This window comes from Prionailurus viverrinus, chromosome A2, assembly GCF_022837055.1.
Source record: "Prionailurus viverrinus isolate Anna chromosome A2, UM_Priviv_1.0, whole genome shotgun sequence".
In the NCBI taxonomy this organism is placed as follows: Eukaryota; Metazoa; Chordata; class Mammalia; order Carnivora; family Felidae; genus Prionailurus; species Prionailurus viverrinus.
In genome coordinates this window covers 11,594,551-11,876,155 of record NC_062562.1, presented here as the reverse complement: position 1 = coordinate 11,876,155, position 281,605 = coordinate 11,594,551, and the positions used below count along the sequence as shown (strand labels likewise).

The window sequence follows — 281,605 nt, the reverse complement described above, 5'->3', positions numbered from 1 at the left end:
TCAGTCAAGCATCTGACTTCAGCTCAGGTCACGATCACAGTTTGTGAGTTTAAGCCCCGCATTGGGCTCTATGCTGAGAGGCTAGAGCTTGCCTCAGATTCTGTGTCTCCCTCTGTCTGTGTCCCTCCCCGGCTCACGCTCTGTCTCTGTCAAAAATAAAACATTAAAAAAAAAAAAAAGACAAGGTGATCTGGATTTCAAACTGAGAGTCACCTAGGAGACCTACCCCAAGGCATCTGCGTAGGAAGCCAGGCTTGGAAGCCCCTCATGCGGGACGGATCCAATGAAACCCTGGAGAGATCGTAGGACCGATATTCCCAGGACCAAAACACATCTTCATAGGGACGGGATTGAGAGCTTTACAGGCATTTTGCATTGGAGAGCAGGAATTATCCGTTTTAATTTCTTTTTTTTTTAAATGTTTTATTTATTTTTGAGAGACAGACAGAATACGAGTGGGGGAGGGGCAGAGAGAGAGGGAGACGGAATCCATGAAGCAGGCTCCAGGCTCTGAGCTGCCAGCATAGAGCCCGACGTGGGGCTCGAACCTGTGAACCACGAGATCATGACCTGAGCCCAAGTTGGACACTTAACCGACTGAGCCACCCAGGGCGTCCTTGTTAGTTTTAACTTAAGTGACCCCAACTATACAAGCATTAACTATAGTGGTATTTTTTTATGTGTATTTTTGAAAGAGAGAGAGAGAGAGAGCGCGCGCGCGTGCGCGCGCGCAAGTGGGGGAGGGGCAGAGAGAGATGGGCACAGAGGATATGAAGCAGGCTCTGTGCCGACAGCAGAGAGACTGATGCGGGGCTTGAACCCATGAACCATAAGATCATGACCTGAGCTGGAGTTGGATGCTCAGCTGACTGAGCCACCCAGGCGCCCCAGCTACAATGGTCTTTAATTAAATGCTATATGCTAAATGCAGCCTGGCATCCTAGAGCCTAGAACGGAAAAGGGAAATCCGCTGAAAAATGTGTGATCCCAGTCAAGTTGGTAGCTTAGTTAACGGCACCGTCCCCATGGTAACTCATTAGTGGTGACTAATGTGTGACTTATGTGACTCTAGTCACATAAGAGGTTGACATCGGGGAAGCCGGGTGAGGAGTGCGTACAGGAGGACCTTTGTACGATCTTTACAACTCTGTAGACCTAAAACATTCCAAGATGAAGTTTATTTACAAACAAAAACAGGGAATAAATAAATAAATGAATGAATAAATAAATAAATAAATAAATACATGACAGGGTGCGTGGGTGGGCTCAGTCAGTTGAGTGTCTGACTCTTGATTTGGGCTCAGGTCACAATCCCAGGGTCGTGGGACCGAGCCCTGTGATGGCTCCACATGGAGCCTGCTTAAGAGTCTCTCTCTGTCTCTGCCTCTCTCCTCTCCCTCTCTCTCTCAAATTAAAAAAAAAAAATTAGAAAAAGAAAAAAAGAAAGAGCTAGTAGGTGTATTTAACTGCTGGGGTGATATTTCCCACTCAACAAGATGAAAGGTTACTTACAGCCCAGCCTTATAGTGGCTTCCTAAAAATAAATGTCAGATGGGATGGGAGCTTTTTTTTTTTTAAAATGGTTATTTATTTTTTTGAAAAAGAGACAAAGCGCGTGGAGGGGAGGGTCAGAGAGAGAGGGACAGAATCTGAAGCAGGCTCCAGGCTCTGAGCTGTCAGCACAGAACCCAAAGCAGGGCTCAAACCCACGAGATCATGACCTGAGTTGAACTAAGTGAGCCAGGACAAAAGTCTTTTAAGATGAAACTATACGTACTGTCTCTCTTAGTTACAAGATCATCTTCCTATGTTTATGAATAATTTTTATATCTTACAACCAAAGGTCTGGCCTTCGTTCCCCATTTGAAAGACTGGAATAGTAACACCAACCTTATGAGATCGTTGTAGGGATTACATTATAGAAGGATATTCTAATATGCATTCTCATATAGTATATAATATGAATATATGAATATATTTATTGCAGCTCTTAATTCTATTGATACAAAAAACTAGAATAGCTCCTTACGAGGTGGGCAGTACGGACTCTAAGACACTTCATACGTTAGGGAGTCAGTTGCCAGTTTCCCTCTTCAGACCTTCACAGCTGCTGTTCCTTCTGCCAAGGATGCTGTTCCACCAGGCTCATTTGACTTTCTTAAATAGCAGCCTCTACCCCCTTTACCTTGTCCTATTTTTCCTCAAAGCTCTTCTTACACACTAGCCCTTTCCCACAAACATTTGTCGAGCCTTGAGGACATGTCAGGAGCTCTCCTAGGGATGGGGGCCACCTCCATAAGCAAAACACAAAAGCCCTCACCTCTGTGAGCTCTCACAGAACTCACACTGTCTCCCCTCTTGAGAACGTGGCTCCGAGAGGCGGGACGGCGTGGCCTCTGGCCACACCTAGAAATCAAAACTCTTGGGCACAAGAATGGCTATCAGGATTAGGGTAAGGAGGGTGAGGCCGGGGTGTGCCGTGCAGGATCTGATCTTTATTTAAAACGATATCTTGGGGCATCTGGGTGGCTCAGTCGGCTGAGCGTCCGACTTCGGCTCAGGTCATGATCTTGCAGTTTGCGAGTTCAAGCCCTGCATCGGGCTCTCTGCTGTCAGCACAGAGCCCGCTTCGGATCCTCTGTCTACCTCTTTCTCTGCCCCTCCCCTATTCACGCTATCTCTCTCTCCCTCAAAAAAAAAAAAAAATGTTTTAACAGATTTCGTTCTCTTGTGTATCTTTTGCATGTGTTTCGATTTTTGTAAACACTGCCTTAAAATAGCGTCTCTCTTGATTGCTGAGTTTCGGGGCAGCCCCTTAAGCTCTGCTCCCGAGGTGAGTGTCTCTCACGGGCCCCACCCTGCTCCCGACCCTGGGTGATGGCACACGGTATGCACTTAATACAGGACACCTGTCATCAGCTTTCTAACGCCGGGACCTAGCCTGCACGAGGTGTGTGGGCCACGCACCGTGTAGCTCGTCTCGAATCTCCACTTGCAGGCCTGCAGGTCCCAGAGGCACAGCAGGGCTTCCTCGGATCCGCTGACCGCCAGCTGCTCCTTGTGGCTGACCTGCACACAGGTGACCCGGCTCCCGTGGGCCTCCAGAGGGAACACTTTGGAATTCGCACACTCGTAAAGGAAGAGCTCACCGTTGGTCATGCCGTAGATCACACGGTAGTCAGCCAGGACAGCCACGCTGGAGATGGTCTCGGGCAGCTGGGTGTAGAAGGTATATGTTGGCCCATCGACAACCGGGCAGGGATCCCCAGGGCTGATGTCCAGCACCAGGATGATGCTGTCATAGGCGATGGCCAGGCGCTCCTCTCCTTGACTAAGGGCCATGCAGTTGATGGCTTTCCGGGCCTCGGGAGGGGGGATGCACATCACGTCCTGTCTGGAATTCAGGGGGAACACCAGGACGACCCCCGAAACGAGGCCAGTGAAAAGGAGATTGGCCTGCTGGGCCACCTCCAGACATCTGACCTCACTGGAGGCATCCAGGACGTCCTGCTCCTCACCTGCCACGGAGAGAAGGTCGCATCAGGAACGGCTCAGAGGAACGGGCTCGCTCTGCAAATTGTTAAGGATTTTGAAAACCGCTTTCATTATCCGTATTCCCTCCCACCCTGGTTAACACTTTCTGATGACTTCCTGCTCCCCATCGGGACAAACGGACACGCGGACACGCATGAGCTCTCATCCCAGATGTTTCTTTTACAAGCGTCTGTAAAGGGCTGGAGAGTGAATTTTTTTTGCCTTGCAGGCTGTATGCTCTTAACCCTTAACCTCTTAACCCTGAGGATGAAGCCCCCCAACATGCCGCACACAGGCAGTGTGTGTCCGATCTGGCCCGCGGGCCCCAGTTTGCGGGCTTGTATCTCATTTCCCACCGTGCCCCCTAGCTTCGCGTCGGGCTCCGCCCCTCAACTAGTGAGCAAGGGCCTCAAGCACGGTCACCTCGTCTGTCCTGCTCACCGCCAACCGCAGAGCCCGGCCCTGTGGCCAGCACTAACCAAACATCTGCCAAATCCATGAATGCAGGAGGCTGAGAGTGAATCTCTTTTCTCATATTATCGTTAAAGAGGGATTTCTGTACCTCCATCTGCCCCCATGGAGATCACAGCAGACACAGTTGGTGACGTGTCCAGACTCCCTTTACGGGCCAGGGCACCCAGACCCTAGGCTGCTCACTGCCCTCAGGTGAAGGGAGCCCCTCATCTCAAAATGCTTAGGGGGTTCCCCCACCACCCAGAACGGCCTGTAGCCAGTGACTGCCTGATGTGGGGATATAAAAGACTAGCCCTTGGGGCGCCTAGGTGGCTCAGTCGGTTAAGCTACCGACTTCGGCTCAGGTCACAATCTCGCGGTTCCTGGGTTCGAGCCCTGCATCGGGCTCTGTGCTGAAAGCTTGGAGCCTGGAGCCTGCTTCGGACTCTGAGTCTCTCTCTCTGCCCCTCCCCCACTTGTGCTCTGTTTCTCAAAAATAAATAAACATTAAAAAAAAAAAAACATGACTAGGGGCGCCTGGGTGGCTCAGTCGGTTGAGCGGCTGACATCGGCTCAGGTCATGATCTCGAGGTTTGTGAGTTCGAGCCCTGTGTCGGGCTCTGTGCTGACAGCTCAGAGCCTGGAGCCTGTTTCGGATTCTGTGTCTCCCTCTCTCTGACCCACCCCTGTTCATGCTCTGTCTCTCTGTCTCTCTGTCTCAAAAATAAATAAACATTAAAAAAAAAAAAACCATGACTAGGGGTGCCTGGGTGGTTCAGTCGATTGAACGTCCGACTTTGGCTCAGGTCATGATCTTGCGGTTCGTGAGTTCGAGCCCTGCGTCGGGCTCTGTGCTGAAAGCTTGGAGCCTGGAGCCTGCTTCAGATTCTGAGTCTCTCTCTTTGCCCCTCCCCCACTTGTGCTCTGTTTCTCAAAAATAAATAAACATTAAAAAAAATAAATAAATAAAAAGACAAGACCTCTTGCTTCTGAGGTGCAGTTTACAGTCTAGGTCCTCCCCCACCTGCTTGCTCAGCCCTCCCCCTGCCCCTGCCTGCTCTGATCACCCCTGCTTAGGTTTCTCCTGGGAGCTCCCCTCAACATACCCCTTGTGCAAACTTCCCCATCACGTGCCCTGCTTCCAGGAAACCCAAACGAAACCAGGGATTGACAACCAGATGGTCAATTACCCACATGCTGGAAATTTATCACATCAAGTCCTGATTTTTATTAGCCACTGTCAACCTGACTGCAGTTATGGGGGTGCTATGGACTGAATGTGTCCCTTCAACGTTTATTTATTTTTGAGACAGAGAGAGACAGAGCATGAACGGGGTGGGTCAGAGAGAGAGGGAGACACAGAATGTGAAACAGGCTCCAGGCTCTGAGCAGTCAGACCAGAGCCCTACACGGGGCTCGAACTCACGGACCGCGAGATCGTGACCTGAGCCGAAGTCGGACGTTCAACCGACTGAGCCACCCAGGCGCCCCTGAATGTGTCCCTTCAAATTTGCGTGTCGAAACCCCAGCCCATAATGTGATGGCGTTGGCCAGAAGGCTTTGTGAGGTGATTTGGCCATGAGGGCGGAGCCCCCACGATGGGATAAGTGCCCTTATACAGGGGACAAGAGGGCTTGCACTCCTGTGAGGACCTAATGAGAAAGTGGCCATCTGCAACCAGGAAGCCGGCTGTCACCAGACACGGATCCGCCAGTGCCTTGGCCTTGGCCTTGGCCTTCCCAGCCTCCAGAACCGTGAGAAGTAAACGTCTGTCGTTTAAAACGCCCAGTCTCTGGTGTCTGGTTAAAAGAACCCGAGCAGTCCCGGACAGGAGCTTTGGTTCTTACCCACACAAATGGCCGTGCTTATATCTTACAAACCTTCTGCTAAGTCCCAAATGGTGACTTTGTTCTTGTCCCCAATCTTGGGGAAGTAAACGTAGCTTCCATCGTGTGATACCGCAGCGAGGCCAGTGCGATCCAGGAACGGGGTAGAGGCCCTCGGCTGCTGCACAGACGTGAGATCCCAGACTTTGAAAGACGAGGACTGCTGGGAAGCAGATGCCACCAAGGCCCCACCCCAGACCAACAGGCTCACGGGGGCCCCGACGCCTTCCAGAACATCCAGCAGGGTCCCCTGCTCCGACAGACTCCACACCTGAGGACGGACAGCAGAGGGCCAAAGCTGACTTCTTCCTTACGCTGTCATAGCTAAGAAATATGCATGAACCCATTTGTCCACCTCTGGTGAATTCTCAGGCTGCGGTTCAAGGGCCTTCTCCACCCCCTCAAACCTCCCCACCCCTCACCGAGCCACTACCACAGCAGTTCTCAAAGTGTGGTCCAGGGAACCCCTGGAGGGTACCGCCAGGCATTTTCAGGAGGGCTTGCAAACACAAAACTGTTTTCATCATAATTCAAGATGCCATTTGCCTTTTCTACTCTCTTCCTCTCACAAAGGAGCGGTGGAGGTTTCCAGAAGCTATGGGACATGAGATGTCACACCAGATCAGAGAATGCAGAATCAAGTACGAGAAGCCAACGGTCTCCTATTGAGCCAGACACGAAAGAGATTCGTCAAAATGCGCAACCACGCCACTCTTCTCGTGAGTTTTGTCTGTTTGTTTCAGAAACTACAGGATTTTCGTAAAAGTGTGTTATTACATTGACACGTAATGTTCATGAATCAACGGAGAAGTATTTTTGGATGTCCTCGCTGCTAATTTTTAATATGGTAATTACCATCAGGGACCAAATGCAACGTGGGATCCTAGACTGGATCCCAGAATAAAGAAAAAGAGGACATTTGTGGGAAAGCTGGTGAAACTACAGAAGAATTTGCAGATCGGTTAATAACAGTCTTGTCCCAATATAAATGTTTCAGTTTTGATAAAGGGCCCGGGGGGACATGAGATGGTAACATTGAGGCAAGCAGGGTGTAGACAAGATAAATATGTGTATATATGGGGACTCCCTGTACTTTCTTGGCAACTCTTCTGTACCTCCTAAAACTATTCCCCAAATAACTCATTTGTTAAGAATATGTAAATCCAGTATATAAATCTATAAATCAAACTGATATAACCCACTTATTGAGAATCTTTGGGATCCTTGAGAACCTTTAAGAATGTAAGGAGGTCCTAAGGCCAGAACGTTGGAGAACTGCTACTTTAGTATGTGCTTTTCCCACCAGAGTGAGAACTTTGAGCTCGGTGGGAATTTTCTGCCATTTTCCTCCCAACCCTTCTCCACTCTGAAGGCCAAAATCTTCCCCGTTTTTTCAGGTTCCGTGGGAATGCTATCCCCTTCCTGGGTCTCAGGGGATCCCTCCCCCACATCTTCCCAGTGACCTGCTCTGTTTCGCCTGCACTAGTGTCCTTGAATCTCTGTATTTCGAAGCCAAAAGACCTCTCAAGAATTATACTTTTCTAGGGGCGCCTGGGTGGCGCAGTTGGTTAAGCGTCCGACTTCAGCCAGGTCACGATCTCGCGGTCCGTGAGTTCGAGCCCCGCGTCAGGCTCTGGGCTGATGGCTCAGAGCCTGGAGCCTGTTTCTGATTCTGTGTCTCCCTCTCTCTCTGCCCCTCCCCCGTTCATGCTCTGTCTCTCTCTGTTCCAAAAATAAATAAACGTTGAAAAAAAAAATTAAAAAAAAAATTATACTTTTCTATTCCAGACGCGGAGTGAGGATGACCTCTGACCTGAATGAGTGTGTCCCGGGACCCGGTGACAATCAGATTGTTCTCAGGACCAAAACTGGCTGTCTCCACGGTGTCCTCGTGTTCAAGGTCGGTGGCCATGAATCGATGAAACCCCTGTGAGTCTGCCAAGAATATCCGGACGGATCTTCCAAACCCTGAAAGGGCAGGGATGGGATTATCCCTTTCACTCCTGGAGGAGCTTGACAGGAGTTCAGTTTAGTCAACAAAGATTTTTTTGAGCACCGACTACTTGGCTGTGGGAGCAACACGGTGGCGAACAAGAGAGACATGGCCCGTGCCATCACACAGCCTAGAGTTGTCAGGTGCAGGGGTGGGAGGCGGGGGGGGGGGGGGGGCGGCAGCTGAAAACAGTGATCAATAACCTTGCAGAAAACAGCAAAGTTATTTATTATCGCAAGACTGTGAGTTTCCAGAGGGCTGGGACCGCCTGTTGGGGCTGCTCCTGGTATCCCAGAACCCAGCACAAAGCTGGACATAAGGTAGATATGTTTTGAAGGCGGAGGGAAGGAAGGAAGGGAGGGAGGAAGGGGGTAGGGAGGAGGATAGGAAGGACAGGAAAATAGTTGGAATCTGCGATAAGGGCAGTGAAGTCAAGGGGACTGGCTGCCATGAGAAAAAAATGACACAGAGACACGTGTGGCAGACAAGGCACGAAGGGGGAGACCAGAGAAATGTGGCCACAGGGCAAAAAAGGATTCTTCTCTGGAGGCTTTGGAGGGACCATGACCCTGCCCACATTTTTTTTTTTTTGAGTAATTTTTTAAAGTTTATTTACTTATTTATAGAGAGAGAGAGGGGGAGAGAGACAGAGCATGAGCAGGGGAGGGGTAGAGACAGGGAGAGAGAGAGAATCCCAAGCAGGCTTCCCACTATCAGCACAGAGCCCAATGCGGGACTCAAACCCACGAACCATGAGATCATGACCTGAGCCGAAACTAAGAGTCAGATGCTTAACCGACTGAGCCAGCCAAACGCCCCTGCCCACATCTTGATTTTGGACTTCTGGCCTCTAGAATTGTGAGGAAAGAGATTTCTATTGTTTTGAGCCACCACATTTATGTGGTAGTTTGTTACAGCAACCACAGGACCTTTGAGCGGACATCTGAGAAGATGGCAGGCCCTGGAAGGGTGGGAACAGCCTGGGATGACCAGGAGGTAGGAAAGGCCTGCGTGTGTGTCTCAAGGGCAGCACAGAGGCCAGTGTGGGTGGAGCAGAGTGAAGGAGGGAGAGGGGAGGGAGGGAGAGCCTTGTTAGATTTAACACAAAACAAAACACCCAAGAGGACAATGCCATTGAATTAGAATTTCAGATAAACAGTGAAATTGCTATTATTAGCAGTAGTAGATCCCAAATATTACGTGGGGTATATTTATACTGAAAAGTTGATTTGTTGTTTATCTGAAGTTTCACTGGGCGTTCTATATTTTACCCGGTGTTCCAAATATGGGTTGGGTGAAGTGTTTTGTTAAGAGGGCCCCTGGCAGTGCAGGAAAGAGGGCCCCAAGGCCAGATCATGCAGGCCGGGACGTGGTGGGGGCAAGGGGGATGGTGTGGGACTCTTGTGCTATGCACCTGGCCTGCACCAGCCCAGTTTAGACTCCTGGAAACGCCTGAGTCAAGTCAGCTGGGGGCTGGCCGTCCATCTGATTGCCTCTCCAGGCCCTCCATGCAATTGTTTTATTGAACTACACTTGAACCTGAGGCTCACACAGAAGGATGTTATGGGAAACGGATCGAGTGCATCAGGATATCTGCTGTCCAAGAATATTTGCATCCCATTCGTGTGCAGGAAAGGGTTAACTCAGCAGGCCTGGGTGTCCCTGTTCTGCACGTGAATGGTTTGGCCCTTGCCAGGCTCCTGAGAGGTGCCCTCTAAGCCCTTAGAATGTCCTCCTTGATAAAAGTGTCCTTGTGGGGCCCCCGGGTGGCTCAGTCAGTTAAGTGTCCAGTTTCGGCTCAGGTCATGATCTCACCGTTTGTGAGTTCGAGCCCCACGTCGGGCTCTCCGCTGTCAGCACGGAGCCCGCTTTGGATCTTCTGTCCCCCTCCGTCTGTGCCCTTCCCCCTCTCTCTCTGCCCTTCCCCCACTCGCACTCTCTCTCCCTATCTCTCAAAAATAAATAAGCATTAAAAAAAAGTATCCTGGTTTTACTTGAGGCCTTGGGCCACACGGGATGGCCAACGCTCACGTGTGTTTGGCAGTGGGAGCTTTGGGACACACGGTATCAGCTTGACCTCAGGGGGGTGTTGGGAGACCAAGGTCAGCCGGGCAGGTGATCAGCTGTGTCTCCATAATCAACCCCTGGTAAAAATCCTGGACGCCAAGGCTAGTTGAGCCCCCCCCCCCCCCCCCCCCCGGTCGGTGCTGTTGTCACACACGGTCGCTGACAGAAGTAAGCGCTGTCCACGTGACTCCACGGGGAGGGGACACCTGGAAGCTTGGGCCTGGTGTCTTCTGAACTCAGCCCCACACACCTCTACCCTTTGCTGATCTTAATCCAAGGGACCCCCTGAACCACAATTCCATTTCTGACACTGGAAAGAAATCCGTGCCTGATCTTAGCTAAGTTGGGATTGGGCTACCTCTTCTAGAGCAACAGGTGGGTTCCGGAAGCTGTGGATGGGGAAACTGTTCGGGCTTCTCCTCATTGGCCGCTGGAAAGAGCCACACGTGAAACCCGCTGTAACAGGTTGCTAGGTCACTGGGGTCTTCAGTGCCCTTGACCTCAGTCCTGATTCCAGTCTGTGCCTGTACCCTTTGTTCGTCTTTCTTCTCACGTGCCTGTTTCCCATGCTGCCTTTCGCGCATACTTGTGTCACCTAAGATTCTTTTGGAAACTGGACGGAAGATGTGCAGGAGCCATCACCACGAGCCACACGTGGCTCTTCATGTGGCTGGTCCAAGTCGAGATGAGCTGTTGGTGTAGAACACGTGCCAGGTTGCATAACCTTCGCGCGAGAATTTTGTCATTTATTTATTTTTTTTAGTTTGGTTATTTTTGAGAGAGAAAGACAGAGCACGAGCGGGGGAGGGGCAGAGAGAGAGGGAGACACAGAATCCGAAGCGGGGTCCGGGCTCCGAGCTGTCAGCACGGAGCCCGGCATGGGGCTCGAACTCACGAACCTGGAGATGGTGACCTGAGCCGAAGTTGGATGCTTAAACGACTGTGAAAAATACCGTTAAGAATTTTTATGTCAATTTCATGTTAAATTTTTAGAGTGTATTGGGTTAAATAAGATATATTACTCACATGAATGACACCTGTGTCTTTTTGCCTTTTTAAATAGGGTCATGCCAGGGCACCTGGGCGGCTCAGTTGGTTAAGCGTATGACTTCGGCTCAGGTCATGATCTCACGGTTTGTGAGTTCGAGCCCCACGTCGGGCTCTGTGCTGACGGCTCAGAGCCTGGAGCCTGCTTCGGATTCTGTGTCTCCCTCTCTCTCTGCCCCTCCCCTGCTCATGCTCTGTCTCTCTCTGTCTCTCAATAATAAATAAACGTTTACAAAATTTAAATAGGGTCATGAGAACATTCAGTTATGAATGTGGCTCACATTTGTGGCTTGCATTACTGGACAGCACTGGTCTACAGTTCCTCTGACCCCTTATAAAAATCAGGGCTGATTTTAGGGCAATGAAATTACCCTATCTGAGGTTATAATGGTAGATATACGCCATTACACATTTGTCCAAATCCATAGAAGGCACAACAGCCAGAATGACCGTAATGTAAACTACAGACTTTGGGGGATGATGATGTGTCAATGCAGGTTCATCGATTGTAGCAAATGCACCCCTCCAGTGGGGGGTGTTGATATTGGAGGAGGCTGCATGAGAGTACGGAGTGGGGGGGATATAGGGGGTTTGTGGGAAATCTCTGTACTTTCTGCTCAACCTGGCTGTGAACCCAAATCCGATCTTTATTTTTTTTTAAGTTCATTTTTTTTTTTTATTTTGAGAAGGGAAAGAGGGGCAGAGAGAGAGAGAGAGAGGGAGAGAGAGAATCATAAGCAGGCTCCGTGCTGTCAGTGCATAGCCCAATGTGGGGCTAGATCCCATGAACCATGAGATCAAGACCTGAGCCGAAATCAAGAGTTGGATGCTCGACTAACTGAGCTACCCCATGCACCCTATGATATATATATATTTTTTAATATTTATTTATTTAAGCAATCTCTACATCCAACATGGGGTTCGAACTCACCACCGCTGAGATCAAGAGTCACACACTCCTCCGACTGGGCCAGCCAGGCATCCCCCAAACTGACCTTTAAACAAAATAGTCTTTTGGGGGGCACCTGGGAAGCTCAGTCAGTTGAGCGTATGACTTTGGCTCCGGTCATGATCTCGCAGTTCATGAGTTTAAGCCCCACATCGCCGCTTCAGATCCTCTGTCCCCCCTCTCTCTGTCCCTCCCCCACTTGCGCCCTCTCGAAAATAAATAACCGTTAAAAGAAAAAGAGAGAAAGAAAAAATAGTCTTTTTTTTTTTTTCTTTAATCGGGCTGCGGATTGTCTGTTGGTCACCTCCTAGGAAGCCTTCCCTGTTTCAGACAGAAGAAGAAAACTCTATCACCCACTCCCATGACCCCTGATTCTTGTCTGGTTATAGCACCAACCACACTTTTTTGTGGCTACCTTATTGTAGGAGTTGCATCGCCTGGCTCCTCCCTGGGAGCACCCCATCCTCTCATGCAGCACTCCTTAATCCCTGTGACTGGCGGGGATAAGCACCCTCATCTCAAATGAACCAGAAGCACAGAAAGGTTAGGTTTACCCCGAACAGGGAAAGCTGCAGCCCGGCGGCCAAAACTGGCCTGGCATCTATTTCTGTGTGACCCGTGAGATCAGGATAGTTTTTACGATTTTAAATCGTTGAAAAAATAAATAAATATAAGACTACTATTTTGTGACACGTGAAAAGGATACAAAATCCAAATTTGGGCATCCATCAACAAAGTCTTAGTGGCACACAGCCAGCCCCACTTGAAATATCATCTGTGGAGGCTTTCACGTTACAGGTGCGACAGGGACCACTGGGTCTGCGGCCTTTCAGAAAAGGTTTTGCCAGCCACGGTCTCGAATGGCGCCCCTCGCTCCAAACCCCTCTCCACTTCCAACCAAATCCAGAGTTGCTCCCCCCCCCCCCCCCCCTGCTCCCTGCCACCATGGCTCCGAATAAGAGACACTACCTGCAGCGAGAAGGGACTCATCTTCAGAGACTACCAGGAACCTCACAGCTTCCGGAAGCTTCTCCAGCAGGCTGTCTCCTTCGGGGGAAATCTGTGCAAAGTCAAGGATGCCCATCAAGCATTTCCACAGGGTTAAGAGTCCAGGGTCAAGAGTTTGAATGCAAGGCTCTGTCACTCACCAGCTTCCAAGAAAATTCCTTAGCCCTTGGGTACCTCAGTTTCCTCATCTATTAAATGGGCGATGATACAGGACGACCACATAGGACCATCATGGGCTAAGAATCGTGCAGAATGGTTCCCCCCCCACACCTGCACATAGTCAGCCCTCCCAACGTGGTAGCTCTTATTATTACCGTTGATACTGTTTTTGTAACTAGCTCAGGCACCCGGAGAACATTCTGGCACTTGTTTCCTGCCCCCAGAGGAGCTCTGGAGATCTCAAATAAGATGGAAACCCCCATTCCCGAGTTGCAGGACTGATTCTGTTCAGATCGAAGAGGATGGTTCTTTCCTCAATCCTGCAGCCCCAATTCAGCTATGGATTATTTTTTTAATTTAAATTTTAGTTAGTTAATATACGGTGCAATATTGGCTTCTCAGCTACTGATTTTTGAGCATCTGACAGCCACCAGGCCGAGAGCCAAAAACTTTACATTCATTACCTTGGGGAGGGACACAGACAGGACGCCTCGGGGGGCCAAGAAAAGTGAGTTGTTGGCACTAATCCAAGCCAATGTTTAAAAAAATATATTTGTTCACCTCCATGTAGTGGGGGTGGGAGAAATGAATTTCCTCATGGCTCTCACTGTTGATTTTTTTAACTGCTGATTGAAAAAAAAAAGTTTCTTTTAAAACTTAGAGAGTTAAACAATACTGTATAAGATGGGGGGAAGGGGCACCTGGGTGGCGCAGTCGGTTAAGCGTCCGACTTCAGCCAGGCCACGATCTCGCGGTCCGGGAGTTCGAGCCCCGCGTCAGGCTCCGGGCTGATGGCTCAGAGCCTGGAGCCTGTTTCCGATTCTGTGTCTCCCTCTCTCTCTGCCCCTCCCCCGTTCATGCTCTGTCTCTCTCTGTCCCAAAAATAAATAAACGTTGAAAAAAAAAAAAAAAGATGGGGGGAAAAAAGAAGTATCCAGAGCACATCAGGAACACCTCTCCACCTTTCCTGCCATTGTCCCTTCACCCCAGAAGGGGCTGTTGTCTACTTTGTGAGCACCTGCTTGCACAGGTGAGCATTTACACGACCATCCTTTTTGGCACCATCCGTCATAGATACTGTTCTGCAAGTTTGCTTTTACGTAATGCGTCTGGGGCAGCGGTTCTCAAAGGGTGGGAGGGCGATTTTGTGCCACCCTTGCCGGCCAAGAGCTGGCAATGCCTCGAGACATTTTTGTCAGGACCGAGTGCCAACAATTACGCACATTGGCCGGCCCCCAGGAGACACCAAGAGAGGTTTCCTGAAACGCGCAGAGTTGCAAATCCCTAGAATTAAGAAGCCAAATGTCATTTATTAAAAGATCAAAGGTAGGGGCGCCCGGGTGGCTCAAGTCGGTGAAGCGTCTGACTTCGGCTCAGGTCACGGTCTCGCGGTGCGTGGGTTCGAGCCCCGTGTCGGGCTCTGTGCTTGCAGCTCGGAGCCTGGAGCCTGCTTTGGATTCTGTGTCGCCCTCCTTCTCTGCCCCTCCCCTGCTCAGGCTCTGTCTCTCTCTATCTCAAAAATAAAATAAACATAAATATAAAATAAAATAAATAAAAAATAAAAAATGACCGAAGGTGAAGACATTGGGCACTTTGGGGCCAAGCAATGTGGGCGTCACACTCAGTAAAGCAGCTTACCAAGGAGACGGAGCCCTTGCTGAACCCGGTGACCATCTTCCCCTGCTTCTGGAGCGAGACCCCACAGGTAGGCGTTTCTTCCTTGATGCTGGATAAATGTTGCCTCCCCTGCGGCTTTCCTGTGGCTGAGCTCCACAGGCCGGCCACGCCACCCTGGGACACGGTCAGCAGCGTGGCCCGGGAAGCCAGCACTCCTGCATACACCCAGCAGTCAGAGGGATCTCCCAGGATCTGGAAAACCAGTTCTGCAGTTTCTAGATGCCATGCACTGACCTAATGGAGTCGTGAAAAGGAAGAGAAATCTCAGTGAGAGACCTGGGTGGTGGGTTTTCCAGGGGCAAACGCAAAACCCGTGCTTTTTCGTAGGGCATGCATTTCCTTTTCAGCGTTGGCAGTTCCAAACAAGGCAGGCGGGAGACACATCCTGGATTAGAGCCTAGAACAGCAAAAGGACATTGGTGGAAAACTTGATGCAATCCAAGTGAAGTCTGCATTGGGCTGATAGAAATGACCAATATTAATGTCTTAGCTGTGGCGAATGTACCCTGGTTATGTAAGATGTTGACATTACAGGAGACTGAACAGAAGGGCATATGGGAACTCTTTCTAATAGCTCTATCACTTTTCCACGAACCTAAAACTTCTCCAAAGTGACAGTCTCAAGAATGAGAGCAAATTAGCCACGCCGTATACATTCACATATATGTTCACCTCAAGTAATTACTGATCAGAGCAGATTTCATATTTAACCTCACCAGAAAAAGTACCTTTTTTAATTGACAGTAACCATTTAAAGAGTAAACATTTGCCCGTTAATTCTCCTTTTGGGGTTTACTCTAAAAAACTTTTTTTTTAATGTTTATTTATTCTCGAGAGAGTGCGAGCAGGGGAGGGGCAGAGAGGGAGACACAAAATTGGAAGCACACAAAATTGGAGACGCAAAATTGGACAGCTCCAGGCTCCGAGCTGTCAGCACAGCGCCCGACGCGGGGCTGGAATTCACGAACCGTGAGATCATGACCGGAGCCGAAGTCAGATGCTTCACCGACTGAGCCACCCGGGCGCCCCTGGGGTTTACTCTAAAGAAATATGGAGAGATACAAAGATCTATTTGGACAGCTCCAGGCTCCGAGCTGTCAGCACAGCGCCCGACGCGGGGCTGGAATTCACGAACCGTGAGATCATGACCGGAGCCGAAGTCAGATGCTTCACCGACTGAGCCACCCGGGCGCCCCTGGGGTTTACTCTAAAGAAATATGGAGAGATACAAAGATCTATTTGGACAGCTCCAGGCTCCGAGCTGTCAGCACAGCGCCCGACGCGGGGCTGGAATTCACGAACCGTGAGATCATGACCGGAGCCGAAGTCAGATGCTTCACCGACTGAGCCACCCGGGCGCCCCTGGGGTTTACTCTAAAGAAATATGGAGAGATACAAAGATCTATTTGGACAGCTCCAGGCTCCGAGCTGTCAGCACAGCGCCCGACGCGGGGCTGGAATTCACGAACCGTGAGATCATGACCGGAGCCGAAGTCAGATGCTTCACCGACTGAGCCACCCGGGCGCCCCTGGGGTTTACTCTAAAGAAATATGGAGAGATACAAAGATCTATTTGGACAGCTCCAGGCTCCGAGCTGTCAGCACAGCGCCCGACGCGGGGCTGGAATTCACGAACCGTGAGATCATGACCGGAGCCGAAGTCAGATGCTTCACCGACTGAGCCACCCGGGCGCCCCTGGGGTTTACTCTAAAGAAATATGGAGAGATACAAAGATCTATTTGGACAGCTCCAGGCTCCGAGCTGTCAGCACAGCGCCCGACGCGGGGCTGGAATTCACGAACCGTGAGATCATGACCGGAGCCGAAGTCAGATGCTTCACCGACTGAGCCACCCGGGCGCCCCTGGGGTTTACTCTAAAGAAATATGGAGAGATACAAAGATCTATTTGGACAGCTCCAGGCTCCGAGCTGTCAGCACAGCGCCCGACGCGGGGCTGGAATTCACGAACCGTGAGATCATGACCGGAGCCGAAGTCAGATGCTTCACCGACTGAGCCACCCGGGCGCCCCTGGGGTTTACTCTAAAGAAATATGGAGAGATACAAAGATCTATTTGGACAGCTCCAGGCTCCGAGCTGTCAGCACAGCGCCCGACGCGGGGCTGGAATTCACGAACCGTGAGATCATGACCGGAGCCGAAGTCAGATGCTTCACCGACTGAGCCACCCGGGCGCCCCTGGGGTTTACTCTAAAGAAATATGGAGAGATACAAAGATCTATTTGGACAGCTCCAGGCTCCGAGCTGTCAGCACAGCGCCCGACGCGGGGCTGGAATTCACGAACCGTGAGATCATGACCGGAGCCGAAGTCAGATGCTTCACCGACTGAGCCACCCGGGCGCCCCTGGGGTTTACTCTAAAGAAATATGGAGAGATACAAAGATCTATTTGGACAGCTCCAGGCTCCGAGCTGTCAGCACAGCGCCCGACGCGGGGCTGGAATTCACGAACCGTGAGATCATGACCGGAGCCGAAGTCAGATGCTTCACCGACTGAGCCACCCGGGCGCCCCTGGGGTTTACTCTAAAGAAATATGGAGAGATACAAAGATCTATTTGGACAGCTCCAGGCTCCGAGCTGTCAGCACAGCGCCCGACGCGGGGCTGGAATTCACGAACCGTGAGATCATGACCGGAGCCGAAGTCAGATGCTTCACCGACTGAGCCACCCGGGCGCCCCTGGGGTTTACTCTAAAGAAATATGGAGAAGGAAAGTTGCCTCAATTATTTGAAGGTGCAAGGAACTGGAAACAACTTATCTGTCCAGCAGTAAGGGATCAGGTACATAACTACCATGGAGTCATGAAAGGCAATCTTAGGAAGTCACTAAGCATGCTGTTTTTGAAGAATGCTTAAGGTCATGGACAAATAAAATAGATTTCTGAAACTGCGTCGATAGCCTCATATACGTTTTTGTCCCCATTTTGTGTTATACATACATGCACATGTGTATGTGTATGAAACCCACATAAAATAAAACCCTGTAAAATGTTAACAGCATTTCTCTTAGGGATTGTTTATTATCATTTATTTCTTTACTGTATTTTCCTGACTTCTGCTGATAACCAAATGATTTCTTTAACCAGGTTTGCAATCGATCAACACCTCTCTAATATTGAAGCCCGCACCGTCAGTAAAAATACAAGGCAAGCTGCATGTGACTTTAAATTTTTTATCAATCACTTTAGAAAAAGTAAGAAGAAGGGTGCCTGCGTGGCTCAGTCTTGGGTCATGATCTCACAGTTCGTGAGTTCGAGCCCCACATCCGGCTCTCTGCTGACAGCGGGGAGGCTGCTTCAGATCCTCTGTCTTCCTCTCTCTGTCCCTCCCCGACTTGTGCGCCCGGGCGACTGCTTGTTCTCTCTCTCTCTCTCTCTCTCTCTCTCAAAAATAAAATAAACATTAAAAAAAAGTAAGAAAAACAAGGGAGAGCAATTTAAATAATACATTTTACTTAACCCATATGTCCAAATGTTATCATTTCAACATGTAATCAATATAAAATTATCATTGAAATATGTTACATCATTTTTATGATACTAGGGCTTTGAAATCCAGTGTGTTTTAAACTTAGGGCACATCTCAATCCAGAATAAGCACATTTCAAGTGTTCAGTAACCACGTCTGGGTGGTGATGCCTCACACTGGACAGTATAGTTTATAAGCTACCGATATTACTTACATGAACAACTTCCATTTACTAATAAAATATAATAATTAACAGCTACTAATTATTTGGTGCTTACTATGTACCAAGCACTATGCCACATGTTTTAGTCATTATCTCATCTAGTAGATGAAGCAGAGCGGTAAGGTAATGTATCAAGATCACTCAGCTTGCAAAGAAGTCACCTGGGAATTAGCTAGAGGTTTTTTCCCAAGCCTTTAGTTACTAAGCTTTCACTCACTATTCTTCTGTGTCTCTATTCATAAAACAATCAGATCATAGGGTTATAGGTGATATAAAAGAATAACACAGCAGAATACACATCGTTTTCAGTTGCAGGTGGGACATTTACCAGAAAAAAGATCATAAAATGAATCTCAAATGAAAGGATTCATCATACAAATGAAATTAAATTAGGGAGAAAAAAAAGGTAAGCTATCTGGGAATCTTTCAAATATCTGGAAATGAATAGCATACTTTTTTTTTTTTATAATTGTTTTAACGTTGGGGCGCCTGGGTGGCTCAGTCAGTTGGGTGTCCGACTTTGGCTCAGGTCATGATCTCCTGATTCATGGGTTTGAGACCCGCATCGGGCTCTGTGCTGACGGCCCAGAGTCTGGAGCCTGCTGCGGATTCTGTGTCTCCCTCTCTGCCCTCCCTGATTGTGCTTTCTTTCTCTCTCTCTCTCGAAAATAATTAAACGTTAAAAACAAATTTAAAAACAAATTTTTTTAACATTTACTCATTCTTGAGAGATAGAGAGCATGAGCTGGGGAGGAGCAGAGAGAGAGAGAGAGAGAGAGGGAGACACAGAATCCGAAGCAGGCTCCAGGTTCTGAACTGTCAGCATAGACCCTGATGCAGGGCTCAGACCCACAAACCATGAGATCATGACCTGAGCCTAAGCCAGACGCTTAACTGAAGGAGCCACCCGGGGGCCCCAAATACCACACCTCTAAATAGCCCATGGAATAAAGAACAAATCAAAAGGGAAGTCCAAATGTATTTTAAACTGAATGCAAATGGTAATATGATGTATCAAGGTTTGTGGGATTCAAGTAAAGCTGTACTCAGAGGGAAATTCATAGTACTAAAAATAACCAAGTTAAAAAAGATGAAAGGTCTCAATTCTTCAGGGTCAGATAGAACTATTGAAATCATCTAATCCAACTGTGAAGTTTGAAACCCCTGATAGCATCCTATCAAGTGGTTGTGTACCCCTGTTTACACCCACCCCCTATCAGGGGGCCCCTCCTTATAGAAACAGCATATACTGTCTTGGAAAGCTCTGGTCTCTTTCCTTTGCAAACAGGGGCAGGTGTTTGTTACCTTTGAGCCAGATGCCAAATACACAACCTTCTTTGTTTCATCCAAGTGAAGACTCCAGGTCTCAGGGTGCATGGGATCCTTTGAGCCTCCATCCCAAATGGTGAATTTCTCCTGGCCAGTCAGTAGATTCCACAAGCGCAGTGTATGGTCCTTTGAGGCAGAGAGGGCAAGTGTCCCTTTGGCAAACACCTTCACATACCTCACCTCTCCTGCAGTAGACCAGGCGGGGAGAATACATTAGCTGAAAACATTTTGACCTTCCAACTACCAAAATGCCTGTTGGTTTGGAAATTCCCTGGCTTACCAAAGAAAAGATGATGGCTTCAAACATAGCCAAATTACAAGTGACGGAATGTGGCAAAACTAAATTAAGAGTTGCAACAATTGATATTACAAGCAATCATACGCTAATAAAATGGGCAATCTGGGAGAAATGGACAAATTCCTAGAAACATATCAACTACTAAAACTGAAACAGGCAGAAATAGAAAATTTGAACAGACCCGTAACCAGTAAATAAATTGAATTAGTAATCAAAAATCTCCCAAAAACCAGAGTCCAGGGCCAGATGGCTTTCCAGGGGAATTCTACCAAACATTTAAAGAAGAGTTAACACCTAATCTTTTGAAGTTGTTCCAAAAAATAGAAATAGAAGGAAAACGTCCAAACTCTTCCTATGAAGCCAGCGCTACCTTGATTCCAAAACCAGACAGAGACCCCACTAAAAAAGAGAACTATAGACCAATTTCCCTGATGAACATGGATGTAAAAATCCTCAACAAGATACTAGCCAACCGGATCCAACAATACATTAAAAGAATTATTCACCACGACCAAGTGGGATTTATACCTGGGATGCAAGGCTGGTTCAATATCCGCAAAACAATTAACGTGAATCATCACATCAATAAAAGAAAGGACAAGAACCATATGATCCTCTCAATAGATGAAGAGAAAGCATTTGAGAAAGCAATACAGCATCCTTTCTTGATAAAACCCTCAAGAAAGTAGGGACAGAAGGATCATGTCTCAAGATCATAAAAGCCGTATATGAAAGACCCACTGCTAATATCATCCTCAATGGGGAAAAACTGAGAGCTTTCCCCCTAAGGTCAGGAACATGACGGGGATGTCCACTCTCACCACTGTTATTCAACCTAGTATTGGAAGTCTTAGCCTCAGCAATCAGACAACACAAAGAAATAAAAGGCATCCAAATCGGCCAGAAGGAGGTCAAACTTTCACTCTTCGCAGAGGACATGCTACTCTATATGGAAAACCCAAAAGATTCCACCAAAAAACTACTAGAACTGATCCAGGAATACAGCAAAGTCTCTCATCAACCTTCTGTTGAATATTTCCAATGAGTAAGAGTCTTGAACTGGAGGATGTGAGCATTTCTATGGTGGATAAAGGGTATGTGGGACTTTTCTGCACTATTTTAGCAACTTCTTATGAGTCTAGAATTATTTCAAAATAAAATGCTCAGAAAAAAAGGGAAAAAGGAAAAATGTGCATAGAATTTGACTCAGAAATCCCACTTTTAAGAATGTGTCTTACAGAGGGGCGCCTGGGTGGCTCAGTCGGCTGAGCATCTGATTTTGGCTCGGGTCATGATCCCTCGGCTCGTGAGTTTGAGACCCCGTCGGGTTCTGTGCTGACAGCTTGGAGACTGGAGCCCGCTTCAGATTCTGTGTCTCCCTCTCTCTCTGCCCCTCCCCTGCTCGTGCTCTGTCTTTCTCTCTCTCTCTCTCTCTCTCTCTCTCTCTCAAAAATAAATAAACATTAAAAAATTAAAAAAAAAAAGAATGTGTCCTATAGAAATAATAGCATAAGTGTGTGAAGATGTCAGACATTAATTGCAGCATTGTCTTATAAAAAGAAAATTGCAACCAACCTGTTTATGAAAAGGGAGTTGTTAAAGAATATGGTGTATCTGTATAAAGAATATTACAAAGCCATTAAAAATAATAAGATAGATGTATATATACACCTAACTATAATAAATTATTACAGTAGCCAATATTTACTGAGGGCTTTCTATGTGCCAAGCATAGTGGTTAGTAGTTTCCATGCATTAAACTCCTTTAATCTCATAAAAATTGTGCGAGGTACTATTATTATCCCATTGCATAGATATGGAAACTGAGGCACAGCTGAGTACAGTAACTTATCCCAAACCACATGATTAAGAAGTCGTGGAGCCAGGACTCCAGCCCAGAACTCAAGCTCTCAACCTCTATGTGATATATTCTACAATATATTGTGACAAAAGCAAGTTACAGCCCAGTGTATAAAATAGTACCATCTGCTTTTGACAAAAACTCAAAGTACATGAACTTATACAGAGCTACATCTGCATAAGCCTAGAAAAAAATTAGTTCTGGCATTTAATAAACTCTGACTACCAATCAGTTCCACGGAGACTGAAGGGTGGGAGAGACTAAAGGGAGTTTTATCTCTTTATAATTCAAAGGACAGTAGGACAGTGGGTAATTTTGATTTGTTGTGGTTTGGGTATTTTTCAAGCAAAAGTTTTATAAATAGTAACGTGTTGCAAAATATCTCCGTATGTGGAACACTATGTCACAGTAAAAATGAATTAGAGACATACACACAATGTGGAAAGAGGCAAAATATGTGATGTTAACTGAAAAAACCAAAAGGTTATGCAAGCAAAGGCTTAGATGACTATATATAAAACTGTATATATTTGTGTATATCCGAACACCTGCTGGGGGAAGGGACTAGAACAACAATATGCTGATAAATGATGAACAACAGACTCTCCAGAGGGGTTGGGGGAAGCCCTGACTTGTGGCATTTTGTCAATTTCCTTGGTGTAACTATTCCCGCCCGTGGTTGATTTCAAGCCACTAACATGACTCCTCATTGAATATAAGGTTGTGAAGAGAGTTCAGTAGCAGCCCATTTCTGCCTTGCGGGTATGGTAGCCAAGCACACGGGTAGTAAAGTGCAGTATAATACTTTGAAAGTAATAAGTTTTGGGGCGTCTGGGTGGCTCTGTAGGTTAAAGTTAAGCGTCCGATTCATGGTTTCCACTCAGGTCATGATCTTGCCGCTCTTGAATTCAAGCCCCAGGTTGGGCTCTGCACTCTCAGCTGGGGATTCTCTCTTCTTGGGATTCTCTCTCTCCACCTCTCTCTCTGCCCCTCCCCTGCTGGAGCTTGTTCACGCTCGCTCTCTCTCTCTCAAAATAAATAAACACACAAAAAAGAAAGTGATGAGTTTTGGATATGTATTACCTTGTTTTAATGGAATTGACTTAACTGCAAGCTTCTAAAATTTCATATTTGATAATGCCTGTGATCACTGCCTCACCACATTCCTGAGAACTTCACAATCAGGTCTCTTGCAAACGCCAGGGCAAACCACGTCCAGCCTGCTGGCACGTAACGGGAAATTTTCACTCTCCTTATTACATATGCCTGTAACGCTTTCCGTTTTGTCAGTAAACTGATTGCCGAGTTTTCCTAATTACAAATAATAAGACTTTGATGACTTAAGAAAATTTTTTGTGTGTGTGTTTACTTATTTTGAGAGAGAAAGAGAGTCAGAGTATGAGTGGGGGAGGGGCAGAGAGAGAGAGGGAGACACAGAATCGGAAACAGGCTCCAGGCTCTGAACTGTTGGCACAGAGCCCGACGTGGGGCTCGAACTCACGAACCGTGAGATCGTGACCTGAGCTGAAGTCGGACACTTAACCGACTGGGCTACCCAGGTGCCCCGCTGATGACTTTTTAAAAAATGAATCAAGGTCCATGGGTAAATGGGTTCAGGTCCTGGACAGATGGCCCCACGCACACAAAAATAGACCTATGTGAAACTAGCCATCCTGATGATAATAAAATGAATGGAATCTGACAGATACTCTATCAGTACCCACGTCACTCCCAGCTCTTGGGAAAAAAAAAAAAGAATATGTTGAGGACGTCTGATGCTGGCAGCTTTGGGGTCGGGGGGGGGCAGTTTATTCTGCTACATATACACTTCTCAAAACCCATAGAAATGCTCACATCCTCCAGTTCAAGACTCCTACTCACTGGAAATATGCAACAGAAGGAAAAAAATGTTGATGAGAGTAAAAAGAGATTCATCACAGTAGAATCCATAATAGCAGAACACTAGAAATAGCCTGAATAACAAAAATTTAAAAAAATAAATGAAATAAAAATAAATTTAAAAAACTTTTTAATGTTTTAATTTTTATGTTGAGAGAGAAAGAGAGGCAGTGAGCAGGGGAGGGGCAGAGAGAGAGAGAGAGAGACAGAAGCCTCAGCAGGCTCCAGGCTGAGCTGTCAGCACAGAGCCTGACGCAGGGGTCTTGAACGTACAAGCTGTGAGATCATGACCTAAGCCAAAGTCGGACGCTTAACTGACTGAGCCACCCAGGTGCCCCGAAATAAAATAAATTAAAAAAAAATCATTTAATGGGAATGCAAGCTGGTGCAGCCACTCTGGAAAACAGTATGGAGGTTTCTCAAAAAATTAAAAATAGAACTACTTTACGACCCAGCAATTGCACTACTAGGCATTTATCCACGGGATACAGGTGTGCTGTTTTGAAGGGACACATGCACCCCCATGTTTATAGCAGCACTAGCAACAATAGCCAAAGTATGGAAAGAGCCCAAATGTCCATCGATGAATGAATGGATAAAGAAGATGTGGTATATATATACAATGGAATATTACTCGACAAGGAAAAAGAATGAAATCTTGCCATTTGCAACTACATATATGGAACTGGAGGGTATTACGCTAAGTGAAATTAGTCAGAGAAAGACAAATATCATATGATTTCACTCATGTGAGGACTTTAAGAGACAAAACGGATGAACATAAGGGAAGGGAAACAAAAATAATATAAAAACAGGGAGGGGGACAAAACAGAAGAGACTCATAAATATGGAGAACAAACTGAGGGTTACAGGAGGGGTTGTGGGAGGGGGGAGGGGCTAAATGGGTAAGGGGCACTAAGGAATCTACTCCTGAAATCATTGTTGCACTATATGCTAACTAATTTGGATGTCAATTTATAAAAAAAAGGGGCGCCTGGGTGGCTCAGTCGGTTGAGCATCTGACTTCGGCTCAGGTCATGATCTCGGGGTTCGTGAGTTCAAGCCCCGCGTCAGGCTCTGTGCTGACAGCTCAGAGCCTGGAGCCTGTTTCAGATTCTGTGTCTTCCTCTCTCTTTTCCCCTCCCCCGCTCATGCCCTCTCTCTCTCTGTCAAAAATAAATGAACATTAAAAAAATAATAAAATAATAATAAAAAATAAAGCAAGTTAAAATAAAAATTTTTTTAAAAATCATTTAATACATTCTGGAACACGATCTGTTGAGAAGAATGAAATATGTTGCTGCATTTAAACATGATAAATGTTACACTGGATGGATCACAACAGCAAGAATCCCAGAAGCCTCAAGTTGGAAACAATGTAAATGCCCTCCGACTGATACAGATACTGTTCCTTCCACATCCAATGTCCAGCACCAGAAAGTTGATAGATCTAGGAAGCACATGGGTGGTTGCCACGGGGCTGGGTGTGGGAGTGGAGATGTACTCCACAGAATGCGGCCGTGCAGAGAGGACTCCTTGGGGTGATGGAAAGTTCTAGCATTAGGGTGATGGTTGTACAACTCAGTAAATCTAAAAATCGTTGCATCACACTTAAAACAGGTGAAATGGTATGTCAATTACACCTCAATAAAGTTGTTTTAAAAAAAAAGATTCAATGGAAATAAAAGATTGGTTATGGCAAAATGTTGAGAAAAAATTATAAAACTGTACATACTTAAGTTGCAGTGACATATATTTTTGAGAGAGAGAGAGAGAGAGAGAGAGAGAGAGAGTGCAAGTGAAGGAGGGGCAGAGGGAGAAAGAGAGAATCTTAAGCAGGCTCCATGCTCAATGCAGAGCCTGACTCGGGGCTCGATCCCACAACCCTGGGATCATGACCTGAGTCAAAATCGAGAGTCGGTTGCTCAACAGACTGAGCCACCCAGAAGCTCCATAATGATAAAATAATTTTAACATCTTTATTGAGATACAATTCACGAGCATGAAATTCCCCCATCCCATGTATGACGGTACAATTCGTTGGTCTTTGTGTGGTCACAGAGCTGTGACACCATCACCACAGTCTACATTCAGAGTGTTTTCAAAACCTCAAAAAGCTGGCATTCCCTCCCCCTTTCTCTCCTTGTCGTTTAAACCATTTGGAGGCGTGTAATTCATTGGCATCTAACACATTCGCAATGCTGTGCAACCGTCACCCCTATCTGATTCCGGAACATTTCCATCACCCCCAAAAGGAACCCCCGTCCTCATGAGCAATCACTTCCCATTCCTCCCTCCCCAACCAGCAACAACTAATCTGTTTTGTCTCTCTGTAGATCTGCCTGTTCTGGACATTTTGTATAAACAAATCATACTGACTGTGGGCTTTTGTGACTGGCTTCTTTGATTTGCTATAATGTCTCAAGCTCCAGCCTCAGGCCGACCTTGCTGTTCTGTAAACACACCAGCCTCCCTCCCCTGTCCCTGCCCTTTGCACACTTCTTTCTTCACGCCCTTTGTGTCTTGGCCGAAGCATCCCCAGCTGGGAGAAATGCTTTACCTAACTGTCCTAAGTCGGTCACTTGGACTGCTGCTCAGACATCTTGTTGCCCTGATTACCATGCATAACTCTATTTCGCCTTCCCAAATGCCTGAGTCTGACTCGGGCCAGTGTTAAGGTAAGGTGAGCGAGGCACTCATTTTGGGTGCCAAATTTAAGGAGGTGCCAAATTACCGAGCTTCCATTTTGCCCTTGGCTCCCATATGGCTTGGCACAGTGCTCTTGCCAATCCTGTCTTTAAGACAGCTTGATATTTATTCATGGTGGATTTTTTTTTTGCATTAATTTTGATTTTTAAAAATATTCCATTGAAATCTTATTTATCTTAAAAAATTTTTGTTTTATCCTTATTTATTTTTGAGAGAGAGACAGAGCGTGAGCAGGGGAGGGGCTGAGAGAGAGGGAGACACAGAATCCGAAGCAGGCTCCAGGCTCTGAGCCATCAGCACAGAGCCTGAGGTGGGGCTCGAACCCACAAACCGCGAGATCGTGACCTGAGCCGAAGTTGGATGTTCAAACCAACTGAGCCACACAGGCGCCCCGAAACCTTATCTATCTTGATGACGAAGTTGACAAAGCCCACTTTCCAGGCCTCACCTGTGTGTCCCATGTGCATATGGATCACCTGATGTTCTTCTGTGTCCCACACAGCCACGGTGCCATCCTGGGTGCCGACAACCAGCAGCTTCTCTTCCACGCTCCACGCCATGGCCGTGATGCCTGCAGCCACACAGAGACAACAGCAAGCAACCACGTCAGCTCCCGTGTCTGAGCCCTCAGCCATGGGGCCCTCTAATGGGCCCGCGCTTCACAGATAGGGAAACTGAGGCACAGATTCAGCCCCTTGTCCAGAGCCACACACCTAGAAAGTTCCAGCACTGTCAGACGTCAGATTCAGATCTCGACTGCAATGTTCATGTTGCTCTTAGGGACGACGCTAGGTCCTAGGTGTCTCCCAAGCTCAGCGGTTCTCACGCAGGGGCGATTCCTTTCCCCGCTCAGTGCCTCAGTTTCCCATATATAAAATAGGGGAAAGTTGAAATCAGAGCCAGTCCAAGTCTGAGAGGACTGGATTTTGTTCCCACCTCACTGGGACAGGGAGTACGGACATGGGATTTGTTTTTCTTTCCTTTTCTCTTTTCTTTCCTTTCCTTTTCTTTCTTTCTCTGGTCATTCACTGTGTGACCCTGGAAATGTGGGCTCAAACTTCTCATTTAGCAAATGAAAAAACTGAAGCCCAGAGTGGGTAGAAACTTTCCGAGCTTTGACATAACTAGGGCTCCTGCAGAGGCACAGTGGGTCTGGAACACAAAACGTCTCCTTACCCTGGGGGGGCCAAAAACAAAAACTTCTCTGTGACTGCCACTTCCTAATCAGTCACTGCACTGTCTGTGATTTGTCCCCCATAGCCATCCGGTCAGACTTCTTTTTGTAACAAAGCCCACAGCCCACAGGTGTTAGCTGAGTGCACATTCACCGGGACAAAGGTCATATTTCCCAAGCTCCCTTGCAGCAGCAGATGGCCAAGATCTTACCAAGGAGACACTTCTCACAGACCCGATAAATTCTGCTTCTAGACCACTCCCTCAAAGGGAAGGGGTCTGCCATCCACCTCCCCTTCCCACTTCCTACTGGCCGAAAGGCCATCCTATTGGTCGGGGCTGGAACGGCCACTGTTAAGCCGTCAAATGTTAGTTTGACATTGAAAATGGCAGAGCAACAAGACTGAGTCTAGGTCCCTGATGCGAGAAGTAAGGGAGATGATTCATTTTCAGAAATACCAAATAAAAGCTGTGCTGTCTAATCGACAGTAGTTTTACAACCTATTGGAAATATGTCCGAACCCCCTCCCCCACAATGGAGTCCCAAACCCTTAGACACTTCACTTCCAGGTTCCTCGTCCCCTCTGAGTTTCACGGGCTTATTTTTCGCGGGCTTTGCAATGAGCATGCGCCAAAGGACTGAAGTCTCCGTGTCATCTCCGGGAATGTACATGCGTTCCAATCAGACTTTTTGCCTTACGTGGACATAGGCGACTACCAGTAAGGCTGCAACCTCTGCAGTACTCAGCCAATGAGGAACCAGGGGAGGGACTTGCCTCTGTAGTGCTCAGCCAATGAGGGGAGGAACTTGCCTCTGTAGTGCTCAGCCAGTGAGGAACGAGGGGAGGGACTTGCCTCTGTAGTGCTCAGCCAGTGAGGAACCAGGGGAGGGACTTGCCTCTGTAGTGCTCAGCCAGTGAGGAATGAGGGGAGGGACTTGCCTCTGTAGTGCTCAGCCAGTGAGGAACCAGGGGAGGGACTTGCCTCTGTAGTGCTCAGCCAGTGAAGAACCAGGGGAGGGACTTGCCTCTGTAGTGCTCAGCCAGTGAGGAACCAGGGGAGGGACTTGCCTCTGTAGTGCTCAGCCAATGAGGAACTAGGGGAGGGACTTACAGGCTAGGCAATAAATTGCCTGCTGTAACTGCCCCAACTGTGCCTGTCCATCAGACACCTGTTCTTGGTTGCTTAAACCCTAGCTTCCCTGTGCTCTGAGTCCGTGTCCCTCCTTTTATTGGGGCAGTGGGCTTATTTCTAACACCTGACACCTTGGAGACACAGTGTTACCTCTACTTATGCCTGGACTGTTGTGTGGGAGTGGGAGGAAATGAACTGCTTTTTTATTTAAACCACTGCTATTTTGTCCCTTGTTACAGCCATTTGATCTTGTAACCTAATAAAGATAGTCTTCTCCATCAAATCAGATTCCCTTCTGAACACAGCATTCTAGCGGCTGTCCCTAAATCAGTTCCTCCATGTATGGTACTTCGTCTCTTAGAACTTCTGTTTTGGAAGCACTATGCCTTGGGAGTGTAGCTCTCCCCACAGAAATGGCCCGACTTGCAATAACTGACATTCGAGCCACAACTTAATTGTATTTGCTGGCCTTTCAATAATGCAAGAAGTTATGGGTGGGCAGATAAAGGGGTGGAGGAATGGAAGTAGACTGGGGCATGAGCGGATAGCTAGATGGCTGGCTGGATAAGTGGGTGAGTGGATGGGTGGATGTTAGATGAGTAGATAGATGAATCAACCGATAGATGGGTGGGCGGGTTGATGAATGGCTGGGTGCACAGATGGGTGGTGGGGTAAGTGAGTGAATGGAAGATGTTCAGAGTGAAATGGAAAGATGAGTGGTGTGGACAGAGGGCTGAAAGATAGCTAATGGACTGACAGGTGGAGGGAAGGAAGAAAGGAAGGAAGGAGGGGAAGGAAGGAAGGAAGGAAGGAAGGAAGGAAGGAAGGAAGTGTGGATGGATGGATGGATGGATGGACAGACAGAAAGAAGGAGGGAAGCAAGGGATAACACATGAATAGAGAGAACTAAGTCCTCTAGTTTCTCTGACATTTTGGTGTCCCAGGAGAATCCATGAGTTCCAGCAGCCTCTCAGGGACCAGTCGGACACAATCCCTAGCTTTTGGACTTACCAGCACGAGCCAGTAAATCCCAGAAACTATCTGTAAGATGGGCACTCGATTCTTAGAGGCAGCCAGCACCTCCTTGCTCTGGGCTCATTAGTGGTATTTACACTAGTAATCTACAGTCCCTGGGAGGCAGAGAGAGTGGAGTCAGCATGAGACAGCAAGGGCTTGCCCTGATGGCACCCCGGGGGCCTCCCTATACTGACAGAGGAGAGCCCCAGGGAGCAGCCAGAAACACCTGCCGTCCGCTGCCCTCAGGCATGAGGGGGCCTGGCAGGATTTTTGCAGAGTCGCAGAGACTGACCCTTGTGACAGCCGGTGAGGGTTGCCCGGAGGGGTCCTCCCGGGGGCTGGAGGAATCCCGTGAGGGGTACCAGCACAGGATGTGGGCACATCCGGAACCAGTTCTGGGCCTGTTGGCACAGCTGTCCCACCAGCGCCGGATGTGAGGTCGTGAAGAAATGGAGTCTGGCCAGGAGTTCTGTATATAGGATGCTCCTCTCTGCAACAAAGGGGACTCACGTTAAGGGGAAGGGCCATCTTCTCCTGCCTCTGTCTCTCTCCCCAAACACTCACCCCTACTTCCAGGGCCCCAGGTGGTTCTTAGCCTGGGGGGGGGGGGCCTTTGGCCTGGACTGGCCTTCCCCCTTTCTCATACTAATCACCTCCTAATTTTAGCTAAAGGGCCACTTCTTTAAAAAGCCGTTTCCAGCCCAACCCACTAATCCACCTGCCCCACCCCCCAGCTCAGCACAGCTACAATTAACCTTTCTTCGTGGCCCCGCCTCTCCTCACTACCCTAGAGCTTGAGTTTCCTGAAACAGGAATGAGGTCTGTCTCGTTCATGCTCCGTTCTTGGCACCTAGAACATCACAGACACCCGATAAGTTGTAGAGGCCGCTTTTAGGCAGCAAGCTCGAGCAGTGAAATGTAGAGCAAGGCTAAAGGGCCCACAGCCACCACGAAGCTGAATCCAGACAGGCCCATCAAGGCTGCTTCCGTTTGATAAGGACATTTGGGATTGCCTTTGGAGCCCATCTGGATAATCCAGGATAAACTCTCCATCTCAAGTTCCTTAATTTAGTCACATCAGTTTGCCGCATAAGACAAGAGTCACAGGTTCCAAGGATTAGGAAGCGAATATATCTGTGGAGAGGGCAGTGCTTTCTGCCTATCCCAACAGACATACCATCATTATTATCCCAAGTTCATAAAGGGGGAAATTGAGGCTCAGAGAGGTTAAGCAACTTGTACAAGGTCACACAGCCAGTAGGAGGTGGGAATCTGACCCAAAAAGTTTTATTCCAACCTTGAGTGAAGACCAGGGACGCTGAAGGCAAGCAGTTCATTGTCTCTGCTGTTGGCTTGTCCCAACTGTGGGGTTTGGGGCAATGGTGACAAAGCTTTGTGCCTTGGTTTGCTGACAGGTGGAATGAGGCAAGGTCAGGACCAGGGTCAAGTGCCCCACTCACCATGGGTGCAAGATGTAAGGTGGCACCAAGAAACACAACCATCAAGATAAATACTATTTCCATGCAATATTTTTAAAAAATCAAAATTAATGCCCCCCCCCAAAACCCATGATGAACAAAATGTCAGCTTTTAAAATAAAAATAGAGTCAGAAACGCCATCACACCCAATCATCCTGGAGCCTAAGGCAATAGGAGAAATTGGGAATGCTGGCGGGCTTTGGAGGAGGCTCCAAGTCCTGGAATGTGCTGGAGCTCAAGGTTGGCCGGCTGCGCCCTCTGGTGGTGACATTCATTCCTACACCCGCAGGTGCCGGGCCGGCCACAGGTTGTTAATCAAGGATTCCTGCAAAGAACATGCTGTGATTTGGGCTTTTAAATCTTCCCTCAAACTGGGCAGTTGTTCCCAAGGCTGTTTTTCCTGGCAACTCACTCCCTGTGAGGTTTACAACTGGTGAGCAAAAATGCACAAGAAAGGCATAAGCTGATGGTGGGCACCGGCCTCTTCCACTTGGGTGGCATCTTAGACATGCTTTAGTCCAATCCCACATTTTGCAGATGATGGAAACTGAGGCTCTGTGCAGAAATGGCTCATCCAAGGCCATTCACATCAACAAGGTTGGTGCTGTCATGACAGTAACGGGCCCCTTGGATGGCCCCATGGGGACAGCCGTAGGTAGGAGGGTCGACCAGCATCCCCATTTCGCAGATGGAAAGACTGAGGACAGCAAGGCGGGGTGGGGTGGGGAGCATCAGGGACTTGCAAGGTCACACTACCAGTAAGTGGCAAGGCCCAGATTTGAATTAACACAGTGGGGCTCAAAATCCGTGTTCTTGGCCAGGACTGGTCTATGTGGTAGGGCTGGCAATTTGGCACACGGGTGATGCAAAAGAAAACCAACAGAAATAATAATTACGAGCCAAGGCAGGGGCACCTGGGTGGCTCAGTGGGTTGAGCATACGGCTTGATTTCGGCTCAGATCATGACCCCAGAGTCATGTATTGAACCCCACGTCGGGCTCCGTGCTGGGCGTAGAGCCTGCTAGGGGTTCTCTCTCTCCTTCTGCCCCTCCCCACCTCGTGCATGCGTGTCTCTCTCTTTCTCTCTCTCTCCCTAATAAAAATTAAAAAAAAAAAAAAAGCGCTGAGACAGATGGAAAAAGGGTGTAGTGGTGAAGAATGCAGGGGCTGGAGGGTGTCCAGGCTCAGTGGGGGCTGGACAGGCTTCTCCCAGGAGGGGCATTTGGTTAAGCTCCAAGGGAGCCACAGAAGGGATATAGGGACTTAAGCACCTTCATAAAACTCCTTATAAAACCCTCACATCAAAACCAGGTGGGGATTGTACGATAACAACCACCCAGGCCACCTCACGCTCATCAGGATGACTATCAGTGTTTTAAAAACCAGAAAACGACGAAGGCTGGTGAGGACAGAGAGAAATCGGAGCCCCCGTGCGCTGCTTGCTGGCGGGAACGTAAAACGGTGCAGCCGCCGTATGGTGGTTTCTCGAAAAAATGAACACCGAATTACGATCTGATCCGACAATTGTACTTCTGGGTGTCTACTCCAGAGAGTTTTTTAAAGCAGGGTCTTGAAAAGATAGTTGTATACCTGTGTTCCCAGCAGCACTCGTCACAACGGGCACTAAGTAGAAACGACCCAAGTGTCCATCAGTGGAGGAATGGAGAAACGAAATGAGGTCCATCGGCCCAACGCAATGCTTTCCTGCCTTTTAAAGATGGAGATTCTGATGCCTGCTACAACGTGGACGAACGCTGAGGCAATCACGCCGAGTGAAAGAAGCCAGACACGGAAGGGCCAAGGCTGTCTGAGGCCACTTGGATGAGGTCCCTACGGTAGTCAGATTCACAGAGAGTAGATGGTGGGTGCCCGGGGCTGGGGGAAGGGAATGAGGAGTTTGTGTTTGATGGGGACACAGGTTCAGTTTTGCGAGATGAACTGGTTCTGGAGATGGGTGGGAAAGTGCCTGATGTCACTGAGCCGTGCGCTTAAAACGCCGACTTTGAACCCCGGTTAGGCAAAATGTCATCCCCTAGGACAAAAATTGCCCCCTTCTTTCTTTTTTTTTTTTTTAATTTTTAATGTCTATTTATTTTTGAGAGAGAGAGAGAGTGAGCAGGAGAGGGGCAGAGAGAGAGGGAGACCCAGAATCCGAAGCAGGCTCCAGGCTGCGAGCTGTCAGCACAGAGCCCGATGTGGGGCTCGAACCCACGAACCGTGAGATCATGACCTGAGCCGAAGTGGGACGCTTCACCGACTGAGCCACCCAGGCGCCCCACTCCTTTCTCTTGAGTAGACTTGAGTTACAAAAAGTCATGTTCAACTACTATCATTGTTTCAAATGTTATCAATAAAAAAAATTGGGGGAACGTGTTTTCTCTCTTATTATATTAATATTGACACAATTTCCTCGATTTTTGCCTGACATTTTTCCTATCTGGCCCTTTTTCTAGAAAACGCTTCACTCCAAAGCTCTTCCAGCTTCCATTCTAAATTCTAGAAACCCCACAGGTGTAGACAGGAAAGGTGTGCCGGCTAATGAAAATCCAGCTGGGGTCTTGGTGAGGAGAATGATCTTCTAGAAGTCAGTGCAGAGTGAAGCCCCCCCCCCCCCCCCCCCCCCCCCCCCGCCAGGCCGACTCACCCATGCCTCGGAGCTCCAGGGCCGGGCGGCACAGCTGGAGGGCTTCCCGGACCAGGCCGACCTCCGGACAGTCCAGGTAAGGGGCATACAGGTCAAAGTCGTCCAACAGGCTCTCGATGCCTCCAGAGATGCCGCGGCAGGAAATCCAGTTCATGCTGCCTGTGGGCAGGGAGGGGGGAGGGGGTATTGTAGGGGCACATGTTTCCTTCTAGTTCATACTTGGAGGCTGGTTCTCACCTCTCCATTTCTCTGGGGGTTCACGGCCTCGACACTGCTGAGGTTTGGGGCCGCGTCATTCTCTGCGGTGGGGCCGTGCACTGTGCGGGACCGACCAGCACCCCTGGCCTCCACCCACCGGATGCCATAGCACCTCCCAGGGGGTGATCATCAAAAACACGAACGTTGCCAAAAGTCTCCTGGGTGCAGAATCACCCCTGGTTGAGACTCACGGGGATGAACAGAAGGATAGAGAGACAAATAGAAAGGTGGATGGGTAGAGGGGTGATAGGTAGCTAAATACAAAGATTATCATATCATATCTGTCATATGATATGATAGACGGACAGACAGGGTCTCATTCTAAGGCCACATTTCTCACGTCTGCCCTATCGGCTGGGACTAGATGCCAGTAGCACTCCCTTCCCTGAGCTGTGACAACCAAAACGTCCCCGGACATTGCCACGTGTCCCCTGCTGGTGGTGGGGGGGCACAGAATGACCCCTGGTGAGAACCACTGTCTTAAGCGGAGTCGAGGATTCTGACGTACGCGGGGAGCACAGCGGGAGGTTGGGACCCACTGAGTCCCCTCCGAAACGGGTGCGACCCTCACCCAGAACCTCCTGCTTCAGCGTTTCAAGGCGGCCTGAGTGGACCAGGTGATGAGGCATCTCCTTCAGCTTCCGCACATTTGCGACCGTGTCTGAGAACCACAGGGGCTGAGGGGCCACCTGCAGAGGAGGAGGGGGCTGACAACCAGGCCGCTATGACCCAAGCTCATTCGTTCGCTCCACAGACGTGGGCCAAGCCACGCACAGGTGACACTGGAGGGGACGGGGACACAATTCCAGACAGAGTCCCACACCCACCACAGGCAGGGCCAGGGCAGAGGGAGGAACTCGGGGCTCAGGGAATCCAAGGGGCATCGGAGCTGGGCCTCAGAGGTTAAGTAGGAGTCTGTGTGGTGAACCATATCAGAAAACGATGGTGTTCCAGGGCAAGGGAATGGCATGTGCAAAGGCCCAGAGGCGGGAGATGCCAGGAGTTCAGGGCCTTTCTCATATGCTCCTGAATATTGTGATTCTTTTCCACCCCGCTCTGGAATGTTGGGGCATGGAATGGGGGACATATTCCTCATCTGCTGTTCCCCCCAGTCATGCTCAGAGGCTGAGGGGACATCCTGCCTTCTGTGGGGGAGGGAAAGGAAGAAGGTCAGGATGGCATTCTGGGTGGAAAAGAAGGAAGGAAGGAGCGGGTGGTCCTCGCCAGGCAGCCTTGACCTTGCCTGCACGGCAGGGCGGAGACTGCAGGTAGAGAGCAGGGACCCCAGGCAGACACCTCACCATGCGGTCCAGGTTCAGGGGCTTCCCCACGAGCGGCAGGGTGATGAGCTTCTTGGTGCCCTGGCTCCAGGCCCCTGAGAAGAAGTCAGCCAAGACCCCGTGCCTCTTGGCTCTCTCGACCCCGGACAGGTAGCGTTCTTGGACCACCTCGGCCAGCTGCCTGCAGAGAGGGGACACGGGCTCTTGGGCCTGGGCGATTGGTGAGCTCAGAGGGGGGCCACCCGCCTTCCAGGAGGCTGTTCCCAAGTGCGGGTCCCTCCTGAGCCCCTGCCCGATGCTCACTGCCTCCGCTGACCACCCGTCCTATTGGTTACCTAACTATCTATAAATTGGCCCATCTTTCTTCTTTCCCCTTTAATGAAGTTACTTGGAAAAGGAACATTTGGGTTTCTCAATAGGTTAAACATAAAACAAGGTACTGTCTGACCCAGAACTCCACTCCCAGGTATAGACCAAGAGAATTAAAAAATAGGTGTTCAGGGGCGCCCGCGTGGCTCAGTCGGTTAGGTGTCGGGCTCTTGATCTCAGCTCAGGTCTTGATCTCAGGGTCACGAGTTCAAGCCCCGAGCTGGGCCCCACGCTTGGTGTGGAGCCTACTTAAAAACAAAACGAAGCAAAAGCAGGTATTCAAACAAACACTTGTGCACACATGTTCACGGCAGCACTGATCACAGTCCCAAGAAACAACCCAAGTGTCCATCAATGGACACACAGATAAACAAAATGTGGTCCATCCATGCAATGGGTTATTTCTCAGCTGTGAAAAGGAATGAAGCCCCGATTCACACTACAACACGGATGAGCCTGCGAACCTTTATGCTGAGGAAAGAAGCCAGACACAAAAGGCTGGGCCTCAGAGGTTAAGTAGGAGTCTGTGTGGTGAACCGAATCAGAAAACGACAGTATTCCAGGGCAAGAGAATGGCATGTGCAAAGGCCCGGTGGCGGGAGAGGCTAGGAGTTCAGGGCCATTCTCATATGCTCCTGAATATTGTGTTCTTTTCTCCCCCCACTCTGGAATGTTGGGGGTGGGGGGCATATTCCTCATCTGCTGTCCCCCCCACCCCCAGTCATGCTCAGAGGCTGAGGGGACATCCCGCCTTCTGTATACATGTTGTCTGATCCCACGTATATGAAATGTCCAGATCAGGCAAATCCATGGAGACAGAAGGCAGATTAGCAGGTTCTAGGAGCTGGGGGAGTAGGGAGTGACTGCTGATGGGAACGAGGTGTCCTTTGGGGGGCGGATGGAATTGTTCTGGAACTGTTTAGAGAGGCTGGTTACCCAACATTGTGGATGCACTAAATGTTACTGAATTTGTACCCTTGAAAATGGTGAATTTTGTGTTATGTGACCTGATCCTCAGTTTCAAAAACAACTTAGTTGTGTCCGAGTCGGTGATGTGGAAACCCTTGAATGCTGCGCTGGTTCGCTGGGACCGGGGTTAGAAGAAGGATCTGGAACAAGGAGGCACCCGAGGCGCGAGTCCTCGCTCTCGGGCACCCAGAGAGCGCTACTGCCATGCTAGACCCACCTGTGGGCAATGGCCAGGAGCGTGAAGCCGTCCACGGGCCGCCGGGCCAAGCAGTGGCCCAGATCCCGGCGAAGCCTCACCCAGAGCAGCGGTGGAAAACGCAGCAGCTCCTTGCTGGGCGGGGTCCAGTCCCGGTAGACCACCTGCAGGACCTCGTCATCCAAGGACAGGACGTCCTTCAGCTCTGCCTCTGAGAGCCCATGCCTGCCGGGAGGAGGGACGGGCACTGGAACATGCTGTCTCCTGTGGCTGGGGGACACAGCAGCCCAGAGAGGGAGAGAGACGTGGCCAGCTGTCTGCACAACATCCTGCCCGTCCCCAAAAGGTTCGCTCTGAGGGACGGCATTTGGATGGTGCCTAGCAGGTACCGGTGCCCGGGTACAGCCGTGCCCATCGCAGAAGACCTTCCTGACCTTTCCTTCTGCACACACACCTAACAGAGCCACGGACCAGGCTCTCCCCAGCCTCAGATGAGTCAGGCAGCATAGGGAGGGAGACAACAGGTGATTTAGAAAGGCAACGCAGGCACCACATGTGCCCACGCCAGCCTTGCCTGTGTTTCCTGGCCCGAGAAAGGACAGAGCGAGAGGAAGGAAGCGGCCCTAAAGGGGGTGGGTGATGAAGTTTTTGTGCTGGACCCGAAGGACTTCCCGACGCCCGAGAGCATCAGGCCGGAAGAGTTGGAGACTGGCCTGCACGCTTCTTCTGGGAGGGCAACAGGGTTCCCCTCAGAGCAGGGGAAAGAGGCAGGCTGGCTTCTGGGTGCACCTTGTGGGGTACACACACCTCGTGTGTGAGTGCGGGTTTCGTTCTCTGATGTGGATCGGAAGTCTTCCTGGCTCTCTCTTTTTTTTTTTTTAATTTTTGTAATGTTTATTTTTATTTTTGAGAGAGACAGACAGAGCACGAGTGGGGGAGGGACAGAGAGAGAGAGGGAGACACAGAATCCCAAGCAGGCTCCAGGCTCTGAGCCGTCAGCACAGAGCCCGACGCGGGGCTCGAACTCATGAACCGTGAGACCATCACCTGAGCCGAAGTCGCATGCTCAACCGACTGAGCCCCCCAGGCGCCCCGAAGCCTTCCTTTCGATCAGAACCCCTGCCACATTCTTCATATGTATAGACACCTGCTCACGTAGCGTTCTCTAGTATACGACAAGGTGAGGCGTCCCCTGGGCTCTCTTCTGCGAGCACAATCATCTTTGAGGATCACAGCTGGAATGTCCCTGGGGCTCGACTCCACACTCCCCCTGCAGGTGAAGCCATGCCCCCCCCCCCCAACCTACTTTCTTGTCTTGACAGTTTTCTCCAAACCAGAATTCCTGGGAGCCACACCCGGGGTGGGGTGGGGGAGGGGCTGTCCGCTTGATAGCACCCCTCCTGTGGCTCCTCCTGAAAACCCCCTCCTTCAGGGTAGAAGCTTCTTTCCCATTCTTTGACACACCCTCAGTACAAATCAAGCTTGGGTCCCCTCCTTTCAGCCTCGAGTTGGATGGCTCGTCTTCTCATTCCCAGAGCCAGGTGGGAAATAACAGGAAAAGAGCACAGAGAGGTTGGGTAACACCGATTGCCAGGAAGAGAATAGCGCAACCCATGTCACATGAAATAGAGCAGTAAGTGGGGTCGGGGAGCAGGCGGGTCGCTCTGAGAAGGCACCACTGGAGCTGGGGTCAGGTGGCAGGGAAGGGGCCGGCGTGAGATCTGGGGCAGGGGGGGTGGAAGGCAGCCAGATCCAGCAGGCCTTGGCAAGGAGTTTGGATACTTTCCTCAAAGCCAGGGGAAGTCCTTGGAAGAGTTAATCGGGGCAGAAACGGAATCAGATTTATGGTTTTCAAATCTCACTCCAGACAGGTGTTCAAACCACAACTTGCACACGCTTGTTCAGATCAGCCTGGTTCACGACAGCCAGAAGGCAGAAACGGTCCAGATATCCTTGAACGGACGAGCGGATGAACAAAATGTGGTTGCTGTGGACGGGGGATGTGTCTCTAGGGCAAATCCATACGTTGAGGTCCTAATCCCCCAAGGTGACGGTATTAGGGAGCAGGGCATGTGGGAGGTGATTGGGTCATGAACGTGGAACCCCATGAATGGGGTTAATGCTCCCGAGAGCTCCCTTATCCCTTGCCATGTGAGGACACAGCCAGAAGATGAACCAGGGAGAGAGCTCTCAGCAGACACCGTATCTGTCGGCACCTTAACCTTGGACTCTCCAGCCTCCAGAACTGTAAGAAATAAATTTAGAAGCTCCTCCCAAACTCTAGGGGCGCCTGGGTGGCTCAGTCAGTTGAGCGTTCGACCCTTGATTTCTTTGTGTTTTTTTTTTTTTAATTTTTTTTTCAACGTTTATTCATTTTTGGGACAGAGAGAGACAGAGCATGAACGGGGGAGGGGCAGAGAGAGAGGGAGACACAGAATCGGAAACAGGCTCCAGGCTCTGAGCCATCAGCCCAGAGCCTGACGCGGGGCTCGAACTCCTGGACCGCGAGATCGTGACCTGGCTGAAGTCGGACGCTCAACCGACTGCGCCACCCAGGCGCCCCGATTTCTTTGGTTTTTAGAGGATCTTGAGGTTTGTGGGCTCGAGCCCCGCATCGGGCTCTGTGCAGATAGCGTGGAGCCTGCTTGGGATTCTCTCTCCGTGCCCCCCCCCTCAAAAATAAATAAATAAACATTAAAAAAGCAGCCTCCCATTCTATGGTATTTTTTGTTACAGCAACCCTGAGACAGGGTTGTATCCACACAATAGAATATTCTTCGGCCACGTGAAGAAACAGAGCCCTGAACGTGCTACAGCACAGATGAACTTTGGAAACAGAACCCTAAGGGAAAGAAATCGGTCACAAAAAACCACCTATCTTATGATTGCATTTCCTTGAAACGTCTAGAACAGGACCCAGAAAGCCACGGGTAGAGTAATGGATGCCAGGCGCTATACCGAGGAGGCGTGGAGAAGGCACCGTGTTTCTCGGCCTCACACTGCTGACATTTGGGGTCGGATCACTCTCTGTCGTGAGTACTGCTCTGTGTGCCGTGGGACATTTAGCAGCATCCCTGGTCTCCACCCATTAGAAGCCAGTAGCATGACAGAGACAGAGGAAGATGGGTAGATGGAGGAGATTGGTTTTTAAGTTTGTTTATTTTGAGAGAGAGAGAGAGAGAGAGAGAGAGAGAGAAAACAAGTGGGGGAGGGGCAGAGAGAGGGAGAGCAAGAATCCCAAGCAGGCTCCGCAGAGCTTGACGAGGGGCTCCAACCCACAAACCTCGAGATCATGACCTGAGCCCAAACCAACGAAATCAAGAGTCGGATGCTTAGCTGACTGAGCCACTCGGGTGCTCTGAGAGGAGTTTATATATATGTGTGTGTGTGTGTGTGTGTGTGTGTGTGTGTGTTTATATATGTACATACATATATATAGAAAAAGAGAACGAGAGATGATGGATAGATAGATAGATAGATAGATAGATAGGAAGATAGATAGGTGGCTGGAGGGGAGCCTGGGTGGCTCAGTCAGTTGAGGATCTGACTATTGATTTCAGCTTAGGTCGTGATCTTATGGCCGTGGGATCGAGTCCCACATTGGGCTCTGGGTTGACAGCGTGGAGCCTGCATGGGATTCTCTCTCTCATTCTCCCTCTACCCCTCTCCTGCTCTCTCTTTCTCCCTCTCAAAAAAAAACATTAAAAAAAAGAGAGACAGATGGAAACAGACAGCAGACAGGGTCTCTCTCATGCTAAGGCAGGGTTTCTCGCCCCGTCACTGCCGACACCGGGGGCTCCATCATCGTCTGCGGTGGGGACCGTCCTGTGCACCGCAAGGTGCTGAGTGGCATCCCTGGTCTCCACTCACTCGATGCCAGCAGCTCCCCCCGCCAAGTTATGACAACCAGAAATGTCCCTGCACATGGCCCAGTGTCCCCTGGGGGCAGAATCTCCCCAGAATCTCCACTGGTCTAGAAGGACTCAGCTCTGCTCCAAGGGCCAGGCTCTCAACCATCACAGCACACTGGCCTGTTTTCATGCAGTGAGAGGTCCCGAAATCACAGCCCTGGCAGGCACCCTCCCTCCATAAACCTCCTGCCCCTGGGACGGCAGGTCCTACACCCCACGGGGCTTTGCTAATTAGGACAGACGTGGGGCCAAGCAGGCCGATTATTTCTGTCTCCCCAGATTTTGGAATCAGGACTCCAGAAGGAGCCAGTATGATGCTGCCAGTTCTCTAAGATGGGAGCTAATGATGCCAATGGAAGCTTGAGGCAAGCGAAAGTTCTGGGGTGGGGGCGGGGTGGGGGGGAGAAGGACAAAGGAAGAGTCCAGAACAGAAGCCAATGGGCAGAGAAGACCCAGAGGTCCGTTCTGTCTCTCATGGCTTTCTGGTTCCCATGACAACCCACCTCCTCCGTGTAGACTGCTGTGTCAGGTTGGCCTGGTGGCCCACCACTTATTTCTGGAACATTCCCTAGTCTGTCTTTGTATTCTTATAGAAGCAGGCCCAGCCTCCACTCTGCTGGGGGGGGGGGGGGGGTGGCAAGCACCAGTCACAAAATCTGGGGTGTGACATGAAAGCTGGGATTTGCCCCACTGGAGTTGGAAATTGGGTGGCCCTGGATTCCCTGAGCTCTTCCTGTGGCCTTATAAAGCCCTATTTCTTACACACTAGCAAGAGTGGGATTCTGTGCCTGGCAAAAAAACAAACAGACCCTCACTGGTCTGATCACTGCCATCTTGACTGATTTGGGGCAAAGGGCAAACAAAGGTCTAGAAGAAAAAATCGCCCAGGAAACTGAAGAGGGGAGACCTCTCTGTCGGGCACCTCTGACAGTGGGCTTGAGTGTTTCAGACGGCCGTTTGCATCAAGGCAAAGCTTTCTGCTTGTGTGTCTGCCAGCTGGCCTCTGTTCTACTCTCCTGGGGGCTGGAGTCTGGCTGCTGGGTGTGTGTGATAGACATACTCCTCTGTCCTGCTCTTGACCATCATGACATCACAGCGTGCAGCCCTGAGACTTTCCGCCTTTAAGCATTCTGTCCTTCAAACTCTACAAACACACTGAATTGGATTTTCCTATTTGCTTCCTTGTGGATTCCCACGCCACAAGCTTGGGATTAAGGGTAGATGCGTGCTGGTAGTCAATCCCTCAGAGCATTTGGCTGTAAAAAGGTCTTTCGGAGATCTCCCCATGTATTGCTTATTAAATACAGAGAGGAGCTTGCAAATTTACGATGGGAAAGATAATCCGTGCCCAAGAAGGGCTGAGTATCTCTCAGGTTGAACCTGAATGTAATCACGAGGAAACATCAGACCAAGCCAGGTGGAGGAACACGCTACAAACTGCCCCAGCTCAGGTGTGGTCCCTGGACCAGCAGCTTCAGCGTCGCCAGGGAGAAACACAGGATTCCAGGCCCCACCCCAGACCTGCTGAATCAAATTCTTTCTGTGAAAACAAGGACTGAGGTGCCTATCCCCCGTTGAGGGTGGAGGAGCGCTGATCTACAAAACAACTGACCTGGACTCTTCATTTTTTATTTTTTTTTAATTTTTTTTTTCAACGTTTATTTATTTTTGCGACAGAGAGAGACAGAGCATGAACAGGGGAGGGGCAGAGAGAGAGGGAGACACAGAATCGGAAACAGGCTCCAGGCTCTGAGCCATCAGCCCAGAGCCTGACGCGGGGCTCGAACTCTCGGACCGCGAGATCGTGACCTGGCTGAAGTCGGACGCTTAACCGACTGCGCCACCCAGGCGCCCCTGACCTGGACTCTTCAAAAGGACAAAGACTGATGGTGGAATGTTCCAAATTAAAGGAGACCAAAGAATCTTGACGACTAAGTGCAACACAGGATCCTGGTTGGGATCCTGGATTGGGGACAAGGTGGGGGGGGGGGGGAGCTATAGAGGACATTTTTTAGACAGTTGGCAAATTTTCATTATAAACTGTGTATTAAATAATATAATTGCATCTATGATACACTTCCTGAATCTTGTACTTGTCCTGTGGTGACGTGGGGTTCTGGCTGTCCTTGTTCTTAAGAAATACGTGAAATATTTAAGGGTAAAGGGATATTATGCCTGTAATAAATTCTCAAATGGCTCAGGGAAAAAACTCTGTGTGTGTGTGGGTGTATATGTGTGTAGATAGATAGATACAGAGATAGATAGATATGGAGATAGATACTGAGTTAGATACTGAGATAGGTAGATAGATAGATAGATAGATAGATAGATAGACACATGGATGGATGGATAGATAGATAGATAGATAGATAGACGCATGGATGGATGGATAGATAGATAGATAGATAGACGCATGGACGGATAGATAGATAGATAGATAGATAGATAGATAGATAGATAGACACACAGATGGACAGATAGATAGATAGATAGATAGATAGATAGATACATGGATAGATAGGTAGGTAGGTAGGTAGATAGATAGATAGATAGATAGATAGATAGACAGACACACGGACAGATAGATAGACACATGGACGGATAGATAGACATATGGACGGATAGATGATAGATAGATAGATAGATAGACACATGGACGGATAGATAGACACATGGACGGATGGATAGACACATGGATAGATAGATAGATAGATAGATAGATAGATAGACACACGGACAGATAGATAGACACATGGACGGATAGATAGATAGATAGATAGATAGACACATGGACAGATAGACACATGGACGGATAGATGATAGATAGACACATGGACGGATAAATAGACACATGGACGGATGGATAGATAGATAGACACATGGATAGATAGATAGATAGATAGATAGACACACGGACAGATAGATAGACACATGGACGGATAGATAGACACATGGACAGATAGACACATGGACAGATAGATAGATAATAGTAAGCTAGAGGAAGAGAGGAAGGGAGACAGGGAGAGAGAAAGCTGATGTGGCAAATCTGTGATTCTGGGGGAAGGGCATACAGCAGTAGTTCTCAACTAGGGCCTATTCTGCCTGCAGGGGACTCTTGGCAATACTCTGAGACATTTTTGGTTGTCACAGCTGGGGGGCACTACTAGTATCCAAGGTCAAGGCCAGGAATGCTGCGCAGCTTCCTATGGTGTATAGGACGGCCCCCACATACCAATGATGCAGCCCCAAATATCGGCAGTGCCAAGACTGAGAAACCCTGATGTGTGGGCATTTTTTGCACTGTTTTGTACTACGGGAATTCCTCTACTAGTCTATAATTTCAACGTATTTCAAAGTAAAAACTGTACAAAAGAAATACCATAGGCAGATCCATGGAGACAGGAAGCAGGTAGGTGGCTGCCAGGGGCTGGGGCTGGGGAGTGACTGCTAATGGGGGTGGGGTTTCCCTTTGGGGTGGTGGGAATGTTCTGGAGATGGATAGTGGTTGCACCACACTGTGAATGTCCTAAATGCCACTGAACTCTTGTACGCGTTACAAGAGTGAACTTCAGGGGCCCCTCAGTGGCTCCGTCGGTTGAGTGTCCGACTCTTGGTTTCGGCTCAAGTCATGATCTCACAGTTGGTGAGTTCGAGCCCCACATTGGGGTCTATGCTGGCAGCACAGAGCCTGCTTGGGATTCTCTCTTTCCTTCTTTCTCTCTGCCCCTCCCTCCCTCCCTCACTCATGTGTATGCGTATGCTCTCTCTCTCTCTCTCTCTCTCAAAATAAATAAACTTAAAAAAAACCAAAAACCTGTGAACATTTTAATACATGAATTGTGCTGGGTTGAATAGTGTCCCCAAGTTCACGCCCACCTAGAGCCCGTGAACGGGACCTTATTTGAAAACAGTCTGTAGAGAAGGAATGAACATACAGTGCGGTCATACGAGATCAGAGTGGGCCCTGAGCCCGTGAGTGGTGTCCTTACAGGAAGAGGAAAAGTCACACAGAAAGACACCCAGGGAGGAGGCCCTGAGAAGGCGGAGGCAGAGGTTGGCATGATGCGTCTACAGGCCACGGGTTGCTGGCAACACCAGGAACTAAGAGAAGAGCCCAGAACGGATTCTCCCCTGGCGCCCTCAGAGGGAGCGTGGCCCTGCTGACGCCTGGACTTCACACTCTGGCCTCCGGAACTGTGAGGGAGCAAATCTCTGCTCTAAGCCATCAGAAGCCATGCATTCTGTGTCAATAACTAAACAAAGGCATAAACAACAGAGACTTACCGGGAAGACGCGATGTAGCCCAGCACGTGGGCCACCAGGACCTGCCCGTGTGTCTGCTCCAGGCGGGCACACAGTTGGTGCATGGCTTCCTTGGCAGTGGAGGCCAGGGGGGCAGGTATGGTGAAGGAGGCCCATTTCCGGGCCTCCTCGAAGGCCAGCCTCAGCCGCCCTGGGTGCCCGCACTCTGGGAGGCTGGCCCAGAGCAGTTCCCTCTGCCCTGGGCTCAGCGTCCTCCTCGAGGCGGCCAGCAGGAGCTGGATCATCTCTTGCCCTTGGTTTCCGGAGAGGGGTTTCACCTCCCAGTAGGCCTCCGGGTCCGTCAGCGTCTGTCGCACGGTGTCTAGAATCCCCTGGCGCCCTGAGCAGGCTGAGAGGATAAGGTGGATCCTCGGGGGGCATTTGGGAGGCAGCCAGGGGACCCTCCGGGCGCGGCAGATGGAATCCACATCGTCCATGGAATCCAACAGGATCACAAGGGACTCGAAGTTGCGGCAGGAGACGGTGTGGAGGAGGGTGTGGAAAAACTGCACCACCCTGGCGTGGGCCTCCAGGACCTGGGCAGGGGGCAGGGGCAACCCGTAGGCCAGGCACACCTGGGCGCAGATGCTCTGGAGCAGGCCTCGGGCGTCGGAGCTCATCTGTGACGCTCCCAGAAGCCGCAGGACGGTCACCGTTTTGCGGCCAAGCAGGCCTGGCATTTGTTCCGCCAGTTTGCACATCAGAGCTGTCTTTCCGATGCCTGGGGGCCCAAAGAGCACCAGGGGAGAGTGGGGGTGGCTGTCGCTCTGCTGGAGCCGCTGCCCCAGCTGGGCCAGGAGCTCCTGGCGCCCACAGAAAGTCCGATTGGCCTCGGCACTCAGCCCCAGGTGGTGGCGGATCTCCTGATAGAGCCACGCCAACTCCTGCCTGCCCGCCTCCAGCTCCCGGAGGTGCTCCAGGACCTGGTGGCTAGCCCTGGCCACAAACTGCTCCCCCAGCTCCTTCAGGTACCGAGCATGAGCCTTGTTTTTAGGGTTCACCAGGTCTCGGCTCCACGGCAGGTGGTGAGCCCTGAGAACTCCCGGTTGCACGTCGGCAATGCGTCCTTTGAGGCCACGGAGAAGGTTCTGGGCGTCTGTGTCCAGGCAGCCATCTGGGAGCCGGTCCACCATCTTGAGGGCGCAGTCTTCCAGGATGTGTTTGTTGAGGTCTTGGATCTCTCTCAAGAAGATGGTTGCCCCCCGGTCTCCATCCGTCAAGCTCAACAGGCCCCGGTCTATCTCCCACTCGATGACTGAAAAAGTGGGGGAGATGGGAAGAGAGCATGGTCATCATTGTGTGATCAGCTGGCCTGAGTGGAGACACTTGAGAGACATATTCAGGGGGTACGGATATTGATTCTCACGCTTAACGTGTGCCGGAGTCACCTGGCGTAACCATAGATAATATGGTTACAAATGCCCTCAAATGTGTTCCAATAAAACTTTATTTACAAAAACAAGCAGTGGGCCAAATTTGGCCAGAGGACTCCAGTTTGCCAAAGTCTCCCGGGGGCTCAAAAAACCCATACGGCTGGGGTCTGCCTCCAGAAGTTCTGATTCAGCAGGTTCAGGTGGGGCCCACGAGCTCACATTTCCAAAAAGCTCCCAGGTGATGCTAAGACTGCTGGTCTGGGGCTCGCACCAAGAATAGTGCTGATTTAGTCATTATTTTTGTTGTTGTTGTTTATTTATTTTTGAGAGAGAGAGAGAGGGCATGAGCAGGGGAGGGGCAGAGAGAGGGAGACACAGAATCGGAAGCAGACTCCAGGCTCCAAGCTGTCAGCACAGAGCCCGATGTGGGGCTCAAACTCACAAACTGTGAGATCGTGAGCTGAAGTCAGACACTTAACCGACTGAGCCACTCAGGTGCCCCTGATTTAGTCATTATTAATCAAAGAAACCTTGGTGTAGGCAGCACAGAGATCGTATGTGACAAGTGGCCCGACTATAAAACAATACCATCAAACTCAAAAAGTTAAATATGGGGTTTCTGTAGGAATCCCACTCTTACAAAGAGACCCAAAAGAGCTGAAAACACAGACAAACAGGCACATGTACACCCATGCTCACAGCAATATTATTCACAGTGGCCAAAAGGTGGAAACCACCCAAGGGCCCGTCAAATTGATGAATGGATAAACAGAGCGTGATCCATCCATACAATTGACTCTTACTCAGCCATGGAAAGGAATGAACCACTGATTCGGATGAACCTTGAAAACATCGTGTTGAGCGACAGAAGCCAGACGCAAAAGGCCACCTGTTGTGTAATCCCATTTATATGACACGTCCAGAACAGACAAATCCTGGAGACAGAAGGCAGACTGGTGGTTGCCGGGGGGCTGGGGGAAGGGGATAGCAAGTGATCATTAACGAACACGGAGTTTCTTTGGGGGTGATGGAAATGTTCTGGAACTAGACAGAGGTAGTGCTTGCACAATATTATGAGGGCACTGAATTGTTCACTTTAAAATGGTTAATTTCGTGCTACGTGACTTTCACGTCAATCAAAAGAATCCAATGTTGTCAGTTGGGGGTGCCTCCATCACACATTCATTCAACAAACATTTAGGGAGCTCCCACTTGTGTCAGCCTCTACTGTCCATGCCGGGGCGTCTCGCAGTGAGGAAAATGCATAAAGGTCTCCGTTGCCTTTGTGGAGTGGTATTCCAATCTTAGTGAAAAAATGGACACATAACGGATAGACTGACAAATGAGAATATCTGTCTATCCTGGGCCGAGAGGGGCAGGCAGGGCATTTGAGGCTTCACAAAGCTGCTGCAAAGCCACGGAGGCCAGGGAGAAAGTTTTTCATGAGCCGGGAGGCTGAGAGCAAAGGTCAGCATGCTTTCCTGTAAAGGGTCAGAGAGTAAATATTTTAGGCTTCACAGGTCGGATGGCCTCTGCTGCGACGATTCGACTCTGCTGTTGTAATGTGAAAACAGCCACGACGACATGCAGAAACTAAGTTGAGTGTGTTCCAATAAAACTTTATTTACAAAAACAAGTGGGCGGGCCAAATTTTGCCTTTGGGCCATGGTTTGCCGACCCCGGTCCCAGAGCTTGCAGCAGCTGCCCCAGGACCCGTATTTTCCAGAACCAAGAGCAGACACTGATTTCTCCTTGGAGGCCGCTGTTTTGAAACTGCACTCAGACCCGAGGAGTTATTTTTTAAGCCACCTTGGGCTCAGCAGAGGCTCCCAGGTCTCTGCAGCTGAGTGAGTCAGGCCCTTGGAGACAGGATGCAGTCTCAGAGCCAGAGACAAGAGCCACTCAAAAGTCCTCCTTGGAGGGACACCACTCCCCTCTCCTCTCAGCCCTGTGAATGGAGGTCAGGGGCAAAGGCAACTACCAGTCCGGAAATGGGGTCCTTCCGGGACACATTTCAGCAGGAGTCAACCCCAGCCCGTCTGCTCTGCCACCTGTGGGCTGTGCGACCTTGGTCAACTCACGGCATCTCTCCTGTAACATGGACGCACTAGCTTACCCTTGATGAGGCTGTTGTCGGGAATTTCTACGAAATAGTTGGGAAGCTGAGCACCTTACGCTGAAGCAGCAAAGCCAATCTCAACAGACTGTGGACTGTGCGATCCCATTGTCTAACACCGATGAAGTGACAAATTCTAGAGACAGAGATGGATTAGCGGTTGCCAGGGGCTGGGGGTTGAGGGGAGGGGCGAGTGTGATTCTAGAAGGGGTAGTGGCGGAGACGGGGTGGCTCAGTCGGGTGAGAGTCCGACTCTTGATTTCGGCGTGGGTCACGATCTCGCGGCTCACGAGTTCGGGCCCCGCATCATCTCTGTGCCGACAGCTCAGAGCCTGGAGCCTGCTTCGGATTCTGTGTCTCCCTCTCTCTCTGTCCCTGTCTCTGTCTCTCTCTCAAAAATAAATAAACACATAAAAACTAATAAATCAGCTTAAACAAGTAACAATAAATCAAAGGGTAGTGGGAGGGACCTCTGCAGTGAGGAAACAGTCCTGCGTATTGACCGGGGCAGGTACTCAAAGCTACACAGGTGATACAATTTCTTAGGACAAAAGACATGTGCACACGTGCACACGCATAAATGCACGTCTGTAAAAGTGATGCTTTTCCTGGTTGTCAAAATGTCCACTTCTTGGTCGTCATATCGTACCTTAGTTTTGCAAGGTGTTAACTTTGGGGGAAACTGGGTAATGGATCCAGGGCGCTACTTCCTGCCTTTTTTTTTTTTTTTGCAACTTCCTGTGGCTCTCTACTTCAAAATAAAAAAGATGGAAAGAGGAAAGCTGCGCAAGGTGCCTGGAAATATGCTGGGAAGACGCTGGCGTGAACATGCATTTGTGTTTTCTGCTACTTTCAAGGAGTTTCTATTCATTCTTTCAAGCGGAGATTCCTTAAAAAAAATTTTTTAATGTTTATTTTGAAGGGAGGGAGAGCACAAGTGGGGGGAAAGGAAGAGAGAGAGGGAGAGAGAGAATCCCAAGCAGGCTCTGAGCTGTGAGCACAGAGCCAGATGCAGGGCTCCATCTCATGAGCTACGAGATCATGACCTGAGCTGAAAACCGAGAGTTGGACGCTTAACCGACTGAGCCACCCAGGCACCCACCCCTCAAATGGAAATTCTTAATGGGCTAGGTTTGACTGAATGAGATCATGGCTGGGGGGAGACCAGGGGACAAGATCCCCACCACAGTTCTGTAATGTACTACCTCTGACTAGTTCCATTTTACAGATGAGGAAACTGAGGCTGCGCACCTGCTAGAAGTCGATACAGCTGGGAAAGGACAAGGCTGAACCGCAAGTCCGGGCCCACCCTGAAGCAGAGACCCCAGACGCTGATTACAGTCCCAATGGCAGATATCTCTATGAAAGCAATTAGCGTATTTGTCTTTGAGTCATAAAGCAAGCGATAGCCACACAGTAAATGCTCAATAAACAGTAGCCATTAACATTATTATTCACATAAATGGCGTATTCAAAATTGATACGTCATTGCTAGTCTTAACTAAAGTATCAGGTTAGCATCACCTGTGATGTCAGGTGGGCATCAGGTACCCCTGATATGATGGGATAGGGGGATAGGTTTCCTTCCAGAAACCGATAGCCCCCGTCTAACCACGAGAAAACACCAGACAAGCCCAGATTGAGGGGCATTCTGCAAAAGATGTGGCCAGCGCTCCTCACAATGGTCAAAGTCATCAAAAACAAGGAAAGGCTGAGAAACTGTCACAGTCCAGAGGAAACTGACATGTGACACGTGTCCCTGGACGGGATCCTGGGACAGAAAAACATTGATGGGAAAACCGAGGAAATCTACATAAAGTCTGGAGACTAGCTAATCATCATGTACCGATGTTAACTTCTTAATTCCTGAAAATGTACTGTGGTCACATAAGATGTTAACTTATCTGTGTGAAGAACATGCAGAGACTCTGTACTATTTCTGTAGCTTTATAACACTGTAATTTTCCTGAAAATCTAAAATTACACCCATATTAAAAGTTTATTTTCAAGGGGCGCCTGCATGGCTCGGTTGGTTAAGTGTCCAACCGTTGATCTCAGCTCAGGTCATGATCTCGGCTCGTGGGTTTGAGCCCTGAATGGGGGGCTCTGCACTGACAGCATGGAGGCTGCTTGGGGTTCTCTTTCCTCCTCTCTCTCTGCCCCTACCTGACTCTCTCTCTCTCTTTCAAAATAAATAAATAAACTTAAAAAAAAGTTTATTTTTAAAAATGGACATGTCATTACTAGAATTAATATAATATATTGTCATCAATATATTTTAGTAAAATTAAAATACCGTTAACATAAATTACTATATTCAATATATTTAAACAAATCAATATATTTAATACGTTCATAATATAATTCCACATATTTAAATTTTTTAATGTTTTATTTATTTTTGAGAGAGAGAGAGACAGAGCATGAGCAGGGGAGGGGCAGAGAGAGAGGGAGACACAGAATCGGAAGCAGGCTCCAGGCTCCCAGCCGTCAGCACAGAGCCCGACGTGGGGCTCGAACCCACGGACCGCGAGATCGTGACCTGAGCCGAAGTCAGACGCTTAACTGACTGAGCCACCCGGGCGCCCCTAAATCCATATATTTAATATGTGGATAAAATGAGTTCATGTTTTTAATATTTTTAGTACGAGAAATTGACATGCTTAATAGTCGTGGTGCTGTAAATGGACACATCTGACCTGTGAATGATAATAAAACCTGTTTCTTGCTGACAGCAAACAGCGGGGAAATGGCTTGTAAAAACGTTACATTTTTACAAAAACCTTCCTGGTAGCCAGTGCAGAGTATAGAAGAACCAGAGGGGGAGGCTAGAGGTGGGAAGTAAGGGGCCAACTGGGAGCGGGGCGATAGACTCGGGTCAAATCTCTATCCCCCACCTCAGGCAAAGGAGACCCCTTCCTGTGCCTCGGTTTCTAGCTCTGAGGCAGGCGTAGGGGGGCTGGAGGACCCAGTCTCCCCAGCAGGGGCTGGCTGTTGGGCTAAAATTAGGTGATCCACAGTTTCACATCTTCCAGGACTATCTGGGTTCAGCCCTGAAAGTCTCGGACACACCAGGATAGCAAGTCATTTCAGAAGCCTTCCCCCAGAGCCAGGAGCCTCCCTGGGAGAAGGAGCTGGAGGAGGAGAAGAAAGGAGGGTCCCAAGAGGCAGAGAATTAACCAGAACATGGCTGCACTCTTGGATCAGTCAAATAACCCCTTCCAGAACCAGGGATCCAGGAGTTAGGCTGGTTTGACATTTACAGAGGTACGGGCTGTGGTGTTGGGACAATGAGCACATTTGAACATGGGGCATCTCCTGTGGACCCTGAGGGGGGCGTCCCAGTGGCCTCACCTGACCAGTGATAACGATGCCACTGCTCCTGGGTGATGAGGCCCAGCCTCCGGGCCTCCTGGGCTCCAGAGCGTAGCACTGAGGTCAGCGTGGCCTCTTCGGGCCCACAGGCCTCCGAGGTGCCCGGGGCCTGCAGCAGATAGGTAGGGGGCACGGCGTTCTCGTCCCTCCGAAAGTGTTGAGCTACCAACTCCAGGTCGTGTGGCTTGGAGGTCAGCTGGGCCCTCAGAGCCTCCCACTCCTTCTCCTCGATCAGTGTGGGGACTGGACAGGGGCCGTACTGGTCACCGAGAAGGGCCTGGCAGAGAGAGGGGCACGCGTTCAACCCTCGGCATGGGCACTTAGCTCGGTGGCCCTGAGTGAGACACTCTGAGCCCCCCAAGATGGGCCTGGCTGGCTGTGGTGCCACGGTGATAAGTCCAGTAAGAGGTGCAGGCAGAGCCTTAGAGCACCTGCACGTGAAGGTACCTGAGACGTGGGACATCAGCAGGTAAATTTTGAATCTGATCCCGTGTCAGCCATCTTGGAATCTTTTCCTGGAAAACCTTCTGTGGGGGGTGCCCGGGTGGCTCAGTCGGTTAAGCACCCGACTCTTGATTTCGGCTCAGGTCGTGATCTTACGGTTTGTGGGACCGAGCCCCGTGTCAGGCTCTGCACTGACAGCATAGAGGCTGCTGGCGATTCTCTCTCTCGCTCCCTCACTCTCTGCCTCTCTCCCGCTCACACACTCTTTCAATCTCTCTCAAAATTAATGAATAAACATTAAAAAAGAAAGAAAACCCTCTGTGGAAGCTAAACAATGGCCCCCAAAGATATCCAACCCTAATCCCTGGACCCTGTGAATGCACCTTGTATGGAAAAGGGCTGTGATGGTTAATTTCAGGTGTCAGTTTGACTGGGCTAAGGGATACCCAGATAGCTGGTCAAATACGATTTCTGAGTGTGTCCGGGGTGGTGGTGTCCCTGGAGGAGACTGAATTGGTGAAACGGGTGAAACAGATGGCCGTCCCCAACACCTCATCCCGTCCACCAAGGGCCCAAATATGACCAATAAAAAAAAAAAAAAAGGAGGAAAGGTTTCCCTCTCTCTGCCTGAGCTGAGACATCCTTCTTCCCCTGCCTGTAGACATTGGTTCCCATGCTTTTGGACTCAGATCATGACTTGGAATCTTCAGCCCCCTGATTCTCAGGCCGCGGGCCGACAACTGAATTACGCCGCCTGCTTTTCTGGTTCGCCAGCTTGCAAATGGCAGATGGCAGGACTTCTTGGCCTCCACGACAGTGTGAGCCAGTTCTAATAAATCTCCTCTTATGTGTATCTCTCTATATCCTATCGGTTCCATTTGTCTGGAGGACGGTGGCGAACACAAAGGGCTTTGTAGATGTGAGTAAGTTAAGGATTTTGAGCTGGGGAGATTTTCCTGGATTACCGGGGCCCCAAGTGTGATTCCAGGAGTCCTTATAAGAGACAGGCAGAGAGAGAGAAAACTACAGCTTCTTATAGGTTGGCCCTGGCTTGCCCCAGAAATAGAGCCGTGACAAAAGCTAAGATCTCCGTCGGCCCTGCCCAAAATCTCATGCTATGATGTGGTCCTGGGGGCAGATGGGTCTCAAGCGTGCAGGGTGGATCCTGTCTTTATTTAGAATTCAGGATTGAGCTGCAGAGCAAAACACAAGGAAGAGTGCGCTGGGCAGAGCCCCTTGCAACCAGAGGGAACAGCATGTGCAAAGGCCCTGTGGCAGGAAGTGTGGTAAAGAGCCCAGAGAAGGAAAGCTGGGGTTGGGGAGGTACTTGAAATACCAACAAAGAGGGGCAGTGGTAAAACATAAGGCCATCCCTGTGGGCAAGATTTTGTGGGGAGTGATGTGGCCCTAGGACTTTGGTCCGAATGCTGAGAACCCCAGGAGCCCCTCTTTCTGCCCCAACAGAAGGTGCAAACTGCAATGCTAGAGAATTAGGCTAGAGGAGGCCTAGGCCCTCGAGCCTCAAGTCTTGAGTTTCCTCATCATAAAATGGAAGCAGTCACCACCCCCCCCTTCACTGAGTTGTACCAGAATATTCCAGGCATGTGCACCCAGGAAACCTGGATAAATGGAGTCTGTGATGGAGGGAGGTTGAACGGGAGCCCACTCTCCAGGGGACTTTCCCGCAGTGCCAGCCTTGGAGCAGTGAGAGAAGTTGGAGACGCCGGCCAGCCACAAACCACCGATCCTAGGAAGGAGGCAGAGGGTGGAAAATTCTCCTGCCTGAGGGACCAGAGTCAGAACAGGAAGAGCTTGAAGGAAAAAGGCCAGGACCTACCAGGAGCAGCTCTCCGGAGCTGCTGTGCTGGAGCTGCTGGTGGCCCAGGAGAACTAAGCCTCTAAAGCAAGTACCACGGGGAGTTGACTCCTGCTATTCGTGCTGCCTAATGACTTATTTGCTAGAGAGACACCTCTCCAAGGGCCCCTGGTGCAGCCCTGATCTCCACGGGAAGACCCCCATGCGAAGCCACTGAAGGAGAATGATGCCGTGACCCTTGGGTGACGGAGGGGAGATGCTCGGTTTGGGAGGAAAGCCGGAAGTGGGTAGAGGTCACCCCGGCGGCCCAAGGATCCCTTCTGGAAGGACGAGCAAGGTCCCTAGGCCGGTTGGGCCTGGGGAAAGCTCAGGGATCATCATCCCGTCCCCCATGCCACCTGGAAGCTGCGTTGTGCTTTTACTGCCTGCACCTGGGGTTGCAAAATCGAATTCCTCCTGGAGTTCTTTTTGCCCCCATCGCCCATTTTTCTTTAGGAAAAAAAAAAAAGTTTTTCTTTTCTTTTCTTTTTTTGAAATGCCACAAAATGATCAATCATCAGGCTCATTTGGAAAACGAAATTGGAAGATTGGTGGAGGGTGGGGAACGTATGAAGAGGGAAGGTAGAGGCCTCCAAACACTAGGATGCATTTTAAGCAACGATAATTAAAGCATCGGGACTCGAAGGGCACAGGCTTCCGCTTATAAGGTAAACAAGTAGCAGGGATGCAGTGAATAGCCTGAGGACCATACTTAACACTGAGGCGTGTGTGTTTGGAAATTGCTAAGAGGGGCGCCCGGGTGGCTCAGTCGGTTAAGCGTCCGACTTCGGCTCAGGTCATGATCTCGCGGTTCGTGAGTTTGAGCCCCGTGTTGGGCTCTATGCCAACAGCTCAGAGCCTGGAGCCTGCTTCAGATTCTGTCTCCCTCTCTCTCTGCCCCTTCCCCATGCTCATTCTCTCTCTCTCTCTCTCTCTCAAAAATAAACATTAAAAAAACTTTTTTTAATTTAAAAAATTGAAAAAAAAAGAAAGTTGCTAAGAGAGTAGATCCTACAAGTTCTCATCACAAGGATAAATAAACCATTTTTTTCTTTTTCTTTTTTTGTATCTATATAAGATGATGGATATTAATTAAACTTATTATGATCATCATTTTACAATTTGTGTAAGTCAAGTCATTAATGCTGTACGTCTGAAACTTACACAATGCTGGATGGCAGAAAATATCTCAATAAAACAGGAGAAGAAAAAAAAAAAAGCAGAACCAACATACAAAGAAAGGTATAGAGCAAAAGATTGAAAATGCAAGCCGGACCGTCCACATGAAACTTAACACATAATAAAGAAAGCTTCTCATATGTGTCGGCCAGGTCTTACTTAGTTTCTTTTAGGGAGATCGAATCTCTAAGGCAACACTAGAAACTCCGCCAATGTTGGAAGTATGCTCCTCTGTGTTGTCCAATATGGTGGCCAGCCACCCCATGTGGCTACTAAGCCACTGCAACGCGGCCAGTGGGACTGAGGGACTGAAATTTTAATTCGACTCAATTTTAATTTCTTTTTTTTTTTGAATATTTATTTTTGAGAGAGAGAGAGAGAGAGAGAGAGAGAGAGTGGGGGAGGGGCAGAGAGAGTAGGAGACACAGAATCCGAAGCAGGCTCCAGGCTCTGAGCTGTCAGCACAGAACCTGACGTGGGACTCGAACTCATGAACTGTGAGATCATGCTTGGGGCCGAAGTCAGACGCCTAACCCACTGAGCCACCCAGGTGCCCCAATTTTAATTTCTTCACCTTAAAGTTTGCGGCATGTGGATCATGGTTACCGCCCTAGACAGTGCCATTCTAAAGCCAAGCAGGTCTCATACATTTCTCTTTATTTCCCTAGAAAACAGTTTTTATTTCATTGTATTTAATTATTATTTTTTTAAGTAGGCTCACATGGAGCCCAGCGTAAGGTTTGAGCTCACAACCCTGAGGTCAAGACCTGAGCTGAGATCAAGCGTCAGCTGCTTAACTGACTGAGCCACCCAGGCGCCCCCAGAAAACAGCTTTAATAATGGGGACCACCCTCACCTACATTCTCCTTTATCTCCAGGAGAGGTTCCAGAGGATTTTTCTGGAATTGTTCAAAGCTTCTTTGTGACTAAGATGTCTTGGGCAAGACTTTTCCCCTCTTTACCTTTTAGGACAGAGGTCAACAAACTTTTTCTGTAAAGGGTCAGATAGTCAATCTTTTCAGCTTTGCAGACCAGGTGGCCTCTGTCACAAGTATTCAGCTCTCTGTTCGCAGCTGGAAAGTGGCCCTGGATGCTACGCAAAGGAAGGAGTGTGGCTGAGCGCCAATAAAGTTTTATTTACAAAAGCAGGCAATGGGCCGGATTTGCCCCCTAGGCTGTAGTTGGCCGACCCCTGCTCTAGGATTTGAGAGCTCAAATGTCGTCTTTAATGTATCTGGAACGTGCCGGTGTGATAAATCAGGACCGTGGAATAACATTTGCCGATTGTAGCCTAAACCACTAATCGTGAGCTGGGGTTTATTTCAGTGACAGAGAGGGTGCTGTTGGGATGGGTGGAGAGAAAATTCCCTGGAACATGGAAAAATTGACCCCACCTGGCATGGGAAGAAGTTTTCCCAGAGGCAGGCTCTAGATGGCGCCCCAGAGGCCATTCCCAACACCATGAGGCACAGAGGAGAAAAAAATTCCCGACATCCTGTGGGTTTCCATCCTCTGTATGGTTTTCCAGGGTCCCCAGATTCCACACACAAAAGTGCATGAGTTGGGAAAGCTGCGGGGAAGGTCCAGAGCAAATCCCAAGGTTCTTCTGGGCTCCAACCCTCTGCTCTCCAACTCACCTGCTGCTTCCACTTGGCTGCTAATGTCTGCATCCCAGCTAGCTCTGTGGAAGATGAGTACTGTGATCGATTAGCAATGTCTGCCGTGGGCAGGCTATGGAAATTGGGTACTAGAGCAGAAGTACCATCTCTCCTCCACTGATGGGTTTGGCTAGTGAGCAGGGGCCACATACTGCTGCTGGAATGAGAAGTAAGCACCAACCCATCCCTCCCAAGAGACTCACAACAAAAGCCGGCCCTGTGGATGTTTTCCGACACCGGTCGAGTTCCTCCAAGCAGAGTTCTGTGGTCATGTGCTCAGTGGCCTCAGTGTTCCGAATACCCCACCTCAGATCGACAACCTGGAGATCACAAGCGTGGGTTTGTCAGGGAGGTGGCAGAGTGGGTGAGTTTTTTTTTCAATTCCCTTTGACAAAGGCATAAAGTTTCTTTCAATAATTTTTGACAGTCTCACCCCAAAGGGGGATGTACGAATTGAAAGAACTTGAATGAAGCCCGTAACCCCAGTGTAACCAGGAGAAAGACATCAGACAGACCCAGATGGGGGGCATCCGGCAGGATGGCCGGCCAGTCATGAGGACATGTCCACACTTGTTCTCAGAACTTTCTTTGCAACGAAGGGTATTTAGTTTGGCCGACATCGAACTTGGCAGGATCTCCCTAGCAACCGCACGCTTGAGGTCCACTTTTGCCTGCTTGCCTGAGGGGGGCCGGGGGGGAATGGTTCAATTCGGGTAGCAAAGCCAAGCCAGCAAAGGCTGCGATAGGGAGGCAGGGGGGGCGGGGAATGGGACTCAGAATGTTCCTCCCTCCCTAACTTCTTTTTTTTTTTTTTTTTTTTTAATTTTTTTTTTTAACGTTTTTATTTATTTTCCTTTTTTTTTTTTTTTTTTAATTTTTTTTTTTTAACGTTTTTATTTATACCTCCCTAACTTCTTTTGGCCAGAGGGAAAGACGCAGAAATTCCTAACGAACTGGAACACGAGGATAAAAGGACGCTAGTGTTGAATGTGTCTGAATGCAGAGGGGGAAAAGGGACAGCCACCAGGCTTGGGCAAGAGCCTTCCGCGCTGCGGGCCGCTGTCTCCCACCCCGGCATCGACGCTGTTTACAGCGTTTGTCACATAGCACCTGCCTGGACATGAAAGGCCCTTCATCAGTTCTCAGCGTGTGTGTTTTCCTTTTTAGAGCCTCTGCCATTGAGCTGTGTCTCATGATCCATGGCAGGCAGAGTCCCAGCACCGTTTCTTTCTTAGTGACATATAAACCATGGTGTGTTTATATATAATCGAGAGGGCCTTTGATGTGACGGATCGCTGTCACAAATGGCAAGGAGTCAGTGTCAACTCCAAAGACGCTCTGTTGGTAATATGTGAGTAGCAACGTTCCCACCCCCGGATTGGTGCTAAGAGTCATAGGGGACTCTGTTTGGGGTCTGCAGTGACCGTGCCTGGCAGGCACACCATTATTGCTTCCGAAAAAGGCCCAGCCCACTCCCGTGTGCCCCCCAAACACCCCACGGTCCTCTTAGACTCCCCCTGAAGCTGTCCCAGCGCAGGGAGGGCCAGGAGGGCAGGGCAGACCGACACCAAAAGGCAGTAAAGGGACATGCCCAGGGAGCAGGGTCCCAGGGCACTGCCACACCTCCTGCTCTAACCACAGTGCCTGTGGCTACAATCCCTCCCCCTGCCTGTTTAGAGGACTTCCATTGCCACGGGGTACATCACCCCCGTGGAGCTCCCCGGAGCAAAAGGTCCTATGTGGCAGCCTGGGTGGCACAGCTCTGTTCCCTAATTTCAGTGCGGGGAAACTGAGGCAGGGAGGGGGCAATTACCTCGAACATCAGACCGTGCTTTTGGCAGAAGTTCTGCACTTTGGGGTAGGCGGTGCTCTGTAGGGCTTCTCTCTCGGCATCCATATCTGCAAGGAAGAGCACAGAGGACATCAGTTGGAGGAACCCAGGACCCTTTCTTGCCCCACGGCTGTGCTTTCAGCCTCCTTTGCCCCCACTAAGGCTGGGGCCCCACGGGGCAAATTAAAAGATACAAAAATGCGCGAGGCAGGGGCGCCTGGGTGGCTCAGTCGGTTACGCGGCCGACTCTTGGTTCTGGCTCAGGTCATGATCTCGTAGTTCGTGAGTTCAAGCCCTGCGTCGGGCTCTGGGTGCTGACAGTGCGGAGCCTGTCTCCCTCTCTGGGAGGGATTCTCTGTCTCCCAATCTCTCTCCGCCCCTCCTCGGTTCATGCTCTCTCTCCCTCTCTGTCTCTCTCTCTGAAAATAAATAAAGAAACATTAAAAAAATAATAATAATAGACATGAGGCAAACCAAAGAGGGACTTTCCTGGTCTTAGTGCTAAAAATCCCACATCCCAGGAAACCCCTCTGTCTCCGCTAACCAGAATGATTGGTCCCCCAGCCTGGGGTCGCTAGATTAAAAACAGGATGCCCAGCTGAATTTGTGCTTCAGTAAACCGTGAAAAACTTAATAGCTCAAGTATATCTTGTTCCTTGCACTGTTTGGGTACAGGTACACATGGGATAAACCCAGTCAAATCTGCATTTCAGATACACAACGAATAATCTGTTAGCCTAAGTCTGTCCCATGTCACGCACTATTTGGGAAATACCTACACTGGAGGATTATTCACGGTGTATCTGAAATGCACATTTCACTGGTGTCCTGGTTTTTCGCTTTTGCTAGACTCCGGCAGCCCTACCGAGGGTAAAACCTGGACCCTGAGACCTTTCGGTGCCCCTGACTTCACTGTGCGGTCTGAAGCCAAGGGGCAGGCCATCCTCAGTTTCCCGCTCTGTAAAATGGGGGTGATGCTTCTACCTTGCAAGGCTGCGAGCTGCCCAAAGTCAAGCGCCTCTGCTCATCTTGGTCATGGCTGGTTTCTTAGCACTCGACCCAAGTGCTTAGTAGGCGTTGGTCGAGCTATTGAATCTTACAAGTAAAAGCACCTTGTGCGAGACAGATGTTGAAGAAACATTGGTCCTCTCCACCTGGTCAGGGGGAGGTCATTGGAGTGTTCAGGGAAGGGCTCCCAAAGCCACTGGCATGAAGAGGTTGCCCAATCCCTGGGTGTCAGTCTTGGATCTGCCTCCTACCCCATGGCCTTCCCGTGCCTGTCTAATCCTTTCCACGGGTCATTTACATCTGCCCACGGAGGATTTATTAGGAAGTTGCTTTCTGCTTAGAACCTTGCTAAGCATCCGGGGCACAGTGACAAGCAAGACATACATGGATGACGCAGTCCTACTGGCTGGGGGGGGGGGGGGGCGTGGGGGGCGACTGCTAAAATCTCCAGGAATCTTTGTAAACCAGTCGTTAACGTGGCCATCATGAAAAATCCAATGATCTAAACTTACGATGGAAAGAGCAGAGACGGCAAATCCTCAAAACTCATCCCTTCCTAATTTTTAAGTTTATTTTTATTTATTTTGAGGGAGAGATAGAGAGCAAGCGGGGGAGGGGGCAGAGAGAGAGAGAATCCCAAGCAGGCTCCGCACCCGCTCAGCGCAGAGCCCGACGCGGGGCTGGAACGCACGAGCCGTGAGGTCATGACCTGAGCTGAAATCAGGGGTCAGGCGCTTAACGAACTTCCTAATTATTTTTTGGCATTTGGCTGTGAGCTCTGTTCTTGCATTTGGTCCTGGCTATTGATTTTGTATCGGGGAAATCTTAGAGAACGGCGAATGACTGCCACATCTCTGCCTGACTCTGCGTTCAGAGAAGTCACGGCGGCGACTGGAAATTGACCCGGCGGGAGGAGTCACACAATGGAAATTGGCGGACAGCACAAATCGGTGGTGCTTTTGGTTTCATGTCGTCTTGTTTAGATTTGGGGGGGCACGGGCTATTAAATATTTGCCAACACGCTACTTTACGTAGTCTTTGCCCCCACAGAGCTCACGGCTCTGCTTAGGGAAGCCACCCATTAAATAAGCACAGAAATGACTCTGGTTTATGGGGCCTGGGGCTTCCAGGGTTCCAAGACCCGTTGGAGCCCAGCGTGACTACAGCATGTGGACGTGGGGAAGGGCCATATAAGATCAAGACGGGAGGTGAGGAGAGTCGGGTCATGCAAGTCTTGGGGGCGGTGGCAAGGCTCTTACACTTTTAATTTTTTTTCTGATTTTTTTTAATGCTTGTTTATTTTCGAGAGAGAGAGAGAGAGAGAGAGAGAGAGAGAGAGACACAGAGCGCACACGGGGGAGGGGCAGAGAGCGAGGGAGACCCAGAGTCCAAAGCAGGCTCCAGGCTCTGAGCTGTCAGCGCAGAGCCCGACGCGGGGCTCGAACCCTCGAACCGCGAGATCGTGACCGGAGCCGAAGTCGGACGCTCAACCGACTGAGCCACCCAGGCGCCCCTCTTAACACTTTTGAAGCCTGGCACACAGCGCGTCGTACCTTCATCATAAATGTTAGTTGCAATAAGATTTGCCACTCGGAGCAAGCCTGTCAAGTCAGGGTCTCAGCCTGGATTATCGAGGAGGAAACAGAGGGTCTAGGAGGCTCCTTCTCATTGGTTCCCACGTGGGCCGCTGGCCAGGCTGCATTCTTATCCAGGTCTCCTAGAGGAGCCCTCCAGCCAGGCCCTGGCCACCTCGCCCCTCCCCAAGAGTACCTGCTTGCCTCTAGCCCCCCAGCCTTTCCCGGCCCTTTACCTGAGATCGCGGCGCTGATGAAGACGGCCACACTGCTGGACCGAGGCGCCGGGAGGGGGCCTGCCAGACCCTGGAGAAGCCGCCGGCGGGTGCCCGGGCTGAGGGGACCCACGCTCATGCTGCCTGTCTGCCTGGATGACCCTTCCCCAGGGAAGGGCCTGGGATTCAGAGACCTCAAGCCGGAGGCCAGGTGGCCTTCTTGGGAGGACAGCCGGGCAGGGCCATCTGGAGAGGGGTATCGGTCTCACCCCCTCAGCGCCCCGCAGCCCCCCCCCCCGTCCCCTCCGGCCCCCCTGGGGAGCTGAAGCCGCCTCTGCTCGGTCTGCAAGCACTAATGGGGAGACGGCGGCCCCTGGATGTGGTTGGCTCCTCCAGGCACTGGAATCTTTTGCCCCTCAACCAGCTGGTTCCTCACCCCAAGAGCTCAGCAGTCACCACGGCAACTATGGTTTCCTGGAGCCCAGCATGGGGACCTGGGGACCAGCCAGCCTCTGGAACACCTAGGTCCCCTGGGGCTCCGTGAAAGTTGAGCCTGGGCCCAGGTGTGCAGAGGGAAACTGTCAGGGGCTGGGAGCCCTGCCGGTCCTGGCTGGTCAGGCCAGAAGGACAAACACTGAGTGGAACCCCCACCTCATCCTGCGCTCACTGTCCCCTCCAAAGAGGTCTGGGCGCTGGGTGTACCGCTTAAACAAGCAGTTCTCAACTGGGGAATATTCTGCTTCTCAGGAGACACTTGCAATGCCTGGAGACATTTTGGTTGTCACGGCCGGGGGGAGGTGGGGGCTGCTGGTGCCCAGTGGGCAGAGACGAGGGACATCACTCAGCACCCTAGATAGAATGCACACGACAGCCCCCGCCAGAGAAAATGATCTGTTCCCCCAATGTCAGCAGTGCCGAGAACCTGAGAAATCAGCTTTAAATCCACTCTAGCCAGATCTCCTCGCCTGCGGGAGGCGTGGAGACAGCTCTCGCAGATAAGAAGGGAGACTAGCACGTCTCCAGGGGCGGCTCAGGACCGGCCCATATCAAACTGAGATGTGCTCTTTGAAATAATCAAAAAAAACCCCACCGCTTGTGACAACATGTGAGTAGACCTTGAGGGCGTTGTGCTAAGTGAAATAAGCCAGACAGAGAAAGACAAGTGCCGTTAAGATCTCACTTCTATGTGGAATCTAAAAAAAGCCAAACTCCCAGAAACAGAGAGACGGTTAGGGGGGAAAGGGGGTGGGGGGAATGGGGTGCTGTCAGTCAAAAGATTACAAACTTCCAGTTAGAAGACGAGTAAGACCGACCTAGGGAATCTAATGCACAGCACGGTGATTACAGTGAATAATACTGTATTATATACTTGAAAGTTGCCAACAGCATAGGTCTTGAAGGCGCTCACCACTAAAAAGAAACAGTAATTATGTGCATGCTGGAGGTGTTACCTAACGTTACTGCGGTAACCATCGTGCAAGATACAAGTGCATCAAAATCAACACGTCAGGCACCTTAAACTTACACGGTGTTATAACGCTGATGATCTGTCAATAAAGCTGGGGGGAAAGATTAACCAAAAACATGGCCTCTAGGACCAGGGAAAGACCTTCTCATTATTGAAAACGCCCTGGTGATCTGAGTCCTGCCCACCCACCTCTCGATATTAACAAACCACAGGCAGAAGGAACGTATACCTGGGAGTCCATGGGTCTGGTTGGAATGCTTGTCCGTCCATCGCTGTCCTGGAGAAGTTAAGCAAGTGGCCTCTTTCCTGGGACACTGGCCGCACCATCCGTGAAGTGGGAGTGACAGCTACTCGAAGGCGAGCTGGGGTGAGGAGAGAGAGGCAGTCCACTCGGGATAGCACACAAGGAAGCGTGATGCGCCTGAAAAGCAAAACGAATGCCCAACGTACCCGTGATGCACCCGACGCGAGCAAGGCATTTGGGTGCTTGAACGTCCAGTCCCCGCTCCCCTTACGGGCGTTTCAGAAATTCTGGTATCGGTTCAACCAAACAGCCGGAGCTTTTGCAGTATCTTTTCCTCTCTGCCTCAACTTCCCTTCTCTGCCTTGTCCACTTAGGAGAAGAGTCTGCCTTTCAGGGGTCCCCGAGACCACCCTCAGATGTGAGGGTTTGCTAGAAGCACTCACAGAATTCGGAAAAGCTGTTCTCATGGTTATGGGGCAGCACAATGAAAGGACACGGATCAAGGTCAGCCAAGGAAAGAGGCGTGCAGGGCAGCATCCAAGGGACACCAGGCTCGGGCCTCCAGTGTCCGCCCCCAGCAGAGCTGTGAGAGTGGCGCTTAACTCTCACGGCGACGACGTGTGACAGCAGGCTCGGAGGGTTGCCAGCCTGGGAAGTGCAGCTGAGCCTAGGTGCCCAGGTTTTTACTGGGCATCGGTCACACAGACATGGCTGACCTCCAGAGCCCCTCCAGAGCTGGCGCCACGTGACCCAAGGCCCCCCACCAGAAATCGCATCATTAGCACAGACTCTCTGGTATATTCCAAGGCCCCCAGATGAACAAACACACCCCCATCAGGCAAGACGTTCCAAGGGCCTAGAGGCCACTTCTTGGGAGCCGGTCAAGGGCCAAACCTTTCATGTCCAGAATGTGGACAACCCAGGCCTGTTGAATTAACTTTTCCTGCACAGACCTGAAAAATGTTATAACATAATTGACTGTCACCATCTCACAAATGAGGAAAACTGAGGAGCAGAGCAAGAACTTTTTCACTAGCCTGGAAGGGTCCGGTCGGGGAGTGAGTGTTGGTCTGGTCCCTTCTCCTCCAGGGACCCTCAGAGCCAGCCTGGCCATCCAGCCACCTTCCCATGACTCACCCAGGCCCCAGCTCTGGACCCCAGGGTCCATCTAGATTTGTCCCTATCACCTCCTCACCAATCCCCTGACCTTGAATTTGCCTCCCCCAAATCTCTGTTCCTTCCTCCATTCATCTCAGTCTCCAATAGGCCCCTTGGACTCTACCCCACCCCAGCATATGGCCTTGTGCCCTTACTTACCACCTCCTCACATCTACAGGAGTATTGGAAGGTTTTGACCTTTACCCTCACACTAGGCTTTCTTTCTATTCCTGGAGCCCAGACTTTTGCAACATCAGCACTACTGGCATCTGGCGCCAGATCATTCTTTGCAGTGGGGGCCATCCTGTGCATTGTAGGATGTTGAGAACATCCTGGCCTCTACTCAGTGGATACCAGCAGCAGCACCCCCCCCCCCGCCCCCGCCAAAGCTGTGACGATCAAAAATATCTCCAGACATTGCCAATGTCTACTTGGGGGCAGAATCATGCTTAGTTGAGAACCCCTGGTCTAAGACAACCAGCTTTACTGCAGCCTCAGGGCCTTTGCACATGCTGCACCTGAACTCCCCAATCTGAATCCTTTCTTGCCACCCACACCTCAGCTTACATGCCACATCCTGAGAGGCTCTCCCTGACCATCACATTGCTCAGTGACCTCCCTCCCTAAGTCACTCCCAATGCCATCACCCTATTTTTTTTAAATGTTTATTTATTTATTTTGAGAGGGAGACAAAGAGAGAGCGCATGAGCAGGGGAGAGACAGAGACAGAGGGAGAGAGAATCCCAAGCAGGCTCTGTGATGACAGCGCAGAGCCCGATGTGGGGCTCGAACTCACCAACCGTGAGATCATGACCCAAGCTGAGAGCAGGAGTCGGATGCTTAACCGACTGAGCCACCCAGGCGCCCCTGCCATTGCCCTATTTTAATTCTCTGCATGGTACTCACCACCAGCTGATAGGTTTCTTCTTGCTTGTTTACTGCTTGTCTCTCCATAAGAACATGCGTTCCATAAGTGCAAAGACTTGTCTGCCAAGGTCAGAATGCTTGGCACACGGCAGGTGCTCACTAAATAACTGTCACATCAACGGGCTCATCCACAACTGTCCATCTTCCTTGACTTCTATTAGTCACTGCAGGCAATCGAGCAAGCCTGGATTCCCCCAGGAGGGACACCTTGCGGTGCCTACCTTCTGGTTTTCCTCGGGAGCTCTGGCCTCCCTCTCACTCTTGCTGGTGGTGGCAGGGCTGATTTAAAATCCTCTGAGGAAGCAGGCTGGAGAAGAGAGTTTTCTGGGCGCAGCACTGCCCGGAAGACAAGCCCCCGGCAATCCTAGTAACTTTTGTCTTAGGTACTTCCCAGGTCTCTCCCTGCCAATTCACCCAGCAACTGGGATAATGAAAGAAGTTGTGTGGCTCTCGGGCCCTGGCTTAGCTGGGCACTCAGCCAGACTTGATGGTTAACCGTTGTGTACCGGGCTAATACACTCATCATAGCAGAGGCCATTTGTTAAGGGTCCATGAGGTGCCAGCTGGTTGGCATCTTGCGTGGGCAGTGTGCCCGAGAAGCAGATATTATCATCCTGTCCCGCTGATGGAAAAAAAAAACGAGGCCCAGATAGGTGAAGCCCTGTGCACAGGTTGCTTGGCCTCTCTGGGCTTAAGTTTTCTTAACAATCTCCAGGGTTGGTAAAACAATGAAATTCACTTACACAGAGAGCCTAGCACCATGCCTGGGGCATGCACAGGGCCCATGAAATGTTAGCCGGGATTAATTACTATTATTTCCAGTCTCACCCAACAAGTGGTGGAGTCAGAAACCAAAGTGCCCCATGTCAATGTCCCAGCAAGTGTTCATGAAATCCAAGTCTCCGGAGCAGGGTTTCTCAGTCTCAGCCCTGCTAATATTGGGGGCCAGAGCACCTGTTGTGGTGGGGGTGTGCATGTCGGAGGAGGCCATCAGGAACACGTGACTGCAGGTTTGACCCACCAGCTGGACCTGGGCAAGTGGAGGCTCCCCCTCCCCTGTCCTTGGAGTGTTCACTCCGCTGGCCTTCCCCGCACGAGATGCTCCCCAAGGACACAGCCTTGAGATAGTGATGTGGTGTTAGGACCATCTGGACTGCGCACGAGACTGAACCCAGTTAAGGCCGCTCTAATAAATGTTAAGATTCTGGCTGGCGGGTGTGACGATCAACTCATCTGTGGCCACTGAAGACAAGCCTTGCAAGCTCCCTTGCTTATCAAAGCTGCCGCCCACCCGTCTGAAGTGGCCGGCTTTTCTTTGGTCTCTCCCTCCCCTCCAAGTATCGGGGCTGATTTCAGATTTCACACGGGAAGCTCACAGGGGTGCTGAGCCGCATCCTTGGCCTCCACCAACTAGATGCAAATGGCACCAACCTCTCCCGATCATGACAATCGAAAATGTCTCCTGACATTGCCAAGTGTCCCCTGGGGACCAGAATCCCCGCCTCCACCCTCTGGTTGAGAACCACTGCTCTGTCATGTTACTATATTCATGGTACCATCATCATGTTATTATACTTTGAGGACCTCTTAGCTTCAGGTGCTAATATAACATACTGTCTCCAGTTCTCCCCGGGGAACCGGGAACTTCATTTCACTACCCTGGTTTACCAAGGATGAAAACAGGCTTCAGAGAAGCTCAAAAATTTGCCCGAGGTCCCTTAGCAAGGGAGTGACAGGTCCGAGCCTCAAACCTCAACGTTTGTCAGGTACATTGGAATCTGTAGGTTTTTTTTTTTTTTTTAATTTTTTTTTCAACGTTTATTTATTTTTGGGACAGAGAGAGACAGAGCATGAACCGGGGAGGGGCAGAGAGAGAGGGAGACACAGAATCGGAAACAGGCTCCAGGCTCTGAGCCATCAGCCCAGAGCCCGACACGGGGCTCGAACTCACGGACCGCGAGATCGTGACCTGGCTGAAGTCGGACGCTTAACCGACTGCGCCACCCAGGCGCCCCATGGAATCTGTAGGTTTTAAAGAATTCTTGGCAACATTTTTTTACGTTATTTTTTAATGTGTATTTATTTTTGAGAGAGAGAAGAAGGGGAAGGGACAGAGAGAGAGGGAGTCACAGAATCCAAAGCAGGGTGTCAGCACAGAGCCCAACGCGGGGCTCGAAATTACGATCGAGACCATGAGATCATGACCTGAGCCAAAGTCGGAAGCTTAACCGACTGAGCCACCCAGGTGCCCCAGTTTTATTTTTTTTTTCAATATTTATTTTTGACACAGAGAGGGAGAGAGAGAGAGAGAGAGAGAGAGAGCACGAATGGGGGAGGAGCAGAGAGAAAGCGGGACACAGAATCCAAAGCAGGATCCAGGCTCCGAGATGTCGGCACAGAGCCCGACACGGGGCTTGAACTCACGAACTCGGAGATCATGACCTGAGCCGGAACCAAGAGTCAGCTGCTTAACCAACTGAGCCACCCAGACACCCCTTGGCAACACTTTTAAAGTGAACTAATGGTATCATGGTATAAGGTGTTTTTAAAAAAAGAATGTCTTTATCTTTTGGAGATGCGCAATAAAATATTTTATAGAACAGTAAGATTTCTAAAATGACTGGGATTAACTTTGAAATAATAATCCCAGATGAAAAGGTGGATGGGGTGGGGCTGGCCAGGGGGTGATAGGAGTTGGATCTGGGGCTCTCGGTTCATGATACCATTCTGTCTACTTTGAGGTTTGAAATTCTGTGCAGTAAAGGTGTAACATATTCTTCCATACCTGTTCTTAGGGAAAAGTTATAATTACCATTATGTGGGGTGCCCGGGTGGCTAAGTTGGTTGAGCAGCCGACTCTTGATTTCGGCTGGAGTGGGGGTCTCACAGTTGGTGAGTCTCAGCCCTGCATCGGGCTCTGCACTGAGTGCGGACACTGCTTGGGATTCTTTCTCTCCCTCTCTCTCTGCTCCTCCCCTGCTCACACTTAGTCTCTCTCAAAATAAATGAAAATAAACAAAAACAAAAAAAATGATTACAGTTGTGTTGGATATTGTGTTGGGTAGGGGCTGAGCCATAAGCGAGGGCATTTTCATACCTTCTTTGCCTAACGATATCATTCCCACCTTAAGGAAGAGGTACGGAGCCGGGAGATGTTAATAAATCAGCTCAAACTCTCGGCCTGGAAGGAGGTGCCTTGGCTAAGGACGCGCGGGGAAGCTGCGCCCCCTGGAGGTCAGCGCGGGAGTTGCCGCGGAACGGGCAGAAGCCGCTGGAATGCAGGGCAGAACGGAATGAGGAGGAAGCAGGAGACGTGTTGGCTGGTCCGGGGTGCAGCGTTTTGGGGGGAGGGCACAAAAAAAAGCAATACAAATAAATAATATTTTGTCATTTTTTATGGTGACAAAAGTGTAAGTAAAATTTTAAAGCAATATCGAAAAAATAAAATCGAGGCAACAAAATCCACAATGAATGAAATCTCACAATTTTGTTTTACCTTTTTAGACAAATTTTTGTTTGTTTTTGAGAGAGAGCAACAAAGAGAGGGGGGTGGTGCAGAGAGAGGAGGAGACAGAAGGTGCAAAGCAGGCTGTGGACTGACAACAGAGAGCCGGATGTGGGGCTTGAACTCACCAACTGGGAGATCAGGACCTGAGCTAAAAAGTCAGTTGCTTACCTGACTGAGCCACCCAGGCACCCTGAAATATCACAATTTAAAACAGAGTGAGGCAAGTGAGGTGAGTATGTAAATGCAGGGTTGGATCCTATTTTCATTAAGATTTTGATGATTCGTGGGACGCCTGGGTGGCTCAGTCAGTTAAGCGTCAGACTCTTGATTTCGGCTCGGGTCACCATCTCACAGTTTCTGAGTTGGAGCCCCTCGTCAGGTTCTGCACCGGCAGCAAGGAGCCTGTGCTACAATAAAAAATAAAAAATAAAAAGGTTTTGATGATTTGTTCAAGCACAGATCTTTTGCATGGACTTTGTTTTTATAAAATACTACTTGAAAATATTATGTATCTGTAAATCAAAACCACAGCAAGATACGACCTCGCACCGACTAGGTCATCGATAATCAACAAAGAAAATAACAAGTATTGGCAAGGCTGCGGAAGAGTTGGAACCCTCATGCACTACTGGTGGGAACGTAAAATGATGCAGCAGCTGTGGGAAACAGCTTGGCATTTCCTTGGAAAGTTGAACGCGGAATGACCATGTGATCTGGCATTCCCATTCCTAGGTAGAGACCCAAGGGAAGTGAACGCAGGCGTTCAGACAAATCCTGTACCAGGAGGTTCAGAGCAGCGCTCATCAAAATAGCCAAATATGCAGACACCCCAAATGTCCCTCAAAAGGCAAACGGATAGACAAAATGTGATAAATCCACACAATGAAATGTTACCCTGCCGGAGAAAGGAAGGAAACACTGACACGTGCTACCGCGTGGAAGAAGCTAGAAGACATTACGCTGAGTGAAAGACGCCAGTGGCAAAGGGCCGCGTAGCGTTTGGGGTGATGGACACGTTCTGGAACTAGATAGAAATGATAGCTGCCCGACATGGTGAGCGTATGAAATGCTGCCGAATCGTGCACTTTGCAATTATTTATTTATTTTTAAGATTTTTCTTTGTAAGCAATCTCCATACCCAATGTGGAGCTCGAACTCACAACCCAGAGATCAAGAATCGCACACTCAAAATTAAAAAAAAAAACAACAACAAAAAAAGGGGCGCCTGGGTGGCTCAAGTCGGTTAAGCGTCCGACCTCAGCTCAGGACACTATCAAGCCCCACGTCGGGCTCTGTGCTGACAGCTCAGAGCCTGGAGGCTGCTTCAGATTCCGTGTCTCCTTCTCTCTCTGTCCCTCCCCCGCTTGTGAGCTGTTTCTCCCTGTCTCTTAAAAATAAATAAACGGGGGCGCCTGGGTGGCTCAGTCGGTTGAGCGTCCAACTTCAGCTCAGGTCACGATCTCACGGTCCGTGGGTTTGAGACCCGCGTCGGGCTCTGTGCTGACAGCTCAGAGCCTGGAGCCTGCTTCGGATTCTGTGTCTCCCTCTCTCTCTGACCCTCCCCCACTCATGCTCTGTCTCTCTCTCTGTCTCAAAAATAAATAAACATTAAAGAAAATAATAAATAAATAAATAAATAAATGTTAAAAAATTTTTTTAAAGAATCGCACACTCCACCAACTGAGCCAGCCAGGTGCCCCTAAAGTTATTTCTTTTCTGTTATGTGAATTTTACCTCAATTTAAAAAAATGGATTTAAATAGGAAAAAAAATTATTACAGTGGAAGCTGAGGCTGTGTGCAGTAACTGGGGGCGGTGCTTGAACCCAGGTCCCCTTATCATCTGTATTTCGAATTACAGGAGGGTTCAGAATAACTGCCCAATGGAAATCAACAATTGACCTCATTTTCGCCCACTGGTTCGGTAAGTTTCTCAAGGGTTGCAGACCACACTTTTAACCTCCTCGATGACAGTTCTGGACCCCCTCCTAGAAAATGATGTGTACACATAATTTTGCCTGCAGTCCCAGGCAGTCTGTAGAACTCCTAATTCCTCCTGCCCTCGATTGGAGCAGGGCCAGTGAGGTCCTGGCTAAGAAGCTCAAAGTCAAGGGGCACCTGGGTGGCTCAGTTGGTTGAGTTTCCAACTTTGGCTCAGGTCATGACCTCACAGTTCGTGAGTTCGAGCCCCACGTGGAGCTTTGCACTGATGGTGTAGAACCTGCTTTGGATTCTCTGTCTCTCTTTCTCTCTCTGCCCTTCCCCCACTAGCGCTCTCTCTGTCTCTCAAAAAAATAAATAAACATTAAAAAAATTTTTTTAAAGCAGCTCAAAGTTAGACAATACTCTGAGATTCAACCATCTAAGGAAAAACCAAAGGTATAATTATGTTACTAAAGAGACACTCACCTACATACAGAAGAGAATATGGCAAGCACACCTGTCACTTTCTGAGTGTTTACATGTACAGATTAAAAGAACTGTTCAGGGGCGCCTGGGTGGCGCAGTCGGTTAAGCGTATGACTTCAGCCAGGTCACGATCTCGCGGTCCGTGAGTTCGAGCCCCGCGTCGGGCTCTGGGCGGATGGCTCGGAGCCTGGAGCCTGTTTCTGATTCTGTGTCTCCCTCTCTCTCTGCCCCTCCCCCGTTCATGCTCTGTCTCTCTCTGTCCCAAAAATAAATAAAAATGTTGAAAAAAAATTAAAAAAAAAATTAAAAAAAATAAAAGGACTGTTCAGAGTGACTACCTTTGGGAGGTGGGTTGTAGGTGAGAAGAGTTAAGTCTCTTTTTCTCCCTCTCTCTTTTTTTTTCTTTATGCACGTCTCTGTAGTTTCCATTTTTAACAACCAGACTGTATTATTTTTATAATTAAAAAAATCTGAAAGATGCACGAACAAAAGTCTTTGCCTTTAATTTTTTTTTAATGTTTATTTCTGAGAGACAGAGACAGAGTGTGAGCAGGGGAGGGGCAGAGAGAGGGAGACACAGAATCGGAAGCAGGCTCCAGGCTCCGAGCTGTCAGCACCGAGCCCGACGTGGGGCTCGAACCCACAAACCGTGAGATCATGACCTGAGCCAAAGTCAGATGCTTCACCGACTGAGCCACCCAGGCACCCCTGAATTTGATCATCTCTTTAAAGGCTCTCTCTCCAAATAAGGGCACGTTCTGTAGTACTGGGGTTAGGACTTCATCCTATGAACTTTGGGGAGATGTAATTCAAGCCACAACAGTGGGTTTTACTCACACCTGGTTGTTAAAGAATGAAGTTGGCCATATGGCTCCCTGTTGGGATTTTTTCACGGCCACCATATCATTAAACAAAACCGTGACAACTGCCCCCCACACCCCACCTGGATCTAGGATTCCCAGCAAAGGAGACCCACCATCTCCATGGAAACCCAGAGATCCTTCAACAGATCACCACTATGAAGAGTCCTTTTATTATGCACACATAAACAAATGTGGGGAAAACGTTTTTTTTTCTGTTTTAACACTGTCTTTGGCTCCTTGCTTTTGTCACATAATAATACAACACAGACACCTTTTCATGGCAGTCTCCTGGAGATCTAGTTCATTCATTTTAATGGCTACCTAGAATTCTACTGAGTGGATGGGCTGTAATTTATTTATCCGATCTCCTATTCCGTGTGAGTCCTGAGACCTGAGAATCAGGGGGCTGAAGGTGTAAGTTCCAATCTGAGTCCGGAAGCCCAAGGACCAGGAGCGCCAATGTCCAAGGGCAGAAGATGTATATACATCTTGACTCCAACAAAGAGAGGGGATTTGTCCTTCCTTTTGGTTCTATTAGGGCACTTGACAGATTGGATGATGTCTGCCCACCCCTCCCCCCACCGGGCACTGGGGAGGATCATCTGCCTGACTCAGTTCATCGAGGCAAATGCTAATCTCTTCCAGAGATACCATCCCAGACACCCCCAGAAATCATATTTGACCAGCTACCTGGGAATCCCTTAGCTCAGTCAAGCTGATACCTAAAAGTAACCATCACGGTGACGATATTTGGAAATAGGGCCTTTGGGAGGTGATTTAGATTATTGGGTCAAGAGGGTGGGGCCATCTCCTTAAGATTAGAGTCCTTATAAGAAGAGGAAAACAGAGAGGAGAAGCCATGTGAGAAGGTGACTATAAGCAAGGAATTGAGCCTTGACAAGATCCCAAATCTACCGGCACCTTGACCTTGGACTTCCAGCCTCCACACTGTGAGAAATAAATGTCTTTTGTTTAAGCCGCCCAGCCTTTGGTATTTTGTTATAGCATCCCAAGCAGACTGAGACACAGAGCTGGCTGAATACCAGGTCACATCATGGCTGGTGGGTTGGCTTCCTGGGGCTGTCATAACAAAGTCCCACGAAAGAGTGGCTTAAATCAATCGAGATGGATTCTCTCACAGTTCTGGAGGCCAGAAATTGAAATGAAATTGCCAGCATGGCCGCGCTCCCTCTGAAGGCTCTAGGCGAGGATCCCAGATATCAGTTATATTGGATTAGGGCGCAGCCTGGTGGTCTCATCTTAACTTGATGTCACGTGCCAAGACCCAGTCTCTAAATAAAGTCACACTCCTAAGTACTGAAGATTGTTGGGACTTGAACATACCTTTTAGGGGGACACAATTTCTACCATAAGGGGCGAGTGTATATAAAGCCCTTCTGAGAGTTAAGTTCAATGGCCATCTCCAGGGAAGAGCAATGGAAGGAATGAATGTTGGGGTCTTTTTTCAGGGAACATCATTTTCATTTGAAATATCTGACCAACCATGATTCAGACTTGGCTGTTTGGCAGACGTTTTCTTAAAAATGAACAAAATGAGGCTGCCACTCCAAGGAAAACAACTCAGTTCTGTTGCCAATGATAGAAATCAAGCTTTCCAAGGAAAATAAGAATTTTGGAAAATCTGCATCTGTCGCCGTGATCTTAACTGCTTTCTGACGCTTAAAGAAAGGCTTTTCTGATAATATTGGCAGTGATATTAACGGATGGGACTTTCTGATATTGAATCATGAAATCCGAAAGCCTCTTCATAACCAGTGACCTAATATTTTCCCGACGACCGATGCGTGATGTTACAATCGATGTAGAAGGTCCACTCAGAGTGCCAGACAGACTGATAGCTATTAGGGTAGCCAACTGTTGGGGGCTGAATGGTGGCTGCCAAAAAGACATAGTCAGGTCCTAACCCCTAGAGACTGCTAGTGCGATCTTTTTTGGAAAAGAGTCTTTGCAAGTGTGATTAAGTTAAGGATCTCAAGATGAGATCGTTTCGGATTACCTGGACGGGCTCTAAACCCAACGACAAGCATCCAGTATAAGAGGAGGCATGGACAGAGAGGAGGAAAAGGCTATGTGACAATGAAGGCAGAGATTGGAGTGATGGAGCCACCAGAAGCTGGAAGAAGGATCCTCCCTTGAAGATGATCACACATGCAAATGCCCAGGGATGAGAGAACGCGCTGTATTCTAGGAATTGCAAATCATTCGATGAGGTTCAATATTACATATAACAAATTCAGATAATAGACTATAGGAAATAACAAAATAGATACCCACGGACCCACCATCTAGCAAACTTTTTCTTTTAAACAAAAAAAAATTTTTAACGTTTATTTATTTTTGAGAGACAGAGTACCAGCAGGGGAGGGGCAGAGAGAGAGGGAGACACAGAATCCAAAGCAGGCTCCAGGCTCTGAGCCAACAGCACAGAGCCGGATGTGGGGCTTGAACTCACGAACCAAGAGATCGTGACCTGAGCCAAAGTGGGACGCTCAACCAACTGAGCCACCTAGGTGCCCCACAGACTTTTTCTATAAAGGGCCAGATAGTAAACATCTTCAGCTTTGCAATTCAGATCGTCTCTGGCTCCACCATTCAGCTCTGTCACTGTAGCTCGAAAGCAGCCACAGACGATACCTAAACAAATGGGCACAAATGTGTGCCAGTAAGACTATTTCTGGACACTGAAATTTGAATTGCAAAGAATTTTCACATATCATGAAACAGTCTTCCTCCCCCACCCCCCAAACTGTTTAAAAAAAATGTGAATCCATTCTTAGCTCGAGGGTCATACCGCAGCAGGCGACCTTGATCTAGCTTAAGAAATAGAATATTTCCAATATTTGAAAGCTCCCTGTACCCCTCCTGGCTCTCTCTCTCCCTCTCCTGATAAAGGGCGGTATTGATCTTGTATCTTGTGTTCACAATCTCTTAGTTTATGTGACGGTTTGACCTCTTCATTAGGTACCCTTAACCAATATGTCCTTCGGTTTGTATATTTTTGGCTTTCAGATAAAGGGGAACAAGCTAAGAACACTGCCAGGAGGAATGCCTGTATGGATCTTTTAAGCTTAGTGGCGCACAAAGTCTTTTTCCACGGTGGGCAAGAGAAACTGAGGCTAAGGGTGGTTCGGGGATACCCAGAGCTACATAGTTTTCATGGGGCCTCTAAGATGGCCCCTGATGATCTCCGCCTCCCTGAGGCACACTTTTATGTGAGCCTTCTCCCACACTGCCCCAAGGTTGGTCTGTGTGACGGGTGGAATAGGGCAGAAGTTTAGGAGGTTATACGAGGCTGCGGTTTCCATCTCGGGCACTCTCTCGACGACGGAAGCCTGTATCCATCAGCCAACGAAGAGCCTGGAAGAGGTACAGGAATGTTCTTGGAGGTCCATTCGCCATCTGAAGTTAGGCTTTCCAGGGGCTGCTTCTCTGAGAGAGACTGAGCCCGAACCGCCCAGCTAAGCCACTCTGGGATTCCTGATGTTTGGAAACCATGTGAGATAGGAAGTATTTGCAGTTTGAAGCTGCTACAATTTGGGGTGTTGTATTATGCAGCGACAGCTAACTGATTAATGGGGGCAGTGCCAGAACCTTTCAGCTCCTTGTCTAGGCCCTTATAGGATGCCCTGCTTCTCCCAGTCTGAGTCTGTCTGCCTTACTCCCACAAAGACTTTTTAGTAACCATTTCCTAACATTTTCGGCAGCAGAGGCATATCCTAGAGGGCTCTCGTGTAACCCACGGAAGGGATAATCGCAGTGAGATGCTAGACCACAAACACAATGGGGGATGGGTCAGCCAGGAGGGAATCTACAACGCCTGGTGGGGCAGGGGAGCATGCGTATGTCTTCTCAACCAGTCCAGCCAGAGATTCCTGGGGTACGTGTTTTCCAAACGCTCCCACACCCCAGCCTATGTCTGTGCTGTGGTCTCCATCTGGAACACTTTTCCTGACATCTTTTAACCCTCCCTGGGTATTTTAAGGCCCCAGACAAATCTCTCTCCTCCAGGAAGCCCTCCTTCACCCTCTGTGATCCCTCTGAATCCCCCCATGGCACTTCCTTCTGATTTATAGATTCAATATTTGTGTCCCCCCGCCCCACCAAAAATACATATGTTGACATCCTAATTCCCAATGTAATGGTATCTGGAGGTGGGGCCTTTTGGAGGTGATTAGGGTTAGATTAGATCCTGAGAGTAGAGCCCTCATGATGAGATTAATGCCCTTAGACAAAGAGGAGAAGACACAGGATCTCTCTGCTCCCCACCGTGTGAGGATACAAGGAGAAAGTGGGTGTCCACAAACCAGGTAGAGAGCCCTCACCAGACGCCACGTCTGTCGGCACCTTGATCTTGAACTTCCCAGCCTCCAAAACTATGAGTGATGTCTGTTAAGACCCCTAGTCCGTGGTAATTTGTTATCGCAGCCTAACTTAAGACACCTGATTATGGTTTGCTCTTACTGAGAAAACGTGACCACAGGGGATGATGAGATGTTTATTTGTAGTGTGGTACAGACTTCGATACAGCTCTCTCGGCTTTACCTAATTGTATTGTTCATTTCTTCCATGGATTGTCACATTTTTAGAGTTAGAAAGAGTATTAAAAATCATCCAGTGGCTGGGGCACTTTTAGGTCTCAGCCACTCAGCCACTTTTAGGGCTCAGTTGGTTAAGCTCCCGACTTCGGCTCAGGTCATGATCTCGAGGTTCGTGAGTTCGAGCCCCGCGTCGGGCTCTGTGCTGACAGCTCAGAGCCTGGAGCCTGCTTCCGAGTCTGTGTCTCCCTCGCTTTCTGCCCTTCCCCCGCTCACACTCTGTCTCTCAAAAATTAAAGAAAAAAAAAAATTATCCAGGGCACCTGGGTGGCTCAGTCAGTTGAGCATCTGACTCTTAATGTCAGTTCAGGTCTTGATCTCGGGATCACGCGTTCAAGCCCCACACTGGGCTCCGTGCTGGACGTGGGGCTTACTTAAAAAAAAAAAAAAAAATCATCCAGTCCAGGGGGGTTGGCCAACTTTTCCTGTGAAAAATCAGAGAGTCAATATTTTCAGCCGTGCGGGCCAGATGGTCTCTGTCGTAAGGACTCAATTCTGCTGTTGCAGCTGGAAAGGCCATAAAGGGTATGTCAACAAAGGAGTATGGCCACATGCCAATAAAACTGTATTTACAAGCCCTAGCAGTGGGCCAGATTTGGCCCGGGGGCCATGGTTTACCTGCCTATGACCTAGTCCAACGTTTTCATGTAACAAGGAGGGGGTCACCGAGGGTCACGAAACCCGAACTCACTCTCAGGCCTGCCAACATCCTATCTTTGTGCCTTTGCTTTGACCTCTTGGCTGGCTTCTGTGGGCCCAATTAAACCTTCTTTTCCTCCACTAATTGAGCTGGGACTTTTCCCAGATGCCTCTGGGCAGGTACCCACCAGAAAGTGCAAGGTACATGCACTCGTAACCGCCCGTGTCTCAGGTTAGCTACTGGTAGTTTGCCCTTCTTTTTTTTTTTTTTTTTTTTCCAACGTTTATTTATTCCTGGGACAGAGAGAGACAGAGCATGAACGGGTGAGGGGCAGAGAGAGAGGGAGACACAGAATCGGAAACAGGCTCCAGGCTCTGAGCCATCAGCCCAGAGCCCGACGCGGGGCTCAAACCCACGGACCGCGAGATTGTGACCTGGCTGAAGTCGGACGCTTAACCGACTGCGCCACCCAAGCGCCCCTAGTTTGCCCTTCTTAACATCAGAGACTCTCCTACATTCTTCCCATGCATACATCCTATGCTTCCCTAAACAGACTCAGAGACGTGAAGTGTCAAGAGAAAAAGCCGAGGGGTTGGAATGAGATAGACCCGGGTCCTGAGTCCGCCCCACCGGGAGCTCTGCGTGACCGCGGGCAAGTCACTTTGCCACCGAGCCCGAAAGTGTTCCTATGAAACGGGAGGAACAACCCACCTCAGAAACAAACCGCTTGTAAAATTCCTGCTTGGCGTGTTGTGAGCGCTTCATGGAAATTCCCAGATACGGTCTGGGCTTGGATTTGCTCATGACAGAGTGGTCGGTTCCTAGGGTGGTCCCCGGTATTTGCACTTTTGTATAATCCCTACCCTTGGGTGTAGAGGACTTGGGATTCGCTTTTCACGAACGGAATAGGAGACAAAGGAAGTGATAGAATGTGGTTCCTCAGATGATTACATCTGTGATCACCGTATGATCCCGAAATTCTACTTCTCGATATTTATCTCAGTATATAGCTGAAAGAATACACAAGGAAACTTTTTAGATGATGGAAAAAATGTTCCCTGTCTTGATTATGGGGGTGATCACGTGGGTGTATACATTTGTCAAAACTGGTTAAATGGGCCACTTAGAAGGGAGGGTGGGGTGATGGAATGTCCTTTCCAAGATTAGGTTGTAAAAATCTATGACCCAGAAATTCCACTCCCACGTGTATGACCCAAAGAACGGAGAACAGGTGTTCAAACACATGTTTATAGCAGCACTATCTGCAATGGCCAAAAAGCAGAAACAACCCGGGGGCGCCTGGGGGGGGGGGGCTCATCGGTTAAGCGTCCGACTCTTTTTTTTTTTTTTTTTTAATTTTTTTTTTCACCGTTTATTTATTTTTGGGACAGAGAGAGACAGAGCATGAACGGGGGAGGGGCAGAGAGAGAGGGAGACACAGAGTCGGAAACAGGCTCTAGGCTCTGAGCCATCAGCCCAGAGCCCGACGCGGGGCTCGAACTCACGGACCGCGAGATCGTGACCTGGCTGAAGTCGGACGCTTAACCGACTGCGCCACCCAGGCGCCCCTAAGCGTCCGACTCTTGATCTCAGCTCAGGTCATCCATGATCTCGTGGTTTGTGGGATCGAGCCCCGAGTCGGGCTGTGCGCTGACAGCGTGGATTCTGCTTGGGATTCTCTCTCTCTCTTTCCCTCTCTCCCTCTCCCCACTCGTGCTCTCTGTCTCAAAATAAACAAATGAACTTAAAAAAAAAAAGGGCTGGGGGAGGGGGAGGGGGAGGTAGGGTTCAATGGGGACAGTTTCGGTTTGCGAAGATGAAAAGGTTCTGGGGACGGGCGGCCGTGGTTGTACAGGACGGTACAGCAGTGCAACTGTATTTCATGCCACAGGACCACGCATTTAAAAATGGTTAAGATGGAGAACTTGATGTTGTGTATTTTACCATAGTGACAGTAATAATGATAATGATAATGGTGATGGTGGTGATGGTGATGATAATCACAGGACATTTCTTTGAAGCCAAGACCCAGGAAGCCACAGAGCATGACTCCTGCAGCTAAAATTAGGCTGGGCTTGAGCGCCTGGGCTTGAGAGTTCTTACACCTACAAGGGGCGGCAGCCTCAGCCTCCCCCGCCAATCATCCCGCAGCCAGAGAGTGGCCTACCCACCCCCTTCCCAAAATAGGCCGGGAGGCTATTTTGGTACAATTTGTTCTCTCATAAAATGAGATCCTAGCACATTGGTGCTCCCTGGCGGGCAGCCTGCTTATCACCAACACCCAGCAGGTGCTAGATGAGCCCAAGGAGAGGTGCTCAGGGGAATTACAAAGCTGGCCTTGGGAATCCGGCTCCAGACCCTCCTGCTAGTCACCCTGAGACGAAACTGAGGCTCAGAGAAGGGGGGTTCCTCGCCCAAGGCCACACGCCCCGCGGATGAAAAGCCAGGGTGTGGACGGGTCTGAGAAGCTACACGGCCGATTCCGTTTTTTCTTTCAGCTTTGGCAAAGACAGGCGGTTGTGGATTCCCCACCACGGTCAAGATACGGAACCGTCCTATCCCCCCCGCCCCGTTCTCCTGGCCCCTTCAAAGACGGTCTCTTCTACGCCCCAGCCCTGGCACCCACTGATCTGTTTTTGGCCCCTATAAGTCCATTCTTCCTAACACATCCTGTAATGAGAGCACACAGGATGTAGTCCGAGGCTGACTGCATTTGCTCGCCAAATGCCTCTGAGACTCAGCCTCATCGCTGTATCAGCAGTCGGTTCCTTTTCATCGCTGAGTAGTATTCCATCGTGTGATGTTCACCCACTCGCCGGCTGCAGGACACGTGGGATGTTTCCGGTTTTTGAAAACAGCCACTTTAAACATTTCCTGGGTGAACACGAGTTTACGTTTCACTTGCGGCATTATATGGCCAACGGTGTTTCATTTCCCAAGAGACCACCCAGCTGTTTCTGGCCAGCACTCGGCTAGCGTTCCAGGTGCTCCAAATCCTTACCAGCACCTGGCATTGTTAGCTATTATCTTATCCATTCTAAGCCGTATCGTATTAACCTGCTACGGCTGCCATAACAACAGAGTGCCTTAAATAAGAGAAATGCATTTTCTTACAGTTCTGACAGCTCCGGGTCCAAGACAAAGGCATCGGCAGCAACGTGTGTTTTCTTCTGAGGCCTCTTCGTTGCTTGTAGATGGCCATCTTCTCCCTGGGCCCTCATATGGTCTTTTCTCTGCCCGTGTCTGTGTCCTAATCCCCTCTTCTTATAAGGACCCCAGTCGTATTGGAGTAGGGCCCACCCAAAGAGCTCATTTTCACTTAATCACCTCTTTAAAGACCTTATCTCCAAATACGGTTACGTTCTGAGGTACTGGGGATTGGGGTTTCAACTTATGAATTCTGGGGGGACACGATTCAGCCTCTAACAGATATGCAGTGGTATTTTGTTGTTTTAAGGTGTATTTCATGTGATTACTTGCCGTCCATATATTCTCTTTGGTGAACTGTCTGTTCAGATTTTTTGCCCAATTTTTTATGGAGTTTTTTCTTCATTCCTTCCTTCCTTTTTTTTTTTTTTTTTTTTTTTTTTTTTTAATAGAGAGAGAGGCGGGGAGGGACAGAGAGAGAGAGAGAGACAGAGAATCCCAATGTGGGGCTTGATCCCACGACCCTGGGATCAAGACCTGAACCGAAATCAAGAGTTGGACGCTCAACCAACTGACCCACCCAAGGCGCCCAGGAGTTTTTCCTTTTTTATTGGAAAAGTTTTTACACCTTTACTGAGATAGAATTGACATACAATAAACTGCGCATATTTAAAGCGTAGAGTTTGACAAGTTGTAATGCGCATGTAGACCTGCGAAGCCATCACTACAGTCAGGATTGTTAAGATTCCCATCGCCTAGTTTCTGCCTGCTTCTTCCCCCTTCCTCCCACCTTCCCCTTCTAGTCCTCGTCTCCCCAAGCATCCATTGATCAGCCTGTTACTCTAAGTTAATTTGCCTTTTCTAAAATTTTATTTAAATGGACTCATAGAGTGTGTGTTCTTTTTTTAAAAAAAAAGTTTATTTATTTTGAGAGAGAAATAGAACTCAAGAGTGTGAACAGGGGAGGGGCAGAGAAAGAGAAAGAGAGAGAGAGAGAGAGAGAGAGGGAGAGAGAGAATCCCAAGCAGGCTCCACTCTGCACTGTCAGCACAGAGCCTGATGTGGGGCTCGACCCCACAAACTGTGAGATTGTGACCTGAGCCGAAGTCAAGAGTTGGGTGCTTAACTGACTGAGCCACCCAGGCGCCCCTCGTCCACTCAGCTTTTGATGGACGTTTGTTTGTTGCTTCCAGTTTGGGGCTATTACAAAGCCGCTATGAATGTTGGTGTACATGTCTTTGTAGGGACATGTACATATTTTCATTGCTCCCGGGCAAGTACCTGAGTAGAACAGCTGGGTTATATGACAAGTGAACACACTATTTTTGAAGAAACTGCCACTGTCTTCCAAAGTGGCCATGCCATTTTACACTCCATTCCCACCTGTGGAATATGAGCATTCCTCTTGCTCCACACATCCTCGCCAGTACTTAGTATGGGCAGTCTTTTATATATATATATATAAATTTAAATGTTTATTTGTATTTGATAGAAAGGGACAGTGTGCGAGTTAGGGGGGGGCAGAGAGAGACAGAATCCGAAGCAGCCTCCAGGCTTCGAGCTGTCAGCACAGAGCCTGACGTAGGGCTCGAACTCACAAGCCACGAGATCAAGACCTGAGCCGAAGTCGGACGCTTAACCAACTGAGCCACCCAGGCGCCCCGGGCAGTGTTTTTAATTTAACCATCCTAGAGAATGCGAACTGGGTATCTTCCCACCCATTTCCTGGATGGCTAAGGATGTTGAGCATCTTTTCATGTGATTTCTGTGTGTGTGTGTGTGTGCTATCTGTATATCCTCAACGTCAAAGTGTCCATTCAAATCCTTTGCTCATTTTTAATCAGGCTATTTATTGACTTTTGAGAATTCTTTATATATTCTGGATATAATCCCGTTATCAGATGTGTGATTCCCAAGTTGTGCTCTTAACAAGGTCCTGCACATGGGGTGCCTGGGTGGCTCAGTCGGTTAAGCATCTGACTTCGGCTTAGGTCATGATCTCGTGGTTTGTGAGTTTGAGCCCTGCGTCGGGCTCTGTGCTGACAGCTTGGAGCCTGGAGCCTGCTTCAGATTCTGTGTCTCTCCATCTCTCAGCCCCTCCCCTGCTCATGCTCTGTGTCTCTCTGTCTCTCAATAATAAATAAACGTTAAAAAACAAAAAACGAGGTCCTGTACAGACTGAGCTGCAAACCCCAATCACCCAATAATCCTCCCATCTGCCTACAAAGGGCAGTGATAATCATCACCCTCTTTGCCCCCAAAAGGCAAACTGGCTTGGAGAGGGGGTGACCTGTTGGTGACACAGTAAATATTTGAACTCCGAACCCCAGACTTCACCCACAGGCTCCATCCCGATTTGGGACTGCCGTGAGCTTCATCTTCCTGGAAACGCTGAATGTCTCTAAGGATACAGAACCCCCCTGTGTCCTGAGGCCTAAAGAGCAGGAATGAATCAGACAAGGCAAGAGACAAGGGTTCTTTCACAACCGATTTATTTGCTGAACCTTCATGCCGAGCCTTGACAAACATGCAAGAGGATGAATTCGGAGCTTCAGGACCCACCCAGCTCCCTCCCAGGTGTCACAGGATCAAGGCACTTTCCCAACAGCCGGGCAACATCCGGGGCCCTGCTGACCCCGCCCTGATCTTGACGCAGCTGTAGGCTGAGTACCCACGTGCAGAGGACAGCTCTAAGCGGGCCCAGTCTGGGCCAAAACCCCACCTGAGACTGGCCACACCTCATCTACCCACCCCTGCTTGGATGTCCTGGCAACAGGTTGAGATGAAGGAGGCCGGGGGCAGGGGGTGGGGGCTCAGCTATCGTTCCCCTCACTCACCCTGACGCATGTCCCAGGCCCGCCCAGCGGCAGCAAGATGCCCAGCACAGAGCAAGCCGACTCTTCTGATTGGCTGAATGAGCAGTGGAGGACGCAGGCATGAGGGAGGCCTGACGCTTCTAGGGCCCAACAGCAGGTGCTCGGAGCCCCTTCGCAGAGCTGGATCTTGGGACCCCTGCCCGGCCAACTGCATTTCTTTGGTTTAGCACCAGCCTGAAGCCAAAGATCAGAACGAGCCTCCCCCACCCTCCAAGCTCTCCAGACTGGCCTAGGTGTGTCTACCGAAGGTCCCCTTTGTGCCAGGTAACTTGTGGGGTTCTCCGATCCACAAACACAAATCATCTAAAATGCAAAGCCGCTCCCAAGCATGGTGAACATCCGTCAAGGCCTCCCCTCCCGACTGCGTGGTGCTTAAGAGTTTATAAGGCTGGTTCACATCCAGGCGCACACCAACACTTCCATAAGGAGGAGGGCTGGGGGTCCCCACCGTACAGATGGGGAACGGAAGGCTTGGAGGAGGCAACTTGCCCGGTGCCTTCCAGGAGGGGTGGGCAAGAAGAGACGTGGAAGGTCATAGCAGCCGCCTCCCAGCAGGTACTTAGGAAATGGCCATCAAATTCGTGACTCTCAACCTGACCTGAAATTCTTTCGGAGTCAAGATGTAATTTTAGAGAGGAAATGATGGAGCAAGAATATACTGCTAGAGTTTCTGGCTGGAGCCGCTGCCAGGATTCTGTGGGCCTCCCCCCCGAATAAAGCTGGGTCGCTATGGTGGCCTGGCAGAAAGAGAGGGACCCCTCCATTCCCACAAATGCCCCTCAGCCCCATATCTCATTTAACGCCCCCCGCCCCCATCAGCCCTGGAGGGTGGGCTGATGGCCCCAGTTTGTAGACTGGGACGTCAAGGCCCGGAGAGGGGAAAGCTGAGCCCAGGAGGCGCCCACACCAACTCTGAGGGTCCTGGGTCTGGGTCTTCTCCCCGGCACCCCACAAGGCCTCTGGGCCACCCACTAATCTGCCTTCTTGGTTTTCTTCTTCCTGGAGCCCTCGCTCAGCTCCTCCTTGGACTTAGCAGGCAGGGCTGAGTGCGGGGAGCCGGGCCCGCTGCCACCGTGGGACCCGCCGTGGGACCCACCATGGTTGTCGTGGTAATGGTCATCCCCCCAGGCAGCCCCAAACAGCACAGGGCAGATGTAGCCCTCCAGAACATCAAAAGGGGAGCCATGAGAGTGAGTGGCCGTCAGGAACACCTGAGGTGGGATGGAAGGGGGGCAGGGAGACAGCGAGAGAGACAGAGGGAAACCGAGGCAGAAAGCAAAGTGGGGGGATGGGAGAGGGAAGAGGGGAGAGAAGGTCAGCCAGGTTAAGGTCAGAGGTAGCCCAGACCCCCTCTGGCTTTATGCACCCCCAGGAGGGTGACCAACTGTCCCAGGTTTCCCGGGATACGGAACTTCCGGTGTTGAAACCCAGATAGCATCGGGCACACGGAGACAGGCGATCTCCCCCCTTGCCTCCCACCTCGGCTCAGAGAGGAACAGTGCTTGGCCTGAGGTTGCTCACTGCCTTCCCCTTTTCAATGGCCTATGGGTCCCCTCCCCGCCAGCCAGCCAGCAGCCACGCTCTCCAGATGCATGGGGAAGGCAGTGTGGCCCCTGAAGATCCCCCCTGGGTGAGTCAACCCCAACTCAAGGCCTCAGGATCAGACCAGCACCCTCCTGGCCTAGCCTGGGTCCCCTGTGTCCTGAGTGTGCCTTCCCTGGGTCTCATCCCTCAGCTCTCCACTGCCAAGGCACAAGCTCCCCCCCCACCCCCCGATTCTCCAAATGGACTTCGTGCACTCCTGCCCCACTCTTAAGCTGGGCCCTCTGCCCAGAAGGCCTTATTCTTCTCACCCAGTCCCCTACCTGCTGGAACTCCTCTTGTCAGACCTTCTTCCCACGCACGGACCTCCTGGCACCCCCTTCCCCAGCCCCCTGCCTTAGGGCTGTCCTTTCTGGGACACAAGACTACAAGCCCGAGCTCCCAGCCTGGAAGGTGCGGGTTGGGGTGGGTCAGGGCAGCAAGACTTACCTTACAGGACACCATGAACACGGTGAAGATGAAGGTAAGGCTGGCTTTGGACACGGGGAGCCAGCGGGTCTGCTGCAGGGTGAAGAGTATGGCTCCATACAGGCTGGCCTTTGTGGGGCTGGAGGGGGCAGCCTCAGTTACCGCGAGGCGCCAGCCACGCAGCCCAGGCCTTTTTACCTCTGGCCCCGACCCCGCCTGCCCACTGCCGGCCCCAGCTCACATCCCAGCTTCTCCTGAGCATGAGGTGGGAAGGGGCCTGCATGGCACGGATACGGTGGTGTCTCCCTGCACAATAAAGGGTTAACAGGGCCCAGAGAGGTTCTTCTTTCTTAACTTCCTTACGGGATAGGTTTTCAATATTTTAACTTGTTGCAGAAGACAGACCCGTGACTTCCGTTCCTGATGTCTGTTGTGCACCGCCGTCCTTAATGATGATAATTCTGCCTGGTTATTTCCAAAGCACTCGCCCGCCAGGGACCGGTGCTGTGGAATCTATCCGTGTGGTTCCTGGGGGCCCCTCACCCTCAGTTGATGAGGCAGAAAAGGAATCTAAGGGGGGAAACCACCTGGCCACTTGGTTGCAGACAACACAGCTAGCTGTCTGGGTCCCCATTTCCTTGTCGGTGACCCGAGGGTGGGAATACACTTTCTTGGGGGGGTGAAATGAGCGAATTCTCTCTTCCGAGGTGTGAAATGGGAATTGTCATGGGCGTATGGGCAAGCCTTTTAATTTTGTCGTATTTAAATTTTTTTTAATGTTTATTTATTTTTGAGAGAGAGAGAGAGACAGAATGCGAGTGGGTTAGGGGCAGAGAGAGGGGGAGACGCAGAATCCGAAGCAGGCTCCGGGCTCCGAACTGTCAGCACAGAGCCCGACTCAAGGCTCGAACTCACAAGCTGTGAGATCATGACCTGACCCAAAGTCAGACGTCAACCGACTGAGCCACCCAGGCGCCCCTAATTTTGTCATATTTTAAATGGCCATGGTTTTTATTTGTTGTCGATTGGGAGAAAATTGAACTAGCCCAAACCAGTTAGGTCTTTTAAAAATGTATAGGCTACAGGGGCCCCTGGCTGGCTCAGTTGGTGGGATGTGTGACTCTTGATCTTGGGGCTGTGAGTTCGAGCTCTGCATTGGGTGTAGAGATGCCTTAAAAATAAAATCTTAAAAAAAAAAAGCAATGTATGGGCTACATGCAGCATGAGGCCCTACGTGGAGTCCTGGATGCAGCTGGCTCTGCCCACCTCGTCCCAGCCACATTCCCCATCTCCACATCCCCATGTGCCATACGCTCTCCACCAATGCTCTGTACCCCCTGCTCTGTACTCCTCACTCCCCAACCATACTCTGTACCCTGACCCCCCAGAGCTGGGCAGAATCATTGCTCTTTTCTCACTTGACAGGTGGCAGAGGTGCTGGCCTCTGTCCAGAGGTTCCTCCTTTGCCAGAAAACTCCTACTCACTCTTCATAACCCGAGTCAAGTATCTCATCTCCCTGCAGCTCTGCCTGCCCCTCCCCCCTGGGCAGAGCCCTGGTTCCCGTCGCTGGGTCCCCCAGCCTTGACCTCTGGAAGCTTCTGGAAGACAGAATCGGTGGCTGAGGCTTCCAAGTCACCAGGAGTATCCAACCCAGGGTCAGGCCCAAGAGGCACCTGTACATACAGGAAGGATGAGGGGCGGAAATGGGATACTCACAAGGACATGTGCAGGATCTCATTGGTCTCCGGCTTCCAGACCCCTCGGAGCAGCTGCTCAAATTTGGACATGAGGGCGACACCAGAGCCTACGAAGACAGGGTGCCCCTGAATGAGCCTGCCACCTCCAGTTCCCCCATTCTTCTCAGCTGAATTCCCAAGGAAGCAGCTTCTCCAGAGGGACACTGAGCCTGGGGGTCTGTTCATCAGTTGCAGCAGGGAAACTGAGGCTCAGAGAGGGTCACATGGCATATTCAGAGCAAAACTAGCATGAAGGAATTGAGGTCATATCTCATCTGCAAGGTATGTCTCAGACAAATCTGGGTTGTCTGCCCTGATGCCCTTAGGGAGTCCCAGATCCTGAGCTGTGCATAAGGCTTCCAGAAGCCTCCCCATCCCAGTCTCTCTCCTCCTCAGGGCTCTGAACTCTCAATCTTTCTTAAGCCACTTGCCCTCCAGGAGGCATGCTGTAACTCTACGGAATTTGCTCTGTAGTATAGGCTTCCTGGAGAGTAAATAAGGAGACCTATATGCAGACATAAATGATTATCATTCTAGAAGAATCTTTCCATTTACCCCAAATGTATTGGTTAAAGAGGTTGGACTCCTAGAGCTACTCCAGGAGTAGCTATGCTACTTGAGGTGCCTAGTATGTACCACTGGACCAGGGGTTCATATGTGGAGTGATTTTGCCCCTAAGGAGGCACTTGGAAATGTCTGGAAACACTTTTGGTTGTTGCAACTGGGGAGGGGGCTGCTACTGGTCAGCAAAGGCCAGGAATGCTGCTCAACATCCTATAAAGCACAAGACAGCCTCCACCTCAGAGCATGATCCGGCCCCACGTGTCAATGGTGTGGAGTACGCTGGAGCTCAGTGGAGGGTGAGTCTAGGCCCCGATATTTTTGCAGTACACACTTTGGTATTAGGGAGCAGGGATGAGGTGTCCAGTGGTGTTAGCACCTGCTTGAGCCTTCTTTCCCTGTCTTCCTTTTACCCCTTGGTCCATCTCTCCAACTATTATTGTCAAATTGTCTACTTCTCCTTTAACTTCTCTCAGTTCGTGCTATATATTTTTTGGTGTTTTTAGGTGCATACATGTTTGTAATTGTTACATCTTCCTCGTGGATCGACCCGTCATTATAAAGTACCCCTCTTTATTTTTAGTAGCATTTTTGTTTGTTTGTTTTAAAGTCTGTCTTGGTCTACCTCCTAGCATAGCTAGAGGAGAGGGGAAAGGAGGCCTTCAGAGTAGTTAAGAATGTGGACGGTGAATTCAGAGGACCTAGAGACAGACCTCGCGGCACTCCCTTAGCTGTGTGACCGTGGGCAGGTGATTTCATTTCCTTCCTCAGTGAAAGGGGATGACATTAGACTTCTAAAGCAGGGTCTTAAGGATCAAATGGGGTAAGATGCACAAAGGGCTCAACTCAAACCTGTCCTGGGTCATAAAGTCTTCACTGGGCATCCATGAACACGGACAGGAAACTGAACTACATCTTTTTCACGCCCCTCACTGAAACACAACCTTTCCTTCCATCGTGAAGGGAGGTAGTGAGCTGAGCAGGATTTGCAAGTCTGTGACTCCATCACCAACAGGATCCACAGATTTATTTCCTTTTCACGTTCCCGTGGTTGCAGATGGTTTCATAATATCGTTTGTGCTGGACAGCACTTCAAAAGGTTGAGAATTCCCTATTTGCTAACGAATGGTCTGTTATTGAGTGCCTCGGTAGAGATGTATAAAATGACTATGCCATACTAAAACTTTGTTTGATGCCTATTTTGAAATAACGGGCCTCTTTTATCATCACATATATTTCATTTTATGCACTTACAAACATAAAAGGCTTTCCCGGACTCAAAAAGGGCCATGGTCCACAAAGGTTAAGAACCCCTATAGTTACAGGGGTGTGATTTCTTCTCCAGGAAGCGTTTGGCAACATCTGGAGACACTTCTGGTTGTTACGCTGGCGGGTGCTACTGACTTCTGGTGGGGGGAGGCCAGGGATGTTGCTCTACATGTTACAACGCACGGGACAGCACCCCCCCCCCCCCAGAGGGTGATCTGGCAACAAATATCAGAAGTGTTGCAGCTGAGAAAACGTGCTTGAGAGACAGCCGTCACTGTCTCGTTGTCCTGTTAATCTTGGACAGCTAAATTCCGGAAGAATTTTCCCATTTACTCTAAAGGTGTTGGCTAAAGACACTGGACTCCCGCAACAGTCCTGACACCCCTTAGCCTGGACCAATATCTATGCCGACCTGGGTGCCCGACATGTAGCACACTGAGCAGGGGTTCTTAACCGAGGTGATTTTTCCATCGTTATCATGGTCCTGTTTACCTTTGACCCAGCCGGTGGCAATCATGACGAACCACCCATGGTGGTAGTGGTGGTGGGCGTGATGGATGCCCACGGCGATCTTTCGGACTCTGACTACCTCCTTCATGGCCACAAATATAAGTTTCACAGGTAAGAAGCAGACACACTTGTAAAAGAGGTCCAGGGGGCAGAAGAAAATCAAGTACCTTTGGGGAGAGAATGAGGAGCGTCAGGGGGAGACAGACCGTGGGGGGTCCCTGGGAGGTTGGGTCCAGACCTCCCCTCTCCCCCAACTTGTTGGGCTCCGGACAGAGCTGGGCAGCGGAGAGCAGTGCGTTCAGGCCCACGGTGGAGGTTGTGCTGATGGGTCCTATTTCCTCCAACCTCCCGCCTCCCACCTCCCAGGTGGCTGGGTCACCCCAGCCCCCGGCTCTGCTCTCCCACACCCCACCAGCTTGACAGTGCTTACCAGACGGCCGAGGCCAGCAGAACACTGGAATTGTTGCTGAAGTAGTCGATCAGGGGCTCCCCGAGGAGCAGATCCGCCAAGATGTAACTCCCGAAGCAGTGCAGCATAGCGCACAGCCAGGATGCCAAGGGATGGCGCCGGGACAGCTCGACTGCTCCTGGGGGGCGGGGGGAAGAGGCCGTCACTGGGGTGCCAAGAGCGTGCTTTGTCCCCATGCCCTCTGGTCAGCTTATCCTAATTCAGCTGCCTTTGCAGAGCGCCCGCCCCATGCCTTGCTGCTCGCCCATTTCAGAGGAAGAACCCAGGCTCAGGGAGGCGGGACACATGCCTGAGGTCACACAGAGGAGAGGCAGAGCTGGGTTGGGCCTCTCTCCTCTGTGCTCAGAGAGGTGGCAATGATTGGTAATGCCAGCTCCCAGTTAGCAGGCAGCTCCAGGTCGCAGACACCGGGTTCACATCTACATGAAGGACTCCTTCAATCGTCGTTGATACTCACCGCCAAGTGATCACTCTCATTATCCCCACAAAGACAGGGAGGCGTGGAGATAGAGCCAAGTGCAGATGGGAACACTTCAATAGGGCTGCTGCTGCCTCGGGCTGATGCCAAGATCCCTACAGGCTCACGCCCGGCCTCTCGGTCTCTCCCTCTTTTTAAATTTTTATTGTTGCGGTAAGATATACACGAAATGTACCACTTTCACCATTTTTTAAGTGCACAGCTCAGGGGCATTAGGCACATTCCCACTGTTGGTGCAACCATCATCACCATCCATCTCCAGGACTTTTTCATCGTCCCCAACTGAAACTCTGTCCCCGTTAAACACTTAACTCCCCGTTCTCTCCCTTCAGCCCCTGGCATCCACCATTCTACTTTCGGTCTCTGTGAATTTGACCCCTCTAGGGACCCCATGTAGGTGGGATCACACAGTATCTGTCCTTTCGTAGTCTGGGTTATTTTCCTTAGCGTGATGTCCTCAAGGCACGCTCGTGTTGGAGCACTGCTAGTGTTAGAATTCCTTCTTTTTTTTTTTTTAATTTTTTTTTTCAATGTTTATTTATTTTTTGGGGGACAGAGAGAGACAGAGCATGAACGGGGGAGGGGCAGAGAGAGAGGGAGACACAGAATCGGAAACAGGCTCCAGGCTCTGAGCCGTCAGCCCAGAGCCCGACGCGGGGCTCGAACTCACGGACCGCGAGATCGTGACCTGGCTGAAGTCGGACACTTAACCGACTGCGCCACCCAGGCGCCCCAGAATTCCTTCTTTTTTAAGGTTGAAAAATATCCCATTGAATGGTTAGACCACATTTTGTTTCTTCAACTCATCCATCGATGGACATCTGAGCTGTTCCCACCTTTTGGCTATTGTGAATAATGCCGTGAAGAACACGGCATGTACAAATATCTATCTGAGTTCCTGGTTTCAACTCTTGTGGTGACATATCCAGAAGTGGAATTGATGGGTCATATGGTAATTCTATATTAACATTTTTTTTTTAAGTTTTAAATATTTACTTATTTATTTATTTTGAGAGAGAGAGAGAGTAGGGGAGGGCCAGAGAGAGAGAGGGAGAGAGAAAATCCCAGGCAGGCTCCGCACTGCCAGCACTGAGCCCAGCATGGGACTCGAACTTACGAACCACGAGTCCATGACCTGAGACAGAATCAAGAGTCAGACGCCCAACGGACTGAGCCACCCAGGCGCCCTATGCTTAATTGTTTGAGGAACTGCCATATTGTTTCCCACAACCGCTGCACGATTTCACATTCCCACCAACAGGGCATGAGGGTTCCACCTTCTCTACATCCTTGCCAACACCTGTTATTTTCTGTTACGAGCTAGTGGCCCGGAAGAAATAAAGACACGCAAGCAGAAGGGGCCAAGCACAAATGCCACCTCCTCTAGGAAGGCTTCCTGGCTCTGCTGAGTTGGTCACTCCTGCCTCTGGGCTCCCACAACCCTGTGGACTTCATTTTACCATGGGTCTTAGTATTTTACTTGTTTTTTTTTTTTTAATTTTTCTTTTAATGTTTATTTATTTTTGAAGGCGAGAGAGACAGCGTGTGAGCGGGGGAGGAGCAGAGAGAGAAAGAGAGAGAGAGAGAGAGAGAGACAGAATCGGATGCAGGCTCCGGGCTCTGAGCTGTCAGCACAGAGCCCGACTCAGGGCTCGAACTCACAGACCGCGAGATCATGACCTGAGCCAAAGTCGGACGCTCAACCGACGGAGCCACCCAGACACCCCAACTTAATTGTTAACACCAACAGGAAGTAGATGAGAGGTTGCCTCGGGCTAGAGGGAATGGGGGAGAATGGAGAGTGACAGTTAAAGGATAGAGGTTTCTTTCGGAGGGGATGGTCGCACAATTCTGTGAATATACTAAAAACCAATGAACGGGATGCTTTAAATGGGTGAATTGGGTAGTATATGAATTAGAGCCCAATAAAGCTGTTATAAAATAAACAACAACGGAAAAAATGTAACTTATTTCGGTTTCTGTAACGGAGGACACACACTCATAAATGATACTAAATTGAGTCTTCCTATGAGCCCAAGGCAACAACAACAACGAAGGATGGCTCTGCTTAGCGGAGAGGAACAGGAATCCTCTCCCTCAAGAAGATGGCTCAGTGCATCGGCTTGCAACTTTACAAATCAGACAGCAGCGCCCCACCCCAGAGCATCTCGGTTGGCCAGTCTGGGGTGTGGCTGGGCTTATGGATTTTTTGATGTTCCTGGGTGATTCTTATGGGCAACAATGTTGAACATCACACGGCGACAGAGGAATGAGCTGGCTGATGTCCCGATGTCCTGCAGCCCTGATAAGCCAAGATCTTCTATCCGTGGCTAGGAGGATAGGCTCCCAAGAACAGTGGTTTCCAAACTGTGTTCCTAGGAACCCTGAGGATTTGCAGGAGAGACCAAATGGGAACGTTCTGGGTCCTTCACCCCATGTCCACCAGAGCATACCTGCATTTACTGCTTCATCTCAGTGTTCAAGACAAGTCTTTGTTTTGTTTTGTTTTGTTTTGTTTTAAAGCTATCTCTGGGGGCGCCTGGGTGGCACAGTCGGTTAAGCGTCCGACTTCAGCCAGGTCACGATCTCGCGGTCCGTGAGTTCGAGCCCCGCATCAGGCTCTGGGCTGATGGCTCGGAGCCTGGAGCCTGTTTCCCATTCTGTGTCTCCCTCTCTCTCTGCCCCTCCCCCGTTCATGCTCTGTCTCTCTCTGTCCCAAAAATAAATAAAAAACGTTGAAAAAAATTTTTTTTTAAAAAATAAAAAAAAAATAAAGCTATCTCTGTGCTGGGGGCACCTGGCTGGCTCAGTTGGAAAAGCATGAGACTCTTGATCTCGGGGTTGTGAGTTAGAGCCCCACATCGGGTATAGAGATTGCATAAAAATAAAACCTTTGGGGTGCCTGGGGGGCTCAGTTAAGTGTCTGACTCTTGATTTCAGCTCAGGACATGATCTCACAGTTCATCAGTTCCAGCCCTGCATAAGGCTCTGTGCTGACAGCGTGGAACCTGTTTGGCATTCTCTCTATCTCTCCCTCTCTACCCCTTCCCCATTTGCATGCTTTCTCTCTGTCTCAGAATAAATAAATAAACTAAAAAAAAAAAAAAAAAAAAAAAAAGAACTTTAGAAAAAAGAAAGCGTATGTCAATACTGCCGAATAAAGTCAGTAGCTGGTGTTAATGGAATTGTAGCAGTGTCAATTTCCTGGTTGGAGTAATGAGCTACCAGTATGTAAGACGATCTCGTTGGGGGAAGCTGGGGGAAGGGGACTTGGGAACTCTTCTCACGACTTTTGCTACTTCTTACGAGTTTTTAACTTTTTAAAAAATGTGTTTAATTCCCACATTGAAATAGAGGGCAAAGGTCTAGTTCTTAAAAAGTAAGTTTATAGGGGCGCCTGGGTGGCTCAGTCGGTTGGGCATCCGACTTTGGCTCAGGTCACTATCTCACGGTCCGTGAGTTCGAGCCCCGAGTCAGGCTCTGGGCTGATGGCTCGGAGCCTGGAGCCTGTTTCCCATTCTGTGTCTCCCTCTCTCTCTGCCCCTCCCCCATTCATGCTCTGTCTCTCTCTGTCCCAAAAATAAATAAAAACGTTGAAAAAAAAATTTTTAAAGTAAGTTTATAAAAACTATCTAGGGGAATAGGATTAATGCCTCTGAATCAAATCCTCACACTTTGTATTACATAAAGTCTTTAGAATCTTTATAAATACGTTCTATCATTATGTCAAATTATTTTGTTTGTTTAAGTAATCTCTATGCCCAATGTGGGGCTTGAACTCACAGCCCCGAGATCAAGAGTTGTATGCTCTACCGACTGAGCCAGCCAGGTGTCCCCTATCTTCAATGTTAACATCCTCATAATCTTCTGTAGCCACACCCCAGAGTTGCAACCTGGTGTTTCCTGCTGGGACAACTATTGATTTCTTGATTTCTTCCCTCCCCCACTAGTTTCATTTTCCAGAGAATGCTTTTAGGATTAAGCCGTAAGGCACAGACACTTAGCTCTCATGGCCAGAGCAGGTACCAAAGACTCCCCTTAAATGATTTACTTGAATCCAGTGACAACGCCATTCAATGTGGATGTGAAATGACAAGGTTACATGTGATCTGTCAATCAAAAGACTAATCAAAATAAATGATCCCAGGTTTGGCTTGTTGTTGTTGTTTTTTTTTAAGGTTACTTTGCTTCTAGAAATTGGATGCCTCTTGTCTCTAAGTTGTCAAATCTGAATGCGTGGCCTCTCCGTGACATGCACTACGTCTGAAGCTATTGACATCAATACCTATGCATACGGTCGATACACTCAAAACATTGATTTGGTCTTAGTCCTTCGTTGAATATGGGGACCTCATCAGTCTTACCTGCTGCTGCCCCCCGCCCCCGCCACCGTGCGTGGCACTGTGCCTGACACAGTAGCTGCCCAATAAATAGTTGTGAGAGAATGAACTCCTGCCCTCACAGAGCTTACATTCTTGCAAATGTGGGCAGAACAGCTCACAGGCATTGAGGTTGTGTTTGCGCACTTTGGGATGCACTGTATGAAAACCTCCCCTGCTCTATCTCTTTGTGGAGTTACTATTTTGTCCCAGGCAACTGTCAGCCTTGACTCTATCCTGGAGAGCTTTTAATCACGTATAACAGAGGGATCAATATCCCCACTTGCAGCGAGTTATATGGGGGACCAGTGTCCCCCTGCCCAGAATTCATGTCCGCCGGAACCTCAGAATGTGACCTCATTTGGAATAGGGTCAGTGTAGGGTTTTCATTCCAAGAAACATGAAGTCCAATCCCTTCTGTAGAAGGAGCTGCCTTCTTAGCTTGGTCAACTTTATAGGGGGGGGGGGGGGCGGCTAGGAGTATGTGCCCCTGCTCCAGAGGGAAAAAAAGCCCCAGTTTCCCTCCACACACACAGTTGGGAGAATCCATAGGCAACACCATCTTGGAGGCAGTTTGGCAACACTGAGGAAATCTGAGGCTGTGCATTGCCCACGTCTCAGCAATTCTGCTCCTCACGGCTGACTCAAAAGAAACTAGCAAAGGAGACCGGGGTGGGGGTCAGGGGGAGGATTCCACCGCCACACCGTTATAGGACAAAAGTACTTATCTCTTAGTGAGGGGTGGAGACTCACACAAAATGGGTTACCACAGAGCCACTATTTAAAAGTGAACTAGATCGGGGCGCCTGTGGGGGGGGCTCAGTCGGTTAAGCGTCTGACTTCGGCTCAGGTCACCATCTCAAGGGTCCCTGGGTTCAGGCCCCGCATCGGGCTCTGTGCTGACAGCTCAGAGCCTGGAGCCTGCTTCCGATTCTGTGTCTCCCTCTCTCTCTGCCTCTCCCCTGCTCGTGCTCAGTCTCTCTCTCAAAAATAAAGATTAAAAAAATTTGTTAGTAAAAAATAAATAAGTAAAAGTGAATTAGATCTATGGCCCTGGGAACAAAATCCCTTCTGGTTGAGAACCACCACTCTAGATAAATCCACGTGGATAAATCCCGTGCGGTTATTACTGAGTAAAAACGTTAGGTTGCAAGAGGATACATTTATGTATATCTTAAGAATATATTTGAAACAACATACTCCATGTAGTTTAGTGACACATACACAGCAGAGAAGGTGTAAATACAGGCGTGGGAACAATACGAGCCAATTTTAGGGTGGCGGTCACATCTAGAGAAGGAGGGACGGGGAAGGGACAGGGTTGGCTGGGTCTCTATTTATTTATTAAAAAAAATCATCTGAGGGGCACCTGGGTGGCTCTTTCGGTGGAGCATCCGACTTCTGCTCAGTTCATGATCTCATGATTCGTGGGTTCGAGCCCCGCATCAAGCTCACGGCTGTCAGCGTGGAGCCGGCTTCGGATACTCTGTCCCCCTAGCTCTCTGCCCCTCCCCCACAGTGCTCTCTATCTCAAAAATAAATGAGCATAGAAAAAAAAAGTATTTAAAAAATAATAATAAAAATAAAAAATATCTAAAGCAAATCTATGTTCACATCTGTTAAATCTGTGTAGAGGGAAGAGCGGTATCTGTGATATTTATTCTATGTGTATGAAATATTTAATCACCAAAATGAGTGAAAACAAGAGTCTCTTGGAAAGCTGATAAGCAGGAGGGCTATGGGGTACTCATCTGCCTTATCACACTGGGCTCCACACTCTGTACTGAGCCCCCTCACTACCTGTCCCCTCTCTGATGGCCATGACCAGAGGGCCAGGAACCAGGGAAGTCTTGGGTGGGCAGGGGGATCCTGTTCCTCCAGGAACGGGAGGTCTTGGGTGGGCAGTGGGGCGCCAGGCTACATCCTATCTGCAAGACCCCAACAAAAATTTCCGGAAGACTCTTAAAAAATCATGTTCACAGCAGCACTGTTCACAACTGCCAAAGGGTAGAAACAACCCAAGTGTCCACCAATAGATGAACGGATAAACAGAATGTGATCAAGCCACACAATGAAATATGATTCAGCCTTAAAGAGAAGTGAAGTCCTACAACGTGAACAAATCTTGAAGACGCGCTAAGTGAGAGAAGCCAGACACAAAAGGTCACATGGTGTATGATGTCATCTATAGGAAATGTCCAGAAAAGGCAAATCCATAGAAACAGATAGCAGGTTACTGGTTGCCAAGGGCTGGGGGTTGGGGAGAAGGGGGAAACGGGGAGTGACTCTTCATGGGTATGGGGTTTCCTTTTGGGGTGAGGAAAGTGTTCTGAACTTAAATATTCCATGTAGGTGGAATCACATCACATAGCCTTTTACCTCTGGCTTTCACTGAGTGCAATATTTCCAAGGGTAATATTCATCTTTCTCTGCTGTGAGGTATTCCATGATAGGAACAGATCACAAGGTATTTATCCATGCTCTTTTTTTATTAAAACATTGTTTTTTAATGTTTACTTATGAAAAAGAGAGAGAGTACAAGTGGGGGAGGGACAGAGAGAGAGGGAGACACAGAATCGGAAGCAGGCTCCAGGCTCTGAGCTGTCAGCACGGAGCCCGACGCGGGGCTCGAACCCACAAGCCATGTGATCATGACCTGAGCCAAAGTCAGATGCTTAACTGACTGAGCCACCCAGGCACCCCGTCTATTCTCTTGCACAAACCACATTTTATAATCAGGAAACCTGTCTCATAAAAGTTGTTTGAGAGGAAGTCCTAAACACACTCCCCTTTTTCTTTGCCCCCCCCCCCCCCCAACTAACCAGGTGACCTTGGACAGACCATTTTTGCTCTGTGTCTGGCTCCTTCTATCAGGTGTGAACCCCAATCCCCTCTTTGCCCAGCTCCTAACAAGGGCTGGGATCGAATTTTCCCTCCTCACTCTGGGGTTACAAGCCCAGAGTGCATCTTCTCCCCGCCCTCAGGGTAGTCCTAAGTCTTAGCATTTACAAAGGTCCTACAGTATGAGGCAGAATGTTCTTTCCTCTTCTTTGGGGCGTCTATTTAAAATGTGGCCAGCTGAGAGTTAATCCTTCGGAGCAACTGGTGGGTCCCACAGGAGCCGGGTCAGGTGAGGCACCCATGTTTTGCAGAAATGGATACCTCTGCATCTAAAAATAACCCTGAGGGGTTGAATTCTTTCCAGGGTCATTCTTGTGCCCTCTGGGACCATCCCAGGGACTGAGGCCAGGGAGTGGGGGAAGGGGCTTTTGTGGGAGTAAAGCAGGCTCCCGTGGGTGAGTCCTGGTAGAAAAGTCACAGGCCCACGGTGGCCTCGGGCAAATGACTGCCTCCCACTAGCCTCCGCTTCCTGTGCTTTCAAAAGAAGAGAATGAGAGCGCCCCCTCCTCAAGTTGTGATGATTCAATGCGATGTGCACGATTATCAACACGCTTCTCAGCGCTATCAACCTTAGTGATCTCAGGATGAGTCTCCCCATTGCCACAGATGAGAAGACTGAGGCTGATGGGGGATGGGCCTGCCCTGAAGATCCCCAGCAAGGTGGTGGCCGAGAACCTTCCCCCGGGGGGCTCTCTCCTTCCTGGCTTCTCTTGCTGGGTTTTGGGGCGGCATCAGGATCCAGGAGAATGTGGGTTGCAATCCCAGGTTTGCCACCAAAGCGTTCCCCTCTCGCTGGGTGAGCCCAGGCTAGTCACTCTCTCGTCGCGGGCCTCAGCTGGTGTATTTGTGTATAACGGGTGGTGCTGGCCAGAGTGACCAACCACTCCGGGGTGGCCCGGGACCGAGGACCTCCTGGGACATGGGACTTCTGAGGCTTGTCTTAATTGAACCTGGGCGAGGTGGTCACCCCGGTGCTCTTACTCATTTCAAAGGGCGCCAGTGAGGACAAAAAGAAATTATTGCTTAGTGCTTAGCAATTATGCAAGAGTTATTCCTAGAACTGGATCTGAAATGGAAAGTACCTGTGGGTGGAAATTTTAGCTGATGGATTTATAAAAATCGGCTCTGCCTGAGGAGGGAGGAGGAAGCTCCCCTCAGGTTCCTCATTCTGGCCTGGGGTGGGCAGCACAGCATTCCTTCTCCGGGGGTCAGTGTCCTGTCTGTGGATGGCAGGGAAGCACTAGAAGGTTCCACGGGCCGCTCTCAGCTCTGCTGTGGCTCTGTGCTATATAGTCTGAGGTCTAAACGTAAGAGATGTATTTACAGAGACTCTCAGTGACTTTAGGGCAAGTCTTCCCCTGAGCCTTCGAGTTCAGCCACCTGCCTTGGTTTCTTTCCCTGTGAGAGACAGTGGCCCTGGAAGAACTTACTTTGTGCCAGAGGTCCCAAAACAGGGGTCGAGGAGCCGTCTCTTTAGCCCCACAGCATTTTAGAAAATGTTCAAACTGCAACAAAGACATCTTTCAGTAGGTGAATAATGACACTATGGTGCACACACACCATGGGATCTTACTCGGCGATAAACAGGAATGAGCTCTCAGGCCCGAAAACACATGGACGAGGCTTAAATGCATGTTGCTATAGGGGAAAGAAGCCAGTCTGAAATGGCCATACACTGTACGATCCGAATTCTATGACAGTCTGCAAAAGGCAAAACCATGGAGACAGTAAAGAGATCAGTGGTTGCCAGGGGCTTGGGGGAGGGGGCAGGATGATTACGTGGGGCTTGGCGGATTTTTAGGTTAGTGAAACTATCTGTATACTATAATGGTGGATATGCGTTAGGCACGTGTCAAAATCCACAACATGTACAACACAAAGTAACCCTAATGTAAACTATAGACCGTGCTTGATAAGATGTACAGTGATGATAATAACGATGTAGATAAATGAGGCTGGTTTGTTGATTGTGACAAATGTACCCCTCTGTGCAGAATGTTGATGGTGGCGGAGGTCAGAGAGTAGATGGAAACTGTACTTTCAGCTTCATTTTGCTGTGGATCTAAAACTGTTCTAGAGGGGCGCCTGGGTGGCTCAGTCGGTTAAGCGTCCGACTTCGGCTCAGGTCATGATCTCACGGTCTGTGAGTTCGAGCCCCACGTCGGGCTCTGTGCTGACTGCTCAGAGCCTGGAGCCTGTTTCAGATTCTGTGTCTCCCTCTCTCTGACCCTCCCCCGTTCATGCTCTGTCTCTGTCTCAAAAATAAATAAACGTTAAAAAAACATTTTTTTTAATTAAAAAAATAAAACTATTCTAGAAAAAAGTCTATTGGTCTGGAAGGTTCTTTGGATAGGTCAAGGCTTAAAGTATCCAGGACTGTCATTCATTCATCATTCAATCGTTCGGTCATGCAGCCAACATCCACTGCTTCCTCTCCTCTTCCCGTAGAGAGCTGGGGGTCCTGGAGGTGAGAGACCTGGTCCCCCCTGCCCCTACTGAGAAGCTCCAGGTCTAATAAGGAGATCCTGCCTCTTTTAGCCCATCACTTTTTAAATATTATGCAGATTTTGATTCAGCAGGTCTGGGGTGAGGGGGAGTGGTGCCTGGCATTCTGCATTTCTTAATCAGCTCCAGGGGACATAGATGCTGTTCACCTGAGGACCACACTCTGAGCTTTGTCCTCATTCAGGCTTCTCATGAAAGCCTGACCTGGAAAATGCCTGCATCCCAGGAAACACATCCTCCCACAGCCTTACAAATGATGTTAACTACCTCTCACAAGTGCCTTAGACCCTACTACTGACAAAGGTCTCAATAGAGTTTCACAACAGCCAGGCAGAAGAGTCCAGGATTACGTTCCAATGAGCCTATTTCATAGATGAGTGAGCTGAAGAAGCTCTCGAAGGCACAGTAACCAGCCCGGTGTTTCCTCAGTGGTAGAGGCAGAACTGACTCCTAATTCAGAGATTTTTTTTTTTTTTTTCCTAAAAGCCAGCTTGGCTGTTGGCTTCACAGGTGTGCTACCTGTGCAACTGCCCAGGACCCTGTGCTCAGAGGGGCCTCCCATTCAGTTTAGTGTTCTGCTGTCACTGTCTTGAGATTCTTAAGTTCTAAATGAGGGGGCCCAACAATTCTACAGCTGGTTCTGCAATCAGCACACAGATACTGAGAAGAAAGCTTTATAGAGGCTTGGCAGGAACACCAAACCGGAGGGCTAACAGCTAAGTCCAAGTCACCTCCCTTTTCTAAGGGGAAGCAATCGTAGTGATTTCCGGGGTCAGGCAGACCTGGGTTTGAATCCCAAGGTTGTCATCTACCAGCCCTGGGACCACAGGCTCATTGCATTATGTAAATTACCTTAGTCACTATTTCCTATTTCCCCAGTTACAAATGGGGATATTCTGATTCGGTTTATCTGGGGGCGGAGATGAGATGGGGCTTAAGAGGCCCCAGGAGCCTCTGATAAGCGGCTAGGGTTCAGAACCACTGAGCCTTCCCAACCTTCAGGAACCTTCAGGCTCCATTGTCTCTAGTTCAGATGATTCACTCTGTGACTGGCAGAAACATCTCGACCCCTCTTGCAAGCTCCTGGCCAGCCTGAAGACCTCTTTCTTCCAGACGCTTGTGTCTTACGCTGCTAACGGCTCCTGCCCTCCACGGTTTTAGAGAGCCCAAGGTGTGCTAGGTTCTGTACTTGCCCAGGGGCCTGGCCTGAGCCACCACAAATTCGTCCTGGACAGGAAATACAGCCCTGTGTTCATGCTAAGACAATACAAAGGTTATTTTGCTTTGCAAAGTAACCGGTCTCCAGAACAGCTTTTAAAGAATAGGCTTTAGCTTGTGGGTGGACAAAAATAAAATGGAATAAAAACACTTGGCAAGCAGACTATGATCCCATTTGCATAAAATCATGTTTCTACATTTCTACAGGGTTATAAATGCATAGAAGAGAGGTCTGGAAGGGTCGACAACACATTAACTGTAATTATCTCTTTCTCCTTTGCATTTCTCAGCTTGATTTTTAAATATACAGAAGCACCTATTTTTATCATCTGAAAAAAAAAAAAAAAGCTATTTCTATTCTGCCAGAAAAATATAGGAGTGATTTCATCTAAGTGGGAGAAAGTTTCGGGATGATTGATCCCTTTTCTAAGGCTAAATTCTCAACTCCCTTTCCTTTGCTGGCGTGCTATAATAGTTATAACACCAGGAGATGAACAAGAAACATTGGGTGAGCCTTGTATAAAAATAGAACACATTCTAAGGAGGCTATTTACCATCACTTAAAAAATGTTTTCAAAAGACCCAAGAAGCAGAGTCTTTCTTCTCTCCTGCTATTCTCCACGGGGGTCTGGAGCTGGCGGGGGTAGCTAACCCCGAATCACCCTGCCCTAAGGCCGGTTCTGCTCAGTCAGTGGAAGGATAGGAGCCAAGGCTGAAAGAATTCCTGCCGGGAGAGGAGACCCAGCTTCGCCCGGCCGGAGGAGGAGGGGAGATTGCCCGAGGGCCGCAGCGGAGAGGGGGCGCCGGTGTCACTTTCTCAGAACCGGATTACTGCCCCCAGCACGGCCGGCCCTTATATAGACACTCAGCAGCCTCTCGGGCTCCCCGCGCCAAGGGCAAGAGGGGAGGTCAAGGCTGCGGCCGGCCGGCCAGGACATCTGGACGGGTCCGCAGCGCCGACCCCCGCCTGCGCCCTCACCAAGACCTACGCCGCTTGCGCAAGTTCTTAGGACCATGCCAGGATCCCTGACCTGCTCTCCCAGCCCCCTCCCAAGCACCTGTTCCCCCTCCTCTGAACAATCACGTTCCTCTGCCGCCCTTCAGCGCGTATCTGCTCCCCCTCCCCCCAGCCTCACAATCCCGGGGGCTTCTTTCCTTGCTCTCCCTCTTGTCTCCCATCCCCCCCCCCTTCTGCCCACCCCATGTGGAAGAACCGCATGATCCCGGCACCTGCTGCTCCCCGGAACCAGTCCCTCGGACTGTCCCCCCAGCATCTAGGGCATCCCCCGCCTCGGACCCGCAGGTTTACCCCCGCCCCCCGCCCCCTCCCCGCGATGCCAGCCCCCGCGGGCTCCTGGCCCTGGCTCACCTGGCTCATACTTGAGGTAGAGAATGGAGACGATGAAGTAGCTGAGGTCGAAGACCGGGAAGAGCGGCACCCGCGAGAAGCTGAGCGCCAGCTCGCCTAGGCTTAGCGCCGAGAGCAGCTCCATGGCGCCCGCCGGGTCCCACCCCAGCCCCCGGCCCAGTAAGTCCCGCAGCCCGCGGCCCGGCAACTGCGCCCCCGCCGCTGGACCCGCCCCCGCCCGCAGGCGCCGCCCCCAACCCGGCCCCCGCGGGAGAGGAGGGACGGCCCCAGGCCCCGGGGCGGGTGGTGGGGCCGTTCTGTCCCTTGAAGCCTAGTCGGGTGTCCCCTACTCCGTCCCTCGGGCCATCGCGACCCCATTCAGTCCAGCGAGGCGGGGTGCAGGGGTCCCTGTGGTGTGCGTTGGACAGGGTAGCCGTCCCTGGCGGAGGGGGGGGGGGTCCTTCCCGCGCGGAGCCCACCCAGGCGGGACGGATCAGTTAGGACCCTGTCCCGGTGGGACTCGATTAGGATCCATGTCCTCTTTGGAGCCCTTGGATCGGGACCAGCACCCTCTGTGGGGCCCGACCAGTTGTGAACCCCATCTTCCCGTATCCCAGAGGGTCAAGACCCCAATTGTCTGTGGAGCTGTCATGACCCTAATCCTCTATGGGGCTCTGTAAGTTACGATCTCCATTCCTCACGGGGATCCCTGTTCTCCGAAGGGACAGCTCTGTTGGGACCTCCTCCCTCCCCCCAACTCCCCCGTAGCGCCAGCCTAGTGGGGATCCCCGCCTTCCACTGGGGCCCAGGAGGAAGCCCCCGCCCGCCCCGCCCCGGGCATCGGTGCCTAGAGCCCACTGCATCAGGACCCATTCGCCTGTGCATCTCAGTGGTCAGAAGGCCCGGTTTCTCCAGAAGCCGCATCGGAGACCCCAGCCCAGAAAATAAAGCTACTGCACTAGTTTTCCTGCGCGCTGGGGGCCTCACTCCAGCGCGGCACGCCTCCAGTGCGTAACCTAATACTGCCGCGGGTGACTCCGCCCCGGGTGACGTCACACCATCGCCCCGCCCTCTCCTCAATACCCTCCGGGCCTCCCAGAGAAAAGGGGCGCTTGTTCTTTCCTAAAGGGGCCTGGCCTTCAGAGGGCGGGACCCTGCATGTCTTGGCCTTCGATTGGACCAGCCCTCGCCAGCGCGGCCTCGAGATTGGTCGGTTTGTGCTCCTCTCCCCTCCCTCTTCGAGGCTTCCGCTTCCGGTTCTGACGGACGCTTCGGCCGTAACGATGATCGGGGACATCCTGCTGTTCGGGTAATTAGGGGGGCTAGAGGCTGGGGTAGGAAGGATAAGAGGGACAAGGGGAGGCCCAGGTAACCTCATTCTCCCTTCGCAGGACGCTGCTGATGAACGCCGGGGCGGTGCTCAACTTTAAGCTGTGAGTAGGCCGCTTTGGATCGCGGCTCCACCCAGGGGACCCGTAGACCCGCCCCACGAGCGTGAGCCCGCCCCAAGTCGTAGGCCACGCCCCCAAGTCCCAGCCAGCCCTCTGGCCACGCCTCCTTCCTGGTCTGTCCTTCTGTGACCCTGCGCTCCATGGTGACTTGAAATCAAGACTTTTCGTTAACGGCGATCTCCCTTCTTGCATCCCGGAGAGCCTCCGGCCCGTCCCCCCAGAGTTCTTAGCCTTCCTTCGTACCCACAGACTAACCTCTCCACCTTGGTGGCTGCAGGCCTTGCTGTGATTGGCTGGTAGATGATGGTCCAAAGGGGCATTAAACCCCCGAGGTCACCAAGTCCGCTGCAGGGCTAGAGCTGAAACGGTGTCCGAGGCCCTCTGAGCTGAGGGTCAGGGCCAGAGGACTGAGTGGTCTTTATGTCCCACCGAAAGTGGATACTGTCTGTTCCTCTTTGTAGGAAAAAGAAGGACACACAAGGCTTTGGGGAGGAGTCGAGGGAACCCAGCACAGGTAAGACCTCCTTTCTGGACTCTGAAATTGGTCCATTCAGAGAGGACAATTTGTTCTTACCAAGCCTTAACTCAGTTTTCTTTTTAATAATCTGTGTGTGTGTGTGTGTGTGTGTGTGTGTGTGCGTGTGTGATTGTGTGTGAGAGAGAGAGAGTTGGGCCTGAGGATGTGCTGTTCCTTTTGTTCACCTCTGTCGACCTTCTTTCTCTTGCTAACCCTTCCCGCATAAGTCAGAACTCATATAACTTCGTACAGTTAGAATTTTCCTTTATGTATGATACCATGTGGCTAATATTTGCCCCTCACACTTGCTCCAACTTGTTTTGGCCCATTTCTGTGCCCTTGTGGTGCCAGTCTTCCAGCATGAATGAATGAATGAATGAATGAATGAATGAACGAACGAACGAGCAACTGAACAGCCTCACAAGTAGCTATTGCTTTCAGAGTACTGCAGACCTGTTTTTTCTTTTTTAATTAGATGCCAACGTTAGCTTTCAAATAAATCAGATGTCACGTAAAAATTCAGTTGTCTGAATTTTCAAGAAAATTTTTCAAGAAAAATCTGAACATCCTACAGCTCAGGGTTCAAGCAACCTCTTGGCACCTGTTGGGTGAAGTTGAGAAAAACAGGACCCCGTTGAAGCAGGGCCTGTGGCCTCTACTCGTCCCAGCCCCTCATCGTGATATCATTTCACCTGCCTGGCCTCTGGAGGCCCTAGGTTTGACACTTCTTGCTGAATTTATTCATGTGACTGTTTGAGACATGAGACGTGTACATGACTACTGTGTCATTCATTTATTCATTCACCAAGCATTATTGAGCACCTGTCACATGCCAGCCAGTGTGCTGGATGCTGGGGACACAGCAGGGAGCAGCCAAGGCGGTGGGTGCCATGATGGAGCATTGCGTAGGGACGATACGAACCCTGAGGGGCAGTGAATTTGAGGACAGTCTGACAGTTCCCTTTTATTGAGGGCCTACCTGGTGGCAGCTGCCCCCTTAGGTGCTTCCTATGGGTATTTCCCCTCCGTCTCCACCCCTAAAAGGTAAAGGGCATTTTCCCATTTTATAGGTGTGGAAACTGAGGTTCAGGCTTGTGGCTTGACTTGCTTGTGGTCACATAGTAAACCAGTGACAGCCTCTTGATTGGAAGCTGGCTTTTTCGGACCCCGCAGGTTGTACCCTCAGTCACTAGACCATCCATCCATTCATTCTTTCGTTCATACATCCATTCATTCAGCAGCTATATGTATATTGCTTACCCACTCTGTGGAAGGTACTAGACCATCTCCTGGGGCTGTGGTCTATAGATCTAAATCGGAGCTGGGGTGGGTAGGAGGTGGGAGGGCTTGGTGGTGGTGAGAGTGTCCACGATAAGGACAGTCACAACAGTGGCTTCCTTGTGATCAGGGGCTCTGTGCACGTCTCCTTCCAGCTAGTAATCTTGTGCTTGTTGCTGCTGCTGCAGAAAATGCCCCTCTCCCTGTGCCTGGCTGACCCCCTGATACAGTAGTGGCTGCATTTGTTGAGAGCTGTCTGTGTGCCAGGCACTGTGCTGAGGTCTTCCTAGTTGCCCATCACCCCCATTTACACAGGAGGAAGCTAGGGCATTTATAGGCCAGGGGCTGACCAAGGTCACCTGTGTGGAAGGGCAGTAAACTCCTGCCCAAGTTTAAGGTCGGAGCTTATACACTTCCTCGAAGCGCTTAACCCCCCGCTCCCCAGCACGGGCTAGGTTGGATGCCCCCTTTGTATGCTCCCATGGCACTTGTCATGGTGAATAATCAGATGTGTGATTAACTTGTTTAGTATTTGTCCTCCGTGTGAGCTCCTTAGGGCAGGGATCCCTGTCTCGTTCTTCCCTGTATCCCCTGCACTTGGCTGCTGCCTGGAACAAGTGGCCTTTAGTTAGCACCCGTTGATGGCAGGAGAGCCTGTTTTTTGTTTTGTTTTGTTTTGTTTTGTTTTGTTTTGTTTTGTTTTGTTTTTTGATGCTGGGCTCAAGGAAGGGCCTTGCCGAGCAGTGCCTCTCAGACATGCTGGGGATGGACCCGCGTTTGACATCTGCAGTCTGGGCTGAGCTGCACGTGGCTGTCCCAGTGGGTTGAACAATACCGGACTCATCTAAGCTGCGTTCAGCAAGTCTGTGTGCTCATCTGGTGCTTGGATGATGCAGTGATGCCAGATGGCTGTCATATCGGGTGGCCGTGTAAATTTCTGAGCTCCTGCCTGGTATTTTCTGTACTTACTGGACAGCCGTGGTCTAGAGATGACATTTTGGGTAGCATGCTTGTAGGTTACCCTGTCTGGACCCGTTCATTTCATTCTGGAGGATTAGTGAGGGAGGACGATTGACTTAAAACCCTGAAGGAGGGTTCTGGAACCCACATCTCTGGAGTCTCATCCATCGTACCATGCTGTTTCCTCTCGAAATGGGTTCTGCTCTGTGGCATCGGGGAACTAGAGCGAATCATCATCAAAGCAGAGCTCCCCTGTTACTTGCCTGAATTAGTGTCCTTTTTCAGCTGCAAACACTGAAAACCCAGCCGAAGGGTAAGGCAAGTTGAAACCTCCCAAGGGTAGGACGGTTCTCAGGCACACCTGGATTCAGGGCTCATACCAGCCGCCCTGCACGCAATCCTCTCCTTGTCCTTCTGGGTTGGTTTTACTCTCAGGCTGCTTGTTTTTACAAAGGTGACCCGAGAGCAGGGCTTGGCACATTTATCTGTAAAGGGACAGATCATAAACATTTTAGGCTTTGTGGGTCATACCTTCTTTCTCTCTCTCTCTCTCTCTCTCTCTTATTTTTTTTTTTTAAGTGCTTATTTACTTATTTTGAGAGGGAGAGAGACCACGTGTGCGCACGAGCTGGGGAGGGGCGGAGAGAGAGGGAGACAGAATCCCAAGCAGGCTCTGCATTGCCGTCAGTGCGAGCCTGACGCGGGGCTGGACCTCACAAACTGGGAGATCGTGACCTGAGCCCAAATCAAGAGTCGGACGCTGAACCGACTGAGCCACCCAGGTGCCCTGTGGGTCGTACCTTCTCTGGTGCCGCATCTCAGCTCCGTTCCTTGAAAGCAGCCGCGGCAAATCCGGGCATACCTTGTTTTATTGTGCTTTGCAGAGAATTTTGTTTTTTACAAACTGAAGGTGTGTGGCCACCCTGAGCGAGCAGGTCTGTTGGCACAATTTTCCCAACGGCATTTGCCCACTTTGTGTGTGTCGTATTTTGGTAATTCTAGCAGGTTTTCACATTTTTTCATTGTTCTATTTGGTTCGGTGATCAGTGATTATGACTTGCTGAGAGCTCAGATGATGGTTAGCATTTGTTAGCAGTATTTTTTTTTTTTTTTTTTTTTTGAGCGAGATAGTGTGCGTGCACTCGGGGAGAGGGAGAGAGAGAATTTTTTTAAAAAAAATTTTAATGTGTTTATTTTTGAGGGAGAGGAGAGACAGAGTGCAAGTAGGGGAGGGGCAGAGAGAGGGGGAAACACAGAAACCCAAGCAGGCTCCAGACTGAGCTGTCAGCACAGAGCCTGACACAGGGCTCAAACTCACAAACTATGAGATCATGACCTGAACTGAAGTCGGCCACTTTACCGACTGAGCCACCCAGGTGCCCCGGGAGACAGAGAATCTTTAGCAGGTTCCATGCCCAACTTGGAGCCCTATGGGGGGCTTGACTCTAGACCCTGAGATCATGACCTGAGCCAGAATGAAGAGTTGGATGCTTAACTGACTGAGCCACCCAGGCACCCCAGCAATATATATATTTTTAAAGTTTATTTATTTTGAGAGAGAGAGAGAGAAAGAGAGAGAGCAAGTGAAGGGGAAGGGCAAAAAGAGAGGATCCCCAGCAGATGTGGGGCTCGAACTCCCGAACTGGGAGATCATGACGCAAGCCGAAACCAAGAGCCAGATGGATGTTCAACCGCGCATCAAGCCATCTATACACCCACCAATAATTTTTAAATTAATGCATTTACATTATTTTTTAGATATAATGCTGCTGCATATTTAATAGACTATAGTATAGTGTAAATGTAACTTTTATATGCACTGGGAAGCCAAAAAAATCATTTGACTTGCTTTATTGCAGTGGTCTGGAGCCAGAACCAAATCAACAATAGCTCTGAGGTTTATCTCCTATATATAAATGAGGGGGCATGGGTGTATTTTGATAAAACTTATTTATAGACACTGAAATATGAATTTTATGTAACGTTTGTGTCTCACAAAATACTCCTTTGATTTTTTTTTTAACCATTAAAAAGTATCAAAGATATTCTTAGTTAACAGGCCATATAGAAACAGGCGGGAGGGGCTGGCTTTGGCCCATGGGCCACAGTTTGCCAATCTCTGACCCAAAGGACTGGGCTTACAACTTCCTAGCCCAGAAAGATGGACAGGAAGCAAATGCCTCCTTCCCAGTGGTTGAGACAAAAAAAATCTCAGGACTGACTCTCATTGGGTAGACTTGGGTCACATGTTCCCTCCCTGAGCCAATCAGAGACTGGGGACTGGGTGCTCTCAGGGGTTGGTCAGTGGCAGCTACTGCCAGAATGCCAAGGGTCAGGGAGCAGAGGCGACCCACAGGGAAAGCCATGCTGCCCCCGGAACGTGGGGTAGTGGGATGGGGGCGGGCGGAAACTGCAGAAGCACACTGCAGCCGTGACAGCAGACATGTGAGCCGTGCTTGTAAAAATGCTTTCTGCCTTTGCAGGTGACAACATCCGGGAGTTCCTACTGAGCCTCAGATACTTCCGCATCTTCATTGCGCTGTGGAATGTCTTCATGATGTTCTGCATGATCGTGTAAGTCAAGCCTGCCTGTCCCCTTCCGTGTCATCCTCAGTGTCGTTCTCCAGATCGACCCACCTGATGGTCATTCCCTGTCTCCTCTGTCGGCACTTTTGTGTCACGCTTTCTGCTTTCAAAATAAGAACTCTCCCAGGGTCTACACGGGTTAGACTGTGTCACTGTGGTCTAGGCCGGAGCTTTGACCAGAACACGGTGTTCTCCAAGTCCTGGCTGTTTCTGGTACCTCAGCAGAGGCTGCCAAGAGATGCCTTCCCTCGAGCCTTGGCCCTGTTACCTCTTGCCAGTGTTTAGTGTATGCTCGGTGTCTTGCCAGGGTGGAAAATGTGGCTTGAATGACCAGTGTGCTGCTGGGTCCCTGCTTCCTACCCTGCTGGAAGCCAGCAGAAGGGTTTCAGACTTTTTTCTGTTTTCGTGTCCATTTTTCATTTCCTCATTAGGCTTAACAAATCTAATCGGATTGGTTTTCCTCCCAGCAGCGGGGCCTTAATTTTGATTCTGCTATTAATGAATTGTGAGACTGCTAGTAAACAGACTCGAGAAAAACAGTAGGAGAATCTGGCATTTTGTCCATGCTGGGCTGGTCCCTTGCTTCACCCTAAAGAGGGAGAGAAGGAAAATCGACTGTCCTGAATAATTGAGATGCTGAATTTAGGGTTGCTGGGGGGACCTTGTGCCAGTCCAGTGGCTGTTAGAGATGGACTTAGGACTTAGGAGATGGGGGGGAGGGGGGGTTCACTGTGTCACTGGAAAGTGTTTTAGAGCCCAGAATGAGGACCGCGGTGTATGCCCAGAGAGGCCCTCTTTGGGAGCTCGGTTGAGGCCTGTCCAGGTACAAAAAGGGCTCGTGAAGAGCCCAGGGGATTTGCAGAAGAGCATGGGAAGCATAACTAAGATTCACAGGAGGTGGAACAGTGCTGGGGGTGCTCCTCCAGCCTCGGTCTTTCCACGTTCCCACCTATTCATTCATTCCTTCCTTCATTCATTCACAACTATCCAGCACGGGCTGTGCCTTGGGCTTATAGCTGAGACCAAGACAGCCATAGTCCTTGCCATCAGTGAATGCACACAGTATAGCAGATGGGACAGGGACAGAAAACAAATAAATAGGAAAACCTCACTCATGAGGCAAATGGGAGGCTCCCAGTTTGGGAAATGGTCGGGAAGAGCCTCTCTGAGAAGTGCTGTTTAAATCAAAACCTAAAGAACCAGAGGCAGCCTTGCCATCTGCAGAACCAAAGAGAAGCACAGTAGCACTGGACATAGCACGCGCGAAGGTCCTGGGGCAGGGGCGAGCTCGGTGTGTTTTTATCATTTTGTTCTTTTCTGTCCAGCGGCTTCATCATCCTTCTCTCCCAGCTAGCTTCCTTTACTGCTCCTCTGCCGGCCAGTGACCAGGATGGTAGTAGCCTCAGGCTCTGTGACGTTCCAGCTTAGCCCAAGGCTGGCTTAGTCTGTAGCCTAGTGTGCTGATTCTGCTTCCTGAGAGCAGAGCCTGATTGGCCTAGCTTGGTGTCACCCAGGTCCTACTAGATTGGGGTTGTCCTGGTGCCGGCAGAATCACTTAGGTTGAGTCAGGGAACCACAGCCCTTGGGCCATATCTGTTTCCTGGTTTTCCTGATGTTTTATTGTCATGCGGCCACACCCATTTCTGTGACTGCTTTTGGTTACCGGGGAGCGCTTGAAACCTTGTGATGGAAACCGGAAGCCCAAACTACTTACAGTGCCACTTGCTACACAGGGAGTGTGCCGACCCCTGACCTAGGCCGGCTCTTCCAGTAGGGGCCACAGGGAGGGAAGATCTTTTTCAGAAAGGGCCCTGTCAGGGAGGCAGTGACCGGCTTTCCCAGGATATTAAAAAGCTGGAAATCACCTCGGCTCCGGTCGTCATCCCGGGGTCGTGGGTTCGAGCCCCGCATCAGGCTCTGTGCCCAGCCTGGAGCCTGCTTCAGATTCTCTCTCTCTCCCTCTGCCCCCCCCCCCCCGCCCCCACTCATGTGCTTGCTCTGTCTGTCTCTCAAAAGTAAATAAAATAACGCCTTAGATGTGTTCAAAGTAACAAAGGCTTTTTAAATAAGAAAAGCTGTTCTACTTTTGCTACAAAAAAAAGAAAACGAAACAAAACTGGAAATCACCTAACTGTCCAAGAACAGGGGAATAGTCAGGTAATTCAAAGGACGCCCGTACGACTGTTATGCTACCGTCACTGATGGTGTGCTAAAACTTCTGTCTACACAGGGGAGTGTTTTGAAAGCAAAGGTGGCTGGATGTCACTTAAATGCACACTCTGGCCTCAGTTGTGATTTGCACGCGGTAAACATTAAATAAATGCCTGAAGTGTGTGGGGAGACTTCCAGGCAGGGAGTTGGACGGATCTACTCCAGGCTGTCTGCAGACGTGACCATGCTCAGAGGTGACCATGCTGTGACCGCTGACGCGGTTAACAGGGCCTGAGGGGATGGTTCACAGTTCCCTGCACCCACTTCTGTATTGCTTGAGCTGAGCTACTTTGGGAATTTAAAAAAGGCACGAAAAACTTGAAATACAGAGAGAAATGTGCCTGAAGGTTTAGGGACCGAGAGTATTACCGTCTGCAGCTTAACTTGGGAACACATCAAAGATAAGGGAGACAGATTGACAGGTACCCTGTACAACAGAGTGTTAATTGCAGAATGGAGGTGGTGTATATGTGGGTGTTCACTGAACCATTCTGTTAAGTCTTCTCTACGTTGCAATCTTCATACTGAAGTATTGGGGAGAGGAAGACCGGGAGAACACGAGCGTGTAAAACCACGGAAAAGGATGAATAAGTACAAAAGTGCAAGTTGGTGTTCACAACTCAGTGTTTTGTCGTATATTCACAGGGTTGTGAAACCACCACGGCCATCTAATTCTAGAACGTTTTCATCACCCCCGAAAGGGAAACCTCAGACCCATTAAGCAGTTCCTGCCTGTTCTCCCCTCCCTCCAGCTTTCTTTATGGATCTGCCTGTTCTGGGCATTTCACATAAATGGAATCGCAACAGTGTGTGGCCCCTTCTGTGTCTGGCTTCTTTCACTCAGCGTGATGTCTCGTAGGTTCCGACATGCCGTGGCATGTCAACACTGCATTCCTTTCTGTGGCCAAAGAATAGTCCATTGTATGGCTGCACCTTGGCTTGTTTTTGTATCCATCCGTTGATGGCTATCTGGGATGTTTCCATTTTTCGGCTGTCTCCAACATTGTTGATACAAACATTTGTGCACACGTTTTCGAGGCTGTCTGGTAAATACCGAGGAGTGAGATTGCTGGGTCTTAGGGTCACTCTATATTTATCCTTTTGAGCTTCTGCCAGACTATTTTTTAAAGTCGCTGCAGTAGTGTGCCTTCCCACCAGGAGTGTATGATGGTTCCAGTTTCCCCACATCCTTGCCAACGCTTGCGATTGTCAGTCTTTTTGATGAGAGCCGAGCCGTCTTAGCAGATGTAAGGGTTGATTTGCATTTCCCTGATGGTGAATGACGTCGAGCGTCTTGTCATGTGCCTATTGGTCATTTGTGTATCTTCTTTGGAAAAATGTGTAGATCCTCTGTCCATTTCTTAGTTGGGTTATTACTGAGTTGTAAGAGTTCTTTTTATAGTGTGGATCCCAGTCCCTTATCAGATATGTGATTTGCAAGTATTTTCTCCCATTCTGGGAGTTGTCTTTTCAATTTCTCGATGGTGTCCTTTGAAGCACAAAAAAAATCTTAGTTTTGGTAGACTCCAATCTATTTCTCCTTCTGTCACTTGTGCTTTTTGTGTAATAGCTAAGGAATTGTTGCCTAGCCCGAGGTCATGGAGATTTAAGCCTAAGTTTTCTTTTCTTTCTTCTTTTTTTTTTTTTTTTAAAGTGTATTTATTTATTTTGAGAGAGAGAGCATGCAAGCAGGGGAGGGGTAGAGAGAGAGAGGGAGAGAAAGAACCTCAAGCAGGCTCCACGCTGTCAGCACAAAGCCAAAAGCAGGGCTCAAACTCACAAACTGCAAGATCGTGACCTGAGCCAAAATCAAGAGTCAGATGCTCAACCGACTGAGCCACCCAGGCACCTGTAGGCCTAAGTTTTCTTTTAAGAGTTCTCTGATTTTAATTTTAATAGTTAGGTCTGTGATCCACTTTGAGTTAATTCTTGTAGACGGTGTGAGGTAGGGATCCAGCTTCATTCTTTTGCATATGTTGTAATCCAGTTGGTCCTGCACTTTCTGTTTTGTTTTTTTTTTTTTTTCAAAAAGGCTTTTTATTTTGGAAAGAGTTTGGATTTATAGAAATGTCGTAAAGGTAACAGAGTTCTGTGTGTGTGTGTGTGTGTGTGTGTGTGTGTGTATTTTAAGTTTATTTTCAGAGAGAGAGAGAGTGCATGCGTGCACACACATGAGAGCAGGGAAGGGGCAGAGAGAGAGGGAGAGGGAGAATCCCAAGCACGCTCCACACTGTCAGCACAGAGCCCGATGCAGGGTTCGAACTCAGGAACTGTGAGGTCATGACCTGAGCCGAAATCAAAAGTCAGATACTTAACCAACTGAGCCACCCAGGCAACCCCCCACCATATATATCTTTTTAATAGCCCTGTGGTTTTCCCCAGTAAACCTCTGTCATAACTTACATACCCATTCTCAACTTGATGGACATTTGTACAGTTTCCAAGCCTTCCCTGTTCAGGATTTCCTTCACTGGAATAACGTTAATATCTTTTTTTTTTTTTTTTTTTAATTTATGAAAGTCATCACTGACTGGCAGTAATAGAGAATGGGCTAAAATGTTACAGATTCTGATGAAATAGATACTTTGTTAAATAGCTTTCTTCTTTTTAAAATGTACTGTTTGGGGGCACCTGGGTGGCTCAGGCAGTTAAGCTCCAACTTCAGCTCAGGTCATGATCTCACACTCCGTGAGTTCAAGCCCCGCGTCAGGCTCTGTGCTGACAGCTCAGAGCCTGGAGCCTGCTTCGGATTCTGTGTCTCCCCCTCTCTTTTCCCCTCCCCTGCTCATGCTCTGTCTCTGTCTCAAAATAAATAAAAACATTAAAAAAAATAAAATGTACTGTTTGGTAGTGTTAAGTATGTTCACGTTGCATAACAGAAAAATCACTTACAAAATTATAAAGGATACAAAATAATCTTAATAGTCACATAAAAAAATCTTCTGAAAGTGTTTCCAGAGCGATAGCTTTGCTTCGTTCGCATCTTCATGTACATTTCTGCCCTCCGACTTTTCCAGGCTGTTTGGCTCCTGAGCCCCAGATATACGCCTTCCCGGGAACCAGGAACCAGGAACCAGGAACCACCTTCCCAGATGCCGGGTCTCCCTTCCTCCGTTCCTGATGACTTCAAGAATGGTTTTGACTGGAAAACCAGCGATCTTCCCAGAAAGCCCAAGTTCGTGGTGGGTGGAAAAAAATGTTCGCCAAGCTGCACACGGTTTCCCAGCCACGTCATTGTTTTCTTTTCAAAGATCTTTTCACTTTGGTCTCTCCTCTGAAATGCTGACTACTTAAGGAGTTTGAGGAGGGCTTATGGAAGGGGAATGTGATAACATTGCATTCCCTACGGATAAAAGAACATGTCTAGATTGTTTTTTTAGATTGGAATTCCTCTTCTTCCAAGCTTCCGCTAGAAACCCACTTCTGGATATTTCTCCGTTTATTTTTAACCACCATCCTTTTTGGTTCCAATTACCCAAGTTCTGAAAAAATCATTTTTATCCAGGGATCTGAAACAGAAAGGTTGGCTTTTGAGTTTGGTGGAACCTCTTTACTGGACTGTATTTACGAATAACAAGCAAGTTCATTGTTGCTGGGCCTGTGTCCAAATTCCTTTCCTGTCTCGATGGGCTCTGCTTGGCCGCTCAGTGCAGCTGAGGTCATCCCCAGGACTTTAAGGGTGAAGTATTACCGATTTCCATGGAAGAGAGGTACAGAGCAGGCAGATGTGGGTGTTAGGAGAAACTTCGCCTTGCCTCGAAGCCCTCTGTTAAAGTCACTTTGGGGCCATTAATTGTATCATTTTCAGAACGAGGGTGCCGTCCATGGGGGGTATCAGGACCCAGTTCTCCAAGTTTGGAATTCCGGGTCTGATTTTCAAGTGAGTGATTTCAAGGTTGAAAAGCAAGGAGCCTCACTCGAGGAAATCTAGCATTTTGCACAGAATCTTCATTGAAAGGGAGGCCTTTTATTGCCAAGACGAAATGCCGGTGGTCAGCACCCAGATCCTGCCGGTGTTTGATTTGTTCCTTGTGGTTTTTGAAATCCTGATTTGTAGGTAAACCTGACAGGAGGAAGAAGTAACCAAGTAAACCTGTAGACTTGCAGAACCGAGTCGCATTGAAAATAAAGCTCATTTCTAAAAAGGATCTTTTGTTTATACATTTTTTAACCAAGAAGTTAGTTGACTTCCAGCCCGAGTTGTTGTGAACTACACTGTGGGGAACACTGAGGATTCATTTCGGAGGCTGTCAAAAAGTCAGAAAAGAGGCAATATTTAGGTTTCCCTTTTGAGATTTTGTGTGAGTAAATGTGCGGCTGGAATTGGGCCAATGTGATTTTTGACCTGGCCACTCTTGGCGGTATAGAAAGAGCCGGTGACAGCAGCGGGGTTTTGCTAGACTAGGGTCAAATCTGCTCTCCCTGCTGCTTTGCCAACGTCATTCTCCTTCACTGCTTGTGTAATTTATTCCCTTGTCACACCCGGGCGTGTGGTTTGTAAGTCGCCGGGGAACGTAGCGGCCCAATCGAGCTTCGCCCAGGCCTGTGTCCTTGTCAGCCAGAACAGATGTGCCGAGATCTTGCCTGGTCACTCATCAAGCCGTGTCAGTGGTGCGAGGAAACCTCGCCGCCTTATTCAGACTGGTGCTGAGGTTTCGGTGAGGAGAGGCATTCATATATGTTACGGGGGTGAATCGCGCTCTGCGAAGAGAATGCTGTCATTGAGATTTTGTTTCAATAGTTGTATTTTTTTCCCCCAGAGAACTGTTATCTCCTTGTTAAGCTCCCATCAGCATCGCTTCGGAGGCTCTGCTGTACCTTTTGAAAGTTGTGTCTCATGGATGTGTATCTTGAGGAAGCTTTTCAAGAACCCTCATTAACGTGAAAGATTATTGACGTTTGAGTTTTGGGTGCGTAGGGTTGCCCAGAATTTAAGCGCTCATGCTTCTGGGTCAGTTAGGTGCGGGTTCGAGTCCCGTCTCTGCTCCTTGCTAGTGAGACCTTGGCTGCTTGCTTCCCCACTCCTTGCCTCAGTTTCCAGTCTCCAAAAGGGGTCTGAGGGTCCCGTCTGCCTGGGGCGATTGAAAAGTTCAGCAAGCTTAAATGTTCGGTGTGGGTGTCCTCACTGCCTGCATTTTCTCTCCTTTGCCTACATTTGTGCACACACACCTTTAAAGAGCAATTGTATGGGTTTTGTTTTTATTATTTTTTTTTGTTTTTCATTTTTTTATGTTTATTTCGTTTTGAAAGAGGGAGCGCACAAGCAGGGAAAGGGCTGAGAGAGAAGGGGACAGAGGATCCCATGTGGGCTCCATGCTGACAGCAGAGAGCCTGATGCGGGGCCTGAACTCCCAGACCACAAGATCATGACCTGAGCCGAAGTTGGACGCATGACTGATTGAGCCACCCAGGCGCCCCTCGATTGTATGGTTTAAAAAAATTAGAGGGGTGCCTGGGTGGCTCAGTCGGTTAAGTGTCCGACTTCGGCTCAGGTCATGATCTCGCGGTTCACGAGTTCAAGCTCCACATCGGGCTCTGTGCTGACAGCTCAGAGCCTGGAGCCTGCTTCCAATTCTGTGTCTCCCTCTCTCTCTGCCCCTCCCCTGCTAGTGTTAAGTCTCTCTCTGTCTCAAAAAATAAACATTAAAAAAAAGAATTAGAAACAGTTTTCCAGCATAGAAAACCTTTTCCTATCTTCCTATTGCCTTTCTAGCATTTTCCTTATATACAACGGTATACAGGCAAACCTTGGAGATATTGTGGGTTCAGTTCCAGACCACTACAGTAAAGCGAATATTGCAATAAAGCAAGTTAAGTCAAGTTTTTGGTTTCCTGATTCATATAACAGTTGTGTTTATAGACACTCTGGTCTAGTAACTGTACATTAAGCATCACATCAAAAAAAAAAAAACAAACCCGTGCATTCGTAATTAAAAAACACTTGATGGCTAAAAAGCGCTAACTGTCATCTAAGCTTTCAGTGAGCCATAATCTCTGATCACAGATCACCGAAACAAATACAGTAATAATGAAAAAGTTTGAAATATGTTGAGAATTAGCACAATGTGACACAGAGACGTGAAGTGATTGGACGCTGTTGGGAAAATGGGGCCAAGAAGCTAGTTGCCACAAACCGTCAGTTTGTAGAAAACACGGCGTCAGTGAAGTGCGATAAAATGAGATACATGCCTGGATATGATGTTGTTTGATGGTGGAGAAGCCAGCTTGGGTTCTGGGTTGCCAGACAGGCTGCATGGTGCTCAGTTTTGTGTGTGTGTGTGTGTGTGTGTGTGTGTGTGTGTGTGTGTGTGTGTAAACTTTTTTAAAGTTTATTTATTTATTTTGAGAGAGAGAGTATGCACATGCTAACGGGAGAGGGGCAGAGAGAGAGAAAGGCAGGGAGAGAATCCCAAGCAGGCTCTGCACTGCCAGTGTGGAGCCCAACGCGGGGCTCGAACTCACAAGACCGTGAGATCTTGACCTGAGCTGGAACGAAGAGTCCCACGCTTAATCGACAGGCGCCCAGGAGCGCCTGCACGGTGCTCAGTTTTAATTACTGCCTGGTGTCAGTAAATCTCTCTTTGACCTTGGCCCTCTCGTACGTGCTTTGAACTTATACTTTGTCCACTCTGACAAATGCCACTGCTATAACCGTTGTGACCTTCGCTGACTCCCTTCACCAGTGACTCTGGAGTATCTAGGAAGGCTGCATCATCCGGTCCACTATGGTAGCTGGAGTGGCTTTTGTTTGCTTTATTCTAAAGTTTCTTACTCCCAACGCATGTTCATTGTAGATAAATTGTAATATACGGCTTTACTCGAAAGGATGCCACTACCAATAATCACATTCCCGCAGAGGACGTCACTCAAGGTATACATCTTTCTGGCTCTTTCTCTGTGCATGTCCATTGGGTACGGGGCATACATTTTCATGACATAAATTGTATCTTTGTGTGTTCTAGCCTGCTTTTCTCATCTGATGATACGTTTCTGTATTTTTTCCTACAGTTATGGTTCTTTTATTTTATTAATGTTTATTTTTGAGAGAGAGAGCGCGCACGCGTGCATGCACATGTGCACATGTGCGGGGGAGGGGCAGAGAGAGGGAGAGAGAGAGTGAGAGAGAATCTGAAGTGGAGTTTGTGCTGACAGCAGACAGCCCTCCTGAATCGGGCCTTGAACTCACGAACCATGAGTTCGTGACCTGAGCTGAAGCCAAGACGCTTAACCAACTGAGCCACCCGGGTGCCCCTGTGTTTTTTTTCTTTTTTCAGTTACCATTCTTAATAACTGCAAAGAAGTTATTGTAATGATGTGTCGTGATTAATTTAATTCGTCCCCAGCTGATGGAAACTTGAGTTGTCTCCGGGTTTTGTCTTTCATAAATAATACTGTGATGAACAATTTGGTATATCATCCCTAATGAATTTCGGGGTCACTTTTTAAAAGAGATCCACCTTGGGGCGCCTGGGTGGCTCAGTTGGTGAAGCATCTGATTCAGCTCAGGTCGTGACCTCACAGTTTGTGAGTTCGAGCCCCACATCGGGCTCACTGCTGTCAGCACAGAGCCTGCTTTGGCTCCTCTGCTGACCTCTCTCTCTGCCCCTCCCCTGCCCACACACACACTCTCTCTCTCTCTCAAGAAAATAAATAAAACCTTTTAAAAAAAGGTAAAAGAAAAAGAGATCATCTTGACAGCTTTGAGCTGAGAACTCCAAAGAAAAACGAATCTTGGATAATTTGTGTCTTTGTTTGTTCATTTGTTCATACTGAGCGTAGCGTATGTTCCTATGTACAAGAACTGGGGTCTAGATCAGCTTTGGTCGGGAGTGATCTCTGGCTGCTTCAGTTTGCTTAACCTGTTCATAAGGACGAGGTTTTCAGGCGCCACCCAGATAACTGTTTCTTTGTGAAAGCTACTGTGGTTGACATCACACCGGTTGGCTGTCTGCCCTGATCCTGAGGGTTAAGGACCTTAACCACCACCTAAGTCATAAAGGCCCACTACTGCTTGCCCTGGAGCATGTTGCATGGAGTCACGGCCAAGGTGAGGAGCTGCACGTTGAGAATGAAAACAAGGCCACCGTTTGCAGCACCTGCCCTTTGAGATGCATGTTGGAAACCCTCTTCTGCCCCTTCTTCCATCCCCTCCATCTCGGAGAAGTGGAACGTGTCCCTCGTTTGGTGGGTTTCTCGTTGCACTTCAGGTCCCGCTGTTCTAGAGCAGAGGTCAGGAGCTGTGGTTCCCAGGCAGAGCCTGGCTAGCCAGCTGTTTTTTGTAAATAAAGTTTTATTTTCACCCAGCCACCGCCCTCCGAATAGGTATCGTCCGTCTTGCTACAGTGGCAGAGATGTGACGGAGACCATCTGCCCCGCAGACCTGAAAATACTGTCTTTCTGGCCCATTCACGTGCCACATTTGCTGACCCTGGAGCTAGGAGATGATAGAGAATCTCAAGGTGCCCTTCCCCTTCCCCACCCCCGCCCCCACGGCCCTTGGGTGGAGTCATCCGCACACCTCGTGGTCTCGGTTTTCATAAACACATTTGCAAATATGTTTTTCGAATTTGCTGAAAATCGAGCCAGCCATTTTCAAGAGCTGTGCTTAATAGACCAAAATGGAATGTTATTCCTCTTGATAGTTTGGGGAGAGATGGCTCCTGGGCTCCCTGTGAATTCTCCCGAGCGGGAGCTCTTTCCGTGCAGCCGTGCAACGTGATAATGAGATCGGCTCTCCTCTGAAGTGGTTAGATTTGAAAAGCCAGCGAAGCTGTCATTAGTGAGGCATTTTCGTTTCATTTCAACCATTTCATTATCTCCTTCTTAACCAAATTTGTGTTTATGAGATATTTGACAAACCTCCCGATGTTTTCCCATGTTGATGAAAGACGTGTGCTGTTTGCGTATAGAGCAGAAGGCATGGTATTTTAAAATTTTTTTTAACGTTTGCTTGCTTTGGGGACACAGAGCAGGAGAGAGTGCGCACGGGGGGAGGTGCAGAGAGAGAGAGAGAGAGAGAGAGAGAGAGAGAGAGACTTTGAAGCAGGCTTCAGGCTCTGAGCTGTCAGCAGAGAGCCTGGCTCAGTGCCCGAACTCAGAAACGGAACTGTGACATCATGACCTGACCGAAGTCGGGCGCTTAACCGACTGGGTCACCCACACGCCCCAGCATGTTATTTTGTTAAAGAAAGATGTAAATTCTACTCAGGGGCTTGTTTTCATTATTCCCTTGATTTGCATTATTCCACAGAGAAAAGCGCTTGACTCTCTTCGAGCCCCTTTCTAGTACTCAAGAGTTGCTAGAAATGAGAGTTTGGTAATAGTGAGCATTCCTCATGAGAAATGGGGCGAAAGGGGTCTAGAACTAGTGAGAAATTCAAAGTCCACATTTTTCGATTAGAAAATGGCAAGAACCACTTCCGTGTCTGTCTCTGTAGTTTTCTGTGTGACCTGTGGGTTGATTTGGATGAGACTGGGGGTCAACAGACTGCCGCCCACATCTGGTTCACCCCCTGACTGCATGGCCCGCCAGACGGAATGGTTTTTACATTTTTTAATGGTCAGTAAAGGATTGAGAAGAAAATGAAAGGAAATTGTGCGTTCTTTGTCCATAAATAAAGTTTTATTGAAACACTGCCACGCCCATTCATGTATGTATCATCAGTGGCTGCTTTTGGGGCAATGAGTCCTTGCGACAGAGACCATCTGGCCCGTAAAACTGAATATATTTACTGTCTGAGTCTACAGAAAGGTTTGCTGACTCCCTAGACTAGACAGTGTATGTATTTTTAATGTTCGTTTATTTGGTTTGTGAGAGAGAAAAGGAGGGACGGGCAGAGAGAGAGGGAGAGAGAGAATCCTAAGCAGGTTCCTCACTGTCAGCAGGGAGACCAATAGGCTCGAACTCATGAACCGTGAGATCATGACCTGAGCCAAAATCAAGAGTCAGATGCTTAACCGACTGAACCACACAGGTGCCCCTAGACAGTACTTTTTTTTTTTTTTTTTTAAGACATCTTATGGGTGGTTCCTGTTGGCCTGTGTTTGGTTCACATTAATCGTTGTGGCCATTCGTGGTAAATGTGGGCCACAGAGTGTGGACTATGCTGGGGGAGTTGTAGAAGTTATTTTAAGGGGAATAAAGCTTTAGTGCATTTAATTAGAGTTTACTGTGAATCAGGGAAGAGTGGAAAAGATGGTTACGTTAGAAAGCAAGATGGAGGTCTGGGCCAGAACCCAGGCTCTGTCCCTTACAGAGTGTGATGGGGGGCAGTGCATTGGCATCTTTGTACCCCCATGTCCTCATCTGTGATATGGGGACAGTGAGGGAGAGAGCCATGGCACATACCTATAACGTGCCTCACGTGCAGCAGGCACTCAGTAAGCGGTGTTATTTTCGTTGCTGTCATTACTTTTTTTTAAACCTTTTTAAAATTTTTAATTTTAGAGATCGAGCATGAGCAGGTGAGAGGGGCAGAGGGGCGGGGGGAGAGAGAGAGAATCCCAAGCAGGCTCCACGCTTATCAGTGCAGAGCCCGACGTGGGGTCGATCCCACGACCCTGGGATCGTGACCTGAGCCAAAATCGAGAGTTGGACACTCAACCAACTGAGCCACCCAGGCGCCCCTGTCATTAGTTCTGTGAAAAGATCTCAGGCCGCCTGGGTGGCTCAGTTGGTTGAGTGTCCAACTTCGGCCCAGGTCGTGATCTTGCGGTCGGTGGGTTCGAGCCTTGCGTTGAGCTTTGGGCTGACAGCTCAGAGGCTGGAGCCCTGCTTGGGATTCTGTGTCTCCCTCTCTCTCTGCCCCTCCCCCCGCTCTCCCACTCTGTTGCTCTCTGTCTCCCAAAATAAGAAATTTAAAAAACAAAAATTTTTAAAGACCTTGATGGGGTTTTGTGAAGCCTAAATGAGGTAGTATTGTAGTCACAGACCGGGCGGCTTAAACAACCGACGGTTCCGGCGGCTGGGAGTCCCAGGTCAAGGTGCCAGCATGGTTGGCTCCTGGTGAGATCTTTCCCCTTGGCTTGCAAATGGTGGCCTTCTTGCGGTATGCTCACACGGCCTGTCTTCTGTGCACACGCATGTGCATCTCTCTTCCGACACGGACACCAGCCATACTGGATCAGGGGCCCAGCCTTATGACCTCAGTTAACCTGAGTTACCCCTCTCAAGGCCTTATCCCCACAGGTAGGGTTAACCCTCACTTTGGGAGTTAAAGCTTTCACATGAATTTTGAGAGGGTAGAGCTCAGTCCACAATAGATGGTCAAAGGTCTGCCCTGTAGTAGAGGTTCAGGAGCAGCGAAGTCCATGTGTTTGGCTAATAGTGTGCTTCGAGGCATTAAAAACTTCAGAGAACTCCCCGTGGTCCGGGAAAGCCGACCCTAACAACTGGTGCAGACGGACTTTGTTTCCTGATGTTCCGTAGTGAAGTATTTGCATGTGAGTGGGATGATAGCTTTGACCTCAGCATCTCAGACTTTGATGTCCCATGAATCCCCTAGGGGTCTTGGCAAAGTGTGCATTTGGAATAGCAGATAGGGGTGGGAGGGGTGGGGGTGGGGTGCACGGGCCGAGGTTCCTCATTTCACCCAACTCCCAGGTGATGCCTGTACCACTGGTCCCCGGACCACACTTTGAGGCAGTGATGCTGTGCGGTAGCCACTAGCCACATGTGGCTATTTCAGTGTCCATCTCAAATGAACTAAAATTAAAAACCCGACTGCTGAGTCAAACGAGTAGCTACATTTCAAGTGTGTTTCATTGCAGAAACCTCGAATGGGGCAGCCGCGTCTAAAAGAGAGAGTGGTAAGCTTTCTTCATCCGGGGCCTTGTAGGAGTTGCCCTTGTGGCAACTATAAGATGTGTGGTCTTATAGCCCTGGAGGTCAGAAGCCCAAAATGGGTCTCGCTGGGCCAGAATCAAGGTGTTGGCAGAGCTGGGTTCTTCTGGCGGCTCTCGAGGAGAATCTGTTTCCTTGCCTTGCCTGTAGCTTCTAGAAGTTGTCCACCTTCTTGGTCCGTGGCCCTGTCCTCCCTCCACCTTCCAAGCCAGCAGTGGCTGCTCTGGTCTTTGTCAAGATGCCATCTTCCTCTGATTCTGCTTTTTCTTCCCCATTTAAGGACGCTTGTGATTACGTTGCCCCCCCCCCCCCCACTGGGATTATCCAGAATAATCTCCTTATCTTAAGGTCAGCCGATTAGCACCCTTACTTCCATCTGCAACCTTAATTCTCTCTTACCATGTATCACAATTTGTTTACAGGTTCCAAGTATTGTATTATGGCCAGGATCTCGTTGGGGGTGGGGTGATGTTATCAGGCCTAACACTGGGCCAGACAGTAAATACTTTTGGCTTTGCAGGACTACACAGTCTCTTTCTCAATGGTGCAACCCAGCCTTTGCAGTGTGAAAACAGCCAGAGACAGCACACATACAAACAGGCCTGGCTGTGTGACTTCTTTTTTTCGTCTTTAACTTTCTTCTGGAAAATTATAAACACACAAAAAGGGAGACTAGTGCTTGATTTCACATGTACCCATCAGGCAGTGGTTTTTATTTTATTTTTTTAACACTTTTTTTTAAGTTGACATTTGTTTTGAGAGAGAGAGAGAGAGAGAGAGAGAGAGAACACGAGTGGGGGAGGGGCCGAGAGAGGGAGACAGAGGATTGGAAGGGGGTTTTTGCTGACAGTAGATAGCCCAATGCAGGGCTCAAACCCATGCCGTGAGATCATGACCTGAGCTGAAGTCGGACGCTTAATCCACTGAGCCACCCAGGTGCCCCAGGCTGTGGTTTTTATTTATTTATTTTTTCTAATTTAGTTTTTTTAATGTTTATTTTTGAGAGAGACAGACAGACTGTGAGCGGGGGAGGGGCAGAGAGAGAGGAGGCACAGAATCTGAAGCAGGCTCCAGTCTCCAAGCTGTTAGCACAGAGCCTGACATGGGGCTCGAACTCACGAACCATGAGATCATGACCTGAGCCAAAGGTGGATGCTTAACCCACTGAGCCACCCAGGGGCCCCAGGCCGTGATTTTTAAATCTTACTTTATATTTTGCTGTACTTGACTGTCTGTACCAAAGATCTGTTACTCTTGTAATCAGGAACGAAGAAAAAACTCACAAAGATGTAAACATCAGAGCATCTAGGAAGTGTGAGGAAAGCCACCACCACGTTTCGAGGCTAAAAAGGAAAAAGGCACAAATGGGGCTGATGGAACTTTTGTCCTTTCTGTACTTCTCTTCCGTGAGCCTGAGAATTAGGCGAGCTCCGGGCGTTCTTAGGGTAAGAGGCAGGCCCAGTTACCTGGGCTGTTGGTCCGACCCTTTTCAAATAGGACATCTGCTTGCTCATGCCTCCAGAAGGCTCCTTGTGAAACTTAGTACTAAGTGAGGTAAGGGAATCGCATGCAAGCGGTTAGGTGCAATAATCCAGTTCTGAAAGATTCACTTTAAGACAAATGAACCATGTCGTTGCCAGAATGACGCAGGGAGGGAGCCCCGGCCACTGGGGAGGGGGGAGCGGCGCAGCTGGGGCACAGATGGTCCCCTGGTTTTACCCCTTTTCGTCCAAATTTTCTGTGGTGTGACGTTGTGTGAGATGTGCCTGTAGCGGACCTGGCACGCGGTGTCCGTGGTGTGGTTGGTGTGTCAGAGGCGGGGGTGGGGTTCTTTCCTAAGCTGCACCGTATCTCTTACTGCACGAACAGAAGAAGCTCAGAGCCCTTCCGCCAGGCTTTCTTAGGCATCACCGCAATGCTTTGGCACTTCGAGGGGTGTCCAAAGGATCGCCGTCATCCCGTTTTTCCCGATGAGGAAATTGAAGGCCTATCCAGGGAAGTGACTTGCCCAAGGTCTCCCGGTGTCCTCAGCAGAGCTGACGTGCAGCCTCGTCCCCTGGCCCTTCTCCTGTGCTGCCGCACTGCTCCCCCCACCCCCCGCTCGCCCCCAAACACCTTTATTTGGGCTCATTCCACCTGCTCGCTGACGTGGATCTCAGGCCACCCTTATCCGTAAGACGTGTCCGGAGGCCCGGGGCACGCGAGCCAGCTCCGGATTCAGAACTTGCACTTTCCAGCAGCGTGTCCTATACGTGACACGATACCCCGAGGTATCTGGGCTGTCCGCGCTCCCTCATCAAAAAATAACACTTCTGTAGCCAGGCTTCGTAACATTCACACAGAGCTGGACAGACAAAGGTGGAACGGCCTCAGACAGCCTTTGTCAACCACACGGGCCTGGCGCAAACTTAAAGAAATTCTTTGGGCTTTTCGAGCTATGGGGTTTGGCAACGGCGGGGAGGGGATCGTGGGCCTGCGCTCCGAGTCGTTCCCTTGTCCCTCCCGTGCCAGTGATGTTGGGGAGAGGTCATTGGTCCTGTTTGTGCCTCAGTTTCTCCGTCTGTGACAGCGATGGCTCAGGACCCGGTCTCGTCAGGACTTGACACTCGCTCTCTGTATATATAGCCTGCAGTATTTGTAGGGCGTGTTTTCTAGAGCATCACATTGCTTTCTGGGTTGAGGCACAACACTGTGCCTTTGTTTCTGAGACATTCCATTGGCCAGTTTGGGCCTTTGACTGTGGCTCCTGTCTGCTCCTGGTTGCTTTCTGACATCAGTCCCTTGGCCCTTGTCTGCTCCTTGGGGAAGTGGCTTGCAGCTGATTTGGTTCATGCGTTTCTCTGCCAGTCTGGGACCCTTGAGCTTTGGGCTGCAGTCGTAATCCTGTCTAAAATCCAGTCATGTGACTTTAGCCAGGTCACTCCTCTGAGAAGCAAGGGCCAGGCCACCTGGTTGGATAGCTAGGTGACCAGTGTGCAGGAGTGGAGAAAACCCACTTAGGGACGGTGAGGAATAAGGCTGGTCGGGAAGATGGGCCGTTTATGTGTGCCACATTGTAGCATGTGATGTGTGTGCCGTGAGGGGGCGTGGCTCACAAGGCCAAGGGTTTACGTGAGCCGAGGTCCCTGAGTTTTTAGAGCAGGGGGCAAGAAGATCCAAACTGTCTGTCGGCAAGACCATCTGGAACAGAAAAAGCTACAATAAATTGACCTTATCCTGCAATTCCTTTACTGAGGTAGAAAGGGTGATCTGATCTTATTTCTGGAGATGCTTAAAGAAAATGTTTATCAAAATCATTCACTAGATCATTAGAACAGTTACTGATCTTATTTCGTTGCCTCACCAGAGTAACTGAGAGAATATGAAACCATAATATATTCTCTATATTTTGCACGTATAATATTTACATATGTATGCATATGTAATACATAATAGCCTCTAATCTAACAAGTGATTTAGACCACCTGGCCAAATGATGAGATTATTTGAACATTTCAGAAACACAATTTTGGCAAGTTTTTGGAGGTCTTTTTTTAAAAAAGGAAAAGGCAAGGGGTGCCTGGGTGGCTCAGGCAAGGGACGACTTCAGCTCAGGTCATGATCTCGTGGTTCGTGGGTTCGAGCCCCACGTCAGGCTCTGTGCTGACAGCTCGGAACCTGTAGCCTGCCTCAGATTCTGTCTCCGTCTCTCTCTGCCCTTCCCCTGCTCGCGCGCGCTCTCTTTCTCTCTCAAATTTAAACATTAAATTTTTTTAATTAAAAAAAAAGGCGAGAATAATTTTATGACCGTAAGCCAAAAGCAGACAAAATCAGTTTTACAGTTTCACAAGCGTATTTACCTGGTCTGCCTTCCAAAGAATTAAAGGTGAATGAAAGGGATCCGTAGGAGTGTTCCCGCAGCTACTAGAAAAAAGCATGGGCAGTAGTGGAAAAGTGGAATCAAAAGAGAGGCAGATTGATCCTTTATTTTCTTCATGCCTAAGTGTATGTGTCAAGACTATGTGCACTGTGTTGTTTTTATGTGTGATTATTTGTTACCCTGTACTTAGCTGAAGGTCAGCGTAATAAAGAAGGTAATTAAAGCTTAAAAGAAAATAAGCTGCCTGGACGTGTGTGTGCAGCAGGTCAGAGGAGAGAACTGTCAGCAGGCGAGAAGAATGAGACAGGGCACGGGTTCAGGAGAGGACAGAAACACAGGAGACACACGGCCAAAGACCAACACCAGGCGGGAGGGGCCGAGGAGTTAAGTAGCAATGAGGGCCGGAGAGCATGGTTCCGCATCAGAAAGATTCCGTCTGGAATCCCAGCTGCACTGTTGGTGACGTGGCTGTGTGTGAGTCTCCTCCCTATTTAATTTTTTTCCTAACGTTTATCTATTTTTGAGAAAGAGAGAGAGACACACACACAGAGCGCAAGTGGGGGAGGGGCAGAGAGGGAGACCCAGAATCCGAAACAGGCTCCAGGCTCTGACCTGTCAGCACAGAGCCCAGTGACGGGCTTGAACCCACGAACCGTGAGATCGCGACCTGAGCTGAAGCCGGACACTCAACCGACTGAGCCACCCAGGCGCCCCTCTCCTCTCTGTTTAAGCTCCGGATCTTCCTCATGTGTCCCTTGAGGTTACATTAGCAACCCTGTCTCTCTTAGCTAGTGCTGAGTAACAAATGACCCCAGTACTAAGTGGCTTAAAAACCTCTACTATTAGGAGTCACAGTTCTTTGGGCAGGAAATTGGCTGGGGCACAGTGGAGCCAGCTCTGAGCCCCAAGAGGTTCTCAACTCACTTGCCTGGCACCTCACCTGGGTTGTCCCAGCCTGTTGGGGTTAGGCATATGGGGCTTGGTGTTCTCTGTCACCGGGAACCTTGTTCTCCTTCACAGAGGCCTTGGGTCACTAGCTCTTGCCAAAGTGCCTTTTAGCACAGCCACTAGATTGTGACATGGCAGCTCTATGCCCCCAGGACTGCACAGGTGGATGCCGCCTCTCTCTTAGTTTCCTTTTCATGGCTGAATAATATTCCAGTGTGTGGATATACATCTCATTTATCTGTTCACCAGCTGGTGGACATTTGGTGTTTGTACCTTGTACCTGTTAATAGTCCTGCTGTGGACGTTTACCTGTACAAGTCTGTGAGTGTAGGTTTTCAGTGTTCTTGGGGAGATTGATAGGAGTGGATTTGCTGGGTTGGGTGGTAACTGCCAGGCCTTCTTAAAGCTTTAACCTACACCGGGCAGAGCATGGTTCCACTGCATTCTCTAGAGCAAATTGTAGCACCCCTCCCCCCACTGCCATCAAGCGTCAAGAGGGGGAACTGACACAGGGGCCCGATTGTCCGGAGGGGTTCATCTGGGTCCTCATGTAAAGCCCTCAGTGTGGAACCTGACATGTAGCAGGGACTCAACAAATGTCATTCTCTTATTACTAAGAAGAATTCAAAAGTGGGGCAGTGGGCAAAATGCACACTGCTAGGATTTAGATGGACATCCGTCAGGAGGCCTGATGGCAAATCCACGTTCAGGATTTTGGAGATTACGGGCACGCTTCTGATTAGCTGTGTCCGAGTCAGAAGATGATGGCTGGAGGCTACTAGAGGTCAGAATAACCCCAGCACTGGATGAGAGGACGAGGACACACCACATCTTCATTCTAGAAAATGGGGAACTTCGGGCACAAATGTCATAAGAAAAATCACCTGGCATTCTGCCTGTCAGAGATAACGGCTGTAAATATTTTGGCTTCTTTCGTTCCAGTATTTTTTCTGTGCATCACGTCCAAGAAGTATACATGTTTTTATAAAACCAAAATGATGATCGCAAGATATATAGTTCATATATTGCATTTTAACATTTAATATGAAATCGGGAGCATCCCATGTTGTTCAGCACTGATTTCAGTGCCTAGATTATCTGTCATCGGTCTGTGTATCTTTTTATTTATCTATTTTGAAAGTGTCATGTACAGCGTGGTGAATTTCTACACGTTGCGTATACCATAAAACAAGACCACTACCCAGGTGGAGTTAGAGAATCTTGTGGTCCCTTTCTGTCCGTAACCTTCCCAATTGCACGAATCGACCCCTAATTTGTTTACATACTTTGCTTTTACTGAACACTTGGGTTGCTTCTAATTGTTTGCCCGTACGCATGATGCTGCCGTCTACTTCCCCATATGTACACGTTTGTCTACATCTGATTGCTTTCTTTGGATACATTTCGGAAGTTGTGAAATACTGGGTCAAAGGGTATGAACATTTGGAATTGCTGTCCAACATCTTTCGTAGTGTTCCTATCCACAGTGGCTTTGCCCTCCCTGGTGCACCTGCTGCTCTGCTCAGACCATACAATTATGGTGTTGTATTACTGGGCCCCCAACCTGTTTCCTGCGCTTGGCTTCAAAACTAGATCCTCCAGAGCAGGCTCTGTGCCTGCATCCCCCTACTTGGACCCACAGTGAAATTATTTGTGTTCTCTTGTCTGTCTTTGAAGCCCTTGCTAAGAGCAGTGACCTTTCAGGGGACTATTCAAAACCAATTGAAATCGGTTTCGCTTTTAGAATAAGCAGGACTTGCCGCAAAGCCAAGCAGAACTCTGAAGCCCACCTCCGAGATCACTGATAGGGCTGAAGGAGCTAACAGAGGACAGCGTTTTTTAAAAATTCCCGCCAGATGTTAAATTCAGAGTGAACAAAGGGGTCCGAGTAGGGTGGTGGTTTACTCACATTTTTCCTGTTATTCATCGAAGGCCTCACATAACCTTATTGGGGTAAGTCCAGTAACTTTAAATTGTGCAGCTCCCAGGGGGTGTAGGTGTCTAAAGGGGGTACAGCCTCCTTTCACTTCAGAAATGAGTCCGCTGGGCGAGCCCCTGCTGTTATTACTTGCCACCATGTGGTGTTGCTGTGGAAGATTGGTCCTAAGTAGTTGTGTGAACCGGCCTGCTCGCAGCTCCCTTCTGGGATGCCCTTGCTTATGCGGCTTGGGCCTACAGTAAAACGAGCCCACTCCCTTTACCTCCAAGCTTGGCTGAGGACGCTCTACGCTCAGGCTCCTAAAACTACCCTCCTGCCACTTCCCATGGCAAGGGCAAGTCATGGGCTCGGAGCCTCTTGCCCTTTGGGGAGCCACCTCACTAGGAGGTAAGGCAGCCTTTTCAGGGGCATTACAAGCACAAAATGTCTTGTCTTCTCAGGACAGTGGGGTGGATGTCCTCTGAACCTAACTTAAAGGACACATTGCTGAAGAAGAACCATTACAGCAAAGGGGATTTACCCTGAGCCCTGCCTTTGTGTGACTGATAGGAGCCATTTCAAGTGTCTCTTCCTTGAAGCAGAAAGTCTTGCTAGGTGAACTGCAGTATCTGTCTTGGACCTAAGGGAAGCTAACGTTTTCAAGACTACCATTGAGTGGCGATCTGATTAAATTTCACTACTACATATATGTTAAATGTGGAATAAAACTATATATATATATATAACTAAACTAAAACTATGCAGATAACTATATATATATATATATATATATATATATATATATAGTTATCTGCATGAATAGGTGCATCCTAATGTGTTTATAGTATTATACTTAATATTTCGTTAAATATTTATGGAGCCCCACTGTGTCCCCCATCTATGGAACTGAACAGTTAATACCTCTGTCTGGGTGTGTGTATACAGCTGTCATGTATTGGTGACATGTTCATTCACTTATTTCAAAAATACGTAATAGGCATTGTTCTAATGGGGACACTGAGTGGAGTCAGTGCCCTTACAGAATTCAGTCATCTTAATGTTGCCTCTTAGTTTTAAAAAGGGCAGGTAAGTTGAGTGTTTTCCAAATTTTTTCTGAAATGACCTGGCCCATGCAAAACAAATTGCTTATGTCTATGTGATCCTTGATTAAAAAAATAAATAAGAGACTGTACATCTGAGTTAGAAATTAAAAGAAAGGCAGGACCAGAATATGCTTGGAGGGAGAGCTTGTTTATTTTGCTTATCTGAAGTGAGATAAAGAGTATCTCCAAATGGGCTGGTTTCCAACCTGGACCATGTACACAAAGCACCTCATTCTAGGAGGGAGAGTGAGTAAATTAAAAAGAAGTTTTTTGCCCATGTTTATTTTCTCCTGCAAGTGTGATGTAAAACTTTTCACATGTGCAGAAGGAAGCAGACACAACCACGTGCAGAAACAGCCGTTTTTGCAAAAACGCTTCCCAGAAGCATGACAAATGCAAGACTCACAGGTGTAGCACAGATCCAAGGCGCGTGTGTGGTTCTCATCAGCTGCCTCGCTCCTGTTTTAAATCTAGGTCTTCCTGTAACAACAAAAAAATTTATTTCTCCGGAGGCTGCGGCTAATAACCCACTCAGCCTGCCTTTTCACCCCTTCTCATAACAGTATTTCTAACAGGGCTTCCAGAGAGCGAGCGCTGGAGCTAGCAGAGAGCAGTGAAAAAAAAAAAAAAAAAAAAAAAAAAAAAAAAAAGGGCAGTAAAGTGGAGATGGGAAAGAGACTCCCTAGACTTGACGTTTAATTCTGGGTTTGACCTGTAACTCTGGGTGACCTTGGGCCTCAATTTCTTCCTTTGTGAAATGTATTGTTCAGAGAATGAGGGTTTCATTTTTTGCAGCATCTCCACGCAAAGCAGGGTGGGTCTTTTAAACCAGTGGTTCTCAACAGGGGACGTTCTGCCTGCCAGGGGACCTCTGGCGATGACTGGACATTTTTGGTTGACCTGACTGGAGGAGAGAGTGCTCCTGGCGTTTAGTAGGTAGAAACCCAGGATGCTGAATGTCTTAAAATGCACAGGACGGCCCCTACAACAGTGAGCCGGCCGCAAATGTCACTGGTGCCCAGGATGAGAAACCCTGGCGTTGACACACGTTTGCAACGTTGGGGGTCGGTGGGCTCAAGGGGCTGGCTTTGGGGCTTTCTAGCTGGAGTGAGGGCTCTCCCGAGAGGCGCTTCGCTGTCTCATGTGTTGGTGATCCCAGCACGCGAAGCACTGCAGACCCCCGCCCTCGGGAGGGGTGGGGGCATCCCTCTGCTCTTCTAAAGATGACCCTTCCGGGCGCATTATCACAACGTGGACTTGGCTCCCTCGCCTCCAGGAACGGCGATCGAGGGACTGGGGACCCCAGGCTCGGAAAACTTGTCAACTTCTCCCGCCCACGACTCCCGTCACCTCCTTCGGTACGGGGAAGGCTTTTCTCCCCAACGAAGAGTCCTTCCGCCGCCAACCCTGAGGCGGCCGATCGGAGTGCCCAGGTTCAAGGACTCGGCGCGCACCGCCCGTTTCCGTCGGAAACCTCAGCTCCCCAGGGCCCAGCCGGGGGCGGGGCCTCCAAGCGGCGGCCGTTGCCCCGCCCAACCGCCTCCCAACGGCTACCTCCGGCAGGCGGTGGGCGGGGAGGGGCGGCGGACCAGTACGCCTGCGCGCGCATGCGTGGGGGTGCGGGGCGTGGCTCGCGCGCGGCCCCGCCCAGACCCGGCGTCTCTGCCCGCCCTATCTCCCAACCTCCTCAGCGTGGCGCCGACGCTGCGTGCGGCGCGGGTTACCCAGAGTGCTCCGCGCAGGGGCAGCTCACTGGAGTTTGGTTCTCGAGGCGGCGGCAGCAGCGGCGGCGGCTCCGGTGGCTCCTCCTCCTCCTCTGGTGGCGGTGGCGGTGGCGCCCCGGGCCCGAGCCCCGGCTCCCCTCTCCGCCACCCCGCGTGCCCCCTCCTTCCCCGGCACCGCGGGGAACATGAGGCTCCGCTCCCGGAGGCCGGCGAGTGAGTGACCCCCGTCCCCCGCCTCAGCCCGCCCGCCCGCTGGCCCGGCCGCTCCCCCCCGCCTCGCCCAGGCAATGACAGCGGCTCCGGCGTCTCCGCAGCAGATCAGGGACCGGCTGCTGCAGGCCATCGACCCCCAGAGCAACGTAAGAACCCGCTGCGCGGGCCGGGACGGAGGCCGCGTGGGCCCGGGACCCTCCCCCTCCCCAATGCCCCTCGCCCGCCGGGCTCCGGGGAACCCGCCCGACGCCCACCTGCCCCCGAGGGCCGCTGCCATCCCGGTCTCTCGCCCCACGGGCCCGAGCCGGGGGCAGGTCAGGCAGTCTGGCGGCGCTGGGTACGTGAGGCCGAGGCTTCCGTGCGGCCTGGGCGGAGGGAGCAGAAGGGAACTGAGGCCAGAGCTTTGCCTTTTCTTCCGCTCCAGATGTATGACCCTTACTGCTCCTTACGAAGCTCACCCGCCTTGCCCTTCCCCGGGGACCCGCGACCCCCGGGAAGTCTTCCCGGCGGGGGGGAGGGGAGGGAGAAAGGCTGTGGAGCAACTGGTGTCCGGGGTATGACTCGGGCGCCTGTGCCGCCTGTGTCTCGGCCTTCTGGGTGATCAGGAAAGTCCTCCTTTCCTCTTCTCCCGGCTGGAAGCATCTTCCTGGCTTCAGAGGGACCCCCCCTCCCCGCCCCCAGCCTACTTTGCCCTTAGCCGGGTGCCCAGGGCGCGTGGAGAGTCCCCCCTTGGTTCTGCGAGTGGACATGCCTTTGCCGAGTCCCTCCTGGGATCGCTGCCGACGGTAGATGATTGTGGGGAGGGTGGGATCTTTCCTGTTGCCTTTCTAGGCCTAAATGCCCATTGCGTCTTCTGACCAAGCCAGAGCCCCGCTTTTCGGTGTGAATTAGAGGTGGTGATTTTCTTTCCTGTTCTTCAAGAACGCTCCTTCGGCTATTACTTCCCCCCACCTGAGGGTTCCGGCTTGGTGGCTTGTCACTTAGAGGGTCAGGGTCAACCCCAGGGTGTTGCTTTCTTAGATGGTCCTCCACCGAGGCTACTGTTTGCAGAGGGATCTTCTGTGCCCCTCTTCGCGTGTGTAGGGGAAGACTCGTAGTGTCTCCCCTCATGTTTTCTCAAAGGGATTGTTGGCAGTAGGGGTCATTTTCTCCTGTGGCAGGAGCAGGTTGAGCAGTAGGAAGATGTTGTGGCAGGTATGAGATGAGCCCCTGCATTTGCTGGGAGACCAGGAAGTGGCCATTGAGATCACTTTTTAATATGCTGGAGATGCAAGGAAAAAACCTTTTTGTCCTGGGCCAGGTAACTCCGGTTTCTCTCACTGTAGGGTTTTTGTTTTTCCTTTACATTGGTTTGACTAATTACTCTTAGGGCTGTGCTTTAGCCTGGTATTTTTGGAATAATTCACATTGGCTTGTATAATTTTGGTAGAAATTGAGGAGTTACGGTGTCTGTAAGTCTCTGGTTTTTGTATCATAAGTAATCCTCTTGTTCCTAGTCTTCAGGCCCCATTAAGATCGACTTGGTGGTAATTGTCTTCAACAAATGTTGTATACATTTTTGTTATGACTTTGGGGGTGGAGTAGGCACAAGCTATATAAAACCTTCCAGAATATTTTGCAGTAACTGGAGCCGCTGCAGTTCCTAAGACTGAAATATTAGAGAATAAAACAAATGACATGAAAAATGAAAGCTTGGTGACTTTTGCATCTTTTGTCCGGAGTGTAATTTCTTGAATTCCACGTGCTTGTTTGCCTTCGGGGAATCTGAGAGGTTGCTGAGATATTAGCACTGATCCTTAATGCCACCTAGGAGAGCTTTGGGATCAGGAGGCGCTTTGACAGGCAGTCATGATATGTTGTAGATTAGGTAGGGCAGTGACCTCAGAGGTTCCAGTATTGTGTAAGGCTGTAATCTAAAGGGTTCCTAGGGGGAGAGGAGAGGAGGGCAACGAGGAAGGGGGGTTAGCCAGAAGCAGGAGAGGAAACAAATCTCATTTTTGTTGTATTTTAGTGTGTACAGTAGTGTTCATTCATAGGAGCCCATGGTTGCTGTAATGGCATGGGGTTCACATGTCAAATGGCTTGTCTGGGGGGGACTTTAGTGATGGGTGTGCATAGAGTCCTGCTAAATGTGAGCGTGGTGGATGGAATTGGGAAACTGTCTCTGGATACGAGTGATGAGGAAAGTGCCTCCTTTAAATGCTGCCATTGCCAGTGACCATCTATGAGCATTGTTAGAACCTTTTGACAGGAGCGTGGCTTGAAGCAAACCCCATATAGAAACTGGAGCCGTGGCAGAATAGGTTGCCGACAGAGGTGGTGCGACCATAATTCTGCAGTTTCTCTGGATTGACCTGGGCTCAGGTGAGTGTGAGGTAGCTCCAAGAAGGCAGTGCCGGCACCCAGCTGCTTTTCTTTACCTTGACCAATTATGAACTCCACTTTGGGATAGTTAGTTGACACATATTTAAGATGCTCATGGAAAAAAAATGGGGACAGTGTTGAAGAGCCAACACTAAAATTAAACCTCTTCTGAGAGAAGCGACAGGGAATTGTGTCATGTAATGCTTACCTCTATGGGCATGCAATTATGGTTAACAAACTTAGCTTTTGCTTGAAAAATCAATGTCAGGGCAGCTGACCTAATATCCACAAGTAGCTGAGAAGTTAGGGAAATAACAAAGTAACATTTACCGACCATCTCCTTGACAAAGGAGTTCTTAAGGGAAAAGTTGTCTGTATGTTTTCAGTTCCAGTCTCTGGAGTATTTGAATTTCTGCAACAGCACACTCTGAGTTAATAATTTCTGCCAACTCAGTAATAAAGTAAATCCTCTACACTTCTTTTCAAAAAGCGACTAACAGTTTTTCAGAACAATCTAAGCCTTACTCTCCTTGTGGTGTATGTAGCCAGGGTGTTGAAAATCTCGGAAGCGCAGTGTGCGCGTTTCTTCCCGCTTAGTCTTCGTGGGTACAGTCAAGGGCCACGCCTTCTTCCTCTGCCCAGAAATTGGGAGTCCATCCACCCAAGCACAGTCTTCTCAGCAGGTGATGAACTTCTCGTTTGTATTGGAACTCCTCGTTTCATGGAAGTTCAGGCTTTGCCTTCTTGACCAGAATGTAGGCTTTGTGAGCATGGTTTGTTTCTTGTCTTCTTTCTCCAGGGCTGAAGCATTAGGCGCTTTAGGGTGCTAAGTGCTGGTTAAACTGATTGAATCCTCGCATCCTTCTTGCTATATGTGCTGAAGTTTAGTCGTGTAATATTCTAATTCAGAACTCTCTAGAACCGTGAGGCACATGGATAGAATAGGTCTGAGACGGTGGAGTGGATACTGTAACCCCATAACAAGTTGAATAATAGCACAAAGCAGGCCTTGCACAAAGCAGGTGAGCATCTCTGTAATCAGAACAGGGAGCGGCCAGAGAAGGCACTGGGGGAGAAGGGGACTTGAACTTGCCCAAGATGTCTGTGTAAAGGCCTCCTACTGATCAGGCTCTCTGGCAGGAAACTTCAGAAATGACTTTTCTTCCTTACAGTTATGCAGACGTCAGGCGCCAAGGAGAGGTGACCAAAGGGCCTCTGCAGAGAGAGACACACAAGAATGATAATTTCCCCCCCTAGGAAATTAGAAGATTAAGACGCCACCCAGCTTCTCTGGGCTGCAGGGTCTTCATGTACAAAGTGGGACTGGGAACTGGTGTATGCACCCATAAGGCTCCTTCCGGATCCAGGGTTCAGATTCTGGAAGGGGTAGCAGAGGCTCACATGAGTTGTTCTAAAAGTTTTTTTCTTTTAATGTGAGGTGCATTATGTGAACTTTCTAAAATAACAAAATTCTCACAGATACCAGAACTCTACTCAGAGATACATGCTTTACCTGACTCTGCAGCATTTGAACAGGGTCTCCTGCTTCCCCACAACAGTTCTGTAAGGGAGGGATGGTGAGCAACTGATCTCCCTTTCCTGCAGGCATAGAAACCAACAGCATAAAGACAGTAGGTGCTGTTTAAGTGGGTGCTTCCCATGGTCAGGAGAGGACAAGACGCTTTTGTTTCTTACTGACTTAATTTGAGGTGACTGCCCTAAAGTTAGGGACTTACCTGAAGTTTAAGTGACAGTGCTTCTAACTCTAAATGCCACCACACTGCTCTCAAAGGTGGAGCGATGGCTTGAGAAGAGGCCCAAGAGGTCAGTGTTCTTGAGCTGGTAAGAAAAGATGCGGGAGCCTTTTCTGTCCTACATAAGTTTATATGAGATTACAAATCGGTTTAGGTTTACCTGTGAGAGATCTAACAAGGTGATGATGTTAGACAGCCTGTCCTGGAAACATCGTACGGTTTCTGTCAGGGACAGAATCCTGGGCCAGACCATATCGTGGTGTGGCAATTGCCAACTGATGTGGAACTTTTCATGAGTATTGTGTGCTGGCTTTGTTTTCTGCTTCAAGATTACAAGCACTCATGATGTTAACTTAAAACATCATTGATCCTGCTGAAAGGAGGACTGTTACACATTGTAAAAGGGAAGGCTGTTGGTTCTGATTCTCTCCAACACGTTAAAGGTTATAAAATCTAAACGCGTGGACTCTCTGATCACTCTGGTTGCCCAAATGGCAGTGACATTCCTGTCTTTGTTCTTCGTATGTGGCCGCGGTGTGTGAAGAAGAGAGCAGTGTGGCATTTTATGACTTTGGGAAACAGGCAGGTAATAAGTGTCACTTGAGACGCAGGTGTGGGTCCTTGTTCTGACTCACTCTCTCCCTTAGAAGAAGGTGGATTTTACATTCTGTCTTCACAGAGGTCTGGTGGTCCTCAGAAGTGGCTTTAATTGTAATCATAGTATGTTGTCCTGCCTGGAAGTCACAGAGTCCTGGAGGATTGTCCAAGATCAGCTTGTGGGAAGGGGCCTTTGTCCTGATACAGTTGTAAGAAGACTCCATGGTCACCTGGGCTCCTGGGCTCAAGATGTAGCTGCGTGTGGCAGGACATGCACTTGAGGTTAGGTGAAGGAGAGGAGCTGTTCACCTGTGCCTCGATTTTGGTGTCTCTGCAAGCCATCTTCTCAGACAGAGCTCCAGTTTAACTGGAACCAGGCCTCAGTCCAGTCCCTAGGTGACTGCAGTTCTGTGGGCATGTCTCCTGCCCAACCCCCACTGTAAATCGCCTTCTGGAAGCTGGGGGCTTTGTCTCCATCAGTAGAAGTTGTGCCCCTTTCTTCTCCCTTATGGGAGGCTGTCCTGAGTCTGTCTGGTCCCTTTGGGACCCCTCAGCTGGTTGTTGGAGTGGGTGACTGAGTTTGTGGTTTGGCGAGTGACTGCATAGGCAGTGCGTTTTCAGCCTGGTCTTTCTAGTGCCCAGACTTGGAGCCCCCATCTGAAACTCCCCCTTTTCGCTCTCAGAGCACTGAGCTAGTATTGACATGGAGATTCCTTGATTCCTTGAACTGGGGAGTATTTCTTGCATAAGGAAGACATACCAATATTCTGCATGCGGTGTTTAAAAGTGCTCTCTGAATGAATTCCAGGTCTGAGGAGGCCATACACTTAACATCTCAATTGTCAACTGATATATACTGTTGATGGAGAAATGTGGTAAAGCTGAAAAAGGTGGCTCAGCAGTTGAATAAACATTTCTAGCCATTGCTTATGGTGTTGGGTGTGGAGGGTGCAGACCTGGAGATGCCCAGCCCCTACCCTTGAAGGACCTGGAACAGGAAGAGAATGTGCATGTGGGCAGTCTGGGGTGGAGGGTGGGGATCAGCGTCAGGGGAGGCCTTACAGGGCTATAGCTCGTAGGTCCAAATGGAGGAGTTGTTCATGTTTCTTATTCAAAGGTAGTTCAGAATTCTTAAGAGCATGAAATGACTTCTAGAGCACTGTATAGTTTGTTTTCAGAGTGAAAAGTTTTACAGTCACATACAGAAAGCCAGCTCTTGGTTCATCTCTGATCTGAGGGAGACAGAATTTGACGAATAGCTGGCAAACCCTTGAACAATTTGCCCTCTCAGCAGTGGGAGGGGAGGGGGACAAGTGTCAGGCTCTCTGGAGGACCTGGGGTCTGCTTTCAAGTATTTGAAGAGCTGTTGTACCCCGGGTTAGGTTTGCTCTGTGTGGATTTTCGAGGCAAACCTAGTAGGGGAAGGCAGGAGTTCCTGGAGGGAGGCCGTGCTGCACTTGGGGAGCTCTTGATTATTGTCCGAGCTGGCTCAAGACAGTCCAGAACCACTGTGCCAAGTGGGTGTGCACATGTATCTGGGCCCTCTGTGTGGACCCCCAGACGCCTGCCCAAAAACTCCTGGAGGTCCTGTGATGGCATGAGGAGCCTGCTAAAAAGGAGAAAGGTCGTATCAGGTGACGTGTCATTGCCAGGCAGGTGGGGTCGAGAGCCTTCGAATGCTCCTGGGACTGCAAGGAAGTTCCCTGGCTCCATCCATCTGCTGGAGGCTGTAAAACGGATAGCCGCAGCCTACCCAACACCTAGTATGTGCCAGGTACAGTGTGGAGCGCTTGGCTTCCTGTTTGCTCTCTGAACTAGTCCTAGAGGTAGATGTTCCATCTTCCATTCAGGAGAGAGCAGAGATTAATGATCTCCACTGTCGTGGAGGAGGCTATGGGCCTATACCCAGTGCTGGTAGGCTCAGAAGCAGTGGGCTTAACTCTTGCCTCCTACATAAGAAGTGCCCCGGAGGGAATTTGGACTCCGCTGTGTCTTCTGTGGTTTAACCTCATAAATACAAAGTGTTTTTAAATGTTGTTTTGTGTTTCCATTTCCATCCCAGTTGGGACAGTCTTTCCCTCTTTGAAATCTTCTAGCCTAATGGCTCCTAACCTTTTTGCCTGTCAGGATCCAGTTCTGTGATCAGAAATATTCAGGGGGCTCCTGGGTGTCTCAGCCGGTTAAGTGTCTGACTCTTGATTTTGGCTCAGGTCATGATCTCATGGTTCATAAGGGCAAGCCCCATGTCCGGCTCTGTGCTCACAGCGCAGAGCCTGCTTGGGATTCCCTCTCTTTCCCTCTCTCTCTGCCCCTCCCCCAGTTGTGTGCTCACGCAAAAATAATAAATTTGTGCTGTCTCAAAAATAAGTAAACTTAAAAAAAAAAAGAAATATTCAGGAACTTGCATATATTGACAGGTGTACTTTGAGTAGCTGTTTTTTTGAGACAATTCAAGGAAAGAAGCTACTCTTAATCTAGTCATGCTTTGAAATGAAGTTGTATCTTATCAAAACGGCGTCTACTTAAATCTGTAAGCTAACCTTCTTTGTTTGTGTGCGACACCTAGGTTGGGACTCTCTGTACCTCACATTTGTGACCTTCTGTCATCGCTACTATTCTCTCCCAGAAACCTTTCCTGCTTTAATCCAAGACCGTCTCCCTCAGGCACTGTACATAACTTAAAAACCCTACATTCCTGCTGATAACCGGTCTTGTTGATTGCATTTTCCTTGGGGTCGCGAGCTCCTTGGTAGTGGAGCACGAGTTAATCCCCATGTTTCTAGGGCTTCCATAGCAAGCCTGTGCTCAGAAGCTTGTTGATCTTCCTGTGAAAAGGGCCAATATCGGGAGTTAACTGTCAGCACTTACCCAGCAGACACACAGCTAGAAAGGATCACGCTGGGATCGGGAATCCTTCCCTCCTGCCCAGTCCTCACCCACCTGCCACCACCTCCCTGGACACCTGAGAGAGCGCAGTAGTGGGTACAAGGTCAGCATTCTACTCTCCTGCCAGAGTCTGGGTCTTTATGCTGGGTTTGTCTACGGGATGTTTTTATGCCAGGCTGGGAGAGAAGTTGTACCTGAAATGCTTTGTGCTGTCTCTTGAACTGGCTGAGGAAAAGGCGTGAGGCATTTTTTTCCCTTCTATTTCTTGGCTGTTATTTTTTACCCCTGTGACAGGGAAAAAAGATGACTCTTGATCTTAGATCCCTGTCTGTCTGTGGACCCTGGAGATACTGTTCAAATGCTGCCTTGGGGCCCTTTTGGTCACGTGACAAACGAGACACTCTCTGGACGCTCCGCTTCCCTGGGTTTCATCAGGGTCAAAAAATGGGTGATGGTTCCTCCAGGCCATACCCTGCAGTGAGTCAGCCTTGTGGCTGCTGTGGCGGTCCCAGTCACCCATCCACTGTGGGCACAGAGTGATTTTGTAAGTGGTTGGCTGTGGCCAGCCTTGACTCCGTGGTGGGGGATTTTGTGATCTTCTCATGGAAGACTTAGGTGTATGTGAGCCCAGCTCACAACAAGAGCCCGGTAGGTGGCCTGGCAGTCCTCCTCCAGGCACCGGTAGCCCCCCCTGCCCTGCCCGCACTTGTACCTTTGGCCCCATCCCCTACCTGCACCTCTGGTCACACACCTGGCTCTGGGTAACCACCTGATCTACCAAGCTGGCCGCAGCTTTGCCTGCCCACAGCGGGGCTGGGTTCATTAGCTCTCTCGACCTCTCTTGCCATCAGGTCCCTGGTCCGGCTCAGGTTGGCATATGGGGTGGTGGCCACATCCTCTTTCCCCAGGTGATCCCCAAGGTAACTAACTGCCCTCTTCTTCTTAAGGCCAGCCCTTCTGGAAGCCACGTCAGGTAGACCCTTCCCAACTTTATTTGCCCCATGCATCTTGCAACTGTGCCAGGCAGGCAGTTGGCAAGCTGACTTTTAGTGCTGTCTGTGGGGGTCAAGTGCCAGTGATGTGTGTAGGATATAAAATAGGAACGGTTTACCCTTTTTGCTGATGGTTTCACATTTGCTTCAAGTATTCTGTTGGCCAGCCTCCCCCAGAGGGAGCTCAAATGTGAAAGGGCTGATTGGCTTGTGCCACTCAAAGGCTCTGAGGTGAGTCTGTTCTCAGGTGAGGCCCTGGTTTTGTTCCATCTCTTTTGTAGTGTTCCCTCTGCACAGTGGGGTGTCCTCCTTGTCCTTCCAACCCCTGCAGCTTTGGGATTCACCCTCTTTGACCATCAGCCAGGGGAAGAAAGACGAGGTGATGCTCTCCCAGAAGTCCCAGCACACATTTTCTGATGCCATCTATGGGCTTTGATGCAATTAGTAGGCTGTGTTGATTGGTTCACCCCTGGTGTTGGTTCCACCCAGACCGGCCCAGAATAGAGGGGATGCTCCCAGGAAACATCAGAGTCCTGTTTGTGGGAGGGGGTAGTGGTATGGAGAACAAGCTGGCAATGTCCCCTGGGCGCGTGTGGGTTTAATCACCACTCTGGTGTGATAATACCATCAAATAGTTGGGCATGCTGGCCTGGGAGACTTGGGTCCAGAAACAAAATGGGTGTAACTGAAATGTAAGGCCTGGAGTAAGCAATGGAGTGGTTTGGATGATAGGAGGTCACAGCATGGCATTCTGAGTACCCACCCACAGATTCTGATTTCCCCGCAGTCACACTTGGGTACTTTGCTCTTACCTTGTGTTAAAGCAGGTGCCGGCTTGTAGCTTCTACCCCATTCTGGGCTGAGGAGCACTTGGGGAATCTAAGAGAGCCTGCCACAGTGCTGCTCATTCTCCCAAGCCCATCATCTCTCCTGGTGCTGCACCTGGTGCAGGCAGGGGAAGTGGTGCAGTCCAGGAGGCCCCGGGCTCACACAGGCCTCCTGTAGCTGTGAGGCGGCACCCGGACCCAGGCAAGAGCCGAGTTCTCTGGACTTCTGTCCTCTTGGCCCAGAGGCATGGATGGACACTGGATGGTCTCTTCACATCTGATCGTTCTGCCCCTTTCCTCTTGCTTGTCCCCTCCCTTTGGTTAACCTGGGTAACCGGAAACTGGTACCTGCATTTCCGGGCCTGGCTTCTTCCCCTTAGGTTAACTGAGAAGGGTAGGGTCAGGTGATCCTTCACAGCCTTCTCCATTTTTCCCTCTGTTTGTTGGGGTGGGGGGGAGGGGTGGCTCTCAGCAAGCACCTGAAGTTGGTGATGTCTGCTCCCCCTTTGCTGGATGCTGGCAGCCTGGCAGTGACAGAAGTGGGCCACATGTTTTAGTTCAGGCATGATCATGGGGGGAAAGGTTTGTGAATGGTTATTTCACTTTCACTTCTATTTTAACGGAGCTTCTCAAGCATTTAAAATTCTCAGCTTGAAGATTGGTGGACAAGCCAGTGCTGGCACTGAATGCAGGAGCCTAACTTCTCACCAAAGGGCAAGAAACATCGCCCTCCCAAGTGTTATGTGAGCTTGCCCTGCTTTTGCTTGTAACTTCTCTCACCCCATCACTGAGTCAGAGTGCTGTTTGTGTGTGTCTCTCTTTCTGTCTGCCTTGTGGACAGATTTCTCCAATGTGGTGGGAAATGAAGCAGCCTCAGAGTTTGACTTTTTGAAGGCTAGGCCATTGAAGAAGGGATTCACACACTTGCTTCCAGTGTGAAAACTCTTGGAGAATCAGCTCTGGCTTGGCTTGGGGGTGAGGGGGCCTTGGAAGAAATGGCCATGCCCACAGGAGGTCAAAGAGGAGCATGTAGAGACAGGGTCTGCAGTTCAGACAGAAACAATAGGTGCCCCCAGACTGCTATAGTTATCCCAGGTGGCTGGTCGGAAATGGGCGGGGGCAGGGGCGGGGCCAGGGCTGTCTTAGGGTTTCTGTGATTCTGCTTGTCAGCTCCTCCTAGAGGAGACTGGGCACCTGCTTGTCGCCCTGAGGATGAAACTCCTGTGTTAGGATGACCGTGAACATGGTTTTCTATCTGGTGGGTGGTGGGCTTCCCCAAATTGGGAAATAGAAGTGGCATCATCTGCTGTGCTTGTGTTTGTCATTCCAGACTGTCTTTCTGGGTCATTGTGCTGTCTTCAGTTCTCTGCTGTGCTGAATGTTCCTCTGCAGGAGTGAACCAGGCCTGAGGCCTAACACTGATTGGTGCCCGTCGTCCCCTGTCCCCCTTGCACCTTGCTGTGTCGGCCATTCCATTCTCTCCAAACCCCTGCCCATGGTGCCTCCTTACCCCCAAGTGTTTTGGCTTTGCCCTGCACTGCCCAAGACCCTGTCTGCCTTGAAGGCGTTCCCCAGGTGTTCTTAGAGCCATGGCTTCCAACAGCACCTGAACTCTCTCTCTCCAACAGACTGCTGTCCTGGATGTGCAGAAGGCCCATTCCAAAGTGGAGGCACCTTCTTTCCTCCTGCCTTTCTGTGCCATGCTGTGGTGGTTGGTGGTGCCACCACTCCTTGGGCTACTTCAGAGTTCTCCTGGGGTCCGCCTCCCATGGCAGCCCCCTTCCCGAAAAATGGGATCTCCAGGGAGGTCTGGTGCAGCTGCTTAGCAGCTGGTCTGCCTCCTGCTCTCTCCTCCACACCAGCCAAAGAGTGAATGTCCCCAAACACAGACGTTTCATCCTCTCTGTAGGGGCTTCGTGGCTGACTGGATATAAAGTCTGAGTCCTTTAGGTAGCATATAGTGGAGAAAACGGTCTTTGGGTAGGAAAACTTGGGTTTTGTCATTAGACTGAACTAACCTGGAATCTTGATTCTGCTGTTCACCTTGCAGCCTTGGATGAGGTCAGGTTTTCAGCCTGAGTTTTGTCAGGAGGATGTACACACGCTGCTTAGGAAGGCTGTTGAGAATGGGATGTGGCCCCAGTGCAGATGTGCCCCAGGTGCTGATATACAGGGTAGCTAACAGTTCACAGGCTTGGTAGTGGGCAGCCCATCCAGCTGCCAGTTCCTGTCCTTCCCCTCTGGTCCATGCCTATTGGATGATTAGTTACTGAGAACTAGCCAATCATGGGGCTGTGTCTTCCTGGCCAGTGACTGGTTTGAGAATGGGCCCATGACCCAATCAGATCCTATGAAAGTTTTAGCACTTTGCTGGGGTAGTTGGGGTAGACGTGAATGGGGAAGATATGAGCTGGTTGTTGCTGTAATCTCCTGCTTGGGAACATCCTGCCCAGGAGTGAGACCTGTCCAGAGAGTTGAGGGAAGATTAGGTCACCATGTCCCAGCTGGCCCAAGGCGAGTCCTACCCTGAACTTTTCAGTTAAGTGAGCCACTGACTTCTTTTCTGGATGAGGCTCAATTAAGCTGCCTTTTCTGTTACTTGCAATCAAGAGAGTCTAGATGGAATCAACCGAGAACGTTGTGCCCCAGTGTCTGGCTCAGGCGTTTTCTCTCCCCCACTGCTGCTCTAGCCACGCTCAGCTGCTGACCTGCTTGTGTACCCACACCTGGATGTCCTGCCCTCTTTTTTCCCCTCCCTCCCTCTTTTCTTCCTCCTTCCCCCTTTTCTTCCTCCCTCCTTCCCTTCCTATCTGCCTCTCTGGGCTCTGGGCCCAGGGTGCCTCCCCCAGCAAGGCCAGGGCCAGATCTTCCAGGAGCACTGTCTTCTGGCTGTTCCTGGCGTCCTGGTCTGATCTTTCTCATAGCATCTTTAACGTATCTAGCATGCCTGTGTCGCATCCCCCGCCTCCCCCCCCACCGCCTTGGTTCTTTTGCTGGTGCATAGTGAGCCTGTTCATTCTGTTAGAGTCAGTGACCAGTTTATGAACCAATGTGGGTCCGTCTCTAATTTCAAGTGACAGATGAGCACAAGCAGTACCTAACTTGGGAGGATCTAGTTGGGTTTAGAGTAAGAGTTCAGGTTTGGTGGGGCCTGGGCAGGGCAGTGCTCAGCTCATGAGTATTGGGGTGGGGGTTGGGGTGGCTGGTTCCCTGGAGGATTCTCCTCTTCCTGATAGGAGTACTTGGTCCTCTCCAGACCTCAGCCTTTCGGGGTCCTCCCGTGGTATGTTTGTTCTCTTGGAACTGTAGTGGCATAGTTAGCACTCTGGCACCAAGCCTGTCCCCTGTGTGTCCCGTAGTTCTAGGGAGTCTCGGGATTCTGTAAGCTGGTGACAGGACCCAGGGAAGGGGGAGGGTGTGCTTGGAGAGCATATACCTCCTCCCTCTCTTGGGCCAGGCCCAGGCCGCGATGACTCCCCCCAGCAGGGGGCTCTGAACCCTGAACACCAGCTGTGAGGGCTGCCACTTCAGCTCCTTCTCTGGCCTCTGCCTATGTGGCCTTGGGGCAAACCATTTAATGTTTCTGAGGCTCAGTTTCTTTATTTGTGGCTTGGGGCTATGGGAGCCATCTCTTGGTGGTGTCCCGAGAGGCTCAGCACATCCGTGGCAGGGACAGTGCCCAGCTTCTGTGTAGTCACCTAGATGACCATGAAGGACTGGGTACTGTTTGTTATAGGTGAGCAAAAGTGGGAGGGAGGTTGTCCATGCGGAGGCCCTGCAGAAAGGGGAGAATAATCCTATCAGTGATAATAGACCTGCCTGTGGAGTTCAGCCAGGGAGGGGCTGGATCCCACTCAATCTGGTGAGCAGCCTTGCTAAACACATCAGCTGCTCAAGGTCTTTTGGTGTAATCTTCATAAAGGTTATTTCTTAATCTTTGGACCTTAATAGAAACTGGAGGACCAAAGCATCAGCTGTTAATGTGTCCTCGCTCTCTGCTAGGTATTATCCCATTTCATAGATGAGCAAGGTTAAATAGCTAGTCACCTGGTCACTGCATAGCTGACCTCAAGAGCGTTTGCTTTCGTCATGAGACAATATGGCGGGCGCTGCAGAGAGGAGAGGAGAGGAGAGGAGAATCCCTGTGGAGGTCTTTGCTTCCTTCCAGAGCACTGTGTCCTGATGGAGATGGTCTCCGTCTGTGCTATCCAGTAAGGTAGCTGTGAGCCACATGGGGATCATGAGTACCTAACATGTGGCTGGTAAGACCAAGGAACTGACTTTTAAATTTCTATTTAATTTTCATGCCCACCTGAGGACAGAGCACTTCTAGGGCCTCTCGGATTACTTGTGCTTTGGGTCAGGACTGGGGGCTGTTGCTGCCTTTTTCCACATGAGAGGTGGGGGAGGAGTTTGCACCTGAGCTGGCATAGGGGCGCAGAATGGGGCTCCTGTCCCTTCCTAGCCATCCTCTTCTCTCAACCCCCACCCAGGCACACAGCTTTGGTGTCTCTAATGTCTCTAGAGCCTCCGAGCTATATCTGCTCGCTCCATTCGTGAGGTCTCCTCTTAGGGAAGAAAGCCTTCTCATTTCTTAAGTCTGGGTTGATTAATGTTGTTAACAACTAAATAGATATCCTTGGAGCCTCCCTCCTAAGTAAAGAGAGATGGGCAGATGGACAGATGGAATGAAGAACAGAAAGAGAAGTATTTTAGGAGTGCCTGGGTGGCTCAGTCGGTTAAGCATCTGACTTGGGCTCAGGTCATGATCTCATGGTTCCTGAGTTTGAGCCCTGCATCGGGCTGTCTGCTGTCAGCACAAAGCCTGCTTTGGATCCACTGTATCCCTCTCTCTCTGCCCCTCCTCTGCTCACATTCTCTCTCTCTCTTTCTCAAAAATAAATAAAACATTTTTAAAAAAAGTATTTAATATGCAAGGGTTTGAAGTTAGACCCTGTGAGAAATAAGCCCACTACCCCAATCAAAGGAGGGACACGGACTCAGAGCACAGGGAAGCTAGGGTTTAATCAACATTCTTGCAGGAACAGGTGTCTGATGGACAGGGGCACAGTTGGGGCAGTTACAGCAGGCAATTTATCTCCTAGTGTGCAAATCCCTCCCCTGGTTCCTCATTGGCTGAATACTACAGAGGTTACAGCCTTACAGGTAGTTGCCTATGTCCATGTAAGAGAAAAAGTCTGGTTGAACACATGTGTGTTCCTTGAGGTAACACAAAGACTTCAGTTCTTTGGTGCATGCTCATTGCAAAGTCCACAAAAAATAAGCCCACAAAATGGGGAGGGAAAGAAGAACCAGGAAGTGAAGTGTCTAAGGGTTGGGACTCAGTTGTCAGGGGGCGGGGGGAGGGGAGTGGTTACATATTTCCGAAAGGTTGTAAACCTATTGTTAACTAAACAGCACAGCTTTTATTTGGTATTTCTGAAAATGAATCATCTCACTTCTCACAGATCCAGATTCAAATCTCTATGGCTTTCTCTGAGATGTTTTTCATTGGACAAGTCACATCAGATATTTGCTGTCAATCTCAAATTAGCTGTTGTCTAAAAAGTGAGAACAAGATAAGCCCTACCATACTGAAGAGTACATAGAAGGCACTGAACCTGTACGTATAAGCCCCTTCCCACTTTCCTGGGAGTAGGGGCAGTTATTCTCCTGGATGATTTTGTAGATACTTAACTTTGGTTTTCACTGATGCTCTTCTTCCTCAAAGATAGTCTTCCCTTTAGTGTGAGCAGTTACCAGACAACGTTGCATAATTTTACACATTTCTAAAAGCTCCCTGGGGGGGGGAAAAAGGAAGAAATAGGTTGTAGAACAAAAATCTCAGACTGGTAGAACGGAAGGCGTACTTTGGAAGAGGTGCTTGGGATTGGAACTCCCAGTCAGGATTAAAATCTGTCTGAACTTTTCTGAATCCTTTTCTTTGTACGGCATTTGCAGCTGAGGGTGATCAAACTATGAATTTGTGTGTGAACTCGCTTTTAGGAAGGAATGTCCTTTCTGTATGAAGATAGGGTATGCAGAATCAATAGTCCCAAGATCTCAGAGACATTAGCAGACAGAGATGTTGATGTGATTAATAATCAGAAATTATACCTGGTACTCAAATGTGTGGGAAGAATGGCATTGTCAGGAAATCAAGGTTTAGCGTTAAAGCTACCCTGTTGCCATTTTGTATCTCCTAGTCTGTCTCCCACCCTGCTCGCCTCATCCCACACCACCCTGCTGGCAGGATCCAGGAGCTACTTCATACTTCACCCTTTTGGGAAGTATTTACATAGGGAGAGGCATAGCCACTAGTGTCCTTTGATCTAGTCATTTTACTCTTAGGAACTTACCAACAGATAGATACATGATGAATTTTAATAACACTGTTAATAGATATATTCACATGATTGTGATTGTTGATGTCATTAATTAAACGGCATGGGAGAAGCTTAGGAAACACAGTACACTGCAGAGTCGAGTGGCATAGGGCTGTGAAGAAGAGTCCTGAAGCCTCTGTAGAAAAATGGACAAGTCATGCTATGGTGAAGAAAAGGAGCATTTTTGTTAGCCAAGCACAAGCAGAAAAGGCACAAAAACTAGAGCTTTGGATAAAATGAGAACCGCTTGTGTTGAGGCAGTAGGAGTACTTTGTTTTTGTTTTTCCTATGCTCCATTGTCTTTATTTTTTTTAATGTTTATTTATTTTGAGAGAGAAAAAGAGCGAGCAGGGAGGGGGAGAGAGAGGCAGAGAGAATCCCAACTCAAGGCTCCATCCCACGAACCTGAGATCGTGACGTGAGCCAAAGTCGGGTGTGCTTAACCAACTGAGCCAGCGTTGTCTTTTTAATTAAGCAGTAAAAAAATGAAAATAAAAGTAGACTGCTTTAGCCTGAAGAGCACTCGAACTACTGAGAGCAGTCAGATGTGGAGTGGATGCGGGGCCTGTGTGTACTGCAGCCAGTGGAGAGGAGGGACTTCCTTCTCTTACATACCCAGGAGGTTCATAGCAGGTGCGTGCAGTGCTTACTCTGGTCAGGGCCGCCAGTCCTGTTCTTGATGCTCTCAGAGGACTGGGGTCCAGCCCACCAGGACAAAGAGGACGTGCTTGGAGTCGTGGACTTTATTCATCGCAGTCACGGTGGAGTCATGCCTGTGGCTCTGTTAAACTCCTGGTGTGATTGTGCTTCCTGCTTTTTGCCACCTTACTATGTCTGGTCCATCTGTAAGTCCTAGTGGTTCTGCAGCCAAAATGTCTATTCTCTGTCTTTGGCGTATGCTTGGCCATCTGCCTGTTGGGGAACTTCCTTCTTGCGGCTTCCAAACCAATATCAGATCACACTACTCTGCCAGTTAAGATCCTGTGTTCTTAGAGTAGACATCCCACTCCTTATTTTCATGATCTACAGATGCTCTGTGACTCAGACCCTTTTTTCCTCAATGTATACTTTCCTCTCCCTCATTCATGACTGCCGAGGTCCTCTCCCCAGATCTGTGATCATCAGATTCCTTCAGGCCTCTCCTGGCTGCTCATTGTGAGAGTCCCATCCCCTCCCCACTGTGTCACACTGCCTCCAGATGCTTTCATGTCATGGCACACATAGGAGATGCTGGTGTCCAGACAGTGCCCTGGGGAACTGCAAGTGGGACTGAAGGGAAAAACGTGAGCATGACATTTCTTCAGTGTAATGATAAGAAAAATGAAGTATAAAATAAAGCATTAGGGAATGTGTTAAATAATGAACTTGTATTGACTTTCTAAGTAGTAGTATTAATCTTTATAAAAGGGAGTGCCATGTCCATGAACCTCACTTTTATTAGGTTGGATTTTTTTGCTTGCCTTTGATAATCACTGTAGAGAAATTCTGTTTGCATGTGGAGGTGATGAAACTTACAGTCATGTTTTAGTAAACCTTTAGTAATTGACAAGAGCTGCTATATCTAATGAATCCAGGTTCTTCCCTCTTTTCCGTTTGTAGTGTTGAAATACAGCAATTATGCAAATGGATTTTAGTTTCATTCAAACTTTTATTTCAAGTTCTTTGAAGTAACATACTCTAATTTACTGTGTGGTGTGCCAGTAAATGTTTGGCAACAAGCTTTTCTGGGAAAAAAATAGCATATACATACACACGTAAGTTTATACATTTTACTGATAATACAGGACAGATAGCATATAGTTTGCAAGTAATAAAACACACAGTCCTTTTTATTGTCAGTTCTGTGTTTCACAGATTGCTTTCCTTGATTTTTGCTGTACTTTTGTGTCTGTAGTCAGCTTATGAGTGTAGTTCTGACATGAATGTCGATTGATAATTTTGTTTATATTAATGCTGAATCAGATAATAGTTTTCAAATACTGGAAGGATATTTCCTCATTTATTTTGTGCTATTCCTAATGTAATGGCTACAGGTATGACAAACTTAAATTTAATCTGCATTATTAACATTTTCTCCATCACTTTCTTAAGTCTAAACCCCAGGTGTTGGCAAACTATTTCTGTGAAGGGCCAGATGGTAAATGTTGTGAGCCATGTAGTCTATCACAACTCTGCCTTTATTTATAGCACAGACGCAGCCACAGACAATATGAAAATGAATGAGTATAACTGTGTTCTAATAAAACTTTATTTACATGGCTGATTTTGTTATCTGAATTTATAGGTGATATGGAAAAAAGTACCTTATTTACAAAAACAGGCATTGGACTGGATATGCAGTCTCATAGGAGTTATGAGTTTGTAGACTCCTGGTCTAGAGGCCACCAACATGACAGTTAAGCCCTGATTTGTAGTATTTGCCAATTTCCATGGTATAAATATTTCCACTGTGGGTTGATTTCAGGCCACTAGCATGATGTCACCAAACATGGAGCTGGGAAGAAATGCCTCAGTAGCACACCATTTTCACCATGAAGATACAATAGTCATGAATAAACTCAAAAACTAAATAATAGTAATGTGGGAAAGTAAATGGGAAATGATGAGTTGCATTTCATCACCTCTGTTTTCTTTCTTTTTTTTTTTTTTAAAGAAATTTGATTTCTTTAAAAAAATTTTTAATGTTTTTTTTTGAGAGAGAGACAGGGTGAGTGGTAGAGGGGCAGAGAGAGAGGGAGACACAGAATCCAAAGCAGGCTCCAGGCTCTGAGCTGTCAGCACAGAGCCTGACATGGGGCTTGAACCCACAGACGGTGAGATCATGACCTGAGCCGAAGTCAAACAGTCAACCGACTGAGCCACCCAGGTGCCCCTCATCACCTCTGTTTTCAGTATAACTTGTGAGTCTCTATCATTGCATTTTTTAACAGTGGCTGTGTTTTAACATCTGGTTCCCAAGACTCCTGAAAGTTCGCCAAGGGCTCTCATGGGTTGGTGTGAGCTGCCTCCAGCATAGTCCTGGGTAGAGTCCCTCCTGCTAGCCAGTTAGGACCCTGGCTGCAGGGCACAGCAGCCCAAGAAGAGCAGAAGTATTGGTATGTGTGCAAATGGAGATCTGGGCTGCAAGCCACAGGCTCTTTGTCCAAGGTGGCATCACAGCCTTTGTAGCTGGCCGCCTGGACGGTTCTCTCGGTTCAGAGGCTGTGCCCAGAGCCCCTCAGGGGCATGCAGTGAGCCAGCTGCAGTGAAGGTAGGGAAGGGCCAGAACTCTGCTCCAGATCCTTTGCTGTCCTGGTTCTCTGGGGCTGTGGTGCCCACCTACCTCTCCTGGCCCAGCAGTCAGAGGAAGCCTTCCTGTAACACGCTGCGTGTTTGTTTTCCTCATAGCTTTCGGTACACTCACATTGTCGTGTTCGCCTGTCTATGGAAGCCCCACAGCTCTGTCCGCTCCCTGACTTCCTCCTCAGCACGTGCACAATGCATTTTTATTTTCCCCGTAAATAGATAGCTGCTGAATGAGAGCTCGTGTCTGTTCTCTGCTGTCAGCAGCAGTTGGCAGTGTGCGGTCCAGATGGGTTTGGGCTCCCACGTCCAAGGTTTCCTGATGTTAGAGACACGCATTCCTTTTCAGCGTGTGTGGGAAATGAGCAGCTCCATCTTCTGGCTACTTCCTCCTCCCAGAGCAAGGTGAGGTGCTAACCTCACCCCTGGGCCATACAAGTTGCTCTGGGTTTCAGCATAGCTAATGCCATGTTTGTTTCCACTCCCTCAAAACAAGGAAAGAATGAAACCCAGACCCATTGCAATTTGCGCCAATTGTGTGGGCCTTGTTTACAGGGCCAGACAGCTTCGGAGAGTCCAGAGGCTCAATGGCCTGTCCCCTCCTGGCCACAGGGCCCAGTATCCCTGCTTTATGGAGAGTCACACTGCCGGGTCAGTGAGATGGGACTGGCCCAGCGTGCAAACTAGTGTCATTCCTAATTAGATGAAGGTGTTTGTGCTTTTGGGGACCCAGCCCCAAAGCCATCACATCCCAGATCTTGTAGGGAGGAGGGAAATAGCATCCCCTGAGAAGCCAGTCCACTGCAGTCTCCAGACGTGCACGCGCCCAGGCCTGTAAAGGCTGGTGATCCGCTAAGGGTCAGGTGCTGCCACCGGTTCACTCTGTCAAGCTGCCTGGTAGACCAGTGATCTGATGCCCATCTCTTTGTGGGGAGGCAGAAGTGAAGAAGTATGTGTGTGAGTGAGGTGAGTGAGGAAGGAGGAGAGCTGGCCCCATTGAGTGACAGATTTGCTAAGAGTTGGAGGAGAGGACCAACGTGACAAGGTGCTTTGTTACTAAGAGCTCCGTGAAGCCTTCCGCTGTTTCCTTCCTAGGGCCTTGCGTTTGCAGGATGAGCCCCTTAGCTCCTTCCCTCCCAGCGCTGCGGAATCTGGGCTGGTTCTCTTCTCCCTGGGAATCTTCCACCTGACCCCTTCCCCTGTCATACCCGTGTCTCCCTGCCCACCGCTCCTCTGAGCCTCTCACTTTTCCGGTAGTGCCCACCGGCACCAGCACGGAGACCCCACTCCTGGAGTGCCTCAGCAGCTTGGAGGTGCCACCTGTGCCAGTCCCTTCTGCTGCTGCTCTCACTGGACTGCACAGGGGCGCTGGCAGAGGCCAGTGGGGTTTCCCGTGCCGCCTCCTCTGGAGGTGTTCAGGAGGCCTGGCTGTGATTCCTTCCCTGTACCCATGGCCAAGGCGACTAGACTTCTCAACCTCCAGACCAAGACACTTTGAGAATGAACGAGGCACTTATTAAAAGTTACACAAGACAACAGGTGTTAAATGTGCATTCTGGCAAACCAGGTCTCAGGTCACCTTCCACACCCCACTGTCTCTGTTTGAAAGCTGATGTCCCTGTTTGCAGTCCCTGTAGATCCAGAATGTCCCCTCTGCAGAACGGCCTCTGGCAACTTACGATGCTCCCCCTCCGCCCCCCCCCCCCCCCAAACCTTGGCGCCGTCTCCAGCCTGCACATCCAGGTGTGGCCTGTACTCCTGGGCCCTCCTTTGCCCTGTTCTCTCCCTCTCCTTTTCACTGATCTGTCTGTACGACAAACAATAAATACATTCTTCTTTTAAAATGTAAGTGTTTGAGCTACAGCGAAGGCCCCTTTGGCCTCTGTCACTGATGCAGTTTTCCTCTGTCACTCTGGAGGGAACCACTCTCGAGTCTGGAGTACGTCTTCTTTGTGTGTAAAGACACATCCTAGAACACTGTGCATGACTTTTAAATAAATTCTGGCACACAAGTCTGTCATTTTGAAGCCAGCTCATTTCCCTCAGCATGTCCTGGCTCTGTCTTTGTTACATAGGAGTATAATTTATTCCTTTAACTGCAGCATAATATTCTGTGATAGTATCTCTTTCATTGTCATGGAGCTGACTCCCAGAGTTTTTATTAATAAAACAGTGCTTTTTGAATATTTGTGTGCATGTCTCCACTAGGTCTGTCAGCCAGTAAAAGTGTGGAGTGCTGGTTGGGGCACCTGGGTGGCTCAGTCTGTTAAGTGTCCACCTTTGGCTCAGGTCATGATCTCGCGGTCCGTGAGTTTGAGCCCCGCGTCGGGCTCTGTGCTGACAGCTCAGAGCCTGGAGCCTGCTTCGGATTCTGTGTCTCCCTTTCTCTCTGCCCCTCCCCACTCACACTCTGTCTCTCTCAAAAATAAATAAACATTAAAAAAAAAAAGTGTGGAGTGCTGGTTTTCACAGTGGCAGATATGGAGAGGCAACTTCTATGGGTACCCCCTATGGGCAGGGCAGGGCAGGGCAGGGCAGGGCAGGGCAGGCAGCCTCCTGCATAGCCCTGCTCAGATCTGTGCTGGAAGGATGGGGAACAGGGAGAGACAGCTTCCTGTGCAACCACAGGTCCCTGTGAGCACCGTTTGGAGCCTCACTGGGCCAGAGACCTTCCCATTCCTCCCCCGACTTTCTCTCAAGCAGAGGTTAGGTGTGAGAGGGCAAGTGCGGATGGAGCTGGCATTGGCTCCAGGAGGCCTGCGGGGCTGAGTCAGGGGGGCATGTCTGTCCCTGACACACAGAAGCAGCCAGTGTTAGAGTCCTGCTGTTTATCCACGGGAAGACCACTGGGCTCTGTTTCCTGGCTGTCTTGCGGCTCCCGTCCAATGTCACTTCGGCGATCAGAAAAGCTCTTGAGCACTTGAGCACATCTGCTTTAGCGGTAGCCCGTGGAGGCGATGATTGCAGCGTTTCCCATCGCACAGATCGGGACCCCTGGCTGGCTAGCACTTGACCGTGTGCGGGGCAGATTCTCACCCAATCCCACGGGAGAGGCATTGCCATCCTTAGAGACACAGCAAGGGTCCAGACAGGTGACTTGCTAATGACCTTAGAGTGGAAGGTTCTGGTTCCATGCCCCACCCCTTCACTCCTTTGGCTGCCCCATCCAGTTGCATATGCAGTGCTTGTCAGCCACAGTGCTGTGTGAGCATCACCTGGGTGACAGGGTGCAGTGGCTCTGTGCAGAAGAGCAGAGGCATGCCGGTGGAGGGAAGGGCTGAGGCTTCTCCCACTGGGGTCCCAAGTGGTTTCTGAATGGAGTGTGGAAAGGTTGCCTGTGGAGCTGGGGGTGGGGGAGCTAGAGCTGGGAGATGTGGCGTTCAGGTGTGCCAGCTGCTGCCACAGCCCCGGTGGGGGCAGGGAAGCTGGGGATGCCAGGCTTGGGATCTGTTCAGACATGCTTGAGGGGAGGGCACGGCTGGGGACAGCATCTGGTCCCCGATGGCGTGCTGGGTGTGAGGGAGACCGTGTGCTTCTGCCCGCCTCTGAACACTCAGGGTACGAGGACTGAGGAGTGAGGTGTCCCTGTCAGTCACATTTTAATGTCTCTGGGCCAGGCCTCGTCTTCCATTAGGCACCATTTGTCTCTTAGTGGTTGGTGACACGTTGGTGCATCTCAGGATGGGTGAATCATGGTGGTCCGTGGGAAGTTCATGCTCAGGACCTTGGGAAGCGAGCGAGCTAAGAGTCACACGTGGTGGCTCCCTGGCATCCAGCTGCAGGCCATCCCCTCCTGCCCACGTCTCTCTCCTCAGCCAGGGCCTGAGCCCCTGGGTCCTCCCTGCCTCCGTGTCCCCCTTTGTCTCATATCCACGCTGTCCTGCTTGTCACCATCTCACTCTGTGGGGCTGGCCAGGCCCGCAGATTTTCTCTCTGCCTCAGCTGTGAGTTCTCCACCAGGCAGCTGTGTCCAAAAATCTGTAGTCTGATCTGACCATGTAACTCCTTGCTCTGAGCATGGCCTGGGGTCCACTGTGTGACCTGCCCCTTGCCCAGTGTTCTCTGTACCTGTGCTCCTGTGTGCTGCTGACCCTTTGCTCTCAGCCTGCCGAGTTCTCACCTTTCTGGGCTGGTCTACGGACTCCTGTGTACCCTGAAGGTCTCCTCAGAAACACCCTCCATCCTGCCCCTTGAAGGCCTCAGAAGACCCTGCACGTCCCACAGCCCCGTCTGCCTGCCTGCCTGCCTGCCCAGCCACATCGGGAGCGCCTTCAAGGCCACGGCTGTGCTTTATCTGTGTATTTCTGTGAGAGGCAGTGGAGCATGTGGTGAAGAGCCAGTTTTTGGTTGCCAGGCTGCCTGGGCCCCAAACCCAGCTGTGTGACCTCAGGCAGAGTAGGTGACCTCATTGTGCCTTAACTTCCTCCCTGTAAAAAGGGGCAGAGAGAGGCTGACCCCCTTGGACTATAATTTATAGAGCTGTGTGTAAGAATTTATTCTCTTTCTTTTTTCTGGTGTGTGTGTGTAGAAAGAAAGAATTTTTTAATAGAGTAGTGCCTAATTGGCCTTACTGAGAATGTAAAGAACCCAGTTCTTCATAGTGCATCTTCCAGGCAAAGCTCCCACAACAAGCAGCGCCTGCAGGCTTATCACTGGGAGTGACAGACGGGGGGGGGGGGGGGGGGGGGGGCAGACCCGGGGGGCGGACCCAGAGACCTCCTCCTGCTTGACGCGGGGGCAGTATCAGAGTTGCAGTGAGAAGACAGCCTTGGAAGAAAGGAGCCTGAGGTGCTGATCGGGGCTTAGAAAGCAGGACTGCGACGTTATGACAGGGCCTCTGGGTCAGGGTGGGGGGAGGGAGGCGCATGTGTGGTTTTGTGTGTTTGTGTGTTTTAGAGTCTTGGTCAGACCGTCAGACACGGGCTCCCTTTGGGTGTTGTTGGCAGACATACAGTTAGAGGAACTCAGGTCAGGGGAGGGGGAGATTGCCGCATATTACTGAAGAGGATGGGCTGGGCTCCCCCTGCACCCCAGTGCTCAGCGGTTTACCTACCCAGATTTAAAAAGATTCTGAGTCCAGATCCAACTTCAGGAGCAAAGGGCCTTGGTCGGTGATCAGTGAAGGGGAAGCGGGGTTTATCTCCCTGTTCTTTTACTCACCCTGGTGGGAACCCAGTGTTAACACCAAGAGGGAGGCAGAGGCAGAGCCTGTGCCCCTGTGGCAAGTGGCGGTTAGTGCCTTTTGGTGGAAAGACTTCTGCGTGGGGTCCCAGGGCACAGACGAGACCCAGAGCAGCTGGCCCTGCCCCACAGCAGGGTGCTACAGCAGAACCCCAGTTCTAGCCCAAGGCTGGTGCGGGTGGGGGAGGCAGTACCAGCAGCATGTAGAGGGGTTTTGGGAACCCCAGCCCAACTCAGCCCCCTCCACCGCACATCCCCAGAGCACCCCAAATTCGACGAGACAGGCTGAGCTTGGAGCTCCTCCCAAACCAAGGTCTGGCACAGCAGGCCTCTGCCTGCCTCTTCCTTTTTGCCTCACAGTCCCCCTGTACCTCCCCCTTCCATGTCTGTGCATGCCTATGGCTCTGTACCCCCATTCTCCCCTCCCTGCAGTGCCTTCACTGGAGCCCTGCTGGTACACTCGCCTGTCTCCATCACCAGGATGGGACTCTCACCGCGGGCTTGAGGACAGTCCCCACCCCACCCCCACACAGAATTTGGCATATAGCAGGCACTGAGCGGGGATCAGATGAATGCCTGCCACCCCGAGAGGAGGCCCCAACCCAAGTCTTAGAGAAGCAGGGGGAAGTGAGAAGATCCCTTGGCCAGGAGTTTGTAGCAGTGTGTGAGTGGTTTTTTTCTGGCTCCTCTCACCTTACTGTGGGGTTCAGGGGCAGAAAAAGTAGTGTTTAGTACTTTAGTGTTTAGTTGAAACGTGGTCCTGCTCTCCCCTCCCGTCGCTGCTGCAGTCCCACTCTGCTGCTTCGGGCAGGGCCCGCACACACTTTGCATCATATCTGTGGTCTTTTTGTGAGATGTGTGGCATCTGTTTTGGAGGGGCAGAGACTCCAGCCCGTCTGTGAGTTGAAGAGGCTGCCAGTAAATAAAGCAAAGGCTCTGGGCGGGGGGATCAGTGTTGCCCACCGTGGAAAAAGGCTTTGTGGGTTTGGAGGTGAACATGTTTTATTTTCACAGCTGTGCATCTATTGTAATGGCACTAGAAAAAATATAACTCGTTGCCCAAAGGCCAGTTACTATTGCTTAGGACAGGAGTGAAGTGGGGACAATGTGAAGGACACGCCTTCAGGTGCCCTAGGAGCCCTGGCCTGACTAGCAGTCTCTCTACAAGGCTTCTTCCTGCTTCAGGGTCCAGGGGAGTGCTGACCCCCTCCAGGAGCTTTCTGGGGATGTGTGTGGGGCTCTGGAGGTTTGAGTGGGACCTGGGATTTGGTATCAGTTGTTTTCCCGGTCCGTGTACTGTATTTTTTATTACTTCTGTTTTGTTTATTGTAGTCATTACTTCTTTTCATTAACAGTGTCTGAGTTTCCAGCTACTGCTGAACTTACTATATCTAATATGTCTGTCATCTTAGCACATTTTCTCCCTTAGAGTTAGTCCTAATGCTTATTACAGGTGATCAGTGTAGCGTGGCAGGCCTGATACGTTGGTGTCGGAAGTGAGGTTGTCTTCATCATTGGTGCTGCAGGTGACCTGGGAGCTGTGGACCGTGGGGTCACAGGGTAGCAGGGTGGCAAGGTAGGGGCCCAGGTCTGGAATATCCCAGGAGACTGGGACCGTTATCTAGTGCCGTGCAGCTTGCACAGTTTGGCAGTCATCACAGGGTATGCAGAGGATGTTAATTGTTGATGTGACTTCTCAATGGTAACAAGTTTTGTGAATTCTACTTGCTGTGTTGGGGGAGAGAAAAACAGGGTTATGGTGCAAGGTGTGCTATCAGCAGGTGCTGCTGAGGTAATGAAGACTATGAGGCAGGCTGGGTCCCCTCACCTTTGTGTCCCCAGAACCCACATGGGACCTGGATCAAAGGGATAGTTTGTGTTTGGACTGGCCTGGGGCTGGGACGGGCCTGGGCTCTGGGAGCCCCAAGGAGGCAGCTTAAAAAGCCTCAGAAAGTGGCCATGCAATGATGCTGCAAGACTATGGGACGGATAGTGGCTGCAAGGCACCGAGTCGCCCACATAGTTGGGTACCTCTGTGTGCAAGCGGGAACTGGAGAGGACAGACTCGGGGAAGGCAGGTTCAGTGTCCTCTCTCCAGCGTTTTCCAGTGGCAGTTTTTGAAAATGAGCTTGTTCTAATGCTTGCCTATGCGTGCTTGTCCTAGCTGGTTGCTTCCAGTTTCTCATCATAAATGCATGGGCGTTAAACAACAAGGGGAAGTCAGCTTCTTTCTTGCCTGCAAAGAAATAGATTGCCACAATGGACTTTTAAAAGTGGAAATGTTGGAGAATTTGTTACACCGGGATATAGTATATAGGGTAGCAGCACCAGAGCCCTTAGATTTGGAGTCGGACAGGTGTGGGTTCAGATCTTGGCTCACCTGGTCTGGCCTTGGGTGAGGGTCTCTGTCTCTTCATCTGTGAAAAGAGAATTAAACTTGCCTTTGAGGTTGCTTTGAATAGAGATTGTGTTTGTAAGCCAGTAGTGCTGGGCACAGAGTTGGGAACAGCGGCTGGGGTTGTCATCCCAGGCTGTGGCTCACCCACTGTACGTAGGTCCTAAAAATACCCAGAGCTCCTGGAGAAAGAGCCAGACACTTCATTGTCCGGGCGATGCCTGATGGAGTGCTCAGGGGCTCATGCTTGCCATCCTCATGGGCCTGGGGGTATTTGTTACCTCTGACGTCCCCATTACGTGAGCACCAACGGGCCATCCTCTTGTTGCGTGGTTTACAGGATGCAGACTGCGTGGTGGGGTTGCTGTCCTCTTGTGGAGTTTGAATCTGCATTGCCTTAGGTTGGCCCAGTTTATGGCTAGTGTTCAGGTTTGGGGTTGTAGTGTGCTGTGCCACACAGCGGTCACCGGCTGAGAGGTGGGCAGACGGGAAGGGACAGCAAGCTGTCATCCCCCATTCAGGGCCTCACTTTGCCCAAGACACCCAGATGAGTCTCTAGAGATCCCACCCCAGATCCTGCTACCCCCGTTCCTTTTTGGAGGGGTGCAAGAGAGTGATGGCAGGCAGCTAGATCTGCTCCAGTTACTTCCATTTCAAGCCTCCTGGCCAGCCCACATTCCAGGAATATCCCCAGCCCTTTGCCGTTGTGTCCATGCAGGTGTGTCATAGCCCCACTAGGTAGGGTGACGGTCTCACTGATAATGTGCCTGTCTCCCCAGCAGCCGAGCAGTGGGTGGGCGGAGCCCAGTTCTTCTCTCTGTATGGAGAGAAGGAGGTGGGTTCAGTGCCAAACCTGGAGGATTGTCTGTCCTGGGTCCCCTTTCCTTCCCCTGCTGGCACCCCTATCTGGAGACACACTGCCATACTTGTGCAGAGTCGATGGATAGATGACAAGAGTAGGATAGCAGCCCTGACAGCCTGTGTGCAGCTTTGCCCGGCAGGTGGGCCCACCTCTTTGGGACACTTTGCTTTCTCCTCCCCTAGCAAAGGGGTCACCGCATTGTGTAAGCCGAGAATCAAAAACAGTTGCGGCGGTACCCGTTGCCATTAAAGTATTTGGACCCTTGGAGCAAATTTTAACACCTGGGGGTTTATTCCTAAGGAAAAAAAAAATGAGAGAAGGAAGTTGTATGTTTGAAGATGTTCATTGCAACATTGGTTGCAATCAGAGAACCTGGAAGGAGATGGAATGTCCAGCAGTTGGAGAAGGTCAGGGAAATTATGAGGCATTGATGAAATACTTAGCTGTTAAACATGATCATTATGAAGATTATGTAGCAATAAGAGGAAGTGAGAGTTAAATGAAAAGAGAAAATAGCATCTGTAATGCAATTTCAACTACGTAATTGTCACTGTTTCTGGACAAGTGCCAGAAAGTCACCCACAGAAACGTTGCCGTGGCTCAGGTCAGCGGGAATGCAAGGGGCTCAGGGGAGACAGTGCTGCAGAGTTTGGCCTTTGGGGTCAGACCTGAGCCATGATGTTGGTATCTATCTCTCGGGCTTTTGGGAGTTCGAGAGGGCACACATGTGACAAACAAAGATGGTGGCTCAGAAGATGCTCTCAGAGGAGAGGAAAACCAAAGGGACCGAGGAGACTCAGGGCATAAAAAGTTATGGAGCCAGGGGGCGCCTGCGTGTCTCAGTTGGTAAAGCGTCCAACTTCGGCTCAGGTCGTGATCTCACGGTTTGGGAGTTCAAGCCCCACGTCGGGCTCTGTGCTGACAGCTCAGAGCCTGGAACCTGCTTCAGATTCTGTATCTCACCCCCTCTCTCTGCCCCTCCCATGCTCATGCTCTGTCTGTCTCTGTCTCTCAGTAATAAATAAATGTTAAAAAAATTTTGGGGCGCCTGGGTGGCGCAGTCGGTTAAGCGTCCGACTTCAGCCAGGTCACGATCTTGCGGTCCGTGAGTTCGAGCCCCGCGTCAGGCTCTGGGCTGATGGCTCGGAGCCTGGAGCCTGTTTCCGATTCTGTGTCTCCCTCTCTCTCTGCCCCTCCCCCGTTCATGCTCTGTCTCTCTCTGTCCCAAAAATAAATAAACGTTGAAAAAAAAAATTAAAAAAAAAAATTTTTTTAAAGTTACGGAGCCATATGCAGGCACACTCAGACAAAGCACCTGGCACAGTTGGCTAAAGAGGTGGGCTCAGGCCCACCATATCTGGGGGTTGAAATGAGAGTGTAAAGACCACACGCTTAAGGGATTAGTGCGGGTGGGTTTATTTGGAGGCGCAGTGCCTGCCAGAGGGGAGGGTAAGGGGGGCTAGCGGGCGTTGGGCTTGCCTCTTTCCAGGGGTGCTCCTGCTCCCAGCACACAAGCCTTGCAGGAGCAGGGTCCAACGAGTGGGGGCAGGGGGGTGCCCAGTGGCCCGTGGATGCCCCGAGTGCCTCTGAGATGCGGAAGAAGAGCCTCCAGGTGGGCGGGGGGAGTGTGGATGGAACACCGGGGCTTGCAATGCAGATACGAAGCGCGTGAGGTGGGACCGTGCAGGAAGTCCAGGAAGCTCCGAGACGAGATGTGGACACAGAAGGAAAGGATGTGGGACTGGGGCTTGAGGAGCTCTGGGTGGAGGGAGATGAGGCCGCAGGGCGGGTGCCGGACGAGCTGTGAAGAGAGAGCAGGGGAGGCAGAGCGGGCAGCCCCTCTTCAGCTGTGCTGACAGGTTGCCCAGGCAAAGCTGTTTGGGTGCTCGTTTGGGAGCTCGGTGTGGTGGCAGGTAAGCTCCTCTGTGGTGTTACCATAGGTTGCAGTCAAATCCCTCCTTCTCTCTCTTCCCCTAATTGCGCTCCTGCATTTTTTTGCTGTGGCCGACGTGTTTGGTTACCCAACTGTATGGTGAGGATGAAAAGGGGAAAAAACAGGCTCAAGAAAATACGTCAGAAAATAGGTTTAAAATATTGAGGAAGTGACGTTAGCAAATGGTACGTAAAAGGAAATACGGTGCATAGTGAAATCCTCTTTGTTCCCAGTGCCCCTCAGTGTTCTTGCCTGCGTGCACTTAAGACCAGGAAAAGCCGCTTCAGGGCTTGTCCCGGAGTCCAGCCGGGACCCTGCTGTCCTTGGACCTTGGTAAAGGGGACCACGGGACTCGCTGCGGGCTCTGTCCTCCACCGGTCAGCCATGGGGTGGGCTCCTGGCCTCAGGGTCAGCTTGGCCGCTGCTTCCCCTGCTGTGAGATGCAGGTAGTTTGGAGCAAGACAGGAAGTGCTGCGGGAGTCCGCGCCGGCCCAGTGAGGCCTCCAGCAGCGAAGGCTGGCAGGAAGCAGTTGATTCGGCTCTTGGTGGCATGTGGCCTCGGGAGCTGTCGTGACCCTCCACTGTGCCCTCATCCTTTACCAGCAACCTCCCACTCATCCGCCATGGCAAGCAGTGCCGCCACCCAGCAGATAATGCTGTCACCGCTGTCACCAAGCCACCGTGGTGGATTGTGATGTTTGGTCTCTCTGTTCCTTTTATGTCTGGCTTTGCAGAAACCTCACACGGCTTCTTCTCCTTCCTTATGTAACCCTTTGGAATAATTCCAGGGTTGCCAAGAAGGTAAGTTGGAGAAAATATTTGTGGTTGTGGTAACTTCCAGGCCACTGTATTGAAAACGAAAGATTCTCCCCAAAGCCCTTGAGTCCTGCTGAGCAAATACGCTGGCCTGGAGGAGCAACAAAGTCTGTGCCGCCACAGCCTCAGGGGTCGGGGAATAGCCAGACTCCTCCTGCTCTGGCCTTGGCTTTCCCTCTGCCCCCCCCCCCCCCCCCAGGCAGTGGTGCCTTTTGGCTTGTGGCAGGGGACTTGTGCTTTTCTCCTTGCGGGAGCCTGGCGGTAGGTGGAGTGTGGACGGGTGGGCATCTGTGGCAGAGGCAGCACCAGCTTGGTGCAGGCTGACCGGTCAAGTCTTGGGCGAGGTTCAGCTGAGTGTGAGGTGTGTGAGTTTTTATTTTAGTTGACTGAATGTTTTCAGAACTGAGGGTTTGGTGATGTTCTCACAGCTGCTACCTTTTGAACCAGGTATGTTCCTCCAGGGCAGTGGTATGTGAAGCAGTTGACTGGAACCTGGGAAGTATCCTCTCCCCTCGCGAAATGTCACTGGTGTTGCAATCGGTCATTGGCCCAGCCCACAGAAGCTACTTGGTCCTTGTTGGAGCTGAAGCAGAATTCTTTCAGAAACCCTGGGTGACGGTGCTTCCTACTGTTTGCCTGCTGCCCCTTCTTTTCACCCTTCTTGTTGCTGCTGAGCCCCAGGTCACACTTGACGGTGCTAACTAAGGGTCTAGCTCAGCTGTCTGCAGGGAGAGTCAGGATTCCAGACAGATTTGGTCACAGGAGCTTAGTTCCCATTGGAGAAAACCATGCAGAGGTGGGAGGGAAAAGAAACCTCAGACATATAGAGGCTATTTTCTTGTCAGGAGGATGGATACCAGTCGTTGCTCACGCCACTGTTTAGGGAAGAACAGACGGACTGTCGTTCGCCTAAGATTTTCTGTAGATGTTGGGGCGGCTGGGTGGCTCATTCGGTTGAGCGTCCGACTTCGGCTCGGGTCATGATCTCATGGTCCATGGGTTTGGGCCCCGCGTCGGGCTCTGTGCCTACAGCTCGGAGCCTTGGAGCCTGCTTCCGAGTCTGTGTCTCTGTCTCTCTCTGCCCCGCCCCCACACGCACTGTATCTCTCAAAAATAAAGAAAACAAAAAAAATTAAAAAAAAAAAAAAAGATTTTCTGTAGATGTTCGTGGCCATGGCCTTTCTTCCACGTGAGCATGGGAAGGCGGCCCCCTCCCTTGGGTCTCCGGTTGAAGAATGGCAAAACCGTGAGGACAGGCTGAGGAGGGCACATGTCCTTAAGTTCAGCCTTTGGTGGCTGCTAAGCCTTTGATTTCACAACCTATGAGAAGCTGTCACCGAGCTTCAGCCCTAGTGTGTCGCCCTGAGGGCTGGGGCCCTGTTCTAAGCCACAGATCACCTATTTTAAGCCACAGTTCAGATTCACAGTGTGTTGGATGCACAGGTGTTTGTAGGGGCATGTAGAATGTCCCAGAAAGAAAAGCTGATGTTTATTGGTGCCTCCTGGAGCCTTGTTACATGCAACATCGAATTTGTTGTCTTTATGATACCGGTGGGATGACCAGGCGTGAGCCTCTTCATTTTAGTGAGGGGAGAAGGAACTTGCAGCTCCGCCTTCCACCCCCAGGGAGGTCTGGGGGGGGCTGATGCCTCCCCTGCAACAAAAAAGTGTTCTTGCTCTTTGCCTACTGCCCCTTCTTTTCACCCATCTTGTTGCATGCATCATCTCCCTCCACAGTTGTTTTACAGCTTTATTGAAGTAGAATTGACCTATAGTAAACTGCACGTTGAAAGTGTGTAATTTGATATATTTTGACCGATATACTTCTGAGAAACTATCACCACAATCAGGGTAATAAACATATCCATCATTTCCAGAAGTTTCTTTTTGCACCTTTGTAATCTTCCCTCTAGTCTATCTCAGTCCCAGGCAACTGCTGATCTGCTTTCTGTCACCGTAGAATTTGCTTGCCTTTCCTAGAATTTTGTGAAATCATGCACTATGTGCTGTTTTTTGTTTTATTTTGGTCTGGGTTCTTCTTTCATTCAGCATATTTTCAGATTCATGCATCTGAAAACTCTATGTCAAGAGTTCATTCTTTTTTGTTGCTTTTTGAATACTGAGCAAGATCCGTTACTTCATCCTATGGATATAGAACAGTTCACTTACCTACCCCCTGTGTTGATGGACTTCCGGGTTAAGAATCTGCCCACATGTCTTCCGAGGTGATTATACCACATGATAACTTCCAGCAGTGTATGAGAATTCCTGTCACTTCTCATCTTGGCCAGCACTTGGTGTGGTCAGCCTTTTTCACGTTAGCTCTTCTAATAGTTTTGTAGTGATGGTTTTAAGCATTTTCCTGATGACTAATAATGCTGAGCATCTCTTCATGTGTTTATTTCCCATGCATGTCTTTTCTATGAAAGATTTGAATATTCAAACCACTTTTCCTTTTTTTTTTTTGGAATTGGGTTCTTTGCCTACTCATTGAGTTGAAAGAGGTTTTTTAAAATGTATTCTAGATGCAAGTCCATTCTTAGATATGTGATTCATATATATTTTCAACCTGTCTGTGGCTTGCCCCCCCCTTTTTTTCATAATAGTGTCACGTTTTCAAGAGCAAAGATTTTCAGTTTTGATGAAATCCACTTTATGTTTTCTCTAAATTTTATGCTTTTTCTGTTATATTTTTAGTCCTTCCCAAGCCCAAGGTCACTAATATTTTCTTCCCATGTTTTCTTCTAGATGTTCTATAGTTTTAACTCTTACATTTAGGTTTATGATCTATCTTGTGTTAATGTTTGTGTATCTTGTGAGGTAGAGGTCAAGGATTTTTTACTTGTTGTTTGCATACGGCTATCCAATTATTCTAGCACTGTTAATTGAAAGATTATTCATTCCCCCATTGAATTGTCTTAATACCTTTGTTAAGAATCAGTTGACCATGAATGTGTGGGTCTGTTAATGGATTCTGTTCTGTTCCCATTGGTCTGTTTGTCTGTCTTTACTGTTAGTACCACATTGTCTTAATCATAATCTTCTGATTTTCTTTTTTTCCCAATTTCTTGGCTATTCTAGGACCTGTGTGATTCCATATACGTTTTAGAATCAGCTTACCAGTTTCTCTAAAAGACCCTGCTGGAATTTGGTTGGGATTGCATTGACTGTGTAGATCAGTTTGGGGGAGAAATGGCATCTTAACACTATTGACTCTTCCAGTCCATTAACTGTGTGTATCTCTCCGATTATTGATGCTTCTTTTAATTTTTCTCAGCCATATTTTGCAGTTTTCACTGTTGAAGGCTTTCATGTCTTTTGTCAGGTGTATCCTTAGGTACTTTATATTTTTAATTGCTATTATAAATGGAATTGGGCTTTTTAATGTTTATTTATTTTGAGAGAGAGCACATATGCAGGTGCATGCACGGGGGAGGGGCAGAGAGAGGGGGGGAGAGAGAGACTGCCAAGCAGGCTCGATGCTCAGCACGGAGCCTCATGCGGGGCTTGATCTCACAAATATGAGGTCAGGACATGAGCTGAAATCAAGGGTTGGGTGTTGAACCAACTGAGCCACCCAGGTACCCCTGGAATTGGTTTTTTTAAATTTCATTTTCTGAATGAAAATGCATATAGAAGTACAGTCGAATTTTATATTGAACTTGTATCCTGCAGCCTTGCTAAATTCACTTGTTCTGGTAACTTTTTTGGAGATGCTGTAAGATTTTCAATATAGACTTCTGTTATTTGTGAATAAAGACCATTTTACTTCCTTCTTTCCAATCTAGATGTCCTTTTTGTTGCTGTTGTTGTTGTTGTTGTTGTTGTTGTTGTTGTTGCTTTCCCCTTTTTCTTGCCTTATTACATTGACTGGAACCTCCTGACAAGACTGAATAGAACATATCCTTGTCTTGTACCTGTTAGGAGGAAACATGGAGCCATTCACCATCAAATATGATGTTAGCCGTGGATATTGTCAAAACACTTTGTCAGACCAAGGAGGTTATCTTCTGTTCCTAGTTTGCTCAAAGTTTTTATCAGGAAGACATGCCCAATTTGGTCAAATATTTTTTCCATATCTTTTGGAACAATCACAAGGCTTTTTCATTTTTAGCCTCTTAATATGGCAAGTTACTTTGATTTTAAAATGTTATCTGCCACTCTCCCCCCTCCTCTAATTTCTAGTTTTCTTTGGTATCTTCTTTCCTGGGTTAGGCATGAAGACTTTCCTTACCTTAATTGTTCCATTGCCCTCCTTCAAGCCGGCTGTCGTTTTCTGCCCAGGTCACCTGTATACTTGCTAATGGCCTGTTGCATGGAATCAGGCATGGGCTGACTGCCCAGAATTAACAGCTTAGGTCAGAAATGAACCTGTGGCCAGGTGTTTAATGGGTGCCCTGGCTTCCATGCTGGGGAAACAGCATAATACCTACTTGGGGGTGTGTGGCCTCAAAAGAGGCCATGGTATGTGGTAAGAGACATATGCCCAGCCCAGTGCTGGCCACCAGTGCCCAGGCAGTAGGTGCTGCCTGCCTGTCTCTCCAGTAACGTTCAAGCTTCCTTCTTCTTGGGGACACTGAGCTGCGGAGTTACTCCTTCCCTGGAAGCTGCAGAGCACACTTGTCCTCCCCAGACCTGACCTCTGCCAGGGGCAGGAGTGTGTGGACACGTTTCTCTGTGAGCTTTGAAGCAGATGTATGCTGTGTGTCCCAGGTAGCCGGGGCTTGTGCGGCAATTCTCTGCGGGACCTCGGAGTGGTCTGTGCCACTGTGGGGGAGCCAGGGACTGACTCTGCAGTGCCTTCTCCTCCTCTTCAACCCCGCAGCTCTGGCATCAGTTTCTGGGACAGGATGGCCTTTAAGATCATCCAGAAGGGCGCCGGTTGTGAGCTTTACATTTTACGGAATGCATGTGCAATGATTGCATCTTAGTTACCCCTCACCCAGGTCCAGGGATAGAGCATTTGTTTCCCCAGAAGCCACCCTTGCTCCCTGTCTAAGCAGCTCCCCATCCCCAGCTTCCCTGACTTTGGTCACCACTGAGAAGTTTTGCCTGCTTGGGAGCTTTCAATCCAATGTAGAATGCATTCTTTTCTACTGGACTTTTTCACTGGACACTGTTTTGAGATTTATCTTTAATGTTGTGCGTAGCAGCAGTTTGTTCATTCCACACTAAATCGATAGACCGTGATTTGGGCATCCATGATGCTGTTGACGGCCATTCAGGTGGTTTTTAGTTGGGGCTGTTCTGAATATATTCTCCATGCGTGGGTGTTCACATTTCTGTTGGTATGTGCCTCAGAGTGGAATCGCTGGGTCACGGGCTATGCGTGTCCATCCTTATATGACATTTGACACAATGTACAGATTCACCTTTCTGTTCCATGGGTTACTGTGTCCTTGGTTCTCTCCACGGTGGCCCTGTTACAGGACTGCCTGCTGAGAAAGTCCCTGTGCCCACTGTGGTTCCTCCAGCTCCACACAGATACACAGAGCCCTTGAGCTGTAGGGCAATAGGTGAGGGGTCTTGGGCCTGATCACCTCCCAAGTGTAGGAGGTGACTCCTTTCTGAGCACTACTGTGTGCCAGGCAGCATCCTGGACGTCCGTGTGTGTCTCTTGTTCCCCTTCTAGGAGCCTGTAGGAAGCCTCTGTCATCCTCCCACTTAGAGGCTAAGGAAACAGCCGAGGTGGCTGGGTGGGTGGGCAGGATCAGAGGCCATCCAGTGACCTTCGGTGCAGTCTTCTCTGGTGCTTTCTGCCCTGGAGCACTTGATATGGAGTTCATGGCCTAATGGGCTGAGGTGGTGTCCTGGCTGATGGCTACCATCCAGTTTAGGACAGGCACACCTTCATTAGTTACGTTTAAACCCTGGTGGGTTTGCTGATCTCAGATTCCTATTTAAAAGGAGACGAGGGGGCACCTGGTGGCTCATAGGGTGGAGTGTCTGACTTCGGCTCTGGTCATGATCTCATGGTTCGTGGGTTCCAGCCCCATGTCGGGCTCTGCGCTGACAGCTGGGAGCCTTCTTGGGCTTCATTCTCTCTCCCTCTCCCTCTCCCTCTTCCTCTCCCTCCCCCACCCCCACCCTCTCCCCCTCCCTCCTCTCTCCTCTCTCTGCCCCAACCCCACTTGCATTTTCTCTCTCTCTCTCTCTCTCTCTCAAGATAAATAAATAAGCTTTAAAAAAAAAATAAAAGGAGACAAGAGCTCCTTGATACCTAACCCGGAGACTTGCCAAATGACTTAACCAGTGTGGCCCCCACTCAGGTTCTGGCAGTTCCTGTTGCTCTTTTCCTGTCCACCCAGCACAAGGAACGTGGTGACCTTGTGGGAGTGCTCAGGAAAGTGAGGGCCACCAGACCCTGAATGTTACGCACATGTTACACACTCTTACTGCTAACCAGGGGCATCTTGGACTTCCTGTGTGGCGTGGTCACTTTTGCCCAGCCTACTCCTCCTTTTTAAAAGCACTCTCTGGATGTAGCCGCAGTTCCGGTCCCCCTGCACCTGGGCTCCTGGCCGCTCAGGTGAGCCTTGGTTGTGGTGCTTCCCTTTTGCTTCTGTTGTTGCCTCTGGCCGTCTCCATCCACACCTCAGGCCTGGGCCACACTTGCCTTCCTGCATACTCCAGGCCTGCCGTAGTTGCTTAGAAAGCAACTGCTGACTTGTTGGGGGAATTCTGGAGTATTCTTGGCTCCCAAGATCCTATAGCGGCCCAGGTTGGTAGACTGGTAGCCTGGCACCATGCTGGGCACTGCACTGCCTGAAGGGATCTCAGAGACCACAGAGCAGGCTGGTGGTGGGTAGGCAGGGTGCACCTGACCTGGCCCCCCCCCCCCCCCCACCGTGGGCACAGTCTCTCAGGATGGTGGTCAGCACACCCGTTCTGGGTCTGCAGAGATGATGTGTGGTTTTCCCAGCATTTCCCTCGGGCTTCCCTGCTCATGGGGAGGAGCTGGGCTGACTGGTGGCTGCTCTTGCTTCAGTCCAAATTGGGCCAACAGTAGAGGCCAGGTTCAGCCCCGTGGCATCTTTGCACAGCTCCCCCGCCTGGCCCTTTCCCGCCCAGCCCTACCACCAGGTATTTCATGTGGCGGTGCTGGAGCGCACTCCTGTCACCTCGATGGTTTGCTTAACGGTCTCTTGGACGTTGGCCCCTATGAGTTCCTGTAAAGCTGGCTGGGTCTCGCTTTGGATTGTCTGTGTTCTCCATGCATGTGGGTCGAACGCTGTGGGTGCCCCTCCCGTGGGCATCGGGCCATTATGTCTGGCACAGCTGGTATTCTTCCTGGCTGTTCCTCTGGGAGTGCCAGGGTGGGAAGGAGAAACCCTGACCGGAGTGCTGTCTGTCGTCGGATGCTCTGCTACCTGGATCCCCCTGCAAACAAGTGCTCTGCTTGGCTTTCTGACTTTGCAGTTGTATCAGTGCAGGAACGAACCAGTTCACGGATGACACATTGAGAGCTCTTGTACTCTCAGAAGGGACCGGATCGTAATGAGAATTGTGTGTGTCCTGTTGACCTGATTCAGAGGTCAGGAAAGTTTAAGTACATAGTTTCGCTGGAGAGAGCTGCTGAAATAAAAAGTAGGAGGGAGAGAGGAACATTTTGGGGACTGCTGCTGCGGGGAGAGTGCTGCCTCTCCTGCCCTCCCCACCCCCTCACCTGCTAGCCTCTCCCTCAGTGATGGAGGATGGCAGCCGCTCATGCTGGCCGCTCATGCTGACGGAGAGCTGACGGGGAGCTCTGGCCACTGCCCTGCGCTTCCTTTTCCTGTGCTGTGCTGCTCGTGGGATGCAGGCTGCTTGGCTCGCTCTCTGGGCCCAGGCTGGGGTTTCCATCCCCTCGGCTGAGTTGCAGCTGCAGTTACATGTTCTGGTCGTGGGTGCTCTGTGGGCTGTGAGTGTGACAATCAGGGCCATGCATGCAGTGGCCATGCTCCAGCTGTGGACGCTCCTGGGGAGCAGATGGGCCCCTCTGATGAGGAAGTACTTTTGTGCTTTTGCAAGTGTTGAGCTTGGCTGCTGCAGCTGGGACACAGCCCCCCCCCCCCCCCAATGTCCTTCTTCCTATAAGAAGCCATGAATGAGAGAGATTTCACCCCTGTGGGTGCAAGGCTGCCACTGGGGGCCTGGCAGAAGAAGGCATCTTGGCCAGGCAGAGTGCAGATGACCTAAGGGAGGTTCTTCTTACTCCTGCTTGGCTGTGGAACCAGGCAGGGCACAGCAGGGCCAGGAGGATGCACCTTCCAGAGCCAAGAGGGAGGATCAAGCCACACTGACTTCTTTTCCTTCCTCAGGGAGAGAGGGTGGCACATGGGCTGGGCTCAGCCAGGATCTTTGGGGGGGTGCAGGTGCCGCCATCTCTCGCACCAGCTCGCGGCAGAGGCAGTTTGAGTCACAGAAAGAATGACACCCACCTGGGAACATGGTGTGCAGCATCAGAAGCAGGAAGGCTTGTGTGCGCCATTGCCGGGGCCTAGCGGGAGGCAGGCTTGAGTGCTGTTGTCGTTTACCAAGTGGCCTGCTGCTTAGGGTGAACACTGGGGGTGAGCTGAAGCCCCTGTTATGCTGGATAGGTGTGTGGGTCTCCCTGGCTCTAGGCTACCCTGGAGGGAAGGCAGAGGCAGCCCAGAGATGTGCTGGGCATGAGGGCACTGGCCCTGGGTGGCTCAAGAAACTATAACCTGTGCGTTTCTTGCTGGGGCAGGTTGGGGAGAGTATGCGGACGGGATGCCAACATCACCAGCCTGGTGGCATCTGGGTGCCCTCCCTCACCTCACCTAGTAAAGCACCTGTGTGTGATAGGCAGAGTCTCTGCCAGGCTCGTATAAGACCACACTCCGCCACCTTCTAGCTGAGTGATGAACCTTGAATCTTTATTACCTTCTCAGACTCTCAGTTTCTTTATCTGTAAAGTGGGCTTTCAAGGATGAAAAGCTAGAGAGCTCAGCTTCCTGGGGGAACCCAACAGCCCGATGAGAATCTGGCTTGGGTGGGCCTGCCCTGGCTCATTTCCGTTGGGCCCCACCAGTGCTCAGAGCTCAGGGAGCACAGGGTTTCCCCTTTGCCACCGTGGCTGCACACATCCAGCTTAATTCCTGAGAGACTGGGGATTTGAGACAGAGTGGGAACCCTTGATGCGTGGAGAACAGAATGGTCAGCCATGGGCTCAGAGACTCTGAAGCTTAGTGTTTCAGTTCCTGTTTCACATGGGGTTGGAAATCCCCCACAGGGTGCTAATTAATTACTCAGGGCCTGGGGTTTACCTGCATATCCCCTGAAATAGGGGAGGAGAAGCTGGTCAGGGGTGGGTGTACCCCACTGCACTGGCCCCAGCTCTGCACACAGATCCAGGGTCAGACCAGTGATCCTATTCACAGGGCAACTTTCAGACATGTGATGAGGGCCAGTTAAAGTCTTTCCATTGGGTTTGGTTTTAAAGATGATTCCCTGTACCCTGCTGTCAGCAGGTTTTCTGAAGCCAGTTTGGTGTCCTGGACTCTGGAGAAGCCAGTGGCATCCCCGGGTTTCAGAGGGCAGCCACAGGGCAGTGTTGGCCAGCTGTCCCTTCCCTGGGTTACTGTTGCCCTGGCCTGGCCCTGCTGTGAGGTGCTCCCTGACTCTGGCCTCCCCTGGCTTCTGACCCCAGGCCTGTGTGGACACGGACACTCTAGCATCCACAGATGGATGAGGGCTTTGGTACGGCTTGGGGCTTGCCGTCACGTCAGAAGCCTGGGCCCCCTCTCGCTGACTTCTCCTTCCCTGGCCTCAGCACCCTGGGAACCCAACCACAGAACCTGCCCTCTCCGTGGGCACGGCAATCCCCAGCCCTCTGGAGAGCCCCCCAGGAAGCTGTTTGGCCCATGTCTGGGCGGGTGTCTCCTGGACCCTGTGGCATCTTCCCTATCTGAGGGCAGAGAGCAGGTCTGGATGCAGGAGCAGTTCTGGCTCTCTGGGCTCTCTGCAGGGAGGCATGGACCCACCTTGGGAGAGCAGACCCCAGACCCCTTTCCACTCTAGTAGGAGTGTTTGCACCGAGTCTGTTGAGCAGCAGCTCAGCAGCCTGCGGGGGCTTGGTGAGGAGCTCCAAAGATCGCACCAGATAGAACATACCCAGTAGTTTGAAGAGCTTGAGGGGGCCAGAGACAGGCTCACTTGGAGGGAGACAGCATCCCAGCAGCCCTCGGCCCCTCTCCCCATGCAGGTGCCGGGTGGTGCAGTGAGAAGCCACCGTGTGGAATTGAAAAACAAGTATTTGTTCACTTCATCTCCGCACCGCTGCCAACTGCCGTCTCATTCCAGACCCAGTGAAATCTTCCACGTGTTAGGAAATGGGTGTAATTTGTAACCTTTTAGATTTGTGGCAGGTTTCAAACATAAAAGTAGAGAGAATAACGTAACCGTGCCCCTGCTCCAGCAGGTACCGATTTAGAGCCAATCCGCATTGCTTCATCTCGTCCCCTTCTGCGCCCCACATCCAAGGGGATTTTGTAGCAGATTCCAGGGTGCCTCGTTTCTTCACTAAATACTCTAAAACGTGTCATAAAAAGATGAGGATGAGCAGTGTGCTTTAATGGTTCACACAGCGCAGTGTGCTGTGGAGTGCGGTGCACATTCCTCGTTGCTCCCACTCGGCCGTGGGTGTGGGAGGACGGGGGTGTCACCAGCCTCAGGCCTGAGCAGTATGGGAGCGTCCTGCGCTCCGTGGTCCAGACTCGCACCCAGGCCGCTGCTGCGGGGTGCCGTCCTCTCCTTTGGACTGTCACCTGTACGTGTCCAGACCCCCTTCTTCCTGTTCACTGTGAGTCGAGCAGCTAATATTGCCGGTTAGCCTGGCTGCCGGTGACTTGGCGTGCCCTGAGGGCACCCCCAGGAACCAAGGCCTTTCTGCTTCCTTTGTGCCTGTTCTTGGTTATCATGCGGTGGGAAGTCCCCATAAGAGCCCTGGGAACTGGGTTGGTGGTGAGGAGCATGTGTCCCTGGGGTGGCCCGTAGGTGTGAGGGAGGATGTGTTTTCTTTCTCCCTATGCCGGAGTTGGAGGCGCCTTGTTTAGGGGGTGCCTGTGTATTTGATGCTGGAGACGCTGGCTGGCACAGCTGTCTGTGTGACGTTGACTTTCCTGTCTTATTGAGGATACCTGATTGTGCCCATCAGCCTCCAGTCTAGGATCCGAAGGCACTCCGTGAGATACTTACGGAGTCACTTCCGCCAGTAATCACCTGCCGACTTCCTGCCCTGCCTTGGAACAGACCTCTGGGGTCCTCTCTGTGCCACCACTGCCCAGCCTTCCCCACCTGCCCTGCCTGCTCCTTGCACTTCCAGAGTAGTCCTCCCCCACTCCTGACACCTTCCTTGCCCAACTGCCATGTGCACAGGGTGGGGCAACCACCACCACCACCCCGTGGGCTCCTTGGCCGGGTGATTAATTGTTTCCAATAAAGAGGGTGGTCTTAGAGAGTAAGTGGGCTTGGAATGGTGAGCAGCTCACATGGGCAGTCATCATTGGTAGAAAGGGGAGGTGACACTCGGCTTCATTAATTGTTAAGGAAATACAAATTAATCTGCATCTGTTGAAGGAACCTTAATGAGAAAATGAGAGACTTCGGGCGCTCAGACATCCTTCATTTACGAATTCCGCCCCTTTTGGGACAGCCCTTTGGCAGGTGGTTTTGAGAGGTGTTCTTGTTTTTGTTGAGAACGAATCCCAGGGGAGATAGCCAGAGCAGGAAAGGGCCACCGGTGCAGGTGCGCCAGGCTGTTCCTGACAGCAAGAGGTTTGCACGTGGCCCTGGGACTCTGGCCTGCAGAGCTGCCCAGAGTCTGCCTTGAGGTTCAGGAGTGTATGGGACCCAGGGCTCTAAATATACCAGGGTGAAGTCACTGGGGTGGAGACAGGCCATGTGGCAAGCCCAGGAGCCCATCAGGGCTGGAATCCCAGAGCTGGACACAGGGAGACGGCGGCCTCGCTGTCCCTGTGGTACCGGCCTCCCCACTGCCCCATCTCCTCTTGCTCAGGGTCCCTGTCTGGGGCGCGTCAAAGGCATGTAAGTGATGGAGTGTCTCCTCTCAGACCCCTTCCCTCAGTGCAGCTTGGAGTAGGTTTTGGGGGCCATCCAGATGTGTTCCCGGACACGGCCCTGAATGAAAACACTGCGAGGGTTAGGGTTAGGGTTACGTGCAGATTGGACCCCGTGGCATAGGGGCAGCTTTGTGGGAGCTCTGACGGGCAGAGTGAGGGCCACTGTTGTTGCTGTGTGGTCACTGCAGTTTACACTCAGAAGAGACACCAGGAGGGGCACCTGAGTGGCTCAGTTGGTTGAGCATCCGACTTTGGCTCGGGTCATGATCTCACGGTTCGTGCATTCGAGCCCCGCGTCGGGCTCTGTGCTGACAGCTCAGAGCCTGGAGCCTTGTTCAGTTTCCACGTCTCCCTCTCTCTCTGCCCCTCATTCTGTCTCCCTCAAAGGTAAATAAACATTAAAAAATTAAAAAAAAAAAAAAGACACCAAGAACTTGAGGTGGCGGGTGGAGGTGACAGCTGCCTTCAGCTGCAAAGAAGGCAGATCAGAAAAGCTGAGGAATGCATGTGGACAGTAGAGTAAAAGCCTCAAAGGATGTCTGCATCCTAGTCCCCAGAACCTGGGCACGGGGTACCTTGTGTGGCAGAAGGGACTATGTGGGTGTGAAGGGTACATACCTGGAGTATCGAGGTGGGCCCAGCCTAATCAGATCCTCAGAAGTAGAGACCCTTGCCTGGCCGGGTCAGAGAGGTGCAGTGTGAGGACTTGGTGCTGTTGCAGACGTGGGAAGTGAACTGAGATGCCATGAGCTGGGGAATGCAGTGCCCTCTAGAAGCTGAAATGGCCTTCAGTGCCAGCCAGCCAGCCAGCAGGAAAAGGGAGCCCTCAGTTCTACAGCAAGGAGGCGTAATTCTGTCAACACGGAAAGGAATAGGAAACGGCCTTGAGAACTTCCCTGAAAGGAGGGCGGCTTGCCTACCCTCCTGTGCTGGGTCTCAGCACAGGGCGACCTGAACCACATTACTGTCCGTTCCCCCCCCCCCCCAAACTGACATGATATATATACGCATGTTGTTTAAGCCTCCCCTTCTGTGATCATGTGCATCATTTTGGCAACAACGGGAAACTGGTACACCACAGTACTGGCAAGGACTGGGAAACAGGCTTTTCCGCCTTCCTCTCCTATAGTGGGCCTGGAATTGGAGCCGCCTCCCTGAGGGCTAATTACAATCCTTCCTGGTCCTTGTGCCAATAGCCCCTCTAGCAGTTTGTGTGTTAGCCCAGGATCTCCTCTAGTAAAGGTAGGGATTGCAACCTTGTTTGTAACAGTAAGTGGAAAAGGGGGGACACAGCTCTGCTCAAGTACCCCCCCCCACTCCACCCCCACCCCACTGGAAGCAAGAGGGAAGGGGGGATGTCTGCGATGCTGGTTGTTTCTGATGTTAGTGAGAAAAGCAAGGCATAGAATCATGTTTTGCTTTGTTGTTGTTGTTTTTAATGCGCGGTAAGTGTATATACAATGCAAGGAAGATTTTTGGAAACCTACAGGGAACCGTGGTGGTGGCGGCTGGGTGGGACATGTACCTTTCCTCGTGCCCTTCCCATTCGCCTGCATGCTCCGTCCAGTGTGTGTGGGCATGTGATGGGCTGTGTGATCTTGGAAGGGAGGGGGGGCTTCCTCCTGGCATATGGGCTCTCCCAGCCGGCCAGCCCACCAAAACCTGCAGCTGCTGGGGGTTGTTGAGCTGAGGGAGTTCTTCACCTCTTCCAGAGCTGCGTCCTTCACTGGGCACGCTTTGTCAGTGCTCCCGGGCTGTTTGCCTCTTGAGGTAAGTGGAAGTTCTCAATCTCGATGAAGCCCAGTTTGTCAGGCTTTTTTCTTGGGCAGTTACTGCTTTGGGGGGTCTTAAGAAATCTTTGTCTACCCCAAGGTTGCAAAGATAGTCTCCTGTTTCTTTGAGAAGACTTAAGAGTTTTTGCTTGAGTGTGTGTGTGTGTGTGTGTGTGTGTGTGTGTGTGTGTGTGTCTGTGTGTGTGTATTTTTTAAGTAAGCTCTATGCACAACATAGGGCTCAGACTCATGACCCCAAGACTAAAAGTCACGTGCTCTACCAACAGAGCCAGCCAGGGGCCAAGTCTGACAAATTTTAAATTTAATTTGTGACTTTGCTCTGATGTTTGGTGTAAATGGAATCATGCAGTCTGTATGTTCTGTGACTTCACTCCCCATGGTCTGAGCTTTGTCTTGTTGATGCACTGAAACTACAGTTGATCATTTCTGTTGCTCTTGGAATTTTCATTCTGTTCCGTTGACTCCTGGAAGACATTGATGTCATAACGTTTGACCACCTGACCTGCACCTTTGTGTGCCTTCTCCTGTCTGTAAAATGTGGTGGTAATAGTACCTTCCCCACGGGGTAGTTACGTTACACAAAGCAGGGCTGTGTGAAAACACATCGTATGAGGGGGGGGCATGGAGTGGCTGGGTCAGATCTGCAAACAGGAGACCACCAGACAAAGCCCATCCCTCCCCAGGCTTGGCTGGGCCCCTGAACTACCTAGTACCATCAGATGCCACTTCTGCCGGTTCGTGGGCACATCTGCAGGGCAGCTGCTCGTGGCTTCTGGAGAGAGCTGGGCACAGGTGCTGCAGTTTCCCGTTCCGCCCGGTGCCTGTTCATGTCTCCCGGGCCAGGTTCTCTCTGTGTTCCAGATGCAGATCCTCACGGCACTGTGGCATCTGTCATCTCCCCACTTTGTGACTTTTTGGTGTCTCTGGATGAACTTTAAAGGTCTTGCTAATGTAACCAAACCGATCGGATGATTGTATGCAGGGATACTGTGGGGTGGGTTCCAGGCTGCCGAAATAAAGCAACTATCGCAGTAAAGGGAGGTCAATGAATGCTTTGGTTTCCTGGTGCATATATAGTAAAACCTTGGATTGCAAGTAACTTATTCTGTGAGTGTTCTGCAAGACGAGCAAACATTTCTAATAAATTGTAATTTGATAAATGATGTCTTGCAATACAAGTAGTATATGACGCTGGATGTCACATGAGCACAACTGAACCAATGGTTCTTGAAATTCACTTGGATATATGAGTGTTTTGGATTACAAGCATGTTACTGGAATGGAATTATGCTTGCAAATCAAGGTTTTACTGTAGATGTTATATTCACACTGTACCGTAGTCTGTTAAATGTTCAGTAGTATTACGTCCAAAGAAAAAAACAAAACAAAACAAAACAATGTACATACCTTAATTAAAAATACTTTATTGCTGAGCCACCTGGGTGGCTCAGTCAGTTGAGTGTTCAACTGTTGTTTTTTTTTTTTTTAACGTTTATTTATTTTTGAGAAGAAAGAGAGCATGAGAGGGGGAGGAGAGAGGAAGAGGGAGACACAGAATCTGAAACAGGCTTCAGGCTCTGAGCTGTCAGCACAGAGCCTGATGTGGGGCTCGAACTCGCAGACCGCAAGATCATGACCTGAGGTGAAGTAGGAGGCTTAACCGACTGAGCCACCCAGGCGCCCGTGTGTCCAGCTCTTGATTTCGGCTCAGGTCATGCTCTCATGGTTCATGGGATCAAGCCCATGGAGCCTTGGGATTCTCTCTCTCTCTGCCCCTCCCCGCTTGTGCACCTGTGAGTGCATGCGCCCACTGTCCCTCAAATAAAATTTGGGGGGCACCTGGGTGGCTCAGTCGGTTAAGCGTCCGACTTCAGCTCAGGTCATGATCTCGTGGTTCGTGAGTTCAAGCCCTACATCAGGCTCTCTGTTGTCATTGCAGATCCTCTGTCCCCCCTCTCTATCTGCCCCTCCCCTGCTCACGCTCTCAAAAATAAACATTTTTTAAAAATAAAATTAAATAAAAATTTTAAAAACTTAAAAAATACTTTATTGCTAAAAAAAAATGCTAACCGTCATCTGAGCCTTCTGCAAGTCGTAATCTTTTTGCTGGTGGAGGGTCCTGCCTCCACGTGACGGCTGCTGACTGATCGGGGTGGTGGTCGCTCACGGCTGGGGTGGCTGTGGCAATGTCTTAAATAAGACAGTAGTAAAGTTCGCTGCGACGAAGGAGCCCTCCTTTCACGAGCGACTTCTCTGCAGCACGCGATGCTGTTTGGTGGCATTTCACCCACGGTGGGACTTCTCTTGGAATCGGAGTCCGTCCCCTCAAATCCCGCTGCCGCCGCCCCCTCCACTCTGCCTCTGTGACGTTCTGAACCCTGTGTCGTCGTTCCAACCGTCTTCACGGCATCTTCACCAGGAGCAGATTGCAGCTCAAGAAGCCTGCTTTCCTCGTCTGTTAGAAGCAACTCCTCTTCCGTTCAAGCTTTGTCACGAGATCGGAGCACTGCAGGCCTATTGTCTTCAGGCTCCACTTCGGATTCTAGTTCTCTTGCTCTTCCCACCACACCTGCAGTCACTGCCTCCACTGAAGTCTTGAACCCTCAAAGTCATCCGTGAGGGCTGGGATCCACTTCTTCCGAACTCCTGGTCACGTTGATATTTTGATCTCTTCCCATGAATCACAGATACCCTTAATGGCATGTAGAATGGTGAACCCTTTTGGAAGGCTTTCAGTTTACTTTGCCCAGATCCAGCAGCCTTACAAAATGTATTTCTTAATAAGACTTGAAAGTTGAAATTACTCCTTAATCCATGGGCCACAGAATGAATGTTATGTCAGCAGGCATGGAAACCACGTGAATCTCTTGCACATCCCTGTCAGAGCTTGTGTGTGACTGGGTGTGTTGTCAGTGAGCAGTCATATTTATTTTTATTTTTTTAATTTTTTTTGATCAGTCATATTTTTAAAGGAATCCTTTTTTTTGAGCAGTAAGCGTCAACAGTGGGCTTAAAAGAGTCTGTAAACCATGTTGTAAACAGATGTGCTGTCCTCCAGGCTTTGTTGTTCCATTTCTAGAGCACAGGCAGCGCCGATTACTCTGAAGGGCCCTAAGATTTTCCAAGTGGTAAATCGGCCCAGGCTTCAGCTTAGTCACCAGCTGAGTTAGCCCCCAGTAGGAGTCAGCCTGTCCTTTGAAGGTAGGCATTGACTTCTCGTCTCTAGCTCTGAAAGTCCTGGATGGCATCCTCTTCCAATAGAAGGCTGTTTGGCCTCCGCTGAAAATCTGTTGCTTAGGGGCGCCTACATGGGTTATTTAGCTCAGTTAGTTATGGTGGACTCTTGATTTCGGCTCAGGTCGTGAGCTTGCGGTTCATGAGACTGAGCCCACAACAGGCTCCATGCTGACCGTGTGCGGAGCCTGCTTCTGATTCTCTCTCTCCCTGACCTTCCCCCACTCGTGCTCAAAATAAATACACTTCCAAAAATTTTTCGAGAAAAAAAAGTCTTGTTTAGACTGCAACCACCTTCGTGAATGATCTCGGCTAGATCCTTCTGGATCACTTGCTGCAGCTTCTGCGTCTGCACCTGCTGCTTCGCCTTGCGCTGCCGCGTCAGGGGCGATGGCGTCTTTCCTGGAACCTCGTGACCCGACGTGTGTCTGCTAGCCTCCAACGTGAGAGCTTCCTCACCTCTCTCGGCCTTTGTAGAATTACAGGGTTAGGTAGGGCCTTGTTCCGGACGAGGCTTCGGCTTAAGGGAATGTTGTGGTGGTTTGACCTTCTGTCCAGACCTCAAATTTTCTCCACATCAGCAGTAACACAGTTTTGCTTTCTTGTCACTCATGTTTGTTCACCGAAGAAGCAGCTTAATTTCCTTCAAGAACTTTTCTTTGCCTTCACAACCAGGCTAACTGACGCAAGAGGCCTACCAGCTTCCAGCCTGCCTCAGTTTCCGGCACGCCTTCCCCTCTAGTGTAATCATTTCTAGCCTTTGATTTCAAGTGAGAGACATGCTACTCTTTATCTCACTTGAACACTTAGAGGCCAGTGTAGGATTGCCAGTTGGCTTAATTTCAACACTGTTGTGTCTCGGGAAACAGGGAGGCCCAAGGAGAGGAGAGAGATGGGGAAGGGCTGGGCAGTGGGGCAGGCGGAACACACAGAGTATCACGGAGTTCGCCCTCTTGTGTGGTGTGGTTTGTGGCACCCCGAAACAACTACAGCAGTAACATCAAGAATCGCTAATCACAGGGGCGCCTGAGGGGCTCAGTCGGTTAAGTGTCTGTCTGCCTCTTGGTTTCAGCTCAGGTCATGATCTCTCGTGGTCTCGTGAGTTCAAGCCCCACGTCGGGCTCTACTCTGGCAGCTTGGAGCCTGCTTGAGATTCTGTCTCTCCCTCTCTCTCTGCCCTTCCCCCACTCACACTGTCTCTGTCTCTCTCAAAATAAATAAATACTAAAAATCACTGGCCACCGATCACCATAACAAATAATAATAATAATGAAAAAGTCTGAAATGTGAGAATTACCAAAATGTGACACAGAGACACGAAGTGAGCAGATACTTTTGAGAAAATGGCCCCAATAGACTTGCTCGATGCAAGGTTGCTGCACACCTTCGGTTTGTGAAAGACACAGTATCTGTGAAGTGCACTAAAGCTGAGAACACTGCAAGGAGGAATGCCGGTGTGGATCTTTTAAGCTTAGTGCTTTATTTGCTAAATCCTTCAGCATCCTGCCCCCCCCGCCCCCGCCCCCATGAGGTGGCAGGGTTGAGCACATCTCCCATAGCAAGAGCAGATCCTAGCTCATACATGTCACAAGTCTCAGCTTTGTGACAAGCACCTGGGCAGGTGGGCATGACCATGGATGGGCTTCTGGCAAACTGTACCCCATGCACTAGAGGAGGTGGATGGGGGTGACCACTGGGCGCCTTGTTGGCCTTAGGAGCAGGTCGGAGGCTGCGTGGGGCGAGGAGAAGCTCTGGTGTTACTGACTCCACTGGCTCTTGGGGACGCAGAGGCCAGAGTGGGCTAGGACAGAGAGGAGGGCAGACGTCTGACAAGTGGCTCTTGTTTTGTAGATCCGGAACATGGTGGCGGTGCTGGAAGTCATCTCCAGCCTGGAGAAATACCCCATTACCAAAGAGGCGCTGGAGGTGAGTGTCCCCGGCATCCAACGCGGGGAGGAGCCGGGTGGGCCGGCCCAGGCTTCCCCAACCTGAGGACTTGCGAGTGCCGTGTGGCGGGGGTGCAGCCACGTCTTCCTCTGGGTAGCGTGGGAATTGGGTAGCCTTAGTTCCCTGGCTGGGGCCCGTTCCTGCACAGGGTGTCTGTCACGCCGCGGGGCCGGCTGGGAGGCATGCCTGGGGGCGTCTCCGGTGAGCCAGGCTGGCTCCATCCCTCCTTTCACTGTTGCCCTGGCCATAGAGCGCTCTCACCCAGAGAGCTTCCCTGGCAAAGTGCTCTTGCGCTGGCCTTGACGGTCCCCAGTCTCCAGGTGCCGGGAGCCTGTGGGATGGTGCTTCTGAGATGCCACCTGGGGCCCTAAGGCTTGAGGACTAAATTTGAGAAGGTAGATGTCACAGAGGACCCCCAAATCCCTATGGGTTTTGTATCCAGGAATTCTGTGATGGAAGGGTCGGTGGGGTTAGTCCAAAGACCGGGGGGGCCCTTCCCACGGTTTCCGGCTCTGCTCCCTTTTCACGGGGACTTCCTGTCCCAGAAGCGTGTCATCGTCCCTCTCTGGTTGCAGGAAACTCGACTTGGGAAGCTCATCAACGACGTCCGCAAGAAGACGAAGAACGAGGAGCTCGCCAAGCGGGCCAAGAAGCTGCTGCGGAGCTGGCAGAAGCTCATCGAGCCCGTGCACCAGAATGAGGCGGCGCTGCGGGGACTGGCGGGGGGCGCCGGCTCCGCCAACGGGGGTGCTCACAACTGCCGGCCGGAGGCGGGGGCGGCCGGCACGCCCAAGAGCATCCACGACCTGAAGAACCGCATTGACCTCCAGAGGCTGCGGGGGCATCGGCTGGACAGGCTGGGCAGCCGCAAGCGCCGGGGAGACCAGCGTGACCTCGGCCACCCCGGGCCACCTCCCAAGGTCTCCAAGGCGAGCCACGACTCCCTGGTACCCAACTCCTCCCCCCTCCCCACCAACGGGATCGGCGGGAGCCCCGAGAGCTTCCCCGGCCCCCTGGACGGCAGCGGGCACACGGGCCCCGAGGGTGGCCGCCTGGAGCACGGCGAGAACGACAAGCACGGCGGCAAGATTCCCGTCAACGCGGTGCGGCCGCACACCAGCTCCCCGGGCCTCGGCAAGCCGCCCGGGCCCTGCTTGCAGACCAAGGTTGCGGTGCTGCAGCAGCTGGACCGGGTGGACGAGACTCCGGGCCCCCCGCACCCCAAGGGGCCGCCTCGCTGCTCTTTCAGTCCCCGGAACTCACGGCACGAGGGCTCCTTTGCCCGGCAGCGGAGCCCGTACGCGCCCAAGGGCTCCACGCCCAGCCCCTCTCCGCGGCCCCAGCCGCTCGACGCCACGCAGGTGCCGTCGCCGCTTCCGCTGGCCCGGCCGTCCACGCCCCCCGTGAGGCGGCTCGAGCTGCTGCCCAGTGCGGAGAGCCCGGTGCGCTGGCTGGAGCAGCCCGAGGGCCACCAGCGGCCGGCAGGGCAGGGCTGCAAAGTGGGGCTGCCGCCGGCCGAGCCCCTGCTGCCCCGGGCCGGCTTCTCCCCAGACTCCTCCAAGGCGGACAGCGACGCTGCCTCCTCTGGCGGCTCGGACAGCAAAAAGAAGAAGAGGTACCGGCCTCGTGACTACACGGTGAACTTGGACGGGCAGGTGGCCGAGGCGGGCGTCAAGCCCGTCCGGTTAAAAGAGCGGAAGCTCACCTTTGACCCCATGACCAGACAGATCAAACCTCTGACCCAGAAAGAGCCAGTGCGGGCTGACAGCCCCGTGCACACAGAGCAGCCCAGGACAGAGCTGGACAAGCCCGAGGCCAAGGCCAGCCTCCAGAGCCCTTTCGAACAGACGAACTGGAAGGAGCTGTCGCGCAACGAGATCATCCAGTCCTACCTGAGCCGGCAGAGCAGCCTGCTCTCCTCGTCGGGCGCGCAGACCCCGGGCGCCCACCACTTCATGTCCGAGTACCTGAGGCAGGAGGAGAGCACCCGGCGTGGGGCCAGGCAGCCGCACGTGCTGGTGCCTCACAGCGCGCCCACGGACCGCCCGGGGCTGAGCCGCGAGGTCACACAGGACGATCTGGACAGAATCCAGGGCCACCGGTGGCCTGGGGTGAACGGGTGTCAGGACACACAGGGTAACTGGTATGACTGGACGCAGTGCATATCGCTCGACCCGCACGGCGACGACGGGCGGTTGAACATTCTGCCTTATGTCTGCTTGGACTGAGCGGCCCGGCGGCCTCTCGGTGCGTTCCCACCTTGCAGTCAGCACGGCGGGCGGGCTGCCCCCAGTGCTTGGGAAGCCGGGGAGTCTGGCCCGGGGCGGAGGGAGGGGGCGGGAGTCTCGAGGTCTCTCTGAGCCCTTCCCTCAAAATTCTCCTTCTTTTGTGAAATGCTGCTACCAGTTTACTAACAAAATTGCAAAGGAAGGACCGTGTGGAAGGAAGGCCGGCAAAGTGAGTTCAGAACTCTATAGCGAACCAGCTATAAAAAGCGTCAGTTCCCCACCCCGGAGGCGGTGTGGACACTTCCCAGCACCTGTAAGCTGGGACCTCAGTTGCAGGCAGGCACAGAAAACCTGTGGGAGAGGTTACCTTTAAACACAGCAACAGAAGCACGCATCTCCTCCATTTGCGTTTTCTTTTTCTAAATTTGGCCCTGAGTGTGTGAGGCAGTGGGTGTACGTGCACCGTGGCCTCTGTTTGCACCCCCACCGGCCAGTGCTTCATTCAGTTACGGTGCCAGCTCGGCAGCTGCAGCGGGCCAGCTGGCCGGCTGCTATGACCTGCGCTCCATGGGCATCCACACGTTTTTATCTGGTTTTGGTGAAGACCCGGTTTTGAAAAAAATGCTGCAAAAATTTAAGTGTTCTAGGAGTTTATTTTATCCGCCTTTTCCATCTGACCATCAGCCAAATAAGTTTCCTTTCTTCCTCCATTTTCGTTTTCCCCTTCCTGCACATATCTTGAAAAGTTCACCTTTCCAGATTCCCCCCTCCCCCCCCCCACCCCAAAGACAAAAGTAATCGCGGGTGCTACTGGTGTGTAAGCTGTACTGTTGGGCAAGAGGAGACCTGTCTGTGCGCTGGAAACACTCATAACCATTCCTTTAGATTCGTTTGCCTTATGGTTATTTGTCATAAACGCGATTTGCAAAAACAAGGAGCCTTAGTGAATGTACAGTACCTAGACTTCTGTGTTCTCAGGACACAGAAGGGAGCAACTTTGCTATTTGGTCCAGTAAGTGGACAACTTGTGATATAAATGTGGAAATAAAAAAAAAAAAAACCATTTGCACAAACCAGTCTCAGAACCGTTATTGATGTGGTCCCTTACAGGCAAATCAGCCTTTCTGCATTTGCGAAGATGTGGACCCCGTGTCCAAGGTTTGGGCTGCACGGCCAGACTGCAGGGAGGCCGGCAGGGCCGGGAGTGGCGAAGTCAGCCTATTAACCTTCTACATGAAGACTGACCTCCACCCGCCTTTCACTCATTCGGGCCCGTTTGTTGCCTGTCCCGCCTCCGGGGTCACCTACTAGCATTGGGTGACAGATGCTGGTCACTGTCCACATGCAGGAATGTTACCCCGTCTCTGTCCGGTCCTTTCCTGCCCCAGGGAAGCCCTCCACAGAGGTTCCATGTCCCAGGTCTCCGTAACCTCGTTTTGCCCCACAAAAAGCTGTAGTTCTTACAGGGCATGGCCCAGAGCCATGTCTGGCAAAGCCACCCTTGGCTCTGGTCCCAGGCTTCTGGCTCCCCATGAAGGCCTGGGGCTGTCTTAGTGTGTGGCTGGTGCTATTTTTAAAAGTAACTTTTCTGCCTTGACTACAAAGTGATAATATTTCCTTCTTCTCCCTCACCCCTGAAGCCATAAGCTAAGATTTTGGTTTTCAGGTCTTTTTTTTTTACTCCAGAACAGGTCACGTTGGACGTACCTACTTCCTTTCACAGATGAGGGAGCTGCCTCCGCTGAAGGGGAACAGTCCCACGGGGCAAAACAAGGGGTCCGGGAGCATTGGGAGTCAACCCAGAACCACAATTTCAGAACCAGCAGGGATCTATCTATGACACGGCCTTGGTGCGGGGCACACCCACCCTAAGATAAGGCGAAATGGATGGGCGCCCAGTGGATCCGCGAAGTGGCTTTGAGGACAGTCAGGTTGAATTCTGGACCTGCAACCTATCAGCTGCGTGGCTCTATGTTACTCACTTCACTTCTTTTTAAAATTTTTTTTAATGTTTATTTATTTTTGAGACATAGAGCGTGAGCAGGGGAGGGGCAGAGAGAGAGGGAGACACAGAATCCGAAACAGGCTCCACGCTCTGAGCTGTCGGCACAGAGCCTGATGCGGGACTCGAACTCACGAATCGCGAGATCGTGAGCTGAAGTCGGACGCTTAACCGATTGAGCCACCCAGGCGCCCCCTAATCACTTCACTTCTATGCATGTGTCCGCATGTGGGAGATGAAAGTGCTTACCCCAGAGCTGTGAGGACTAAGTTAAATGATCAGAGTTTAAGCAACAAAAAAAAAAAAAAAAAAAAAAAGCCATGTCAGAGAACTGTTTGCTATGAAGAAACTAGTTCCTTTCTAAGTCCACTGTGGCCTGTAACGTGGGCCAGCCTTGCTGCTGTGTGGACTTCCCCAGGAAGTGATTTGCTCTGTGACAAAGGGTCACAGATGTGTAGGCACAGCTGGAAGATACTAGGGTACAGGTTGGCATCTTATGAGCATCTCCCTTTCTCAGATCTGGGCTTTAGGATGGGTCCCTGCTCCCTGCCCCCACCTGCAGGGACCACTTCTGAGTGTCCAGTAAGCCCAGGACAAACATAGTGCCTGCTTTGGGGAACACGGTTAAGCTGAGATTTCCCTCTCGCATATTGGAAACCATTGGGTTGCCACTTTATAATTTGCCAAGTAAGGACGTTGTAAAAGGGCAGCTTAACCCCCCATTTCCCGCCCCCCCCCCCCCGTTAAGTTCGTCAGTATGTGATGTTTGGAACACACATCAGTCTTTCGGTATAGGAACATCTTGCTGAAAACACCATCCTGTTTCCTCTGCTAGGGTCTGGGGCTGCTCTAGCCTGGCCTTGGGCATCAGCGCTCAGGGCCTCGCACCTCTCCCTCCGGCAAGAGCTCTGGAGACAGGTGCCCAAGTAGACCACCACGGCCACAGCTCCCGAATGGGCCAGGGGACCTGAGCCAAGTCGCCTCCCCTCTCTGGGCTTCGGTCTGTCCGTCTGTGAAATGGGGATGGGGTAATACCTACCGCGCAGCGCACGTCGCAGTGATTCTCACAACGAGCTCCCAGAGACCGGGCTTGCCCCTCTATCGGAGTCCGGCCACGGGAGTCCGTTCCCGTGTTTTTGCAGAAAAAGGATGTAGCTTATGGGAAGCTTTCACAATCTGGTTTCTTTTCAGTAAAGACCTGCTCTTTTACCCTTGCTGTCCGCCGCCACTGCCTCCTGCCCATGAGGAATCTGGCTGAAAGGAGCCGATGTAGCGTGGACATCGAGGTTTGACCCCCGGCTGGATGGCCCGATCACAGACGCTGACGCGATAGGGTTTTTGCGCTCCTGCCCGTTCACTTCGAGACCTGGCTCCGGGTCCCCTAGGCCAACCCACCGGCGGGGAAACCCGGCGGCGACCGGGTTAGGGTCCGCGTCCCCCCCTTCCGCTTCCGGGATAGGCCTAGCGCCGCCGGAAGCCCACCCGAGGGGCGGGGCCTGCGCCCGCTACGTGGTGGCGGGCGCGTCGGCCGGCGCGAGGCGGTGACGCAAGGCAGCGGCGACCAGTGGAGAGCGGCGTTGGCCGGCGCGCCCGCCTCCACCCGGCCCCGCCCCCGCCCGGCGTCGGGCCGTCGGACGGGCGGGAAGAGGTGGCCGCTCGGGCAGGATGGCGGCGGCGGCGGCGGTGGGCGCGGGCGCGGGGGGCCCGGGAGCGGCGGGCGGCGGCGGCGGCGGCGGCGGGGCGCGCGAGGGCGCGCGGGTGGCGGCGCTGTGCCTCCTGTGGTACGCGCTGAGCGCGGGCGGTAACGTGGTCAACAAGGTGATCCTGAGCGCCTTCCCGTTCCCTGTGACCGTGTCGCTGTGCCACATCCTGGCGCTGTGCGCGGGGCTCCCGCCGCTGCTGCGCGCCTGGCGCGTGCCCCCCGCGCCGCCCGTCTCGGGCCCCGGGCCCGGCCCACATCCGTCTCCCGGCCCGCTGCTGCCGCCGCGCTTCTACCCGCGCTACGTGCTGCCACTCGCCTTCGGCAAGTACTTCGCGTCCGTGTCGGCGCACGTCAGCATCTGGAAGGTGCCGGTGTCCTACGCGCACACTGGTGGGTGCAGCGGCCGGCCTGGGGGGCGGCGGCCGGGACGCGCCGCCCGGGGTTTCGGCGCGTGGGTAGGAGTGCGCTGGCGGGGCTGCGGCCCGACGGCCTGGAATACCAGACCGAGAAGTCAACTTCTGTTGGCAAGGGGCTGGGGGCCAACGAGACTTTTAGCAGGGGAGCGACTCGCACAGGGGTCTAGGGGAGGGAAGTGGCTGGGAAGAGAGCTGGGAGCTGAGCAGGGCGGGTCGCAGCTATTGGGCTGCGGGGAAGCTCCCCGGAAAGAGAAGGGCCGAGGAGGCTTGAAGGGCTGCCAGGCGCTCCCATCGCACTAGTGGAGTTGGGACAGGGTCCCAGGGTGGGTTCTGGGACGGAGACGGCTCCCTGAGAGCCCCCTGGCCTCTCTTTGCAGTCAAGGCTACCATGCCCATCTGGGTGGTTCTCCTGTCCCGGATCATCATGAAGGAGAAGCAAAGCACCAAGGTAACCTGGGAGGGTTCTGGGCCGGTGGGGGCCCCAAGGGCTTCCTGGCTGGTGCCCAGCTGGTGACGTGGTCGCGGCTCCTGGCTTCCTGTCAAATCAGGAAGTCTGCTTAGAGGCTTCTGGTGGCCCTTTCACTAATGTTCTGTAATCACTTTGGAGGCAGTGGTGTGCAGTGTGTGTGTCCCCAAGTTGCCTCTGCTGTGTGGTCTTGGGGACACTCCTGTCCCTCTCAGGTCCAGCTTCCCTTCGTGTTTTGATTCCCTACGTGTGGTTGCTAGTGGGCAGTGACTCGGTCCCATCTTGGCCAGGCCCCACGTGCCCCTCCAGGGGGACCCGGAATGGAACATCTGACGTCTTGCTGGAACTCTGACAAAGTTTCACTTCTTCGCGAGTGACCGCAGTCAGGTTGGGGACTTCTGGGGTCCGAAGTGAGGTGCTAGTCAAAAGAGTGATTTTGGCAAAATCCAACAAAGTCTTCGAAATAAAAACAACCAGGAACTGTGAGTGTCGGGACTGGAAACGAAAGCAACACGCAGAGCCTAGGACTGCATAAGGAAGATGCTTTGGGCACAATCCAGTGTCTGTTCAAGATGCCAAGCCTGGGTATTTCCTGGCTTGGGGCGAGAGGAGCTGTGGCTTCAGCCAGAGACGGCCTTGCTCCTTGTCCTTAAGTGGAAGTGCGACTCCTGTCGTCCCAGCTGGAATCCATTTCATGCTGGACAGAGCGCCTCTTCTCTAGGTGGTTGGTTTCTGGCATCCTGTATTTTATGTAACTCAAGAGTGGCGGTGCCCTGGATCGGCTTATAGAAATTGGGCCACTTCTGGCTGATTTTTTTGTTTCAGCCTCTTTTTTGTCTGTAAGACCTGGGTGTGCTCTGGAACCCGCCCCCAGGGTGATGTCAGGTGTGACTTGTCTCCCTGGGCCCGAGTTGCCTGGGAGGTGTGTAGCTTCATCACTCGATATCACGTCATGTTTATCAGGTTTCCCTGTCGTTCGGGACATTGTACCCAGCTTGGGCAAGGAACCGGCACCTTCCACTGTGGGGAAGGACTGAGGAATGGCCTAGGCAAAGACTAACGATAAAGACAGGATATGTAGGGACCCACCCTATGAGACAGATAAGGCAGGTGATTGTCATTCTTGATCGCAGGGGAAGAAGTGGGACTTAAAGGGAAAGGGGAGAGTCAAATAGCCTAATAGCCTGAGGCCCACAGCCAGCAGGGGGGTGGGGGGGGGCTGGAATTCAGGTCCCCCAGTCCGGAACCCTTGCTCTGACCCTCAGGGGTGTTTGAGAGGGCCTTACACCACCTCCTAAAATTCCTGCAGTGCTTTTAAAGTGTCCTTTGTAGGAAAAGGGTGAGCTAGAGGTCAAAAATGGATCCCATTTCTCCGGAAGTTTGGAGCCATTTAGCCACCAGATCTCAGGAACCATCGCATACGCTCTGGGCCTTGTAAAGTTGGACCTTCCCTTTGGTGAGGGACGGGAGACCGAGGCTCTCCTCCAGGCCCAGGGGCGTGTGGGGGGCAGCCTGGCTCAGTCTCGGCCATCCGTCCCTCCTGCCCCCCTTCCCGCAGGTGTACCTGTCGCTCATCCCCATCATCAGCGGCGTCCTGCTGGCCACCGTCACCGAGTTGTCATTCGACATGTGGGGGCTCATCAGCGCCCTTGCTGCCACACTGTGCTTCTCGCTTCAGAATATTTTCTCCAAAAAGGTATTTGGGTACCGTCTGGGATCTGCCTGGCGGTTTGCGGGTGCACAGGCGGGCGGCCTGTGAAAATGCGGTCAAGGAGGGATTCCCTTGGTGTTGAAACAAAAAAAAATCCTGTGGCCCTTCTGCTGGTTTTGTATTTGTTTCATTTTAAGTAATTTGTTTCCTTTTATAAAATTAGCATATATTCAATGTGGAAAACCAGAGAAAAGCCCCCCCACCCCCCAAAATCAGAAAACTTGTGTCAGGTACCATAGTGGGTGCTGGAGATGACTAATCAATAGAGACCTGCCCTGCGCCCAGGGATTCCCACGCTATTGAGCAAAATCACAGTACTTTCCCCTAAAGAACTACTGGGTTTTTTTTTTTTTTTTTTAATGTTTATTATTTTTGAGAGAGAGAGAGAGTGCAAGCGGGAGAAGGGGGCGGGGGGGAGAGAGGAGACACAGAATCCAAAGCAGGCTCCAGGCTCTGAGATGTCAGCACAGAACCTGACGTGGGGCTCAAAACTCACGGACTGTGAGATCTTGACTGGAGCCGAAGTCCAACGCTTAACCCACCGAGTCACCCAGGTGCCCCAAAGAGAACTACTGTTAATGCTAGTAGGGGTCTTTTTCTGTACAGTTTTTAGAGTTGTGATATTATAGGTATGTTTCAGAATTGTGCTTTTGAAAAATAAAATTAGTACATTTTCATTTACGATTACAACATTCTCCCATTTCATTAAAAATTACTGCTCTAGGGACACCTGGGTGGCTCAGTCAGTTGAGCATCTGACTTTGGCTCAGGTCACGATCTCCTGGTTCATGAGTTCGAGCCCCACATCAGGCTCGCTGCTGTCAACCTAGTAGTGCAGAGCCAGCTTCTGATCCTCTGTCCCCTGCTCTCTGCCCCTCCCCCACTCGCGCTCTCTCAAAAGTAAGTATTTAAGAAAAAAACTATTGCTCTCCAACCATTCATTATAAGGAACGCAGCAACAAACATCTTTGTGTGTGCAGGTTTTCTGTCTCGAGTTATTTCCTTACGTTGTTGGGTCGGAGTATATGAGATATTTATGGCTGCTGATAGACTTTGCCTGGTTGCATTCTGGAATGTGCACGAGCGATTTAGACATAAACCAGTAGAATTTCAGAGTGCCTGTTTCACTACAGCTTTACCAGTTTTGAGTGTTGGTGTTTTTCACTCTCAGTCCTTCATATTTGTCTTGGGCACGGGCTGTGTGTCTCATCATAGGGCACTGGTAGGTTTGGCGGTCAAGGTCAGATGTCAGGGCTTACGTATAGTCCCTGTGTTAGGGGCCTGGGTAACTGGAGCCCTTCTTGCCATTTTTAGTTTCGATCGGCCTTTAAAGAGGTTTTCTCTTCTCAGGTGTTAAGAGATTCACGGATCCACCATCTCCGGCTGCTGAACATCTTGGGCTGCCACGCTGTCTTCTTTATGATCCCCACGTGGGTCCTGGTGGACCTTTCAGCTTTCCTGGTCAGCAGCGACCTGGTGAGTTGGCCAGTGCCACGGACACACCCTTTTCTTAACGAGTTCCAAAGCAGTTGCTTTGCCGGGCAGTTACACCTGTGTTGACTTTGGGACATTCGGGGCCCCTGGCAGCCAGCCAGCCCTCTTCAGGCTCGGCTTTGTCATGACGCAGTTTTCGTGCAGTCGAGGAAGTCGCCTTCCTTTGCACTTCCTCCTCCAGCGCGCTGGATCTCAGGTGTTGATGGCTGCTTCATTTGTGCCAGTGGCATCAGGAAGGAAAATGCCGGCACAGGCGACTTTCCTGTCCTGACAGTCTGGCTCAGATCTCACTTTGACTTGTCAAAACCGTGCTTGCATAGCTTGATTCCTCTCTTGGTGTCATCTCTGTCCGTACTTCCTTTACTCTGGGTGTGTGCGGAGCTCTCTGAGCGCCGGCAAGAAAAGCTTCCCACCACGTGCAGGGCCAGCCTCCAGACGGTTCAGTGGAAGCTAAGCAGGTGAAAAAATAAATAAATAAAAAAGAAAGAAACTAAGCAGATGACAGTGTTAAGGAGGAGGTAGGCGTGGTTTCTTCGGAGCCGGAGTTACAGAGAGGGTAAGAGAGGGTAGTAAATTTTATTAGGGCTTAATGAGGCCCGATAGAGTTCTTGGCATTGGTCTTCAATCCTCAGCACTGCCTGGGGACATAGTGCACGTTATTTCCATTTTCCAGATGAGGAAACGGGCTCTGCTCTCACTTCCTTTCCATATTGATTAGCTGTAATTTTTCTGTAAAGAGCTTTCCATCATCACTCAGGACTAGTGTGTTACTTCCAACTACACGAAAGCAGTTCAGTGCTTTTCTTTCATTTTTTTCTTAATTACCAATGTTTAGAGAACACTTCTTAGCTTACTGTAAATGTTAACCAGTGAACGGGGGGGGGGTGTTTTTTGTGGGGGTAAAGGAAGGTCCTTTTATATATTCTTTTTTTTCAACATCTTTGTGGACGCCTGTGTCAGTTGCACATGTTAACACTTTTTCTATTCGGATTACCCTGTCTCGGCCAATGGAGTCCTTCCCACTGGCTCCCTGTCCTTCTGACAGCACAGGTCAGCCTTTGGTAGCTTTTGGTCCAGCAGGATGTTGTTTCCCGTATTGTGCCTCTCCTGTCCCAGACTTGCAGTCAGCAGCTCCTTCGAGAGTCCGGGTTGCTTGTGGTAGAGAGCGCTGCTGAGAGAGACAGGCCGTGGTGCTCACCGCTGTTGTGTTGTCATTGCTTTTAAGTCTTTGTGGTAAAAAACTAGGAAAGCCCTGTTGGGGCAGAGGGGAGAGTTCATTCCAGTTCGTTGCAATGTAACATGACAGGATTTGTCACGGCTGTGATTTTTAAGTGTACATCTTTTCGGGTACGCTTGATTCCTTCCCGTAATTACTCACGTACAAGATTCCACTGTATGCACACATAATCGCTTCAGAGTGAAAATGCCCACAGGCCAGCTGCGGACAGGATTCTGAGTTTAAGGTTTCTTTGCCGGTCTTCTTTGTCCTTAGGACATGTCCCGTTAAAGATGCACAGTTGGAATGCCGTGTTCTAAGGGCACTGGAAATAATTGTTTTCACAGTGTGCCTGTGTCACCAGCTTGTCCGGTTGGGTTCTTTTCCTTCCATCTGTTTTCCATTTGTGGCATTGCTTTCCTCCCCCCGCCCCCCAACACTGAATTTGTCAGATACCTTTGTATTTCCAAAGCCAAATGAGATGAGAAGGTTTATTCAAAGAAGTCTGGCTTCAGGGGCGCCTGGGGGGCTCTGTGGGTTATACGTCCAGTCTTGATTTCAGCTCAGGTCATGATCTCAGGGCGTGGAGCTCTGTGCCTGGTGTGGAGCCTCCTTAAGATTCTCTCCATCTCCCTCTCGCCTTCTCCTCCTCGCAGGCATGCACTCCCCACCCCCGCCAAAGTAAATAAAAAAAATAAAAACAAAAAATAAAAATATTAAGAAACAAAAAAACCCCAAGAAGTCTGGCTTCAGTCCCTATCACCTCCTGCTTTCTTGTCCCTCCCTGGAATTCTTCATTGCTATGCTCTTGGTTTATTCTTTCAGTGTTTCTTTTTGCAAATATAAGCACATCTGTATATATTCCTACCTTTCTCCTCCTTACACAGAAAGTGACTTTTTAGGTAGAAAGGAGCACTTTGCTATTTTCCCTCAATGATATTTCCTGGGGATCGATTATTCCCTATTGACATATTTAGGTCTTTCTCATTCTTTTTATTGGCTGCAGATACTGCTGGTGGGTTTCGTCTCAGTTCTCTTACTACGTCCTGTGACAACTCCTTAGTGTCTCTGTATACATGCACACAAACACGTGCTTCCAGGCTCGGCTCTAGTAACTTTGCTTGTATTTGCGTTCAGGACACGTTTTAGTTTTATTCCAGTGATTACCTTGTTTGTAATACCTTTAGTGACCTGTTCTCTTTGTCGAGCCCATACATATTTTTTACCTTGATGGGGTCCTCGTACGTTCCGGAAGACAGTTTTCCGGGGAGCACTCTGTATTTGACAGTGCTGGGCTGTGAAGGCAGGGCCCCTACCTATCTGGGCTCCCCCTCCCTGCCCTGTGTCTCTGGCACGGACGCCGGGTGACGTAGCCCCATCCCAGTGCCGTGCTTCGTGGCGGTACAGGGAGAAGGATCAGGTAGGAGAGCATCACCTGGAGTCTGCCGCTCGCCGTGTTACCAGGATTCAAAGGCTGTGTGTGGTGGGTAGTTCTGCACACGGGCAGCCCCACTGCTGACAGCTTGACCGAAGCCAGGCAGGGATCACTAGACTCCGAAGCAGGCGGCCTGGTTTTAAAGCTCTTACAAGATGAGTGAAGCAGCTATTTGAGAACAGAAAAGTAAATGGCAGTGGACAGGCTGGGGTTGAAGAGCAGATTTCAAATTACCACTGAGTCAGCAGTTTGCTTTTCTTTTCTTCCTTTTTTTTTTTTTTTTTTTTTTAATTTTTTAAATGTTTTTATTTTTGAGACAGAGAGAGACAGACTATGAGCATGGGAGGGGCAGAGAGAGAGGGAGACACAGAATCCGAAGCAGGCTCCAGGCTCTGAGCCCTCAGCACAGAGCCCAACGCGGGGCTCGAACCCACGGACCGTGAGATCATGAGCTGAGCTGAAGTCGGACACTTAACCGACTGAGCCACCCAGGCACCCCTCTTTTCTTTTCTTTTCTTTTTTTTTTTAAGTTTATTTATTTTGAGAGAGAGCAAGAGTGAGTAGGGCAGGAGCAGAGAGAGGGAGAGACAGAATCCCAAGTAGACTCCCTGCCATCAGTGAAGAGCCTGACATGGGGCTTGAACTCGTGAACCGTGAGATCATGACCCAAGCCGAGATCAAGAGTCAGATGCTTAACTGACTGAGCCCCCCAGGTGCCCCTCAGTTTGTCTTTCTTTTGCCTCCTGTATCTTCAGCCTTAACTCGCAGCCCCGGGTGCTGCACATGGTGAGAACAGAGCGAGACACCCTCTACTTCTGGATCAGGGAATAGGAAAGGGGGTTCCTGGTGCTCAGGGTAGGGGAAATGCCCTTCTGGCTTTTCCTGTTATTTTTGTTTCTTTGTTCTCCTGTGTCCCAGGCCCCTGGCAATACCGTGGCAATGGTAGCAGCAGGGTCCCACAGCACCTGAGATGCTGAGTGAGGGCAGCCTCCCTCTGCGGTCAGAGTGGGATTAGCCCCCACTGTGTATTTTTCTCTTTTAATCAGCCCACTGCTTGGTCCCAAGTAGAGGTACAGTTGTGGGAAGGCCATAGTGTAGAGCGGGATAATTGTGCCCCAGCCCTTTGACTAGAGGACTGGTTCCTAGGGGAACCCTAGGCAACGGTCAGTACCAGGGAGATGGTGGAGAAGGAGGAACTTGGGAAAGTAACCTCAGAAACACCATGAAATCCTAGGCTCACCCCTGAGCTGTACATGTGAGGATCTGACCCTAATAGCGCACCAAAGACTGACACTGAATTATGAGGTAGACTGCTGCCCACATCCCAGACTGATTGCTGGGTAGCGCACACTCAGGATGGAGCCGCGTACTGCTGGAGAGGCTTTGGAAACACAACTGACATTGGAACCAACACCCCCAGAAGGCTTGTCAAGCTTGTAGCCTGAACCCAACTGAGTCTGCTAAAACAAAATTCTGTATCAACATTCTGTAGAGGATTTAAGTAAGACCTACAGTCTTACAGTATCCTAAACGTCCAGAATATAATCCAAAATTACTCGGCATATGAAGAACCAGGGAAATTTCAAGTCCCTTCTCGTAGAAGACAATTAACAGATGCCAACACTGAGATGACACAGATCTTGGAATTATTGAACAGCGACTATTTTTTTTAAGTTTATTTATTTTGAGAGAGAGAGCACGAGCGGGCAAGTGGGGGAGGGGCAGAGAGAGGGAGAGAATCTCAGGCAGGCTCTGCACTGTCATTGTAAAGCCCGATGCAGGTCTCAAACCCACAAACCCACAAACCTCAGATCATGACCTGAGCCAAAGTCAGATGCTTAACCAACTGAACCACCTAGGTGCCCCTGAATGACTTAAAAAAAAAAAAAAAGTATTTACTTTTGAGATAGAGAAAGCGCCAGCTGGGAAGGGGCAGAGAGAGAGGGAGACAGGAACTGAAGTGGGCTGCACACTGACAACGGAAAGCGCGATGCAGAGCTCAAATTCATGAGGTGTGAGATCATGACCTCAGCCAAAGTCAGACACTTAGCCAACTGAGTCACCCAGGCACCCCCTGAACAATGACTTTAAAGCAATGATTACAATCATGCCCCAAAAGGTAACGTGAATTCTCTTGAGACAAATGTAAAGAATGAAAGGCAGAAGAACCAAATGGAAATTTTGGAAATTCAGAAAGAGTAGCTTAAAAACTCGCTGGATGGGTTCAGTAGTAGAATGGAAATGACAAAGGAAGGGGTCAGTAACTCAAAGATAGAGCAATAGAAATCACCCAGTTTGACCCACAGACACACACAAAAAAGACTAAAACACAAACAGGCAAAAAATCTGGAAGCAGCCAGAGAAAAATGATGCATTACTTACAGAACAGCGGTTTGAATGACTGTGGATTTCTCATTAGAAACCGTGAACACCAGAAAGAGGTGAAATAACATTTTTAAAGTACTGAAACTAAGAACTAGCAACACATAGTTTTATATCCAGTGAATACAGAACCTCCAGAACCAATAGAACTATAAAAAAAAAAACCGACCAAGCAAAAAGATAATATCAGCAACCAACTGGGTATCTCACTGACATTTGTAGAACATTTTACCCAACAACAGTGTAATAGACATTCTTTTCAGGTATTCATGGAACATTCACCAAGACAGACCATATTCTGTTTCATAAAACAAACTCTAACAAAAAATCTGAAAACATATAGGGGTGCCTGGGTGGCTCAGTTGGTTAAGTGTTGACTTTTGATCTCAGCTCAGGTCACAATCTCATGATTTGTGGGTTTGAGCCCCGTGTTGGGCTTTGTGCTGACAGCACAGAGCCTGCTTGGGATTCTCTGTCTCCCTCTCTCTCTCTCTGCCCCTACCCCACCTGTTCTCTCTCTCTCTTCTCTCTCTCTCTATAAATAAATAAATTAAAAAAAAAGATATTAAAACATACAAAGTATCTTCTCTGACAGCAGTAACAGGAAAATCTCCACAAACATTTAGAAATTAAGTAACACATTTCTAAATGATGCAGGGCCCAAGAGGAACCCTCAAGGGAAATAAAAAATATTTTCAACATTAAAATGATAGAGATATTGCTGACTATTCTATATACAGCATAGATGAAATAGACCAATTCTTCATAAACCACAAACTATCAAAACTCACCTACCCAAGATGAACTAGATAACCTAAATAGTCCTATAGCTTTTTTTCTTCTTTTTTAATTTTTTGATGTTTTATTTTTATTTTTGAGAGAGAGAGGGAGACACAGAATCCAAGACAGGCTCCAGGCTCTGAACTGTCAGCACAGAGCCCTATGTGGGGCTCAAACTCACGAACCGCGAGATCATGACCTGAGCCAAAGTCAGACACTTAATCAACTGAGCCACCCAGGCACCCCAGTAGTCCTATAGCTTTTAAGGAAATTGAATTCATAGGTTCAAACTTTCTAAAAAGAAATCATCAGGCCCAGCTGGTTTCACTGGCAAATTCTACCAGACATTTAAGAAAAAATAAATATCGATTCTACAGTCTCCTCCAGAAAACAGAAGACAGGGGAATGCTTTGGGCCATATAACAAAACCAGTATTCCTCATGGACGTTGAGGCAAAAGTTGTTAACAGAATATTAGTAGGGGCACCTGGGTGCCTCAGTTGGCTGAACATCCAACTCTTGATTTCAGCTCAGATCGTGATTCCAGGGACATGGGATCAAGTCCCACATAGGGCTCTGTGCCAAGCATGGAGCCCACTTAAGATTCATTCTCTCTGTCTCTCTCGCTCGCTTGCTCTCCCCATTCCCCCCACTCACATTCTTCGTCTAAAACTTAAAAAAAAAAAAAAAAAATTTTTAAAAGCGCCCCAAATACTAGTAAATCGAATGTAGCAATGTATAAAAAGCATAATACACTATGACAAAATGGGATTTAAATCATGAATGCAAAGCTAATTCAATATTTGAAAATCAGTGTAATCTCTAACAGTTTAACAAAGAAAATCACTTATTCATTTCAACTGATACAGAAAAGGCATCTGACAAAACCCAACATCGTTCATGAAGATAAACACAACTAGGGGCGCCTGGATGGCTCAGTTGGTTGAGTATCCGACTCTTGGTTTTAGTGCAGATCATGATCTCACTATGTAAGATCGAGCCCGGAGTCGCAGATCCCACTTAAGATTTTCTTCTTCCTCCTCTGCCCCTCCCCGACTCATGCATGCACATGTATGCTCTCTCTCAAAATAAAATAAATAAAATACAAAGTCAACAAACTAGAAATAGAAGGAAACTTCCTCAACCTGATTTTTTTTTACATGAAAGCTGATTATTGTCAACAGCCATTCTTTAAACATGAACATGCATGTAGAATATTCTGCACACACGTCAGTTTTTAACATTAACGGTTAAACACACAACCTACATCCTTATGAAAATAGTCAAAATGCAAACATAAAACAAAAGTCTTACTAATTTTTAAAAATTTTGTGTTAGGTACCATTTGTACAACATAGTTAATTTAGACGTTTTCATTTTGGCTGTACATGAAAAAAGCAGCCAGTTGAAAATAAAGGCATTGAGGGTTTTTAAGTAGCAGAATAGGCAGTTTTGCCATGCAGGAGAAACAATGTTAAAGATTAGTTTTCCCAAAAAATCCACATTTAAAAATATTTAGTTCAAGTCACAGAATTTTTCTCAGTAGAGACCTCAATGTGATGCATAATTAGCTGCCTTAGATGGCCCATTTGAAAGGACGGTGTCCCTTCCCCAGTATAACGTTACCGATTTTGGCACAGAAAAGAAGTCTTAAGTATGAGAACATGATAAAAAAAGATGGAAGAGAACAGAGGAAAGAAAGAAACAGCAAGAAAGAGTACATGAGCTAGTAGTTGCAATCACTGAAAACTGCATTCTCAGCCACTGCAGAATACTAATACCATGATGAAAGATTGGAGGTTTTTCCTGCTAAATTCAAGAATAATTTCAGGATGTTCATGCTCAACATGTTTATTCCACATCATACTTGACATCCTGGCTGGTGCAGTAAGACAAGAAAAAGAAATAAATAGATTTGAAAGGAAGAAATAAAATTCTCTCTAACCAGCAAAACCTTGTTCTTTAGTATTAATTATAAATAATTGCTTGAATTTTAACTTCAATTTTTCTCCTTGGAAAAGGTGGTAATGAAGAAAAGTTGAGATCCATTAATTTACACAGGCATACCTTGTTTTATCCCACTTAGCTTTATCACACTTCGCAGATACTCCATTTTTTTACAAATCGAAGGTTTGTGGCAACCTCACATCAAGGAAGTCTATTGGTGCCGTTTTCCCAACAGCATTTGCTCACTGTCTTTGTGTCATGTTTTAGTAATCTTTGCAATCTTAAAAACTTCTTGTTACTGCATTTGTTATGGTGATCTATGATGAGTGATTATGACTGACTGAAAGCTCAGGTGATGGTTGGCATTTGGGAGTAATAAAGTTCTATACATTTAATTAAGGCGTACCCCTTTTTTAAGACATAATGCTATTGCACATTTAACAGTCTACAGTATAAATATAACTCCTATACGCACTGAGAAACAAGAAAAAAATCACTTGACTTGCTTTATCGCAATATTTCCTTTATTGCAGTGGTCTGTAACTGAACCTGCAATATTGCGAAGATATATGCCTGTAGATCTGTGTGTATGTGTGTGTGTGTGTGTGTGTGTGTGAGAGAGAGTGTGCGCGCGCGTGTGGATAGATAGATAGGTATTGAGTTTTTTTTAACCTTAAAGCTGATTGGAATATTTACATAGATAGGCAGACAAACTGGAATAGTCAAAATAAGTCTGAGAAAGAATAAACTTGGAGGAATCACATTATTTAAAGACTTAGTATTAAGGTACAGATACTGGTTAAGGGGGAGACACATAAATCAGTGGAGCAGAATCGTGTGCAACTAAATGCATACAAATTTGGGTAATTGATTTTTGACAAAGATTCAAAAGCAATCACAGGGCAAAGGGTAGTTTAACAAATGGTGTTGGAACAACTGGACATCGATAAGCAAAAATCTGAGCCTTGGCTTAGACCTCACATGTTACAGAAAACTTAACTCATAATGTATTCCAGACTTAAATGTAATGATAACCTTTAGGGGAAAAAAAACCACACACACACACACACAGGAGAAAAATCTTCATCATGACTTGGGATTAGTTCTTAAGACATTCCACCAAAAGCAAAGTCCATAAAGAAAAAATTGGTAAATGGAGTCTCATTAAAATTTAAAACTTTTGCTCTGTGAAGACACTACTAAGTGAAAGAAAAGACAGACTCCCAACTGGGAGGAAATATTTGCAAATGACGTACTAACAGAGAACTTGTGTTTTGAATATATAAAGAACTCTCAGAACTCAATAGCAAGATCATAACTTGCTTAAAAATGGGCAAAGGACTTGAACAGACTTTTTCCCATTGGGACTGTCTAGATGGCATGTAAATAGGCAAGTAAAATATGTTCAACATCATTAGGCACTAGAGAGAAACAGAACCAGAATAAGATCCACCTCATACCTATTAGAATGGCTATAATAATAAAAAAATACAATACCATGTTTGTCAAGGATAAGGCACAGCTAGAATTTTTATATGTTGTTGGAATAAGTACAGAATGGTACAACCATTCTAGAAAACATTTGGGAGTTTCTTCTGAAGTTAAACATACGCTAATTGTATGACCCAGCAATCTCACATGTGGGTGTTAACTTTAGAGAAATGAAACTCAAGTTCACACAAATGTTTATAGCAACTCCACTCATGACCTCATGACCACCAAAAACTGGACACAACCCAGATGTCCTTCAACAAGCGAATGAATAAAAAACGAAACAAGCCCACTTTGGTACATTCATACAACGGAGAGTTGCTTGGCAATGAAAAAGGTCATCAGCTGTTGTTCCTTATGACAGCTTGGGTGGATGTCACAGGCATTATTGCTGAGTGAAAGCAGCCTGTCTGAGAAAGTTCCATCCTGTATCATTCCAGTTCTAGGATCGTCTCTAAAAGGACAAACCTAGAGGGAAGGAGAACACACCGTTAGTTTACCTGGATTGGGGAAGGGGATTCATACCAAGAGGCCTGAGAGAGTGTTTCAGGGTGAGGGAGTGGTTCTGAATCCTGATTGTGTGGGGAAGAAACACTTGACTGGTATCAGTTTTTTTTAAAAGCTGGATTGACTGGGTTCCTTTTCTGAGAAATAGGGATCTAGGCAAGCTGGCTGGCTCATAAAAACAGCTTGTAAGACCATGTCGGTCATCTCAGGAAAGGACTCGGGAGTGAACAGGTCAGCTTGCCACAGAAGCATGCTGGTGGGCTCACGTGCCTTACAGGGGCTGTTCCAACGAGGGGCAAAAGTCAGAGTGACCGTGAGGTCACCTAAGTGTATCTTGCTGCCCTTTGAGAGGACCTTGTGATCCCTCTCTCTCTCTCTCTCAGGGTGGTGGGGATGGAATCAGGTGGCCATTCTAAGACCGTTCCAGCTCCCATGCTGGCAGGCCACTAAATGCCACCTTCCTGGAGGGACCCAGCTGTGTCCAGTACCAATGTGGCTTGAGGACTGGGATGCAGAGAGGAGGTGCCACCGCGCAGCTGTGGCTTTGCTACCTTCACTGAGCCACACTAGGTCTTGAGGGTGCTCTGCCCTTGGAGCACAGGGACGTGGGGATTGTCCCAGCACTCCAGACGAGGTCAGACACTGTAGAGGTGGACAGCCTGGAGCTGTGCGTGGCTGGTGTACTGTCTCCTGGGGCCCTTCCACTGGCCTGGCCACCCTGCCCTGTAGCAGCCTCTTGGTGCCCCTTGGTTCCTCAGGACTGGTACCGAGGTAGGACTGTGGGAGGTGGGGAGGCATAGGAGTGGTGCCACATGCCTTCCGGTATCCAGCTCTGAATAGATGTCCGTAAATGTTCAGCACCGGGCATTCCCAGCCGCCTGGTGGGGGCAGCCCCCCACCTAATTCTCAGCTGCTGCCTGTTCTGGGATCAACCCAGGCTCAGGGGGATGGGTGGGGGAAGGGGGTTCTGTGGTCCAGATGTCTGCTAGTTGTGAGTTCTTAACTTCTGGGCCCCTTTGATCAGAGTGCCTCATTCCAGAGAGGGTCAGATGATAACTAAAGTTTTTGAGAACATCTCGTGTTTGGCTTGGGACTGTTTTAAAGCACTTTCACAGCCATGAACCCTTTTGATTGTTCCCACAGCAGCACTGTGTGGGCTCAGCAGGGTCAGTGTCTTCTGTCGCACAGAGGAAGAAAGTGTGACTTGAAAGGTCAGGTGGCTGGAGGTGAAGGGCGGGGAGGAGGGGGGGGGTGGTTCTCAGTAACAGGGCAGACCCAGGGCTTCTTGCTTCTAGCCTGGGACTCTTGTATTACTAGGTTCTGTGCATACTCAGGGGCTGCCTTCCCAGGGCCTCCCTGTCCTACAGAACGTGTCATGTCTGCTACAGTCTGAATGTGTCCCCCCCACTCAAATTTCTATGTTGAAACCCAGACTCTCATATGATGGTATGAGGAGGTGAGGCCCTCGTCAGACAGGGTTGGTTGGCCTTATAAAATGAGACCCAGTGAGTTCTCACCCCTTCCACAACATGAGGGCACCGTGAGAAGACCCCACCTATGAACTGGGAAGCTCATACAAGACACTGAGTCTCTTTGATCTTGAACTTCCCGGCTTCCAGAACGGTGAGAAATAAATGTCTATTGTTTATACCCCCCACCCGCCCATGGCATTTTGTTATAGCAGCTCAATTGGACTGAGACAGTGTCCAGTAAGCAGACCTTGCTCCGCTAACCCCACAGCTCCCAGTCCTCACTGTCCGGGACAAGGGAAGCTCCAGTTCACCTCGTGCTCTCCACCCTTGGGGCTCTTGGAGCCTCCCCATCCTCAGCAGCAACGGAGTGGATTATTGCTGTGCCTGCGTGCAGTGTCGTGAGGGTCAGAGGTTGCGCAGATCAGGCACCTGTTATTACACGGCAACACACAGCTGGAACTGCTCCCCGCCTAGACGGCTGACCCCAGTAAGCCACTTTGTGCCTCTCCCCCACTTCTGCCAGGGCCAGCATGTGACCCCAGTGCTGTTCTTGTTTTCTCGTCTCTGTAGACCTATGTGTCCCAGTGGCCCTGGACGCTCCTGCTCCTGGCTGTCAGCGGCTTCTGTAACTTTGCCCAGAATGTCATTGCCTTCAGCATCCTCAACCTCATCAGCCCTCTGAGCTACTCCGTTGCCAATGCCACCAAGAGAATCATGGTCATCACGGTGTCCTTGATCATGCTGCAAAACCCAGTCACCAGCACCAACGTCCTAGGCATGATGACAGCCATCCTGGGGGTCTTTCTGTATAACAAAGTGAGTCTGAGGTGGGGTGGGGTGTCCCCTCGATACCCAAGGAGGCACCAAGAGTCGGTGGAGGGGAGAAGAAAGGGCCTCACCCTGAGCCGAGAGGCTGGGGTTCCAGCTCCCAGCTTTGTGGCTGACTGGTTTATGGTGTTGGTGTGCCCCTTCCTAGCCCGGCTTTCCTTTTCCTGTGTAGATTATTCTGGGTCCGTGCCATACTCCAGCTGTGGCTTTTGGGTCTGTGGAGACTCTGTCAGGGATCTCACGGTCTCCTCAAGAAGACCGTGTTCGGTCCAGTGTAAAGACACAGATGGCTCATAGGGAGGGCTGGCCATGCCTGAGCCCCGCTAGGGCCAGTGCTTCGGTGGCGCCTTGAAGGGCTGCTCGGATGCCCGTTGCTCCTCTGTCCTGTGTGCATGTCCTGGGGAAGGAGCCAGTTGTCTCACTGACTCTCTTGATCTTGCAGACCAAGTACGATGCCAATCAGCAAGCCCGGAAGCACCTCCTCCCTGTCACTACGGGGGACCTGAGCAGTAAGGAACATCACCGGAGCCCCCTGGAAAAACCCCACAATGGCATCCTCTTCCCCCAGCACGGGGACTATCAGTATGGCCGCAACAACATCTTAACAGATCACTTCCAGTACAGTCGGCAGAGCTACCCAAACTCATACAGTTTGAACCGTTATGACGTGTAGAGTGTAGAGGGCAGGGTGGTACCTGTGTGACTCCTTCCCCCACTCCCTAGCAGTACCAGAAACTTCTGACAACCAGTGAATGTACGACCCAGCCGAGGGGACGGTGCACAACCATCAGAAGACCCTGGGCTTCCCAGCCCCTTGGGGGCAGCAGGACGCTACCCTGCAGTAAGGGCCACCGCCCTCAAGCTCCCGTGTTCCAGGCCCTTTCTTCCTGGAGTCTGTCATCCGAGGGCTGTGTTGCTGTGGAGATCTTGGCCAGGTTTTTACCTTTCTGTGTGGACTTCTTCCCCAAGTTATGTATTTTGAGAGTTCTCGTTCTGCTTTCCAGATAGTATTTCCAGGTAACTCTCCGGAGAGGCGGGATCACTGTGGATGCAGACCTCCCCGAGCAGGCAAGAGGGGGTTCCTGGGGGCCAAGGAAAGGACAGTAGGATGGTGCTGGAGAATGACAAACTAGCTGCTTCAGTTCCGCTGCTCAGGCCAAGGGCCGAGGCAGGCATGGAGCAGAGGGGTACTAATTAAAAGCATGTCCAGCAACAAAGATGGACCCAGTTTCCGGCCAACCCCTTGGCTGTTTGCAGTTACTGGCAGATCTTCCAAAGAGAAAAGCTACTGCAATTAGCCTTGAATTCTTGGAGCCTAATTCTTTGACCTGCAAGTCAGAGTCAGTATATGTCCAGATCCAGAGGGAAGGGCAGCTGCTGTCTCCTGTGCCCTCTCTTTCCTAGCCAGAGCAGGGCATCTCTCCTTGCTGGGGACAGCAAAGGGGGAGTGGCTGAGGGGCTGTCAGAGCATTAGGAAATCACGTTCAGTGTTTCAAGCTCTGTTTTTGTAATATTCGTTTTGTCTTTTCTGATGAGTCTTCGCTTCTGTGATGACTTAGTAGGATGTTTGGTGGGGAGATGTTAACTTGATGAGGATCTTGCATTTTTCTAGGGAATATTTTGCAGTTGTGTGTGTTTATGCCGTTGTCTCCTATGGGGGGTGGGGCGCATGAGGACTGGCTTATAGATTGAAAACCCTTTTGTTCTTAAGTGTTTAAAAACAAGAAAAACTCCTTCTGGTGATGCGTGTCATGATACATTTCAGCATTAGTAGGAAGCGCTGAAGTTTCTGAAGCTCCTAATGGCCCCAGCCGCCGAAAGCAGAATGAATCAAGAATGTCATCTCAACAGTTTGTGTAATAGATGAGACCACAGCACTTTGATTCCATGACCTGATCTGGTGGGGTGTCTGCATTAGGATCGGAACCATGTCCTGGTGAAGGGGAGAAGCGGCGAGCACCAAGCTAGGATTTGGGTTTGGATAAATCACGTATCAGGAAAATGATGTGGCCCCAGCAGGTAGCCCATGTGCCGAGGTTCAGGTCAGGGTCTCCATCTTTCCTAGCGTCACAAGAGGATGCTGTCCTCGCAGAGGGGACCGCTGGCTCAGCTGCTGGGGTCCCTGGTGATGTCTGCCTTCCTTCGGGGCTGTGCCCAACCTCTTGAATAGGCACTCGGAGGAAGCCGCAGGTGGGACAGTGGGTCACCCTTTATGTCTTGGTGAGACATTTCCCCGTCTGAGGGAGTACCATAGCTTATGATGGACTCCTGGTTTGGTTATTTTTGTCAGCTTATGAGTGGGCTGTTCCTGGAGGTCACCCGGTCCCCTTGTGGCCGGAGTTTATGCACCACCAGCCTCAGGTCCCTGTGTGTTCACGTGTCGTTCACTTTCTTTGTAATTATTTTGGTTGGCCCCAAGTTTTGAGACGGTTGCTGTGTAAAACGGGAAGGGGAAATCTGAAGGGCATTTGTGAAAAGAGTTTGCCGAGTGTCTTCAGAGGCATTACAGTCTGTAGCTGAACTTTTCTCACTGGTGACTAGCAACAAATGGGGGTAATTCTGCACCACAAAGATACTGTGGTGGTTGTTTTTATGATTATAGTGACTGAGTCCTTGAACAGATAATTGAACTCCAAAATGAACTGTGTGTCTTTTCAGGTTTAATGAAATTTATGATGTTGCTAAAATTTGTATATTGTTTCCCTTTTCCAATGCAAGATCTGCTGGCGAGGGGAACGGACTGGTTTTATTACAGTTTATAAATTAATAAATGGGGTATTTAATTCTGTACATAAATCTGCAGCAAGTACATACACTGGAATGAATGAGACAATCATATTAGACCAAATCATCCGATCAAAAGACAAAGACATATTTTTGAGACTTGAAGGTTCAGAGCTGACACTGACCTCCTGAAGGCCAGTTTTCCAGCCACTTTGGCCCTGGCCTACCACCCCCGCCCACTCCCACATTCCCATTTGCAGCTCTGTTCCCCTCTCCCTCTTCCTTGCTGGGGTTTGTGGCAGGAAATTAATCTACCCATCCATTGTGTGGTCTTGCCTACGACACTAACTCGAACCCAACTCCTTCATTTTACAGAAGGGGAAACTGAGGCTCAGAGGGCATTTTCGAATAGTGTTTGTTCACTATTTTGAGACTTGGTGTGGACTTTTTAAGCACCTTATTTTAAGTCATTCGTTATAGGGAAAATAAAACCCCTATTAAAAAGGAGAGAAATCAAACATGTTGAAGTGAAGAAGCACTTAGGATTTCTCAATTTTGCTGTGTATTTGGTATACATCATGCAACAGGCCCTTTATTGTTGCTGGGATACAACCAGACCCGGGTAACTTAAGGTCTAACAGCCTTAAGGGGATAGAACATTAAATTATTAAAGGAACTGAAAATTGTGAATTCTTTTTTTTTCAGTGGTCACCTGTTTTCAAGAATTAAATGCTATAGACTTCTGTGGGATTGATACTGTGTGTATATTCATTGATGGCATTTACCAAAAATAAACGATGGTCTCCAGGGAATCATGACTGGTCCTAATTTGTCAGTGAGGGTCTGAGTGACCCTGTCTTCAGCGTGCCCGGCAACAAAACATGTAAGAGATAGAAAGAACGAACCAACTTGATTCTCACATCTGAGTAAACTGCAACTTTTTTTCCTGAGCCAAAGATGAGGACATGTGATGTGTGAATTTATGACATGGTAGAGTAAAACCAGAGACACAGCTCAGCAGTTAATGACATGCCTTTATTGAACAAAATAACACGGAAAACCCAAGAACGTGTAGCAGCTGTGCTCATGGAGCGTATTTTTGAGGAACAATGGCTAATAGTGAGACCTGCTCCACGCCTAACACAGTGGTGGATTTTCCCCACACAATCCTTACAAGGTTTATTAACCTTATTTTACAGATGAAAATGAGGCTCGAGGGGGTTATCACACAGGAAGTCTGCTTCCAAAGCCCATTCCCCCCCGCATATTAACTCAGAAACCCATTACCTACAGAATTTCCTTCAGCCACAGTTGAAGAGTAGGAGTTTCTGCTACAACAACTGCCCACATCCTTTTAATTCATAATCCTTTTGTTCACTGATTTACTGAACACTTCATTTGAGTCAAGTACAGGAAACAGATGCCTAGGCCTCAGCACGCTTGGCTTAATTTGTAGATGTGTAACTAAGTTAAGTAGCATATAGGGGCTATATTGGAGATATGGAAAACGGTAAGGAAGTACAGGATAATTATTTGAGGGAAATGGAATGGAAACGTTTGCCTTATTACACTTACAATTCTCAGGTTATTTTACTTGCATATTTTATATTATACACATCTCATTTAACCATCAGAACCCAAGAGGGAGATACTGGCACCATTTTCCAGGGAAGTGGAAACAAAGCCCATGGACCAAGCCGGGAATCCAGGAGTGTCTGACTCCAAGCCAGGGCCCTTTGCCCGGCAGAGCGGCCAAGATACAGTGAGCTGTTTTGTTTTTCCTCACCTTTGTCATGTACTCGCCATGAGAGGAGGTGATGTCCTCAGGGGTGTGTCCTTTCGTTGCAGTTGTGTGGGCCATGCTGCCCCAGTAAGACCTTGACGGAGCCCTCCCGTCCGGGCGACCTGGTGGCTTGGCAGTCCACCACTGCAGCTGCAACGGGGCCTCCAGAGGCTCTGCCCCAGGATGGAGTTGCTGCCTCACAACTCAAGACCTGGTCCTACGGAGAATAACAGCTCATGCTGCACGCGGCCCCGTTGTTCAGACACAAGTCTCAACTCCTACCTGGGGCTGAACACTCCAGGGACTGGAATACTCCCATTTATCTATCTCCCCAGGGCAACTCCTTTGTGACCAGAGGCTGGCTCGGTGACAAGATCGGGCCCTGAGGAATGCTGCTCCCTCAAAGACTGGATAGGACCTTCTCTGTTCCCACATCATTCCTCCTGCTGTGGCTTCAGCTAGTTGACCACACGGGGTTCAGTTACTGTAGGAAACGAGGTTGACAGTAACACCAAGCTTTGGCTTTATTGAGACTACAGGTCTGGATGGGCATTAGACTTCCTTAGTCACCCGCTACTTTTTTAATAACAACTTTTATTGTCTATGTATTTTTTCAGTTTGAAAAAAATTGTTAAAGCTAAAAAATATCTGTACTATACAGACATCAAAAAGAATGAGTTAAGGGTGTCTGGGTGGCTCAGTCAGTCAAGCGTCCAATTCTTGGTTTTGGCTCAGGTCACGATCTTAAGGTTGTGAGATAGAGCACCGAGTTGGGCTCTGCCCTGCCCCCACTTGTGTTCTCACTCTCAAAATAAATAAACTTTAAAAAAAAAAAAAAAAAGAATGAGCTAGATCTATGTGTGAAGGGAACAATTTCCAAAATATATGGATATATAAATGTGCTTGTGAATACACAGTATGTTTCTGGAAAGACACACAAAAGACAACACAGCAGTTGCCTGTGGGAAGGGTATATATGCGTCTTTTTTTTTTTTTTTTTTAATGTTTATTTTTGAGAGAGACAGAGCAAACAGGGGAGGGGCAGAGAGAGAGGGAGACACAGAATCAGAGGCAGGCTCCAGGCTCTGAGCTGTCAGCATAGAGCGCAACACAGGGCTCGAACCCACAGACCACGAGATCATGACCTGAGCCAAAGGCGGATGCTTAACTGACTGTGCCACTCAGGCACCCTGTTATATACATGTTTCTTTCAAAACATGTCATATGCATATTATTTTATAACCCGCTTTAAAAAAACATGCCATGGGTGCCTGGGTGCCTCAGTCAGTTGAGCATCCAACTTCAGCTCAGCTCATGATCTCACAGTTTGTGAGTTCAAGCCCCGCATTGGGCGCTCTGCACTTGGTGCAAGAACCTGCTTTGGATCTTCTGTCTCCCTCTCTCTGCCTCTCCCCTGCTCACACACTCTCTCAAAATAAATAAACATTAAAAAAAAAAAAAAGTATGCCAGAAACATTTCCTCATGTTATTAAATATCCTCTTGATTTTGTGCGTCTGTTCTATTGAGGGAATTCTATTGAGGGAATGTGCTATAATTAACCGATCCCTACTGCTGCACATTTAAACACCATTTTATGGGATAACTTTGCAGTGCACAGCATAGCACATACTTCTGATTTGGGATAAATCCTTCACAGCATGTTTGCAGGTCAAAGCAGGTATGCATATGGCTTTAGACATTTTTCCATTCTGCTTCTTGGGGTGGGCGGGAGGGGTCTCTTCAAGTTCATCTCGCCCAGGAGTATGCATTTTACTGGTTTCCTTAAGAGTTGTTTCCAGGTTCTTGAGACCATCGGTGGAGCAGCCTCTGCTTTTGGCAACTCTACTGCTTTCTTTTGACCAGTGGATTCTCATTTGGCCCACTGAAAGGCGTCTGTGTGAGGCCGCCTGATGCTTAAATGTTCAGTTTCAGATAAATGGCATCTTAAACACTGAGAAATTAATGTAGTGGGGCGCTTGGGTGGCTCAGCCAGTTGAGCGTCTGACTTTGGCTCAGGTTATGATCTCATGGTTTGTGAGTTCGAGCCCCACATCGGGCTTGCTGCTGTCAGCCCGTCAGCACCACAAGTGTCAGAGCCACTTCAGATCCTCTGTCCTCCCCCCCCCGCCCCTCCCCCCAAAAAACAAAACATTAAAACTAAAAAAAATTAATGTAGGGGTGCCTGGGTGGCTCAGTTGGTTAAGCGTCTGACTTGATTTCAGCTCAGGTCATGATCTCACGGTTTATGGGTTTGAGTACCACTGACAGTGTGGAGCCTGTTTGGGATTCTCTCTTTCCCTCTCTCTCTGTCCCTCCCCTCCTCTCTCTCTCTCTCTCTCAAAATAAATAAACTTAAAAAAAATAACCGTATAAAAGTGGTCACAGGTTTACATAATCATTTGAGGGGACAGTTGAGCATTATCAGTATTAAATGTGCACATCCTACGCTAAATCATTTTAACAGTGGCCTAAAAGTGGAATCAATCAGAGACTCCATAGAATCTGGCTTGAATAAATTATTGTACATCCGCATCACACTGTCCTGAGCAGTCACGAGAAATGACCGTACAGATTCGTTAACCTGTCTTGGCTCACAGATCCTGTTAAGACTCTAAAAAAACACTGTGTATCTTTAACTCACGAAAACACATACAGGTACAACAGCGTGCTATCTCTGAATTCCACCCGTGGCGGATCACAAATTAAAACCCCGATGTAGACCTTTACTGGCACCTGTAGCCCCCGGATTACTGGGCTTTATACTGAACAGACCAACATCCGTGCTCCCTTTGCCTGGTGTGGTCACACAGCTTGCTGCAGAGTAGGATCTCAGTGCAAACCTCACTTCCCAGGGGCAGGCCAGACCCCCCTCCCTCATCAAGGTCTCGGTACCCAGCTGTTTTCCTTAATAACACTGTTGGAATGACGTATTTGTCTACTGATTTATAGGTCTCTGCCCCTCCTGGGCTGCCTGCTCAGGAGAGCAGAGTTCAGGCACCACTGGGACATCACAAGCCACGTTCAGCCTGCTTTTCCGTGAACCAAGAATAGTCTCCACTAGGGAACATCTGCAATCAACTCATGCCAGGGAAGACCGACTTAGAACCGCCAAAAAAAGCATTCTGTTTTTCTCAGCAGACCTGTATTTTAAAAACTGCTTAATCATTACATTCTGAATGCCACCAATAAAAAAATGTTAGGGACATTTTCTCTTTGGTTACGCAAGTACCTACATAATATGCTCCGTTTTGCCTCTTGGCCCACAGAGCCTAAAATATTTGCTATCTGGCCCTTTATAGAGAAAGTTTGCCAATTCCTGGCCTAGAGCAGTATCTGACATACAGGAGATAATCCATGAGCGTCAGGTGGCGAAATTTGTAACCAAAGAGAAAAGTATCTAAAATGTATGGACGCTTATTTGCACAGAAAAAATAGGGACGTAGAGCCAACCAAGCGTTAATGGCAAATCTCAAGAAGGTCGGCTGGCCGGGACGTCCAGTCTACGTTCTCTAACGTTTACGGCTGCTGCTTTTATCTTTCCCCACCATCAGCACGCGTTCGCTTCGTCATCATCTGAGAAGGAATGTGCATCTTTCAGGAAGGCGCCGAGCCCACTGGGCGCGCAGTCTAGAAGGCCGGGCACCCGCAGGTCGTGGGCGCTCATTCCACGCCGCTTGAATGACTGCACGGAAACCACGCGAGCCCCAAGGGGACGCAGTCTGAGGCCGGCGAGGGTGGCGTAGGCCCCCCGCCCCAAAGTCTTCCTTACCAAAGCGTTGGGTCGAGCGAAAGAAACTGAGCGGAAGGATCTTGTGAAGTTCAACAAGCCCAGTTCCATCCCCGCCAAGCCCGTCGCCTCCCGGTTCTAACGCCCGGGAAGATGTGACCGGCGTCACGGCCCGGGAGCCTCCCGGACGCACCTCACCTCGTAGTGTTCTCACCTCAGCCTCGCGAGGAGGAAACACAGGCTTTGACCGGCGCAGGGACTCCCCAGGCAGCTGTCCAGCGGAGCACGCAACCTGCCAGGCCCTCCAGCTGCGACGCCGGCTCGGGAGAACGCCGCGGCGGCGGCTAACGGTAGTCCGCCACTTTCCCCACGTTCCGGGGCGGAGCGCGACAGCGGCCCACTCCGCGCAAGCGCGGGAAGGCCCCTGCGCGTGCGCATCACTAGCGACCAGTATCGCGCGGCTTCTTCCCGCCCGCCTTCTGCCCTCCCTTCCGCGGTTTCCCGGCGACGGCCGTAAGTGGAGGGCGGAAGCCGCCCGCGAGACCAGCCGTAAACGGCTCCCTCGCGCCACTTCCGGCCGGCTTCCGCAGACGGGGCTGGTGGGCGATCGTGAGGCGCCGGAGGACGTTCCTTTCGGCCGGAGCCATGGAGATGCCCCTGCCGCCCGACGGTGAGGCCCAGCCTCGGCTCGGGGACCGTTTCTCTCTCCCCGGAATCCCTTCTTGGCCCGCCCCGCCTTCCGGGGTTTCCGGGCCTAGGAGGGGGCGGGGCTCGGCCTCCCGGGTTCGCCTGCGGCCTCTCCCGCGGGTCCCCGCATCCCCGGCGCGCGTGTGGCCTCTATCGGGACCCGTACAAGGGCGGCCTCTCCGGGGCCCAGCCCCAGGGACCCCGGCCCGGCGGACGGGGGCTGGGACGCCAGGGCTCCCGGATTTGGGCGGTCCTCCCTGACGCCCCGCGTGGCCTTTTCTCCGTTCTCCAGACCAGGAGCTTCGAAATGTCATCGACAAGCTGGCCCAGTTCGTGGCTCGCAACGGGCCCGAGTTTGAGAAGATGACGATGGAAAAGCAGAAGGACAACCCGAAATTCTCGTTTCTGTTCGGAGGCGAGTTCTACAGTTACTACAAGTGCAAGTTGGCGCTGGAGCAGCAGCAGCGTGAGTTCTCTCCAGCTCTCAGGCCACCCCTTCCAAGCGATTCCTTTCTCCGACTCCAGTTCGTGTTCTGCCACAAACCGCCTTCTTTCGGCCGCATGCTCAGTCTCCAAAAATGGGGCAGCTCGGCCTTCACGATCCCAGGGCCCTGCCCCGAGCGGCTGCTGGGTCCGAGTGTAATAGAGAACGAGGTTATTGATCCTCTTCCTGGGCTCCGGATCAGGGATTTCTGTATTGTTTTGCAGATGTGATGACTTAGGTCAGCAGAAGTAGAGTGGCCGCTTCAGTGTTTTCCAGAGCGGAAGTGATAGAGGCTGGACTGGGACCCTAGTGGCAGGTGTCCAGAACCCTTTGCAGGACTCTTGGGTCTAGCAAGATTTTTGTGCATTTCAGGTGTTTGCAGTCCAGATTTAAAAGACTTGTTCTTTGGGTTTTAGTTCTTGGCAGATATTTGCCATTTATTTATGTTCACTGAGTTGTGTATCAGGCTTCCAGCCCTGCCCTCAAAGAGTTTAAGATGGGTTTAGAATGGCCTTTGAATAATAGTCACCACGTGGTAAGAGCCCACATCTGTCTTGTTTAGTATCACATTTCAAGCTTGTAGATGACATTAAATGAATAAGTAGGGGGTTGCCAAGTGGTAGGCATCGAAAAGTGTATATTTCCTAAGACTATAGGTTTCCTGAAGCCAACCAGACCTTGTTTGGGTCGTTGTGTTACATAATACGTGGTAGGTAGTAGGTGTTCAATAAGAAGTTGGTAAGAAACAGCAAATGTGCGTTGGCTTGAATAAACACGGTGTGTTTAGGGAGCCATAAGAGTACTGTGAGAAGCCCACCATGGCTAGAGCCTAGAACGTGTGTAGAGGAGGGAAGGGTTTGAGCTGGAGTGATAAATACCAGGGGAAAGTTTGGATTTTCTCCCTCATTCCAGTAGTTCATTTGGTGCCAGTTAGGAGTTAGGTTTGAGGTGTAGGTGGGGGTTTGCCTGCAATTGTAGGCAAACTGTTGTATGCACATAAGTGTTTTGGAGCAACCATTCATCAGCCCCAGCACGTCACCTTGAAAACAGCTGCTACAGGCAGTGGAAAGCCAGGAGAGTGTTTGGAAGAAGGGAGAGGTGGGTCAGGTTTGTGGGGCCAGTGTGGAGGACAGGGTGGAGGGAGCATGAATGGAGGCTGGGACCAGTGAGGTCTGCACGTGACGGAACAGGGCATTTGATGGTAAGGTCTGAATTAGGTCAGCAGGTTGGGTCAGAGGGAGTGGGCATGGGGGCAAGTAGGGTTAAGGGGTAGAATCCATGAACTAGGGCCCCAGTTGGATATTTATGAGGGTGTCATAACCAGGCAGAGGAGGACAGTGCTTTGGCCCAAGTGACCATGAGGTGAGGTGCTGTTTTCCCTGCAAGGGAGCCCACTCCCTCCCTGGACTGTCAGAAATTGGGGGCTGCTTGGGACCTGGCATTATAACGGGGGGGAAGGATCGGGTGCTTCTAACAGGGGAGGTTGGCTCAAGAAATGTCTTCTGCTGGTAACGACATCTCTGCTGAGATTAAAGAGGATGTCAGAGTTAGTCAGATGGAAACAGAGGAGAGCAGTGTTTAGGCAAAGGAAAGAGCCTTAGGGAGGGTTGGGAGTGGAGGGAGCAACAGCTCAGGGTGGCTAAAACGCAGAGAAGGAAGGATTGTTGGAGTGGACAGAGGCCAGGGTACAGATGACGGAGGGCTGGCTTGCCAGGGACTTAGGAATTCTGGAAGCTTTTGGGGAGATCTTGGAGGATTTCAGTACTGTGTTCTGGAGCAGGCTTAGCCACTGTGTAGCTGGCCTTTCACCCTGGTAGTTTGAGAAGAGTGAGCCCCAAGACTGTTCTAGAATGGCGCTTCACAAACTCTGGTGAAGAATGAGATTTTATTTTTCATTTTTTTAAAACCCAACCTGCTGTGGAAAGTGTACTTTTGCAAAATACAACAAAGTGAACTGCGAACCATCAAGCCGCTATGAAGATGCCAGAATGATCGTTGGCCATTTGTATATTCGGTCCGGGTTTCGCCAAGGGCTGACCCTCGGACCACACTTTCACCAGCAGCACTCTGGCTGTGGTATTGCGAAGAGGTGTAGAGGGCAGGACTGGACTCGGGAGACCAGTTCCAAGGGCAATGCAGGTGACAGCAGAGTCACAGCAGTGACGGCAGGGACACAGATCGGAGTGTGATGTAGGAGGTTCCTATTTGACTACCCGGGGTGACCTGTCAGTGTAGGGTGCAAGGGAGTGGGGAGTGCCCAGACCTCCTGGGCTTCGGGCGTGGGCCTAACTGTGCCAGCCGCGGAGCTTGGGAAGGGCCCTGGAGAGGTGGAGCACGTGGCGAGAGGACACGTGTGCCTGTTTGAGGTGCCTGTGGAAAGCCCGTGGGCTGTTGGGTCTGTAATCGGATCCACAGTGCAAGGAATACAGGATGGTGACAACAGAGGTAGGAGCCGTGGCTTGCAAACGTAACTGCAGCCTCAAGTTACCATGTCACGCTCCCCTGTGGGCTCGAGCAGAGAAGAGGGTGGAACTAGGCATCCCAGCATCCCAGGGTCGGGCAGAGAAAGACGACGGGGCCTGGGGGCAGCCACACAGGCCAAGTGAGACTGGGACCTGAGACCGGGCCGCCAGCCTGAAGAAGGATGTCCACAGGGGTTGGCGGGAGGGGGGTGCAGAGCCAGACCGCCATGGAACGAGATAAACGGGAGGCGCAGAATTAAAGATGAGCCTCAGCTGTAAAGTTGTTGAGAGGAGGCGTGAGACAAAGTTTTCAAAGACAGAAACTGCTGAGGAGGCTGGGGAACGAGAGACCCCCTTGGGGTGGGGCTGTTTCTGATCTGGGTTCAACTTGGGCTGGGGCCTGGGTGAGGGGTGGAGAGGGTGGGGGGTGATGGGCTCAGTCTCAGCTGGAAGGCCAGTGGGCAAGGCCGGATGGCAGGCTAGGGAAGGGCAAGGTGACGTCACACAGAAGAGGGCCCTTAGGGTCAAGGGCAGGACTAGGGCCCTTCAAGTTGAGGGCAGAGTGGGAGGAGCCGGGCTCAGAGTGAGGGGCTGCCGTGCAGCATGGGGGTCCTCTTGTGGACGGCTCGAATAGGGAGGGGAAGTCTCTGCGCCTTGGAGCTGCCCAACGGGCAGCCGCGGGGACGCTTGGACCCTGGCCACCTCCTCATGGGGGCTACCTTTCCTCCTCTGTCACCAGTCATCTGCAAGCAGCAGGCCCCAGAGCTGGAGCCGGCCGCAGCCCTGCCGCCCCTGCCGCAGCCCCCGCTGGCCCCGGCTGCGCCCATCCCGCCGGCCCAGGGAGCCCCATCCATGGACGAGCTCATCCAGCAGAGCCAGTGGAACCTGCAGCAGCAGGAGCAGCACCTGTTAGCTCTCAGACAGGTACGGGGCATGCTCCTCCTCTGCCCTCTCCCTCCCTCCCCTGCTGGCCCTGGGTGGGTGGGGGGGGGGGGTCCCGAGGAGGCCTGGGGCCCTCCCTGCTTCCCCTCTTGGTCCTGAGGCAGGTAGCCGGAGCTCAGCCTGGGCCTCAGCGTTTGCATCTGTGTGTTGGGACTAAGAACGGTTATCAGAAGAATCCGCCACCATGTGCCAGCACTGAAGACAGGGCTGCCACCCCTTGGGATGTGTTTAGCGGGGCCCCTGACGCAGGACACAGTTCTTCGTGAAGTCATTCCACAAGCTCTTTGACGCGCGGACACCCTTCGTGATGGAGTGGACATCCACAAGTGGGGCCACGCGCTCGAAGGCCGGGTGGCCTCTGGTGCCATTGGCCCCAGCTCCTGCCAGCTAGGCCACCCCAGGCTGTCACAGGGAAGGACCCTTTGGTCCTGATTTGTCACGGTTTGAATTTTTGGCAAAGTACAGCAGGACGAATTGCCAGAAAAACGATGAATGAAAAATAAAACACCTGAAGCGCCAGCTCCATTTTTATTACCAAATTCAAGATGTAAAACTACTGTCATTTTGCCGAAAACAAAACCTTCCAGAACGCTCCCCCTCGGTTCCCATGCACAGCTCGTCCAGGACTGGGTGGCCCGGCTCGGCCAGCCCTGAGCTGACTGCACAGCCCACAGCAGCACTGGGCCTCAGCCACTTCGCGGTCTACGAATCTTAGTGTGCGAGACCCCGCGCCACATTTTAACTCCCGTTTCCCCGACTGCTAGTGTGGTTGCTCTCTTTTCCCTTGACCGGTGACTGTATGTTGTCTTTGGACTGTTTGTCCACACTGGTCACTCAGTTTTCATTCTGTTTTTGTTGAATTGATTGGCTGCCCCTCTGGGTGTTCATTTTTCCATCCATCGCCTCGGGGGCAGATATCATCTCTTGCTACATTTTGTCTTGTTCTATCTTCTCCCTGCCTGCCCTGGTCATGGCTGTGACCATGACTGTCCCAGATGCGTGTCTCGGGCTTCAGGTGTGAGGGACAGGACCTCCTGATGCTGGGGGCAGGGCGTGGATGGGCCCGGCTCAGCCTGGGCTGAGGTCCCTCCTCACTCAGCCTCCCTCCTGCTTGGCCTCCCAGGAGCAGGTGACAGCGGCCGTGGCCCACGCAGTGGAGCAGCAGATGCAGAAGCTCCTGGAGGAGACCCAGCTGGACATGAATGAGTTTGACAACCTGCTTCAACCCATCATCGACACCTGTACCAAAGATGCCATCTCGGTGAGTGCAGGAGGGGGGGTTGGGCGGGTGCTCCCAGAATCTGGCGCTCCCGATGAGATGGGAGCCTTCTGCGGCCTTCGTAGGGTGGCAGTGCTCTGGGGGGAACCCCATCTGCCCCTTGTCTCTGCTCTCGAGCCCTGCGGGCAGGTGTGCTGCTTCCGGGGAGAGGGAGCCACGAGGCAGGCAGAAGCCTGGGTGTGCAGCGGAGTGCTTGGACGCCACGCCCTCAGGGCCCGCCCTCGGCCTCCTGGGCGCCTGCACGCGTGGTGGCCTGGCGGGGAGCTCATCCCTGCTCACCATCGGCCTGGCTGTTGCAGGCCGGGAAGAACTGGATGTTTAGCAACGCCAAGTCCCCTCCTCACTGCGAGCTGATGGCGGGCCACCTCCGGAACCGCATCACAGCCGACGGGGCACACTTCGAGTTGCGGCTGCACCTCATCTACCTGATCAACGACGTGCTGCACCACTGGTGAGGGCCCCGCCAGGCTCCGCCTTGCCTGTCCCCCCTCTTCTGGCCCTCTACTGGGCTGCTGTTCTGCGCTCAGTAGCTTGGCCTGGCTCGGGACCGTGGGCATCGCGTGTCCAAAGACCCCAGAGGAGGATTGGTCTGAGCCACGAGCCCTCCGTCGGGAGGACACCCCACCATCCCCTGCATCTTGGCCCCTTCCCTAGACCCTTCACGTCACCCGGGCCACCATCCCCTGACTCCTTACTTTCCTCGGGCAGCTTCTGGGTGTCTTTAGGCATCTGTCTGTGTCAGCTGCCCGCTTCTCTTCGTTGACACACACACACACACACACACACACACACACACACACTCGCTCACTCAGTCACCCTGCTGCCCAACTCTGCTTTGCTTCAGGTCCCTCCCATGGGGTCCTCTTTGCTACCCTCTGTCCCACCGCCCTGAAACCCACCCCCACCACACACACAGCCCTCCCGAGGCCAGGCCAGCGTTTACTTCTGCACAGCCTCTTTGGTACCTTCCGACAAAGGTTAACTTAAAAAAAATCAGACACCTGAGCCAAAGCAGGCCTGGGGAGGAAACCGGCAGAAGCACAGATTACTGGTGAGGCTAGCGCTTAGCCGTCAAGACTGGCTGCCAAGTTTGGCTTTGAGCTTGGCCTGGCTGAAGGGGACGGCTCCCGCAAGAGCAGCAGAAGCTGCCCGCCTCCCTCCCTACCCTCACCCCATCTCGTCCCATCTCCTGCCGTGAGTGTGCGGTCTGGGTCCCCGCCCCTCCGCTCCCTGTTTCCTGTGCCAGGCAGATGGCTCTGTTACCACTCGGCCACTCCCTGCTTCATCCCTCCATTATTTTTCTGCTGTGGGGAAATAGGCAGCCGCTCAGAACCTTCTCTGCTCTCCTGCTTTCACCAGCCACTGTGTTGACCAGGGCAGCTCTGCAGAGACGGCCCTGTTTCTGGGCTCCTCCTGAGCTCTGCTCTGTCCAGAAGCCTAGTGCTGCGCCCTGTCCTCCTCCCAGGACTGCCCTCCCCTTTTCCCCCTCCCCTGTCCCTCTTCCCAGGGCTGCACTCCCTGCTCTCTCGGAGCACCCTCTGGTGAGCTAGGTGCTGGGAGGGCCTTGGGCTGCTCGTCTTCTGCCCTGCATCCTCCTCCAGGAGGCAACATGTACCACCGGGTTCTGCCACCTAACTGCACAGCCACAGGGGCCTCCACACCTATGTACACAGAGTGCCCCCTAGGAAGTTGTGAGGACGGGCCAGCTGGCATGGCCAGCACGCTCCCTCTGCCTCCTGAGATGCGGAGCTCTAGCCAAGGTCTCCTTGTGCATGGGGGGGACAGGGCTGAGTGAGGCCACACGGACAGCTGGGGTTCCTACAGGCCTTGTGTCCATCACCGGGGGGAAAGGGTTGTCTTACTGATCAGGAGACCAGGGTGACAGGCCTCGCCCTGAAGGTCCCCAGGCTGTTCTTTCCCTCCTCCCATTGCTGTCCATCTGTCACTTGGGCCCAGATGCCAGCATAGGTCTTGTGGGGAGCCCAGCCCTCGTCCCGGCCGGGTTGGGGGCCCGTGTCCCGAGAAGGCAGAGGGTGCTGTGGCTGGAGCCGCAATGGTAACGGGCGCGTGGCCGGGTCCCGCCCCAGGGCCCTGACGCGCGGAAGGTCTCTCCCTCACAGCCAGCGCAAGCAGGCCAGGGAGCTGCTGGCCGCCCTGCAGAAAGTCGTGGTGCCCATCTACTGCACCAGCTTCTTGGCCGTGGAGGAGGACAAGCAGCAGAAGATCGCCCGGGTACGTGGGGCAGCCGGGAGAGGCAGGGGGAGAGGGCCGGGGGGTGGGGGGAGAGGGGGTGGTGGTGCTGAATTTTCTTCTGACGCGGCCTCTCCCTCCTCCCCCCACGTCCAGCTCCTGCAGCTCTGGGAGAAGAACGGCTACTTTGACGACTCCATCATCCAGCAGCTACAGAGCCCAGCCCTGGGGCTCGGCCAGTACCAGGTGGGCGCCACCTCCACCCGCGCCGCTCCCCGGGACCGGTGTGGATCCCCCCCCAGGGCCTGGAGGGTGGGGCGTCTGCGACCCCAGCACGTTCCCACAAGTTGAGGGGACTGCAGCCCCCGCCTGGGCCAGGAACGGCTGGTGGGGTGGGGTGGGGATTTCAGACGCTGGGTGGCGTCTTCCAAACTGGGCTCCTGCACGTGTCTCCAGGGCGGTGGTGAGCAGTGGGAGGCCGGGCTCTGAACAGCAGCCTGTGGGGGCTCCCGCCCTGTCCACAGTAGCCAGGCAGCCCCTGCCCGCTGAGCCCGCCTGCCTTTTCCCTGGTGCTCTGGCGACCAGGCTGCCCCATTCAGGCCCTGCTGTTGGCAGTCTCTGGCCTGTTGGCGCCGGTCCTCTGGGCTGGCTTCCGCACAACGGAAGCGTCAAAAAGCCTCAAGGCAGTCTTAGCCGTCGTGGTCGTGCCCCGTATGTGCATGTCTGCCTCCTCTCTGAGGACAGGGGTGCGGGGCCGGGAGGGGAGGACCAGCCGGGTGTTCTTGGTCACCTCTACCGTGGCACCGGCATCACTGCCCCATCCACAGCTGCTAGAAGAAAAAGCAGAGCTCCTACTCCTTTCCTCGGGCCGAAAGGTAGCGTTTTTCTGTAGAGATCTGGTGGGAGTGTCAGAAGCTGTGTTGGCTGTGTCCTCTTGATGGTCTTGAATGCCACCTCCCCGCAGGGGAGAATCTTTCATGCTCAGAGAGGCAGGAGGAGCAAGTGCGTGGTGTACTTTTAAAAACACTTTCCCATTTTTTGTTGTCGTGAAATAAAACACCCGGTTGGTGACGTTAACTGCTTTTTTTCTGCTGAGTTGGTGACAACAGCTCATGTTCATGGTGCTGCCCTAGTCTCTTTGCATGTGTTATTTCACTGAGTTCTCCCTCAAATCCTTGGAGGTAGGTCCCGTTACCGTTACATTTTACAGATGAGGAAATTGAGGTTCAGGGAGGTTGTGACTTGCTCAGAGCTGTGTAGCCGGTAAGGACCATAACCTAGAATTTTGTCAGTGTTTGTGGGTTTTTTGTTGTTTGTTTGTTTTTTGGTTTTTTGTTTTATTTTGTTTTTAGTTTATTTTGAGAGAGACAGGGTGCGAGCTGGAGAGGGGCAGAGAGAGGGAGAGCAAGAATCACAGGCTCATAGTGCAGAGCCCGACACAGGGCTCAAACCCACAAAACTCTAAGACCATGACCTAAGCTGAAATCAAGAGTTGGCTGCTTAACTGACTGAGCCACCCAGGGGCCCCTCAGTGTTGAGTTTTTAACAGTTGTGTGACAGTCAAGGACATGGCTGTCGAGGCTTGTTCCCTTTACTAGGGATTTACTTAACTGCAACGAACATTCTCGTCACCGGTTTTTGGCTAGATTCAAAGGCTCTGTGCTTGTCGAGACTATTATGTGACAGTCACCTGCCTGCCTGCTCCGGGCTCCTGGGCCTCACTGCCCAAGGCACTGTCCCAGATTCCAGGGGCTTTCCAGGGTTTGCTCCAGAAGGTTTGGGCCGAGGCAGCGAGCCCTGAGGCTGCTCTCCTCTCTCTCTGCCAGGCGACACTCATCAACGAGTACTCCTCGGTGGTCCAGCCGGTGCAGCTAGCTTTCCAGCAGCAGATCCAGACCCTCAAGACGCAGCACGAGGAGTTTGTCAACAGCCTGGCCCAGCAGCAGCAGCAACAGCAGCAGCAGCAGCAGCAGCAGCAGATCCAAATGCCACAGATGGAAGCTGAAGTCAAGGCCACCCCGCCGCCGCCTGCCCCGCCTCCGGCCCCCACACCCACCCCTGCCATCCCGCCAACCACCCAGCCTGGTACGGGGCTCCCTCAGCACCCACCCTGGGAGGCAGCTTCAGGAAGGCAGCCTTCTCCCGCAGAGAAGGACTCCGGTTCCGTGGGCCCCAAACCGGGCCCAGTCCCAGGGCCAGATTCTAACCTGTTTCCAAACACTAGGCCCGGAGATTTCACAGGTGAATATGACCAAACCCTTACAAATCAGAGGATTCCTTTCCTGTACGAACTACCCCAGAGAATGCAGAGAGAGGAAAGCTGCCCAGATCATTTTTTGAGACCAGAATAACTTTTACGTCAGACGGACAAAGAGAAAGAACGATAAAGGTCCTGCAACATCACTTCTGAATACAAATGCAGAACTACTTACCACCTGAAATCCAGCAAAGTATTTAAAGGCACATCACGGTCAAATAGGGTTTGCCCCAGGAATGCGGAAGGATGGTTCGACACGTAAAGTCTCATGAGATAACAGATGAGCTGGGAAAGAACGATCTTTCAACAAGATGTAGAAAGGGCATTTAATAAAAATCAGTAGTGGGAATTTTTGAGCAAACGAGAGATGGGGCAGAAGTTAAGGTGTCGGGAGGCTTTCAGAGGAAGGGGTATGTCGTGTGTGAGGTCAGTCCCCCCGCTTCTCACTGCCGTCCTGTAGGCGATCGCTTTCCAGTGGGGTCACACAGCAGGGGTTTACTGAGAGGTAAAGGCCCCGCCTGGGTTGGTCCCGCAGTGGTCGCTGAACATCTTTTCGGGTGGCACCTCCTGCTGACTGTTGTCCTTGCTAACCACCTTCCTGCCTGGCTCTAGATGACAGCAAGCCTCCCATCCAGATGCCTGGCTCCTCTGAGTACGACGCCTCCGGGGGAGTCCAGGATCCTGCCGCTGCCGGCCCCCGGGGCCCTGGACCCCACGATCAGATCCCACCTAACAAGCCCCCGTGGTTTGACCAGCCTCATCCCGTGGCTCCTTGGGGCCAGCAGCAGGTATTTTCCCAAACTTGCGTTGGGGGGGGGGGGGGGGGGTGGGCACTGTCCTGTGTGTGTCGATGGGCTTTTCCCGGCTTGCTGGGGAAACCTGAGATTCTGCAGCGCGGCCCTGGGGCTGAGCGGGTAGGGGGGACAGAGCAGCCCCACATTCCTGAGGGGCAGGGGCAGAACAAGGCAAGTCAGCTCTTCACACCCATCCCTGCTACTACCTTCCAGCCTTAGGAGCACAGGACCCTGTGTTCTCTGAGGGCTGGGAAGCTTCATAGGGTTTGAGTACAGCCAGGTGAACGGTTTCTGCCCCTTTAACTGGTTCAGCTAGCACAGTGCCAACATTTTGTCACCCTGCAAAGAACATGGTGCTTGCATAGAAAAGGAAGGTCAGAAACGGAAGGCTGGCAGTGCTTTCTGGGGCAGAGATGCTGCCCATTGCCTCTGGTTCCTTGGGGTCAGAATTTCTAGGCTGGGGTCATCTCATCCAGCTTCGCATGACTGGGAAACACTGGAAAGATCCTCCTGCTCTCTGGTCACTGGATCTGATTAGACAGAACTTCTAGGCACGGCCCGCGGCCCCCGATGGATGCAGCCCTGCCAGGGGACTCTGTGGAGGGGGTGGGAGGGAGTCAGCTCGGGACTGATGGGCGGTGAGGGAGGGGGTGTCTGTGGCTTTGCGTCCCCATTCCCCACCCCAGCTTCAGGACAAGAGATTTAATTTCACCAAAGATTGGTCATCTCCGTAAAGACGGCTCGCACCTCTGGGTGCCAGCTGTGAGCCATGTGCCATCGGACGTTTTATGGGTGCCCTCTACTGAGGGAACAGTTCTCGTCCCCATTCTGTAGGTGTGGAAAACAGAAGCTCTCAGTGCCTCCAGGCTCCACCTTCTCGCTGGGGACTGGCGGATGGGCTCGTGACGAGGGCCACCTCCCTGAGGGTCTGCCCAGAGGCAGAGGCATGCTTGGCCTGGCCTGCCCGCATGGTATCTTACACATTTTGAAGTAATTCCCACGTTTAAAGTCTGGCTTTCTGACTTCTTGAAAGACCTGAGCGTGTGGTGCAGCCTCGGCCCGCTCTGTGCTGGCGGTCAGCGGAGCTTCCCAGCTGTGACCCTAGAGATGGGCCCTCTGGTCGTCCTCCTGGGCACATCCCCCCCCGGCCCTGTTTGGGGTTAGAAGCCCCGTTTTCAGCCTCACAGCAGCAGTTGGGTGAGATCCAGAGCTCATGTTCTCTTCCCCCTGCAGGAAGACACTTCCTGGAACGGGCCCTCGGGAGCAGACCCTGAGACAGGATTTGAGTTCGTACGGGAGGGGGCCCAGAGGACCGTGCAGGGCAGAGGGGAAGTGACAAGGAAGGGAGTGTCATCAGAGCAGGCATCCGCCGCCACGCGTCCCTGGGCCCAGCTGCTCTGCAAGCACCCAGGGGCGGGGGAACAAGAGGGCATCTGCCGGCTTCTGTGTCTGGTGGTCATGCGGCCCCGGGGCCTGCCCGGCCCGGATGCGGGTACAGGGAGCCCCCTCCGCTGAGACGCGGGGGCAGCATTGGGAGTGTGAGCCCAGGGTGCACCCAGGCAGCACGGCGTCCGCCGCGCGACAGAGGGAAGGAGGTGGCACCAGGTCGGGGCCGGGCCGCCTCCATGGGCGGAGACTAGTGCCGCAGAGCGGTTGGCCGGTGCCGGCCTGGCCTCGTGGGGGGCTCACGTCCGCCCTTTGCCTTGCAGCCTCCCGAGCAGCCCCCCTACCCGCACCACCAGGGCGGGCCGCCCCACTGCCCACCCTGGAACAACAGCCATGAGGGCATGTGGGGCGAGCAGCGTGGGGACCCCGGCTGGAACGGCCAGCGGGACGCGCCCTGGAACAGCCAGCCCGACCCCAACTGGAACAGCCAGTTCGAGGGCCCCTGGAACAGCCAGCACGAGCAGCCTCCATGGGGCGGAGGCCAGCGCGAGCCGCCCTTCCGCATGCAGCGGCCGCCCCACTTCCGGGGACCCTTCCCGCCCCACCAGCAGCACCCACAGTTCAACCAGCCGCCGCACCCCCACAACTTCAACCGCTTCCCACCTCGCTTCATGCAGGACGACTTTCCCCCGCGGCACCCCTTCGAGCGGCCGCCCTACCCCCACCGCTTCGACTACCCCCAGGGGGACTTCCCCGCTGGTGAGTGCGAAGGCGCCCTCCGTGGGGACTGTCCTCGGCCCCGTACACGCCCTCCCTCCTGCCCCTCATTCCCGTCCCCTGCTCAGAGGAGGCGCCTCACGGATCGCCCTCCTGAGCGGGCTCATGGCGCCGCTCGGGGTCGTTGCGGTGGGACCTGGCACATCCCGAGTCAAGGTGACAAGCAGAGGGTCACGGGATGTTGTGGAAGCCCAGGCCGGGCCCTCGGGAAGGTGGGGAGACGCAGAGGCTGGCGGCCCTGGTGGAGGCATGTGGCACACAGCCGGCTGGCTGGCAGGGTGGGAAGTCCTGCTCCTGTTTCCCACACAGCCTGGGAAGAGGGTGCTGCGTCTGTCTGTCCTGCACATGAGGAAGGATGTGGGGGTTTGTGGAAGCAAAGTGGCTCCCAAGCCTCACAGTGGGCACGTGGTGCCCCTTCCTGGTTCCTTGTCTGGCTGTTTTCACCAGCTTTTGTAGTTCGTTGCCAACTTTTTTTTTTTTTTTTTTTTTTTGGAAAGAATCTCTAGTTTAGTTAAATTTCTCTTTTTAAAAAATGATTTCTACTCTGTCACTGCTTCTATGTTTGTTCTAAAATTCATTCTTGACCCTAAACTCAGTTGGGACCACTGAGCACATTGATGGCCAGTACAGGTTTCCCCAGGGCTGTACCAAAGCACAGGGTGTCTTGCCCCCCCGCCCCCCCTACCCCCCGCTCTGGGGGCTGTGACAGTAGGGGGTCTTCTCCCCGTCTTCACATCGGCCTCCCTCTGTGTGTACCTGTGTCCCACTCGCCTCATCAGGACGCTGGTCGTGTTGGCCTGCCTGTGGGACCTCACCGAAAGTTACCTTTTTAAATACCCTGTCTCCAAATAATAGTCATATCCTGGGGTACTGGGGTGGGGAGGCACAGTTCAGCCCATAATGTTGCTACAATGTTGTGATTTGTCTTATGGTTCCCTGTTTTCGCCTTGAACCCACGGGTGTTGGTGTGGGTGCAGGACTGGTCCCCCTGAACCCAGATCCTCCCCACCTGGCTGCAACACCCCAGATAGTGAGAAGCAGCTGGAGAGAAGGTGCCGGGCAGGGCTGCCCACGAGCAGGTGTTGGCATCTTTGCCCGTCACTGGACCCCCTTCCGCGGGCGCTCATCACCTTGTAGATCTCAGTTGTGCTGTCAGCGCCACCCAGATCACGACCCCCAACGGGCCTGAGAGGAGTTTCTGTTTTGCAGAGATGGGACCCCCTCACCACCACCCTGGCCACCGCATGCCTCATCCTGGGATCAACGAGCACCCACCTTGGGGTGGGCCCCAGCACCCCGACTTCGGCCCTCCTCCCCACGGCTTCAATGGGCAGCCCCCCCACATGCGGCGACAGGGCCCTCCCCACATCAACCATGATGACCCTAGCCTGGTCCCCAACGTGCCCTACTTCGATCTGCCTGCCGGGCTGATGGCGCCCCTCGTGAAGGTAAGGTCACCATGGCAAGCACCTGCTCGTGCATGTGAGGAGTAGTGGGAGCCGCTTCCCCACAGGCTACAAATGCTGCCGCCCGGGGCCCCTTCCCTCTGGTTCCCTACGCCCGGCCAGCCTGAGCAGTCAGTGGGAATGTGTCCAAGCCAACGCCTCTACCTGGACTTGAATCCCTGGGGCAAGAATGAGCAAGGCCCGTGTCTCCTCTCCCCCCTCCACGTTTCCCTCCCGGTGCTCCAAGTTCTGTGGCCATGAGCAGCGGGCCAGGCTGGGTGTGAGGTGCAGCCCTCTTGACCCTGGCCCTGGGAAGCCACTTTGTCCAGTGGCTGACGGCAGAGGGATTTCTCAGAGAAGGTGTGGCCTCTGAACTGGGCCCGCAGGAAATCCAGGGAGGGGCAGCGCTGGGGGTGGGGGTGGGGGACAAGGGGAGCAAGGTCGGGCTGCGAACCGCTCAAGAGATGCGCTCAGAGAGGAGCCACTTCTCGTCTACTCTGAGGCCCCATCAGACTGGCAGTCGAGAAGGGCCGCGCCGGGGCGGCAAGGGGGCGGCAGACTGACCTGGTTTCTGGCGAGGGGGTTCCCTGGCTCGGGCTGATGCTGCTCTGACCCGGGAGGGGTCCCTGGGGTAGGAGCTGGGGGCACAGGGCAGAAGTCTGGCCGTATCTGCGATCTGCATCATGTCTGTGGGTGAACCAAGGGGCCTTTCCATCATCTCACCTTGGAGATTGTGTCTCACGTGTTTTCCGGAGGGAGAACTCTGGCCTTTATTGGTCTCCAAAAAGTCCTCAACCGCCTCATTAAGGGATCAGATGACTGGTGTGGCCGCAGCCCTGGTGGGATTTCTCGAGGACAGGATGAGGAACACTCGTGCTCGGGGTAACCCTCATCAGACCAGGCCCCTGGGTGGGCCTGATGGGGGTTCTGGCTGGCGTGCGTGACACCTGTGTTCTTCACTGCAGCTGGAAGACCATGAGTACAAGCCTTTGGACCCAAAAGACATCCGCCTCCCACCCCCCATGCCGCCCAGCGAGAGGCTGCTGGCGGCTGTGGAGGCCTTTTACAGCCCTCCGTCCCACGACAGGCCCAGGAACAGGTACGGGGCTTGGGGAGACTGGGGATGCAGCTGGTGATGGGAGGGTGGCCCTGTCCCCTCTCCTGGCCTGACTCTCCCGAGTTTAGTTTATGGGAAAGACTCCACGCCTTCTGCCCAGGGTAGTGTGAGGTCCAGGTGAGGAAAGTGGTGGCCTATACGACGCTAGGCGTAGGGGCGCCTGGGTGGCTCGGTCGTTTGGGCGTCCGACTCTTGATTTCGGGTCAGTTCATGATCTCACAGTCCATGGCCTGCCCTTTGCAGGGCCACAGGCCTGTCATCTGGGAGTCAGAGCTCCAGGTTCCCTGTTAGGAACATGGTAGGCCCTAACAGCCGTTTGAGCTGTTTGGGGAAACGCTGATGTGGAAAAGGCATGGGAGCCGGGCGTGCAGCCCAGCCTGACTGCTTCCCAGTGGGAGGCCCGGCCTCTCGGCCCGCTTCCCCCTGGGAAGAAGGGCGGCCTCTGCTCACCTGGGTGAGGGACCCTGCTCAGTGTCCGAATGAACGAGGGAAGGGAGAGCCGCACACCCGGACGTGAACTTTCCCCAGTTGGGTGCGGGAGGGAAGCGCACGGAGTCACACGGGAAGGCCTGTGTCTTACAGCGAAGGCTGGGAGCAGAACGGCCTCTATGAGTTCTTTCGAGCAAAGATGCGGGCGCGGCGGAGGAAGGGCCAGGAAAAGCGGAACAGGTGAGCGCATGGGGGCCCGCTCACGGTCCACCCGCCTCCCCAAACTACAGCGGGGCCCTGGCTGTGCCGGGCAGACGCGCTGTCACATCCCGCCCCAGGCTGGCCCGTCTCCCCCTGGCAGGGGGCAGGGGGCAGAGGGAGGTCAGTCCGGCCCCTGCCCGGGCCTGGGGGTTTTTTCACGCGAGGCCCAAGTTAAACCTGAGACGCCAGCACCAGAAGTTTGCCCGGGGTCTTCCCGAAAGCCGGGGGCGCTGCTCACCAGCTCTCTCCCTGCAGTGGACCCTCACGGTCTCGGAGCAGATCCAAGAGCCGAGGGCGCTCTTCCTCCCGCTCCAACTCAAGGTCGTCCAAGTCCTCGGGCTCGTACTCCAGGTCCAGATCTCGCTCCTGCTCCCGCTCCTATTCCCGCTCCCGCTCCAGGTAGGCAGGGTGCCGCCCGCGGACCGAGGCCCCTCCGTGGCGCCCGTGGCCCGTGGCCCCCGCCGACCGCCCGCCCTGTCCTCCCTGCAGGAGCCGCAGCCGGTCTCGCTCCTCCCGGAGCCGCTCCCGCTCACGGTCCCGCTCCCGCTCCAAGTCCTACTCCCCGGGACGGAGACGCCGGTCGCGGTCCAGGAGCCCCACCCCGCCGTAAGATTTCTGTCTTAACTGTCCAGTGGCTGCTGGTAGCGCTGGAACCCTCTGATGCTTTGCTGTGAATGTTGAAACCTGTCGCTAGAAGACGTGCTCCCGGTGGCCCGTGCTGAGGTGGCACCTCGGGGACCCCGAGTTCTAGCGCGGTGACAGTGGCACCGCCTCACCTCACACCACGCTCTTGCCTTTTTTGTGGTAACGCTGTAAAGCCTGAGGTGGCGCCTGGGCTGTGTCTGACCCTTCTGGGGGTTCCGTGTGACCTGCCCTCACCGCTCGCCGTGGGGCAGGGGCCATCTTAGGGAGCTCCCCTACCTGGCTGGCGAAGATGACAAAGAAGAATGATAGAGACCCAGGATGTGTGTGTGTGTCCTCCTAACTGGTGAACCTTCACGTACGCCACACGCTGTAATATTCTAAGAGTTTTCATTCCAATAAATGTATCCGCTCGTTTTTAAAAAACGTAACCTGTCTTAATTTTAGTTCCTCGGCTGGTCTGGGTTCTAATTCAGCACCTCCTATTCCTGATTCAAGGCTCGGGGAAGAAAACAAAGGACATCAGATGCTGGTGAAAATGGGTAAGGTTCCTGGGAAGAACCACCACCCGCTCTGGGCCTTTGGGGCTGGGGAGCCAGAGAAGGTTCCGGCTCTCTGCCAGAACTTCTACAGAGGGCGAGCCTGCGGTTTTTGCTGGCCATTCTTTCTTACCTCATCAGTTACACGCTTGCCGACCACACACGTGCACATCATTCAGCTCTGCACACGGAGTCCTGTTTCACTTCACACATAAATGTGCCAAATTTCGGCTTTCGTGGGTTATAACCGCCCTCCCCCCTTTCTTCTTAAGGCTGGAGTGGATCTGGTGGCCTCGGCGTGAAAGAGCAAGGGATCCAGGACCCCATCAAGGGGGGGGACGTCCGGGACAAGTGGGACCAGTACAAGGGTGTGGGCGTGGCCCTGGACGACCCCTACGAGAACTACCGCAGGAACAAGAGCTACTCCTTCATCGCCCGCATGAAGGCCAGGGACGAGTGCAAGTAGGCGCTCTGCGGGCGGGAGCCACGCCTCGGCCACCGCGTTGGCCACCGGGACCTTCCTGGCTTACTGGCAGTGACAGATGGTAGGGACAGCTCAGTTCTCACACAGCCTCCATCTCTGGGGAGCGGCAGAAGAGAAGGAAGGCCACAGCCTGCCTAGTGACGAGCACCATGCTCGATAGCTTGGAAGGCCCCGGGCCCCGCCTGCAAACCGCTCTAACGTAGAAGCACGACCCCGCCAGGAGATGCCCGGGCCCGCGCGGCCAGAGCCTGCTTCCCTTGACGGCGAAGTGAGAAACACGAGACCCTCCACCCCTGGATGAGAATCCCTGACATCTTAAGGCACGGCTGTTTCGCACCTCTCCCCTCGGGCAGATCTGAGCTTCTGCTTAAACCAGTAGGAGCGTGTGGAGGAGAGGCCCTGGGCGAGCGGCCCGGCAGCCTGGGAGCGGGTGTGGGGCCAGCCGGTCCTGCCCACCTGTGCCCCGCCGACGTGCGGTGGATGGGGAAGCTCAGGCCAGGCGCTGGTTCCAAACAGAAAAACAAACCCTTTTTGATTTGCGAAGTTACACAGGGTTCTTCTCGTTTTTACTCCAGGTCTTTAGTTTTGGAGAAGGGAATGTTGCTCTAAGAGGATCCCAGTGAGAATTTGAAACCCGATTCCTCTGAGACATGCTGGCCCTTAGTTCATTTATTTTAGTTGTTTGCGTTGAAATTTTTTCCCCAAACGTCAGCCATTTGCTGTACCTGCAGAAACGGGAGGTTCTGAGGACACGGACCTGAGGCACCTTCAGGTCCCAGAATGACACCCTCGGAGAGTCTGTACCCTTAGCGTCTCGGCCTGTGTTTTCCACTTAGAGGAACCCAACACCAGCGCTCGCGTGGACCTTCCGCTCCAGGGTGTGGAGAGAGACCCCTGGCTGTGCCTCCTGCTCCTCATTCCCCTTGCTGCCCCCCCCCACCCCACACACACACAGCCACCACCGAGGGAGGTGAGGCCAGGAGGGAGTGGGGTCTGCTGGGCGACGCTGGGGACGGCGTGGGACAGGCCACGCTTGGCGTCTGTGGGCAGCTCGTGCGGTGCCGTTTATTTGTACAGAAACATTTTTGAAAAATTCTTTTCAATAAGATGCAAAGTCCTCTCCAACTTTTCAACCTGATGTGATAAAATATTTGATTTTGTTCTAGGTTTCCTGTAGCTGTGAATTGTTCAAACGTGTCTGATTCAGGATAAAATGTAAACACGTGCTGTTAACAATTTCTTGTGGATTTTACTGTTTTGCCTTCAAATAAAAACTTTTTTTAAAGACCTTTTTCTCTGCGTGTTCAAGTTAGAAGTGTGCTCCAGCCGAGTCGGGAGCAGGCGTGCCTGGAATGCAGAGACTGCGTCCGAGTCGTGCGGTCAGGTCAGGAGCTGCCCTGGCGCCTCGTGTGGGTGTGCCCGGCATGGACACGTGGCCCGGGCTCCTGCTTAGCAGACGGGGCTGTGGCCCCTCCCGTCTATGTCCGATCACTGGGCGGCCAGCACCCGGCCGGCACAGCCGCTCCGTGGGGCTCCGGACAGGCTGGCATCCTCCATCCGGCTGTGAGTGGTGACCACTCCACCCGTGGGGCCACTGCCACCGGCCCGCGCATCCCCTCGGGGGCCGGGCGAGTTCCACTACTCTGCTAAAGAAGGCTGGAGCTGGGATTCCACTCGGGTGAGTCCTCGGCACCGCCTGCCCCCCGCCACTGTCCCCTGGAAACCAACGTGTGTCGCAGCCGGTGTTCTGGACCCGCTTGTCCGTTCAAACCCACGAATCCCGCCTCACCTCCGGTCCCCAGAGCTCCTCCTCCACCTCCTCCAGGGCATCCTCCATGGACAGCGGGGCAGGCCTGTGGTGCCTGATGTACTGTGGGGCAGAGGACAGGGGGCCGTCACCACCGCCACCTCAGTCCACTGAGGCTTTGGCTGCTGGAGGCAGCACCTGTCCCCAGTGGCTCCCGGGCAGGTGGGCAGAAAAAGACCATGACGCGAACCCACGTGACAATGCTGTGGAAAGAAGAGGAGAGACAAACCCAGACAGGCTCTGGCCAAGGCACCTGCGAGGGATGCGCCCTGACTGGGTCTGAGAGGGAAGCATGACCATGGCTGGGGGTGGGGGGAGCTGGGGAGTGGGGCTACCGGGGGCGCCCTCAGGGCACACGGGGCGGGCAGAAGGGCCCAGAGCAGGCCGTGAGGAGCCACGGGGGGCTATAGGCAGGTGACATGGTCAGATCACTTCAGCTGTATCCCACCAATCGATGTGTATGACCAACTGAAGTCAAAGAACCCCGTGGGGGTGTGATCATCAGAGTCCAGGATGCGGGAAACCGTCAAAGAAACAACCTGTTTACTTGAACAAATGAACTGCAAGGAAACATCAAAGAGATGGGGCAGGGGAAACCCGTAAGCAGGGGTTCTCAAAGTGGGTCCCCTGTGGGCACAAGGGGGAACACCCGCTCCCAGGCCCACCTCTGCTGCCAGCGGAACCCTGGTGGCCCTCGGGGTCTGATGCCGCTCCGAGCCAAGAACCACCGCCCTAAGCCCTAATCGGGAGCCTAAAAAGACCCAAACATTCTTGATGCACAGGCTTTGGATTCTGAAGAAGCAAATAGCAACAAAATGTTCGACTTGCATGAGCCAAGAGGGAATCTACCCCTGGATATCCACCAATACTAAGAAAATAAGAAAAGTTCATTTGGTTTGGGTGTTATAATGATACTGTGACCATTTTGTTCCAAAGTCCTTAGTTTTAAGAACTACAAAGCAAGATATTTGTGGATAAAAGGACAGAAATGACCGTGCAGAAGTTCATGTGGTGTGATGCCATCTCTAGAAACATTATCATATCTAATACCTGGTATGCTATATATCTTACAACATATAGTATGAAACATACATAATATTGTGCATTTCATACATAATGTTCATATTTTACACAGGGAAAATCTAAAGAATATCGAATTCTCTCTGAAATTATGGAGGGCTTTATAAATTACCTACCTCTGTAACAAAATTTTTACAAAATGAGAAGAAAATTTTTACAATCGAACAAAAATTAAATTTAGGGGGGAGCGAGAGGTGAGTGTGACAGTCTTGGCACTTCAGCCCACAGGACTGGGCAGAGCTTGGGGACGGGTCTGCAGAGGGACAGGAGCCCCCACCGAGGAGGTCCCCTTTGGTCCAAGGTCACACACAGCCTAGCCAGCCGCAGCCCACGCCAGGCTGCCTCTCGCTGCCCCCGTCCCATACGGCTCTCGCCAAGGACGAGGACAGCTCCTTTCCCCAGGACTGTAGGTGACTGGGCCCACGGTGTCCCTGCTGCCCGGGCTGAGCCCTGTCCCCCTTCGCGTGCAAAGGCCCCTGCCCTCTCTCCCAGGAAGGGGGTGTGTGCTGCAGTCACCTGTTTGGTTTCCTCCAGGGTGTGGTAGTGGAAGGAGTCTCGGTCCAGGGACTGCAGGAGGGACATGTGCAGGTGCCGGCTGGCCTCCACGAACTGCTGCGTCAGGCTCAGCTGCTGCTTCAGCATGTCGTTGAGCGCCAACGCGGCCGGGCTGTAAGCTGTCAGGGCTGTACCGGCTCCGTGTCACTCCGCCCACCTGCCCGCCTGTCTCCCCAAGGGTGAGGCTCTGGGTCACCCACCCCCCCCACCCCCACCCCGCGCTCAGCAGCGTCCCCGCAGGGCCAAGGGGGGCTGCCTTCTGGAAGTGCTGCCACCAGAAATACTGCTGTCTGCGGGCTTGTGTGGGACCCTCAGGAGCTGCACGTGGGACGCTCGGCTCCCAGGCAGAAGCGGAAGCCTCAACTAAACGTCCCACCCGCGGGAAGAAGTCCAGGAAACCCCAAGTTCTGCAACCGCACGATGTGAATCCTGCTCGCACCACTGAGCTGGACACTGAAAACCGGGTAAGAGGAGGGGCGCCTGGGGGGCTCAGTCGGCTAAGCGTCCTGGCCCTTGGTTTCGGCTCAGGTCATGATCTTGCGGTTCGTGAGTTCCAGCCCCACGTCGGGCTCCGTACTGACAGTGCGGAGCCTGCGTGGGATTCTCTCTCTCCCTCTGCCTCCCCCAACTTGTGCCGTCTCTGTCTCAAATAAACTCTTAAAGAAATGGGTAAGAGGGTAAATCCTGTTATGTATCTTTAAACATAAAACTAAAATACTTAAAATTAAAAATACAATTAAAGGGGCTCCTGCGTGGCTCAGTCGATTAAGCGTCTGACTCTCGGTCTCAGCTCAGGTCGCGATCTCATGGTGCGTAGGATCGAGCTGACAGCACAGAGCCTGCTTGGGATTCTCTCCCTGCCCCTTCCCTGCGTGCGCTGGCTGTCTCTCTCTCTCTCTCTCTCTCTCTCTCTCTCAAGAATAAATAAGTAAACTTTGAAAAAATACAATTCAAAATAAAAATAAAAGTTTTATTTAAATTCAAAATATGTTGAAAAATGGAAGCTGTGTAACTGTTAGAAATGATCATTGTCAGACTACAAGAAAACAGAAAAATCTCTGAGATAATAGCAAGCTAAACGGAAGAGTTTTTTGAAAGGATACAAACATTTCAATTGTTACAACCTGTGCATTTTTAATGTCTTCATCTTTAAAAAAATTGAAAATGGCAGGGGCGCCTAGGCTCAAGTCGGCTAAGCAGTCGACTTCGGCTCAGGTCCCGATCGCACAGTCCATGAGTTCAAGCCCTGCGTCGGACTCTGTGCTGACAGCTCAGAGCCTGGAACCTGCTTCAGCTTCTATGTCTCCCTCTCTCTCTGCCCCTCCCCACTCATACTCCATCTCTCTCAAAACCAAATAAACGTTAAAATTTTTTTTTTGTTTTTAATTGAAAAGGGAAAAAAAAACCCCAAAACCCAAGTCCTAGATGGACCATTGTTTGTGCCCTGTGAGCCACCAGTGGCCCCGTGGGGACCTGATGCGGCCTGGGCTCCCTCGGCAGCTGCTGGGAGGGCCTTCCCCCTGCCCCAGGCTGGACCGGGCCTCCCTAGGACCCCACAACTCCCCCAGACTCTGAAAGGAGTCCAGGCCTGTGGCCGCCACGCTGGCTCACACTCAGGACCTGCCGAGTGTCTTCAGGGGAAAAAGCACCATGTATTCTGGACGCAAAGGCTCAGAGGGGAGCGCGCAAAATAAAAGCAGCGTGGCGGGGGTGGAGGGCCTAGAGGTGTGTTACTCCCAACATTCCTGTCTTATCCGACATAGTTGTCCTTTGGCAACACGGACCAAAGGTTCTCAGACACCCAGTCTGTCGTCAGGGGTCCCAGGAACCGGGGCAGTTGCCTGTGACCATGTCACCAACAGATTCCCCAAACCCAGCACTGAAGTGGGGCAGCAGCCCTCCCGGCGGGGGCAGCCCTGCAGCTAAGATGCGTCCACTTCACCGCAAGGACCCGCTGAGCTGTACTGTTACCTTCTATGGAGTCCGCGCTGACGACGTGGCTGGCAATGGGCACGGGGTCCACGTAGGCACCTCCCAGAGCCGGTCCGACGGCCGCCACACCGGGCCCTGTCCCAGAGACAAAGGGGGAGGGGCTGATGGGCAGGATTCAGAGTGACTTTCATCAACATATGAAATAAGCTACACGAGTCTGTGCTTTCCTCTCCCGAACAGGACAGCCACCTTCTTGCTTTGTTAACCTCCTTTACGATTTCCCCAAACCTGCCTCCGTCTTTCTGGAGGCGTCTCCTGGTACAAGTCTGCTGAGCGGGCTCAAGCCATCACCGCAGTCCGTGACATCATGCCCTCCCCTCCTTCTCCCCTCCATCCTAGGGGCCACACGAAGGCTTCGGAATGTTCCCGGGACTCTGATAAGCTGGTTGATTTAGACTGCTGTTTTCCTCTTTCGATATCAGGCCTAGTCGAGGAAAACGGCACCAGCTGGGTTTTACCAAAGGGCTCTTTAAGTCGCAAAATAATACAGACAGAAACACGCACATTTGTCAACAACAGGCTACGTTGTCAGGCAGCGGGAGGACGTGGAGAGGAGCACAGAGGCTTCTACGTCAGAACTGGGCCTCCACTACCCTCGAAGGCCTTCTAGTGATCTGACTTGGCATGTCTGACTGGCTTTCCTCCCCAAGAAATGAGAAAATGGTCACGACCTACCCCAGCGTGCAGCCCAGGCTGAGACACGGCTAAGCCCCCCTGAATCAAAATGAATACAGCAGGTGAGAGTGTTATACGCCCTCGTGCAGTCCAGGAATAACCCTGGCTACGCTGTGGGCAGCGACCTAGACGAGAAAAGAGAGTGGGGGGATGTTTAAAAGCAAGGGACCTTTCCACCCAGAAGGGCCAAGACTGAAACTGGAGACAAGACAGACGCCTGGAAACTCACACCGGCCATGAAGAGCAATGTCCCCTGCACCACAGAAGAGAATCCACCACAACACACCGCGCCGGGACCCCCAAGCCACCTGAGGACTCGCCGTCCCAGGTGGTGGTTCCACGCTCAGTGCCGTCCCCAGGCTCGCCCTGGGCACCGCCAACATTTGGGGCTGGGTCATCTCCTGGCAGGGCCAGCCTGGGCACCGCAGGACGTTGGGCAGCATCCCTGGCCTCCGCCCAGTCATGACAGCCCGAACTGGCTCCAGTCTCGCTGAGGTCCCCTGGGGGCAGGCTCACCACAGCTGAGAACCTGATTCTGAATGAAACCTTTCCAGATGTTTTAGAGCTCGGAGGGCAGTGGGAGACACCCAGGGCGGCTGACCCTCGTCCTTGGAAGAGGGAACGGGGCACCGAGGCCCCCCAGCTGGTTAACAATGACAGACCCTGAAGCCTTCGTCATGCTTCCAAGGATGCCCGCGGCACGCGCCCTGGGAGCTGGCGCCTCCCCCCCGGGGGCCCACACACTTACCCTCCACCCACTGGTAGGTGAAGGCGGGCTCGAGGGTCTGCACAGCCGTCTCCTTCATGATGACTTTTGTAACGTCCCTGACTTGCTTTTTCCAAGGTTTGAGCGTTGGCAGGGGAAGGTCTGTCTTCAGGCTTGCAGAGAATTCTGACAGAGTGTCCAGCGTCCTTTCAGGAGACTCGGAACGGGCCCTTGACTCGGATGCTGTCGAATTTGGGGATTTTTCAAAATCTTCTGAGTAAGCCGAGCTCACTGTGCTGGCCGTGGGCTCCTGAGACGTTGGCCTCGGGCTGGAAGCATCCTCAGGCCCGGCAGAGGAAGCCGATGGCTCGCTCAGGCACTCTGAGATCTCGCTTCCAGTGGGAGGGCCCCCTGCCTGGGGACTTTGGCTGGATGCCTTTTCCCGCTGCCCTTCTTTCTAAAGGGAGGGTGACAGAGGTCACGGGAAAGTGGTTTCGAACCATCAACATGCTCAAGGTACCACCGCATTAGAATGGAGTGCAGGGTACCCAGGGGGCCCAGCAGGGAAGGGTCCACACTGGTCCTTCAGGGGTTTTGAGCAGGCCCAGTACCGTGAGCAATATTCTTGAGATGCTTTGGGGCTGCTGTATTTTAACACTGATGGTGTGAGCATGTGTAGGGGGCACGTGGTTGAAATCCGTTACAATGTCATTATTATGTATTATTAAAACAGTGCCTGCAGGTTCCATAGTGAGGAGGTTACTAATATGGCAAGAACCACAATGGGGCACTATGATGAGTACAGGCCAGCGCAGTGTTCTTATGGGGCAGTTTAAGTGGGACGCGCTTTTTTTCTTTTTTTAAGTTTATCTACTATTTATTTTGAGAGAAAGGGACAGCATGAGTGGGGGAGGGGCAGAGAGGGAGAGAATCCACACTGTCAGCGCAGAGCCCCCACATGAGGCTCAGACTCACGAACTGTGAGATCGCGACCTGAGCCAAGGTCAAGAGTCGCACGCTCCGCCGACCGAGCCAGCCAGGCACCCCCAAGTGGGACCTGCTTTAATCACCTGCCACATTAACTAGCTTTATTCTGTTTTCACCTACATCAGGATCTGTCACCCGGGGCACTCCTGACATTTGAAGCCTAAACGCTCTTTGCAGTGGGGGCTGTCCCGTGCATTGCAGGACACTGAGCGGCGGCATCCCTGGCCGCCACCCACCAGACGCCGGCAGCAATCTCCACCCCAGTCACGATAATCAAAACTGTCTCCAGACCTGCCAAGGGTCCCCCGGGGGTTAGGCCAAGACCCACGGGCCTAAAGGAAGCACAATGCTACCAAGCGTCTCCACGTAACCTACCGTGAAAAATTAAGTTGGCTGTACTCACTTTCCGTTCCAAGTCTGAGTTCTCACTGACAGCTGGAGCCAGATCATCGAGGGATAAAAGATTGATTCGAAAATCTGTAATTAAAAATGCAACATGACATTCACTCATTTACATACCACACGGCATTTACCATTATGTCATAGGCACTGGGCTACGTGCTAAGAATAGAAACACAGAAGCGTGCAGTCTCGGTCCTTAATAAGCCAGCACAGGGATCTACACGTGTTTTCTCTAACTAGTAAATGGTTTCCACTTTGCACCCGAGACTGTACCACAGTTAACTCAGCTCTGTCGTTATGGTGCAAAAACCACCACAGACCACGTGTAAACAAATGGATGGGGCTGGGTTCCAATAAAGCTTCATTTCGGGGCACGTGGGTGGCTCAGTCGGTTAAGCGTCCAATTCTGGATTGTGGCTGAGGTCACGATCTCACGGTTCGTGAATTCAAGCCCCTGCATCGGGCTTGCTGCTGTCGGTGTAGAGCCCCCTTTGGATCCTCTGTACCCCTTTCTCTCTGCCCCTCCCCCCCAAAAATAAACATTTTAAGTGTTTTTAATGTTTGTTTATTTTTGAGACAGAGAGAGACAGAGCATGAGCAGGAGAGGGGCAGAGAGAGAGGGAGACACAGAATCCGAAGCAGGCTCCAGGCTCCGAGCCGTCAGCCCAGAGCCCGATGCGGGGCTCGAACTCACGGACCACGAGATCATGACCCGAGCCAAAGACAGACACTTGACCGGCTGAGCCACTCAGGCGCCCCAACAAACAAACATTAAAAAAAAAAGCCTCTTTAGTTATAAAAACAGACACTGAGCCAGATGAGTAGATGACAGCAACACGGTAAAGAATGTGTGGTGCCAAGTGTGTGCAAGGTAGGGGGGTTGGGTGTGGGGACAACTCAAGCAGACATAAAACTAGACGCAAAGTGTCGTAAGTTCCCACTTAAAGCAAGTTAAGGGCACAGGAGCCCAAGGAGAACCAGCATTCGGCATGCCAGCTGGCCAGTCGCCAGTGCCTGAGACTTGGGAGTCTAGAATCCTCTGTGGAGTTCTGGTGTTCCAAACAGACCTCTGGGAACCCAACAGATGAGCCCACTCCTCTAGGTGGGTGGGCAGTGGACATCAGCCAAAGTTGGCAGCAACTTCTATTGCACAGTTCAGTTCAGGCCCTGAAACACGGGCAGGGGGCGGGGTGAGAGAGAGAGAGAGAGAGAGAGAGAGAGAGAGAGAGAGAAAGTTGGTAGAACAGGCAAGAGTTGGGTCCTCTGGGCAGCAGGCACAGGGCTGGAGGCGAGAGAGAGAGAGAGAGAGAGGGAAGTCCACACCACCTGCCCCCCGCACCTGCCCATCCTAAGCCCTAGAGTGAATCCCCCCGTCACCCCAGTCCTGGGGGCTCACGCCTCCTCTGAGCTCTCTGCTTCTGTCACTGCCATTCATGTGGCAGGCAGGTCCAAAGACACATCCCTGGACAAAGCATCTGAACTAAAAGGCATCCGGCTGGCCCCGAGCAAAGGCATAGGGGTGATTCTGAACTTGAGCACTTGGGAACAGCATTGGCACTGGCCGAGGAACATTACTGTCACGTAGGCCAACCCCAGCACGCACGTGCCTCCTGTAGCAGAGGGCCAGCTGAGGGGCTTCACAGCCACTTCTGTGGCTCTGCCCCCACTTGATGGATGAGAAAACTGAGGCACAAAGCGTCCAAGACTGCACAACTGGTAAGAGGCAGGGCAAGGTCAGCTCAGAATGTGCTCACCACTGCCAGCTTGCCTCCCTCCCTCGAAGCTACATCTGGACAAGGGAGGGCAGGGGCTGACCACCAGGAGAGGCCCCTCCAGGCCAGCAGTGAGGACAGAAGGGCTGCCGGGACCGGCAGTGTGGACAAACAGCAGAAAGGGAGGAACCTGGGTCTGTCACCTGCCCCACCAGCCTATACCCGTCTTCCCATCCACATGATGAGGGAGGTGACGTGGGGCCAGGGGAGCAAGGACACCCACTTACCAAACTCTCTGGCCCAAGGATCAGAGCCACTGAGGGAGCTCAAAGGGGTATCTCACGTCGGCAGCCAAGAGCCCATCCCCCTGCGTTCTCCGACCCTAACAAGGGCACCGGAAGGAACCACCCTTCATGGCAATACTTCCCCCCAAACCCCACCCCGATAGAGCTTCTACTGCTGACCTCCCGGCGCATGAACACCCACGTTAGTCTGTGATGGGATTCAGGACACGCTACCCCAAAATACAGCACCTTGGCCTACTGAATATCTCAGACGGGAGGGAACTTGAACATGGCATGCGCTGCAAGAATCCTCTGCCCTTCTCCCTTGACCTGCTGCAAGGGTCTCATGTGAGAAGTGCCCCCCCCCCCCCCCACCGCCACCCAGAGGAAAGGAGCATCCCGTTTCCAAGCCAGAGGGACCCCAAGAGGAATCACAGCAGGCCTTGCCAAGTCTGCCCCCGTTTACCACCTTTAGCTCGTTTCCTTTTGTCTGATCACGTTTTTCCAGTACCTTCCACTCCTCATCGAGCCTAGAGTAAAAACACTCACACACTTAACTGTCTTTTTTTTTTTTTTTTTTCTAGGTCTGGTTTCCTTAGGAAGGCTCTGTGTCGCATAAAACTTACGTTGAATATTTAACATCTATTTAATAACTGTATGCTTTTCTCTCAATCTATCTTTTGTTGCAGAGCTCCCGCCAGGAACGTAGAAGGGTAGCAGGAAAAAGCTCTTTTCTCATCCCCTACCAGAGTCACGAGCTACGGGTCACCCAGCACACAGGGGGCAGGGCTGGTGTTGGCCTGTTTGCTATCGTCTTCTTGCTAACACAACCCTTGGCACGTGCCAGTGCCCAGCAGGCCCTCAAGACACAGTTTAGGGGCGCCTGGGTGGCTCCGTCAGTTGTGCGTCCGACTTCGGCCCAGGTCATGATCTCACAGTTCGTGGGTTCGAGCCCCGCGTCGGGCTCTGTGCTGACAGCTCGGAGCCCGGAGCCTGCTTCGGATCCTGGGTCTCCCTCTCTCTCTGCCCCTCCCTGGCTCATGCTCTGTCTCTCTGTCTCTCAAAAATAAACATTAAAAATAAATAAATAAAGACATTTTAATTTGGGTCTCACAATGAAGCACCCCAGAGGGAAGACATTAAGTGTTGGGTATACATCTTTTCTCTTTCTCCTTTCTTTCTTAAATATGTGTAATATTGGGATAAAAATAATATTGAATAATTTGAAATAACAGAAGTGTCTAATTGTGACTGGTTAGAGATTACTCCCTTTTCTGAATATAAAAAGGAGGTAAATTCCTCTTTCACCAAAAGAAAAATCGCATTGCCTTTTTGTCGTATGTGGCTCTAGGATTTTGTTTTCAGGTTATTGCTCTGTAATTGGTCAGGGTTACTGAATGAAAACACTAAAGACAGAACATGGCACAAAAACAGACACTCAGATCAATGGAACAGAATAGAGAACCCAGAAATGGACCCACAAACATATGGCCAACTAATCTTTGACAAAGCAGGAAAGAATATCCAATGGAACAAAGACAGTCTCTTCAGCAAGTGGTGCTGGGAAAACTGGACAGCGACATGCAGAAGAATGAACCTGGACCACTTTCTTACACCATACACAAAAATAAACTCAAAATGGATGAAAAACCTAAACATAAGACAGGAAACCATCAAAATCCTTGAGAAGAAAGCAGGCAAAAACCTCTTTGACCTTGGCCATAGCAACTTCTTACTCATCACGTCTCCAGAAGCAAGGGAGACAAAAACAAACATGAACTATTGGGACCTCATCAAAAGAAAAAGCTTCTGCACAGCGAAGGAAACCAGCAGCAAAACTAAAAACCGACGGAATGGGAGAAGATATTTGCAAACGACATATCAGATAAAGGGTTAGTATCCAAAATCTATAAAGAACTTATCAAACTCAACCCCCAAAATACAACCCAGTGAAGAAATGGGCAAAAGACATGAATAGACACTTCTCCAAAGAAGACATCCAGATGGCTAACAGACACATGAAAAAATGCTCAAAATCACTCATCATCAGGGAAATACAAATCAAAACCACAATGAGATACCACCTCACACCAGTCAGAATGGCTAAAATAAAAAACTCAGGCAACAACAGATGTTGGCAAGGATGCAGAGAAAGAGGATCTCTTTTGCATTGTTGGTGGGAATGCAAGCTGGTGCAGCCACTCTGGAAAACAGTATGGAGGTTCCTCAAAAAACTAAAAATAGAACTACCCTATGACCTAGCAATTGCACTACTAGGCATTTATCCACGGGATGCAGGTGTGCTGTTTTGAAGGGGCACATGCACCCCCAAGTTTATAGCAGCACCATCAACAATAGCCGAAGTATGGGAAAAGCCCAAATGTCCATCAATGGATGAATGGATAAAAAAGATGTATACATATATATATGGCCAGAGTTCATTCTTTTTGATTGCTGAGTAATACTCCATTGTATATGTGTGTGTGTACATATACATAAATATATATATATATATATATATATATATATATATACACACACACACATATATATGGAGGGACCAAGTCTCTCTCTCTCTCACACACACAAACACACACACACACATATATATACACATGTGTATATATATATGTGTGTGTGTGTGTGTCTGTGTGTATACACATATATATATATATATATACACTCCATTGTGTGTGTGTGTGTGTATATATATATATGCATACATACGCACATACAATGGAGTATTACTCAGCAATCAAAAAGAATGAAATCTTGCCATTCGCAACTACGTGGATGGACTAGAGAGTATTATGCTAAGCGAAATTAGTCAGAGAAAGACAAATATCATATGACTTCACTCATATAAGGACTTTAAGACACAAAACAGATGAATATAAGGGAAGGGAAGCAAAAATAATATAAAAACAGAGAGAAGGACAAAACTAAGAGACTCTTAAATATGGAGAACAAACAGGGTTACTGGGGGGGGGGGGGTGTGTGGGAGGGGGGATGGGCTAAATGGGTAAGAGGCATTAAGGAATCTACTCCTGAAATCATTGTTGTACCATATGCTAACTAACTTGGATGTAAATTAAAAAAAAAAAAAAAAAAAAAAAGCAAAAATCTGACTTGGCTCCTCCACCAGGAAAGGTGGTCAGGAAGTAGAGGGGGTGGCATGACCGATGCATTCCCCACGGCAATACCCAGGGACCCCCCACCCAGGGACCCTCTAGGTGGTCTTGCCCCTCCTGCCTAGGGTGACAGGTGGGCACAGGGCCATGGGTTACCATTCAGGCTGTCATCGGTAGCTTCTGAGGGCGACTGATCGTGAGGCTCAGGCTCACTCCTTCCGGGGGAGAGCTTGCCATGTGGCGTCATGGAGGCTGATTTTGAAAAGGTGCCAGTGATGGACAGTGATGCTGTGCAGGCGGCTGTGTCCCCTGAAGCGTGAGTCTGTGGGGAGCGAGCTTTTGAGCGCGTGCCGCGAAGGGTCCCGTCTGCTGACTGTGAGGCTGGCAGACGTGATGTCCGAAATGGCTTTGGGCCGGGAGGTTCCTCACTGGGTAGTGAAAGGATTCTTGGTTGAGTTGGGATCTGATCCTACTTTGGCGGAAATAAATGAAATTAATTATCAAACAGGTGACAAGGAAGTCCTTATCACTGAATAAATGCGGCCAGAGTAGGGCAGGCCAAGGATGGGCGATCAAAGAGTTCTCTCTCTCTGGGCCCCTTTCTTTTTCTCCCTTCATCTCTAGAAGTCAAGGTACAACATTCAGACGAGATAATATTGGGACTGCGGTGCAGAAACACTGCACAAATAATCAGAAATATCACATGGCTTTCAAACAAATTTGGTTAATTACACCGTTTCTAAATTAAGGCCCCTGAGTGCATGATCTAGGAAAGCCTGAGCCTGCAGCAGAATCAAAATAAATGGGCAGATTTTTTCCCCCTTAAAATGCAGCCTTTCCATCACTTTATACCCACTAAGATGGCTCTAGTAACAAGTGCTAGCTCTAATAACCAGCACTGGAGAGAGTGTGGAGAAACTGGAACCCTCGTGCACTGTGGCCGGGAACGCAAAACGGCGCAGCTGCTTTGGAAAAGTTTGGCACTGCTCCAGTAAGTCACACAGAGAATTACCACAGGACCCGGTAATTCCGCTGGTAGGGAGAGCCCCAAAAATTGAAAACAGGGACTCAAACAGATACGTGTACACAAATGCTCCTAACAGCACTATTCACAAATAGCCAAAGGGTGGAAAAGACCCAAATGCCCATCGGTGGATGGTGGATACGGAAGATGTAGTATACTGACACGATGGAATATTACTCGGCCACGAAAAGGAAGGAAACACTGACTCATGTTACGATGTGGATGAACCTCGAAAACATTATGCTCAGAAAAGCTGCCAGTCACACAGGACCACGTACTGGATGATTCCGTGCATGTGAAATGTCCAGAACAGGCAAATTCACAGACACAGAAAGCTGATTAGTAATTTCCAGGTGCTGGAGGGAGGAGAAAACAAGGAATGATCATTTAACAGGTACAGGGTCTCCTCAGGGGTTGATGGAAACATTCTGGAATTAGAGGTCCACTGGCACTGGCACGACATCACGAATGGACTAAATGGCACTGAACTGTTTGTTTTAAAAATGTTAATTTGAGGAATGCCTGGATGGCTCAGTCGGTTAAGCATCTGACTCTTGATTTCAGCTCAGGTCTTGATCTCCTGGTTTGTGGGTTCGAGCCCTGAGTTGGGCTCTGTGCTGTCAGTGTAGAACCTGCTTGAGATCCTCTCTCTCCCTCTCTCTCCGTTGCTCGAGCTCTCTCTCTCTCTCTCAAAATAAATATATAAACTTTAAAAAATAAAAAAGGAACGAAAGTAAAAGTGTGGATTTTAGATTATGTGAATTTCATCTCAGTTTTGAAAAACAGAAACGCAGCTGTCCCAAGTTTCCTGTGCGGCACCACGATCTGTCATACAAAGTGCAGGCCTGTGCTGCGCACACTTACTCCAGATATTGCAAAACTGCCTAATGTCCCAAACCCTGTCACCTCATGGCAGGCCCAAAACAGGTAGCCGTGATTGGCTGGAGCCCAACGGTTCCTTGTCAAATCCCTTCCTCAAGTAGCTTACGGGTGACAGCTGCTGTCAAGCCTTTATAAAGTGCTGTGACACAGAGTGCAGACGCGAGGCTTGGTTAAGAATAAATACACGCAGGGGGCGCCTGGGTGGCTTGGTTGGTTAAGCGTCCGACTTCGGCTCAGGTCATGATCTCACGGTCCGTGAGTTCGAGCCCCGCGTCGGGCTCTGTGCTGACAGCTCAGAGCCTGGAGCCTGTTTCAGATTCTGTGTCTCCCTCTCTCTCTGCCCCTCCCCTGTTCATTCTCTGTCTCTCTGTGTCTCAAAAATAAATAAATGTTAAAAAAAAATTAAAAAAAAAAAAAAAAGAATAAATACACGCAGGGGCACCCGGGTGGCTCAGTCGGTTAACCTTCCAACTTCGGCTCAGGTCATGATCTCATGGTTCATGGGTTCAAGCCCCACGATAGGCTCTGTGCTGACAGCTCACAGCCCAGAGCCTGCTTTGGAGTCTGTGTCTCCCTCGCTCTCTGCCCCTCCCCCGCTCACATTCTGTCTCTCTCTCTCTCAAAAATAAACATTAAAAAAAAACAAAGAATAAATACATGCAGGGGAGCCTGGGTGGCTCAGTTGGTTAAGCTTCCGACTTCGGCTCAAGGTCACGATCTCACAGTCCGTGAATTTGAGCCCCGTGTCGGGCTCTGGGCTGACAGCTCACAGCCTGGAGCCTGCTTCGGATTCTGTGTTTCTCGTCTCTGCCCCTCCCCAACTCATGTGTGCTCGCTCCCTCTCTCTCTCTCTCACAAATAAATAGTAAAAAAAAAAAAAAAAAAAAAAAAAAAGAATACGTAAAAACTTACCGAGAATACTTTTGTTTGTTCTTTCTCACTGACTTTGGAGCTGATGAAACGCCGATTCGTGTATGTTTCTTTTTCTTTAGAAGATTCTATCAAGCCTCCTAGCAACTCTTTCATTTCCTCCTCATCGCTGTCTGGAGAATCTAGTTTTCTAGTGGGTTTTTTCTCTTTGGGTGTTTGAAAACTCCTCTCTTTTCCACAATGTGTTTCAGGGAATCCATTTTCAACGCGTGGTTCCCTCTTCTTTAGAAACCTACTGACCTTCCCACTCTGTGTGCCGCTCCCGGACGTGGGAGTTTCATGGGCTTGTTTCTGGGTTTTATCTGGGCCGTGTGAGGAAAGTCCGACTGTGCTCCTGGGAAGGGCTGTATCTGCGCTCCTCGGAAGACTGTCCTCAGGGGTCTTCAGGTCAGATTCCACATCAGACAAATCCGCCTGAGCTTTCCGATTCATGATCTTGGTTTCCAGCTGAGCCAGTTTTGTGAGCGCAGCGCTGGCCCTGAGCTTCGAGGCAGTGATCGGGGGTCTCCCCGAAGACAGTCTGAGCCCACCCTCCACAACGGCATTCTCTTTCGGGAGTGAGTATTTTACACCCATAGTTTGGTGTCCTTTGAGAAATCTGCTGCGGCCGGGTGCTATTTGGGTAAGACTTCTACCGATTTTCAAGTTTCTGATTTCTTCCATTTTTGAACCCTTTAAGGAAAGATCACTAAAATCACCAAAAATATTGCACGTGGGATGGCCGGTTCTTCTTCTGGAAGCCATTCGGGGGGGGGGGGGGTGAAGAAAGAAAACTTAGAGTAAGAATACCTACCTGGTGTTCATACCATGTATTCAAATCTCTCAAGGCCTCCCATTTTATTTATTTATTTTAAGTTTATTTGTTTTTGAGAGAGACATACACAGCAAGGAGGGGAGGGGCAGAGAGAGAGAGGGAGAGAGAATCCCAGGCAAGCTCCACAAGGTCAGCGCGGAGCCCGATGTGGGGCTCGAACTCACAAAAGTGTGAGATCATGACCTGAGCCGAAACCAAGAGTCAGTCGCTTAACTGACTCAGCCACCCAGGCGCCCCTCAGCACCTCCCATTTTAAAGATCAAATCTTTCTTTGCAGTCTGCCTGAAGCGCTCCCTTCAAGCCCCATGACGGCAATGAAAATGTCAACACCCAGTACCACTGGCTGAATTACCGTTCAATGCCAGGTCTTTTTTGACATTTATTTAAATTCAAATTAGTTAACACGTAGCACGGTATTGCTTTCAGTAGGATTTAGTAATTCATCGCTTACATATAACACCCCGTGCTCATCCGAACCAGTGACCTCCTTAATGCCCATCACCCATCTAGCCCATCCGCCCACCCACCTCCCCTCCAGCAACCCTCAGTTTGTTCTCAGCGTTTAAGTCTCTTATGGTTTGCCTGATGCCAAGCTCTTAAAGGAGACACGCTGCACGTCAGACAGAAGAGCCAGCGCCTCTCAGCCTCCAACAGTGAGCCCGTCGCTCTGCTCAGAGCTGTATTATCTGTTTTAATCCTCATGCAACCTTGAGGCAGCTAGTGTCACCTCCCCCCCGCCAGCTCCCGTTTTAAAGAGGAGGTGAAAGCAATACAAGCACCTGAAGGTTAGGTCACCGGTTAAGGTCACCGGTCAAGGTCCCCTGGCTGGTGAGCAACAGAGCCAAATTCAAAGCTCAGGTCCCATTCCAAAGGCCCCCTTGTTCCCGACAGAGCTCCACTGCCTGGCCAGTGACACGACCACTACTCCAAGAGTCCTACTCCCCGCTGGCTCCCCACATCAGCGCTCCTCCTTTATCCAAGTATCCTCAGCTCTCTCACAAGGAACTGCTTAACATCAGCCTGTGTATTTAAGGACCCTCCCCTCCGCAGAAAATCTCACTTCACTTTAAGGGTAAAAACCACCTGGGGCGCCTGGGTGGCTCAGTCGGTTTGAGCATCTGACTTCGGCTCAGGCCGTGGTCTTGCAGTTTGAGAGTTCAGGCCCCGCGTCAGGCTCTGTGCTAACGAACAGCTCAGAGCCTAGAGCCTCCTTCAGATTCTGTATCTCTCTCTCTCTCTCCCCCTCCTCTGCTCATGCTCTGCCTCTGTCTCTCAAAAATAAATAAATGTTAAAAAAAAATTTTTTTAATAAAGTTTAAGGGTAAAAACCACGGCCCTGGAAGGGTGGAGGGGCTATAGACGGACACAGCAGCACCCACCCAATGTTGATCACGTGTTGTGCGCACACGCTGGTGAACAGCCTTCAGCGGGGTGGGGTGTCAGTGCTTTTATCATATTCTGTGTTCCCGCGTGCCCCTGAAAGAATAAAAACGACCCACCCCAAGATTTAAAAAGGTTTCAAAGAAGTTTAAAGTCTCAAAAAAAAAAAAAGATGGAAAAATATGGCATGGGTGGCTGTGTGTTTGCTGCAGCCCCTTTACTAAGGAACTCAGCAACAGCAACGAAAATGTGAAAAGCAGAGGCCCGGCACCCGGGCAATTGAAATTTGCCTCCGATGGGGCGCCTGGGTGGCGCAGTCGGTTAAGCGTCCGACTTCAGCCAGGTCACGATCTCGCGGTCCGTGAGTTCGAGCCCCGCGTCGGGCTCTGGGCTGATGGCTCAGAGCCTGGAGCCTGTTTCCGATTCTGTGTCTCCCTCTCTCTCTGCCCCTCCCCTGTTCATGCTCTGTCTCTCTCTGTCCCAAAAATAAATAAACGTTGAAAAAAAAATTTTAAAAAGAAATTTGCCTCCGAATGCACTCTCAAATGCACATTGATGTGTATGCACGAGGAATGTCATGGCAGCATTGTCTGTACCCCTCAAGCACTTGAACCCATCCGTAAAGACCCAGGGAAATCCAGAAGACCACGTGCAGCCAAGCGAGTGCTACGCAGCCGTGAAAAAGCAAGGAGGGAGATCTGTGTGCATAATGTCGTCTCCAGTGTAATATGTGAGGCAGAAAAGACCAGGTGCACAACCACTGCTCGTTTCCATCCTGTTTGAGTGTTTTAACAAGGCCAAGTGTTATTTTGTTGTTTAAAAAGAATTCACTGTGAGACCTGAAGGAGCCTTTTTTCCCATCCCTGTCCACTTGGAAAACAATCTTACGAGGATTACCAGATTAAATACAGGACACCCAGGGACGTGAATAAGATAAAGACTAAATAATTTTTTTTAAGAGAGAGAGCATAAGCAGGGTAGAGAAGCAGAGGGAGAGAGAGAGAGAGAATCTTTTTTTTTTTTTTTTTAAGTTTATGTACTTATTTTGAGAGAGAAAGCAAGAGCACACACACACGAGCAGGGGAGGAACAAAGAGAGGAGAGAGAGAGAATCCCAAGCAGACTCTGCACTGTCAGCACAGAGCTGGACACAGAGCTCGAACCCGCAAACTGTGAGATCATGACCTGAGCCGAAACCAAGAGTGGGACTCTTAACCAAGTAAGCCACCCTGACACCCGGGGTGAAAGAATCTTAAGCAGGCTCCATACTCAGCACGGAGCCGAATGCGGGGCTCGATCTCACAAGCCTGGGATCATGACCTAAGCTGAAGTCAAGAGTCGGACGATCAACTGACTGAGCCACCCAGGTGCCCCAATAATTGTTAAAATAGAAGTATGACCCACATATTTTTATACTAAAAAGTAGTATGTTCCAAATAGTTTCATACTAAAAAATTATTGGTTGTTTATCTCAAATTCAAATTCAACTGGGTGTCCCATACTTTTATTTGTAAAATCTGGCAACAGTCTGTCTTATGCACCTTTCAAAGCTGAACTCAGGGGCACCGAGGTGGCTCAGTCCATTAAGTGTCTGATTCTTGATTTCAGCTCAGGTCACGATCTCACGGTTCGTGAGTTCCAGCCTGGCATCAGGCTCTGTGCTGACACCGTGGAGCCTGGTCGAGATTCTCTCTCTTCCCCTCTCTCTGCCCCTTCCCTGCACTCGCTCTATGTCTGAAAATAAATAAGTTTATTAAAAAAAAAAAAAAAAAAAAAGCTGAACTCCAATGTTTTGTGAGAGGAAAAACATTGAACCCAGCCCTAAGATTCTGTCTGCAGAAGAGTGAATCGTTTTTCTTTGACTCTGTTTTTCTGCGTGGCGTACCTGCTTGCTCATCCCCATCTGGGTACTTAGAGCGCCTCGCACAGGCCTGACCACAGGGGTCAGTGAAGGCGAAACCAACCACACCTGACAGAAACAGTGCAGGAGTCCTAGCCTGTGTGACGCTGGGCAAGTTACTTGACCACTCTGTGCTTCGGCTTGCTCATCTGTAAAACGATGACAATTATTCCCTTCATAAGATTCCTATGTTCATTGTAGGACATGGAATAAATGGTAAGATTTAGGTAATAGTGTTTGGAATACCTGCATTAGTGGGCTTTTAGCAGGAAGGACGTGGTAAAGAGGAAGTAGAGACTGCTGGAACGTCAACAGCTACCTTGGTTGATATTTTTCTAACTGAGGCTCAGGAGGTGACTCAGCCCCCACCATTCTGTGGGTCAGAGGGAAAGCCCGACCACTAGGCCAGGTTTAACAGCGTCTAGTTTTTCTGAAAAGTTTCCCTAGGTTTAAAAATAAATCAACAATGGTTACAACGGCAAGTTTTATGTTCTATCCATTTCATCACAACTAAAATCGATATATTTTTAAAACACAATTAAAAATAAACCTATGGGCAAAGGATATGAACAGATACCTCGCTGAAAAAAAAAAGAAAACATACAAATGGCCAATAAGCACATGAAACGATGTTCAACATCACTAGCCATTAGGCAAATGCAAATCAAAACCACCAGATCCCAGTTCACAGCCACTAGAATGCCTACAATCAAAACCACAGATGGGGCGCCTGGGTGGCTCAGTCGGTTAAGTATCCAACTTCGGCTCAGATCATGATCTCACGGTTTGTGAGTTAAGCCTGAGTCTGGGCTCTGTGCTCACAGGGTGGAGCCTGGAGCCTGCTTCGGATTCTGTGTCTCCCTCCCTCTCTGCCCGTCCCCCACTCGCATTCTGTCTCTCTCTCAAAAATAAACATCAAAAAAATAAATAAATAAATTAGAAACTGTAGATAATAACAAGTGTTGCTGAGGATGTGAAGAAATCGGTGCCCTCATACACAGTCATGGAGCATTACAATGGTACAGTCACCAATTTGGAAAACAGTCTGGCAGTTCCCATGTAGCCAAAGGTGATTGAAATGTATGCAAATGTTCATATTAATTATTATTCATAGTAGGCAAAAAGTGGAAACAACCCAAAAGTCCATTAACTAGTGAATGGATAAGAACCGAGGTCCATCCATCCAATGAAATACTATTCAGCATTAAAAAAAAGAATATGGATACATACAACAACATGCATGCATACATCTCGGACACATCATGCTAAGGGAAAGTAACCACATACTGTATGACCCCATTCATAAGGATCATCCAGAAAAGGCAACTTTATAGTCAGAAAGCGCATCAGTGGTTGCCTGGGGCTGGGAGTAGGAGCGAGGAGGGACTGTAAAGGGCCAGGAGTGATATCCTTGGGTAGACAGAAAAGTTCTAAAGCTGGATCTTGGTGACGCTTGCCCCACTTAGTAAACTTAGTAAAGTAACAGAGTTGTGCACTTACAAGGGGTGGATTGTACGGTAGGTAAACGCATCCTCAATAAAGTTGTTAAAGATAAATAAACCTGACTTTGAACACACAGGCGCCTCTCACTCCATCGGGCTCTTCCCACCCCCCCTAACTGCCCCCCCCCCCCCCACTCCCCACCACCGGCCTGGAGCGACCCACCCAGACCACGATGCCAAATGGGCCCCGACGGGGAACCAGGCGTGAGGCCCCTACCCTCCCTCAGCCCGACAAGCCCAGCTCCAGAACGTTCCCCATTTCCCGCAACTCCTCTCCCAAATCCGGTCGCCAAACCCGGCAGCAACCGGGCCAACCGGGCCAACCTCCTCCCACGATGTCCATCCGCAGAGGCCGTCGCTGCGCTCCCGGCTAGACACCCCGGCCGGATGGGACCGTTGCCCCCGGCAACTGCGCCAGGGCGGAAGAGACTACATATCCCAGCGCGCGCCGCGCCCCGAGGACCAATGGGGCCTCACGTCATAATCGCGGCGCGTCGGGAGGGTGGTAGTGCCTGGGCGGGCCCGGCGTGCACTGCGCGGTAGGGGCCAATGGTGCCTCAGGTCACAAACGCGAGGCGTGACGGGAGTTGTAGTCTTGGGACGGTCTGGCACTTCGCCGAGACCGCTGGGAGCAAAGGGGCGTTACAAGAAGTGCAGCGCGCACTCTATGGCTGTGGCTCCCGTTCCGCTGTGGGCGGTCTGCGTGCTGCGGGTGGCGCTGGCCACCGTCTACTTCCAAGAGGAATTTCTAGACGGAGGTGAAAAGGCGATGTCCGTGGTGGTGGGAAAGTAGGGACGAAAGCTCCTCCATCCTTGGCTGTCCAGCGGATAGCCAGAGTCGCCATTGGCACCAGCCCATCGCCGCGGGGTCGGTGGTGGCGAAGCTTTGAAGCCTCGAGCCCCCCGCACCACCGCCCCCCCCACCCCCGCGCGCGCGCGCACACACACACACACACACACACACACACACACACGCTTCCATGATTCAAATGAACAGTCTCAGCTCTAACCCGTGTTGTTTCCCCCTACAGAGCGCTGGAGGAACCGCTGGGTGCAGTCCACCAATGACTCCCAATTTGGGCATTTTAGACTCTCGTCGGGGAAATTTTATGGTCATAAGGAAAAGGACAAAGGTTAGTGTAGGAATGGTGAGAAAATGGAGCTATTAAATGTCAAACACACACGCCTCACCTCCATAGCAACCTTCCGAGGTAGGTGTGGCACACCCATAACACCTCTTACAGCCGTTTCACGGGTGGGGAAGCTAAGGCTTGGATAGGGCCTGGCATTACTTTTTCTCTTTCCTTTCTTTACTTGCCCAAGGTCGCTCCATTGTATACCCACTAGTGGCAGGAGTTTGGAGACTCCAGGTCTTTGACCTGCAAAAGGAAAATGATTAGGGGATACTTCTCATGTTTATTTCCACTTTAAGAAGGAGAAAAAAATCGACCTAAAAGTTACATGCTGTCAGGTGTATAGATCGTAGGGGTATAGAAAGATGAGTGCTTACATTTGTATGCCCTGGATCAGATAGAGAATGTTTTCAGAGCCCCCGCCCCCTTGCACTGCCCATCCCCCAAGTCAGTAGCCTCCTAGTGCCAAGGATAACTTCTGTCTTCTTCTCATTTATGATGTTCAAACGTGGACAAACTACACACTTGTTTTTTGCACGGCTGGTGAGATAAGAATGGCTTTTACATATTTTAATTGTTGGGGAAAAATCAAAGGGGGAATGGTATTTTATAATGTATAAAAATTACATAAAATTTAGTGAAACATATGAAATGTCAATATCCATAAGTAAAGCTTTAATGGAACACAGCCATGATCATTCATTGACTTAGGTTCTTTGGCCTTTTGCATGCTGTAAAGGCAGTAAGTTGGCACACAGACTGTATGACCCGCGACGTCTAGAATACTTGGTCTCTGGCTTGGCAGAAAAGATTGGCCAACCTCTGGTTCGGATGAAAAGTTTTCCTCTTTTCACCAGCCTTCCACTCTACCTCTACCTTGACTCCGCTCCTCCAGTGTTGTCCTGTCGGCAGCTTCTGGTTTTCTTTTCTTTCTTTTTTTTTTTTTAATTTTTTAACGTTTATTTATTATTGAGAGACAGAGCATGAGCATGGGAGGGGCAGAGAGAGGAGGAGACACAGAATCTGAAGGAGGCTCCAGGCTCTGAGCTGTTAGCACAGAACCTGATGCGGGGCTCGAACTCACAAACCCAGCGAGGTCATGACCTGAGCCAAAGTCAGACGCTTAACCAACTGAGCCACCCAGGCGCCCCAGCTTCTGGTTTTCTATTGCATGTGCATTGTGTTTTAAGTTACACGTGGACCGAAAGAGTTGGTCACGATTCAGCCCATGGGACAAAAATGGAGTGAAATTAACAGATTGTTTCATCAAGGTTGTCCAAGGATAGGGGTTTCCATTTGGGTTTTCCCGCACCACATTTTTTCCTCCTCCAATCTGGCATCCTGAGATGCTGTGTTTCGTTCACTCCAGCACACATCTAGTGAGAGCACATGGGCAAGGCACTGGGGATACCCATTAGTTTGGCCCCTTTCATTGTGATCTCCAAGGACCATCACACAGAAGCCATAGATGGAAAGATGAATAGAATTCAGTCAGACAGAAATGGGAAGAGGTGAGAGACGATGGGGGTGGCCGAGGAGGGTGGAGAGACGGAGAGGTGGTGAAACTTGGCCTTAGGAATTGCCTGGGTGGTAAAGGGGTAAAGGAGGGGAGATCCTATGAATTCTTTGAGAAAGGGAAGGGTGGGGGTGGGGAGAGAATGGAGGAGAAAGAAAGAGAGGAGTGTGGTATGGGCGGTCAGTCATGAGTTCAGGCTTGGATGTATCGACAGAAAATGTCAAGTGCATTTATGATGGATCTCTGCATAGGCAGGTTTGGGGGCAGGAATGTGGAGCAGGGAAGACTAGATGATAATAAGACTGGCTCTGTTTTCAATAGTGTAAGATAAGGATTTGGTACAGAGCCTAGTGGCTACTGAAAAGGTGGTGGGGGGGGGGTGGTGGTGGTGGGGGGTTCATCTTGAACACCTAAACTTCTAAAATATGAGGTGATTCATGTGACAAAAGGGTGGTATCTTTATTAAAAAAAAAAAAAAAAAAAAAAAAAAGATGGCAACTGTGGGCCAGCTCATCCAGGGCAGGGAAGCAGTTTTTTACAGGTCAGCACTCTGTTCTCCATCCACGGTCATGTGTCCTAAGCAACTCTTTTTTTTTTTTTTTTTTTTTTTTAACGTGTATTTATTTTTGAGACAGAGACAGACAGAGCATGAACGGGGGAGGGTCAGAGAGAGAGGGAGACACAGAATCTGAAACAGGCTCCAGGCTCTGAGCTGTCAGCACAGAGCCCGACGCGGGGCTCGAACTCACGGACCGTGAGATCATGACCTGAGCCGAAGTCGGACACTTAACCGACTGAGCCACCCAGGCACCCCCGAAGCAACTCTTTTAAGACAGGAATGAAAGAAAAGACGTAGGATGCTCTGGTTTTTAACGAAGTTGCCGCACGAGCTTTATTGTGTGTTCCCACCCCTTGGAGGATGAATGGAAGCAAAATTAACTCCTTATCCACTTAGACTGCACATTTGTCATCTACAGCTGAAATGTTTCAATTTAAGACACAACAGTGGTAATACTGAGCACAGAAACAACGGGGTGTGGAAATAGAAGGTTTCTGGCAGCAGAGAGACTGTTAGTGGTATGGCCATCCCATATTATTGTGAAGGTGTGTGGGGGGCCCTGGGCTGATGTGAGTGGTTATTCCTGGGGGCAGGGGGAAGGGCGACCATTTAATTCCCTGCAGCACCGAGCGTACGTGTCATTCCTAATCCTTCACGAGTCCTTTTTGTTTAAAGGTCTGCAAACCACGCAAAATGGCCGATTCTATGCCATCTCGGCACGTTTCAAACCGTTTAGCAACAAAGGGAAGACGCTGGTCGTTCAGTACACAGTGAAACACGAGCAAAAGATGGACTGTGGAGGGGGCTACATTAAGATCTTCCCTGCAGATGTGGATCAGAAGAACCTGAATGGAAAATCTCAGTACTATATTATGTTTGGTGAGTTCAGATAGCACAAAACAACCATTTCTGATGACTTTGAACTCTTCCTTCCACTTGATAGAATTCCTCAGAGCAAGATTTTGCTTCAGTAATAGTGTTGAGTATATCCAACCAAAGGTTTTTAGTACCGTGAAACCTAATTAACATTATAAAAAGGCAACTGTACCATTCTATTGTACTTTTTTTTTAAATTTTTTAGTGTTTATTTATTTTGAGACAGAGAGAGACAGAGCATGAGCAGGGAAGGGGCAGAGAGAGGGAGACACAGAATGTGAAGCAGGCTCCAAGCTCTGAGCTGTCAGCACAGAGCCCGGTGTGGGGCTCGAACCAACTAACCGTGAGATCATGACCTGAGCCGAAGTCGGCCGCTTAACCGACTGAGCCACCCAGGCACCCCTCTATTGTACTTTTGAGAGAGTTATTTATGCGATAGTAATGTAGTCCCAAGTATTTGAAATACATCAGGACTCAGCAGACTTTGGCCACGGGTCACATCAGCCCACGCACTGTGTTTGTTATGCCCCATGAGCTGAGAATGGGTTTTAATGTTTTTAATGATTAAAAAAATTAAAAGAAGGCTAATATTTTTGACACATGAAAATGGTAGTAAAGCCAAAAACATTTCCTGCCTAGCCCTTGCTGACCCCTGGAACACATTAAATATCTCCTGATACCAGGAGAAATTGATTAAAATTTGTGCTAGAATTGGCATGGGACCACATTGGGCCACAGGAACTGGACATAACTGAAGCGTGTAGGTTCAAAAAGTTTTCAGGATAAAGAGGATTTGGGGAAAATGGAATAGGAACGCACCAGGAATCCATCTCCCCACCTGGACAAAAATCAACAGAATATGATGTAACTATTTTGGAACTCTGAAGTCTGTGGAAGGATTGCTTCTTCCAGGGGAAGAATGGGAAGGTTAATTTTGGGCAATTTCAGCTCTTAGCACAGGAGACCTACCCATCCCCCATTTCAAGCCACACGGCAGACAGCTGTGCATGTGCTCCTGGAGCAGCCTATACACAGCTTGCCACAGCCAGGGTGGGCAAAAAGGACCCTGTCCTCCCAGTATCAGGGATCTGAACTCTGATCGCTGCTTCTGATCACAGAAGTGCAAACAAATGAACAGCAGAGTTTTGTGTGTTATTGAAGTTAAACTGGTGTAAATTCTAATTAGAGCATTATAACTTCAAGGTGTTAAATGTAACCCCCATGGTTCCTCCACAAAGGAAATAGCTATAGAATATACACAAAAGGAAGTTAAAAAGGAATTTAAACATTTCCCTACAAAAACTCAAAACGAAAGAAGGGGCACCTGGGTGGCTCAGTCGGTTAAGCATCCAACTTCAGCTCAGGTCATGATCTTATGGTTTGTGAGTTCAAGCCCCGTATCGGGCTCTGTGCTGAAAGCTCAGAGCCCAGAGCCTGCTTCAGATTCTGTGTCTCCCCTCTCTCTGATCCTCCCCCACTCATGCTCTTTCTCTCAAAAAAAAAAAAAAAAAATTAAAAAAGTTTTTTTCAAAGAGGTTGAAAGTGAAAGGGTGGGAAAAGGTATTCCAGGCTCTCCCAAAAGAGAGCAGAGGTGGCCATACTAATATCAGGCAAAATAGACTTTGAATAAAAGGTTACAAGAGACAAGGGACATTATATATTAATAAAAAGGCCAAAAAAATGTAACAACTATAAACATTTACACGCCTAATGAACTTCAAAATATATGAAACAAAAACTGATAGAATTGAAGGGAGAAATAGGCATAATAAAGAGTACAGCAGAGATAAATGAAATCATGAATAGAAAGACAACAGAGGAAATCAATGAAATCCAAAGTTGGTTCTCCAAAAAGGTCAACAAAATTGACAAAACCTTTACCTAGATGGACAAAGAAAGAAGACTCAAATTACTAAAATCAGAAATGGGATGTTACTACCACTTCTGCAGAAATAAAAAGAATTATATAAGAGAGTGCTAAGAACAATTATACACCCAAAAATTGGATAACCTTGGTAAAACGGACACATTCCTAGAAACACAAAACCTGCCAAGACTCAATCATGAAGAAATAGAAAATCTGAAGAGACTTATAAATAGTAAGGAGCTTGAAGCAGTAAACCAAAATCTCCCAATAAAGCAAAATCTTGAATCTGATGAACCTCTCACCAATTCTACCAAACATTTAAAGAAGGACTAACACCAATCCTTCTCAAACTTTTCAAAAAAAACATTGAAGAGGTGGGAACATGTACTCCCTAACTCATTCTATGAGGCTAGCATTATCCTGATACCAAAGCCAGACACTAAAAGAAAACTAAAGACCAATATTCTTATAAACACTGATGCAGAAATCCTCAACAAAATACTAGCAAACAGAAGTCAGCAGCATATTAAAAGGATTATACACCATGACCAAGTGGCATTTCTTCCTTGTCTGCAAGGGTGATTTGAAATATGAAAATCAGTCAATAGTATATGCCGCATCAACAGAATGAAAGAAAAAAGATCATCACAATTGATGCAGAAAAAGCATTCGACAAAATTCAATGCCCTTTCATGATAAAACAGTTGACGAACTAGAAATAGCGGGGAACTACTTCAACATAATCAAAGCCATATACGAAAAACCCACAGCAAACATACTCAGTGGTGAACGACAAAGCTTTTCCTGTAAGATCAGGAACAAGGCAAGCACGCCCACTTTCACCACTTTTTTTTTTTAAGTTTGTTTATTTTGAGAGAAAGAAGGGGAGAGAGAGTGCCCAAGTGCAAGCAGGGGAGGGGCAGAGAGAGAAGGAGAGAGAATTCCAAGCAGGGGTTCGAACTCACAAATCATGAGATCATGACCTGAGCCGAAATCAAGAGTTGGATGCTCAACCAACTGAGCCACCCAGGTGCCCCCACTTTCACCACTTCTTTTCAACACACTACTGGAAGTTCTAGCCAGAGCAAACAAGCAAGAAAAATAGATAAAAGCCATCCAAATTGGAAAGAAAGAAGTAAAATTATCAGTTTGCAGATGATTTGATCTTATATAGAGAAAACCATGGAGATTGCACAAAAAAACCTATTAGAATTAATGAATGAATTCAGCAAAGTAGCAGGATACAAAGTCACCACACAAAAAACAGTTACGTTCCTATATGTGAACAACGAACAATCTGAAAGGGAAGTTACAAAAATAATTCCATTTACAATAGCATCCAAAAGAGTAAAATACTTAGGAATTAAGCAAGGAGGTGAAAAATTCATACAATGATAACTACAAAATATTGCTGAAAGAAATTAAAGAAGATGTAAATAAATGGAAAGACATTCCATGTTCATGGAATGGAAGACTTAATAGTGTTAAAATGTTAACACTAGCCAAAGCATTCTACAGATTCTAAAAACAATACACAGATTCAATCCAATTCCTATTAAAATTCCAATGACTTTTTTTTTTTGGCAGAAATGGAAAAACCCATTCTGACATTCATGTGGAATCTCAAAGGACCCTGAATAGCCAAAACAATCTCAAAAAAGAAGAACAAGACTAGAGGGCTCAAGTGTCCATCTGCAAATGAATGGATATACAAATGTGGTATCCATATAATGGACTATCATTCAGCTTTATAAAGGAGGGAAATTTTGATACAGGCTGCAACATGGAAGAACCTTGAGGACATTATTCTAAGTGAAATAAGCCAGTCACAAAAAGACAAATACTATCCAATTCCGCTTATTTTATTTTAGGTCCTTGGAGTAGTCAAAATTATAGAGCCAGAAGATAGAATGGTGGTTGCCAGGGGCTGAGACAGGGGAGAATGGGGAGTTAGTGTTTAATAAATATAGAGTTCCAGTTTTGTAAGATGAAGAGTCATGGGGATGGGCAGTGGGGATGGTTGCTCAACACGGCAAATGTATTTAATACCCCTGAAGGTACACTTAAAAATGACCCAGACAGTAAATCTTATGTGTATTTTACCACAGTTAAAAAATAAGTGAAAACAATCTTTAAAAAAATTTTTTAATGTTTATTTATTTTTGAGAGAGAGAGAGAGAGAGAGAGAGAGAGACAGAAGGCAAGTGGGGGAGGGGCAGAGAGAGAGGGAGACACAGAATCTGAAGCAGGCTCTAGACTCTGAGCTGTCAGCACAGAGCCCAACGCGGGGCTCAAACCCACGAACCGTGAGCTCATGACCTGAGCCAAAGTTGGACGCTTAAGCGGTTGACTGAGCCACCCAGGCACCCCCCAAAAATATTGGAAATGTAATTTCAAAATATCTGCCTGTAATTCAAGTTTGAGGAATCTTTTTTTAAAGTTCTTTTCTCTTATGACATGGATGTATTGCAGAAGTTTTCTCTGTCCTGGTTTTCCAGTGCTTATCTTTGAATTTATTGTGATCAGCATCAGCCTTCAGACACCTGTTACACTGTTCTCATGTTTGTATATACAGGTGGTCACAGTGTTATAGAAGTAGAGAGAATAGATATTATATTATTTATTGAATCTGGATATAATCCTGCCCTGTCTTAGAGGGCAAGGTGACTTCTCTAAGGCCACCACATTACATATATGCAAAGTTTCCACCAATTGCATAGTCCCTGACCCCTGCTGTCTTCTCCACCATGACTCCAATTTACTGTTGCATTTAAAATCTGGAACAAAGAACAAACATCTTTATTTTGATTAAAAAGGAAATTAAAGGGGTGCCTGGGTGGCTCAGTCGGTTAAGCGTCTGACTTCGGCTCAGGTCATGATCTCGCGGTCTGTGAGTTCGAGCCCCACATCGGGCTCTGTGCTGACAGCTCAGAGCCTGGAGCCTGTTTCGGATTCTGTGTCTCCCTCTCTCTGACCCTCCCCCGTTCATGCTCTGTCTCTCTCTGTCTCAAAAATAAATAAACGTTAAAAAAAATTAAAAAAAAAAAGGAAATTAAAATGTCTTCGTTTAGGTTATTTTTATTTTCTTAAAACAGGATGCCAGCGATACAAATGCAGTCTTAAATTATGTTTAAAACCCTAGGAAACAGGTAACACAGCTTCCATTTTGCAAATAAAGAAACTGAGGCTCACGAAGATTAAACTTACTTGCCCCAAATCAGGTCAGCCTGGCTTTAGAGCCTATCTGTCTACTCCCATTTCTTCATAAAAATCCATTACATGCATAAATATTTTATGATCGCTCTTAATGGAAAATGTCCAGATTTCCCAGGCATGCCCGGGCATGTTCTGAAGCCTAATTGAATATTTAAAGCATGTAGGTGCTTAGAAATCAGAAAATTCTGACCAACTTTGAAGGGAAAATTTCATATTTTAATCCTGAGGTGGTAGACTTTCATACAGATAGTTCACATACCATAGCTTTTGTTTTAAAAATTGAACTGGAATGTTTTCCAGTGATTGAAAAAAAAAAAAAAAAAGGAAATTACCTAAACATTGTCCTCTGAGAACTCAGCTGGGAGGTAGACATGCTGTTCTTTGTGGGTCCCTCAGGATGCTACTTCTAAGGTCAATGTCATATCCACTCTGGCAAATTGATGATATCCTTTAATTATGTGCAGCCTGGATCTGTCTTGTTCTGGAGATTCATCACTGCAAGTTGTAGAAAAAAAAAAATTGCCGTCATCTGCTTGTGTTTACACAGGGTTTGCCTCACAGAATCCCCAGGGGTGGGTGCAGCCCCGGGTCAATGCACGTGGTGGAATTTGATTCGAGACAGAAAGACACCCAGAGGGTCTAGTACATTCCGGAGGCTTAAGCTCAGTAAAGCAGCAGCAGGGTAATTCCAAACATCCTCAGAAGGTTGGACAAATTTTCCAGATACCTCCTGCAAACCTTGTTTACTACATTCAGAAAGTCTTAGTCTGAATATGTGCCTGCGTGTTGTCTTGGGACACGCATAATGATAATAACAAATATTGAGCATTGCCATATTAAATGCTTTACATACGCGAGCCCATTTAATTGGCAAAGTAGCCTTGGAAGTCAAGATTAACATCCCCATTTTAGAGAACAGGACACGGGGGCGTGGGTAGCTGCGTAGCTGCAAATATGTCTTAGCACAGTGAAAGAGAGCGGAGATCAGAGCCAGCTAGTCCCTCACCTGGCACAGGCCACCTCTTAGAGCTTCAGACCAAGGACCCAAGTCTCAGGCAGCATGCCAAGGATGCTTCCCAGACTGTTAAATCTTTTTCTTACTCACATGCTGCCTTACACTTGAGTCCAAAGTAGTTGCAGTGAACTGAGAAGTCACCTGAACCAAGAAGGGTGCCGCTGTCTATTTCAGTATCTCTATGACAACGTCCGATTATTCCTGCTCCTATAGACTTCTGGTGCCTCGTATATTATTTCACAATGATTGGGGGTCTCCTGGGGTGATGCATCATAGAAAGAAATTGAGAGCAGCTAATATTTTTTTTTTGTAGGGCCCGATATTTGTGGATTTGATATCAAGAAAGTTCATGTTATTTTACACTTCAAGAATCAGTATCACTCAAACAAGAAATCAATCAAGTGTAAGGTAAGTGCTTCTGTATTCAAATCTGTGATTGTGTTAACTCTTTTTTTTAAATGTTTATTTATTTTGAGAGAGAGAGAGAGAGAAGGGAAGGGGCAGAGAGGGAGGGAAAGAGAGAGAATCCAAAGCAGGATGCACACTGTCAGCAGAGCCCAACTTGGAGCTTGAACTCACGAACTGTGAGATCATACCCTGAGCTGAAATCAAGAGTCGGATGCTTAACTGACTGAACCACCCAGCCACCTGTGTTAACTCTTAATGACAGCATGAATTTAGAGAAAATCCTTTTGATCTTAAAATAGTTAACTGAGCCAGGTATGGATCTTAGCAAACACACCCCCATGCCCCAGGTTTCCAGTTTAGCAGTGTTCTTAGAGATATTTGCCTACCCCTTTGGCTTGTTTTCTGACGTTTGTACCCATCAGGAGGGCATACTCACTTTTCACTGTGAGCTGTGACATCGTATTATAATTTGCCTTATAAGGGTTACAATAGAATAGTCACATTTCAGCGGTATCCGTCCTCACTATGGAATAAAATATTCAGGCTGGGACGCAAAAACATCCTGAAGAAATTAATCTTCAACATACCAAAACATTTACAAATGGGAATGTTTCTAAAATGGAAGCACGCTTTCTTACTTTTTACCACGGATCCTGTGAAAACAACACTGATGCCTTCATACCTCCACGGCCCAGCCCAGGGCTTCTCCAAAGAGGCGGTTTGCATCACGTCCCTGGCTCCGGGCCCGCGGAAGGGAAGTACACTCCCTGATGCAACCCCTCTATTTGAATGTAGCCACCAGGAAGCAGGGACCTGACTCCTGGGGCATCTCCAGTGCCCAGAGCTTCAACATGGGGGGCCTCCACAAGTCTGGGCAAATCTGGGCAGGAGGCCTGGGTGCATCTGGAGAGCACAGTGACTGCACAGAGGGGAAGTGTCCATAATCGCCACTTACTCAGTCCTGACCCAAGCAGGGGTGTGTTCGGTCTCTTCACAAAGCCCCAGTGAGTCTCCCGTTGGCAGCCTCGTTGCTCTCTTGGGGTCCCACCTGCCGACCTGGTGGCTGCAAAGGATCATCAGGTCCTCTTTAAATGGAGAGGCCTGACATCACTCCTGTGGGGGTGAGGGAGAGCTCGAAGGCCAACTGAGTGCACAGGTTTTATAACTGATTCCCGAGGAATTGTTCAGTTGCACATTGGATGTGTGGGAGAGCCCGGGGATGACACTACAGAGGCCATGAAGTCTGGCCTGGACTGTGCTGGGAAGGTCAGAGCATGACAAGCTCAGGACAGCAAGCCTATGGGGCCCCGAGTGGCACCCGCAGATTGATGATGCCCTCAGACATGTGCTATTTCTGCACCTGCTAGAAAAAGAAAAGATGCTTCTGTTGAAGGAGCACTGACTCACAGCAGGTTGTTGGTGTTCCCAGTGAGGAGAAGCTACGTCCAGTGGGGTTGGATTCATTCTGTGATGCTGTGAAAGAAAGGCTGAGAATCTCCCCTGCAGGCAGTGGTCAGCCCTCAGGGGTTTTCAAGGAGAGGGGCAGATCTGCCTGTTAGAGAAATACCTCAGATGTTCTGGGGGGTGGGGGCTGGAGGGACAGGGTGATCAATAGGCAGGGAGAAGGGTGAGACAGTGAGGCCAAGGCTTCAATGGGATACAGAACATGGGACCGTTTTTGACAGATGATTCAGGGGTGGGACCCAGAGGACTTTGTGATGTTTGGAATTTGGCTACTGGGTATGTGGTCGATGAATCTCAGCAGCATTGCTGTTAATCAGGGGAAACAAAGACCAGTGAGGGGCCAGGCCACACTCGAGAGATGTGTTTGGAACCATTGGTTGTGGACTCCTGGCAGGCATCCAGGTAGAGGTGTCCAGAAAGTTGCTGGAAACTCCGCTCTGTAGCTCAGGGCAATGGTTAGGATTAAAGATCCTGGTTTGGATCCATTGCATATGTGTGGGAGAGGATGTTATCCCTCGGGATGGCCAATGAACCCAAAGTCTAAATTAGGAAAGGTGAGTGGAGACAAAGACGGGCAGAGATCAGGGAGGGAGCATTGGGAGAAGCCTGTACTCAGCTGTCACAGCGAGCTACAGAGGTTGAGAGGAACACGGAGCAGACAGAGCCATCGGCCATGGTGTGGACAGCAGCCTATGTCCCTCAGAGCAGAGTAGAGGGGTACTGAAGAAGCTATTACTTTTGGCTCTCAGCAGGGGGAGAATCCTCCTGATGGAGCCTTTAAGATGCTGAGACAGTGGTTCCCAAACCTGAGCCCTGAGCAGCATCAGCATCTTTGGAAGGTCTGTGCAGAGACTGGAGGGTCCATTCAGGTGCTGATACAGCAGGTCAGGCTGACCCGGCGACAGACATTTCTAGGGCATGCCCCATGACAATGACCAGGCAGCCCCACTGCTGACAGGCAGGCACATCTTGGGCACCCCTGACCTCCCCAGACACCTGCCCATCCACCTCCCATCTGTCATTTATTGAATGCTTGCCAAATGCTTGCCGAATGCTTCCCTGGGGCTTTTTAAAAAAAAAAAATTTTTTTTAATGTTTATTTTTGAGACAGAGAGAGACAGAGCATGAATGGGGGAGGGGCAGAGAGAGAGGGAGACACAGAATCGGAAACAGGCTCCAGGCTCCGAGCCATCAGCCCAGAGCCCGACGCGGGGCTCGAACTCACGAACCATGAGATCGTGACCTGAGCTGAAGTCGGACGCTCAACCGACTGAGCCACCCAGGCACCCCTGGTCTGGGGCTTTTAACTGTGACCAAGAGAGACACTAGGCCTGCCCTTGCTAGACAGCTCAGAGCATTAGAAAGGTCCCCCCTGTGTTGAAAAAATAGACTGGGCTTCATTTGGTATCTTTCAGAATACAGAACAGGAAATCGTTTTCCGCATAACTTTTCATAAACCGAACAGAGCAGTGGTGTTTGGGTTACACCAAGACCCTGTCATAACCACCTGTGGGATTCTAGGTGGGAAGCATTGTCTACACATAAGGGAACCAGCCACTCAAGAGAAGTCAGCTGGTAGTGCAGAAGTTTTCTACAAGGGAGCGATTTCTTCTGTGGGCCACATTTTGTAGTCAAGTCAACCCCTGTCCCTAGAAACACTCTTCTTGCTGTTTACAACAAAGCTTTGACCAACAGCGGCTTAAATCACATACGTAGACCTGCCCTGAAATGTCAAAGCTCTCATCGTTATCCTTTCTCCCCTTAAAACGTGCAGGTTGATGGATTTACACACCTCTATGCTCTGGTTTTAAGACCGGACCTCACTTACGAAGTGAAAATTGACGGTCAATCAATTGAATCCGGCGACATCGAGTATGACTGGAACTTAACGTCACTTAAGAAGATGGAGAAGTCCTCTGCAGAGTCCAAGTATTGGGACCAGGCAAAAGAGGACAAATCCCAGGTGTGCATTTTCCGCGAACATCTCCACAGCGTGTGCCGGTGGAGTTTGTAAGTACGCAGGTCCTGTGTGATGGCTGCATGGCTGGTAATCATAATGCCCACACGGTCACAACCAAAGTGCCCTCCCTGGAGCATTTGCCGCTGAAACCGGCCACATAGCTTCACACTTCCAGGGATCGTGAAAGGGTCTTTACAAAATCTGCGATGAAAGTGAGCAAGTTTTTTTTTTTTAACCCATGTGGTTTTTTTTTTTTTTAAGGATATTGCATCAGCAATCTTTATAAAAGTGATTTTTTGTCTTATTTTGCTATTCTGAATTTGAACATGAAGTATTTTTTGAGCATCGCACTTGTGACTGACGACCAAGAATCAGTTAATGTAATGGGTCTGCGTGAGTTTTCCTAGGGTTGCTTAACAAAGGACCGCAAAGTGGGTGGCTTAAAAATGACAGAAGTGTAGGGGGGCAGGGGGAGCCAGGGTGGCTCAGTGGGTTGAACATCCGACCTCAGTCCAGGTCATGATCTCACGGTTCGTGACTTCAAGCCCCACATTGGGCTTGCTGCTGTCAGCACAGAGCCTGCTTCTGATCCTCTGTCCCCCTCTCTCTGCCTCTCTCCCACTTGTGCTCTCAAAAATAAATAAAACGTTAAAGATCATGACAGAGGGGCGCCTGGGTGGCTCAGTTGGTTAAGTGTCCGACTTTGGCTCAGGTCGTGATCTCATGGTTCTTGAGTTCAAGCCCCCACATTGGGCTCTGTGCTGATAGCTCAGAGCCTGGAGCCCGCTTCGGATTCTGTGCCTCCTTCTCTCTCTCTGCCCCACCCCTACTCGCTCACGCTCTCTCTCTCTCTCTCTCTCTCTCTCTCTCTCTCTCTCTCTCCAAAATAAATTAACATTAAAAAAAAAAAGGACAAATGTATTCTCTCATGGTTCTTGAGGGCAGAAGGCAGAAATCCAGGATATCAGTAGGGTAACACTCCCTCTGAAGGATCTTGGGGACAATCCTTCCTTGTTTCTTCCAGCTTCCGTAGGTTCCAGGAGTTCCTTGGCTGGTAGACCTCAATCTCTGCCCCGCCCCCACATGGCCTCTTCTTCTTGTGTCTCTCCTATCTCTTATAAAGACGTTTGCCATTGGACTTAGGGCCCATCTGGTTAATCCAGAAAGATGTGCCTCGAGATCCTTACCTTAATTACTTCTTCAAAGATCCTTTGTTCAATATAAGCTTGCATTCTCAGATTCCGAGATTTTGGACGTGGACAAACCCTTACCCGGAACTACCACTCAGCCCACTACAAGCTACCTTCTGTTTTGTTTTGTTTTGTTTTGTGTTTAGTTTACATTTATTTATTGTCGCAATGTTTTGTTTTGAGCATCAAACACTACTCCAAACCCATGAACCATTTGCCTTAAGACGGTTGTCTTTGCTGTACGGCAATTAATGTCTGTGTTTACGATTAATTTCTGGCAACTTAAACCTGCTCAGTGGCATTGCTGTCTGATAATCAAGTATGTCATCATAGACAATGTAATCATTAAAGCAAAAGAGCAAAGTTTCTCCCTCCCTTACTGAACTACCTTAAAAACAGACCAAAAAAGTAGTTTTCACCTGGAAAGAGCACTTACTTTAAACAAGGTACAGAGGGGCCCTTGGGTGGCTCAGTCGGTTAAGCGTCCGACCTCGGCTCAGGTCATGATCTCATGGTTTGTGAGTTCGAACCCTGCGTCGGGCTCTGTGCTGACAACTCAGGGCCTGGAGCCTGCTTCGGATTCTGTGTCTCCCTCTCTCTCTGTCCCTCCGCCACTTGTCCTCTGTCTCTCTCTCTCTCTCTCTAAAAAAAATAAACAGTAAAATTAAAAAACAAGCAAACAGAAAAACAAGGCACAGAATGACGAAGAAACTGACCTTGCATCCCTCTGGCTATGCAGGAGAGGACACAGGTCTTAGGATGAAAGTCCTGGCTGCCTCTGAGCTACAACGATGCGGGCTAGCAGTGTTGTGTGCCTTAGGGCTGAGCGTACTTGAGGTGGGTCCCTGGTGGAGCCTAATCATACGCTCAGAAGCTGGCCTCCAAACTGGCTGTGTTTTGTCCACATGTTCAGTTCTGTGTGAACTCCTAAGCAAATTAGTTCATTATGGCATTATGATTTGACAGCCTGCAATTATAAGGAGCTGGCTACTCGGATTGCATTGTAACCATTTCCTGGTCCCAGCACAAGAGTGGCTCATGTGTTGCCAGTTGAGGTGGGAGCAAAAAAGCCGACGGGAAGCCACCAAGTCCTACGTGTCAGTCATTAAGAAATATTGCATATCATGAAAAAGCCCCAGTCTTTTTTTGTTTGTTTGTTACTTTTGAGAAAGAGTGCGTGTGAGCAGGTGAGGGGCAGACAGAGAGGGAGACAGAGGATCCCAAGTGGGCTCTGTGTTGATAGTAGTGAGCCTGATGCGGAGCTCGAACCTATGAACTGTGAGATCATGACTTGAGCCAAAGTCAGACACTTAACCAACTGAGCCACCTAGGTGCCCCAGTCTAAGTGCAAAATGTTACAATTTTTCAGTTATTCTAAAAGGGAAAACATCATTGTACACAACTTTTAAGTTTTTATGTGTTTTTTTTTAAAGTTTACTTATGTATTTTGAGAGACAGAGAGCACAGGCAGGGGATGGGCAGAGAGAGAGGGAGAGAGAGGATCCCAAGTGGTCTCCGTGATGTCAGCACAGAGCCCAACTCGGGGCTCAAACCCATGAACCATCAAATCATGATCTGAGCTGAGATCAAGAGTCAGATGCTCAACCAACTAAGCCACCCAGATGCCCCTGTTTTTATATGTTTATCTGAATATTAATCCATAGCACCTTTTATTCATCCATTTATGTTTTTATAAAGTCTTTTTTGTGTTTATTTATTTTTGAAAGAGAGAGACAGAGAGTGAGCAGGAGAGGGGCAGAGAGAAAGAGAGACACAGAATCCGGAATGGGCTCCAGGCTCTGAGCTGTCACGGGGCTCGAACTCATGAACCGTGAGATCATGACCTGAGCCAAAGTTAGACGCTTAACCCACTGAGCTACCCAGGCGCCCCATTCTCATCCATTTATTTATTCAACAAATATTTGTTCAACACCTCCTGAGCCACGTACAGACATAGAGACTCAGATATATGTGTATATATATGAGTGCATGTCTACATGTGTATATGTGTATACAAGTGTGCATGTGTGTTAATGTGTATATATATATGTGTGTCCACATCGATTATACACACGGATTATACACGTGTGTGCATGTATTATATGCATGCATATGTGCACGTATGTGTATGCATATATTTATATGTGCATACTGTGACTGTTAATACACATACGTATATATTTTATATAATATATGTGTAAAGTCTAAATAACATAACTGCTTTTCTCCTGCTACCCAGCAATCCCCAGGTAAATCCTGGAACATTTCTTGGTTGTCCAGCCTCTCTCTCTGGAACATTCCATGCACGACTGTGATGTAGAAGGACAGACCACCTAACCAGCAGTGACTGTGTGGCCCCTTCCCCCCAACATCACTTCTGTCCCAACATTTTTGTTTTAATTTTTTTTTTTTATTTAATTTTGAGACAGAGAGAGACAGAGCATGAACAGGGGAGGGCCAGAGAGAGAGGGAGATACAGAATCCGAAGCAGGCTCCAGGCTCTAAGCCGTCAGCACAAGCCCAACGCGGGGCTCGAACTCACGGACAGTGAGATCATGACCTGAGCCGAAGTCGGATGCTCAACCGACGGAGCCACCCAGGCGCCCCTGTCCCAACATTTTTAAGTTTAGCCACGATGTTGAGTTTTCCAGACTGTTGTTCCTCACCAGTTTGGGAAGGGCGGTGTAATCATGCCAAGGCTTAGGGAGAAAATCCGGGCAGCGTGGGGCCTTGACATCCTTGGTGGGACTGAGAACCCTGAGCACTTGGCCCTTTGATCACCAAATTGATGGGCAAATTATGATTTGACAGCCTACAATGGGCCCATGCATAATGGGCCCATGGGCCTGCTCCTGCCTCCGGGTAGCTAAGAATTTCTTTTCTCAAATCTGAGATTTGATTGTTTTTTTCCTTACACATGGTAAGGACTGGGAGAAGCATTTTCTGGATGCCAGTGCCAGTAAGCCAAGCGACTGGAACAGCGAACTGGACGGGGACTGGCAGGCGCCGATGCTGCAGAAGCCTCCGTACCAGGTGGGTGGTGTCTTCTTCCTGCGATGCCCCAGGATGGCCCTCCCCCGCCTCTGCCTGCGTCCCTCCGGACCCGCACTTAGGTTCTGTTGTTGCAGGATGGCCTGAAACCAGAGGGTATAGACAAAGACGTTTGGCTCCATCAGAAGCTGAAAAACACCCATTATTTGATGGAGTATGACCTCTCAGAATTTGAGAACATTGGTGCCATTGGACTGGAGCTTTGGCAGGTTACTTGGTTTTAAATTTGCTATCACGCGGGGGCGCCTGGGTGGCTCAGGAAGTTGAGCGTCCAACTCTTGATTTCAGCTCAGGTCATGATCCCGGGGTCGTGGGATAGAGCCATGCGTCGGGCTCAGCCCCTGAGCATGGAGCCTATTTGGGATTCTCTCTCTCTCTCTCTCTCTCTCTCTCTCTCTCTCTCTCTCTCCCCCCCCTCCCCTTCTGCCCCTCCCCCGCTGAAAGAAAGAAAGAAAGAAAGAAAGAAAGAAAGAAAGAAAGAAAGAATAAATAAATTTGCTGCAGTTTGATAACTCTGAGCTTCAGCCTAAACTCCTGCATTCGCATAGCTGGTATTCCTTGAACTCCTACTGTGTACCTGGTACCCATACCTGGACTCAAGACGTAATTCAGCCATGAACAAAACAGACATCCTTTCTGTCCTTTTTTTTTTTTTTTTTGCATTTCCTGTCTGCCTCGCTGCCCCCTGGGGATTTGTCACTCCTCAGCCTGGAGTTGACCTGTGGGGCCCATCAGCTTTAGGACAAGACTGCAGATTCTGATGCTAGCAGAGTGTCCAGGGTGGAGCCTGAGATCCTGCCTCCCCAGCAAGCTCCCAGGTGGTGCTGACGCTGCGGGCTGACTTTGCACAGTCAAGTTCTCGGGCAGTGGTGGGCGAACATCGCAAGCGCTCGAGTCCCTTGAGTGCTCTTCAGTCTCCACGCCCAGGCAGCACCCCAGACGGGTTAAGTCAGCATCCCTGGGGGGGACACCAGGCATCAGGAGTTTCTAAGTTTGAGAACCAGTGCCTCGGAGGGAAGGGATGCTTCCGAAATGGGTTTAGGCACGTGCTACTGTTGAGATCCAATCACCGTTAGGGTCCTGAGCCACATACAATTGCTTCTTGGTGCAAAGTTGTTGTATTTGTCACATCAATAAGGAAGGCCTTATTTTCATCCACAGGTGAGATCAGGAACCATCTTCGATAACTTCCTGATCACAGACGATGAAGAGTATGCTGAGAATTTTGGCAAAGCCACTTGGGGGGAAACTAAGGTATGACACACAATGAACTTTTTGTTCATCATTCATTTATTTCTGTACTTGAGTCTAACATATAGGAAAGGGCTTGATGGGTTGTTATTAGTAAACATCCCACCCAGATCAAGGTACAGAATGTTACCAGCGTTCTGGGAACCTCCTCATACCCCCTCCCTGCCGGCAGCTGCCCCCAAAAAGAACCACTATCCCATTGCCGTACATTTGACCTCCTTTTGAAATTCATGTATGTTTCCGATTCTGTGTCTCCCTCTCTCTCTGCCCCTCCCCCGTTCATGCTCTGTCTCTCTCTGTCCCAAAAATAAATAAAAAACGTTGAAAAAAAAATTAAAAAAAAAAAAAAAAAGGGGCGCCTGGGTGGCACAGTCGGTTAAGCGTCCGACTTCAGCCAGGTCACCATCTTGCGGTCCGTGAGTTCGAGCCCCGCGTCAGGCTCTGGGCTGATGGCTCGGAGCCTGGAGCCTGTTTCCGATTCTGTGTCTCCCTCTCTCTGACCCTCCCCCGTTCATGCTCTGTCTCTCTCTGTCCCAAAAATAAATAAAAAACGTTGAAAAAAAAATTAAAAAAAAAAAAGAAATTCATGTAAGTGGAGCCATCCAATAGTTACTCATTCAGGCAGTGCTGTGAGGTTCATATCGAATACAGCAGCAGCTCATTCTTACTGTGTGAATATTCCAGAAGGTATATATCCGTTCTCTGTTGATGCAGCTTTGGATCGCTTCCAGCTTGTGGCCTCACGAATAAAGCTGTTCCCGTCATTCCCGTGTGGGTCTTTCAGTGGACACATGCCCGGGACAGGACAGCCTGGGTCACGAGGTCCCACACGGCCCAACAGTTTTCAATGTGTCATCCTCTTTTCTGTTTCCTTTTGCAGAGGTGGAGAGTTACAGTTTATGCCGCATCTTTGGCCACGCTTGGTATCATTGTCAGTTGTTGACAAGTCAAATTTACTGAAGCATAATATGCACACTGTAAGATTTATCCTTTTTTGGTGTGGAAGCCTATGACTTTTGATAAACGCATACAGTTGTGAAACCACCAACAAAGATCCAGATGTAAGGGGGCCTGGGTGGCTCAGTCAGTTAAGTGTTTGACCTCGGCTCACGTCACGATCTCATGGTGTGTGAGTTCGAGCCCTGCGTCGGGCTCTGTGCTGACAGCTCAGAGCCTAGAGCCTGTTTCCGAGTCTGTGTCTCCCTCTTTCTGTGCCCCTCCCCTGCTCACGCTCTGTCTGTCTGTCTCTCTCTCTCAAAAAATAAATAAACATTAAAAAAAATTTTTTTTAAATGGGATGAACGGGGGGTGCCTGGGTGGCTCAGTCAGTTAAGCGTCCGACTTCAGCTCAGGTCATGATAAAATGGTTTGTGGGTTCAAGCCCTGCATCAGGTTCTGTGCTGACAGCTCAGAGCCTGGAGCCTGCTTCAAATTCTATGTCTCCCTCTGTCTCTGCCCCTCCCCTACTCATGCTCTTTCTCTCAAAAATAAACATTAAAAAAGTTAAAAAAAAAAAAAAAAAGAACCAGATGTAGAACAGGATCATCATCCCCAAAAGTCTCCTTGGGCCCTTTGGAGCCAAACCCTCTCCCACTTCAGGCCTCCACTGACCTGGTATAGCCTCAACTATACAGCCTCAACTTTTCGAAGTGTCATGTAAATGGAGTAACCTAGCATGTGGTCTTTTTGAGCCTGCTCCTCAAGCATAATGTGTCTGAGATTGAGCCATGTTTGGGTTATTAGTCAGTAATTGGTTTCTTCTTATTGCTGGGTAGTTTTATCTTTTTTAATTTTTATTATTTTTGTAATCTTTATTTATTTTTGAGAGACAGAGAGAGACAGAGCATGAGCGGAGGAGGGGCAGAGAGAAAGGGAGACACAGAATCCGAAGCAGGCTCCAGGCTCTGAGCTGTCAGCACGGAGCCCGATGTGGGGCTCAAACCCACAAACTGTGAGATCATGACCTGAGCCGAAGTCGGACGCTTAACCGACTGAGCCACCCAGGCGCCCCAGTAGTTTTATTTTTTTTAATTTTTCAAAGTTTATTTATTTATTTTGAGAGAGAAAGGAAGTGGGGGAGGGGCAGAGAGAAGGGGCGAGAGAGAATCCCCAGCAGGCTCCGCACTGTCAGCGCAGAGCCCAACGCGGGGCGCTAATTCACGAACTGTGAGTTCATGACCGGAACCGAGATCAAGAGTCAGATGCTTAACCAACTGAGCCCCCACCAGGCACCCCATTGGTAGTTTTATCTGTTCACCAGTTGACAGACAATTGGGTGTTTCCAATTTTTGACATATGATCAAAGCTGTTATGAATATTTACTTAACAGGTTTTTTTCTGTGTGGATGCCGGCCTTCAGTTCTCTGGCATAAGTAGCCAGGAATAGGTGGGTCCTACAAGAGGGGTTTAACCCCAGAAGAACCTGCAAGGCTGTTCCTAGAGGGGCTGTGCTGTCTCGAGTCCTCAACCAGCATGGGGATTGTGGGTTTCTCTAGGCGTGTAGGGGTATTTCCAGTTTTAGTTTTCTTACCCTGGTAACAAATGAAGGTTGGCCCTGTTTTATGGCTTTCGTGGCCCTTTGGATATCCTTTTTTGTGAACCGCTTGCGTTTGATTTATTGCTTCAGTTGAAGTGTAGTTGGCGTACAATATTGTATTGGTTGCAGGAGTACAACATAGTGATTCAACATTTATGTATGTTAAGAAATGTTCACCATGATAAGTCTAGCTACACCTGTCACCGTACAAAGTTATTACAGTATTATTGACTATATCGTCTATGCTGCACATGACATCCCCATGACTTATTTATATTTTGTAACTGGAAGTTTGTACTTTTTGACCCCCTTCACTCATTTTGTGCACCCTCTTTCATTCCCCACCCCCACCGTGTCTGATAAGCACCAACCTGTTCTCTGTATCTATGAGCTTGGTTTTTTTTTTTATTATTATTATTCCACATATAAGTGAGATCATATGGTATTTGTCTTTCTTCATCTTACTTATTTCACTTAGCATAATGCCTTCAAGGTCCATCCGTGTTGCTGCAGATGGCAAGATTTCATTCTCTTTTATGGCTAATATTCCACTGTGTGTGTGTGTGTGTGTGTGTGTGTGTGTGTGTGCGCGCGCGCGCGTGTGTGTGTCACATTTTCTTTATCCATTCATTGGTTGGTGGGCAGTTGGGTTGCTCTTAGTCTTGGCTGTTGTAGATAATGCTGGAATAAACATGGGGGTGCAGATATCCTTTTGAGACAGTGTTTTCGTTTTCTTCAGAGAAATACCCAGAAGTGGAATTACTGGATTATATGGTATTACTGTTTTTAATTTGGGGGGAACCATCATACTGTTTTCTGTAGTGATTGCCCCAGTTTACATTCCCACCAATAGTGTATGAGGGATCCCTTTTCGCCACATCCTTGGCCAGCGCTTTTTATCTAGTGGTTTTTTTTTTTTTAATATATATAATAGCCATTCTAACAGGTGTGAGGTGATATCTCATTGTGGTTTTAATTTGTATTTTCCTGATAAGTGATAATGAGCATTTAAAAAAAATTTTTTTTTTCAACGTTTATTTATTTTTGGGACAGAGAGAGACAGAGCATGAACGGGGGAGGGGCAGAGAGAGAGAGGGAGACACAGAATCGGAAACAGGCTCCAGGCTCTGAGCCATCAGCCCAGAGCCTGACGCGGGGCTCGAACTCCCGGACCGCGAGATCGTGACCTGGCTGAAGTCGGACGCTTAACCGACTGCGCCACCCAGGCGCCCCAATAATGAGCATTTTTTTATGTTGGCCTGTTGGTCTGTGGGCCATCTGGATGTCTTCTTTGGAAAATGTCCATTCAGATCCTCTGCCCGTTTTTTCCATCAGATTTTTTTTTTTTTTTTTTTTTTTTTTTGCTATTAAGGTGTATAAGTTCTTTATATATTTTGGATATGAACCTCTCATTAGATATGATTTGCAAATATTTCCTCCCATTGAACAGGTTGCCTTTTCATTTTGTTGATGGTGAGGGAGCCATTTCTTCTTGAATCCGATTTCTCCCGTAAAGCTTTACCAAAACTCTTTTTCAGTAATGACTACGGGAACCTTCTTGATGTTGTCTGCACTGCTAACCCTTGTGTTGACCACATGAGCCTGGATTTTTTTCACTTAGGTTCTGAGGACTCCTTTCACTACCCATTCACTGCTCAGCTGATTGAAGGACAGGGGCCCAGGTACTCTGGGAAGAGAAGGAAGCGGATGGGTGTATTTGTGTCCTGTGGCCACTATAACAGATTACCACAAATTGGCTGGCTTAACACAACACAGATTCATCATCTCACAGGTCTGGATGCCCGAAGTCCAAAATCACTATCAGTGGACTGAAATCAAGGCCTCAGCAGGGCTGAGCAGGCTGAGCAGCCCTCCAAGGGCTCTGCGGGAGCATCCTTCCTTCACCTCTTGCAGCCTCCAGTGGCCCCTAGTGTCCCTTGGTTTGTGGCCATGTGGCTCTGTTTCTGCCTCTGTCTTCACGTGGTCTTCTCTTCTGTGTATGTGTCAAATCTCTCCCTGTCTCCTATGAGGACATTAGTGATGGATTTTAGCGTCCATTTGATGACCCAGGATAATCTTCCTATCTCAACATGTTTAACTTAATCATATTTGCAAAGACCCTTTTCCCATAGAAGGTCCCATTTACAGGATCCGGGATTAAGGCCTGGCATCCTTGGGGGCTCTTCTAAGCTGCCCCCAGGCGGTGTGGAGGCTTGTAGAAGGCAAGGGCAGGCTGAAGGTGGATCCCCAGTCCACTCCCTGGAAACACAACCCCCAGTGGCTAATGTCTCATGTGTCTGTTTCTTTCTCCAAGGGCCCAGAAAGGGAGATGGATGCCATACAGGCCAAGGAGGAAGTGAAGAAGGCCCGTGAGGAAGATGAGGAGGAGCTGCTGATGGGCAGGTTTGGTGGGCACGACAAAGGTTTCCAGAGATTTCACAGGAGGGACGAATTCTAGTCATTCCCACCCCAGATAAAGATGATGGGTAAAACCTTGCTTCTACTTTAATCTACATTTAAAAGTGCAAACATCAACATATGTGGTAATCTGTCCAATTTTCTTTTTTTTTTAATTTATTTTATTTTATTTTTTTTAATTTTTTTTTTTCAACGTTTATTTATTTTTGGGACAGAGAGAGACAGAGCATGAATGGGGGAGGGGCAGAGAGAGAGGGAGACACAGAATCGGAAACAGGCTCCAGGCTCTGAGCCATCAGCCCAGAGCCCGACGCGGGGCTCGAACTCCCGGACCGAGAGATCGTGACCTGGCTGAAGTCGGACGCTTAACCGACTACGCCACCCAGGCGCCCCATGTCCAATTTTCTTTGAAAATGTTCCTATGCTTCTCAGTGGGGTCGGCCTGGTTTTCCCTGGGGCTCCCTCCCTGCTGCGCACAGAGATTTTTCTCCACAAATCTGAGTGCTAGAAGCTACAGGCCAGTGACAGTCTGGCCCAAATCATGATGCTCTTCCCTTAGCCCCCAAAATGTTTTATAAATAGAAGTTGGTAGGGGCACCCGGGTGGCTCGGTCAGTTGGGCGGCCGACTACAGCTCAGGTCATGATCTCGCGGTGTGTGAGTTTAAGCACCACATCGGGCTCTGTGCTGACAGCTTGGAGCCTGTAGCCTGCTTCAGATTCTGTGTCTCCCTCTCTCTGCCCCTTCCCTGTTTCCTCTCTGTCTCTCTCTCTCGAAAATAATAAACATTAAAAAAAAAAGTTGGTAAAACTGATTTTGAAAAAGGAGAACTGATGCCCTTTTTTCCTTCAGGCTGTAAATTACCAATAGCATATGCTAACCTTTTCCAATACAAAATCTTTTTTTAAATTTATTTTTGAGAGAGAGAGACAGAGAGTGCGAGTGGGGGAGGGGCAGACACAGAATCTGAAACAGGCTCCAGGCTCTGAGCTGTCAGCACAGAGTTCGAGCCCCCGACACGGGGCTTGAACTCATGAACCGTGAGATCATGACCTGAGCTGAAGTGAGATGCCCAACCCACTGAGCCACCCAGGCGCCCGTCACTGCCCCCCCCACCCCCGCCCTCAATATGAAATCTTGATACACCGTCATTAGCATGGAAGCGTTTTGCAGGCTATTCTGGAGAACCCAGGTCTTGTGCACACACTTCTGATGTGCTGTAAAGATGCTCCTGCTTCTTTTCCGTCACTCTGTGACCCACTGCTGTGGCCTTTTATTCTCTGTAGGACAGAGGAATGAAATTCATTTTCTCGAGTGAAAATAATAATTACTTCTCAGTTCAATTTTTTCCCTTTAATCAAATAATTTGCTTTTTAATATTTTCTCTTTTTAAAACATTTTTTGGTGTTTATTTTTGAGAGGGAGACAGAGACAGAGACAGAGTGCGAGCAGAGGAGGGGCAGAGAGAGAGGGAGACACAGAATCCCAAACAGGCTCCAGGCTCCGAGCGCTCAGCAGAGAGCCCAACGCGGGGCTCGAACTCACAAACTGGGAGATCGTGACCTAAGCTGAATTCGGACACTTAACCAGCTGAGCAACCCAGGTGCACCTTTAATATTTTAATTAAAAAATTAAAAAAAAAATTTTAAGGAGACTCCACACCCAATATGGGGCTTGAACTCACAACTCCAAGGTCAAGAGCCAAATGCTCTACTAACTGAGCCAGCCAGGCGCCCCAAATAACTTGCTTTTTTAAAGTCCTACATGAGCAGTCTTCTGATTTGAAGACACCCGTTTTTCACACAGAAATTTGTGTTGGAAGTGATAAAATTTAGGACATGAGGAATTTGGAATCCGGTGATATTACAAATAAGCCGCATACATTAGAAATTATATGTGGCATATTGCCGGGTGATCAATGTGAAAAGTCTGCCGAGGAAGTGAAATTCTGTCAAGTTTCGTTCTCACTTGGGTTGAAGTTGGCGGACCTTCAGATGTGGACTTTTGGGCTGACGGCTGACAGTTTATTGGGGTTGGTTATCACTCTCAGAAACGAAAGACACTCGCTGGAAGTGCAGGGATGGCGTTCAACCGTCTACCTCTTTAATCTCTGAACGGGTAAGAAGTTACCGAGGAAAGAAGCAGAGCCAGGCTTTGAGAGAATACGCTGCAAGCAGTTGTATGAAGATGGGCCAGACCAGGTCAGACCCCGCAGAGCTCATCTTTTGGAGAACTTTCTGTGAAGATGTGGCCCATTTGCACGGGCCAATACAGTGGCCACTGGCCACACCTGAGCCCTTGAAATGTGACTGGTGAGACTGAGGAATGAATTTCAAAACAAATGAATAAACATTGGTTTTAGAGTAATTTTGGGTTCACGGCAAAACTGAGCACAAAGTACAAAGAGTTCCCACGTACCCCCACTCCTACACCCAAACATCTCCACCGCCATCAATATGCCACAACACAGTGGGACATTTGTCACAACGGCTGCACCTGACACATCGTGATCTCCCAGAATCCATAGTTTACAGTAAGATTCACTCTTGGTGTTGTACATTCTATGGAGGGATGCATTTTTAATCTTATTTAATTAATTAATTTAAGTTAATTTGAATTTAGTCAGCCAACCTGACGGGTGGCCGCCATGTTGGACAGTGCAGCTCTGTCCAGCGAGAGAGGCCCAGGAGGGGGGATCAGTGCCCAGTGTGGTGGTTACAGGAGTAAGAGGGAATCCCAGGCCGCTGGCTGGGTGGGACTCACACCACCAAGCCTCTGTGTCCAGGCAAGAGGATGCAGGAGAGTCTCTGTTGTCCTTGTGTTTATAGGCTCTGACACCAAGGCTGGAAGCCTGCATATGCCATTTCACGGACACCCGTGCCCATTGGTTTCCTGTCATGTTCTGTCAGAAAGAAGTGGGAAGGCAGGTGGAGAGGTGAAGCCATTTTTTTTTTCAGGCTTCTGCGGGCACCTCAGGCATGGTAAGAACAAAGCAGTGGCTTTAATGATGGGCAGGAGCAGCAGTGGCTGGGGACAGCGGGCATCCGGGTTCCTGCTCAGGGTCCAGTGATTTTGGGTTTTGGGCCACACCTTTTCCCCTTTTGACCTTTAGTCTTAGAAGCGTTTGAAGCTCCCTACAGTTACTAAACTATAGGCAACCTTATATGCCTGTTCTGTTTTTCGCATACTTTTGTACTCATTCTCCCGTATGAAACATCCTCTGTGGGAAATACCTAAAATGACTTTTCCTGGGGTGCCTTGGCGGCTCAGTCAGTTAAGTGTCTGACTCTTGGTTTCGGCTTCTGTCATGATCTCATGGTTCGTGGGTTCAGGTCCTGCGTTGGGCTCCGCGCTGTCAACATGAAGCCTCCTTGGGATTCTTTCTCTCTCCTCCTCTCTCCGCCCCTCCCCTGGGTGCACTCTCTCTCTTGCTCTCTCAAAATAAATAAATAAACTTAAAAAATATTTAAAAAAATAAAATGACTTTTCCTTATGGAACACAGACTAATAAAGCACTCAAGACAGCTAAAAGCCTTGATCACCGCACCTAGACCACCACTATGCTTTCCAGCTGATCCACTCCTTTCCGCCCATCTATGCTCGGTACATTTTGCCTGCTGCATCCAGAGCCACCACTCTAGAACACAAATCTGATCATGTTCAGATCCCTCTTGTGGCTTCCCATTGCTTTTTTCGGGGGAATGGGACAGAGGGAAAGGGAGAGAGTGAGAATCCTTTTTTTTTTTTTTTAAACACTCATTTTAGAGAGACAGAGTGA

General features: G+C 50.2%; 8 protein-coding genes and 1 long non-coding RNA gene across 24 annotated transcripts in view; 5 read left to right on the top strand and 4 right to left on the bottom strand.

Annotated features, from left to right (window-relative positions):
• NWD1 (NACHT and WD repeat domain containing 1) overlaps nt 1–63,696 on the bottom strand; it is a 65,911-nt gene extending 2,215 nt beyond the window's left edge. The window contains exons 1-17 of the mRNA XM_047849684.1: nt 63,637–63,696; nt 59,125–59,210; nt 57,515–57,631; nt 52,155–52,452; nt 45,294–46,566; nt 37,120–37,323; nt 35,586–35,745; nt 34,856–34,973; nt 34,027–34,185; nt 30,196–30,393; nt 27,028–27,150; nt 19,789–19,997; nt 14,735–15,007; nt 12,899–12,989; nt 7,687–7,841; nt 5,868–6,144; nt 2,968–3,518 (exon numbers count right to left, since the gene is read on the bottom strand). Of these exons, the coding sequence (XP_047705640.1) occupies nt 2,968–3,518; nt 5,868–6,144; nt 7,687–7,841; nt 12,899–12,989; nt 14,735–15,007; nt 19,789–19,997; nt 27,028–27,150; nt 30,196–30,393; nt 34,027–34,185; nt 34,856–34,973; nt 35,586–35,745; nt 37,120–37,323; nt 45,294–46,566; nt 52,155–52,452; nt 57,515–57,631; nt 59,125–59,208 (4,290 nt within the window). The 5' untranslated portion in view covers nt 59,209–59,210; nt 63,637–63,696. The remainder of the gene's footprint in view (nt 1–2,967; nt 3,519–5,867; nt 6,145–7,686; nt 7,842–12,898; nt 12,990–14,734; nt 15,008–19,788; nt 19,998–27,027; nt 27,151–30,195; nt 30,394–34,026; nt 34,186–34,855; nt 34,974–35,585; nt 35,746–37,119; nt 37,324–45,293; nt 46,567–52,154; nt 52,453–57,514; nt 57,632–59,124; nt 59,211–63,636) is intronic.
• Nucleotides 63,697–83,408: 19,712 nt separating this feature from the next.
• Nucleotides 83,409–103,369, bottom strand: TMEM38A (transmembrane protein 38A). Its single transcript, XM_047851056.1, has 6 exons — nt 103,200–103,369; nt 90,311–90,467; nt 89,863–90,047; nt 87,521–87,608; nt 85,825–85,942; nt 83,409–85,004 (listed from the first exon to the last, which is right to left on the bottom strand). Exons 1-6 carry the CDS (start codon nt 103,321–103,323, stop codon nt 84,765–84,767), a joined length of 912 nt encoding a protein of 303 aa, XP_047707012.1. The 5' UTR covers nt 103,324–103,369; the 3' UTR covers nt 83,409–84,764.
• A 1,051-nt stretch (nt 103,370–104,420) lies between these two features.
• SMIM7 (small integral membrane protein 7) lies at nt 104,421–116,329 on the top strand. The gene is made up of 5 exons (XM_047850151.1): nt 104,421–104,487; nt 104,570–104,611; nt 105,091–105,143; nt 109,868–109,958; nt 115,199–116,329. Exons 1-5 carry the CDS (start codon nt 104,462–104,464, stop codon nt 115,212–115,214), a joined length of 228 nt encoding a protein of 75 aa, XP_047706107.1. The 5' UTR covers nt 104,421–104,461; the 3' UTR covers nt 115,215–116,329.
• Nucleotides 116,330–133,601: 17,272 nt separating this feature from the next.
• Nucleotides 133,602–186,393, top strand: MED26 (mediator complex subunit 26). Of its 4 annotated transcripts, XM_047841650.1 has the most exons (4): nt 133,602–133,934; nt 148,677–148,831; nt 183,025–183,099; nt 183,696–186,393. In XM_047841650.1, the coding sequence occupies exons 3-4, from the start codon at nt 183,034–183,036 to the stop codon at nt 185,346–185,348; spliced, it is 1,719 nt and encodes a 572-aa protein (XP_047697606.1). In that variant the 5' UTR covers nt 133,602–133,934; nt 148,677–148,831; nt 183,025–183,033; the 3' UTR covers nt 185,349–186,393. The 4 variants fall into 4 exon arrangements, with proteins under 4 accessions (XP_047697606.1, XP_047697605.1, XP_047697608.1 ...); XM_047841649.1 differs by lacking the exon at nt 148,677–148,831; XM_047841652.1 differs by lacking the exons at nt 133,602–133,934; nt 148,677–148,831 and adding an exon at nt 135,741–136,152.
• A 2,622-nt stretch (nt 186,394–189,015) lies between these two features.
• On the top strand, nt 189,016–208,732 carry SLC35E1 (solute carrier family 35 member E1). The gene is made up of 6 exons (XM_047841656.1): nt 189,016–189,442; nt 189,846–189,916; nt 191,493–191,630; nt 192,996–193,121; nt 204,939–205,184; nt 205,639–208,732. Exons 1-6 carry the CDS (start codon nt 189,016–189,018, stop codon nt 205,867–205,869), a joined length of 1,239 nt encoding a protein of 412 aa, XP_047697612.1. The 3' UTR covers nt 205,870–208,732.
• Nucleotides 199,847–213,889, bottom strand: LOC125156035 (uncharacterized). Of its 3 annotated transcripts, none has more exons than XR_007148448.1 (3): nt 213,625–213,889; nt 209,707–209,920; nt 199,847–202,857 (listed from the first exon to the last, which is right to left on the bottom strand). It is a non-coding gene; the product is annotated as an uncharacterized LOC125156035 (long non-coding RNA). The 3 variants fall into 3 exon arrangements; XR_007148444.1 differs by having other exon boundaries at nt 213,630–213,889; XR_007148443.1 differs by having other exon boundaries at nt 213,646–213,886.
• A 56-nt stretch (nt 213,890–213,945) lies between these two features.
• Nucleotides 213,946–232,893, top strand: CHERP (calcium homeostasis endoplasmic reticulum protein). 2 transcript variants are annotated; one of them, XM_047841635.1, is made up of 17 exons: nt 213,946–214,101; nt 214,411–214,584; nt 217,804–217,988; nt 219,130–219,267; nt 219,585–219,736; nt 221,406–221,517; nt 221,632–221,721; nt 223,302–223,560; nt 224,345–224,520; nt 226,236–226,671; nt 227,899–228,137; nt 229,100–229,233; nt 229,834–229,920; nt 230,197–230,340; nt 230,431–230,547; nt 231,031–231,125; nt 231,395–232,893. In XM_047841635.1, the coding sequence occupies exons 1-17, from the start codon at nt 214,077–214,079 to the stop codon at nt 231,586–231,588; spliced, it is 2,757 nt and encodes a 918-aa protein (XP_047697591.1). In that variant the 5' UTR covers nt 213,946–214,076; the 3' UTR covers nt 231,589–232,893. The 2 variants fall into 2 exon arrangements, with proteins under 2 accessions (XP_047697591.1, XP_047697583.1); XM_047841627.1 differs by having other exon boundaries at nt 221,373–221,517.
• CA2H19orf44 (chromosome A2 C19orf44 homolog) lies at nt 232,151–253,761 on the bottom strand. 10 transcript variants are annotated; one of them, XM_047841641.1, is made up of 11 exons: nt 251,852–252,695; nt 249,967–250,063; nt 247,756–248,518; nt 245,094–245,406; nt 239,812–239,885; nt 238,464–238,878; nt 237,716–237,754; nt 237,020–237,115; nt 235,010–235,176; nt 233,396–233,476; nt 232,199–232,331 (listed from the first exon to the last, which is right to left on the bottom strand). In XM_047841641.1, the coding sequence occupies exons 3-11, from the start codon at nt 248,515–248,517 to the stop codon at nt 232,281–232,283; spliced, it is 1,998 nt and encodes a 665-aa protein (XP_047697597.1). In that variant the 5' UTR covers nt 248,518; nt 249,967–250,063; nt 251,852–252,695; the 3' UTR covers nt 232,199–232,280. The 10 variants fall into 10 exon arrangements, with proteins under 10 accessions (XP_047697596.1, XP_047697595.1, XP_047697597.1 ...); XM_047841644.1 differs by having other exon boundaries at nt 247,756–248,506; XM_047841645.1 differs by having other exon boundaries at nt 247,756–248,445.
• A 165-nt stretch (nt 253,762–253,926) lies between these two features.
• Nucleotides 253,927–277,945, top strand: CALR3 (calreticulin 3). Its single transcript, XM_047825523.1, has 9 exons — nt 253,927–254,126; nt 254,400–254,501; nt 257,252–257,455; nt 263,864–263,958; nt 267,197–267,385; nt 271,498–271,605; nt 271,701–271,832; nt 272,785–272,877; nt 277,725–277,945. Exons 1-9 carry the CDS (start codon nt 254,036–254,038, stop codon nt 277,866–277,868), a joined length of 1,158 nt encoding a protein of 385 aa, XP_047681479.1. The 5' UTR covers nt 253,927–254,035; the 3' UTR covers nt 277,869–277,945.
• The last annotated feature ends 3,660 nt before the right edge of the window (nt 277,946–281,605 follow it).

Coding starts and splice junctions, on each gene's coding strand:
- CHERP (XM_047841627.1), top strand. CDS start 214,077: ATGGAGATGCCCCTGCCGCCCGACG. Junction 219,268..219,584: donor GTACCAAAGATGCCATCTCG/GTGAGTGCAGGA, acceptor TGGCTGTTGCAG/GCCGGGAAGAACTGGATGTT. Junction 219,737..221,372: donor AACGACGTGCTGCACCACTG/GTGAGGGCCCCG, acceptor GTCCCGCCCCAG/GGCCCTGACGCGCGGAAGGT.
- TMEM38A (XM_047851056.1), bottom strand. CDS start 103,323: ATGGAGCTGCTCTCGGCGCTAAGCCTAGGCGAGCTGGCGCTCAGCTTC. Junction 90,468..103,199: donor CTACCTCAAGTATGAGCCAG/GTGAGCCAGGGC, acceptor CCCGCCCCCCAG/GAGCAGTCGAGCTGTCCCGG. Junction 85,005..85,824: donor TGTTCATGGTGTCCTGTAAG/GTAAGTCTTGCT, acceptor ATCCCACCTCAG/GTGTTCCTGACGGCCACTCA.
- CALR3 (XM_047825523.1), top strand. CDS start 254,036: ATGGCTGTGGCTCCCGTTCCGCTGTGGGCGGTCTGCGTGCTGCGGGTG. Junction 254,502..257,251: donor TCATAAGGAAAAGGACAAAG/GTTAGTGTAGGA, acceptor TTTTGTTTAAAG/GTCTGCAAACCACGCAAAAT. Junction 257,456..263,863: donor TCAGTACTATATTATGTTTG/GTGAGTTCAGAT, acceptor TTTTTTTTGTAG/GGCCCGATATTTGTGGATTT.
- SMIM7 (XM_047850151.1), top strand. CDS start 104,462: ATGATCGGGGACATCCTGCTGTTCGG. Junction 104,488..104,569: donor GGGGACATCCTGCTGTTCGG/GTAATTAGGGGG, acceptor CTCCCTTCGCAG/GACGCTGCTGATGAACGCCG. Junction 105,144..109,867: donor GTCGAGGGAACCCAGCACAG/GTAAGACCTCCT, acceptor CTGCCTTTGCAG/GTGACAACATCCGGGAGTTC.
- MED26 (XM_047841649.1), top strand. CDS start 133,863: ATGACAGCGGCTCCGGCGTCTCCGCAGCAGATCAGGGACCGGCTGCTG. Junction 133,935..183,024: donor CCATCGACCCCCAGAGCAAC/GTAAGAACCCGC, acceptor CTTGTTTTGTAG/ATCCGGAACATGGTGGCGGT. Junction 183,100..183,695: donor TTACCAAAGAGGCGCTGGAG/GTGAGTGTCCCC, acceptor CTCTGGTTGCAG/GAAACTCGACTTGGGAAGCT.
- SLC35E1 (XM_047841656.1), top strand. CDS start 189,016: ATGGCGGCGGCGGCGGCGGTGGGCGCGGGCGCGGGGGGCCCGGGAGCG. Junction 189,917..191,492: donor AGGAGAAGCAAAGCACCAAG/GTAACCTGGGAG, acceptor CCCTTCCCGCAG/GTGTACCTGTCGCTCATCCC. Junction 191,631..192,995: donor AGAATATTTTCTCCAAAAAG/GTATTTGGGTAC, acceptor TTCTCTTCTCAG/GTGTTAAGAGATTCACGGAT.
- CA2H19orf44 (XM_047841640.1), bottom strand. CDS start 248,517: ATGGCTTCCAGAAGAAGAACCGGCCATCCCACGTGCAATATTTTTGGT. Junction 238,879..239,811: donor ACTCAGACTTGGAACGGAAA/GTGAGTACAGCC, acceptor CCCTCCCTTTAG/AAAGAAGGGCAGCGGGAAAA. Junction 232,332..233,395: donor AGGAGCTCTGGGGACCGGAG/GTGAGGCGGGAT, acceptor CCGTTTCTGCAG/GTACAGCAAATGGCTGACGT.